The 288358-nt window shown below is 41.3% G+C and overlaps 1 protein-coding gene, 1 non-coding gene and 1 pseudogene across 3 annotated transcripts; all 3 read left to right on the top strand.

The window, feature by feature from the left end:
* Positions 1–24126: 24126 nt before the first annotated feature.
* LOC101518275 (polypeptide N-acetylgalactosaminyltransferase like 6) lies at positions 24127–40907 on the top strand. Its single transcript, XR_009246275.1, has 2 exons — positions 24127–24276; positions 39323–40907. It is a non-coding gene; the product is annotated as a polypeptide N-acetylgalactosaminyltransferase like 6 (transcript).
* A 105550-nt stretch (positions 40908–146457) lies between these two features.
* On the top strand, positions 146458–287488 carry GALNT7 (polypeptide N-acetylgalactosaminyltransferase 7). 2 transcript variants are annotated; one of them, XM_004579045.2, is made up of 12 exons: positions 146458–146897; positions 220704–221164; positions 265564–265730; positions 270964–271094; positions 271341–271420; positions 273311–273493; positions 276462–276579; positions 277890–278012; positions 281768–281986; positions 283908–284006; positions 284899–285027; positions 287347–287488. In XM_004579045.2, the coding sequence occupies exons 1-12, from the start codon at positions 146772–146774 to the stop codon at positions 287482–287484; spliced, it is 1974 nt and encodes a 657-aa protein (XP_004579102.2). In that variant the 5' UTR covers positions 146458–146771; the 3' UTR covers positions 287485–287488. The 2 variants fall into 2 exon arrangements, with proteins under 2 accessions (XP_004579102.2, XP_004579101.2); XM_004579044.3 differs by lacking the exon at positions 273311–273493 and adding an exon at positions 273633–273815 and having other exon boundaries at positions 146459–146897.
* LOC131481386 (mitochondrial import inner membrane translocase subunit Tim9-like) lies at positions 175020–175748 on the top strand (annotated as a pseudogene).
* Positions 287489–288358: the final 870 nt, after the last annotated feature.

Genomic DNA, 288358 nt, shown 5'->3' with positions numbered 1-288358 from the left:
TCACTAACTTAGGGGCTAGTTTAACTAATAATCTTCCTAGGTAACTGCTATATAATGAGAATCATAAAGCCAAAAGCTATATGAACAAGTCTAGTGAGGCCTGGAGCAATAGCCTAGTGGTAGAGCCCTCGCCCTGCATGCACCAGGCGTCATATGGACGCTGGTTCATGTCCTGGCTGCTCTACTTCCCATCCAGCTTCCTGCCTGTGGCCTAGAAAAGCAGTCAAAGGTGGCTCTCAGCCTTTGGACCCTGTGTCTGCATGGAGATCCGGAAAAGCTTCCAGGTTCCTGGTTCCTGTCTTTGCATCAGCTTTGCACTGCAGCCACTTGGGAAGTGAATCAGCAGACGGAAGATCTTTCTCTGTGTATCTCCTTCTCTCTGTAGATCTGCCTTTCCAATAAAAAAATAAATAAATTCTAAAAAAAAAAAAGAAAGAAAAAGAGCCTGGCACAAGGTCTGAAAAAATTTGCCTGATAATTAAAATATACAGGGCCTAGCACGGTAGCCTAGCAGCTTAAGTTCTTGCCTTGCATGACCCAGGATCCCATATGAGCACCAGTTCATATCCTTGCTGCTCTGCTTCCCATCCAGCTCCCTGCTTGTGGCCTGAGAAAGCAATAGAGGATGGCCCAAGGCACCCACGTAAGATTCTGACTCCTGGCTTCAGATCAGCTCAGCTTTAACCACTGCGGCTACTTGGGGAGTGAACCAGCAGATGGAAGATCTTTCTCGCTGTCTCTCCTCTTTATAAACCTGACTTTCCAATAAATCTTCAAACAAAAATAAAATGTACAGATTGAATATGATTTTACAATGTAGAACTAATACATAGAACAAATAAGAAACTAAGCAGAAGGCAAAATAAGTCTGCTGATGGTGCCATAAGCATGAGCTAATAGTAAAAGAGTATCACGTATGTCCAAACATTGGGAGAAGGAAGAAAACAGTATTGCCTAGAGAAAAGTAGAGTTAGGCATTACCTTAAAAAGTGGGGACTTCAGATATTACATAAAATAATCATGTAGAGTAGCCAGTAGGAAAAAAAAAACATACTAAATACCAAAAATTACAAAGAAAAAATAAAACTAATTCATGGTGACAATTCTTGTAAACAGTCAGTCAAAGCTAAGATCAAGCATGTAAACAGACGTACTGGTAGAAAAATCTCAAACCAGTTCACAAAAGCAAAGCTAACTCTTGTTATACAGAATATATACTAAAATTAAAATTAGAAAAAAAACCTGAAAATTACAGAGTAAGTATATCTAGAAAATTCAAATAAAAAAAACAGGATTTGGAATCTTGATATGCAACACAGTAAAACACAAGGCAAGGGGAAGAAAAAGTAGGGACAGATGATCTGATAAAGTGAGTTAAGCCAACACCAGCAATGCTGACATTGCATACAGGTACTGATTTGAATACTGGCTCCTCAACTTCCAATCCAGTTCGCTCTTAATGTGTCTAGAAAAGCAGCAAAAGATGATCCAAAAGCTTGGGCCCCAAACTCCTGGCTCCCAGCTTTGGATTGGCTCAGCTCTAGCTGTTGTGGCCATCTGGGGAGTGAATCAGTAGATAAAAGTGTCTGACCTAGAAGTAACAAGTGCCAGGGTCCACCTTACAGAGTTGACAGAAGTCCAGGTTATCGTGCAGAGCCAAAAAAAAAAAAAAAAAAAAAAAAAAAAATGCTTGTACAAAGGGATTGCAACTCATTTCTTAGATCTCGTTGGAGGATGGTATCATAATTAACACCTCCTTCTAGGGGCCAAGTCGCTCCATCCTTCAGTTCGTGTCCTAGCCATGCCCTGTTGCAGTAAAAGAAGAGGTATTTTTCCTTGAAGTTTTGAGAGTCTGAGGAATCCTGTAGCTGAGAATGCACTTCAAAGTGGGTGCATACAGAAAGAATGGCTTATGGCTCATCATAAAAAAAAAAACAAAAAACAAAGGCACCCATGCACTTCTGCCTCTGCTTCCTGAAGCATCCCTGGAGTTCCTGAGCTGTGGGAACACATGCTGTGTCCTGGAGCCCACAATTGCAAGAATTTAGAGAGCAGGGCCAGAAACCCCTACCTACACCCCACTTCTTCCCCTGCGTCCCTGGGACCCCTACTCCTGGGTGACCTGGCCCTCATGAGCAAGGAGGGTTAAGTACGTAATAATAGCCACCCTTACCTGGAGGGGCCTAACTCTTCTGTATGAATCTCATCTTTTGATTCGTATTTTGCCCTGACAATGTTTAGCTATTTAATATTCAGTTTGCCTGTACCTTGGTCAGTCCCCATTTAAAGAATCCAGCCTGCTCCCAAGTGAGTCTGATGGCTTGAACAGGACAAAAGTGTCATTCAACCCTCTTTTTTTCCCTTTTCAGCCAATCACAGCTGTGCAGCCAGAAAGAGGCGCACAAACACCTGGCTATCTTCGTAGCTATATCGGAGTTAATCATTAAGGTCAAAACAATGAGTTCATTTTGTGGTGTTAAGAAATAAGCCTACCTTGGGGAAGTTAAGCAAGCAAAGTCATTTAAAATCCCAAGACATAAAAGTCACTTAACTGCTACCTACCATAAGCTGATGTCTCGGGCATGACTGCTCAAAATCACATCCGCCTCTGTCTGCAGGGCTGCTCAGCCACGTGCTGAGCCATCTGTGGAGCCATGGGGGATCACAATTCACCTTCAGAGAATGCCAGTTTTACTTCAGGTTTAGTAGGCAAATAACATCCTGTAAAATAACACCAATTCAAAATGAATATGTTGTAGAATAAAAGGCATGGGCATGCTGTATTACTGTTTTTAAAATCAAAAGAGGGCAATAAGAGCGTGTGCTTCAGTTTGAGATTGCCAACTCCCCAGACACATATTCACTCTCTCAGTTGTCAGCCCGGACCACATGGGAAGGTTTGAGAGACACTAGCCTCAGGAAACACTTGGAACAGAATTTCCTCCTTGTTTTCTTTTCTTTTTAAATGTTTGGTTCTTTTACTTCAAAGTTAGAATTACAGGGAGAGAGATGGAGAAAGAGATGTTTCACTTGCTGATTTCACCCCGCAAACAGTTGCAACCTTCAGAACTGGGCTGATGTGAAGCTGGGAGCCAGGAGTTTCTTTCAGGTCTCCCACGTGGGTGCAGGGTCCCAAGGACTTGCGCTCTCCTCCACTGCTCTCTCGGGCCATTAGCAGGCAGCTGGATGGGAAGTAGAGCTGCCCGGACGGGAACCAGCACACATAGGAGATGCCAGCACCGCAGCTGGAGGATCAAGCGGTTATGTCCCCAGGCCGGCCCCTGAATCTCCTCTCCGAAGACTTAGAGACTGTTTTAGCGCCTATCATGATCAGATCTCAAGAGATTAACTTCCCCCAGCTAAAATGCACAAAAGGCTGCAATCATTACCAAGATACCCAGTGGTCACTGACGGTAAAAGCTGTAATTGTCACAAAATCCAGAAATACACATGAGGATACAGCCAGCTCAGTTGATGTCAGACGCAGCAATACAGACATCAGTTGTTTGTTGGAAATAGGTTTATTGCTTTTTGCATGATCACTGTCAGTGGGAACAGGAAAACATGAGATCCATATCATTAGCACATTTTCCCCAATGTCTGCTGATATGTAGGAATCAGTCACTTAATGAATCTAGGATCAGAAAAAAAGTTGAAGTCTAATAGGATTAGAGATGGTGATAGGTTTGGTTTGCCAAAAAGAACATCGCTTAGCAGTCTGCTGCCTATAACCATTCTAATGAGAGCTCTGCCATTAAGGATATGTGCGCTGAACAGCTCTTCATCAACCCATTCTTCTTTTCTAAGCCAAGCTGATGACTAGGTTATCATGGTGTTTTCCTGTGCATGCTGCCTTCTTTGGTTGACTTTATGTAACTACTGCATGTTTTCATTCATCATGTTCACTCAGCAAGTATTAGTAGACCAACAACCCTACTAGGCACAAAGGTTGAGTGGTGATCGTTTCAATGTTTTCTCTCTTGTAGTGTAAGAACTAGTGAGCTCTAATGAAGGCAAGTTGCCTTCATCATTTTGATGGGCAGCCACTTCACTCACTGGACAATGATATCCTAGCCATCAGAGGAGCCCTAATCACCACTTGCTGACCACAGCTGGGCTATCTGTCCCTGCAATACCACTCAATTGTCTTTGCCACGCCCCTGTGTCTGCGAGTCTCCAGGTGCCCCTCTGCCATTGGCCTGTCCTCTCCTAATCTCCTGGAATCTTCCCTTTCGGCTTCACCCTAGCTAATGACTGTCAGTTTAAGCCTGCCCTCACCCTATACTGTCATCTTGCTGGATCCCTTAATAACTTTCTGAGAATTCCAAAATTCTTATCCTGTCACACAAGATAGTGCCCTGGGGTGAAATTTCCAATGGCATTGGTTTGAAAGAACTACATTTACTTTTTTTTATAAGAAATATCTATTAGATTTCCCTATAAGCTCTGCATGAATTTCTTTTGCTCCAATAAACAATGCTGCCAGGGTCAATGTGACTGACAATTTTAAGGCAAAAGCCCTCACTAGAGAATGAAAAGTCTCCAGAATTTGATACCATCCTTGCCAGGGTTAAAGGACCACAGCTTTTCAGAATCAGCCTTATAATTTTGATTGCAGATCTTCATTCATTAATGGTCCTAAATATCACACAACAGCTTAACATTTGATAAAACAAAATTTTTAAAACGGCCTGCACTTCAACCACCTGACCTGACTAGTAAGAGTTACTTTGTCTAGACACTGTGCTGTGTGGGTAGTCTTCCACATACAAAAGTTGTTTTATCTTCAGAGCCTGTGGCTATTGCCCTTGGCTTTGAGGATAATGTTGGAAGTAGTTTTTCATGATTATACCGGAGCTTAAGCCAATCTTAGCTTTATTGGCAATCTTTATATGAATCCAAGCATTGAGAGAAGTGTTTGTACTCATCATATGGCACTGCAGGGAAAAAAACTGACAGGAATATGTAATGGTGAAACTTTCATTAAAAGAACAGGTGCTTGCCCAACATGGTGTAGCTCAGTCTGAGCTGGGGGGCTTCCAGACATTTTCTGAGTGATGGGCTCAAACATTTTCAGTTTGCCAGGTAGTTCCTTTGAGATTTGTTCCACAATCTTGAGGCAAAAGGTGTCGACGTGGCCTCTGTAGTGCAAAAGCCAGCCTCTCCTGCAGCTTCTGTTTGCTTTCAAAACAGCATTCCATCCTGCTGACACAGGATCAGTTAGTGTTCTTCATGGCATAGAGATGTGCTTCTCTTACAGATCCTTCTCCGCAGAACACAAGAGTCATATTAATTCCTGACTTAAACTGCCTTTCCTGGCTTCAGGCATCCTTTTGACAACCATTTCTATAGATATTCTTGAACTCTTGCTGTACAATTTTCCATCAGATCTCATTTTCCCATTTCCTGTGCACTGTGAATTTGCTTATCTGTATTTTGTAAGTTTCAGGGAGGAATAAAGGTATTAAATGATTCTGTTCACCTCTGAAAGTAATAGTATTCTTTCATTACAAAATCTTGCTTTTCATGTTTCCAACATGCAAGGTGTTTTACCTCATAATACGGGTGTGTACGATATACTAAAACATGAATAACTGTCACCCGAGCTTTCAAAACCCCTGCTCAGCCAAGCCGGCTGTTGGTCACTTGCACTCTAGACCGTGCTTCTGTTCCCACATGAAAGAACATGGAATGAAACACTTCTTTATATGACTTGTAAGTTCCAACAATAATTTAGATGAAAATTTCAAACTGAAAAGAAACAATTCATGGTCTGAGAGATCAAGTGTTTATGGGTTCAAAACACTCAAAATGTTTCATATTATCTGCTTGACAAAGGGGAGTATAAACTGATCAAGATTTCTGACCTTCAAGGCCAAGAGGAGAGGGCAGGAATAAGCTTAATACTGGAGAAGCAGCAAGGACAGTGGGGTACACCTGGCTGTTGGACACAAAAGAAGTTACTTTCCAGTGAATTGCATCTTGCAAAGATAAAAAGTTACCACTATTCTGACATTTCCTTTTGCTTTCAAAAAATGGATTTTTTTTTTAAGAATCTCATGGTCTCATGCAAAACTAAAGAAACAATTTCTCCTCTTAATCATAAATCATATGCCTTCTTTCATATCACCACAGCTTCCCGCAGAGGGGCAGCAACCTGAGTAACCAAACTTCCACTCTGACCTGGAACTCAGTGACTTGACTCCATCCCTAGAAAATTCACTAGTATTAACAACTTAGCTTCCGCACTTCTTTCTAGGTTCACTTCTTTCATAAACCTACTGAATGGCCTATTTTCATCTCCGCATATTCCCTTGAACTTGCTATGATTTGAATATGATTTTCCCTCACCAAACATCACATTGATGTGTGGTCCCCAATGTGGCAGCGCTGGGAGCTGGGACCTGAGGAAGGTATCAAGTCTTGGCAGTAGGACATTCATCACAGCTGGAGTGGTGCTTTTTCTCTTAAGAGTAATTTGGCTATAAAAGCATCTGGCTCCCTTTGCTTTTCTTTTGCTTCTCTTTTGCATGCATTGGCTTAAACTTTTATTTTTCACCATGAGTTGAGACAGCAGAAGGCCCTCACAGAAAAACCACACAACCTCAGCATCATGCTATTGGACTGCCCAGGCTTCAGACCCACAAGCAAAACCTCTGCTCTTCATAAATTACCTGATCTTGCATATTCGATTACTACAACAGAAAATGGACTAAGACAGAGCTCAACAAAGACCTTGCCATTAATCTCCCCATCAAAATGGCACAAAGGTCACAGATGTGGGCATCTGAGACATGGGTGCAGACCCTGCCTGTCATCTGTTGGTTGTGCAATCTTGGACAAACCACTTAACTTGTTCAGACCTCAATTGCAAATGTCAGTGAATATACAGCCTGGTGATGGCACAGGTTAGGAAATGAGATGAAAATTACAAAACATCTAGTTCAAGATGACGTTGCTACTCTTATTCTTTCCCTTCTGTCAGATAATAATTGCTTATCTTAACCACAAAAAGAAATAGCTCACCTAGGGTCCGGTGTGATAGCGTAGCAGTTGAAGTACTCGCCTTGAGTGCACCAGGATCCCATATGGGCGCTGGTTCTAATCCTGGCAGCCCCACTTCCCATCCAGCTCCCTGCCTGTGGCCTGGCAATGTAGTTGAGGACAGTTCAAAGCTTTTGGACCCTACACCCGCATGTGAGACCTGGAGGAAGCTCCTGGCTTCTGGCTTCTGGCTTCAGATAGGCTTAGCTCCGGCTCTTGTGGCCACTTGGGGAGTGAACCATCAGACGGAGAATCTTCCTCTCTGTCTCTCCTCCTCTTTGTATATCTGCCTTTCCAATAAAAATAAATAAATCTTTTTAAAAGAAAAAGAAATAGCTCACTTATACAAACTTTCCTTTTCATGTATTTGTGAAAATGAAATTGTTTTTGGCAAATGACTTAATTTTAAAGTACACATGTTTCACAAGAAATGTTCACAATAGTTAAAGTGAGAGGACATAGTTTTAGAAAAACAACTCTTTGGAGCAGAACACGTATTAAATCTGGAGAGCCTCTGGTGATATTTCTGCTGTGGGTTCAACTTCCTCTTATACGATCTAAGCCAGTTCCTCTGAAATGAATAGTTCTAGTAAGTCCCAGGGCAAGGGAGAGATGCCAAAGCAATTACATTTATAGTAAATTCAGAAGAGGGAAATGTGCACAAGATAGGAAGGAAATCTCTGTGGGCATAATTTTGAGGAAAAGCACTAGTTGGTCTCTGCCAGAGTCATGGAATGCTACCAGCCATGGAGCAATTAGAGACAGAATGGATCTGTGAGCAAAAACAGTGTGACAGCCCCAAAGTCAAGCCTTGCGGAGCAGAAACTCCTGTGTGGATAACGGAAGTGCTTCGAATGCTTCGCATTTATACACTGCTCTTAAGTTCCAAGAAGTGCTCCACAATTTATGTATCTGAATCTCAAATGGATTATGGCAGACGCTACAAATATTCAGTCATCCCGAAACAAACCAGAGGATCGGCAGCGGGACCACACCCCTCGCCACCTCACAGACGTCAATTTGCAAAGATGCTTAAGTCTCCCATACAAAATGGGATGAAATATGCATATATCTTAGACACATCCTCCCGTCCACTTTAAATCTTTCTTACATTACTTTTAAAATATAATAGAAATAAATAGGCATTGCATTGCTTTGTTTAGAGAATAACAGCAAGAGTAAAATATTTGTAAGTACTTCGGAGAAGCAAAATTCTTTTGTTTTTAAAGATTTATTTATTTTTATTGGAAAGTCAGATATACAGAGAGGAGGAGACAGGAAGAACTCTGTCTGATGATTCACTCCCCGAGCGACTGCAACGGCCAGAGCTGTGCCAATCCGAAGCCAGGAGCCAAGAGCCTCCTCCAATCCCAAAGCTTTGGGCCATCCTCAATTGTTTTCCCAAGCCACAGGCAGGGAGCTGGATGGGAAGTGGGGTTGCCGGGATTAGAACCGGTGCTCATATGGGGAAGGAATTTAGCCACTAGGATATCGCACTGGGCCCACAAAATTCTTCTTTTATGATTTATTTATTTACTTAGAAAGTCAGAGTTACAGAGAGATTGGAAGAGACAATGAGAGACCTTCCATCCCCTGCTGCTCTCCCCAGATGGCCACAATTGCTGGGGAGAGGACAGGCCAAAGGCAGGAATCAAGAGATTTTTCTGGGATCCCATGTGAGTGGCAGGAGCCTGGATACTTGGGCCAGCTGCTGCTGCTTTTCACAGGCCATTCACAGGGAGCTGGACTGAGACCAGGACATGAAGCAGAACCCACAGGAGGTACCGGTGCCACAGGCAGTGGCTTTAGCCCGTACACTAGTGCCAGCCCATGAATCTTTTTTTCTTGCCAACTGGTTTTTAAGCTGAGGTTGAATTCAAAAACACAGAACTTAAGAATCAACTCTAATTCTATCCTAATCTCCCAGTGATTTCATGGGCCTCATTTTTGCACAAACAGATCAACTGGATATCTCACGGTTCATTTTTAAAGATAGACATATTTTTTTTAACAATTAATTTTTAGTCACGAGATAGAAAGAGATCAAGACAAACAGCTCTCATTCACTGGTTCGGTGTTGGGCAGGCGGAAGTTGGGAGCCAAGAACTCAGTACATGTTCACGTACCCATGGCAGAAACCCAACCATGAGAGGCGTCACTCTCTACTGCCCAGGGTCTCCACTGACAGAGAACGGAAATGGAAAGCCAGAGCTGGAAACCGAATGCACGCACTTTGGTAAAGAGGCAAGCATGGTAACTGGATCGTAACCACCAAGCCAAACATCTGCCCCTCTTGTTTCTTTTAAATTCTGTTGTTTTCTCCTGCCTCACTATTAGCTTCTTGGAAAGCAAGCTTCCATTTGTGAACTCTTTAACCTCTGAGGTTTCCTCAGTCCACTTGTAATTTTCTGCCTGCCCTGCATAAATCATCCTTTGTTTATTTATCAGAGGCTTCCTAATTACCAGATCCATCAGCCTAATCCCTGCCCGCCCCCTAGTCGATCACTCCATAGAATTTGGAATGGTTGTGCCTTCCATAAGCTTTTTGAACTGTCTACCCTGTCTTCTTTCTGATTCTCCCATATTTCTCTTTCTTTTTTCCTAGGGACTCTCTTTGCCCACTACCAAAGAAAGGCATTGCCCAAAGTTCTATCCATATCTTCTCACTTTGCTTCACATTCTTTGCTATGGTGAGGTCATATAATACTGTAATTTCAATTATTGCTTATACATGACTGCATAAGTTAGAGTTCAGTCAATAGACAAATTATATCAGTAATTTGAACATTGAATTTTTTTTACATTTTATGAAATTAGCACATGAGAGAATTATCTGTACACCATGTTTATAGCAGTTCAATTCACAATAACTAAGGTATGTAATCAACCCAGATGTTCATCAGCTGATGCCTGAATAAAGAAAATGCATTAGGTCCATCTCAATAGCCTAATGGTAAAGTCCTCTCCTTGCACTTCCCATGCAGCTCCCTGCTTGTGGCCTAGGAAAGCAGTAAAGGATGGCCCAAAGCCTTGACCTGTAAGGCAGAGTGATATGAAACAGAATCCTTCAACTCTTCCTTTTCCAAGGTTGAGATGCAGACCCGCTTTGATATGCACGAAGTCACAGATGTATGCCCTGGTGGCAATAAAGAAATCTACAGATCGAAGAGCTTCTGTTAGCAGTGAGTTTGCTTGAGGTGTCACCATACAATCAGGCCCAAGCAGCTGCTCGGTGGAAAGCTCTCTTCCTATGTGTAAAGAGGACACTGAGAGGGTATTCTTCCCTGAGAAGCAGTTTGTAAGGGCTTTTACAGCAGAGGCAAGGAAGAGAGTCCAGGATGTGGAACAATGTGGAAGAGGATTCCGGCTCACGCAACTTCATGCACTGTGGTGCTCAAAAATTTCAATCCAACTGGTCTCTCGCAGCTTTCTCTGGGGTAACCCGGTCCTCTCCAAGCATGACGATGAAATACCACCCTCCTTGAGTGTCCTCTAAACTGAGCTCTAGGAAGTAAACTGTTTCTGATTTCACACTCCGCGTTCCCTCTTAACTGATAGTCCTGGTTACAGCGCCACAGCAGTAAGGGCTATTCTCCATTTTATCTACATGATAATCTGCAGGGAATCACATCTAAAAACAGCACACATACATCAAAGTGGAAAGATGCTTCCTCCTTCTCTGAACTCCCAATGTCCATCTAGTACCCTGTTTTGGCAAAGCCTACAATGTATACACTGACAAAGGAACAATGCCTACGGGGTTCATCTTGACGATCTCCAAGTAAGGCAAAGGGTTTAAAGTTGAAAGTTCATATGGTCAAAACTGATACAGGGAATAACTTCCAAATATGAATTTGTTACCAGACCTCTCTTCCAAATTCCAGGCTTCTTATGTGTGACCCAGAGAGGGAGGTAGAGTGAGAACTTCCATCAGCTGGCTCATTTCCTAAGTGGCTACATAGCTAGAACTCTGTCAGGCAAAATCCAGAAGCCCAGAAATCGACCCAGGTCTCCCACATTGGTGTCAGAGTCCCAGACATGCGGTTCATTAGCCACTGTTTGCCCAGGTGCATTAGCAGGGGACTGCTTCAGAAGTGGAGCAGGGACCAGTGTTACAGTATAGTGGGTTAAGCCACCTCCCATGATGCTGGCAGTCCATATGGGTGCCAGTTAGAGTCCCAGATGTTCAACTTTCTATCTAGCTCCCTGAGAGTGGACCTGGAAAAGCAGCTGAAGACGGTGCACTTGGTTGAACCTCCACACCCATGTGGGACCTAGACGAAGCTTCGGGTTCCTGGCTTGGCCTGGCCCCAGCCCTGGCTATTACAGCCATCGGGGGAGTGAACAACCAGTTTATAGAAGATTCTCTCTCTCTCTCACCTTCTCTCTCTCTCTCTCTCTCTCTCTCTCTCTCTCTCTCTTTTTCCCCTCTCTCTAAATCTGCCTCTCAAATAAAATAAATAACTCTTTTTTAAAAAAATCATGGCCAAAATACTGAAGTCTCATTCATGTATTCTCTAATGTCCTCACCAGAACGAAGTAAAGCAAAGGAAGCAGTTGAGTTTCAGGATCTAGCATAGGACCTAAGATGGAGCGCATGCCTCATAAATAGTTGTTGAATATAACAAGAAAACAAAAAGTAGAGGAACAAAACAGACATCTTGGGATATGATTGTCTTCTTTAGCCCTTGTTTATACTCCTGTGGAACTATAGTGTTTCTACTTTTTACTTGTTGAATACATTTTTTGTTAGTGGTACATTAAGCCTGTGATTTTAGAGTGGTCTGAAATTGCATTTTTGCAAAATTTTTCTTAAAAAGAGGAAGGTGTGGTTGCAGGCAGGCAGGCAGGAAAGACAGTGAGGGACATATGGCTATCCTCTTAGAATTATACCTATGAAATACATGAAATTTATTCTCAATAAAAATTTTTAAAAGTTGTCAAATGGGCTATGAACATACTACCTTACACTTAAAAGGTTCCAAGAGTCTCAGGAAGAATTTGCAAGCCAAGCTGTTGGATTTCTTGAGATAAGTTAGCATTTCTCTAATGGCCAACTGAATTACCTATCCCGCACCCACTAGCTGCTTGGGCACCTGGATCAACTCCCCTCCCCTTGTCAAAGAATATGGTGTTGAGGTGCAGGTGACAATGTTAAGGCTGAGCCTGCTTTCTCTTACACACCTAGAGAAACCTTTACTTTCTATTAGACCTTTTCCTAATTCTTGGCCAAGAAAGTGTCTCTAATTCTGGCATAAATACGTGACAATTTCCTTTTCTTTCTTTTGCTCTTCCCATTCATAGTCAAGCATGCCCTTATTTTCTAATCACACTCAGCACATCTTACCAATCTTTGCCTTTAGTGACATCAAACACTGGAGCTTGCCATCAAGGCAATAAAGTTAGTAAATCACCTATTTTGCAGTTAATATTCCATGTCCTAAGCTTGCTGCAAGTATATCTGTATAAACAAGTTTACCGGGCCCGGCGGCGTGGCCTAGCAGCTAAAGCCCTCGCCTTGAAAGCCCCGGGATCCCATATGGGCGCCGGTTCTAATCCCGGCAGCTCCACTTCCCATCCAGCTCCCTGCTTGTGGCCTGGGAAAGCAGTCGAGGACGGCCCAATGCATTGGGACCCTGCACCTGCGTGGGAGACCGGAAGAGGTTCCAGGTTCCCGGCTTCGGATCGGCGCGCATTGGCCCATTGCGGCTCACTTGGGGAGTGAATCATCGGACGGAAGATTTTCCTCTCTGTCTCTCCTCCTCTGTGTATATCTGGCTGTAATTAAATGAATAAATCTTTAAAAAAAAAAAAAACAAGCTTACCTTCAACCACATGTAAAGAGCTCATGTTGAAAAAACATAAATCATTTGTAATTTTTTTTCTCATGGCTATTTAAGTTCAAGTAAAAAAAAGTAGGATCAGTTTTATTGAAATTTTATTTACCTGTTTATTTTGAGGTAGATGTGTTTGTGAGCAAAAGGAAACAATATAAAGATGTGCTGGCAAAATGGGGATAAAAAATAAAAGGCAGAGAAGCAGTTGCGAATGGCCCAGCATTAATCACGTATCTGGCTGCCTACCTTTACTGTGCTGTTACTTCAGCACTTCCTCTGTGGCACAACTTTTCGCAAATTTATACAGATGTAGACAATTAGGCCTTTGAAACCTGAAATTTGGTTTCCAACACAGTTTATTCCTTTGTCAACATAGACACCATCTGAGTGGGAATTTTAAAAGCTAATGAATTTGGAAAATGGTAACCTCCCATCCCTGCCAGAGCCTTTTTGAGCTCCTAAAGTTTAAAAACAAAATGAACTCTGACGGGCTCTGGTGTGTATCCACAGCCTCCTTTGCCAAGGGCAAGGTCCCTCCAGGGAGGGGGGTCAAATGTCCCCCTCTGTGGCCAACTCGCCTGGAACCTGCAAGCACCTGCCTTTGTTCCTCTCCCCAGACACAGTTCAGAGCTCCTGGGCTCGAGTAGAGGGGATAATACTGCCCTGCAGATGTCTTCAGTATAAACTGACACCGGTTCTGTAAGAACAGTGTGTCTGGGAGGTAAATGGCTCAGAAATGAAGAGCGAAGCCTGCCCAGAGTTCTGTCGGGCACTCGCAGGCTGCAGACAGCTTTAGAAAACCAGCACACTGCACTCAGATAAGGAGATCAAACAGAAGCTTTATAGTGTGTGCCTGGTGAAGACAGTGATAGTAAAATCTAACTCTGACCTTCTGGGTTTCTGTTTCACCAGAGCAATGCCATCACACATCAAGAAATTGATTTTATAGGAGGCATATTTTAAGCTTGACTCTCCAGATTCCAGAGGAAAGTTCCTCACTCATGGTTGTTTTAGGGTAGGCAGAAAAAAGGTAAGGCAGAGAGTGAAATAGATATATTTCCAAGAAACAGTTTGACTTCCTGTATTTTCTAATCTCATGCTTCTAAGAGTAGGGATGCATTTAGTTTAAAAGGGATGGGAGGTAAGCACATTCCCAATGCAGCGTTCAAATCTGGAGTTGATGAGTTCAAAATATAAATACCAAAGTGTTGTAGACGTATCATTGTTCTTGGAAAAAGCATCCATAGCTTTCCCTGGGTTATCAGAGGTCCATAAGCCAATTCAGGCTGCGAACCGCTGCCCTCTATCTTCAACATTTCAACCAAATAGTTAAACAACAACAACAACAACAACAATACAAACTGTTGCCAAATTCCCTGGATAAGTAAACTGGTTATTACCCTCCCAAATGACATTGTGTCAATCTTTTCTCCTGGAAGAGATGAAATATGAAAAAGTTCCCTCTACCGCCCCATCCTAATCCCAGCATCTTCTACTCCCTTTATTGTATCTAAAACCCTCTGTAACAGCATCCTGTCTGCTTCACTTCGCCTCCCCAGCAGGAAAAGGTCAAGCTGGAGCTTTCATCTCCAGAAAGACTCCTCACTCCATCTCATCATCGAAGGCAAAAGTACATTGACTAGAATTACCAGTTGAGCCCATTCTGCTTTTATTTCCATTCTCGGTGGTTCGTTTTTCTTTCTTTCTTTTTTTTTTTTTTTTGAAAAATACATTTGTTTGTTTTTAAAGTCAAAGTTACAGAGCCAGGGGAGACAGAACGAGATCTTCCATATACTGGTTCACTCCTAAGATGGCCATAACAGCCACATCTGCCCTAGGCCTGAGCCAGGAGCCAGGAGCTTCACCTGGGTCTCTCCTAGGGATGACAAAGTCTCAAACACTTGAGTCACTTTCTGCTGCTTTTCCTGGGTCATTAGCAGAGAGGTAGATTGGAAATAGAGTGGCTGGGACACATATTGGTATCTATATGGGACGGGGGCATCTCAGGCTGTGGCTTTTCCTGCTAGGCAACAAGGTGAGGCCCTGCTTTCATTCTTTTTTTTTTTATGATTTATTTATTTTTATTGCAAAGTCAGATATGCAGACAAGATGAGAGATAGAGAGGAAGATCTTCCATCTGATGATTCACTCCCCAAGTGACCGCAACAACTGGTGCTGCACTGATCTGAAGCCAGGAACCCAGATTCTCTTCTGGTCTCCCACATGGGTACAGGACCCCAAGGCCTTGGGCCGTCCTCAACTGCTTTCCCAGGCCACAAGCAGGGAGCTGAATGGGAAGTGGAGCTGCTGGGACTAGAACCAGTGCCCATATGGGAACTCTGGGGCGTTCAAGGCGAGGACTTTAGCTGCTAGGCCACAGTGCCAGGCCCCCTGCTTTCATTCTTAAAAATACCTAAAGGGATTATTGTAACACAGCACTACATAAAGCCATAAAACGGACTGAGACAATCAAGTTTGTCTATGTACATGCACCTGAGTGCCAAACTACAAGCAATATCCTGATTCGTAGCTTCAACCTGGCCCAGCCTCGGCTGAGGTGGCCACTGCGGAGTGAGCAAGATGATGGAAGATCTCTCTCTATCTTTACCCCTCTCTCTCTGCATTTTAAATAAATGAAATAAATCCTCAAATAAAAACAAAACAAAACAAAAAGACGCCGCTATATTACCCAATCTGCATCAGAACTGTCAGGAGCTAACAACACAAAAACAAAAGGTGGTGGGTGGCAGGCTCAACATTCCTTCTTTCTTCACAGATTCGAAATGTGGCAGCAAACCTTTGCGTGGACAGTAAGCATGGAGCCACTGGGACAGAGCTGAGGCTGGACGTCTGTGTCAAGGATGGTTCTGAAAGGACCTGGTCCCATGAGCAGGTATGTCCTCCCCTGCAAGTCACGGCCACCAGGCAAGAAGAGGCTAAGACAAAGTGGAAAGAAGCAGTGGAAACAAGCAGGGGGCATGGGGACCTAGCCGGAGACGGTCAGACTGTCATCAACCAACCTTGTGTAAGTGAGTCACTTCACTTTCCTGTTACTCTTCTGGAAGTAATGGCAGTAATCCAGACACTCTGTCTAAATATATGCAGTTTAAATACTAGAAAGGAGATGGATATGGTGATTGTGGCCGTTGTCTTTCTTGGAGAGTTTTCAATACAAGAAAAACCTTTAAGGAACTCTTCCAAACCAACGCCACGGGCTTCAGGAAAGACTCCATTGTTCTGTGGGGCAAGGACCTCACTTACACTTGTCCTTCCCCTCTGGCAGTGTATGGGAAAGGATGCTTTAGGGGGACTTCTCATGGTGGCAGGGTTTAACATTCTGCGTGAAGGATCACTTTGAAATAACAACACGCAGTCTGGATTTCATAGGAGACTCTGTTGCTTCTCACTGGAAAACATTTCAGCACAACTTAGCTCCAGTGAGGTATGACTCAATTTCTTTGTAAAACTTGAAGGGCCTGCCAAGGACCTTTAACTACACTGTTTTACCTACAAAAGAGAAAAAACGCGGTGGGCAGAATTTTGTTCTTCCCCCCCGACTCCGCCCCTTTTAGTGTTTTTGAAAAACATAAAATACTCCAGTAAGAAACTAGAAAATATCATACAGGATATTTTTTGCAGTATCAGCAGCTACTGCTATCTTTTAAATACAAATGTTGCTAGAGTTAAAGTTGCTTCTCTCCCTACCCACCCCACCCCTACCTTCTGCCAAAGGATTGATTCCAAGTTCAGGATACTATGCCTCATTTGTGCTTTCAATTCCCCAGAACCGTAACACCGTCCTCACAAAACCAAAAATGGAAACCAGCACAGCCCACTCAGTCATTGCTGCCTTCCTTCTCAGAGGTCTACCTTGTCATTAGTCTAGAGAGTATCCCCATGTCCAGCCAAGGACATCAGAAAGCTGTTCAGCTTCACCAGGATCCGTTATGTTGGTGCTTGTCTCTTGCTGTCCACTGCCCGTTTCTGACCCCCCCCCCCCATGGCCCTGTATTACGACACAGAGAAGTTTGATGCCAGTAAAACAACACTAGACAAAGTGTGCAATACAATCCAGCTCAAATTCATTCAGTCAACACTGATGATCCGCCCACCTCACAGCTGTATGGTATTCTGGAAGGATCCCAGGCCTTGTAATCAAGCCAAACTAGATCTCAGTTTACACCCAAGTGGTCTTGTGAAATTGTTCAAAATTTCTATGCCATGTTTCTCCATCATTTTTTTAAAAAAGATTTATTTCTGTATTTGAAAATCAGAGTGACAGAGCTAGGACACGAGACCAAGACAGGAAGACAGACACACAGAGATAAAGAGAAGAAGGAGAGAAACAGGTTGTTCCATCCCGATTCACTCCCCAGATGGTTGCAATGGCCAGAGCTAGTCCAGAATGAAGCCTGGAGTGTCACTTGTGTCTTCCACTTGAGTAGCAGGGGCACACACACTCGGGCCACCTTCCTCTGCATTTTCCCAGCCCATTAGCAGAGCGCTAGATCACAGTGCAACAACCAGGACATGAACTTGTGCCCACATGAGATGCCAGTGTCACAGGTGGTGGCTTTACCCATTATGCCACAATGCCAGCCTGGGTTCTTCCATCTTTAAATAAGAACAAAACCCAGTCACTGACAAAGTTGTTATGAGAATAAATAACAGTGTCTCTCACATGGAGTAGGTGCAGAATAAATAGACTTTCTCTTCTGCCTTTTTAAACACACCCACAAATATCACTAGATAATGATAACAAATTAGAAGTTTCTCTTGGGCCCAAGGGAGCTGTGACTTGGATTACATTTATCCATTCCTAACAACAACAACAATAAAACTCACTAAGTACTACTTGTCTTTCACTCACTATATCCTACGGTATTGCACAGCTACCAGATGGACCCAGATATGTTTTAAAAGGACCTGAGGATTCAGGATTTACTGATAGGAATCGAATCTGAACTTGCATTCTTCTTCCTCAATCTCCTTCAGTTATCCCCACAGGGATGACACTATGGGTCTGCAGAACAGTAGGACTGGACTGTCACCTCCAACAAGCAATTCTGACTTTGCCTGAGAGCAAAAGAGAAGGCTAAAGAGCTCTGTCAGCGTGACTGACGTTTGGAGTATAAAGATACATTTTATCGAAAGGAGCAAGCCACAAGGAAAACCTAAATTCTCTCAACCACTTCTGTTCAGCCTGACCAGGAAATAAATACATCCAGCTAGCTGGCGGCCATGAAGGATGTATGCCTGAATGGCTACATCAGATCTTGTATTTCTATCTATCCAGTGATATTTTACAATCAATTTTGCTCATGTCCGCAGACTTTATTTGACATCCGAAAATGAATAGAGACAGCAACTACTATATTACATGTATTTTAAAAAGTGTTGCTTCTCTTATCCCACCTAGACCAAATTGCTAAAATCTACAGCATGTAATTTAAGAAATGGCCGCCAGAGAGCAGCACTAGACAAGCAGACAACACTTCATCGGTGGAGGAAAAAAAGACCAGCTAATGGAGCTCTTTAAAGATTTCCAGTCTCTGGAGATTCCAGAAATAGAACTACAGGAGGGTTTAATCTTGACAAGCGGGGAAAAGATGATTTGTGTATGAAATGTTTATCACCATATATTGACTTGGAGGTTAAAATATCACAGGCGGCTTCATTTTCCGGTAATTAACTGTAAGCTGTGTTCAATGTCATTCAATGAGCTGTAAGAATTAGGATTCACCCATCTACATTTAGATTAAAATCCCTGGATCAGAAAATAAATATATCAGCATATGAAAATTGGATATTTTCTTCTTAGTTTAAAAGTGTTCAAAGAACACAAAGGAAATACTTCTTAAGAGTTCAAATGCTATATTTTTCTCCCTTTACAAAATGGCAAAAATAAAACACAAATGAAACTGCTATATGGGAGACAGAGAGGAATACACTGAATCACCTTTATAAGAAAACTCCTTTTGTTGCAGAACACAAGTGATGACTAATCCCGCTCCTGTGAAGGAAGCAAATCCATGATTCATTTTTCCAGGGTGATCTGTTCAGCTGCTTGGTATCACTGTAGCATTGTGTCTGCTCTCAGTTTCCGTTAGGGACCATGAAAGAAAAATAAAAATAGATCCAAACAAGACTATAAGGTCTGGAAAGAATAATTCCCAGTTCCCTTTATGAGTCCAAGAGGGAGGAGGAGGAACTCTCCTTGGCCTCGTTTGACTGTTCTCAGTGTGCTGGCCTAGCACTGGCCAGGAGGCCTGTGCTGAGGGGGCAGACCAGTGCTCCTCGCCGAGACCTAGCCTGCACACACAGTTAGCGCACGTATCCAAGAGACAGACTCCTTTCATTTGCGACAAGCCGCCCCAGTTTCAGGCTGGAGCATAAGGACCACTACACGCTGCAAGGAGAGACAGGTCATCACATCTCACGGGCGACCTGCTGAATAATTATGAGACCTAATAAAGAAGTAGAACACAGCTAACCACGGAGGACAAAGTGTATTTCAATCATCTCATCATGTCACAAGAACAAGACAGTGAGGGCTAGGCGTACGATACAATACAGGCGAATTTACACGTGCCCCTAACGTGAAAGCAATGACATAAACTTATCTTCCAAAGTTTATATTTTAAAGTGTTGCTGAAAAATAAGAACATGAAGAAATGAACAATAATTTACTTTTAAACTGAGAAAACAAAGGCTGAAAGAAAAAAAAAAACCTCAAAGGTATTTTTTTGTAATAGAAACCCAAAGAAAATCTAAATACTCTTGTCAGGAAAAACAGCCCAAGAGAAGGAGGCAAACTATAAATGTCAAAATAATATTTCCCAAAACAACAATCGACATAATGTGATAAGGCCTGCTTGTTTTTACTTGAAAAGGTTGCTCACATGCCTGATGAATGAAACACTCAATGTTTGGTTTGACGTGGCCACTCGCCAACGGTAATAAAAAGCATGTCGGAAATGTAAAAGAAAAGTTTAACTAATAGCAGATCAAAAAATAAAGCAATTATTAGGGATATAATCACCAAGTAAGAAGAGCGGGATGGAGGGAAGGAGAAAGAGCAACAGGAAGAATGCACAAAACACTGAACACTGCACCGCACCGCAGGCTTCCAAGTGTGATAACACACACGCACGATTAGAACAAGTGTAGAAACAAGACTCAAATTTCGCCTGAGATACAATTATGACAACAGATGACTAAGTCTATCTGAGGAAAACATTCGCCCGTGTTTGCTATAATGCAGGTGTTCTGAAGCGAACTGTCCAGCCGATAAAAATCAGGAAAGCCCATCTTAAAGAAGTCTGGCCCTTAAAGTAAGGCAGCGACAAGCCATTTACTGTCTGTAAGCCCGATTTCCGCTCCCATGCACCACTAAGGACTATGCAAGGTAGTGGTTACAGTCCTTTCCAGCAGTAGCCTTCTGAGTACACAGAAATCAAGCACAGAGACAGGGAGATGGAAAAACCAACCACAGCCTTTATTCCGCATTGTGCAATGTATAATGGAATTGTGATGTTTAAATAAAATAAATATTTAATCAAGGAGCTGGTACTGTGGCATAATGGGTGAAGCTGCCAACAGGATCCTACATAGACCCCAATTCTAGGCCCAGCTGTCTCATTTCCAACTGAACTCCCTGGTCATGCAAGTGAGAAAGCAGTAGAAGATGGCCCAGGAACTTAGGCCCTTGCCAACCACATCGGTGACTTGGATGGAGGTCTAGACTCCTGGCTTCTGCCTGGTACAGCCACAGCTGTTGTGGCCATGTGGCAAATGAATCAACAGATGGAAGGTCTCACTCTCTATCTCTCTTCCTCAACTCTGCCTTTCAAATAAACAAATAAGTAAAACAGAAAAATATTTAATCAAGATTAATTTCAGGTTTTTGAACCAGGAAATTTCTAGGGTAGAATGATTCCAAAACCATCAAAGTTTACAGTTCAGAACATGATGACCAAGTGTGTTATCAAGGATATTATTGAGGTTGGACACAAACAACATCTAAAAAAGACTAACTAAAAAAGACTACTTCATCCATATTCACACTTAACTTATGCTCTGTTAATAGCATAAGTGAACGTTTCATTTATTCAGTAGATATTTTATTGAGCATCAATTATATACCATGAATTATCGGGTACTGGAAACTTAGATAAAAAATGCAACCCCTGCCATCAAGGATCTCACTGTCTAGCAAGGAGTACAGAAACACAAAGAGACAATCAAGGTGAAATAAAGTGAGGAATAAAAATGGACAGAAGCTCAAGAAGACAGGCTTCTGGGATGAGTGGGCCGGAAGTAAATCTTAAGGCTGGTGAACATTAATTCAGTTGACTGGCAGATGTTGGCCTTCCATCAAGTGGGTCTTCCACTAGCAATGTTATAGAAGGGAAAATGCCTTCATTGTGCAAGAACTGCAAACACTTTTCAGTGTTTCTGGAGCATAATTTTTTAAGAAGCTGAAAAAGAACAGTATATTTTGTGTTACTATGATGATAGTAAAGAAGATAGAAAAGGTAGAAAGAAAAAAGGTTTATTACTTTACTGTTCTGAAAATTCAAGGGCCTTCATCTGGTAATGACCTTCTTACTGGCAAAGTCCTTAGGTGGCACATGGCGTTACAATCCCATAGCAAGAGACAGGGAATCCATATGCCGTGTGTGTGTGTGTGTGTGTATGTGTGTGTGTGTGAAGCTCTCTCCCTCTTAGAAATCCAGTAGTATTCAATCACAGAGCTTTCTGCTAACCAGCTTTTCTAATCCCAATTCCCTTCAAAACCACCACCTCTAAAACCCATAGTAAGATTACGATGGGGATTAAATATCAACATGAGCCCCTAAACTCTCCAAATCATTGCCCACAAAGATCAGGCCATGGAAAATTTGTCATCTATTGAAGAATTTCACGTACTTCTTTAAACGTTATTTGAAATGTCATGGGATTTTAGGCTGAGAAGGAGCATGGCCAAATAGGGATTTCAAACACCCTCCTCTGGAGGCCGAGAAGGGCAAGTGTCAAAGAACCAAAACAGGAAGATGAAAACATTTTAAAGGTCAGAAGAACCTGTCTGTCACAGGTTCTGAAAAGAGAGCAATCAAGATCAGAAACAGCTGAAGAGATACTTCCTTGAGAAGTAGTTCTGTGCAGGATTTAAATGTGTCTAATGAAACATATTTTGCCAAACTCAGGACAGACATTTGACCGAGTGGCTAAAATGTGTTAGGATGCCTGTGTCAGGCTGGTGCCTAGATCTGACTCCAGCAACCTGCTAATGCAGCTCCCAGAAGGCTGAAGGAACAGAGCTTCTGCCACCCGTATGGAAAGCCTGGGACCAGCTCTTGTTCCCAGCCCCTACCCAGCCCAGCCCCAGCAGAGACATGTGGGGATGAAGTCTATCAATGGACCTAGGTAGCATCCATCTGCTTTCTCTAAAATAATTATTTCTTTAAAAGTTCTATGGAAAGAGACTGCACAATTCCTCTTCATGAATCCATTCAAATACCTAACCTAAAACCCCTTGTCTTCCTATTTCAATCATTCTCTTTCATTCTGTCTTCCAGGGAGAGACAGGATGCAGCCATTTGCCAATACACAGACAATTGTTTTTCCCGTATTTGATTGACTTTTTCATCTTCACCAGACCACTTAGCCCAGTTTTTTGCCATTTTCCTGAGTTTCCTCACCATGTTGTTGTTTCGGTTAGCCATCATTTTATTTCCTAAGTAGGACTTAAACATTGAAATATGCGGAAGTGCATTATCTACAGTGCGGCCCCATATTGTGCTTGCTTTTCTATCGCCAGAGATTCCCTGACAGCTTTTCTTAATTTTGCAGTTCACAGCTTAGCTTCACACAGCTGGCCTGCCTGAAATCCTACTGTAGGAATTATATAGCCTCACTGAAATTTTAGAATTAGAAGAACTCCTAAGGATCATCTCGTCTATTTTTCTATGTACTTAGAGCTTTCTCCTACTATACCTTCAGTTGCTGCCCAGCTCAAATAACTCAAGAAAATGTCCTTTGTTGATTTAACACACTGTAAATTCGATTAACTGCATCATAAGTAAAAATTTTATTTTTCAAAATTTGCTTGTCTGAGAGACAAAGATTTATGTATTTATTTGAAAAGCATCATTACAGGGGGCTGGGGAAAAGTAAGAGGTACCTTCCTTCTGTTGGTTCATTCTCAAATAGCCACAATGGCCATTTAAAACTCCATCTAGGGCTCCCAAGTGGGTGGCAGGGCACCGAGCACCAGGATCGTCTTCTGCTGTTATCCCGGCCATTAGCAGGCCGTTGGATCAGCAGTGGAGCAACTGGGACTGCAACTGACAAGCACACGTGGTGTTGGCGTCGTAGGCAGCAGCTTCATCCACTGAGTCACAATGCCAATCCTTCATAGGCAGCATTTTTGACATAAGGGAATAAAGCATATAGTATAGGACAGACTAGGATAAAGAGAGGTTGAATGGAATATGAATTCCTTGGACACAGTAAGATAAGAATCATTTCATGAAAATTCTGTTGTAGGGTAGAAGCAGATCAGTGGAGGTGCACTATAAAACCGTATTTCTCATTGTGACTTGCAACTTCCTACCTTGCCCTGTAGAATTATTCTTACAAGTTGCGGTAATTGTTCTGCCTGTTCTTTTCTTCATTAAGTTTATCTTTCCTTTAATTTAGATTTTTCCTTGTGCTTACATCAGTTCAGCTCAACTCTATTCATGGTTTTTTTTTTCAGTGTAATGCTTGTTTAAGCTAAGTGTACAGCATTTAAGCCAGTAACATGTGAGTAGATGAGACTGGGCAGATTCTAGATGATCTGCCCCTAAACTAACATTGTATCTAAATAAAGAATACAAAGGCTTTATTAAGACGTTCCTCAGTTCTCTCTCTTCCACCTCCCATTTTCCCCCCACTCACTCTCCTTTTCCTCTTTCTACCCTTCTCTCTCTCTCTCTTCCTTTGAACTCACCTTCTGTCATTTCCTTTCCCACACCAAACCTAACAGGAAACTCCTTCTTGTTTGCACATCTTATCATCCTGGACCAAAGGTCTGGCTACAGCACTTTATGATATGTGTCTTTTTCTATACTGTTTTTTAATGCTAAGATGTGGTTGTTCTTGTATTTCACAAAGCAGGAGTCCTAAGTTACTGAGAAACGCACCTTCTCCCTGCTCTCCCAATCCAACTCACTGCTGCTTCTCTGCTATTGTTTGCCAGCTCTTCACCTTTGGATGGAGAGAAGATATTCGACCTGGTGAGCCAATGCACACGCGGAAATTCTGCTTCGATGCCATCTCCCATAGCAGCCCAGTCACTCTCTACGATTGCCATGGCATGAAGGGGAACCAGCTCTGGGGATATCGGAAGGTAGGTGTCACTTCAGTGTGGTCATGCTCCAATTGCCATGGCTTAACTTTTTCTTAAAAGTCAGTTTTGATTGCAAATGTTACTTGGACATACATACACATCCTTTATAGGCGCATTTGGAGACCACCGCAAAGATGCAGCAAACTCCAGCATTTTGGAACAGCAAGTTAAGCTTCTGCCTAAGACACCACAGTCGGTATCACACGTGAGCCCTGGATGTTGCGGTCAGTTGGGGAGTGAATCAGAAGATGGAAGGTCTCTGTCTCTCCATCTCACTGTGTAACCCTGCCTTTCAAACAAATAAGTTTGTATTAGAAAAAAAAAAGAGAATCAGATTCAAAACATACAGAGATGAACGCATCTATTCCTTTATACAATGCCTGAAGCTCACTAGATTAGGTTATCTCTGCTAAGACAATTAAGTTTATCAAGGATATCAACGGAGACTTTATTGAGACAATCTTTAATCGTGAAGAATTATAAAGTTAATGCATAAGTTCAAAGGCAAATATAAAACTAGGTTTTATTAAGTCGGTAAAACAAAGAACAATTATTGTTTTCAAGCGTTTTCATTCAATTTCCTTTGATAGCTTTTTAGAATACTGTACAAGATTGCTTGTCAAAGAACTGATTTCTAAAACAGAATTTGACTGTCAATTAGCAACTGCCCTTTGAGCTCCATGCTGCCCCCTCTCAAACTCCTCCTGAGACTGCACTCCCCAGGATAAGCCAGCCCTATCTCAAGCTATAAGGAAAATATAACACCACTTCCTTCTTGAATGTGGCTCTCCTAAGCCTAAAGTCCAGTCAGCGTTCCCTGAAATGACTAAAAGTTGAGGGAAAGAAGCTGTGGAAGGTAAGCTTGGGGTGTGGAACTGGGATGTGATGCTTATTCCCTTAATTAACAAGCACTCTGGTGTCCGACTCTGGGATGTGGGCCCCTAAGATCGCACTCACTCCAAAGCAGGTGCGTGTGTGCAAGGATCTTCAGCCTCCCACCTCCATTACCCCAACAGCCAACAAACCATGGCGATCTGTCCAGAAAAAGCACAGAACTTTAGCTGTTAGGGTTTCCTGTACAACAACTGAAAACCAGAAGAACTCATTAGTTGGTGTCAGATACAATATGGGGCTGGGGGAGAGCCAATGAAGTTGGAATTCTCACTGTTGTGTGTGTGTGTGTGTGTGTGTGTGTGTGAAATAGAAAATCAGTGGTCAATCTTGTCAGATCCTTTCTTTATACAATACAATATTGTCTTGTGTACTGCAACAAAACAGAATATTTTAAACAGTTCTACTCTGACCTTTAAGAAGTTAGTTTCTCTACACATCAACTCAATGCCTGAAATGCTGGTGGTCTCTAATGGAAAGAACATTTTTCATTATTTTATGCTTAGATCATGAGAGAAGACCACTCAGTAACATGCAATTATGTCAAGAAAATGTAGTTGCTTTTATTAGGGAGCATACAAAAGCTTATAGAGGGGTAAAGTCAGCTAACACATGTGCACTCAGAGTTCCCAGGGAGGAAGCTTGGTGGGTCGCAGGGACTTCAGGAAGTAACTCTTAAGACCTTCAACACTATGAACCCTTCAGGTTCCCAGGGGATGAGTGAAAGGGAACTCCTGGATGCCAGTGTGCCATGTCTCTGTCCTGAGATCTTAGTGGCATTTGCTCTCACACTGATTAGCAAAAGGATACACTGGATGTGCATTTATATAGCAAAGTGAGGCACTAGTACCTAATCAGGAACATGTCAAAGGCTCAAGATGGAAAATTTCTGGAACAGCTTAGCACAAGCAATGACTCAGACCTATTTTTGAATAGCCTTCTTGTTTAATCGAAGGTCATGCCCTAGGTAAAAAGAAGGAGGGAGAGAAAGAAAGAAAGCACAAAGAGAGATTCTCTCTGGGCACTACCCTGTCTATCTAGATGAAGTACTTGGCCCTGTGGGTTTCCAGAAAAGTTTAGCAATGTTCTCAGTTTTCTTTGGCCCTGTGGCTCTCTATTATAGAGTCCTCATGAGTCAGCCCAGATTCCTAAGGCAACAAGCTCTCAAACTGCTAAGGAGGCACTGTGTTGGTGGTTCACACCCACCGGGATGCTACAATTAATAATTTGCGCAAACAGAAACAGATGCTAACAGGTTTGTGGCTGAGCCACCTTTCAAATTCGGATGAACCTGGATTTAAAATCTTTCTTTCTTTGGACATATTTGTAGAAATAAGATCTCACTCCTTCCTACAAGAGTCTCAATGCCTATTGGAATGAGGACAAGTGACACTAGCCAACCAAAATTCATGGAAACTTCTTGGAGAAAAAAAAATGATGGCCAGAATCTGCCACCTTGATTGACTGGGTGGAGGTTGTTGGCAAGCCCCACTTTCGGGTCCATTCGCAGCTATCAGTTTTCAGAGTGTTTCGCCATCACAAAAGCAGAAGGGCATTCACATGCTATGGTTTGGTAACTACCTTCAGATGTGTAGCTGAAGCCCACAAAGTTGGGTATCTGGGAAGGGAAAGCCCTGTTCTTAGCTGTTTTCACCACCAGGGGGACCCCTGTTACCAGAACCGTGAGTCTTGGATGCAATCTAAGTTAAAAAAAAAAAAGTGGTCACTCACCATCTGAAATAAGAAACTGCCTTTCCGAGCTTTAAACCATCACACTTAATTGGAGTTTAATTAGGACATGTCACTTTCTCCCCTAGACAACATTGTTAAAACCCATCACCTCTGTTAGTTCTACAGTCCTACCTTGGCGGCTGCCTTCGCTTGCAACCCCTAGGTAATCGCAGTGGTTTCCCAAAGGAAAGACAATCTCCTAAGTCATGTTTGGAAGCTTTATACCACATTCTAAACTACAATAAACGCAATTCTAAGAAACACATATCTGTAATGGAACATCTTAGCTGCTTGCTTCATGTATCACAATCTATTTAGAAGACCATTTTTCCTACTGCACTTTTTGTTGTTAGCTGAGACCTTACAGACAACGCCTACTGCTGACTCATCAAGCTTTTCACCATCTGACTAATAATCGTAACCACATAGAAATTAAGTGGAGGTCAATTAATTTAGTCTAATAAGAGGTATATGCAAACCACATCCAAACTCCACAACCACCATCACTCTTAAGGTAAAAAGCTGATGTGTTTTTCAAGATACTGCAAATAAAATATGATGTTGGCTATTGTCTCTCCTTTTTCAACCTGGTGCAGGATATCTTTGTCAGTATAATTGGGAAAGATGACAAATTTAAAGGTGTAAGAAGTTAGGAAGGAAGAAATAAAAGTTTACATCTTTGCAAAAAACATGGCTAAACTATTAAAAATTAATTTGTAAACTAAGCACAAACCCAAGAAGAAGGTCAGTTGTCTCTGTACAAACAACAGAATGTAGAAAATGAAATCAAAGAGTGTTTAATGTGGTCCTGGTGAAAAGCATTTAATAACTAGGAATAATCCTCACAAAACACATTTAAGACCTATGAATGAAACACCAGTAAGAGCATTTTTTTAATATATAGAGGGAATCAGAGTGTATGTTTGGTGTCTGCTTGGATGCCCTTATCCCATATAAGAGTGCCTGGGTTTGAGCTCCTGTTCCAATGTCACTTTCCAATTCCACTTTCCTTCTAATGTATACCTGGAGGGCAGCAAGTAATAGCTACATTACTTTGATCTTTTCCTCCTAGGTAGGAGACTCAACTTGAGTTCCAGGCTTCAGCCTCCAGCCAGGCTTGGCCATAGCTGGTTGTGGTTCAGGAGTAAATAACCAGATTGAAAATTTTCTCTCTCTCAATCTCTCTCTCTCTCTCTCTCTCTCTCTCTCTCTCTCTCTCTGCCATCCAACCCCCCCCCCCTTCAAATACATAATACCTTAAAAAGAGAGAGAGAGAGGAATCTATCATGTTTGAAGAATATAATACTATTGTGAAGATGTCCATTTTCAAACTGACATATACTCATTTAATAGAAAACCAAACAAACCTCAATAGTTTTATTTTGCAAACTAATTAAACTGCTTCTAAACATTTTATGGAAATTAACAGGTCAAAAATAGCTAGGAAAATTGTGAGGAAATGTAGTATTAGATGCCATAAAATTACTAGATATCACAACATTATCAAAGTCCATTTATATAAGGATAGATCAGTTAAGGCTCTACAGAGACCTGAGTTCTGATACTTTCTGAAGGTTCCCAAGCTGTTCCAATAGGAAGCCGGATTGGTAACCACTTCCTATCTCAAGTTTCCACCTACTGAGCATACTCCAACCTTCTGGTCTAGTAGGGATTTTCCCTTCTACTTGGACTCCCATTCAAATTCATTTCCTTCTTTGTACCTGTAACTTGTATTATTCCTGAGTAGTCTGTCTTTCTATAACTACCAGAAAGCAGGAACTTCTCAGAAAGAAATTCTACATGGCCTATCTAGTATTTAATATGTTAAGTTACAGGACAAATATTTACTGACACAAGGAAACAATGATATGAATTGTTCCTTTGTAATCTCCAAACTGTATTGAGCAAAATGTGTATTTCCTTGTCTCAAGATCATACGCATAGGCCAGGCATTTGACCTAGCAGTTGAAGATGCTTGGCCAGGGTGTCTGTGTCTTATATCAAAGTACCTGGGTTCGACTTTTAGCTCTACACCCAGTTCCAGCTCCCTGCTAATGCACATGTTAGGACAGAAGAGTTGAGTTCCTGCCACCCAGCGGGGAAGCCTGGAATGGGTTTCCAGTTCCTACCTGACCAAGCCCTGGCCATTGTAGACATTTAGAGAAGGTCTGGAGATAGGAGATCTCTCTCTCTCTCTCTCTCTATCTCTCAATCTTTCTCTCTCTCCCCTCCTCCCCCGACCCTTGTTGTTACTCCCCCCCTCTCTTTTTAAAGAAAAAGCATACATGCAGCCTCCCAAAAGCCTAAAAGAAAAAGATTTTAAATTACTTTTTTCAGTTGCTCTCTGGAGCATTTGTACTTGCACCAAAAAAAAAAAAAATACCTTTAATAATAGCATTAAGCAGGAAAAGCAGATATGAAGGTTCCTGCCAGTCCAAATTGGTAACAAGGTAACAATCCTACTAATTTCAAAAGTGAGGGGGTGAAATTCTTGCAATGGGTTTGCATTTGACTATTTATTATAACCTATAGTATTTGTCCATGCTCTGTCCTCTCAGTTCATAAGATCGTGCCCGTCTACAAAGATGCCAGATGAAAGGCCATAAGGCTATTTTGAAGCATTCTAATTCGTATTCATTTAGGGCCAAAACCAAGGAAAATCTACATAAGGATGTACTAAATGTACTAAAAATGAATGTAACTCCTTTAGTTCAAAGTCCTTACAAGCCCCTGGACCTGTGATTGTATTGGAGCAGGTCATGTTCTCCCAACACAGCCCATGCATTCCTGGACAGCCCCAACTGCCCAAAGGCACTCCTTAGTCATTGGTAACAAGCAGATAAAATGTAACCCACTTACTCAAAACAGATCCCAAACACTTGAACAATACTTAGTTAATCTTTAATTTTTACTTCCAATTAAAAAGCCCGATTTCCTGCCACTGGTCTTCATAAGATTTAATTTGGACCTACCTCAGTTTCCTGGATATTGACTGCTAATGTACTGCAGACAGCACTGAGAGTGGCATGATGCCCAGAACACAGTATTCTAGGTATTTAACCAAGGATGAGCTTCTTATGAATGATGATTCTCAATGTCAATTTAGCCTGAGTGATAGGTTTTCTGTCTTACCATTACATGCTTGTCTTAAAGAACTTTCTATGTGTTTTCTTAAATTATTCAGCTATTTTCCTAGACATCTCTCTACACTCTTGTACCTCTCTGAGAGGCTCTGATTTTGAAGGGCATGAGATTTGAGTCATTAGCTCCATTGTGAAACACTGGAAAACTTCCTTAGTGCATATTTCTATTTCTTCCTCTATAAAAGGGGATGACAATGATAGCCACCTAAGAGGCTTGTGGTGGTGACTAAATGAAACTTCAATAAACAAACATGTGGCACACAAGAAATAAATGTTAGCTCTTCTTAATCCACATGTTTACCAAGCAATCTTCCAATTGGAACTTTCTAAACTGACAGATACACAGGAAATGATAGACTAACTCTTTGCATTTCAATTAATTTCTGTTCTATTTTAGCTAACTATAGCTAAATATTATAATATGCATTTCATGAAAGTAGGTACTTTTCTATTGTTCAGTATCTTGAGCATGTAGAACACTGGGTGGCACATAGGTGTTTAGTTAGTGTTTGTTGAATGAATGAATAACTCGTTTAGCTTCCTGTTTGTTCACAACCCACTATCTTCTCAGATTTGGTTGGGGAAAAAAACTAAAAGCTTAGTGGAAATACTTAGTTCCATCTAACATACAGATACACACTCGATAAATAGAAGCTATTATATTCACTTGAGTCCTGGCAAGTTCACAGAGAAGTGATAACGAGATATGGACAGACAGAAACAAGATATAGAACAAATGAGTTTTCTCTACTTATGGAAACTTTAGCTTAGAGGGGAAACAAATACTAAGAGTGTACAGTGTAAGGCACAAACATTAAACAGCACTACCCAGGTCAAAAGGACAGGAAAGGTTTTTCTGACAAACATTTAAATGGAGACTTAAAAGTTAAGTAGAAATTAAATAAGTAAAAAAGATGATGAAGATCCAAACATACATATCAATTTGTGTAAAAATCCTGAACAGGGTAGTCTCTTTTGTTGATAGGGTGTTTCCCCTTCTCAAAAAAAAAAAAAAATAATAAATAAATAAAAAAACAAGCAAACAAAAAAACCAGACAGAAATCAATGTGAATGCATGAGTGTAAGGGCAAACAACGTGCTATTCTACAGAGAATGGCGGAGCCATAAAGGACCTCGCAGGCCAAGCTAAGAATTTAGCTAAGGGCGTGGGAGTCATTAAGTGGCTGAAGAGCAGGTATCTAACACATTTGAATAGATTTTTTTAATGATTATGGCTGCTCTGAGAAGATTTGTACTTACATTATGCATGTCACTTACAATCCAGAATAGCTGGTGAGAGGAGCAGAGGGTTTGAAGATGTGCGATGCCCATAGCTGTTCCAGCATCTACACCCCGGGGTTTGGTTAGGTTACTAAGAAACACTTTTTCTCAGATTAGCCAAATTAGTGACAGATGCAGAAAGACCAATTTTCTCCTCCTGTGAGGAATTCTACCTGCCAGAGGAAAATGCAAAAGGACAAGTAATGACACCGCTGTGTCTCTTTTTATGCCTCTCAAGATATTCTTGGTACTTCTGCAGATGCCAACCGTAAAAACAGGCAGAAAAAAAGCCACCCAATTTGTCTTTCTTCCAAAGAGCTCCAAGAACAGCCAGTCATCAACCTTGTACTTTCTCCACAACTCATCCCACTCTCCTTCCTACACTGCACTGATTTTATAGGTAGAAAACCTGAATTGCCATCAAAGTAAGTGATCACCAAAGATTGTCACAGACAAACCTAGGGTTAACACAAGATGTGATTCCCTCATTTAGACACAAAAGGCATTGGACATGAAGGAGTTCTCTTTCAAAAGTGTGTCCTCTTTCAATATACTTTAACATTACTTTTTTTGACTTAGAAATGAACACAAAGGAGTAGTTCAATTCTCCCCAGTTACAAAGATGGCTAGCCTAAGTTCCAGTCTATATCCAGCTGCCTACTATGCATATAAACCTGAAGAGCCAATAAACACATCCAACTCAATATACTTGCTACACAAATCATTATCATTCTAATCTCAGTTCTGTTTTCTGCTTTCTGCATCTCTTACCTCAATACTACTTTGCTACCAGTCACCTCTTCCGCGTTACCACCCACACACTCCTTTAGTGAGAACATCCTATGCATTTAGCTTCTCAAATATCTCTCATTTCATCGCCTGGGTCTCTCCCAGCTCCTCCTTACTGTTTTTGCTTTTGTGTCCACTGAAATCTGAATTGCTTCAGTAGCCTCCAACTGTTCCTGTGTCTCCATACGGCTACCGTGTCCTCCTCTCTGCCATCCTACATATAGATCTTGTGACTCTTGTTTGAAATCCTTCAATAACCATTCCCAATGATTATGTGAAAAATCAAACTCAGTATTGTACCCCCAGATTCCTCATGCGATGGCCTTTGGATATCATCACCTAAAACCATCCACCGTGTTCTCTGTGCTCCGGCCATCATCAAATGGCTTGCTAGTCTGACTTGGCCTCCATCACACCCTACACCATCTCCTCTTCTCCTCCCTCACTTCCTCACTATTCCTTCCATGTGAGGGGAAGCTTTTTTTTTTTCTGCCAAGGGTTAACTGGATATGTATAACATCATTCAAGGGCCATTCAAAATTACCAGCTTAAAAATCAGCCTGCTATAGATTTATTGAATTTTGAGTCCCACCTGTGACTGCCGGAAGAAATGATTTTGCAGGCCTTGAAGAGCCCACAGACAGAGATTCCCCAGCCTGCATCAGGACACATGCCTTTGTAGTGCCTTTGCTTCCTTCTGTCTGGGACCATTTCACACAGCTATGTGAATAATCACTTGTCCTTCAAGACTGGCCAAATGTCACCTTCTCAATGAGATTTGCACTGACCACTCCTGTTAAGACTTATGCACACTGATTTCACCTCTGCCATTCCAGATCCTCAAGACTTCCTTGATTTTGATATTACCTTTGAACACTCTATGTATTTTTATCATCACTGTTTACTGCCTGTGGCCCACTGCTTTACTCTTATATCTACCTCTAGAATGTAACTTATGGGAGAAGGATTTGAGTCTCGTTAAGTTAAATTATATATTCCAAACATCTAAAACACTGCTTGGGAAATAGTAGGTGTTCAATTAATTTTTTGTTGAATAAATTTAATTTAAAATGCTTATACTTTGGGCCCGGCGCCGTGGCCTAGTGACTAAAGTCCTCACCTTGAACGCACCGGGATCCCATATGGGCGCCGGTTTTAATCCCGGCAGCCCTGCTTCCCATCCAGCTCCCTGCTTGTGGCCTGGGAAAGCGGTCGAGGAAGGCTCAAAGCCTTGGTACTCTGCACCCATGTAGGCAACGGAACAGGTTCCTGGTTCCCGGCTTCAGATCAGCACAGCACCAGCTGTTGCAGTCACTTGGGGAGTAAATCATCGGACGGAAGATCTTCCTCTGTCTCTCCTCCTCTGTGTATATCTGACTTTGTAATAAAATAAATAAATAAATAAATAAATCTTTTTAAAAAATGCTTATACTTTTACTCACATTTTTCCTACTTCTGAAATAAATTGAATTCATCCTATTCACCCCCATCTCAGTCCCAGTGATACTACTTTCTTACTCTAAAAAGCTTAAAGTTTACCTACTTTCCCAATTTTATTTATTTTATTTGGGAGACAGAGAGAGAGAGAGAGTTGCTATCTGCTGGTTCACTTCCAAATACCATTAATGCCCTATACTGGATCAAGCCAAAGCCAGGAGGTTAGAATTCAATATAGGTCTCCCATTGAAACAGAAGGGACCCAACCACTTCGGCCCCTACCTGCTGCCTCCAGAGTCCATATTTTAACAAGCTAGAATTGAGAGTACAGCCAAGATTTTACCCCAGGCTCTCTACCATCAGATGCTGGCATCTCAGCCAACATCCAGACTGCTGTGCCAAATACCAACCCCTCTTATTTATCGGTTGATCTCTATTTATTGGGTTGGAGATTCATCTTTTTTCCCTCTCCTAATGCATACCAAAAAATTAAAGACACTGAATAACTATTTGCTGAACTCAACTGATCTTAATGTTGAGTCCTAGGTAAAGACACACACACACAGACCAGATATAAATTCTGACCACAGCTATACAGAAGTGTTAATTTTGGAATCATAGATTACCTTTAACCCATAAATCCTTTGGCTTAAAACAGGAGATCCTGCCACATTAATTTGAATAACTAGTTGGTACAGAGGTTAACTTTTTGAAAATTCTATTTTTCCAGGATTACAGAAAACACGTTGGTGTTGAATAGCTATTTCCAAGACAAATGGTTATCACAGTCTAGGTTTATAACTGGGGTTGTTCCTGACTAAAAATAAATGGGAGAGGTGGGTATTTTGGTGCATTAGTAGAGATGGCTACTTGGGACACGCACATTCTACCTCAGAGTGATTGAACTCGCATCTCAGCTTCACTTCTGACTCCAGCTTACTGCTAATGTACCCTGACGGTGGCAGGTGATGAACCAAGCATTTGTTTGTTTTCCATTGCCCAAGTAGAAGATCTGAGTTCCCAGTTCCAATCTTCCAGCTGGTCCAGACCCATTATTACAGACATTTGGAGTTTTAACCAGTAGATAGATTCTCTCTCTCTCTCTCTCTCTCTCTGTTGCCCTTCCTCTCCTCTTAGAATTAAAGAAAAGCAATTTTAATAAAGTTAATTAGTATAATCACTATTATTTATTCACTTATATGCAGGACATTATGCCAATGATTTGACACATGAATTCATTTTACCCTCACAACAAACTTGTAAGGCATAGTATTATCTAAATTTTTACGGATACATTGAAGATCATAAAATTAAAGAATTTGCTCAGTGTCACACAGAAAGCAAGTGACATGGTATGATCCAAATCCTCTGGAGTCACAAACTCTAATTTTTTCCCCTAGTCTTAAATTTCCTTCTTCCCACTGTGCGGCAGTTTTATTCTCAGAATTATAATCCCATACATTATGAACTCACATACTTATTTGCATCTTTGGTGTTTAGTCTGACTTTGAGTATAGTCTAGAACATTTTCCATAACTTGCTTGTTCTTCTGAAGTTTGATCCCTACAAAAGCATAAAGACTAATAAAATGTGGTACCAACCTACAAGTAACCTAAGTGTCACATTGGTGCCAACCAAGCCCACAGGTCTGTTTTGAAGATGTCTCCCTTCCAATGAGCTACCTTTTCCATGGGGACTGGTTGTCCAGGAACCAACATGATTATCATGGGTAGCTTGGTTATCTTGAATCTCAACTGTTGCATTTCCTGTTCAAGATTTTCCAATTTTTTCATGACAAAAAAAAATCCACGGGAGTAGGCATCCAGGGACTGGGGGAGCAATGAAACGAGATGTGCTGCTGTGTTACTGAGCAAGCAGGGCACCAGCTGTGTTCTCCTTCGGGGCCAAACAAACAAAAACTAAGCGGAAGCAGGGAAAGGTCATGTGCTGTCCTCCTGGAAGGATTATTGTGGAAGACCAGCTCTCACTCATCGGTCTGTTCTAGACCTCTGTTCTGCTAGTATCCCTTGCTGTCATGGCCAATGAGACTAAGGGCAGAGGAGCAGGGGGCTGTCGGGGAACAAGAAATTGACTTATTTCTAGCCAGGAAAATCATCAGTTAAGACAGTTATCAAAAGCTTGGCTGAGAATAAACATCAAGATGACAATTACAAAGCCTGCAAGGTCACAAGTGAAAAATGGATGGTCTGGTCAAGCCTGAACTCCAGGACCTCCTGCGTACTCCTGAGATGCGGGTGAGCTGAGCTCTGTCTATGATCAGGAAACAGTTGATCTGCTTGAGACAGTGGACTCTCTCTGCTTTGACACCCTGTCATTTGTCTCCATCACCAGTGAACTCTGTAATAAAGCATTCTTTCAGCTTTACAGCTGGGAGAGACCTCAGCAATTTACCCACTTGTTCATCTTACTGATGAAGCTCCTCAGGCTTGGATAGGCAATGGGAATTCAAATTTTCTCAACTTTCGTGAGAACATGAAGTACAAGTTCAGACAGCATATTCTGGATTGTTCAGGATAGTGCCAAATTTATACATCCAGCTTCATTGCACCCATGAATACACCTGTATTTGTCAGAACATGTGCTCCAAAAAAAAAAAAAAAAAAACAAGTCCTAGCCACAACCTATGATTAGTTCATTGACATTTCAATTTTAATTTATATATGGGACCGGCTGCTATATACCTTAAAATAGCTATAAGGTACCATTCAGCTGTCTCGTGTCTATTTCATTTGAGTATTTAGCCATTTATTGTGTTGAAGTATAATTTTGCTGATCTTGGAAGATTTTAGGATAATCTAGACTGGCTTGTAACTCTAACAAGATATTTGTCGACATTTAAGGTGCAGAACACATTTTTTTTTGTTTTTGTTTTTTTTGGGGGGGTGTGCAGGAAAATCCTCAGCACCACGGTGAGGAGTAACTAATCTTTGTGTCCCACCCAGCGAGGCATGACTGGTTACTCAAAACCATGTCAATTCCATAATATTGCAAATTGCTGTTGATGTTATATTGGGACTCTCAATTGACTGGGATGATATTCTACCAGCTCTAACTTCGGACCAGAAATGGTCTCCCCAAGAAACTGTTCAGCCCATCTGGACAATAAGTAGCTGGACTATATGCTTGGTATATGTTTGCAAGGAAAGAATCTTGATTGAATTTGAACTGTAATACTGCATCAAGGTGGAGGAATCCACCAGGGGGGAGGGGAGGGAAGAGGGAGGGGTGGGGGTATTCCCAGAGCCTATGAAACTGTCACATAATGCAAAATAATTAATAATAAAAAAAAAGAACATGTGCTCCAACATGGGATTAGAAAAGCTAGGATCACCTAATGGCCAGAAAATGACATTCAGAAAATAAAATATTCAGAAAATCTGGTTTGGCTTTTACACCCACTTTAAAGCACACAAGATGGTGAAGGAAACGAGAATAGAAATAGTCAAGACTCTTCTTTTCTCATTGATTAACATTTATTTTGAGGGAGAACTGGGCATATTTCAGGGCCTCTCTTGAACTACTGGTAAAGGTAACGGCTAGAGGAAATTGCTGTTAGTGAAGAGGGGAAAAGAGGTACTTGGAAGAGGTACTTGGAACAAAATGAATTAGAATCAGATCCCATACACTTTGCAAGAGTAAAGCAAAGAATTGATATGGAACTAGACTGGTGAAAGTCAGGAGTGAGAAATGAATGGCACAGGGAGAAAAGCAAGACAGTGAAAATGATGGTTGCCCACAGGGCTATGATGCCTATGTGGGGCGTAGGCAATTTATGGCAGCAACCACCTAGGACTAACGTAGGATGTGGGGGTGGTGAGCTGTTGAGCTCACTCGCCTTCCCCTGGAACTCTGCTACCTGTGTCCCTAAGTACAAGAGGGTTTCTTGGAGCCTTCACAGTTAGTCAAGAATAGAATGAGTGAAGCAGAAGATTAATAAAATGCTAAAGAGGCCTCAGTATCCTTCTTTAAGGAAAGTAAAATACACAGTATACTTAGGAAACTTTCCACTAGGGAGAACAGAAGGGAATAGCACATCCTTGTTTTAAGCATACCTCTTTGTTTCCACTGAAAATAGAACCATGCAAGCTAAATGGTAGGCAAGTTGCCCTTTCTCCTTCCTCACCCCTCCTTCCTTTATGCAGCTCCAAACTATGCAAACATCCGGATCCTAAAAGGATTTTAAATATTGGTTGATAGTGTCTTAAAATCCAGGATCAAACCAGAAATGTTTACAAAGGGTGCCTGATGTACTTCTAATAGCAAAACCATTTTAAGTTTAGACTTCCTCAATTAAAGGATAATAACCAGAACCTCTAAATATTTTGTCAGCAAAATAAAGATTATTGAGTTTTAAAATTTCAGTAGTGACTTGAGGCAATTGTTTTTTAGCCTAAGTAGCATAGAGAAAAAAGTTGGAGAGTAGTTAAGGAAAGATCATTTTCTTTAGCATTACCTTATTTTTTCTTCTTTGTACAAGAATAAGGTGTGTGTGTGTGTGTGTGTGTGTGTTAATAGAGCCTGTTCAAATAATAAGCTTGTTCACTACTTATACTGAGTGCCCTATAAGCACCTTTCACTCACTGAGATGTTAACTGTAGTAGGAACTTGTCACCATTGCTTAAAAAAAAATTCCTGCTTCTGCCATTTCACAGGAAGCAGAGAGAACTGCATCACCAGGACACCTACAACATCAATCAGTAAGGGCTGAGAGGGGACTGAAGTTCAAGAGCTAGCAAATCTCGGTTTGTCCTTTCAGCTGTTGTCGGTGGGCACTTGCCCTTTCTAATTTCACTTTCTAAAGAGGGCAAAGAGCACCTAGTCCTTTGAGTCCCTCCTTTTTGCATTTTCTTTCTTCCTTTCTTCCTTTCCTTTTGTAGTTCTGATTCCCACTACAGATTCTACATCAGTTATGAAAATCATGAGTCTCCTGGTCATCTGAGAATGTGTATGTGTGATTATTGTTTACTATGGTCTAACTGAAATTACATGTATCTCCCTGAACAGCTGCTTGTTAGCTGCTTGACAAGTAACCACACATACAGGCCTTCAAAATCCAAGCCTGTAGCACAGCAAGCATCACAGAGCAGGAAGTGAATGGGTGGCTGGTTTCAAACTGATTGAATACATAATTGAATCATGTTTTTCTCTGACTGAACCTGTTTGAAGGTTGTAATTATTAGTCAGTTTTCATCACTACATTGACATACCTGAAGCAGCATAGCTTCTAAAGAAAAGGGTTCATTGCTGTGGAAGTCCCCAGTCTGAGACCAGTGGTGTGTCCCCAGTGGTGTGTCCCCAGTGGTGCGTCCTTGGGTGGCAGGGCTCTTGCTGGCAGAGCTCTGAAGCAGTCCAAGGCATCACACGATAACTGAGGAAACACGTGTCTGTCTCTATCCTACAAAGTTACCAGGATTCCATCATAGGGACTCCTCCCCAGTGACTGAATCCAAGCTAGACACCTCTTAAGGCTTTCCTTCCTCACATCCTAACTGGGTTTTCTATCCTATTAGCATTATTAATGAGATACTATGGGTTTTTTTTCATTTCTGCATGAGTTCAGGAACAGGACATTCAACCCATTGGCCTTTACATGGCACCAGCAGATCCTAGGAAACTGTTCCACGCTGGCAAACTCAATCTGCCATTGTTTAGTTACACAGCTTGTCTCCTTCTACTGAAATACAAGCAGAAATAGTTTTTTTCTTCTGCCTATTCTGTGAACTATGTTAGTCTTTTCTTTGTGATCCCTCCAGGACAAAACATTGTTCCATCCAGTGAGCAACAGCTGTGTGGACTGCAACCCTGCAGAGAGGAAGATTTTCATGGCCAGATGTGACCCTTTATCCGAGACTCAGCAGTGGGTTTTCGAACACGTTAATATGACTGTTTTAGAAAAATATAGCTACCACGCCAGCTCCTAGAAGAAAAGAAGGAAGAAAGAGTGATTACCTACAGATTGCAAACTTGTTTCTAGCCAGTAACTGGGTCGAAGGAGTCAGGAATAACATTTCCTAGATCCAGGAAGCCTGGCTTAAAGATCTGTACATGCCACGTCAAAGTAGGTTGTCCTGAAGAACTTCCTGCATCTGAAGAACTTGGCTAAGAACCTCACCAGCTGCTTCTGAGAACTCGAGACTAGCAGTTCCCTTGCTGGCCAAGGGCAGATTATTTAGGGACTTTTCAAAACTGCTGAGTTAATAAATCCTAGCATTTCTCAGGTCAAATCCTGCAGTAGTGAGTAGCTATGAATGGATACTATTAACTGGGTGGGAGGGGGGTGGAAATAGAGTGCATGACTGCTCTGACAAGCCAAGGATACCACAGGTTTAGAACTAGCCACACCGGAGGAGTGAGCTGGACTCCATGGTGCCATTCTCTGACTTAAGAATGGGTTAAGCAGGTTTAACCCTTAAAAGTGCTGCAGATGATTTTAGAGTGCTCATACCATTCTGTTTCCTTTGTTCTGTTTTTAAACAAGAATGGGATATTTAAGGTAAGACTCAATTCACAAAGCAAACTGGATTTCCATTGCTCCCCTGCTTTTGCTGACATTTGCCATTTTCCTTTTAGAGCGGGGGGAATTCATTGTTCATAAATGTTCATGCTTCATAAATCAACTGATGTTCTAATTCAGTGCTCTTGTAAGAACCTAGTTTAAAACAGAAACGAAATCTATGCTACCAGGTTACTCCAAAGAAAGATTTCACAGAAGCCACAAAACCATTTAAGATTTAGGAGAGGGATTTCTCTAGGAAATCTCTTTTTACTTTTCTATTATTTTTAGAATTTTAAAATTACAATGTTTGTCCTGTCATACTTTTTATTAAAGAAGGAGATGGAGTGACGTTGACGTAACTTGTTTAGGAGACTCTTAAACCTGAATAAATCTACACTCCACATGATGTGTGAGAATGGCTTGGTTCACTTCATTTCTGTTTTCATCAGTGCTGGGAATTTAGGCATTGTTTTGTTTGTCTGTGCTTTTGTTAGGTTGATTTTCTTTACTATAGTGTTGATATTATTGATGTTTTATTTGGAAGCCCATGAAAAGGAATTACCACGAATAAAGTGCTTCTGACGCAATTTTCTATTAATGGAGCAATATTTCAGGGTTGAAGAAAGGAATGATTTGAAAACTGAATAGAATATTGCACCCTTAAAAGAACTTTGCACTTTTCAATAGTAATGGGTTGGAGGAAGAATACTCAGGCATCAAAATGAGTACCTACAGGCAAGAATCACGCTCACGACACTGTTCTCAAGCTTTTTTTCAGGTATAAATATGTTTTTACTTTGCTTTTTTAAAAATTGCTTTTCCTATTAATACAATTTTATATATTGTCTTTGCTATAGAACATTTAATTATAGAGTTGGGAAGACCCTTTAAAACAAATCATGTTCGTTTTTCAGGTCAGTAACAGAAGCCCACGGGACCAAACTCCTGGCATGGCTAATGGCTCTTCTGACTGCCCCTTCTGAGTTCTCCTCCTGTACTGTGTGTCCTCATGCTGCCATCCAAAGTGGCTCCAGTTATTACTCTGATTTAGCTTGAAATTTCATTTGTTTGATGACAATGCCATGCTTCTTCAAGACTTCCCACAAAAGTAGCATTCATGTGCAAACCACAATATAGAAAGCCTCTTCTTGCAGATGTTCGTGGTTGTGTTCTCTCCTTAAGATCTGATCAAAATGTCTGATTAAACAGCCCAGCTAATAGTTGGAGAAGAATTATTTTATTATCTTTGCGGATTTTTCAACCATTCTTCTGAAGGCCTGTTGTTTAAAAAAAATTGCTGTCCTTGAGACATTTTATATAGGTCAAGAGATCTTGAAGCATTCAAGGTGCGTCATGAAGAAAATCAATAGTGAGAAATTAACCTGCACTGAACAATTCCAGAGAGTGAACGAAGATCTATCTCAAGTATTCAGACAGCAAGCTGGCTGCAAAATTAAATGTGCCTATAAAAACTCGCATTACGTCATCAATCAATCTACTGCTGTTTAGTCCCATCAGAGACAATCTGTGAGTCCTATATCCTGGAAAGCCCAGCTCTGCAGTAATTTCATCGCATGCTACAAATATGGGAAGCTAACAAAATGTGGTTGGTTCTGACCTTTGGAAAAACCTGAACATTAGATACTCTCAGCTGGGACACACATAGATCAATCAACATTGGTATCCAGATGTTTGAGTTAAAGAATGTAATATAAGAAATTAAAATTTTAAAATTAGTTCAGAGAAACTTGTGACATCAAAGAAAGCAATTTAAGGCATCACCTCTAGTATCACTGAAGATGGAGACTATGTAGTTGAAATACCACTACTACTAATCTGAAAAACATAAAACTGCATCTATGTTCACAATTTCATTTGGTAAAGTCCTTAGAACATTCTTTTTCCATAAAAACAACATGATTTGACAATTGAACCACAGCATACTGTCCTACCCTTTAATCAGTATAAAAGAACAAATATCTTCAGTTAATTTGGCCATGGAAATCACAATATCTCCATAATAAGAAAAAAAACTTTTGCCAGAAGTTAGAAAATACTTTTAAAAACATTTTATGTATTTAGAAAGGAAAAATGGTGGTGTATAAAACAATTATGAACCAATTTGGAATTTATACTGTTTCTAAGGCTTAAGTAACAACATAATCAAAAGTAGCGGCAATGCAGTGATCTTCACGTCTACTGTTATTTACTTAAAATATTAATATGGTCACATGACTGTTTTTTTTACCATACTGGTTTTTTTTAATAAAGATTTATTTATTTGTTTTTATGGGAAAGGCCGATAGAAAGAAGGAGAAACAGAGAGAAAAATCTTCCATCTGCTAGTTCATTCTCCATGAGGCCACAACAGCTGGAGCTGAGCTAATCCAAAGCCAGAAGTCAGGAGCCAGGAACTTCCTCCAGCCTCCCACATGGGTGCAGGGTTCCAAGGCTTTGGCGCCATCCTCAACTGCTTTTCCAGACCACAAGCAGGGAGCTATATGGGAAGTGGAACAGCAAGGATACGAACCAGCGTTCATATAGGATCCCAGCAGATGCAAGGCACTTTCTCTCTCTCCTTCTTTCTGTAAATCTGACTTTCCAATAAAAATAAATAAATCTTAAAAAGAAAGAACCTAGAATCATCCTCATAATGTGACTCATGTAAACACTGGCATATTCCTAGGAGTCTATTCCTTGAAATCTCTTTAGCCTTCTTATCCTAGCAGGCATAAAAGGCTATAATGCGCTTACATCAGCAGGTGTTGGAGATATGCTGAAAACAAGACATTGTATGTAAATCATTAGAAGGAACACCTCAAAAGGAAAATCTTATAAGTGATTCCCTGCGATTTGGGGAGTAAATATAAATGATGAGAAGCAAATCATTTCTCTGGACGTTGGGTGCACAGAACCCTCTCCATCATTTCATTGGCAAGTTCTGCCCCTGCCATCATTACTCTCAGATGACACCACAACTGTAATTACTCTCCTGTGTGAAACTGTGGCTGAGGACACTGAAGCGTAACAAGTGGAGAGTCCTTCTCATGCTGTCAGCATTGGAAGATTGGTCTTTGATTTATGTCTATGTGTGCAGAACTGGGAGCTGTTTGCAACTCTATTTGGTAGACCTGACATTGGCCCAAAGCTTTTATTTGCAGTCACTCATCTCTACACTTGGGACTGATGTGTCTGGTCCTGTACCCTCTCAGCACACAACAGCTCAAGCACATGTTTGATACTTGACTTCAGAGAAATATTGCTTCTGTCCCTGCTGCCTGAAGTTGCCTCCTTCGGCTCACTGCCAGGCAGCTTCCTGGGGTTTCCACAGTGCCATACACATCTGCTCAGACACCCCATGTCTGCTCAGTCCTTACAGAGTGGTACCGCTGACCTCCGCATGAAACGGCTGTTACTCTTGGGAATCTTACTGTGAATGATCCCATTCTGACATGACTCACGTAGGCACACAGCGACAGTGTTCATGCTAAGTTGTGTAGGTTAGGGCTTATCAGGTTCTGCTGATCTGTTGCCCTGTGTCATTACTACTACTGCCACCCTTTACTCTTAAAAGTGTCCCAGTTCAGCTAGCATAATATATTGTTTCCCTATTTATTAACCTCATGCTTGTTCATTTTATAATTCCTCTTGAGAAAGCTAAAACATCTTTTGCTTATTAAGGCCTAGAGTCGAAAAGAAATCACCCAGCCTCATCCATGCCCTTCAAATAGCACTAGATGAAAACTATAGTGCTTGTGACTCTCTGCTCCTTTCACACAGTTCTTTACAACTTCCCTAATGGAAGCTCTATGAAAAGTTCTAATATATTGGCCAGTGCAGTGGCATGGCCATTCATCCTCTGCCTGCCGCACCAACATCTTTTATGGGTACTGGTGCCAAGTTTGTAGCTGCTCCATCTCTAATCCAGACCCTTGCTTATTGCTTGGGAAAGTAGCAGATGGTGGCTCAAGTCCTTGGGCTGCTAGACCTACATGAGACACCCAGAAGAAGTTACCAGTTCCTGGCTTTGGATCAGTTCAGCTGTGGCAATTGCAACAATTCAGGGAATGAAGCAATAGATGAAACATCTTTTTCTCTCTCTCTCTCTCTCTCTCTCTCTCTCTCTCTCTCTCTCTCTCTCTGTGTAGATCTGACTTTCAAGTTAAATAAATAAACCTTTTTTTTAAAAAAAGAGCTCTTATATGCAGCTAAAACATTTTGCTACATAAAGATAATTCTAATTTAAAATGTTCGTTATTTTAAATATTTATTTGGAATTAACTAAGTCATCTTATATTTTCCCAAAGCAAAAATCAATCCTAATATGGACTATCACTCATACTATTAATTTTTGAAATGATTATAACATAGATCATACAAACACACATACACATGCATCTTATTCACATCATTGCTTTTGCTTTTAAAGTAATATTCTATTTATTATTTCACTCTTTTCCCATAACCACGTTTGTTATGGGTAATACTACTGTGTTTATAAAGAAACGAACTAACCTGGAGTCAGTGGTTGAGTTCATAGAGCAGGTGAACAGGACATGCCGAGAGCAGGCCTACTCCCCCTGAGATCTTCTGTTCCTCCTATGTGCCATGATACTTCATACTGCACTGTAGGGTTATTCACCAACAACAAAACCAACTCAGATATCCTGAGTTACTCTTCCTTGCAACTTAGGTTTTTAGCTCCTTAATTATGCCTGATTTCTGTATTTATATGTATTTTTGGTCAGTGACCCACAATCTTACTAAAATAAAGGCACGAAACAGAATCCAGGGTTAGCCCCTCTTAACAAGACTTGCAAGGAACTTTTAAGAAAAGAAGTTATTAAGTAAAGACTTGGAAGCCCCTCACCTCCTAATCATAGTGGGGCTTAGGACTTCACATGCTTATTTGGGGGAGGGAAACACAAACATTTACAGCATAGCACCAGGTCTTACCCCAACACTACTATCAGTATATCCAGATAAGGCTGTGGATACAGTGTTCTTCAGTCAGAGATAAGGGACTGGCATTGTGGTGTAGGAGGTCAAGCCATTACCTGTAATGTCAGTATCACATATGGGTGATGGTTCTAGTTCCAGCTGCTACACTTCTGATCCAGCTCAGTGCTAACACACCTGGGATAGTGGTGAAAGACCACCCAGCTCCTGCTGCCTATGTGGGTGACCTGGAGGGAGTTCCAGGATTCTGGTTTCTATGTGGCCTGGCCCCCGCTGTTTGGGATCATTTGGGGAGTGAACCAGCTGATGCAGCATCTGTATTTCCCTTCCTCTCTTTCTACAACTCTGCCTTTCAAACAAATTAGCCTTTTTAAAAACATAAAGACATAACAAATGGCCTCAGCACTTAATTTCTTACAGTTATAAAGTCAAGTAAATTTCATGACAGTGATGTCCTGCTCACATATAATAGACTACAGATACCAGGAAGATACCAGAGTTGGCCACAGTCCATATCTAAACTTGAGAGAAACACATCTAAGTGTATTTTATTCTGAAAACTCCCTAGCTTTCACAGGGCCAGTGGTTATTAAACTTCCCACACCTAGAAGAATGATTAAACACATTATTTGATCACATTTCTTTGATTTTCTGACTCATTTGTTCTGGAATAGGGAAACAGCTTATATTTCCAACAAGTTTGTAAATGATGCCAATGTTAAAGATCTGGACTTTACACTTCCTAAAAAGTTATTCCTTCATTTTTCTTGAAAGTAAGATAGAGATATTTCATCCATTGGTTTGCTTTCAAATTCCTGCGACACCTGGGCTAGACCAGGACTAAAATCATACAGGAGCCCAGAATGCCTTCCCGTGTGTGCCACTGGCCAGCAGCGACACTAAAACGACAAGGCACGCTCACTGCCAAAAGCATATACAATATTATGGTGTCATAGTTGATATGACTTTAATCACTAACATTCCTCAATGAAAGTATAATGAATAAGTCAAAAACCCTACTGTAAGTGCTTGGTGTAGGGCATCACATTAATAATTATATTATTATTGTCATTTCCTCTGAACTCCATAATATTATATAATAGTACTGAAAATCAAAAGAAGGCATAGGTTGGTTAATAATTTAATCCATATTTTTTTTAATATATCTGTTTTTCTACTTTAGACAATGCTTTTTCTCAACCTTTTCTCTTTGGGTGGAGGGGATAAGAAATGTTCAAATATTTGGACAAGCTCGTTCCAACGGCTGGTGTTGCTATGACTCAGCCATGGTTCCTCCATCTCCAGAAGTGATCTAAGGTAAGTTAAATATCTTCTAAACAAAACAATAAGTCACCATGTTCAACTCAGTTCAGTAGCTTCACTAGAAACAGCTACAGAAGCTGAAGAACAACTTAGAATTCCTGACAGGTTGGAGCTGATTCCCTAAAATTTTAACTTTCTTTCTACTGAAAACAAAAACTATGATTTTTTTTTTTCAAGTTATTCCTATCTTGTCCCTAGTTTTCAGAAACAAAAGTGATTTTTTTTTTCTTCTCTGCTTACTTAAACTTTAATCTCTGAAAGCACATAAACTAAATCCTCAATATTTTTTTAAATATTTTGTTACTTTCGTGTGCAACTAAGGACACATGAATGAGAATGTGTTGGGGAAGAGACATTTTATTATACTGATGCTTCATATTCACATTTCTATCATCCAAAAATTTCTTGTTATGGAATTTGCAGTGTGCTTTGCACCAATAATTCCAACTACATGTATTCAGATATTCTGATTTAGGGGGAAAAAAGTGAAGCAGATGCAATATCTAGAGTGTTCATTACAAATAAAAAAAATTAATGTCATGATCAGGAGTTTCATGTCATGATTAGGAGTCTTGCTGAAGATAGCAAGACTCTCCCCAAAATATATATATATTTCTTTTTAATTGAGTTCTTATCCAACATTCTCACCCTGGTTAGGAATGGGCTAATGGGTGGGATTGAGAGACAGGAAAAAAAGAAACAGTCCTGCTTTACTTTTCTTAAGACAATTTCTTTTAAAGTCCTAAAAGAAGCCAGCAGGGAAGTGTCAAAGTGACTGAGATGTCGAAGAAATCTCACAAAAGAAATGCTGCACTTGAAGGAAGAAGTCGCATATCATTAATGTCTGCCTGCCAGCCAGCGGTGAGGGTCAGGTGACATACATTCTCCAGAAGAGCTTTCAGTGGGAAAGCAAGGATTTACAAAGAACGGGAGCTCTGACGTGTATTAAATAACTGTGCACAACGAGTCACTCAAATGTTTTAAATGAAACAATATCAGGAGTAATGGATAATAAATGTCTCGGCTAGAAAAAGATGGAGTTGAGGTGGGTTTTGGGGGAGTTGTTTTGTTTTGTTTTAATGATGAAAGGCAAGACCTAACGGGAGGAGAGCAGATGACCTAGTTTCTTCGTTTCTCAGACATCAGCGGGATTCCAGAACAAGCCCTGTAAGGTCGAGGAAGTGATGCTTTCAAACGCCCCTGGAGAAAGGCTGTGGAAAAAACAAGCGGTTATTTCGGAGGCAGCTTCCACAGATGTGAGTGAGCGTCGCTGCATTTGAGCATAGCCACGCACCTCTGTCGGGGTGCCAGGCTCCTTGAGAAATATTTTTTCTCCGCTCACTCCTTCTTAAATTCTCCTGGACTTCTATCAGCCGGGAGCGAATCTCCTCAAGAAAGCTACATCAGAAGAGATGCCTTTGGTGACTTTGGGTCATCAGAGGCTCTTCTCCCTGGGGTGAAGAGAAACATCAGAGCCGCGGGAGTCCTCTCTGCCCTCCACACCCTGCATCGTCTCTTCCTGAACAAACATAAACTGTCTTAGGTCTGCAGGTTGGCCCTGCTCTCTGGGAATTCCATACTCTCTCCACACTGGAATCAATAAACGTTTGTTTAGTGCAAGCAAGAGTGAGGCTTCACACTAGATCAGAAAATATAAACAGCTAGGGGGAAACCAACTGGCTAGTCAAGAAACACCTGCTGCAGCCCTTCTCTCCCGGATGAAAACGGGCAATTAGTTTATGCCTCTAAACTGTCTCTCGACATTACGATAAGGATGCGATATGGTGATTGCTTTGCAGCTTGCAAAGCAAAATGTAAGGGAAACAATGTTAGAGGATCCCTGTCTTCTGGCAGCTTAGTAGCTTGATTGTTAGCAAAGAGTAACCATACACTTAGACAAACCAGATAACATTTAGGAATGCAATTATAGTGTAAGCATTTGGCACAATAGTCAAGCTGTTGCTTGGGATGCCCACATTTCCACATCACAGTGCCTGAGGCGGAGTTCTGGTTCTAGTCCTTGCTCCAGCCTCCTGCCAGTGTGCACCCTGAAAAGCAGCAGGCAATAGCTCAAGCATTCCCATCCCTGCCACCTACATGGGAGACCTGGATTGAGTTCCTGGCTGCTGGCTTTGGACCGACCCAGCCTCTGTCTGCTCTGTCCATTCATGTGTCTCTCTCTGCTTCCAAATACACGCAATTTTTATTAAAAAAAATTAAATGCTAATGATTATGGAGGAAAAATAGATGAAAACCAGAACAAGGAAAACCAGGGCATGTGGTCATCTTCTTTTTAAGGATGTTGAATGAAAGCTTCATAGAGAAGATGAAATATTAAAGTAGAATCCGCAGAGACACAATTTAGGGGTCTACTAAATAGATTTGGTTTTCAGTATTGACCTCCTATTGTAAGTCCTTTGAAATCATGAAGACTATATGGTTTCATATTGCCATTTTAAATGTGCACATGAAGCTTTGTCCTCAATAATTCTCAGGTGGACCTGTGGCATGGAGGTTAATTCACTGCTTGGGACACATCCAGTACGACAGTGCCAGGTTCAAGTCCATGCTTTTCCTATCAGTGTGCACCCTGGAGGCAACAAGAGATGACTCTAGTACTTAGGTCCCTGCCCCCCGTGTTGGAGACTCAGATCAAATTCTGGGTTTCTGGCTGCAGCCTGGCTTAGTCCTGGTGGTTGTTCAGTGTATTTGTGAAGTGAACTCATGGATGAAAATCTCTCTCCCCCTCATGAATTTTTTGAAAAAAAAAATTTAATTACAAAATAGAATTGTTTGTGTGCTATTATGACTATATTTAGGTCTTTCAGTGCTTGGAAATATCTCTACAACCTCTATTTATCAAGTCCAAGAATAAAAATAACATCATTGTAACCAGTTTAATCTAAAGTACATAAACATAAAACTCACAAAAAAAGGTGCTTTAGAAGGAAATATAGGGGCTGGCAATGTAGTAGTGGGTTAAACCACCATCTGTAAGACCACCATCCCATGTGAGTGCCAATTCAAGTTCTGGCTGTGCGATTGCCCACCCAGTAGCTTTCTAATCTATCTGAAAAATCAGCATTAGGTGACCCAAGTATTTGGGCTCCTGCTCCCAACTGGGAGACCTGGATGAAGCTTCTGACTCCAGGTTTCAGTCTGGCCCAACTCTAGACTTTGTGGTCACCATGGAATGAACCAGCAGATGAAAGATCTGGCTTGCATTCTTCTCTCTCTCTTTCGCTCTTGCTCTCACTCTCTTTCTCTCTAACTTTGCTTTTCTAATAAAAACAAAACAAAAAAATAAATCACTCCTCAGATGGCCACAATGGCCACGATGGCCAGGGCTGGGCCAGGCTGAAGCCAGGATTCAGGAGCTCCTTCCCATCTCTTACACGGATGGCAGGGACCCAAACACTTGGGTCACCTTCTGCTGCTTTTTCCAGATCATTAGAAAGGAACTGGATCAGAAGTAGAACAGCCAGAATACAGCATCCATATAGTGCTACTGGCAGCAGCTTTACAAGCTACTCTACAACACCAACTCATAAAACTAAATCTTTTTTTTTTAAAGGAGGAAATATAGGCCCCAGCGTGGTAGCCTAGTGGCTAAAGTCCTCGCCTTGAAAGCACCACGATCCCATATGGGAGCCAATTTTAATCCCGGCAGCCCCACTTCCCATCCAGCTCCCTGCCTGTGGCCTGGGAAAGCAGTAGAGGACAGCCCAAAGCCTTGGGAACCTGCACCCGCGTGGGAGACTCAGAAAATGCTCCTGACTCCTGGCTTCAGACCGGTGCAGCTCTGGCTGTTGTGGCCATTTGAGGAGTAAATCATCAGATGGAAGATCTTTCTCTCTATCTCTCCTCTCTGTGTATCTGACTTTCTAATAAAAATTAAAAATAAATCATTTTTTAATAAAGGAAGAAAGATAGTGATCCACTCTGTTTGAAATACACCTATATTCACTTAATTAAAAAGTGAAAGGAAAGTACACTTTATAAAATAATTAAATTATTAAATAACTCCCATTATGGAAAACTATTATTTTGAAATTCTCTTTCTGTATGTTGCCAACAAAATTGTCTCACATAATGATGAGGAGTTTGGAGGAAGACCACTTTCAAGGACTTCAGCAAGGAAACAAAATAGAGAAAGACATTATGCTTTTATTGCTAATTTACTTCCTTGGCTTTGCACTACACCAAGGATAATTCCTCTATCAAAGGGTGGTAATAATACCTGATAAAATTAACCTGATAAATGTTCCTCATCTTCAGGATGTGTAATGAGCTGTGTTTGTTCACTTTTATTGCATCCTGAGACAAATGAAATTGCTATAAAATGAAGCTATTTGCTATAAGAGTTTGTGCCTGACAAGCCATATTGCAATCTTAACAAAAATTACAAGATAATTAACTATTTGGTTTATAAACAGAAAGAACAAAACAAAAACTCAAGGTTGTGTTTACTTAGTGCTAAAGATGTCTCATGTTAAAGTGCCTGAGTTCAATTCCTGGCTCTGGCTCCTGGATCCAGCGTCCCCTAATGAAGATCCTGGGAGACAGTACTAATAGCTCAAGTACTTGTGTTTCTGTCTATACGGAGGGTACGTGAATGGAGTTCCCAGATCCTGGTTCTGTCCAACCCCATGTTAAGCTACTGTGAGTATTTAGGAAGTGAATCAAAGTGTGGATTTGGTCTAGCTCTTTCCAGGTCTGTTTTACTCTCTCTGCCTCTCTCCCTCTCAAAAAATAATGATAATATTAATAATATGGAAGGCTCCAAAGTGTTATTCAAACAATAGATAGATATATAGAGACAGAAATCAGTGAAATAATTCTCTCTATATATATATAGCATACATATATATCCTATACACACATGTATATGTGTGTGTATATGTACATACATACATATGTATATATGTGTGTGTATATATACATACATGCATAGGATGGGTGGTGAGAATAATACCTCCTTCCTAACACTACTTTCAGTATTTCCCATAACTCAATCTTGAAAATTCAAAGCAAAGAGAAAGAGAAAAAAAAGAGAGTGAACAAGAGAGAATGAGACTAAGAAAGGATAAAGCTAATATAAATGAAAACTCATCTTATAAACCACAAGGAACACATTTCACCCAGATGTTTTGAATAGTGTGATACACTATCTTTAAAAAAGAAAAGATTTACTTGTATTTATAGGAAAGGTAGTTCCACATAGAGAAAGCGAGCAGAAAGACCTTCCACCTTCTGGTTCACTCCCCAAATGGCTGCAATGGCTGGAGCTGAGTAGATCCAAAGCCAGAAGCCTAGAGCTTCCTTCAGATCTCCCATGAGGTGCAGGGCCCTAAGGCTTTGGTCTGTCCTTGACTGCTTTTCCAAGCCACAGGCAGGGAGCTGGATGAGAAGTGGAACAGCCAGGATACAGCACCCATACAAGATGCCATTGCTTGGAGGTGGAGGATTAGCCAGTTAAGCCAACATACTTGCCCCAATACATCGTTTCTAATTGCAGATCCAAGAGACAAAATTAAGACTCAAGCAAAATATATTCCATTTGATAGTGTTCAAGGGGGGAAAAATGGCTCCAATAAAAGCACAGATCCTTGACTGTTTGGAACCTCTCATGACTTTAGACTACCTTAACTCGCCCATGTGGATTTCCCATAGGAAGAAACAGAATATTATCTGCCTCCTTCTCAGCTCATGCTGGTGTCTACCCTACTCTAAGTATGTACAATGATGGTATTCGCCAGATGTTATCAGTAGTTAGAGAAAGGAATCAGAGAAAAATAAAACAAGACCCAACACAAGCTAAGAACACCAATTTGTGGCATTTCTAGTGATGGACATGGCAAACACCAACAAGTTATAATGTGTCACTGAAGGGATGTTCATGCTAACCACTTGCACCTCAGTAAAGATGAAGAGGGATCCACTTGTGCGGTATTTTAGGATCCTTTGTTCTTAATGGATGAGCATGAATTGTGCCAAGGAAGCCTAGGATACCAGAAACAGAGAGAGGAGAAAACAGGGAAATTGTGTAAGTATGTTTATCCAGGAACCTCACATTTATCCATAGGTAAGCTGTGATTTCAAAGGTTTTCAGGTAGTGACACTGATTTCTAAAACTATTTATGCAACAATGAATGCCTGAACCAGTCTAAGGCAAGCATGAGGCTATAACACAATGGTAAAAGGCTCCCAAGTAATAGAAGACTTGCTGACTGCTCTCAACCTATAAACTTCACATCCATTTGCCTATTCTTCTGCATTATGTAAATAAATAAGCAAAAGCAATGTGTTTCTGATGGTGATCTGCTGTGAATTAACAATTTCTGACTTCTTCAAGGCACATGGCATTTGACTACACGCATTCCAAATCCCCACAAAAAAAAGCAAGATTCACTATCCATATAGAAAAGAAAAGTTTTGGTTTTGTTCCCAGTTCCTAAGGTCACAACTCTAATTTTATAGAAATTAAGCTTTGTGGGCCCAGAATGCTAGCTCAGTGGCTAAATTCTCACCTTGCACATGCTGGATCCCATATGGGTGCCGGTTTGCTTCATGGAAGCTCCACTTCACAACCAGCTCCCTGCTTATATCCTGGAAAAGCAGTAGAGAATGGCCCAAGCCTTGGACGACCTGGAAGAAGTTCCTGGCTCCCAGCTTTGGATCAGCTCAGGCTCGGCCACTGCAGCCACTTGGGGAGTGAACCAGCAGACTAAAGATCTTTCTCTCTGTATCTCCTCTCTGTAAATCTGACTTTCCAATAATAAATAAGTCTACGGCCATAACACCCTGAACGCGCCTGATCTCGTCCAATAATAAGTAAATAGATATTTTAAAGAATAAGTGTTGCTCCCAATTAATGCATTAACATAGCCATATAAAAATGACGATTTCCATAATTAAGGGTTTATAGTCCTGAATAACACTCTATTGCAATGTTCTTTACAAATAATTTTTAAAACCTTCAGAATGATAATTAGTTTTTAAAACAGGTATCCATGTTAAGCTATAAGAATTTTTTTAAGCTAATAAGAATTTAATCTGGGGGCCAACATTGTAGCATAGCTGATAAAGCTGCCACCCACGAGTCCAGTATCCCACACGAATGTTGGTCCATGCCCTGGCTGCTCCACTTCTGATCCATCTATCTAATGGCCGTGGAAAAGCAGCAGAGGATGACTCAAGTGTTTGGGACCCTACTAGCCACTTAGGAGGTTCAGCTCACTCCTGACTCCTGGCTTTAGGTTGGCCCACAGACCTAACCCTTGTGGCCATTTGGAGTGAATCAAAGGATGCAAGATTTCTCTCTTTTCCTGCCTCTTCATGTAACTCTGACCCAAATAAATAAATATTTTTTTAAAAATTAGAGGCTGTTATGGTGGCTCAACAAGCTAATCTGTCTGTAAGAACTGATATCCAATATCGGTGCTGGTTTGTTTCCTGGCTGCTCTACTTCTAATCTAGCTTCCTGCTTGTGGACTAAGGAAACAATTTAGAATGGTTCAAGTCCTTGGGCTCCTGCACCCATGTCTGAGATCAGGAAGAAGCTCCTGGCTACTAGCTTTGGATCATTCCAGCTCCAGTTGTTGTGGCAATCTGGGGAGTGAACCAGCAAATGCAGGATCTCTCTCTCTCTCTCTCTCTCTCTCTCCCTCTTCCTCTCCCTCTCCCTCTCCTTCTCTCTGCAAATCTGTCTTTTAAATAAACATAAATGCCAGAGCAGTTGTTTTCAATGGTAGCTGAAAATCACTTGGGTGCTGAAGTTTTCTTTGGATGTGGAGTTCTTAGTGCATTTATTTAAAGAAAAAAAAAGGAAGAAAAACTTAACCTGTAGGTCAGTTCCATAGCATAGTAGACAAAGACTCCTCCTGCAACACCAGTTTTCTGTATTTTCATGTCCTGGCTTCTATACGTCCACTACTGCCCCCTGATTATAGCCTAGGAAAGCAACAGAGGATGGCTCAAGTCCTTGGGATCCTGCACCCATGTGGGAGGCCTAGAGGAAGCTCCTGGTTTCTGATTTCAGATTGGCTCATCTCTAGTCATTGTGGCCACTTGGGAAGTAAATCGACAGATGGAAGATCTCTCTGTAACTTTGCTTTTCAACTAAAAATAAAATAAATCTTTTTAAAACTTAATTTTGGCCTAGCACGTTGGCTCAGTGGGTAAAATCCTTGCAAGTACTGGGATCCCATATGGGTGCCAGTTCGTGTCCTGGATATTCCACTTCCCATCCAGCTCCCTGCTTATGGCCTCCTGGGAGAGCAGTACAGGATGGATAGCCCAAGTCCATGGGATCCTGCACTTGCGTGGGAGACCTGGAAGAAGCTCCTGGATCTTGGATTCAGACTGACTCAGCTCTAGCTCTTGTGGTCATTTGAGGAGTTAATTGTAGATGGAAGATCTTTTCTCTGTCTCTTCTTCTCTGTGTAGATCTGCCTTTCCAATAAAAATAAATAAGTATTTTTTTAAAAGAATCTAATATAGAGAAATGAAACATACTTCTCCTTGCTTTGAGGATTGGGACAAGAATAATCACTGGCAGTATTTGAGCAAAACAACACTGTCTATTCACTATTAAAATATGACTGGCAATCTATTAATTCTAGAAGATACTGATTCTTCATTCATCAGCTGTTGAGTAACTAAGTGATAACACTAATCAGATACACGGAGGGGAAAAAAATGGAAAAACTTTCACCTACAAAACAATTTATATAATCATATTCACTGATAAGCTATTCAAATACTCTGTAAACCTTGCCAGAGGGCTGATAATCTGCTACTGAATCATACAACTACAGCCAGATATAATGCTTAAAGAGGAAAGCCATTCTTCACAGTAATCTTACTCTCATTTACTGCTTTGTTTAACTGTCCTTTAAAAACAATGCATTTATTTGTGAGGCATGAGACAAAAAGAGACTGAGATCATCAATACACTAATTCACTCATCCAATGTTTGCAATAGCAAGGGCTCAGCCAGGTCAACGTCAGGAGCTTAAAACTCAATCTGAGTTTCCTACACGGATGGGACAAACTAAAATGCTTTGAACCATAACCTGTTGCCTTGCAGGAAGTGCATTAGGAGGAAGCAGGACTCAAATCCAGGTGCCTAACATAGGATACATAACAAGTACCACTACACCAAGCATCTGTGCCTTTTACTGTTTTTGATAGAAGACTGGAAATTACGTAAAGAGTAATATCAAAAGAAAACAATAATCCTGGTACTCTTTAAGTCATTAACTTTCACAAAATAAAACTAATTATCTCCATTACAGGAAGAAAACAAGAAATCCTTGGGAGCAGAGAAACCTATTCTTCTTCCTTTTCCTAAATATTCCCTTCCAGTACAATCAGCTGAAAAAAGAACAATTTTACTCTTAAATTTCTTACCGAGGAGCACGGCCAAGGTAGCAGTTCTCTACTCTGTGCTGGGTCTACCCATATATTTGGAACAATGATTAGGTATGCCATACCTACTTTCTAAATAGCATGTAACACTTCAAAATTTTATGTTTTATTGAGTCAAAGGGAATTTTAAACCTTTCTTAAAATAGTATATGACTTCAAATGACATGAGAAGTTGTTATAATTATGGATAATCCTGAGATTATAACCCTGATTTTGACTACAGGAAAATATTAGCCTTGTGAAAACCATATGTCTAGGTCTATTCTATGTTGGTATATAAAATGACCTAGGCCAGGTAACTTCTTTGAAGATTCATTCATTTGAAAGACAAAGTGACAGAGAGGGAGAGAGAGAGAGATTCCAATACATGAAACTTTGGGAAACAATCTATTTGGAAATGAAAGCACCACCCATTGTTGGCAAAAGCCTGGGAATATATGCTTCAGGGAGTTTGAGGTGTGCTTAGTCACCTGCCTCTCCCTCCTTTTCCTGAGTATCCCTTAGCTCTAACGGTGGAGAAGAGACACAGAGCTAAAGATCAATGTTTTCAGTCCCAGGGAAAGTCCTGAGAAAGCAGCTTGTAGCCCAAGCAAAATGCAAGACATTCATTTCCTTTTAGTATGGTGGTAAAAACAAACATTTTGAGAAAGTTGAACTCAAAGTCTTAATTATCAACTATTAGCTAATTAGGAAGCAATTCATCTACCAACACTAAGTAGGCTTCCATTTTTCATTCACTGGCATCAGATGTCTCCTAAAAGAGATGAATGAATCAGTTCACTGATATTATTCAATCTGGGAGGAAATGTGACAGCTGTACCAGCCATTGGAAAGGAAAACTATTATCCCAATTGCCAGTGTTAACCAATCTAGTAAGTAAATACTCTAGGCCTAATCTTTATAGGCAGTTAAATTCTGCAGTGTTTGATTAATATTCCTGTGTGCCTGTGTTAAAGCAAAACAAAGGACACTGTTAAAACAAGGCAGCCACAAATGAACACAGACTCCAGAGGCGACTGGAATTGCAGGATCACAAACACTATTATGAAAGACTGAAGATTATGAAGAGAAGCATAAGCTGCGGCAGACACATTTAAAACATTACATGATCGGGTCCAGCAGCATGGCCTAGTGGCTAAAGTCCTCGCCTTGAACGCCCCGGGATCCCATATGGGCGCCGGTTCTAATCCCGGCAGCTCCACTTCCCATCCAGCTCCCTGCTTGTGGCCTGGGAAAGCAGTCGAGGACGGCCCAATGCATTGGGACACTGCACCCGCGTGGGAGACCCGGAAGAGGTTTCAGGTTCCCGGCTTCCGATCAGAGCACACCGGCCCGTTGCGGCTCACTTGGGGAGTGAAACATCGGATGGAAGATCTTCCTCTCTGTCTCTCCTCCTCTGTGTATATCTGGCTGTAATAAAATGAATAAATCTTTAAAAAAAACATTACATGATCAAGTTTAAGATAAGAGACGTTGTCTGAAATTAAATAAATAATTATAAATTGTAATCATTTAGGATTCACAACCTAAGACAAAAAATATAAACTTCATCCAAGCATTGCATCAAAGCCTTGCAATTAGGTTTCTGTCATCAGAGGCAAGCCTTGTATAAAACTAATTTTTTCCCAAGAAGATATTAATCCCTACAATAGTAGAGTTTGCCGAGTTAGAACTCAGAACTTTAACAAACACACACACACACACACACACACACACGACCTCTTTCTTCAATCAACTGCACAATCCTTACCAGAAATAGGAAAAATCTATATGCTAATTATTTTTCCAATTGAACCAAAGCTGAAGGAAGTTAAGGGGAGAAGACAAATATGACTCAGAAGGTAATGGGACTGACATGTGGAAAAAAACAATCCATGATTCTAAAATTCTCCTGGCTGCTGAGTAGCAGCTAAGAGGAGACATGATTGTCATTGGAAAGCACAGAGTAAGCAGTCATTCCTGAGCTGAATGGAAGGAATAAATCGTGAGGCATCATTAAATAAATTAAATAATTCTATTAATAATGTGAAGGACAGACACGATTTCATTAAATATCTGTTTTGACAAGAGCTGCCAGACAGTGAATCAGATTCCCAGGAATGACTGAGAGCTTCCGTAGGCTCAGAGGCTCGGCTTCACCATGAGCTGAATTTGCATTGTTTCTTGCCCTTCAAAATGGAAAAGACCATCCTAAAAGAGTTAAGACAATATTTGGGGGGAACAATTATTGTCTCAAGTTTCTCCCAGAAAAGGAAGAATCTCTGGTGGCAATCAGTTCAGCAAGCTCATCTTAGAGGCTGCACAGAAGCAAGCAAGTTGCATGGGAAAGCGGCAGCTCCCTAACAAGTAGAGAAGTAGTAGGAAACACCTCTCTGCCTAGACTCTTCAGAAAAAATCACTCTAGAACAGTAACTAGCAACCAACTTATGTGAGAATTCTACATATCCTAGCTAACACTGTAAGTAAATCTTCAGTAAACCATTCACGAAGACCACCTGTCTCTGGATGCTCAGGAACATGTAAAGATCAGCAAACGAGTATGACCCCACTGTCGTTCCCTGATTCACTGTAAAATCAGTTCTTGGTTAGAAGCCAAACTGTATTAGATGCTGTGTATAAGGCCGTCAGTAAACCATGATGGTCAGAAAACAGATCATTAGTAAAACCATGATCTATTTGCGTGTGTAAATTCTTATATTATGTCATTCTCCTTTCCAGAAGTAACTGACAGCACATAGATGCTTCTCCCAGGAGCTCGCTCAGGATCAGTTCAAGGGATACAAAGGCCCTTGGCTCCACTGCTTGTTAATACCAGGCTCAAGCTTCAGGACATCAAGTCAAGTTGAAAACATTTCTTCCTCTTTAAAATAGTTGTAGAGAAACCCAGTGAAGCAATGTCTGTTTTCTTAACTGTAAAATGTCTTAGAATTTCAGGCCCAGCACAGTAGCCCAGCAGCTAAACTCCTCGCCTTGCATGCGTCGGGATCCCAAATGGGCCCCAGTTCTAATTCTGGCAGCCCCACTTCCCATCCAGCCCCCTGCTTGTTGCCTGGGCCCAAAACCTTGGGACTCTGCACCCATTGGGAGACTTGGAAGAGGCTCCTGGCTCCTGGCTTCGGATTGGCTCAGTCCGAGACATTGCGGCTGCTTGGGGAGTGAATCAACGGATGAAAGATCTTCTCTGTCTCTCCTCCACTCTGTATATCTGACTTTGCAATAAAAATAAATCTTTTTTAAACAAGTCTTAGAATGTCATGAGAATGAAATGAAATAAATACTAGGAGCACATAATTCAGAATCTAACACACAATAAATATTCCAAATTTCAAATCATTATTGTTGCCAAAATGCGTTCATAGGTAAGGGAAAAAGTTTTTGGGTAAGAAGGTACAGTCAAACATTGGTCCTCTTGAATACAAGCAAATAATGAATCATGGTAGCAACAAATACACTGAGTATCCTATTATCATTGCAATTATGCATTTTAAATCCAGTTAATAACTACACATGCACTCACTCTGCAAATGACTTAAAGTCTGCATCCACAGAGGCCATCTGGTGGTCAGAGCTGTGGAGGCTGGCCTGGTGCTGGAGTGAGCCCAAACCCAGGACTGTGGGAGCTCTGGAGTGGACCTGGGCACCGAGTCTCCCAGGCAGACATGAAGCCTGGGACAATGAGCCTAGAGGCTCATCTCACAGGTGCCAGAATAGAGCCAAGATCTGTGGGGTCTCCTGGTGCTGGCATTTACTGGGTGACCTCAGTATCAGGGTCGGAGAGATGTGCGTGAACATTTCCCTCTCCTTCCGCTGCACACAGTGTATCTCTCTACAGGCTGCACTGAGTTGGGTTAAAAGCTAAGGTGAGGGCTCAGCAGCGTGGCCTAGTGGCTAAGGTCCTCGCCTTGATCCGATGTGGCCACTGGTTCTAATCCCGGCAGCTCCACTTCCTCTCTGTCTCTCCTCCTCTCAGTATATCTGATTTTGTAATAAAAATAAAATAAATCTTTAAAAAAAAAAAAAGCTGAGGTGACTCAAGCAATGTAAAATGCCCTGTTTTTCTCAATGTATCATTTCTTATTTTGTGCTGTATCCAAGTGCTGTAATCTCTCACCTAATTTTCTGAGCTACTGTGAAGATATTTTCATGGATACACAGTTGCTGAAGTTGATATTTCTCTGACTGAACAAATGTTGCAAAGTCCAATTTCTGTCATTTTGCTGATATCTAATTAAAAAAAAGAATCTTAGCATTTCTGTATACAAATGGTTTCTGGGGAAAATTTCTCTATAGAAAAATTCACTTGTCTGATGGTTTACCAGGATTCTAGCTTGTCTCACAAATCACTACCCCTTTTTCAATTATATTTATTTAGCAAAGCCAAACTAGGTTGAGCAAGGAAGTCATGAAAAATCACAGAACATCATCTTCAAGGCTCAGATTGCAGTTTCTCTGTGAAGCCTCTACTTCCGGGCCATGATGTCAAGCTGTCTAAACCCTAGACCTTCTCCACCAGACCGATTCTCCCCAGACACTAACGTAATTACCAGAGGGAAAACAAGCCCAGGAGACATCTGGAGAAACTCAGAAACCTGAAGGCGAGAGACTGCTTGCTACACCTCCTCCTACACGATGCGTTCTGCACTGGGGTTTCAGAGTGTCTCTTACACCAAGAGTGTTACTTAATCATAATTTCCCCTTCAACGATTCAATTTTAAAATAACTGAATATTTAATTAACTCCCCAGAGAGATTTAAAATATGCAGTTTCTGAACTGATTAATGAGTAAAACTTTTACAGTTTTTCCTCTGACTCTAACCTCATTAAAGTCAAATGAAATGCCCTCAAATGCCTATGGTTACACAATCTAAAGGGTATTTGAAGGTTAGAATTGAATATTAATCATGTGCATAGGACCAAAGACTGCTGGACAGTCTCTATTCTGTTTTCAAACTGAGCTGTCCCTGAAATTCAAGGACAGGAAATTAATCATAATCTATAATTCTGTGAATATGTACAATTATGCATTTGTTAACAGGTAGCTTGTAGTAAAATTCAAAAGCTACATGGTGATATTTTTAATGGATTGTCTCTTAATTTCACATGATAAATTAAGGTTTCTACAGCATAAAAACAAAAACAACATCCTAGTTCCCACCTTGCTGTAGGTAAGCAATTAGACAATTCCTGGGTCAATACGCTGGCTAAAATCATGGGTCACTGAAGGCTGATTACCTATCAAACCAGAATGACAAAAAAAATAGGGCACTTCAGGAAAAACTTAAAAATATTTCCTGTATTGGGCCTGGCACAGTAGCGTAGTAGCTAAAATCCTCATTTTGCAACCGCCGGTACCCCGTATGGGCACTGGTTCTTGTCCTAACCACTCCACTTCCCATCTAGCTCCCTGCTTGTGGCCTGGGAATACAATAGAGGATGGCTCAAAGTCTCTCTCTGTATCTGTATCTCCTTCTCTCTGCAAAATCTGCCTTTCTAATAAAAAAATAAACAAATCTTTTTAAAAAAGGAATATTTCCTGTATCAAAAGGTGACATAACATCCACCAAACAAATTAGGTTCTTCTAGTTGCAAGACTTTATAAAAAAAAAAAAAACCTTCTACTTTAAGACATATTCATGGCGATGGGAACAGTAATGTAAGTAGAAAAGTGGGGAGATGATTAAGCAGTAAAGTAACTGAAATAGCCTTCACTTCCCATACTGTGAACAAAGTAGGACTGAGACAAGTCACGTGCTCAGGAAGAAACCCCAGCCAATGGATCATTTGGAGAGTTTCAACAACTAAGTGATCAGGCAAGTTTTCAAACTTAGACATTATTTACATAGCTAACAATAATCTTAAATATTATCATTTTCATGCAAATGTCTGCATATGCATATTCCTAATATTGAACTTAACTGTTCCATGACAGCTCACAATCTGTGATTATACATACAGTGAGTATCCCAAATTTACTCGTGTTCAAAACTTGTTTAACCTAAACTGTAACCACCAAGAAAGACTTGTTTTGTTTGAAGAATTTTCTGGAAGAAAACCAAAATTAATTTGGCCCAGCATTTTTCAGGATCTTTGTGGTTGAAGGGATTGTCACCCAGTCAGCCAGTGTAGTCTACACAGAAGGCGGTTCCACCAGCCAAGCAGATCAGTGAGGAAATTCATTACCTAACACAGATGAAAGCAGCATAAACAAAAGAAAAAGAGAAGGAATGTCTGAGAGGGAATCCAAGCTACCATAAGCATAACAGAAACAAGCACGCCAAATTCAGGGGATGAAAGTATAGATTTCTTTACGGCAAAATTTAAACTAACCAAAGGGTATTTTTTTTTAAGATTTCTTTTATTTTTATTGTAAAGTCAGATATACAGAGAGGAGGAGAGACAGAGAAAAAGACCCTCCGTCCTTTGATTAACTCCCCAAGCAGCTGAGCCAATTCGAAGCCAGCAGCCAGGAGTCTCTTCCAGGTTTCCCACACGGGTGCAGGGTCTCAAGGGTTTCAGCAGCCTCTGAGTGTTCTCTCAAGACACAAGCACAGAGCTGGATGGGAATCGGGGCTTCTGGGATTAGAACCAGCACTCATATGGGATCCTGGCACATACAAGGCAAGGACTTTAGCTACCAGGCTACCGTGCCAGGGCCAAAGGGTATTTTTTAAATGTAAGAAATAGGTTTAGGGGCTGGATTAATACAACAAGGTACAAGGCTGGACTGAATGATGTAAAAATTCATTAAATAAACTGTCAGAGTATACTGAGAGGTATTAATACATGGAATGAATATGCAGCAAAACTACTGAATCATTTTGTTTACTCCCAAAAGGCCACTTCAGAATTCAAGGTCAAACAAAGTTGCATAAATCTTCTCTACAGTATATGGAATCACCAGACTGGAGGCAGCTTTTTCAGAAATCCTGTGGTTATGCATAAGGCAGCCATGTTTTTCAGGGCTGACCAGCTGAGTGGGCATTTGTCATGCTGACAGCAGAAAGAGGACAGGATCCATAGAAAGAACATGAAGAGCACCAAATCAGACCACGTGGCAAGAGCCATGTCCTGCTGTGAAGCAATAGCAGCACCTGGGATAAAATGCATCATTGTGAATGGCAGAATATGTTACAAAAAGAGCGGGGGCGGGGGGTGTGTGGGCTGTGGGAGACACTGAACAAGTTTCACAATGATCATAACCACTATGCCCAGGTCTTATGGATTCTGAATATGAGTGCCAGTTTGTGTCTGCTCCCCTTCCCATCCAGCTCCCTGCTTGTGGCCTGGGAAAGCAGTCGAGGACGGCCCAAAGCCTTGGGACCCTGCACCCACAAAAGAGACCCAGAAGAAGGTCCTGGCTATGAATCCACTCAGCTCCAGCCTTTGTGGCTACTTGGGGAGTGAACAGCTGATGGAGGATCTTTCTCTCTGTGTCTCCATTTCTCTGTAAATCTGTCTTTTCAAGAAAAGTAAATCTTTAAAAAAAATGAACGGATTTTGAAAAGGACTGCATGAAACAGAGAATGGATTTACATGTACACAAATTGTTGAGTACTCTCACCATACGCTCCTGTAACACATCAGACACAGAAGGGGAATCAAAGACCAAAGGCACCCTTCAACAATCACGTTTTATAGCAGCAGGCTCAAAGAAATTATCGCTACTCAGTAGAATTTTCTGTTTAGGTGTTCTGGATTGTAGGATTTCTCAGGTTGTGCATCTTTAGACAGATGAACAAAAAGTTTTGTCTACCATTTCATTCACTCTCTTCTTTGCTTTTTCATTCAATCAATATGTATTGAGAACCTAGCAGAAGCCAACACTGCACACCTTTAGAAGTGCACAAATGAGCCTTACATTCTGGTAGAGAAGTGAGGTGGTATTAAACGGTATCATGGCTTTATAACCAAACATGGGAAATTACTCTGATATTAAGCAATTGGACATATAGGAATACACAGTGGACTTCGTCAGCCCTTTTAGGCACAGGGAAGGTTTTCGTCAGTAAATGACAATGCACCTGCACTCCAAAGGATGATTGAAGTGTCTTTAGGAATTGTCAGTTTGGCATGATTCCTTCTCTCTATGATAGGCCTTCCTGTTTCTTTTTTCTTCTGAATATATAATATGATAGATGTATCAAAGCAGCAAGAGAGAACCTGAAAAAGTTTTATCGTTCCCTTACACTCTCTTAAATAAAAAATTATATTATCAGTGCTTACAGTTTTCTATATGACGATGAGATTCTGCCAACATCTTTAGCATGCTGAATATTGCAACAAATGCCTGCACTTCTGCATTGCTCCTGGGCTACATACAAAGGGAGAGATGGGAAAAGTATTTTGATTTTTTTTATTATCTTCCCTAAAGGCTTAAATTGCCAGACTTCAGTGATTATGAATCTTTATTCTTTTAGTTCATCCAGGATTCCAAGGAACAGATTCATATCAAAAAGTAAACAAGTATAATCTCTAGGTAGATAAGGCTTTGGGCATAACATTCTACAAATATTACACTTTTTTCCTAGGGAAGAAAAGCACATATCTTGGTATAGCGTGCTAAAGAACAACAGACAATGAACACAATTCTAGTTTTATCTGTTTCCTATAAGAATAAAGCAGTTTTCATAGTAAAGAATGAAGGCCCTTATACTCTAAGACAGGTTATTCTAAGAGATTCCCATGAACATGAGATATTAGTGAAGGAAGCTAAAATGAGAAGTGGAGAATATTCACGGAATGGGAAATACATGTGCAAATACCTTGGGAGAGGAGAGGATTTTTATTCAAATAAGGAGCTGAAGAAAGGTAATAAGCAGAAACATAAGAGGACCAATGGTAGGTAAGGCCAGAGAAATGCTGATTATATAGGGTCTTAAAGACTGTGTAAATAATTTTTCATTATCTTCCTTTAAATAGTGGGTAACTATTGAAGGAGATTTGAGCAGAAAATAATAGCAAAAGTCATGCACTTTTTTTAAGATCGCAGTTTCTTTTTATTTCAGTGTTCCGAGAAGGTGCTGGTCCTGCTTCCCACCAAGTGTCTTTCTGGGCTGGAACTGACATTTCCCCTTGTGTATGTGGACACTCCTCCCTCCGTGCAGTAGTGCAGTGAATGCTGCCAGAGGGCACAGTGGGCAGGTCTCCCTGGACGATACTAAGGGACACAAAGGCAGTGAAGGAGCCAAAAACCGCAAAACCACAACCGAGGGACGAGAGCACTTCCTGTCGCCTTACTTGCCATAAAGAAAAGCAGTAATTTTAAAGGCATTTTGAGGTGTCTCTGGGGATCTTTTTATTTGACAGATAATTTATGGGAGGAGGCAAAAAAGGGGGTCAATTCTTTTCTAATAAAGGCCCTCTGACACTACAAATTATTAAACATAAAAAAGAATAAGGATTACATCTTCTGCAAGGAAGAGAAAAATACACACAGGAAAATTGTTAAAAACTATAATACCGGGCCCGGCGGCGTGGCCTAGCGGCTAAAGTCCTCGCCTTGAAAGCCCCGGGATCCCATATGGGCGCCGGTTCTAATCCCGGCAGCTCCACTTCCCATCCAGCTCCCTGCTTGTGGCCTGGGAAAGCAGTCGAGGACGGCCCAATGCATTGGGACCCTGCACCCGCGTGGGAGACCCGGAAGAGGTTTCAGGTTCCCGGCTTCGGATCAGCGCGCATGGGCCCATTGCAGCTCACTTGGGGAGTGAAACATCGGATGGAAGATCTTCCTCTCTGTCTCTCCTCCTCTGTGTATATCTGGCTGTAATAAAATGAATAAATCTTTAAAAAAAAACTATAATACCTTTGGTAATAATTAAAGGGGAAGATAATGACAGTTTGAGCTTAGAATGGTGTCTGTAGAGAAGAAAAAAGAGACAGTTCTTAACTGATAAAAAAAAAAACATGAAGTAAAAATAATAAAAAAAAAAAAAGAAAAGAAGATAAGCAAAGAAAAGATGCATGTGAAAGTAGGGAAAGAAGTTGGATCCAGGGTCTGGCATGACGGCTCAGTGGCTAAATCCTCAACTTGTATGCTCTGAGATCCCATATGGGAATGCTGGTTCCTGTCCCAGAAGCTCCACCTCCCATCCAGCTCCCTGCTTGTGGCCTGGGAAAGCGGTAGAGGATGGCTCAAAGCCCAGGATCCCTGCATCTGCGTGAGAGATGTGGAAGCTCTCTAGCTCCTGGCTTCAGATCAACACAGCTCCCGTAGTTGCGGCCACTTAAGGAGTGAAACAGTGGATGAAAGTTCTTTTGCTTTGTCTCCCTCAGTGTAAATCTGTCTTTTCAATAAAAATAAATAAATCTTTAAAGAAAAAAACAAAAAACAAAAAAAAAAAAACAAAAACAAAACTGTGTACTCATAAATCAGATTGTAGACATTAAAAAGCATAAAGGTGTAGGGCCCAGTGCAAAAGCCTAGTGGCTAAATTATCATCTTGCATGTGCCAGGATCCCATAGGGGTGCTGGTTCATTCCCAGCAGCTCCACTTCCTATCCAGCTCCCTGCTTGTGGTCTGGGAAGGCAATAGAGGATGGCCCAAAGCCTTGGGACCCTGTACTCATGTGGGTGACCCAGAAAAAGTACCTGGCTTCTGGTTTCAGATCAGCTCAGCTCCATTGCAACCAACTGGGGAGAGAACCAGCAAATGAAAGATTTTTCTGTCTCTCTCTCTCTCTCTCTCTCTCTCTCTCTCTCTCTCTCTATATATATATATATATATATATACCTTTCCAATAAGATAAATAAATATTTCATTTAAAAAAGCATGGAGGTGTTACAGATGAATTTTTAGTTTTGAGCTTCTTTGCATCAATTAATGGATGTTAATAGCATTCATCAAGAGAGGAAAACGCTTCTATCAGTGATGGGTTAGTGGTAGCTGTGGAACACAAGATGTGTTTAGGTGTTTAGGTGACTTAATACTGGTAACTTACGTAAACTTGAATAAGAGTCAAATCTATTTTCTGCTTTCATAAAATAGTATGCTTATCACTTCTCTCATGCTAATGGGATTTTTAAAACACTGTAATGCAGACTACTATCAATTCTTTTAGTTTCTAGGTGGTTCCCAGCAGATATTGTAACAGAACAAGTTATTCAGAACTATGCACTAATAAAGGACTAATCATGATAAAAAAAAAAAAGAATTATTGGATCTCCCCAGCTGTAGGCAACCACCTAGGTTACATTGTACCAAGGCAAGTGTTGCACTACTGGGAGAAAAGTAGCTAATAGCTAGCAGGCATCTTGGGCCTGATTAATGTCAAATTTGTGTTAATTATACCAATGTGCCAGCATAGTTGCCTTTTCTACTTTTTTTTTAAGATATGTGGGAGGGGGCAGATACCAGCATGCCAGCACACAGGGTCTGGAGACCCACGAATGAGTGGGCATGGGCCCTGGGTAGGCAGGCAAGGCCTCAGGCTGGCACAGCACACTGCCAGAAAACTGGACTTGGTTTTCTGCCAAGTCCCATCTGTGGGCATGGGGGTTGTGGATTACTCAGGGAAGTGGGTCTGCAGATATGTGGGAGAAAGGACTGCTGAGGGAGACTGTAAAGGTGAAAAGTGACTTATGCTGAACTTTCACCTACCTGGTTACTACGCTTACAGGTACACGAAGAAGCTGAGACAGGGTGATTTAGAAGAGGGAAACTAAAGAACCTTTTGGGGCCAACCCAACACACATGCCCACACAGGAGTCCTGATCAGGGATTGTGGTTATCAATCACTGCCTCCAAGAACACACAAAAGCCATAGCTGGGGGGCCTGCCTGGTGGGACTTGACCATGTACCCACCAGTGAGTGTTGGGGCAGGGAATGGCCATGACACTAACAAGTTCACAAGAAAACTGGGTCTTGGAGCAAATTCTGTTGGGGGGATCATGGGCTCACTCCTCTGGGACTGCCATACCAGCTGGTTTGCTCAAGGGCTGGGTAGTGATGCGCTGAGCTAGATATGACCATGGAACTCAGCAACACTCATGGACACTGGGGATGGGAACAGGCCAGTCTGGTTCAGACTGTAGCATCTGCAGCCATACCCAAGAATTGAGTGTGGGTTGGTTCAGGCTACAACACACACCAGTACACATAAAGGCCAACACTGGGGGACAGACTTCCAGGTAAAAAACCTAGCACTTGCTGGCACGTGTCAGATCTGGGTATGGGAGTGAGCCTGGTGGGAAATCCTGAGGGGAATTCTACTGATGGGCCATCACTCTCACTGGTTAGCACGAGTCAGGGGTAGGTGTTGATCAAGCTAGAGAGGGCTGTTCCACCTTTTGGCAAATGTGTGGGTTGTTTCTTTAGGGGGTAGATTGGGCAGAGTCAGGCCAAACCATAGCACACTGGCAATGTGCAGCAGCCAGGATGGGCCACACTAAGATAGACTAAGCTATCATGCCTACTGGTTTACATGAAAGCCAAAGATGGTGGCAGGTTGGGCAGGGCTAGGTTGCAGCACTCACCAGTAAGAGTTGGGACTGGGAGTGGGCCAGACCAGGCAAGGCTGCAGCATCTGATGGCAAAGGCCAAGTTGGGTGATGGGTTATGCCGAACTGACTGAGAGCAGCCACTGGCAAGTGCAAGATCTGTGACTTGGAGTGAGCTTGGTTGTGGAGCTGAGGGAATGTTCCAGAAGTTCCCAATATGCAGTTCCCAATATGAGTGCAAGGACTGGAATGGGGGCTGTGAACTGGGCTGGACGTGGCTGCAGCATTCCTCAGCATGGCTGTGGACTGGGTCTGGGATGTGCCAGACTGGGCTAGGCTTCAGCACCCAATGGTGTTTGCAAGAACCAGGGTAGGTTTAAGACAGTCTGGGTCTCTGCACTCACTGAACAATGCGAGAGCTAGGTCCAGCAATGGACCAGGTGTGCCTGGGCTGTAGCACCCCAAAAATAAGAACCAGAATGGGTGTGGCCTTGTTGGGCAAGGCCATTGTACCTTAGATGACAGGAGGTGGGCCAAGTCAGATCGGGCCAAGAACCCACCATGTGAATGAGATCTGGAATTTGGAGGTGACCTGATAGAGGAGCTTGGGGAACTCCTCTGTCAGGATGTAACCCCTGCAGAGAGCACAAGAACCAAGGCTAGAAGCAGCCCAAATCAACTCAACTTACAGTACCAGCTATTATACATATTGGTCAGGTCTGAGGGAAGGCCAGGCTGGGCCAGTTCATAACAACCACTGATGAAAACCAGGATGGGTGCAGGACAGGCGAGGTTGGGCCACAACACCAGCTAGTGCACATCGGGGAGGGACTGGGAGCTGGTTGGGCTGTAGCACTCACCAGCATGAGCTGTAACTGGGGGTAGACTGGGCCAAGCCAGACATTAGCAACAGCAGTGAATGCCAAGGTGAAACAAGCCATGCCAGTCTGGGCCATAGCTCCCACCGATACATGTAAAACCCAAGATGGGGGCCGAGTACAGCAAGGGAGTTGCAGGGGCTCCCCTGCTAGGTCACCTCTCATGCTGGTAAGCATGAGAGCTGGGACTTGGGCAGACCAGGATGGGCAGGGCTACACCTGTTGGGTTGCCTGTGAACTGGGTTAAGGAGAAAGCCAGGCTGGGCTAACCAACTGTATCCACTGGTGCATGCATGAGCCTGAGTAAGTGCAGGCTGGTTGGGTTTACTGCAGCATCAGCTGACAAGTGCTGAAACTAGGGGCAAGTCCTGTCAGACTAGGCCATGGAACAATCTGCAAAGTGCAAGATCTGGGGCTGGGAGTGCACCCATTAGGGAAACTGTGGGCACCTCTCTGATGGGCTGCAACTCCCACTGGTGAGCATGAGAAGTAAGGCCTGACTACATAGGTGGTGGCACCCACTGGCAAGAATGTGGGATGGATAGTGGGCTTGGTTGGGTTGAGCTAACTCCAACACCAATTGATGTGTACGAGAGCTGAATGGAAATGTGAGACAGACTGGACCAGTCTGCTGCACATGCCAGCAAGCACAGGAACCAGGGCTGGGGTGGGCCTGATGGAGGTTACTGGGAGTTGCTCTAACTAGACTCCTGTTCCCTCTGGTGTACATGTGGACCTAGTGTGTGGTAGATAGGGTTAGACTGGCATGCAGCATCTATTGGTTTGCATATGAAATGGGGCTGTGGACACAACTGACCAGGGGACTGCAACCACTAGTGTGAGTACGCTGATGTGGGTGATGGACTGAACTGGACACCACATTAGCTGGCACAGACAGGAATAAGGTTGGGGTCAGTTCTGGAGAGGTTTCTTTGGGGACCTCCCCCCAACTGGATCACTGGGCTCGGAACTCCAACCACAGTGAAAATCACAGGATATGTGGTCTGACCATGGAGTGCATGTGTCAGTACTGGTTCCTCATGGTTGCTGAGGACTGTGCAGTAGATGGCATGCATGTGTGCAGTAGATAACAATCAGTTCATTAACACCTGAAAAAGATATCTAGTACCATAGACAGCAGAACAAATTGGGCAGCTCACCCAGATAAGTATCTGGGTGAATCAAGATCCTAAGGTGGACTATGTCAGCCAATGGACCTTGGAAGGATTTCCTAAACCGTGGAGCAATGAAATCAACAGCATCTCAGACCTATCAAAACCGCTTAAGCAGTATCCTCAGAACATGCTCCACATCAGCGACCCAGGATGACATCAGGTGGCCTTGCCCATTCCTGGGTACTAATGTCTTGTGTTACTGGGAGCAGCCCTCTCCTATTCTGTCTCCACTTTTCCCAGATACCAGAGGAAAAGAGGAGATTGGAGGCAGTTGTCTCACTCACCTTCCCCATTCCTAAATCCTCCCCAATGTAAGTGGTGGTCCACATGGGCATGCATCCCTCTTAACAAGATAAATAAATTTATTATTAAAAAATATTGGATCTGACTTACTTTGGAGATGTCCAAATGAAATGAAATAAGCATATGAGAAAGTTGCCTTTAATCCCATGCTTATAGCAATGCAATTCACAATAGCTAAGATAGGAACCAACCCAGATGCCCACCAAATGATTACTGGATAAAGAAAATGTGTTACATATACACTCTAGAATACCATTCAACCATAAAAAAGAATGAAATTTGTTGTAATTCATCTGGAAACAGTTAAGCTTAGTGAAATAAGCCAGTCTCAAAAAGGCAACAGTCATGTGTTCCCTGTGATCTGTGACTAACACGGAGAACACAAAATACGTAATCTCCATACCTGAGATTAACATACCAGAAACTGACTTCTGCTTACAGCCTACATCTATACTCATGAGTAATAGCAGGGTTTCCACTTTAATGTAATTTTTAAGCTTAATTTTCTTTTCTTTTTCCTCTACTTGTTATGTCACGATAATTTAAATATTGGATAATTAAGCTTGTTGTTCTGAATTGCAGTAATTTGAGGGGAAAAAATGAGAGGAGACACAAAAGGATTAGGCCAATGGATAAAACATTATGCTTCTAAATATATATCATTGGGCCTGGAGCAATAGCACAGCATAACAGCTAAAGTTTTCACCTTGCAGGCACCAAGATCCCATATGGGTGCTGGTTCTAATTCCGGCAGCCCCACTTCCCATCTAGCTCCCTGCTTGTGGCCTGGGAAAGCAGTGGAGGATGGCCCAAAGCCTTAGGACCTTACACCCATATGGGAGATCTGAAAGCAGCTCCTGGCTCCCGGCTTCATATTGGCTCAGCTCTGGCCATTGCGGCCACCTGGTGAGTGAACCATCAGACAGAAGCTCTTTCTCTCTGTCTCTCCTCTCTGTATATCTGCCTTTCCAATATAAATAAATAAATCTTTCTTGGAGGGGATGATATTCTGCCAGCCCTACTTTCAGACCAGGGATGGTTTCCCAACGAAGCTGTTGAATTTATCTGAACAATAAGATGCTGGACTCTCTGCATGGTCCATGCCCACAATGAAGGAATCATGACTGGTTATGATCTGTACTACTGTAACAATGTGTAGGAATTCAATGTTGGAGCAGGGCTTGGGGAAGGGTTGGGGAAATCCCAGAGCCTATGAAACTGTGTCATCAAATGAAACAAATGTAGTTTTAAAAAAAGAGAGAAACAAAAAAAGTGACATTAGTGCTATTGTTTCTTCTTTTTCTTTCTTTCTTTTTTTTTTTTAACCATAAATAGAGTCTTCTCTACAAAAGAACAGAAATCAGGTCAGGGTGTATTGAGGAGGGAGTGAGATATGGCAAAAAGAATAAATATGGACAGCAAACTCTTCAAGAATTGCCTGTAATTCAGAAGGGAGTTGGCAAAAAGAGTGGACCTGAGCTAAGTTTATAACAGTTTTAGTGAAGGAGACCTGGCCACACCTCAATGATGAGTGCAGGATCCAATTAAGAAGGAAGCATCAGGCCAGTTATTTGGCCTATCAGGAAAGACTTCAGCTTGGGTGTGCCTGGGTTTAAGTTCAGGTTCCATTCACAATTCTTGGAGCACAAGTCCACTCATATAAGCCAGGAGAATGCTGGGAGGCAGCAGATAATGGCTCAAATAGTTGCCTCCTAATAGACATGCAAAAAAATCTCAGTATCCCTAGCTGTTAGGGAGATACAAATGAAAACCAAATTGAGGCGCCACCCAACTCCAGTGAGATTGACTTACATTCAGAACTCTACTAACAACACCTGCTGGCATGGATATGGGGAGAAAGATAACCTCCCTCACCACTGGTGGTAGTGTAGGCTAGTACAACCACTACATAAGTCAGTACAGATAGTGCTAAGAGAGCTGAAGATAAACCTGATGTATGTCCCAGCTATCCCACTTCTGGGAATTTATTTAAAAAATGAAATCTGCATATGAGACAGGGGTCTGCAATCCTATATTTACAGCAGCACAGTCTAGAACAGCAAAGACATCGAAACAACTCAGATGCCTGTCCAAAAAGTAGATAAAAGAAAACTGTGGTATAGAATGTTATTCAGCCATTAAAAAGAATGAAATTCTACCATTTGCAACCAAATGGTCTCAACTAGATACCATTATGTTCAGTGAAATCCCAAAATGACAACTATCATATATTCTGTCCCATATAGGGCAACCTTTATGCAAAATGTAAATCAGTAGCCCTTTCAACTGCAACTCATGTTTTTGATATTTTTGTTTTTATTTTTGTTTCTTCAAAACAGTTTCTTTTCACTTATTGAATTCTTCACTGACTCATACATCATATAATAGTGTCATTATCACAAAGAAGGTTCTTTGTTTTCTTTTTCATTTCTCCATTGACACATTGGTTATTCAGTAGCATGCTATATAACTCCATGGTGTTGCAAATTTTTTTAACTTTATATCTGCTGTTGATTTTGTTTTATGGCTTTTCATTTAAGGAACTGTACAATGACTATGTAATAGAGAGTATCACATCCAGATGTGAAGATACAATGCAGTATGCCTCTCTATTCCCAAATAAAAGATGGACTCCCAATTGAAACTGTTAAATATATCTTGACAATAGGATACCGCACTGTCTACTATTCTCTGCATCCACAATGTCAGGATACACTTAAACAGCAAAATGAGGGACTTACAACTGCTTATGAAGGACAATACTACTACATTATTATAGGGAAAATCAGAGAGGGGGAGGAGCTTAGGAGGAGGATAATTGAAATCCCAGAGCCTGTGGAATTGTATCATAAAATTAAAAATAAAATTTAAAATAAAATAGATGTCTCCCTGTCATGCAGGTGGAACAAATGGACTGAGTTCCCAACTCCCACCTTTGGTCTGGTCTACCTCCAGGCTTTCGAGGACTGAACCAGGAGCTCTCTCATCTCTCTTTCAAATAAAAAACAGTAAATTTCATTTTAAAAAGAGGAATGGATTCAATATACAAAAGACAACACTGAATATTGAAACCATAACTTTCTGGTGACATGTGCAAAGACTGAATTTAGAGAGGACGAAATAGCGAAGGAACTTGACAACTTTCCCTTTGATGGCTTCTGTTTCACTGTAAAGGGCAAAGGTATTCAAGACCAGAGAGAAGAAACATGTGAAATGGATTGGAAGTAGGAAAGAGTGGTGGTTTGAAATCGTCATTGCGAAGAATAAGTGAACAAATTAACCGGGGTAAACGACAGATTTTTCAGAAAGCCCAATCGAAGTCATCCAGTCATTAACTGAGGTGTTTAACATCTACCCACTGCAGGATTTTTTTTTCAGTAGTTCTTCAGCTATCTAGGAATAGATACTGAGAAAATGGATAGCCAGAGTTGAAATTTTCCCTGAGGAGCATGAAAAGAGATGAAAGTACAAGGTGCTTTGAAGGCTTAGAAAAAGATATGGTGATACCATAAGCAGAGACCTGGTCTGCTAATACGATTAATGTCCACACGTTTGAATTACAATCATAATACAAGCAAGTGAATAAGAAAAATGAAAAGATAAAACGCTGTAATCAGATATCAGATTTGCTATTTCAAAGGAAAAAGTTTGGGGTGGTGGCATATCAGGTTAACCCTTAGTCTGCAGCACTGGCATCCCATAGGCGCTGGTTTATGTTCCGGCTGGTTGGTGTCACTTCCCATCCAGCTCCCTGCTAAAGGGCTGGGAAGGCAGTGGAGGATGGCTCAAGTTCTAGGGCCTCTATACCCACATGGGAGATCCTGTCTCCTGACTCCTGGACTCAGATCAACTCAGCTCCAGCTGTTGTGGCCATTTGGAGAATAAACCAGAGGATAGAAGTCTAACTCTCCGTCTCTCCTTCTCTCTGTAACTCTGCCTTTCAGATAAAAAGTAAAATTTAAAAATCTAAAAAAAAAAAGTAAACAGTTTGGGATGTTTATTGCTCCTGGACCGGTTCATGTTTGAGTAGTTGAGGTGAAGCAAAGAAGAAAGCCACTGGAGAAAGGAAGTCCAAAAGATTAGGCATTATGGGCTGGTGCAGTAGCCTAGTGGCTAAGGTCCTTGCTTTGCATGCACTGGGATGCTATATGGGCACCGGTTCTAAACCCAGCAGCCCCACTTCCCATCCAGCTCCGTGCCTATGGCCTGGGAAAGCAGTCAAGGACAGCCCAAAGCCTTGGGACCCTGCACCTGTGCAGGACCTGGAAGAAGCTCCTGGTTCCTGGCTTCGGATTGCCTCAGCTCCAACCATTGCAGTCATTTGGGGAGTTAATCATTGGACGGAAGATCTTATCTGTCTCTCCTCCACTCTGTGTATCTGACTTTCCAATAAAAATAAATAAATCTTAAAAAAAAATAGGGATCATAATTTGCATGGATCATGACTTGAGGTGAATCATGTATTTATATATGATAGCTCAAAATGGGGTAAGAGAATCATTATTAGAGCAATACAATGCTCATTAGTAAATTAGAGAAGAATAGGAAAAAATCCAAGCCAGAAAAACACAGTATTTAGTAAATTATCATTTTTAACAAAACTAGAAATTATCCAAACAGAGGAAATGAAGGAGCACACCAGTCCTGCTCTTATTCCAGAAACACACAGAGCAGACACCCCACGACACAGAAAATAAGGACCATTCCTAAGCTGACCTCAACGCCCGGCCCTTTGTCTTAACAGACCTATGTCCTTCTCGTCTATCATTATTTTTCGTTAAAACCTTATGAAATGTTGCAACCATTTTCTTAAAAATATGAACACTATTCGGTGCTTGAATGATTTCATTTTTACTTTAACTCAAGTCTGAGACGAAGCAGCCACTATAACCTTACAATACAGTTTCATAGGCACTTCTTGCATAACAGCTTAAATTTTGAAAAGCTGAGATCTGAGTTTAACTTTTAAAGACCTTCAAGGAATATTCATCAGGGACACATAGTCACAATCTATTCAGTTGGCATATTTGAATTTTGTCCTCAGTCTGTCTATAATAGCATACATTCACACTTCTACATCTCCACAGTTACAAGGTCCTTAATCATAATGAGTCATAATGAACTCTTCTTTGGTAAGTGGGATTAACATTCCCACATGAACTTGAGACACTAAATTATTAATAGCCTCTCAAGTCTTTGGTTTTTACTGTGATGCCTTCAGTGTTTTCATAAAGGCTTAAGAGCATGAAAGTAAAATGCAGGCTCAAAGTAGAAAAGTTTTTAAAGCTATTCTTCCTACTACGGTTTCAATATTCTTCAAGATAAGGAAAAATCCACAGCATCAAAAGACCATCACAAGTGTCTCATGAGATACATAGTAAGTAGAGTACAGAACTTAGTAATAATTTCAATGACAGACAATCATATGAAAAAGAATAAACTCGGAACATTTTGTTTTGAGTATGTGGCATTTATGGTTCATCAGTATGACTTCTTGACAGTCTGTGCTGACATTAAACCAAAACTAGTCAATGAAAAGAGAAAAACGGAAACAGCTCTGAGACTGTCCCTCAAGGACATATAGTTTTACCTGGATTTTGTCTTTGCATTTTCCCTGGGTTCACTGGGGAGAACTGTTCAAGAAAATATGCTGAAAAAAAAATATGCATGTAGAACCTTGATCACACAGAAGCTATCTCCACAGAAAATGCTGAAGAATCTATCATTAAAAGGAAGAGCAGAATGGAAGAAGGATGGAAAGTGCTACCTTCCAGGACGAGAATGAAAACAGAGCCTAATAGATGGGGGCGGGGGGCCGAGCATGAAGAAAGCATTTTCAAAAGAGGCACAGATTATTTACATTTTAAAAAATAGACTTCATATAGTGATAGGCAAAAAGTAACAAGCACTATATTTAGGGAAGAAAAGCAATCAAAAGAACATTTGCTCCAAAACAAATAGCTCTGCAACTACAAGAAAAGAAATGACACTAGGGGTGAACATTCAAAGAGTCTCAAAGAAAAAAATAAAAATGCAAAAGAAAACAAGAATCCTACATCTGCAGTAGACGGAACTTACCTACCGGAGAGAGGAATGCCAAGGGATATAAATTACAGGATGGAAATTAGAATATGAGCTAAGATATAAAGACCGCCAGGAGTCAAAGTGGGAAAGAAGAGGGAGAGTTGGCAGGCAGCCTAGAAGTCATAACACTGCCAAACAATCCTGGCGAAAGAAAAGCTCCTAGGAAATAAAGGAAAAATAAATAACATATTCATGTAGACACACACGGATGAGAGAACACGATGAAGTTCAAGATGCACTTTTTACACTAACTTTACAAAATTATAAATTGACTATGAAAAGATAAAACCTGAAGGGACTGGCGCCATCCTAGTAGTAGGATTGTTATAAAAGTACCACAGATGGAGTAGTTCAAAATACAGAAATTGGTCACAGTTTGTAGACTAGAAGTCTGAGACTAAGGTTAGATCTGCTCAGAGCATCTCTCCGCAGTTGTATATAGATGCCTTCATTTGTGTGTCTTCATTTGTTTGTGTGCTTGTGTGTGTGTATGCTCATTTTTCACCTTTTTCTGAGGACATTTCAGCACCAGTCATATTAGACTTGAGGACCACTGTACCTCAGGATGAACTCACATAACCAGCAACTCATCAGCAATTACCGTATTTCCAAATATCTCCAGATTGTGCTACTGAGGGTAAGGACTTCAACCTATGAATTTTAGAAATACGCAGTTCAAGCCATAGTAGTGGTCAACAGAGTCGCTAGCAGAATGCCAAGCAGCAGAAGGATTTGTGCGTAACCCTGGGGTCTCCTGCTGCTTGAAATTTAAATAGAATCACATTGCACTGTCATCCACACCTTATGGATATTCCAGCCTCTGTAACATTTCAGTGCTATCTCTGGGGGATTATCTTGTCAAGGCCAATTATGGTTTCTGTTTTCCTTTTCCCTCTATCCTCCATTGCCATGACCTTGAAGTGTAATGTTCCTTGCTTTATTGATGTCCACCCAAATAATAAAAATATAAGTAAAGCCCCCATGCCTACCAAACACTTTTGAGGAAAATGAATGTAACTGTCTGAGAGCCAGTGGGAGACAGTAAGGAGGAAGTGTGCTTAGAGGGCACAGAGAGACTTCAACTTTCCCAGTATCAAGAGTCTTTGGGACCAGTCTGCCATCAGGCTTCCACACCAAGCCTGGCAAATCTTCAAATAAAGCTTTGTGCTGCCAAGTCAACCATGCTTCCTTCCATCCTCCCTGAGTTGGAGTGAGTTCCTGGAGGTAGCAAGAAGGACCCTGCCACCCCTGCTTAGGCACGTCTATTACTCTGGCACTACAGCAGGCACACTTAAGCCCTGGTCCTCTAAGGATTACAGCTCTGCTTCCCTTTGAGTGTCTCCTTGCATGACGGCTTTTTCCACAGGTAAAACACAGGCTGTGAGAGACACAACCCATGCTGTCACTCAACGTTTCCTTCTCCCTTTTCTCCAGCATACAAGACAAAATACATTTACTTCTTGTAAATAATCTAATAAGCCCACATAGGAGTTCAGACTTGTCTGAATTCCATAATACATTTAAGTAGTGACTTCTATTCCATTTATTCATTAGACTTTCTGAAATGGAAGTTTCGACCATGACAAATAAGACAATTTCTGTCAAAACTGAAAGGAATTAAAAATATAAAAAATGCTGTAGGTGAGAGAGGATTTTCCTTTGCATGTGTCAAAAAGAAAAAAAACAGAGTTTACAAAATGTAACACTGAAAAATCATCAACAAAAAGCTAAAAGCTAAAGATTATAAAGAGCGAAGTAAATATTCACAAATGCAACTATATTCAAGTAAATGCTAGGGGGGGAAATGAGGATAAAATATTAGAGTGAATTATCAAAGACAGCATCCAAGAGATCCTTTTGTCAACACAGTTAAGAGTCGATAAAAAAGAAAAAAGAAGGGCAGGATAAAAGACATCTCCCAGACATTTTAAATATCCAAGAAGAGAATGAAGGCTGATAGTAGCCTTAGGAACTAAAAATAGATTAAAGTTAAGCCAGAAGAAAGAAAGAAAACGATCTTTAGGAAGAATGCTGCATAGAATTGCTTTCAGAACAAAGCGCAGAAGGGATTAATTCTAAGGGAGGCGTGGCAGACACAGTGATGTGCTGTCTACACACTCGCACAAGCTATAAAGGGGCTCTTCACCTTGCAGCCAAGATTGCTATAGGCCTTCAGATGAGTCAATTGGTGAAAAAAAAATGCTCCAACTTACACTCTTTTCCAGGGCAGCTCATACTCAATGCCTGTTCAGTTATAGGGTACAAAGATCCAGCTACTTACACATAATCAAGGGTAACTGACAGGACCATGTTGGTGTCAGTTTGCTGCTGGACTGACCGCAGATGTCACTGGATCTGCATTACAGCTTGACTCCTCCATCCACTCTATTCTGTGTCCTCATCTCCTCTTCTTATGTGTTGATTTTAAAATCAATTATTATTTAATGTTATGACCACTAAATTCCATCTCAAAGTTTGCTTTCCTGGGAACCTTACAGATGACTAGTATGTATAAAATATTAAGAAAACCTCACATGTTGATAATTTGACAAATTTGCTCTTTGAAACTTTATTGATAAAGCTTTTCGTTTTCATTGTCATATACAAGAAAAATCATTTTTTTAAAGATGTATTTTGTTTTTATTTGAAAAGCAGAGCAACAGAGAGGAGAAAGACAGATCTTCCATTGTCTAGTTCACACTCCAAATGGCCACAATAGCCAGAGTTTGGTCGATCTGAAGCCAAGAGCCAGAAGCTTCTTTAAAGTCTCCAACATCAGTGCAGGGGCCTGAGCCACCTTTCACTGCTTTCTCAGGCCATGATCAGGCAACTGGCTAAGAAATGGAGCAGCCAGGACTTGAACCAATGCCCACAGGGGATGCAGGCACTGTAGGTGGAAGCTTAGCTTACTACACTAATATTTAGAGAAAGAAATGTACTGTCGGTAAAATTCTGGAGAGAGAAAGAGAGAGGGAAGGTGATTAGTGGTTGAAACCATTAGCCTTATTGATGGATTTCTTATATTATTGTGAAGTCTGATATCTAAGGTAAAGAATGATGGAAAAGACAATGATATGCAGCATGAAGAGAGGAAGCTTTTACATTCTAGAAGGTATATGTGAGCCAGGACTTGAGGGCAGCCAGGTTCTAGAATGAGAAACAAGAGATGAAGAGAAAATCTGGTGATATTCAGGTCCGTGGTTTGTTTATTCCTAAACTCTATAAAGCAGCATCTCTCTCCTATACTGACTTAAGGGAAACATAATGCTTTGTGGAACAGCTTTGCTTTCAAGACAATATTGAAGTTATCTGTAATCCGAAAGTGAGCTAAGACTGAAGAAGCAATTTCTGAACCCAACTTTCTCCTCTATGGTTGCTTCTGTCACTAAAAAGTGTGTTGAATTTGCAACAAATTTAGACACTGCAAGCATATTAACTGATGATGAAAAGAAATCAATGATATGTTGTCCAGTAAAAGAAAACTTTGAAACAGTATGTTAATGACCTCATCAACATAAAATGCTGTATCTGTTTGTGGATAAGTGGACAGAGTTGCCTCTAGATAGTGGGATTTTGAAGAATTTATTAATATATTTTTATAACTGAATTTCTATGACATCACACATAACCTACATAATTTTTAATAATGAGTAAATGATTAAATCAAAGACGGATGAAAAACAAAGAATCCATCTTAGAGTAAAGGCTCAAGAATAATAGAAATATGGGGCCCGACGGCGTGGCCTAGCGGCTAAAGTCCTCGCCTTGAACGCCCCAGGATCCCATATGGGTGCCTGTTCTAATCCTGGCAGCTCCACTTCCCATCCAGCTCCCTGCTTATGGCCTGGGAAAGCAGTTGAGGATGGCCCAAATCCTTGGGACTCTGCACCTGTGTGGGAGACCTGGAAGAAGTTCCTGTATCCTGGCGTCGGATCGGTGTAGCACCAGCCGTTGCGCTAACTTGGGGAGTGAACCATGGGACAGAAGATCTTCCTCTTTGTCTCTCCTCCTCTCTGTATGTCTGACTTTCCAATAAAAACAAAATACATCTTTTTAAAAAAAGAATAATAGAAATATGAAAGCCTATAAAGTGTAAAGAAAATTAATCCAAAGCAATGAGAAAAAGTGAAAGAACAAAATAAAAACATTTTTAAAAGGAAAAATTAAATTCAATTTTTGAGAAACTAAAGCTTTGAGACCAATTCCTTACAAGTACATTGCATTCCTACATGTCTAAGGTCCTCTTCTTCTTTTTAAATTTTTATAATGATTTATTTATTTTTATTGGAAAGGCAGATTTTACAGGGAGCAGGAGAGAAAGAGAGAGAGAAAGATCTTCTGTCCACTGATTAACCCCACAAGTGGTTGCAACAGCTGGAATTGCACTGATCCAAAGCCAGGAGCCAGGAGCTTTCTGGTGCAGGGTCCCAAGGCTTTGGTCCATCTTCAGCTGCTTTCTGAGGCCATAAGTAGGGAGCTGAATGGGATGTGGAGCAGTTAAAACATGAACCAGTGCCCATATGGGATCCTGGCACTTGCAACGCAAGATTTAGCCACTGAGCCTAAAATCATGTTCTTGAAGAAAAAGTAGCATTGGAAGCTAGAGAGAGATTTAGACATGGTCTTCACCAGAGGCATTCTAGGGCAATAAAAATAAAAGCCTCTTCTCCAGGATGGGAGTTGTGACTCGGTGGACTCAGCAATCCCTTTGGATGCCTGCATCCCATATCAGAGTGCTGGTCTGAGACCAGGGTACTTTGTGCTGCTTCTTCTTCTTTTTAAAATTAACATTGTATTAGATATTATAAGCAATTGAGACTATCCAAAATTGTACAAATTTCATGCAAATACTATGCATTTTATATAAGACACTTGAGCAGCCTGAAATTTTAGTTTCCATGGGAGGCTCTAGAATCAATCTCCCCAGATCCTGGACAGTTGTCTGCATCTATAGTTATATCAGCCATATTTATTTATCTACATACATACATATAGATACACACACACATATATATGTACACATATATCTCTCTGTGTGTATACATGGTATTTAGAATACACACTCACACAAGGGCTATTTAAAATGTTCATGGAAGGACATGCATTGTGACATATCAGGTAAAGAAGCTTGACATGCTAGCATCCATTATGGGTACCAATTCATGTTCCAGCTGTCCAACTTCTTTTGCTTCTGATTCAGCATGCCTCCCTGCTAATGCACCAAGGAGGCAGCAAATGATAGCCCAAATATTTGGATTCCTGCCAGCCTCAGAGGAAACCTACGTGAAATTTCTGGCTCTTGGCTTCAGTCTGGCGCAGCCATGACTGTTGTAGCCTTTTGGGAAGTGTAACAACATATGAAAACTCTCTCCCTTTCTCTTTTTCTCCCTCTAACTCCCACTTCATATCATCCTGCCTTTCAAGGAAATAACCATCGTTGCTTTTTAATAAAAGCTTCTGCTCCACCCAAAGATACTGGCTTTACATTCCAAGATAATGAGGAATCTCCCTGCACAAAGCGGAGTAGGACAAGGTCTAGTAGCCGCTCAGTTTAGTTTAGAAATGCCTAATTTAGAGATTTTCCCCTATGAAGTACCCCACTGTATACATGGGCAACATCTGGCCCTCTTCACATCACTATACGGTAAATGGATTATGATAACAAAAAATGGTTCTTTGGATGCTCATTTTGCTTTGTGATAAAAGACCTCTTTCTCCTATTCAGGGTTCTTATGACCTTCTATAATCATTTGAGAGTAACTGCAAAAATTTATGGAATAAAGGAATAAAAAAATAAGTTTATTTGGTGCAAAGTATTGCAAATTAATGTGTAGTCATTTTTTTAAAAATAATATTTATGTTCCATGAACTTTTTGAAGGCTCTTTGTATGTATATAAAACTAGGACAGGCTGTTTGCTATTTTGGGAATAAAACCTTAAGCAGTTTGCAGCTTTTGACTTGTATAAATAGTGTGCAAATATTGTTGAGTGCATTTGATGGAGGGGAAAGAAATTTAACTATTCTGAAAATATACTGTGACAATTTAGGTACTTAAAGTTCAAAATCCTCTGTAACGCTTAGGAGACAGGTTCAGTTACTCATAGCTATAAATTTAAACTCAAACGCAAGGCACATTGATAAGTGTGATATAAATACTTCATGTATATATGATATATACTTCAGACGTGATACATATTTACTCCTTGCTTATTCAGTAAACAATTGTCCAATTTTATTTTCATGAGCAGAAAAAATCCCTGTGTACATGTCTACATTCTAATTTAGAAGACTTTTTTTTCCTTTCATTCTTCCTAGCTTCTTTGACCAAATGTCATTTACTTCATTTTGCCTCATCCTTTGTAACCAGAGCTTGCTCATTATTATCTCTTCACTGTGTTGTGACTGTTGCCTTAAGAGATTCTGGCACCTTTCCTTTAAGAGCTGGGATGCACCTTTAAGGACTGGGATGCCCAAAGTGACATATTTTTCTATGATACATATTTTTCCAACCCCTGAAAGCATATCAGTTTTGTTCTGCTTCTTTTTTGTTGTATAAATTTTATTTTTGATAATTTTTACGTATTTGATTAGGGTGTGAAGGGTCAAGGTATAGAAGAAAATTGGTGAGACCATTGCTTTCACATTCTCTTTCTTCCTTCCTGTATCTGGGGTGAGGGGAGAGATAAGCGGAGAAGCCATATCCAGCCTCCAAACCAGCTCAGGATCCCTGATGTGGGGCATGCTCAAAGGATTCTGCTCACGTGGTTTTGATAGTTCAACAGTGCTGTACTGCTGCCGATCTTGCCACTCAAATAATGGTGAAATCTCTCCAGGCTCCACTGGCTGACATAGTCCACCTTAGAGTCTCCGTTTGCCCTGGTATTCACTGCCAACTCTTGGCTGAGGCAGTTGATCAATTTGTTCTGCAACACCCATTACTTTGCACAGAAGACAGGGCTAGAGACAACTGACCCAACAATTGCAACTAACAGTGTACACAAAGGCCAATTTGGGTGACAGACCATACCAGACCCTGAACTGGCATGTACACACAAGAATCAGGTCTGGGATCACCTCAGATGGAGTTTATTTAGGAATTCCCCCCAACTGAACCACTGGACTCAGAATTCCAACCAAGGAGAAAATTGCAGGCTCCACAATCTGACCGTGGAATAATTGTGTCATAGCTGAGCCTCCTCAGTGGCTTAGATGGAGCAGTAGACAGCATAACCAGTTGCACATGGAGGATATGGCAGTACACTGGAGCCTGCAGAGGACAGCTGGTACCATAACAGAGGATGAAAGACAGAACAAATTGTTCTGTTTCTCAAAAGGACAAATAAGGACCATTAGCCACCTCTGATTAATGAGAGCAGGGACTGTCTGCCCTATCTTCTATGGCTCCTTTTTTTTTTTTTTTTTTAAGATCTATTTATTTTCGCTCTGACTAGCCTGCAGCCCACACTGGTTTGTTTGAGGGCCGAGTATGTGCTGGGCAGAACAAGGCTGGACTGCAGCACCCATTGGTTCCAGTGAAAGACAGGGATGGAAACAGAACCAACCAAGCAATTACAACCACCAGCTGATTGGGGTGATGAACTGTGCTGGACCCTGTACTTGCTAGTACATACAAGAATCTGGTCTGGGAACACCTCAGACAAAGTCTCTTTGGGGATCTCTCCAGTCGAACTGCTGAACTCGGAACCCTAACCATGAAAAGAGGACAGAACAAGTCAATCAACCACCTCAGCTATATGTTGGCAGTGAAAAACTGGGCAAATGGAGACTCTAAGATGGACTATGTCAATCAGTGGATTCTTCAACGACCTCATCGTGCTTGGAGTGGCGAGATTAGCAGCAATTCATGACTGTTGAACTGTCAAGACCACTTGAGCAAGACCCTCAGAGCAAGCCCCACATCCGGGACCTGGGGTGGGTGGGAGACTGGGTGGAGTTTCTCCCTTAAAATCCCCTTTTACATCAGATATATGAAGGAAAGAAAAAAATATATGATGAAAAGCAAAAAAAATATATATTTATTTATTTATTTTCATTTGGAAAGGCAGATATACAGAGAGGAGGAGAGACAGAGAGGAAGATCTTCCCTCCCATGGTTCACTCCCCAGGTGGTCGCAACGGCTGGAGCTGAGCTGATCCAAAGCTAGCCAGGAGCCAGGAGCTCTTCCAGATCTTCCACGCAGGTGCAAGGTCCCAAGGCTTTGGGCCATCCTCGAGTGCTTTCCCAGGCCACAGCAGGGAGCTGGATGGGAAGCGGGGTCTGCTAGAATTAGAACCAGCACCCATGTGGGATCCTGGCATGTGCATGGCGAAGATTTTAACCACTACGTATCGCGCCAGGCCCTACGGCTAGTTTCTCAATCTTACACAGTGACCTTACTCCAAAGACTATCTTGACTTTCAGAATTCCTCCAAAGTACATCAAGAGATGGGCACATGTTGGGAACGTGAATAAAATGTCAAGAACAGTTCTCCTGACAGTAGTCTTTCACTGTTTCAGATACTCTGACAACAAAAGCAAGCAGTTGAAATTTTCTCCTCTTATTTAGTCAAGCTGCTCCTTCTCACTTGCTACTTTCTTTCAAGTTGCAATCTTAGTGTCCATGGTGATAACAAACATTTCTGATTACCTTGTTCAAGAGTTCTATATTAAAATATGCCATAAAACCATTTTCTGGAAAATTAACTATTGTTGCTTAATTGTACATTTATAAAAGAGCTCCAAAGAAATTTCTACATTTACGTAAGATTAATTTGATCACAACTGTGGTAGTTTCAAAGCCTTTATTTTTTTTTCTTTTCTAGTATTCATTTCTTAACCTCTTCTCTTCCCTGCATCATGTTAACCATTGGTAATGTTCTTCCTTTGTCAAATAGTAGCAGGTGGAGTCTTCAGTAGATAATGTAGCATTGTTTCTACAACTAGGGTGGGGTGCCCTTGTTTGATTTGGATTTATTCCATTGCTGGTTTTCATCCTAACTCACATCAAATAGTCTAAAATTACACATCCCCTCCCATTTTGCTATTTAGTTTAATGCTTTCTGCCACACAGTAGATTGGAAAAAGGGAAGGTTGTGGTATATGGAAATAAGTTACTGACTTCAAAGTACAGTGCATTTGATAGAGATATTATCTACATCAAGATAATGCAGGCAATCTTCTTTGAAATATCTGCTCAAAATTGGTGAGACAAGTTTGCCTGCAGCATACATGCAGTGACCCAATCATAGTAATTTCTTCTGACCTGATGCTATACTGAGGGTAGAGGTGAGGGAAGCAAGTGACTCAGGAGAAATAGAATGTCATTAGTCAAGCCGGTAAGGGTGAGGTAGAAGTCAGTCAACTGTGTCCCATCTGAGAGCTTAAATGAGAACTTCAAGTTCAACTGAGTTGGGATTTCGAGTCAACAAAAGATAGGAGATAACGTAGGGGGAAATGAAATTCAAAGTGTTTTTGTGAAACTTGGGTTGGGATAGATCAGTTTGGGTCTTAAGGTAGGAAAGATAAAGCATAAAATACAGACTGGTAATCTATGTGAATATGTAAAAAAGTGGCTGGGCAAGCAGTAGTCTTTATCTTGCTTTGTTGCTGCTATTTTTCCTCCTGCTTTTGCCCTGTACATGGAACCCCCAAATTATGTTGTGGTGATCAAGAACCTTAGCTGAGTTCAGAGAGACCCCCAGCTGGACTTAGTCTAAGTTCTTGTAAGAATATAGCTAAGACTCAGATAAGAGATGAACTGAAGAGCAGGATTACTGAATGACAAAAGGATACTCAGGCATGGATGTGGGCAACCTCAAGACCACTTTAGGCTAGTAATGTCCTTTTTGTAGAATAAAGGGTTGGTCTTCAGTACGTATTCATCTCCAAGAAGGTGGCATGGAGCCTGATGATGCCTGGGAGAAAGCAAGGCTTAGCCAGATGATGATGTATGGATGGGTGTGGGGACACTTCAGCCACGTTGAATCAACAGGGAAGATAACAGGATTATGACAGTGCATGTGGCTTGGAGGTTGGCAGTCCTTGGCTGCTTGTCCCTCATTGGCTCACACCTAGCCCACATCACAGGTACATAAGCCTCCAGGAAGCAATTCAAGGATATGTGGGACGTACTAGACATTGTACCATGTAACACACAAACTAGATGAGACAATATTCCTATTTTAGCAACTACTCAATTATACAATGTTATAGTCTTGGGTCTGTATTTCCTCAACTATGCTTGAAAATAATCGTTACAGAGAGAGAGCAAGAAAGAGAAAGACAGACTTATAACTGCCCTGGATTAAGAATTAAATTCTCATTATTTCCCCCAGCAAATGATAATGATTAAGAAATTCACAAATTAACCTTTTGCTTATTTTGGAATTTCTACTTAAATCATGCTTCAGGGCCTAATTATGTTTCCATATGTCTTATTAAGGAATCCTTAGGTTGCAAGAAACAGAAACCTTCTAGATACAGCTTAAGGGCAGAGGAGGTTTTTTTTGGTGGTGGTGGTGAGGTTGGTTTGATTATTCTTTAATCAGAGATTATTTCATGGAAACGAAGGATAGCACTTGAGCAGGGTCTTTTAAGAGACTGAGCGTCAGAACTACAAAGTTCCCTATCAAGCACTCAACTTCCATCTCACTTGGATCAATCTCATGGATTCTCATTTCTCCTCTATCTGCATATTTTTTTATTCTATCTGCACCTGTACTCTGTCTGCATCTGTTTGTTTCCTTCTTCCTCCCAAAGACATGCTTTCTCTGAGTCTGAGCAAATCCAGGATTCATACACTTTCTTTGTAATCTTAGAGAAATTAAAAAAAAAACTTGAGTCACAGAGTTCCTATTTCAGATTCTCATAGAAATGATTCTTTTGGATCAAACAGAATCAACTATGAACAATTAGGAAAAATATCTGTGGTCAGGGGCCAGGGTTACATGACTAACTTGTTACCTGCTTAGCTGGACCTAGGGGAACTTGTTCTAGAAGTAAATGGGAAATGCTGACAGGATCATAGGTTATGGGATATTTAACTGGATGGCATTCTACTAGTCTGGGATGCCATAACAGATCATCACAGTTTGAAGACCTAAACCATACAAATCTATTTACTCATGGTTCTGTATATCAAAGTCAAAGATCCCTGAAAGTGAGGTTGGGTTTTGATAAGGCTTCTCTTGCTGGCTTGCAGATAACCACTTTCTTAAAGTGTCCTCACCAGGCCTTTCCTCTGTGTACCCTCAAGAAAGAAAAAGTTTCTGCTGTTTTTTTCCTCGTTCAGCTCACCAGTCTTAGAGTATCACCAGAGTTCCACTCTGACGTCCTCATTCATAGTATCTATCTACCTCTTTACAGGTCCTATGTCCACCTAGAGTCACACTATGAATTTGGTGATATGGGGAGGCAGACACAAGTCGGTTCACAACAGATATACCCAAATCTATCTACTATATCCCATAAAAAAAAATGCCTGAGATTGATTTTATGAGTTTTACTTACTATTGTTCTTGAATAGTTAAATATTTACTAAAGACTAGTTTGTTGATTAATTCTTCTTCCTCCTGACAGATATTCCTACACACATACATACTCACAAATGTAGTTTATACTGTCACATATAGTTGTTTTCAATCATCCACACTAAGATAGCTGCATGACAGATATTCAGACTACTTGGGAATCAACAGAATCGCTGCAGTTGTTCAATTCTAGCAATCAAGTGCCTCACAGGGAAAAAAAAGTGCAGTATAGTGCAAATAACCTAAAGCTTATCTTTGCCCTATCATCATATAGACTTACAAAATTTTAATCCAGTAGACAGATGTTACATTGGAGCTATGCAGATATCTCCATCTTACGTTTCTTAATAAAGGAAAGAGATACAGAGCAAGAAACCAAGAAACAAAGTGATACAAGTGAGTACATGTGGAGGAAAAGCTAAGGGAACTCTTTATAGCACATAGAAATTAAATGAATTGTCATATTTAACAGACAGCTCAGGAGACGGCAGCTGAGTTTAACCGGAAACAAAAACAAGTCCCCTCTAAACAAATACTGCTTGATTCTGTCACTGACATCCATTTGCTCAATGCCCACATAATGACTGTTCTTCAAATATTATTTGAGTTCCACTCTCAAATCTGAAGTTCTCAAAGAATCTCAACAGTTAGTTACATTATTCTGCACTCAGCAAACAGTTTCAAGCACTTTTGGTCCTCTTAGAGCTAGTACCATGAAAATAGTGTCAAGCTTTGAGCCGTGCACTCAAAGACTCCTATGGAATGTCTAACTGTTGTGCAAATCAGGCAGCCCCGCAGAAGCTGGCACTGGGGACTAATTCTGTCAAGTCAAATCACAGGACCACCTAAAGAGTGCATAAACTGGGACAGAGAGACCTGGGAGGGAAAAGTGGGTTCCCCCTTCCTGGGTCACTATTCCCGTGGGAGGGCATGAAAACTAGGACGGGGGCTGGGATGGCTAGATAGAGAGGTACTCAACAACACCTGTGAGGGCTGGATGGTTGAGTTGGTTAGATAGAACTAAGCTTTAACACCCAGTGACAAGTACCGGAGCCAAATGGGATGGGAGACAGACTGGTCTTCTGCTACACATACTGGCAAACCAGGGTAGGGGGCGGGCCTGGTGGGGGTTATTGTGGGTCGCCCCGACTAGGCTGCAGCACCCACTGGTTGATGTAAGGGCCGAACCAGACTGGACTGCAACACCCATTGGTTCCAGTGCAACTCGGGACCTAAAACAGAACCAACACAGCAACTGCAACCACCAGCTGATCGTGGTGATGGACTGTGCCGGGCCCTGTGCTTGCTAGAACATACAAGAAACTAATCTGGGAATACCTCAAAGTATCTTTGGAGATCTCCCCACTTGAACTGCTGGACTCAGAATTCTAACCAAGAAAAGACAGAAGACAGAACAGGACAATCATGCATCTCAGCTATATGTTGGCAGCGAAATATGGGGCAAACGGAGACTTTATGATGGACCATATCAATCAGTGGACGACGTCATCGAGCGAAACTGGCAGCGATTCATAACTGGAGAACTATTAACACCACTTGAGCACATATCTCAGAACATGCCCCACATCCAGGACTTGGGGTGGGCGGGAAACCGGGTGGGGCTTCTCCCTCAATATCCCCCTTTACCTGAGATACAAGATGGAAACAATATGGACATAATAGCATTACCCACTTCCCTATCCCCCTGAACCTTTTTTTTTTCTTTTTTTCTTCTTTTTCCTTTAGCTGTAATTAACTATGTAAAGATTGTCAACAACAATACAATAAAATAGAAAAAAAACAAAAAACAAAACAAAACAAAAAAAGTAATACTGACTGAGAACCCCATATTGAGAATTAAATCCACTATGTTATCTATGCAGGACATTTTTGTTTCATCTAAAAATAGTAATAGGTATCTCTTTAGGCAGAAAAAAGGGAACTGACTAAAACCGGCTGTATTTGTCAAGAAATTACAAATTACAATACTATATTGGTACCAGCTCCAACATAGCTATGCCTTTCATGTGGCACTGACATCCCATGTCGGTACCTGTTCATGACCCACTGCTCCATTTCCCACCCACTTCCCTGCTTGTGGCCCAGGAAAGCAATCAAAGACAGGCCAAGGCCTTCTGCTACACCCTGCACCCGTGGGACCCTGCACCCATGTGACCCTGCACCCGTGTGGGAGACCCAGTGGAAGCTCCTGGCTCCTGGCTCCAGATCAGCTCATCTACAATCATTTGGGGAGTGGGCCAGTGGATATAAGATCTCTCGGTCTCTTCTCCTCTCTAACTCTGTCTTTGAAAGAAACAATAAAATAATATAAAACATAGAAAACTCAATAAACACAATATTCAAAAATTATTAATGTCTCCAATTATTGTCGTGATTATTTTTCTTAGAGATAATTCTTTTCCAAAATTATGAATGTATTTGTTTATTTGACTAGAAAGACAAGAGTGATAGAGGAGACCATCGGCTGGTTTACTCCCCAGATCCCCACAACAGCTCAGGCTAGACAAGATTGAGGCCAGGAGCCAGGAATTCCATCTGAGTCTCTCATGCAGGTGGTAAGGGCCCAAACACTTAGGCCATCGCCTGCTGCTCCTCTGGAGCATTAACAGGAAAGTTGAGTTGGAAGTGTAGAGTAGATAAGACTGGAACTGGCATGCCTATATGAGCTCAGGGGATCCCAAGAAATGGTTTAAGCCACTGCACCATAGTTGCTGCCCCAGAGACAATTCTTTAAAACACTGTTTATTATAACACACATAAGAGATTGGTCCAAATTTGGTTAATGCTTCATCGGTGATCACAAGTTTCTTTCTTTGATTTGGTTTCTTTGAAAAATAATTGTTATTATCATTCTTCATGAAGTGCTTGTGCGTAACAGGCACAGTGATATATTTTCCCACATTATCTAATTTAATCATCACAAAACTGCTGGAAAAAATATCATTACTTCCATTTCACAGGTCAGAAGATTATGAATGACACTGAGAGCGTGGACTCCTTTTTCAATAATCACACTTGGGTGCTTTAAACCCTCAAAACACAACAAAAAGCCATCATTGATGATGCTCAGAGGTGCTCCCAAGAAAAATGTTATCTTGATGCAAACAGTGTATGGAGATCTCCATGATGTTACTCCCCCTCTGTGGAAGTGTTAGTGCATCAAAGACTACCCAAGCTGTCCTCTGCTTGTTGATGCTGCAAGGAATAGCACATGCCTTAGAGCATTCTTCACACTAGTGTCCTGTGTTAAAGGACATCTTCAAATACAGCTACCTCTGAAAAAAATTAGAAACTCCAACAGCCTCAGGTCAGGCCAAATGTTTTTATTACAGGACGCAGAGGAGCCTCCAAAGCATCTTTCTTGCCTTAGTTAAAGGCTTAGAAAGAAACAGAGGTGAAATTTATATCCACCACTACCAAGTTCAAAGTTATGGTTCCCATGAGAGTCACAACTTACCCTCAAGCACACAGGTAGTATTTTTAGTTGTTACATTATAGTGGGAATCTTACTTCTAAAACGTGTGATATTTTCAGGTTACGGCTAATACAAGATTGATTAATTCAGATTTTTTTTTTGTTCTAAATTTGTTTTTACATAGCTGATTCACTTAAGAGTGGCTTCTACTTAAAGATAAGTGCATTTTCAAATTCAAAAGGTAATTAAGTACCTGTACATCTAAATTACTTAGAGCTTAAAATAGGCAGTCTTTGAGATCAACACTTAGTAACAGTGGGAATAAAATAATCTCAGGACACATTCATTATTTTAAGTTAAGGAGTCTTGGGAAGGAACAGAACTGCCTTGTTTACAATGTAGGAGAGAAGCATCAAGGTTAAAATAAACTATACAGGCTAAACAAGTCTATTTCCTTCTCTGTGTTGTTAGAGCCATTCTCTAAATGCACACAATGCAGCAGATAGGAACATTTGTCCTGAAAGACAGATCTCTTCACATATCAATAACTACAAAATAATTTTCAAAATAAAATTTTTAAATACCTCTAAAAGTATATCAATATTAGATATTTAAAGGCAAATCTTTCAAAAAAAAGAACAGATTACTTATAGCATATAAACTAAGCCAAAAGATAGAAAAACATGAAAAACTTGGCAGCTAAGTTTTGCTAACAAAGCTGAAAACACAATACTAATGAAAAGAGAGGCCTATTTCCCCTCACAAGTAGAGATTAAATGCCATAAATAAGATATTAGCCTATAAAATCCATGATTCTATGACAAAATGGGATTTACACAGGAATTCAAGCATGATACATTATAATAAAGGGAAATCTGGGAAAAATAATCATTACACTTGGAGCCAGAAGATCTGTTTTCTAGTATCAAATCATGCAGATCACATAGCTTGACTGCACTGTGGTCATTTTTACCTTTAAAATCTCAACCAGCTTTAAAAGCAAATTATGAAAAATAAGATTTTATGGAGTGGAAAAATGTTATTGTAATATTCTTATCAAGCAAGGATCATTCAGTTAAATGTCTTAAATACACAATTTCATAAGGGAGAAAAATGCCTCCTGAGTAATATTTGAAGGGCCACTTCTTTAGTGATATGTTAAGATACCTGAGGTGAAAGAAAAATTAGAATATGCAGATTACTCAGAAAGTGACTAAGATGAACCTATAACTTAGCAATGCTATTCAAACACTTTTAATTTTCAGGAGTGAACAGCCAAATACAATGGGATAAACCTGAGAGCCATTAAATCAAATAATTTAGATCAAGAACTGATACCTTGCAAGTCTCCCAAAGTATTCCTCTGTAGTTGACCACAGAGATGTTGGCAGAAAAGTGTTATCAAGCAACCTTGCAAAATATTGTGACATCCATGGCTGGAAAATTATACAACAAGTAAAGTTTATAAAGAACAAAAACAAATCATCAGATTTACGAGAAGATGAAAGTAGAACTTTAATGGAGTATTCATTCTATTAAAATATTGACATTTATTTGTATTTTACATAAATATAAAATGTATAATATAGGTACGCATTAGGTCGTCAACATCCATAGCTATCTAAATTCACTCTTTCCAGTATCAATATAACACCCTTTTCAGTTTACCTAACTTTGCCAGCCTTTCACTGATCATGCAGTTCCACATGGCCTCTCTTTTTCTGACACTGCCTTCTGTAAGAGTAGAAGCACGTAATCCAACCAGTCCACACAGAGTACCACTAACAAAAAGCTATTGGTATGAAGACCTTTACTCAAAGTTGAAGATTAAAGGGAGCAATTCCTATAGCTCATACAAGAAAACTAACTCAACTAACCAGATAGGATGAAGGGGTATTTCCCTATTGAATACTAAGTCTATTCTAAAACTACTAAAATTAAAGGATTATGATGTTGCGTCCAAAATCAATGAATGGGATAAATACTATTTTTTTAAAACACAAAGTAATTTGTTATATGTATACATCATATCTATATAAAAATAGCATAATCAAAATTTTCATGAGATGGGACACGCCATATTTCTAACCTTCTGATCAGAAAAATGCAGAGGGGCCCAGCACGGTAGTCTAGTGGGTAAAGTCCTTGCCTTGTACGTGCCAGGATCCCATATGGCTGCTGGTTCGTGTCCTGGCTGCTCCACTTCCCATCCAGCTCCTTGCTTGTGACCTGGAAAAGTAGTCAACGACAGCCTAAAGTCTTGGGACCCTGCACCCACATGGGAGACCCAGAAGAAGCTCCTGGCTTTGGATCATCCCAGGAGAAGCTCTTGACTCCTGGCTTTGGATTGACACAGCTCTGGACATTGTGGCCACTTGGGGAGTGAACCAGTGGATAGAAAATCTTTCTGTTGCTCCTCTCTCTGTAGATCTGACTTTCCACTAAAAATTAATAAATCTTTAAGAAAAAAAAAGAAAATGCAGAGTATTGGTTACTTCAAAATTCTCTGCTTGTTTCCCAAACAAGACCATGCTTTATTTGCTTTTCATTGAATTCAATTCCACCCATTAAACCACAGCTTATTATGTACTTCCATATTAAGTTGGCCATAGTTAATGATGCCTTGACTGGTCTGTCCAGACCTTTCTGACTCATTATTCACCTGGGCTTGGCTGGGTCACTGTTGGGCCCTCTCATTTCCAGGCCTATGTGGTTCTAATTAAACACATATTGCTAGGACTCATAGCAATGGCTTGGGTCACTGCCCTGGCCCTCCAGGCAGAAGCACTGGTTCTGGAGTCTGTTAGCAGGCTCTTCAGTACTCACTGCTGATCCATTTGGAGATGCAGACAAGAGGGAGGTGCTATAGCTTAGTAGCTTATGCCTCCACCTGCAATGCTAGCACTGCACTGGGTATTGGTTTGGCTTCTGGCTGCTCTACTGTCCATCCAGATCCCTGCCAACAAGCCTGAGAAAGCAGTGGGAGATGGCCCAAGCCCTCCTGGCTTTGGACCAGCACAGTTTGGGCCATTGCAGCCATTTGAGGAGTGAATCGACACATGAAGATATCTCTCTTTCTCTCCCTTCCTCCTTCCCCCACCATAAATCTTCCTTTCAAGTGACAATAAATCCTTTAAAATTAAAAAAAAAAAAACACATATTGCTGAGGTAAACACAGAAATCGCATTGTTACTGCCATTATCCAGTTTTGTATTTTGGATGTTCCTTTATTCAATCGGATATCTATCAACTTCTGAGTATATTTTGCGCACAATATACAAATAATGGAAATACTATAAATAATACGACACAGGCCTGCCTTCCAAGTGCAACATGGAAAGGCAGAGAGACAAGTAAGCACAGATAGAAAAATAAGTCAGTGAGACTGAAGAGAAAAAGGCAGCCTAAGAGACTATGACTACATGGCCACAAGCTTATCAAATTCCTTTCAAACTTCCAAATTATGCAGCTTAATGTAAAGAAAGCAGCTACATCTTAGAAATTGTATAAGTTAATTCCTCAAAACACTGACAAATGGAGACACAATTTACAAATATGCAACATGTGTTGACCCTAACCTTTCCCAAAGAACCCTCCCAAGGGACTGTGAAATTGCCACCAACAAATAACAAAGGCAGAGATGCCACTGCTAGTACCTGGCATGTAGGAGGCTCAATGAGAGGCAAACGGTAACAATGATGACAACTCCAAAGAATGGATATAAGTGTTAGAACTCATGGACTTACTGATAAGTACTTGACCTATAATCAAATTAAAATTTCCAAGATAAAATATAGATGCTCCTCAATTTATGAAAAAGTTACAACCCAATAAATCTATCACAAATTGAAAGTATAATATATTGAAAATGCATTTGAACTGTTGCATCCAACCTGAGTCTTCCCCCAAGAAGTATAATCCAGATAACTCTGCAAAGCAACAAACTTTATTGAGGATGCAGGTAAACAGACCAACCAGCTGGGGTCAGCTCTCCTTTCCTTCAGAGAGTGACCCTGGGATGAGAGTTACAGATGAGTTAGGTAGCCATGAAAACCAGGTGAGCTGGGGGCAGCCATTGGAACATCGGGTGAGTTGGGCAGCCACGGGAGGCAGCCATGTGAACAATGGGTGTAGCAGGACATACAATATTAGTTCCTGAAACCAAGGATTACTGGCAAGGTATGTTGCACCCTGTGCTTTGGCCCAAATAGCAGGAAGCTGGCAAAGCATTTTGTACAGAAGTATAAAGAGCAGGTTAGCAAACTTACACAGGCCTGAACCAAAGTGCTTCCATTTTGTGACTGTATTTCACAGAACCACATAACCTACTAGTAACACACTATACTGTGAAGTGTGGATTATTTCCCTTTGTGATCATGTGGCTGACTTGGAATTTTGACTCACTGACCTTGCCCAGCATGAATCATGTCACCTATCCATAGCCTAGAAAAAGCTCAAAATTCAAAGCTTGGAGCACAGTTTCTATGGAATCCATATTGGTTTGGCACCATCTAAAGTTAAAAAAAACCATTAGTGAAAACATCTGAAGTCAGGATCCATCTGTATGTCTTTTTAAAAGTTTATTTATTCATGTATTTTTACCTCAAAGGGGCAGAAAGAGAGAGAGCAAGATGAGAGAAAGATTTTTCATTCATTGGTTCACTCCCCAGATGCCCACAACAACTGAAACCAGGAGGCAGGAATCTTGCTCTCCCTTGCGAAGGGCAGGTATCCGGGCAGGTATCCAAGTAGGTGAGCCATGATCTGCTGCCTCACAGGGTACATTTCAGCAGGAAGCTATCTGAGACAGGGTGGGACTTGAACCCAGTCATTCTAGTATGGGGGTGTGGATGTTCCCACCAGCAGCTTAAATGCTACACTATGCCTGCCTCTATGTATCTTTACAATTAAGTAGGAATACCACAGACTTCTAATCCAATGTAGACACTTGACAATGTAGACAATGTAGCCAAATGATTTGCAAATGTGAACATGAAAGAATGGCTTACAGAACTTTTTGGGTATGCATCACCTGGTTTGGTCCATCCAGTGAAATTTTGGGTTTCCAGGTGTGGCAACCAGGCAGGAAAGAGTTATAGAAGGGAGGCAAACACAATGACAGCTGCCTGGGGAGCAGATTCGGAGCACAGATGTTCAGCTCAGAGAGGCAGATACAAAGAGTACTTCTGCCTGCCACAGAAATCAGCTGGAATATCTGCTATTCTTGCAAATTAGTCTATATTAAATTTGTAACCAGAGGCTAAAATTAAAACCAAAACTAAGCCACAATTTCTGGGACAGTCTTCAAACATTCATATCATAGCAGCACTTCTTTTAATACAGCCAGACATTTTCTGAGACTAAAAAGGAATTTTCTCTGAGCAGCAAAGTCTGAAGAATTCTTCAAAGATCCTTGAGGGAAATTTGTCTGAGAGCAGGAAAGGAAAGTTCAAGATGTCTTGGAGACTACACATATAGAAAAATACTTTAGAGTGCTAAGATGGGTAGAGGTTATCACAGACAGTGCATGAAAATGTAGAATTGGTTAAAAATCCTGCTCAAAACTAAAAAAGCAAGAGAACTATTGAAGACATCCTTGTAAAACACACAGCACACACATAGGTATAAATAATACATTATACAAAAGTACTGCAAAAATTGTTTATGGAAGTCTGTATTATTAAAAAGCTATACACAAATTCCAAAATATTTTACCTTCTCTTTCCATCTTCCGTGAACTTTTAAAAATTCTTCTTACACATGTACACACACATATATTAATACAAGAGTGAGAATAAAAATGTTTAACTATGGTTTTAGCAACATCGATTGACCAACTGTCCTAATTAATCTGCAACTTGGGGATTCTGGGCCTTTTAGTGTAAAAAAAGGCCTGTCTTTGGAAAGTAGGAGAGTTGGTCACACAATGTAACAGTGCTACCCGGTTGAAACAGAAGCCAGCTATACATACCGGGGATATGTGTACTGACACCAAAACTGATGTTTGATTCTTACTGAGAAATTTTGTACTGTTGCAGTTGACCAAACCTATTCCCCACAAAATGAGTCAGAGACAGACTCTTAGAAGCTCAAGGATCTTTATTCACTGGCTGGTGCCAACCAGTGCACTGTTCATTGCACCACATGTGGATGAGGGGAGCAGCCCCCGATCAGCCATGTTCAGGGGTTCTTAAGCAGTGATCATCCAATCAACCAAGAGAGCCCTGGCACATGATGCACATCATCCAATCAACCAAGCTTACATCAATGCACAATACAAATGTAAAATGATCTGATCAACTGCAGGGTGTGGAACAGAAATCAAATTTAAGCATCATGCACTTTAAACTAGCTAATCAGTAAGAGTTGCATCCTGCCTAGTAGCAAACAGCAGAAGCAGGCAAACAGGACCTTCAAATTCTGTTTACAGAAAACAATTCAGGTCAATCAGCTTACAGCTCAAAAAACAGAAAACAAAACAAAATAAAAAACAAGATCTCATCCTGGAATAAGAAAAGCACTTTCACTTCCTTTTGGGACTTTTCAAGAACCCAAGATTATGGAAAAGGTCAGGTTATAGACATGTCCCAGAAGTGTTTCAGAAAACCTAGCCTTCCTGTTGCCAATTTCTATTGTCTGGGCTGTCACGGTACCAAGTAAACTCTGTGGGAGTCATGGAGGCTCACGTTTCGTTCCCCAAGTTGCTTATGCTCTCTCCTGCACCTGAATCTTTACACATGCTTCTTCCTCCACGGAGAAAGTCCCTTTCTGGTCTGGCTAACACCCATCATATCTTGTGAGAAGACTTCCTGGTGGGCCAGGGTTGTGACACAGTGAGTTAAGCTGCTACTTGCAATGCAAGTATCCCATTAAAACACTGGTTCTGGTCTGGCTGCTCCACTTCCCAATCCAACTCTCTGCTAATGTGCCTGGGAAAGCAGCAGAAGGTGACCCAGGTGCACCAGGATGGCGTACAGGCGCCTGGCTTTGGCCTTGCCCAATGTAAAACATTATGGCCATCTGGGGAGTAGATCAGTAAAGAGAAGATTTCTGTGTGTGTCTCTGGCTCTTTTTCTCTGTGTACCTCTTCTTTTAAATAAATAAATATCTTTTAAGATTTATTTTATTTTTATTGAAAGACAGATTTACAGAGAGGAGGGACAAAAAATATCCATCTGCTGGTTCATTCTCCAAGTGGCTGCAACAGTCTGAGCTGAGCTGACCAGAAGCCAAGAGTCAGGAAACTCTTCTGAGTCTCCCGTGTTGGTGCAGGGTTCCAACGCTTTGGGCCATCCTCTGCTGCTTTCTCAGGCCACAAGCAGGGAGCTGAATGAGAAGTGGAGCAGCCGGGACACAAACCAGCACTCATATGGTATCCTGGCTCATGCAAGTCAAGGATTTAGTCACTGAGCCATCATGCCGGGGCTCAACATATAAATCTTAAAAAAAAAAAAAAAAGATGAAGACTTCTTTGTCTTTCAAAAACTGAATTGGGTATCCGGTATCTTGCCAAATCTTTGCTAGAACTCCTGAAGGTACTTTTGTACTCTTAAAGCCAGGATTTAGGGGGCAAAGCTGAAGCATAAAGCAGAGTGTAGCAGAAAGAGGATTCCAAAGAGGAAAGGCTGCTAATCCCAATTTCCTTATGAATGAACAGATAGTGCAAAGAAGGCCCCTACATTCTAAATCAAAGTAATTTAGTCATGGTTGGTAGCTTTCTCCACGGAATCACAAAAGTTACTCTGGTCTTTTCTTCATGCTCTCAGTCCCTGGGCAGAGCAGCAAAGGAGCTGAATCCTATGATAGACACAATGTCAGAGAACCCCTGTTCCCGCATGTGTGGACTCCAGTTCTGCTAGGGGACAAATATTTTTCTTTAGTTTAGTTCATGTTGTTTCTGGGAAAATAACAACTGAAAGTTTTTAAGACCTGTAATTAGTTAATAATGTGTCAGCAAACTTACAGCCCTTTCACATGGGAAGCATGAACCACAATAGAAAGTCTCCTTGCCTCCCTCTCTCCTTAGGTCCTTCAGCCTGGGAGAGTAACTTGAGACTGCATGGTTCAGGAAAGCACCAAAGATGTGAATGCCCCCTTCTGTGGAAGAGAGATGAGTTGCCTAGGAGCCAGATGAGGCGCAGCTGTTAAGTGGCGCAGAACCAGGTCAGAATGGAGCAATACTTAAAGGGACTATATCAATTACAACCCCAGAAGAAAAATAACACAAACACGCTCACAGCAGAACATTTCAAGACTTGAATAAAGGCTCTATGTACCTTTAGAGGGTAGAGAAACCACAAGGGATTAGTACAGTTCCTGGGGCTGGTACAGCAGGTGTCACCACCCCTGGGTCTACTCCCAGAGCCAGAGAAGGCAGCATAGAGAGGCCCATGAGAAATGAACTTGATCCCTGCAGGAGCACGACTCGGCCAGCAATGACTCGCAGAAGGGAGTGGACCTCACGCCTCCTTCTCATTAATCCCATGCAGATGCTCTCCCAGGTCAATAGGTAAGAAACCCATTTGTTTAATCCAAAACGCTTCTCCTGGTTCCAGAAACAAAGTGAAAAACAAAGAGAAACTCTGTAATACAAAGGATGTCCAGCGTGTGGACACTCCTTATTATGAAAGCTCACCTCTCATGCAGTTGTCCACTTAGAACTACTTAGAACTTGAATCTTGGCAGTGATTTACAAGACTGCCTAGCTTAAACTTGCTCTACCGCTAATTAGCCAAGCCACTTGGAGCAAGTAGCTTCGCTCCTCCAAAACTTGGTTTATTCTTAAATAGGAAACAGGCACAACAATCATATATACACACAGGATTGAATGGTTAATGATACATAGCTGGTGACAACAAATGTTCATTTTCCTGCTATCTCTATTATTGTTTTTTGATCAATATTATATATCCTGAGTCACCTTATATTTTCCTATTGAAGAGGCTAAAAGTTCAAGGAAACCAGGGAAAAACTGAAGCTGTCATTTCCATTCTATTTCCTCTAGCACAAAGAGCAGATGGGAGTGCTGGGATATAGAAGCTACTGTGGCATCCAAGACATCCAGAACTCCAGAGATGTTAGAGGGAGAGCTGCAAGAGAGACTGTGAAATCAAACTTCCTGGTGTCTCCTACAGCGTAAAGATTTCCACGCCAAAAAAGGGTTGAGGTCACAAATTCCTTAAATGAAATAGACCAGGAAGGTGAAATTGAGAAATGAAAACTTGAGCAATTCATTGGCAACCTTAGCACGTGTCAGAGAGGGAAAAAGTCAGAATTTTCCTAACAGAAGAAAGTCACAGTCTGCATAATTTTTGCTTTACATAACTGGTCACAATTTAAGTATATTTGTGGAAATTGATGTCATTTCATTCTGTGCTGTTGAAGCCAGTGTTTTCTCGCCCTCTGCATAATTCCTTGTAGCAAAACTCCATGCTTTGTTTTTAATTTATCTGTTTTATTATTTTATGATTTATGGGATTTTCCATACCCCCTCCCCAAGACCCTTCCCCCCACTCTGATTTCCCCTATAATATTATAACAGTATAGTCCTTAATAAACAATCATAAGTCTATTATTCTGCTGCATAACTGTATTCCAACATTGCAGGTACAGACAAATGCAGAGGGTCCAGCATTTAATTGTCAAGATATATTTTAACAGTTTCATTGGAAATCCATCTTTGATTTGGAAACAGAGGTACATACTTCACATCTAGATATGATAGTCTATTACAGTTACTATACATGCCCTTAAATGAAAAGCCATAAAATAAAATCAACAACAGGAATAAAGTTTAAAAAATTTTTACAATAACATGAAGCTAAATAACATGCTACTGAATGACCAATGTGCCTCTGAAGAAATGAAAAAGAAACTAAAAACCAAAACTCCTTGACATAGTAAGTTACAAATCAAAAATTAGTATTTGCAAGGTAACAGGATTGTGTGAATCCATGAGCCACTAAATTCAATATCAGGTATGAATACGGAAGTTACAGTGTGCAGTTGGTACAGTGATTAAGGTATGTCTTGAGATGCTACATCCTATTGCCAGGGTGTTGGGCCACAGGTTCTGGCTCTACCTCCAGGTCCAAGTGCCTGCTCGTGTGTATCATGATAGGCAGGTTCTTGGGTTCTGTCACCCACGTGGGAGACCTGGATTGAGTTCCACTGCCCTGACTTTTTGCCTGGCCCAGCCTTGGTTATTGCGGACATCTGGAGAGTTAAACTAGGGGATGGATGCCTTTCAAATAAAAATAAATAACTAAATAAAAATTTGACAAAGGAATGCAACATTAGAAAACACAGAATACAATTTCTTCCAGGGAAATAAGAATGAATTGAGGACTGATGTTTGGAACAGCAATTGACAAAGCATTAGGGATATCCACAAGCCATTTGAAGTACCTGAATTTGAACTCCAGTTCTGCTCCCTATTCCTGTTTTCTGCTAATGCGTATCACAAATATCAAAAAGTGGTAGCTCAAGCAGTTGGTTCCCTGTCATCCATTCAGCAGGACTAATGTAAGGGCAGGATTCTGGCATTTAGGGAGTGAACCAGTAGATGAGAAGTCTGTCTCTGGCTTTCTCTCTGCTTCTCTGCCTCTCAAATAAATAAATTAAATTAAAAATTTAAACAGTGAATTGAGGACAAAGGGTTAACATCCAGGGTAAGTATTCCTGTTGTTGAACACTGTAGTCTGAGTTGCTTGCTTGTTTAGATTTAAGAAACTTACACCAGTGCATCTGCAGGTTATGGACTACTTTTTGTGGTCAATTGGTTATGGATTTATTCTTTTTGTAGTTGATTGGTTTTGGGTTTAAAAATAAAAGTTTTATTGAAATACAATTCACATGGCATTAAATCTATCCATCTGAAGTATATAATTCAGTGATTTGGGCCCAGTGAGGTAGCCTAATGGTTAAAGTCCTTGCCCTGTATGAGCCAGGATCCCATACGGGTGCTGGCTCATGTCTTGGCTGCCCCACTTCCCATCCAGCTCCCTGCTTATGGCCTGGGAAAGCAGTCAAGGACAGCCCAAAGCCTTGGAACCTTGTACCCACATGGGGGACCTGAGGGAAGTTCCTGGCTCCTGGCTCTGGATTGGCAAACACAGCACCGATCGATGTGCTCACTTGGAGAGTGAATCATTGGATGGAAGATCTTCCTCTTTGTCTCTCCTCCTCTCCCTGTATATCTGACTTTGTAATAAAAGTACATAAATCTTTAACAAAAAGAAAGAAAGAAAACAACTTTTCCCCAAACTGACCTGTGGGGAAGATACATGCCCTCAACCTCACTTCAAGAGTTCATTTCTTTACCTAGATCTGGCCAATCTGACTCCACCGTAGACTTTGTCTTAAAGGTTCTGCAGGATAATATGTAGTACAAGCTGACCAATTAGAGGTCTCCCTGGAATTTTACATATGTTTAGCATGTCTGACTAGCAAAGTGAACAAAGATAGTGAGACTGAAAGAATAAGAGCAAACATGAGAGTAGGAGAAAGCTGAAGTGATAAAATTTAAGTGCCTAGACCCAAATACGCCTGCAATACAAAATTTAGATTTAGATTTCCTAATTACACTAAGCCAATACCTTCCCTATTTTATTTTAACTAGTATGAGATGGATTTCTATTGCTTTTAAATGGAAAGTCTCAATTACTAGCAAAAGGATGAGGCTAGTTTTAGATATGTTTGATGGAAAATTTCTTGAATAGGTATATGTAGGAAAACACCTTGAATTTAGAAGATCAGATCCTTAGGAGACACATTCAAAAATGATTTCCTTAACAACAACAACAACAACAACAACAGAGTTTAGAGGAGGGAGAATAACCGCAAAAGCCTTTCAAATAGATCTAGGATAGAAAGAAAAGTGTTCAGTAAAGCAGTTAAGGCACTTCTTGGCCTGCCGACATCCTATGCCATGGTATCTGGGTTTGACTTCCAGCTCCATTTCCATGTCCAACTTCCTGTTAATGTGCACCATGAAACAGCAAATGATGGCTCAAGTAGTTACATTCCTACAATCCAGGTGGAAAATCCAAATTTAGTTCCAGACTCCTGGCTTTGGTCTGGTGCAGCCCTGGCTGTTGCAGGCATTTGGTAAGAGAACCAACTGATGGAAAATCTTTCTCTTTGTGTTTATCTTTTGCCCTCTCTCTACCTTTCAATAAACAAAGTTCAATAAATTTTAAAAGTTTTTTAAAAAGATCATACTTTACAATCTGTAATAAAAAGAATTACTAATTACTAATAATTCTAAACTATACATCATGACCATTCTGAATAGTAACTCTAGTAGAGACAGGAAACGGATCATGAGTGAGCTGTGTTGAACATTTGCGATTTCACTATATGCAAAGCAGCTTTGGATTTGTTAAGTTGTCCTGTATCAATATGCCCATGCTTTCCTATATGGACTTGAGATGTCTGTTCTGTTGCCCCTTCTCCGCTCTGTACAGCAGAGGGTTGATTTCTGCAAAATGCATCGCTCAGACTTTTTTGCCAATTGGCTGCAGGTCTGGCCTGCCATGAGTGTCACTGGCAGGAGTTTGCTGTGAACGACATGGAAGGAGCCAGGGTGTGCCTCACCTTCTTTCCTTGCTTTGGTCAGTATTTCTGACAATCCAGTTCCTACACTCTGCTTGAAATCGCCTTCTCGATTTGTCATCTCAGCCCTGGAGGTGCTTGCAAGTTCCTGCTTTTGCTAATAATCCCTGGTTTCACCATTTGCTGTTTGCTCTTTTAAGTTGTTCCAATACCTTTGCAATCAGTTCTCCACTTTAAATCCTGTGTTAATTACTTGTTTTTTGCTTTTGTTTTGTTTTGTTTTGTTTTTTCCTGACTGTACTCTGACTAATCAATTTTGCTCAGTCTCCAATTCGAAACACCAGAACAGGGATAATGAATAAAGGAACAAAAGTAACTCACTGACAACTTTTGACCCTTTTTTGTTTTTTAACAATTTATGAATTTAACTGAAAAGCAGAATGACAGACAGAGGGAGAGAAATCTAGAAAAAAAGTGATCGTCTACACACTGGCTACCTCCACTGCAACATGTCTGTCTTGGCTGACACCAGCCAGGCTGAAGCCTGAAGCCTAAAAGTCCATCAGCATCTCCCATATAAACAACAGGCACTCCGGTACTTGAGTCATCTTCTGCTGCCTTCCAAGATACATTAGCAAGCACTAGTAGAACCACTAGGACATAGAACAGCACTCCAAGATATAAAGCTAGCATTGTAGGAGGCAGTTTAACCCACTGAGCCACACTGCCAGTCCCTAGGCCTTTTAGTTTCATTAAGATACACAAAACTATTTTGCCTTACTGTTCGATATAGATATATGACTTATATTTCATAATGATTATGAAATATAATGCTATATATAAATGAAAAAACAAACAGTGTAGATATGAGTGTCAGATTTCAGAAGAGGGAGATTGATAGAGCAGACAACAAGTGAAGGTTTAATGGAGGAGATGGCCTTTAAGGATGGAAAATCAAGTATTGGCAAGCAGAATTACAGATAGCATTGTGAGGGCCAAAGGCAGAGCATAAACACAGAAGCAGGAGAATGCATGTGTGTTCATAGAGGGTCTGACTGAGGCAGAAGTATCAATGGATGAAATGGCTCACATACTTAAAGAGAGGTCACACTGCAGAGGATTTTCAACTGTGCGAAGAAAATTACAAGATCTATGGAATGCCAAAAAAACTGAATGGAAAGATTATATCATCTAGAAGATGCTTCTGGATACACTTAGAGTGTGAGTGCTTCCCCCAACGATTCATGAGTTAGAAGCTTTGTACCCAGTGTGGCAATGTTTAAGAGGCTGCCCTCATAAAGGATTAGTTCTCATGGAACCCTGATTAGTCATCTCACAACCAATGTGCCCCCCTGACTTTTGTGGTGACTCTTGTCTCACCATGGGATCCCATCTAAACACGCTCTCATCACTGTGACTCCATCTTCCCTAAAGCCCTTACTAGAGCCAAGCCAAGGCAGTAACTTTGTCCTTGAACTTTCATACCTGTGAACTAAATAAACCTTTTCCTTGATGTGATATCTTGCCTCATTCATTGTAGTAACAAAAAATAAACTAATGCTGAAAATAAGGGCTGTGGCCCTTCAGTTCCTTATGGAACAGAGAGTCAGGGGACAATCTCCATGGAATAACGGGCTAAGTTTGTGGCTTTGGTGCTGGCATCCTATACAGGTTATGGTTCATGCCCTGGCTGCTCTGCTTTCCATCCAGCTCTCTGTTTATGGCCTGAAAGTAGTGGAGGATGGCTTAAAGCCTTAGGCTCTACACCCACTTGGGAGACCTGGAAGAGGCTCCTGGATTAGTTTAGCTCCAGCTGTTGGGGTCTTTTAGGGAGTGAACCAGTGGATGGAAGATTTCTCTCTGTCCTTCCTTCTCTCTGTTAATCTGCCTTTCAAATGCAAATATATAAATCTTTTTTGAAAAAAAAAAGGCATTTGCTGTTGTTTTTCAGATTTTTACGTATTTCTTAGATACTGACTATGAACTCAACTTTGTTTTAGGTCTGAGTTTATGAGGTCATTCTCATTTCTTCTAATCTTTGATTTGTGCCTTCAAAAAAAATGACTCTAGGTTGCCCAAGAGAAACCGGAAATAACAATATATTTCCCAGCATGTAGTTCTAGAATACGCTTTATTATACATAACACTAACTTAAAAAAAACTAAAATGAGAAAAATGAAGCAATATTTTTAATATACTACATTAATTGCTTTCAAAGTGAAGCTCACACAAACTCAAGAGTATGCCACTTGAAATTTCTAGGTTTTTTTTGGTGAATCAAAATGAAAAGCAACATTAATGCAAACGTTAAAAATTATTTTAGAATGTATAAGTGAGTTAGCTTGGCAGGTGGCTGATGAAATAAAATACTACATTCCATTTTATATTAAAGTGATTTTGTTTTGTCATGAGTATTGTAATTCACATTAGAAAAGCTAGTAATCATTCTACTGTTACCTCCAGCTTTATTGTGGGAAGAACCTGGAAAAGCAATCGCTTAGCTCTTATCCACTGCCAGGAATGAATTGCAGTCAGAACCAACAAAAGACTTTAATTATAATCTTTAAGTGAAAGCAGGTATAGTGCATGTGGAACTAAAAGTGTATCCAAGTCAAATTTAAAAATAATAATAAGGGAGAGAATAAAGGAAGTGAACCAACTAGAATTTTAGTATTCGGAAGAAGAAGTCAAAGTTAATTTCTACCTTTCTATAAACTGATATTGTTAAAAATTAGCATGGCATTTTGAGTCTTTGCAAGGGTTTGCAACCTAGCTTTGAGTCTGTTTTGTTAACTTCCTCTAAAAAATTCTCAGCACTGATAATAAAAGGGTTTTAATCTACATAGTATGGTGAAGTACAGACATATGATTTAAGCGTAGATTTTACAATGTGTGTTTTCATTTATGGCTAAGCTGGGGACAAAGGGCTTTTAGTAGAAAACACATAGAAGTGTCTTGCTCAATGGCTGTATCCTTACCTTGCAAACCATCCAGTTCCTTATGTCCTGGGAAGGCAGTAGAGGATGAGCCACACCCTTGGGACCCTGCACCTACTTTGGAGTGCCTGCCTCTTGCTTTAGACTGGTTCAGCTCTGGCCATTGCAGTCATCTGGGGAGTGAATCAGTTGATGGAAGATCTTTCTGTCTCTCCTCTCTGTAAAATCTGCCTTCCCAATAAAAATAAATAAATCTTAAAAAAAAACATAAAAGTAAACCTCTTAACAGAAAAAAAAAGTCAAAATTTACTAAAGTCATGTATTCAGGTCATTCAGTATAATGAGTAGGCCAGGCAATTAGCAAACATTCATATATAGGGCATTTTCAGTTCTAAGTAAGGACATGGCAGGGCAAGTCAGCTTAATTGTTGTACTTGTACAAGATGGTGACCCTGAGCCGTCTCCCAAGCTTAACAAGATTTTCAGTGAACTCTTAATTGTTAAGTCATTATGACAACTATTGATGTGTCATTCCTAACATAATTGCTTAGGCTCTTTTTGGCAACTGTTTTGCATTTACTGTTACTATTAAGAGATGTCTGTATTTGTTATAAAGCATTTTTAAACACAATCACATAATGGAAATACCCTCCACTCTTAGTGCTGTGTTTAGGAGACCACCTCTTTGCACTCCGAAGATCACAGATGGTAAAAACAGAACAATAAAAAAACACAATCCAAGGGTAATTTTATAAAAACCTTGAAAAGAGAAGAAAGCAGCATTTTTCACATGGCCTTTTGTTAGGAAAGAGGATTTATTTACCTTGGTAGCTACTACATTTTTCACCCCTCCAAAAAAGCTGTTCCCCATATAACTCACACAGCTGAAGCTGCTTTCAAGCTCAGGTTGTGACCCACATGAAGGCTCGGGAGCTGAAGACAATGGAAGAAGAGAGACACTTTCTTGCCCTCATTGGATCTTCCCATCCCACTTTTTAGTAACATAGGGGCAGCTTGTAACAATAAAGCCCTCGACAATCGACAATCACTTTTTAACATTCCTATGCCTTCTGGGAAAGTAACAGTGGTCTTTATCCTTAAAGGGTTTAATTTTAAGTTAGGCAGATAATTTGCATGAGTATTTTCATCTATTCTGAGAAGCTTATGTCCCTCACGTTGTCAAAACCCAAAATACCCATTATCAGTAACCTCAGAGTAATTTCTTGCCACCATAGTCTTAAATATAGTATGAAGATCTGTGAGATCTACAAAATTGGAGGACACCTCTCTCATTCACCTGTAGAAGGACAAGAGAATGTATTCACCCTGACCATGGGTAAATGTACATTCACAGACCCGGGGTGTGTGACAGCACTTCTGTGAAAACAACTACGTTAGATTTTAGCCAGAGTGATATATAGGACCAGCACACTTTCATCAATCCCACGCTGGTTACCACCTTCATGTTGATGCCCCCAGGGTGGGTGTATAACTCCCCCTACAGAGAAGGAAGCCTTTGAAATCTTTTTGATATCAACACTACCCAGGCAATGGTTGGTCTCTTCAGCCCTGGAGCTTAAGCTATCTTGTTTTATAGCTGATATTTCAATTCTTTCTTTAACATGAAAGTAAGATGGATCAATAGAAGTTTTGAAAGCCCGTACGCAGAAAGATTTGTCAAGTAGTCTATTTTATCATCACTGGGAGAGGAGCTCAGAAAGTGTACCTTCTGACATTAACAATCTAGACAAGAATGGAGTTAAACTGCTTGAAGAGGCATTATATTAAAAAAAACATAAAAACTTATACTGGCTTATTCAGAACCTACTTTTTTTAAATATCAGTGACAAAAAATAATGTAAAATAATGTCAGTAGCTTGCAGAGTGGATACACAGGGACTGAAGACTAAAATCACAACACAGATGATATTTGAAAATAAGTGAACTTGCAATACATTTTTAAAAAAACTTTAAATATTTTCACACCATGCTAAGGAAGTTCCCGAAGATTTGTTTGTATTGCTATCAAAGCAGATAAGAGATGCTGTATAGTTTATTGAAAGAGAATCAATTCACAGGAACCAGGAGAACAAGAGAATTCTCAGAGACCACACAGCCAGGCCATTCTTGATTGTCAAACACACTGTTACAACCACATAATTGTTTTAGAAGCCATTTTATACAATTACATGCATTACTTTATTGCCAACAAAAATAAAATGTAAAACTCTTAGATATATTGGAGCAAATTTACGTATGTGGGGGAGGGAGTTACATATTGTTTGCTGTACCTGACTAAATGCCCTCTGATTTCATTTTCTCAACAATGCAAGCCAATAATGTTTTACTTTGCAACTTCTGGGAAGCCAGCTGAAAGTCAACAGATGGTTTGATGGTTTCACAACAGCTTTCATAGGCACTTTTTCTGATCTCTAACTTTGTGATAGATGAGGTATAATTTTTAACACAGAATGTTAGGTAGACTGACAATAGAAGAAACAGCTGTTCAGTGACACAAGGAGTAAGATCAGGTTAGATTTGAAGCACCATTTTCTTTGTTTCTTCCTGACTTGAAAGCCAAGAAAGGGGCTTACCCACTCAGAGAGATTTTGAAGATAAAAATGCAAACTTGGAGATTTCAGGCTAAAACTGTCTCTCCATTACAGAAAAAAAAAAAAAAGTAAGTTTTATGGCTTTCGGAGAAGATTAAGGAATAGATGAGTCTTTGAAAAAGACCTGTTAAGGATATGAATTGTAAGGATAGAATACTGAGTGTGGCAAATTCTTTTGCTCTTTGTAAATGGCACGGAAAGAGAGATATAATTGTGTCTGTGGACTTAAAAGGCAGTGTAGAGATTTGTGACTAAAGATGAATGCAAAATGTGGGTCTAACACTGTCTGCTTTTGCAGTTACTGCAGGGTTTGATTTGTAAATGCATTTGATTTGGAAAAATGGCACTCTGCAATTTATTGCCTGTAATAATAGATGAACCAGCTCTGATTCTGCCACTTTCCCATGCTGCTCTCTGTGTGCATTATGACTTAGCAAGATTACCTACATTTGGGGCAGTGAGGGGCCTGGGAGATTTAAGGTGAGAAGTGGTTCTGTGGCTGAATGATGTCTTGTAGGAAAAAAAAAAATCTTGCCCTAGGGCAATGCAAAATGAGCAATGGGGGAAGGCAGTTACAAAATATGTCAGATTTTTTCTTTCAGCTGAGTCCAGTAATATCTGATGATTGGCATTATCAGCATTCCACACATAGCCACATTGCATTTCCCTTGGTTTTATTCTCATTTTACCTAATACTCCTTTATATCTTTTAACTTAAAACACAGCATGGAGATGTAGAAGGAAACTAATGCAGATGTATACGTAATTCATACCCACCTAAAGACATAAAAACCAAGGTACACAAAAACAAGTGGTTAGAAAGGTGAACAATAAGCTAAATTTAAGTGTTGTTAGAAAAAAAAAAAAATCCTCGCAGCATCTAACAGAAAGAGTCTGAAAACTAATAATAAATTTAAAAAAAGTGACCTCACTTTCCCAGTGAGGATGTTATATAAATTCATACTTTGACTCACACATGACATTTGAGCTAATTCATCAGATTATCAGGAACTTGAGTAACTTTAGTGTCTGTTAAAGGAGATTTGTATCTCGATTTACACAGCATTATCTACTTTCCAGAATAATATTGTGAACTATGTCCATGCTTTCTAAAAGAGCTGTCAAGCCACCTGCAAACTTCAATGTCAACAGTATTATGTCTGCAGACTCTAGAATAACAGAAGTTCCCATGCTAATTAATTCATAGTGACCACACTCATTAAAGGTAGCATGTGTTTAGCGGCCGGCACAGTATCCTAGTGGCTAAAGTCTTTACCTTGTATACACTGTGATCCCATATGGGCACTGGTTCATGTCTCCATTTCCCATACAGCTCCTTGCGTGTGGCCGGGGACAGCAGTCGAGGACAGCTCAAAGCTTTGGGATCCTTCACCCACGTGGGAGACCCAGAGGAAGGTCCTGGCTCCTGGCTTCAGATCAACTCAGCTCTGGCCATTGTGGCCACTTGAGGAGTGAGCCATAGGACAGAAGATCTTCTTCTCTGTCTCTCTCTCTCTCTCTCTCTCTCTGTAAATCTGCCTTTCCAATAAAAATAAGCAAACCTTTAAAAGGTAGCATGTGTTTAAAAACGAAAAACATATTTTGAGGAGCTTGTGCTGAGGTATACAAGTAAAGCAATTGCCTACAGTGCTGGCATCCTTATGGGTGCCAGTTGGAGTCCTGGATGCTCTACTTTTGCTCCAGCTCCCTGCTAATGCACCTGGGAAAACAGAAGACGGTTCAAGTTCTTGGGCTGCGTGAACCCATCTGGGAGAGCTGGAAGAAACTCTTGGCTCCTGGCTTCAGACCAGCCAGGCTTTAGTCTATTTGCTGGGAACTGAATTAGTGAGCATAAGGTCTCTCTCTCTCTCTCTCTCTCTCTCTCTCTCTCTCTCTCTGTAACTCTGCCTTTCAAAGGAAAAAAAATACATGTTTTTTTAAAATGCATTTTGCAAAAGAAAAAAATTAGTATTTATTTATTTTCCCTTTATTCTGAAAGGCAGAGAAACAGATCTTTCATGCACGGGTTCACTCCCCAAATGCTTTCAACAGTCAGGGCTAGGTTTGACAAAAACCAGGAGGCTAGAACTCAACATGGGTCTTTCACAGGTGGCAGGAACACAAATTATGAGTCATCATTTGCTGTCTCCCAGGAAGACAGCCAAGAAGGTGGGTCTCAACCAGGCATTCTTATAAGGGATGTGTATGTACGTGCCTTACATTGCTATTTTTAAAAGTATTTAACAATTCTGCATGTATTTCCATAGACTGATATTTAATAGAATAGTATTTGACAACTTATTTTCAAAATACACAGTAATCTAAAATTTCAAAATAAACTATGTGCACAAATATGAAAGAAGCCGATGGATCTTTTCCTTATTAGCTTATACTTCCCTACACATTCACTTCCTGTTATATTACATATGGATAGGTTAGTGTTAACAATCATGGCTAACATTCATTTAGTACTCAGATCAGGCACTATGCTAAGTGTGTTACAAGATTTGTCCCATTGAATCCGCCCAACCACCTCATTAGTTTTCTCCAGTTTAAAGATAAGAAAATGTACCGCAGATGAAGGAACATGTCGAAGGAAAAACTGTCCAACACGATTAAATCTGGTAAGTGATGAAGCTGGATTTCAGTGTGCTGAATACATATTCTTTTTTTTTTTAAAGATTTATTCATTTTTTATTACAGCCAGATATACACAGAGGAGGAGAGACAGAGAGGAAGATCTTCTGTCCGATGATTCACTCCCCAAGTGAGCTGCAATGGGCTGGCGCGCCAATCCGATGCCGGGACCAGGAACCTCTTCCGGGTCTCCCACGCGGGTGCAGGGTCCCAATGCATTGGGCCGTCCTCGACTGCTTTCCCAGGCCATAAGCAGGGAGCTGGATGGGAAGTGGAACTGCTGGGATTAGAACCGGCGCCCATATGGGATCCTGGGGCTTTCAAGGCGAGGACTTTAGCTGCTAGGCCACGCCACCGGGGCCCTGAATACATATTCTTAGACACCATATTACTTTCTGAGCTCACCAAAAAATGATCATTTTCTCTACTATTAAGAAGAAAAACTGGATATGTATTGAGTCGCATATCTTTGCTAATAAATCCATTACACTACAAAGAATTCTATTTTAAGAATAGCCTCATCCATCATGCGGTTGTCCCAAAATACAGGTATCAAAGATTATGAAATTATAGATTTCCATACCACTATCTCCTGGTCATAAGCCTCACTTGTCTTAATTTAACGAGTATTTCTTGATCACATGCGATATACCCAATTTTTAAGAATATACTAAGGAAGATGATACAGAAAGCAAATTGTAGAGATATTTTATTTGGCTAGACATCTTTGGACAAATTTCATTTATATTTATCAAACAATGTCATTAATTACAAAGTGAGCTACAAACTGTGCCCACTATCGTTTCTCTTGGACTTCTATCATTCTTCCTAGCAGAGAGAAGGACTTTTGGTCAAGAAAAAGGGAGCTCATTTGCAAGTGATTGTGGGCTCACATTCACACCTAGAATTTCCTTACTTATACAAGCTTGGGTTTGTCTCTTACTCACCTGTGGCTTAAGGAGTCAATAACCAAGGAGGGAAAGACTGTAGGTCCCAAGTTACTTTAGATTCTTCACAGGACTGGAGGTACAAGGGAGTGCCAGTTGCCCTAGCCTAAGGCTAGTGGAAAGGTGAAAAAAGGGGGTGGGGGAGGCAAAGAAAGCAACACCAGCAGTGGGGAGCAACAAATGTGATGCTATCACACTCGTTTCCTTGACTGCTTAGTGGTCAACACTTTATTTTAATCCTCCTCCCACATCCCATAAAGAATGAAAATATTCCTCTGAGATTCCTCAATTTCTAAGTCTATGAAGGAGGTTATGAGAAAATGGGGAATTTTTCTCTCTAAAAAAATAAAGAATAAAAGCAATAGAAAAGCAGATGATCCTTCACACATACAATGAAATCAGCAGGAAGATCTTTCTGCCTCTCCCTCTCTGTAAATCTGACTTTCCAATTAAAAATAAATAAATTTTTGAAAAGTAGGATTTGTTTAAAATAAAAACAATTAGTTTACAGAATTAAGATTCTGCTGGGCCTGGCATAATGGCTCAACGGTGGAATCCTGACCTTGCAAGCACTGGGGGTCCCCTGTAGATGCCAGTTCATGTCCCAGCAGTTCCACTTCTCATTCAGCTCCTTCATTGTGGCCTGGGATGGCAATGGAGGCTGGACCGAAGCCTTGGGACCCTACACCAACGTTGGGGAGCCTGGAGGAGGCTCCTGGCTTTGGATTGGCTCAACTCTGGCTGTTGTGGCCATTAGGGAGTAAACTGTTAAAGGATTTTTGTCTCTCCTCTCTGTAAATCTGATCTGCCTTTCCAATGAAAATAAATAAATCTTTATTTTTAAAAAAAGATTTTAGAATCTACAAAGTAATAAAATGAATAGATTCTAAGAATCCATACACAGGGCACAGTACAGTGGCTAATCCTCTACCTCTAAGAGTCAGCATCCCGTGTCTGCACCAGTTCATGTCCTGGCTGCTCCACTTCCAATCCAGTTGCTTGCTTACTGCCTGGGAAAGAATTGGAGGATAGCTTATAGCCTTGGAATCCTGCACCCATGAGGGAAATCTGGAGGAGGCTTCTGGCTTAAACTCATCTCTGGCTATTGCAGTTAGTTGGAGAGTGAACCAGCATATGGAAGATCTTTCTCTATGGCTCCCTTTCTCTCTATAAACCTTTCTTTCCAACATAAATAAATAAATCTTAAAAAAAAAAAAAAAGAACTCATATACTTAGTGTTTCACTGCTGCCTCCCAAAGTCTGCACTGATAAGAAGTTGGATATGGGACACAGGTTTCTAAACCGTAAGGCCCATTGCAAATTCTAAGATGTTTTGTTAATGGGTGGTCCATTTACTTCTTTGGAAAGAATGAGAAAAGTAATTACTCTAGTCCAATCCTGCAGCTGAGGTTTAAGTTTGTGTTTTGATTTTTCAAAATGAACATATCTGATTCAAAGTGAACATACCAGGTCTTAGGAGCTCTAAAATAGTAGGACAGTCTTTGAAGAACACTTTGGAGAACAGTTGAAACTTTTGAAAGTCTTGGAAGGGGGCTCTCCAACACAAGAAATTTGTCTAAAATGCAAATTCCTCCTGATACGGTTTATACAAAGGAAACAATTGTGAAAAGCACCATATTTTTTTGTGTGTTCTCCCCTGAGTACTGTAGATGTTTAAGAATAGCAACAATAACAACAACAAAAACCTCCTCTCATTTTATATTACTCCATTTTCAGCATTTAAACAGGAGCTGTTTAGAAAGAAAGTTGTTAGTTCCTGATGGTCTTTAAATCTGTGTACTAAATGTGACCCAGAAATCTTTTTCTTTTACAATTTTTATCTTGCTTATATTAACATTTTCAGCAGTCAAAATAATGTAAAAAGGTTAGGGAAATACAACAATAGATCTTATCAATACCTTTCTGTCCTAGATTGTGGTGCTATATTTAACTAAATTTTATACTCCCAGAGGCTAAGAGGAGTAGAATCAATTACACTATTCTTTTCTTCTGGACTGCCATTTTAATCACTGGGAAGTCAAATGGTATTTGGGTAGTGCGAGAGCCACATTAGATAGTTAAGGTTAACTCCATGACCTTGAAGTTAATGAGAATATCTAGTGAAAATAGGGACATATTCATTCAAAAAATACTTATTTGGGATATACTTACTATGTGCATTACTCATTTTAGGGATACAACTATGATGAAGAATAACAAGATTCGCTTCCTAAAAAACAAGATTAATGAAATAACTTTAAAATAAAGTCCATGAAAATTAAATGTCACTTGAATTTCAAAAAATAAAAAGGGCATCTAAGTTGCTGCCTTGGTCCAATTCTACATTTCTTTAAAAAAAATTGATTTATTTGAAAGGCAGAGACACAGAGAGAGAGAGACAAAGGATCAGACAGACAGAGACAAGGATCTACAACCACTGGTTCACTCTCCAAGTGCCGACTCAATCAAAACTGATATAGGCCATGGCCAGGCACCTTGAACTCACTGGTGGCAAGGATGCAGGTACTTGAGTCATCATCAGTTGCATCAGCAGTATGTTGGAATCAGGAGCAGAGCCTGGACTTGAGCCCAGATATTAATATGGGATGCACGTATCACAAATGGAGTCTTAACAATGCATCAATTGTTTGCTCATTTCTGTTCAGAAGGATAAACCCAATAGCCCAAATAGAACAGGAATGCATTGTTTTAAAAAATATACTTATATTTTTCCTGCTCATATAACATAAATAAATGCAGAAGAATTATAGATTATTATATTTTATAATTTACAGATTATTATAGTCTTTATTACACTCTTGTTGATAATGTGTAAGGATCAATTTTTGCATACTTCCGTACATGGTACTGTGACAGGCCAGGCTGGGTCGTGATACAATGTCAAAATCTGAAATCTCTGCCATTAAGCACCAATTTTACTTCTTTCTGTCTATGCTGTATTTCTGTTGCAGGTTGGAAGCAGGACTCTGCCTTTGCTAATCTTTCAGGGATCCTCGCTGGCTGAGCAGCTGCCATCTTAATCACAATGCCAGAGGCAAAATGGATACGGTGAAGGAGACATCTCCACAAAAAGCTTTCACTTTCTCTAGCCCGAGAAATTACTTGCCACACCCAATTCTGAGTAAACAAGGAAGTATGCTTTTACCATGTGTTGGGAAAAAGCTATCTGATATCTGTAGACCCCCTTAACAACAGGAACACTATCTACAATATTTTTTCATCCCCAAGTAATAGTACCTTCAGGTATTCACAACCTTACTTTGATAATTATGCTGACTGGTGCGATGGATAGTGTATAGGAACTTTATGACATCATCATAAACTTTTAATGACGTATTTCAGTTCTCTAAACACTATTTGCATATTTTACCAACTATACATTTTCTCTGATATATATTTTACTTTCATGATGTCAAGGAAAGTAATATTTTGCACTTTTAGAATACAGTGATATTAATAAAAAAAAACTTTGGTCTCTGAGATATATAAATCAATGTAAAATTATGTGGGTTTTTCACCTCTGCTTGAAATTTCTCAACAGTAAAAATAACATTAATTTCAGTAAGTGATTATTTAACCATCTTTGGAATTGTTTCAATAGACCCTCAGGCACTATCCATCTCCCTCATGTTTATATGGAGGGGAAAAATCATCAGGCAGTCATGATTTTTAATAAGTTGGGATTCAGGAGGCAGGCATGTAGCATAGCAGTTAAGATGCTGCTTGCCCTGTCAGCAACCTATATTGGACTGTCTGGGTTTAAGTCCCTCCTTCAGTGCTGACCCAGCTTCTTGCTAATGAATGCCACAGAGGCACCTGGTGACATGGCTCAGATACATGGGTCCTCGCCACCCAGGCAGGACACCTGAATATGTCCTGGCCCAACCCAGGCCATTGTGGGCATTAAGGGCATGAACTAGCAGATGTGAACTCTTTTCTCCAATTGTCTGTCTCTTTCTCTGCCTGTCCTTTGGCCTCTCAAATTAATACGAATATATAAATATGTTTTTTTAAAAATAGATGCATGGCGGAGCCAGAACTGCCAGTGGCTTAATTCTGCCTTTGCAGAGTGGAGCCACCAGCAGCTTCACTCCCTTCCTTGAGCTCTGGTGTCTGGGTACTTGTGCTTGGGGCTTTTTAAGCAGGCCTGAGATTGCACACGTGTTTTGGTCCCAAAGGCAGCTGGAGAGGAGGAGGAGAAAGGCTCCAGGCTATTGTGGTGTTCCTGAGAGCCATGCCTGGGGTCTCATGCAAGCATTTGTGTCCCAGGAGAGCAGAGAGGTGAGGTCCAAGTCTGGCACGTATGCCAGAGGAGCAGGTCTGGGAACCTGGCCATGATCTTGGGTCTCTGGTGAACAGGCAGAGCTCCAGACCAACATGCCACCTCATCAGAAGGCTGGCCTAGGAAACACTAGGCTGGGGAACCCAAGTATTCCGAGGCACAGGGATTATGTACTGCTCAGGGAAAGGTGTATGGGAATATGAGGGAGGGAGGGCCACACAGGGAGTGTGTTGCAGGTGAGGAATGACTTCTGGGGGATTTCCAAGCACAAGGCCACTGCATTTGTAGGTAAGTGAGGGGGTTGAGACCAAGCACCTTGGAGGGAGAAACTGGAGGACCTTTCTGGGTCAGACTGATGCACTTGTCCAAGTGGGAGAACTGAGTTGGGCTCATTAGTATCAAACACTGACAACCATCATCCACTGGCATGCACATAAATTAATTTAAGGCCTACCTGGCAGGGCTAGATCCCAGTACCCACCAGCAAGTGTTGGAACAGGGTACAAGTCAAGTCATATTAGGCTGGACCACAACACTGACGAGTATGTGAGAGAGGTCTGGGGGTAGATTCTGTCAGTGAAAGATGGACCCACCCCTGTAGAACTGCAATTTCCACTGGTTTGCTTAAGAGCTAGGGGTGGTGATGGGCTGAGCTAGGCATGACCATGAAATCCTTTGACACTCATGGGTACTGGGGTTGTGAATAGGTCAGGCTGGTCCAGGCTGCAGCACCCACAGGCACAACCAAGAATAGGGTATGGGGGCCAAGCCACAACATCCACCAGCACACACAAAGACCAAGACTGAGGGCATACTCTGCCTGGTAAGGACCTAGCACCTGCTGGCACATGTGAGATCTAGGTCTAGGAGTGGGCCTGGTGTGGGAACTTGGGAACTTCCCTGGTGGACTGTAGCTCCCACTGGTGAACATGTGATTCAGGCCTGGATGTTGGTTAGGCTGGGCAAGATAGCTCCACCCATTTGCAAGTGTGTGGGACTCAGACTGAGCAAGGATACGCTGCAGCACCTGCCAGCAAGAGTTGGGACTGGAGGCAGGCTGGAACAGGTCAGGCTGCAGCACCCAAGGGCAAAGGCCCAGACTGGGGAAGGGTTATGCCAAGCTGGGTCAGAGCAACCACCGGCATCTGTTGCTCTGTGACTGGGAACAGACCTGGTTGGGGAGCTAAGGGCATGTACCGGCTGAGTTGTGATCCCAATGGTGAGTGCGAGAGCCAGAATTAGGGGGCAATCTGGGGTAGACATGTCTGCAGTGTCCCTCAGCATTGGTGTGGACAGGGCCTGAGGTCTGCCAGACTGGCCTAGACTCCAACACTTGCTGGTGTTTGTGAGACCCACAAAGGGTATAGTATGGGCTGGGCTAGGTCTCTCCCCCGCTGAATCATGACAGAGCTGAGTCAGCGAGGACCAGGTGTGGCTGGGCTTTAGTACCCCAAAATACGAACCGGAATGGGTGTGGGCCAGTTGGGCAAATACACTGTTCCTGCCAAACAGGAGGTGGACTAAGTTAGTCTGGGCCAGGATCCACCAGTGTGGGGAAGATCTGTGACTGGGAGGAGACCTGATAAGAGCAGCTTGGTGAACTCCTCTGTCAGGATGCAGTCCCTGTAGGTGAGCACAAGAACCAAGGCTGGGAGCAGCCCTCGTCTAGACGAGCTCAGGTTGCAGTGTGGGTCAGGTATGGGGGCGGCCAGGCTGCGGAAGTTCATAGTAGCCACTGGCCGAGCTGAAAACCATGATGGGGTGCAGGACAGGCTGAATCAGCCACAGGACCAACCAGTTCATATTAGGGTCAGGACTGGGGCTGGCAGGGCTAGGCTAGGCTAGGCTGCAGCACCCACTAGCATGAGCTGGAACTGGCCACAGACTGAGGTGGGCCAGACTACTGCACTCACCAACAAATTCCAAGATGAGATGGGCCATGATAGACCCAATAGCACTCATGAGTCCCAAAGGGAGGGGTGGTGTGCAAACATGGTAAGGAGGCTATGGGACACTCCCCTGCTGGGCCCCTGCTCCTACTGGTGAGTGTGAGAGATAGGATTGGGGGCATGAGAGCTGGGAAGGGATATAACTCTTGTTGCCCTACATGTAAACTGGGCTAGGGAAAGAGCCAGGCTGGGCTAATAGACTGTATCCACTGGCACATGCATAGGACAGAGTAAGAATAGGCTGACTGAACTTTGCTGCAGCATCAGCTGGCAAGTGCTGGGACAGGGGGCAAATCCTGTGAAGCCAGACTGCAGAACCATCTAGAAAATGCAAGATTCAGGGCTGGGAGTGTGCCCATTAGGGAAACTGTGGGCACCTCTCTGATGGGCTGCAGCTCCCACTGGTGAGCATGAGAACCAGGGCTGGGGGCAGGCTTGACTAGACAAGCGGTTACACCCACTGGCAAGAATGTGGGATGGATAGTGGGGTTGGTTGGGTTGAGCTAGGCTCCAAAGCCAAAGATGTGTATGAGAACTGAATGGGATGTTGGGCAGACTGGACCAGTCTGCTATACATACTGGCAAACACAAGAACCAGGGCTGGGGTCAGGCTTGGTGGAGCTTATTGGGAGTTACAATAACTAATCTGAATCTCCCACTGGTATACGTGAGGGCCGAATGTGTGATGTGCAGCAGCCATTGGTTTGTGTAAGAGACAGGGCTGGAGACATTACTGACCCAGCAATTGCAACTCCCAGTATGTTCCTAGGCTGATGTGGCTGACAGACGGAGCCAGACTCCATACTGGCAAGCATATACAAGAGCCATGCCTGAAATCACTTCAGATGAGGTGTCTTTGGGGATCCCCCCTAACTGAACTGCTGGGTTCAGAACTCTAACCATGGGGAGAATTGCAGGATCTGTGATCTGACCGTGGAGTGCGTGTGTTAGCCTGGGCCCCCTCAGTGGCTTAGACAGAATTGGAAGGCATACCCAGATGCACATGGAGGATATGGCAGTCCATTGGAGCCTGCAGAGGATATCTGGTAGCATAACCAGAAGAAGGAAGGCAGAACAAACTGATCAACTACTCCAGCCAAGTGCCGACAGCAAATACTGGGCAAATGGAAACTCTAAGATGGACTATGTCAGCCAAAGGATCTTGAAGGGATTTTCTCATCCTTGGATTGGCGAGATTGACATTTCAGAACTATCAAAACCACTTAGGCAGAACCCTCGAAGAATGCTCCACATCGGGGACCCTGGGATGACATTGTGTGGTCATTCCTCTTCCCCAGGTATTAAGGCAGTTGGGAGGCTGGGTGTGGCATCTCCCCTTATCTCCCTTCTTCCTCAGGATACAGAAGAAGGAAAATAAAATTTGGAAACAAAAATCTCACCGACTTCCCCTAATCCTCAACCCTTCCCACCCTAATCAACTATGTAAACATCATCGAAAGTAAAATTTAAAAATTAATAAAATAAATGCATTAGGATTTAAGAATTTGTCAGCTACATATTATTTTGGTTAGCCCAAATGGTGACAGTGGCGTAATATTTCTGTGCATTTTCTTCTACTCAGTATTGACTATGGTACCTACTATCAGACTCCTTATAAATTGAACCAATGCTTGTAAGTTAGTTTGTGAAGAAGTATCTGACTAATAGCCTGTTCAGGTTTGTCTATCCTTCATACAATTTCTGTTGCAGGGCTGAGGGCGGCAGCCTCACCTTGCATGTGGCAGGATCGCATATGGGCGCTGGTTCATGTTTTGGCTGTTCCACTTCCCATCCAGCTCCCTGCTTGTGGCCTGAGAAAGCAGTCAAGGACAGCTCAAAGCGTTGGGACCCTGCACCTTCGTGGAAGACCCAAAAGAAGCTCCCAGCTCCAGGCTTCAGATCAGTTCGGCTCTGGCCATTGTGGGGAGTGAGCCAGCGGATGGAAGATCTCTGTCTCCCCTTCTCTCTGTAAATACTCCTTTTAATAAAAAAAAATCTTTAAAAAAGGCTTATGTACATAAAAATCTGTTGCACATGCTACTGTGTTTTCTTTATGCTGCTCACCTCTAAAAAATTTGATTTTGATCTTTGTTCCCTGGATTCTTGCAGGCTTTCTGCTTTGTGTCTATTTTGTTTGTGTTGATGCTCTATTGCTAGCACACTGGATTGAAGTGAATATTTTTCTCTTATTCTTTGTTTAATTCAGAAGGCTGCACTTTGCACTCTCCTCTGTTACTTGAATGAATTTCAAACAGTCTTTCAGAACTCCCACATGAAAATGACAATGAAAGTAGTCAGTAATTGTTAATGAAAGCCCTGTAACTTCTGCATCACATTACAAAATTGAGTTGCGAAGAACAAAAGCTAATCCTTTATCTGCTTTTGTATTCTGAGACGTAAAGGAAGCGCAGGTATAGTCAATTCAGTAAATACAGGACAAAATTTGATAAAAAAAAATATGCCAAGCTAATATGCCAAATTGATTCTTCAGATGACTGGAAAATATTATCTCTCATGAATAGTTTGGAGTTCTGTCTCTGAAATTATACGGTGTTCAGATACTTCTGAACTGAGTTAGCTGAAAAAATTTTATCCATCTTCGCATTTGTTATTGCTCTCAGGTCTCCATAAATTACCCATTGCTTACCATGATTTTTTAAAATATTTTTAGAACTTTTGAGTCATAAGCACTTATTTTGGAGAATAAAATTGAATCTAATCATTTAGTTATTTACTTATTACTTATTACATTCATTTTGATGTAACTGACACAGACATCATAATATCAAAAGAACACAGGGGCCAACATTGTGGTAGAGCTAATTAAGCCCCTACCTATGACACCAACAACCCAAAGGGAGCTGGTTGGAGTGCTGGCTGCTTCAATCGCTTCTCGGCCTTTTGGCTAAGATCAAGTGTGGAGTGCTGGCTGCTCCAATTCAGAGCCAGCTCATATGCCTGGGAAACCAGCGGAGCACTGTCCAAATTACTTGGTTCTCTGCACCCATGTGGGAGACCCACATGAAGCTGCTAGTTGCCGGCTTGAGTCCAGCCCAGTCCTGGTATTTGCAGCCATTTTAGAAGTGAACAGAGGACAGAAGACCTCTTTCTGTCTCTCTCTTCCTCTATTTCTTTGCAGCCCATGATTTACTTATTTATTTATTTAAAATATTTATTAATTTTATTGCAGAGTCAGATCTATTGAGAGAAGGAGAAACAGAGAGAAAGATATTCCATCTCTGCTGGTTTACTCCCCAAGCGGCCACAACAGCCAGAAACAAAGCCAGGAGGCAGGAGCTTCTTCTGGGTCTCCCATGAAGGTGCAGGGTTTCAGGGCTTTGGGCCGTCCTCAACTGCTTTCACAGGCCACAGGCAGGGAGCTGGATGGGAAGTAGAGCAGCCAGCATGTGCAAAGTGAGGACTTTAGCCACTAGGCTACTGTGCCAGGCTCCATAACCCAGCACTTTTAATAAATAAATAAACAAATAAATAATAAATCTTTTTAAAAACAAAGAGAATGATAATTGAGGAAATTAACATAAGAGAATATGGAAGAGCTCGCACTGTGGTGCAATACGCTCAGCTGCTACCTATAATGCCAGCATCCCACATAAATGCTGATTGGTTTCCTGTTGCCCCACTTAAATAAAGCTCCATACTAATGTCCCTGGGGGAAGCAGCAGAAGACAATCCAAGTGCCCTGCCATCCATGTGGGAGATGCAGAGAAGGATCCTGGCTCTTGGCTTCAGCTTGGCTGAGCCCAAACCATTCACCCATTGGAGAAACTAAACCAGTGAATGGCAGATCTCTCCCCGTCTGTAAATGCCTTTCAAATAAATAAATAAACAAATGCATCTCTATTTTTCAAATATGTATTTATTTTTATTGGAAAGTCAGATCTACAGAGAGGAGGAGGGACAGAGAGAAAGATCTTCCATCCACTGGTTCACTCCCCAAGTGGCTGCAACAGTCAGAGATTAGCCAATCCGAGGCTCGAAGCCAGAAGCTTCTTTTGTCTCCCAGGTGGATGCAGGGACCCAAGGCCTTGGGCCATCTTCCACTGCTCTACCAGGCTACAAGCAGGGAGCTGGACAGGAAGTGGTGTAGGCAGGATGCCAACCAGCAGCCATATGGGATCCCAGCACATTTAAGGTGAGGACTTTGGCCACTGGATTATTGCACCGGGCCCATAAATACGTCTTTAAAGAAGACACAGAATAGAGCGATAGGTTACAGTTAGTAAAAACAAACAAACAAAAATTGGTTTGGAGTTAGATCTCAAATTCTCTGTATTACGAAGTTTTGTACCAAAACTTCAAAAATAATGACACTGTCAAATCGTATTATTCTCCCCAAATATTTCTATTAATGATACATTACACAGCAAAAGGTAGTTTTGTTTTTAACAAACTAAAATGTATTATACATTTAAAATATGCATAGTATAAGGGCAAGATAGAGCTTGTATAACACACACTTCTGGGGGGGTGGCATTGTGACTCAGCACATTAACTTGCTACTTGCTACACAATACTGGCATTATGTACCACAGCATTAGTTTAAGTCCCAGCTGCTCTGCCTCCAATCCAGTTCTATGCTAATGTACCTGGGAAAGCAGTAGAAGATGGCCTATTATTTGAACCCCCACAACTCATATGGGAGACCCGGATAGAGTTCTAGGCTCCTGACTTTAACCTGGACCAGCATCTGAACACTGTAGCTACTTGCCACGGGGAAGCAGGTGGAGAAGGGTGAAAGTTACAGAAGATCTCTTTCTGTCACTCTGCCCATCAAACAAATAAATAGATCATTTTCAAAAGGCAAGTATTTCTGCAGGATACTGACGGTGGAGGGCATATTTGTAAAACAAACCAGATTATTAGCATTTGTTCTAAATAAAGTGTATGGGACCTGAATAGATTGATATTTTAGTGGTTGTGTCAAAGATCAATCTAAAAGGTAAGACCAGCTAGAAAACAATTACCGTAGCCCAGATCAGAAAAGCTAAGCCCATGTGATAGAGGAGCATCAAGGCAATGTGAACAAATATGTTGGAGGGGGACTGGTATTGCGGCACTTGCAACGCCTATATCCCTTATTAGAATGCTGGTTCAAGTCCTGGTGTTCCATTTCCTATCCAGTTTCCTGATAATGTGCTTGGGATCACAGCAAATGATGGGCGAATTCCATGGGCCACTGCTACCCTGCTGGGGACCAGGATGGAGTTCCTGGCTTTTGGCTTCTGCGTGGTACAGACCTGGATATTTCAGTTATTTGGGGAGTAAACAAGGTGGAAAATTCTCTCTTATACACACACGCACACACACACACACACACACACACTCTCTCTCTGTCTTCTTTTCTCACTGATACTGTACCTTTGAAATAAATAAATTCTTTAAAAAAATGTTAGGAAACACAATACCTATACAATTAAATAAAGGGATCACTTAATAGGTAACAGAATTGTCTTAGTTTTGGAAGTACTATTCCCAATGTTGACTCTGTAAACATTTCTAAACTGACTTGTGAAAAACATTATACATAATATTTCATATACATATAGCTTAAAGAATAATGGTAAAATGAACATTCTTTTTTCTCTACTGCCCAAGCTAAGGGGGTGTCTTCAGAAACTTGGGCTGACAGACATCCTTCCCCATTCATGGCACCCTTTCCAGCTCTGGAGCTAACCACTTTGCTAAACTTGTGCTAATATGCATCCTTCCCTTAGGATTTTACCATGTTCATTGTTAGAGTGTTCTTTCCAAACCACATATTGTTTTATTCTATTTGCTTCTTGCACCTAATATCAGTAGTTACACCAACACAACTGTATCATTGAAACTGATTTCCTTTGTTCTGCTTTATGACAGCCATCTGTGACAAAGCACGTAATTGTGATGTAACAATTTTTATTACTTAATAGTCTATGTTATAGGACACAGCCACAGATATTCATTCATCTATCTTTGATGATTGGCTCTGCTATTAGGAATAATGTCCTGTCAACATGTTTCAGCATACTTTTCCCCTGGTCCTTATATAATATAGCTTATGCCTAAATGTAAAATCTTTAGGTCATGAGACATAAACATGTATAACCTTGCTAAACAATGCAAAATTCCATCCCAAGAGAATATAGTAGTTTATACTCATGTCAGTAATGACAATTCCTGCTGCTGTATTTCCACAATAACATTCTGTAGTGTGATGGGTTCTTGTTTTAACATAATGAACATGTCTGCACTTGCTTTGCACCTCCGTGAAGCCTGATGTGGTTCAACATACTTTATGTTTAAGGCCCTTTGTGTTTCTTCTCTTGCGAAATGCATTCTTATATCTTCTGCCCAAATTTTTTTATTGGATTATATGTATTTTTGAGAATTCTTTCAAGTCTAGATATCATTTTTGTCAGCTGTGTGTATTACAGAAAACTTTTATCTAGTTTTTCTTTTCACAATTGTTAAATTGTATCTTGATCAAAGTTCATAGTGTGAACTAACCTTTTCCTTTGCACCCATTTCCCACAAGGAATAAGTTTCTTCAATTTTACTTTATGACATTGTTATCTGCTTGTACGCATGGGGCTATTATGAAATTTCTAATATGGAAAATAATCTTGACATGTGCTATGGTTTGGTTGTGGTTTTCCCCTCTGAAGTTCACAATAGAGTCTAATCCCTAGAGTGAAGTATTAATAGCAAAAACTTAATTGGATTATGATGCTTAAAGTGGAGCACTGCGACAGTCGATTAGGATTAGACAAGGTCATCAGGATGGGACCTCGAAAGTTAAAAACTGGTGGCTTTATAAGAACAGGGAGACCACAGACACATTCTGTCTCACTATGCTATGCACTGTGCTGTCTTGGGACTTGTTCAGCAATAATACCATAAGCACATGTGGCCCCTGGACCAAAAGTATGAATCAAGTAAACTTCTTTCCCTTAAAACGTTGCCAGTTATATGCCTGTGTGGTATTATTTTATTAGCAATATAAAACAGACCAGTACAACGTATTAAGTCAGGGAAGACATATTGCACGTACACTTCATACTAGCCATTATACTAATTGATCTTACTAGTGTAAAAAAATATGTATCAGTTAGTATAATAAGACTTTCTAATGTGGTTATAAAGATGTAACTAGGGGGCCCGGCGGCGTGGCCTAGTGGCTAAGGTCCTCGCCTTGAACGCACCAGGATCCCATATGGGCACCAGTTCTAATCCCGGCAGCTCCACTTCCCATCCAGCTCCCTGCTTGTGGCCTGGGAAAGCAGTCGAGGACGGCCCAGTGCATTGGGACCCTGCACCCGTGTGGGAGACCTGGAAGAGGTTCCTGGTTCCCGGCATCGGATCGGTGCACACCGGCCCGTTGCGGCTCACTTGGGGAGTGAAACATCGGATGGAAGATCTTCCTCTCTGTCTCTCCTCCTCTCTGTATATCTGACTGTAATAAAATAAATAAAACTTAAAAAAAAAGATGTAACTAGGGTCTGGCACGATGGCCTAGAAGCTGAAGTCCTGGCCTTCAGCATGCCAGGATCCCATATGGGTGCTGGTTTTGGTCCCGGCAGCTCCGATCCCATCCAGCTCTTTGCTTGTGGCCTGAGAAAGCAGTCGAGGATGGCCCAAAGCCTTGGGACCCTGCACCCGTGTGGGGGACCCGGAGGACCTCCAGGCTCCTGGCTCTTGGCTTCGAATCAGCACAGTACTGGCCGTTGCGGTCACTTGGGGAGTGAATCATCAGGTGGAGGATATTCCTCTCTGTCTCTCTGACTTTGCAATAAAGATAAAATGAATCTTTAAAAAAAAATAAAAGACAAAAAAAAAAAAAAAAAAGCTGTAACTCCTAACTTTGAGGTTAGGTCTCGGGTAAAGACCACTGGATTGAAACAGGAGGACTCCATTTCTCCTTCAAATACTGTAAATTTTACCATCTTAGTACTTCCAGTCCTTCTATTTTTATCATTGCTGCAGAACCACACTTTAGATGCAGGGAATTTCTAGGCCTTACTGTGTATGTTAGGAGGTATGTCTCCACCTACACTTCCATTCCTTCTTCTTCCATACCATCACTTACATCCCTAAGAATCTCATCTCACCAATTAATATGTTACTTTTGTTAGGTCAGCTCACCTAGTCATCCTAAGAAAAAAATAATTAGAAAAGTAAAATGATCATCATGGCTGATGTAGAAACAACTCAGTATCAGAAGCTGAATTCCAGCCTCAGTATAACCCTATCAGGGACCCAAGCTTCTTGGGAACTTTACCTTGACTCCTAACTTGCTATTTCAGCCATTATAGTTCCCTTACCCATAATAAAGTTTCATTTATTTATCACTTCACTGATTTATAAATTAGATTTTATGCAGGTGAATTCTATTGAAGTTTAATTTCATACCAAGAATAATGGCAAAGATTGTACAGTATAAAGGAAAATGTTCATTGGGGTGGCAGAAATCTATCACTGCCAAATAGCTTGTTTGTTTATAACATGCTTAAAATATGTTAAAGTCAGTCGATCTCTTAGGAAACTAAGCAATTGTTATATAAAGAGAAAAATGACAGTTTCTAGAATAATTTGGAAGCTTCATTTCTTCCAAGGAGTTTCAACATAATTTTTAATAAACACAAATCCAATCAATATTATTCAAAGAATTTAATAAAATGGAAAATGCTGTGCTATTTTCCAGAAATAATTGTTAATGCTTTTCATGTTCTATTGGTAATCATTCTTAATATATTTTACTCATAGAAAGTGATAGTATGAAAGCAACTAAGACACAAACAGAAATGTCAACGTTTTTCTCACATTTAATTTACTAATAATTGATTCCTGTACTGATTCAAATTTTTATATACCATGCTTCGTCATTATTACTCGTGTAACAAATTACCTGAATACCTCACAGCTTAAAACATTAACATCTGACATGGTTTCTGAGACTGATGGCTTGCACCAGCTTAGCTGGTGATTCTAGCTCTGCAGTCTCATCTGACTGCTCAGCTTGGGGGGAAGAGGGAAGAAGCCACTTGTAAACCTGCTCACACTGCTGGCAGGCCTCCATTACTTGGTGGGTTTTGGCTCAATTCCTGGTTTCTTGCCAGATGAGACTTTCTAGAAGCTGAGTGTCCTCACATTGACAGCTCGATTCCCCAAAGCAAGTGACCCAAAAGAGGACAAGTAACTGCTTAAGATGAAGACCGGTATTTATAATATAAAACATACTAGCTGACAGATTATCACATCTTTGCTCTGCTCAAAGAGACCACCTGTGAAACAAAGTGTAAGGGGACTAAACAAATACTTAGAAGCAGGGACTATTGGGAGTCATTTTAGAAAGTTTGCTATCATATTATACTATTTCTCTCTCTTTTTTAAAAAAGATATATTCATTTTTATTGGAAAGGCAGATATACAGAGAGAAGAGACAGAGAGGAAGATTCGTCTGATGGGAAGTGGGGCTGCTGGGATTAGAACTACCGCCCATATGGGATCCCGGCATGTTCAAGGGGAGGACTTCAGCCATTAAGCTATTGTGCCAGGGCTATACTGTCTCTTTTTAAAAAGGAATATCAGGGCCCAAGCATAGCAGCCTAGTGCCTAAGGTCCTCCCCCTACATGCATCAGGATCCCATATGGGCGCTGGTTCTAATCCCGGCAGCTCCACTTCCCATCCAGCTCCCTGCTTGTGGCCTGGGAAAGCAGTCAAGGACAGCCCAAAACCTTGGTACCCTGCACCTGTGTGAGAGACCTGGAAGAAGCTCCTGTCTCCTGGTTCTGGATTGGCTTGGCTCTGGCCGTTGCGGCCACTTGGGGAGTGAACCAGTGGACAAAAGATTTTATTTTTTCTCTGTCTTTGCTTCTCTCTGTAGATCCGACTTTCCAAATAAAAAAAATTAAATCTTTTTTTTAAAAAAGGAATATCAGAAAAGAAATTCACACAAACATGACATCCACAAATATATTGTAATACAAGAAAATACAGTATACAAAAGAGTGGTTTGTATTTTCCTCAATTAGTTTTGCGGTTCTCTATTTTACTACACTGCTCTATCACTGTGGCATCACTACTATTTTGCTTACTATTATGGCACCCTCTCCTTGCCAGATCCCTTAATTTTAAAAAGTGATTACACCATTTCTGAAAAACAATAATTTTCCTTTAAACATGGGAATTGAATGAAGCAAAGATGAAAAATCAAGGGAGAAACATGCTAATTTCAAGAGGCAGAAATGAACTGACTGACTACTAGGGGACAAGTTAAGAGATTAATACTTGGAGAAATGTGGCACAGGCTTCCCAAACTTGCCTGAAGGAAAACTGGATGACAGAAAGGGAACCAACTACATGTGAACCTTAATATATCGGCTTGGTAGCTTTTTGTTTATATCTGGCATTTATGCGCTTTTGCTATTGCTGTATTCATTTCCGCATAGAGTAATATGACATTTGCGGCAAACAATAAAATGAAAATATTTGATTTCCCATTCTCCTATCCACCATGTTCCTTTTACCAAATGAATTATTCACCATGTATTAACCACTCTGACAAACAGCCCCAAACCCCAAGGGTGTAATGCAATATAGGTTGAGTCACATGTTAAATGCAGGTAGAGAGGTTAGAAGGGAAGGGGGAATTATTTAACCTATGCCCTCAGAGTGCCTTTAACATCTAAACCTTAATCTTTCCCAGGATTCTGTGCCTCTGATGATGAACGAGGTAGAATATGAAAGGTTATATAAGATGAGTCTGAAAAGCCAGCCCATAGGTGCTATACACAATTTCTGTGACTAGAATTTGATCACTTAGTCCCAACCAGAACCAGGGAAACAAACTAAAGCTATGTGACCACAGAAAAAAGGAAATGGAATTTGGTGACTACAAGGAGGTTTCTATTAAGGTTCCATTAGTTTACCTGGATGATATGAAGGCAGTTTCGCAAGACCTCACCCAAAAAGCCCTGATTCAGTTCCTCAATGTATATGATTTTCTTCTGCTTTATGCTTTGAAACAGTTATCCTTCAAATTTATAGGAATAAGAATGGATTTTAGTAAATCTTAAAGCTACCCAACAAACTATGACAACAGGATCTGAATGAAGAAGCAGAACAATTTGGGAGCTGCTGTGAGTTCCTGAACGAGGTTGTGGTATTATTAAAATCACTCGAGCTTAAACTCTAGGTGATCAATAAACACAAGTTGGGCCCAGCACAGTAGTCTAGTGGTTACAGTTCTCATTTTTTATTTGCCAGGATCCCATAAGCGCACCAGCTCATACCTCAGCTACTCCACTTCCCTCCCAGGCTCTTGGCTTTGGATCATCTCAGCTCCGTTGTAGATACTTGGGGAGTGAGCACAGTGGATGGAAGATCTTTCTGTCCTCCTCTCTGTAGATGATGCTCCAATAAAAATAAACAAATCTTTACAATAAATACAAGTTATGGCAGTGCTAAATTGCAAAGTTCCTTTTTGATTCCAAATTATGAGAAACCTTTTTTAAAATAATGCAGTTCCTAAGTCTCTTCTTGTACTGGGTCTATATGTGCAATCAACATTTAAAAAACATGTCAAGTAAAGCAATCTGTCTTACAATGTATTTATATGACTGAATTCAATACATGGTCACTGTACCATTTGAAGAAAACAGAAAACGTAATAAAAACTCAGATTTCTAACACTGAAATTCCAATATTTGAAGAGTGAAATAAAGTCTAAAACCTTAAAGTCAAATGATTTGATATTATTTTTCCCCTTGATTGACTTCCTTTTGTTATTGAGCATTAAATGACTCGTGAAATCAGGTATCATCTATTTCTTTACAATCATGTATTTATCTGACTTATTTCTAGGGAAAAGAAATAGCTTTTTCCAGTTATCAGGAGTTCCTGGGCAACTGATAGCAAATATTTAATGCTGAATTTAAAATGTAATAAACTATTTCTTCTTGGTAATACAGCTGAGGATCTTCTCAATACTTAGATTATTTAATTCAGGGTTTTATTTAGATTGCCTTTACTGAGTATTAACCTCTTGTTTTACAATTTTGGTTTAAAATAATTTTGATTTCATGTACAATACTATCTATATTTCACTTTTCCTCGTTTCTATACTTCTAAATTGCTGGTCCCCCAAATTTTTACTTAATACTCGTTCTTTTTTTATTACCTATCTTCTGCAGGTTCAAGGATCGCGGGTCACTATGTTAATTTGCCTTACTTTCTTATTCATGTGGTTTTTTAAAAATCATTATTTTTTATGATTTGAAAATCAAGAGTTGGGGAGACAGAAAGCAAGTGAGGCAGAGTAAGGGAGAGAGATAAGAGAGAGAAAGTTAATAAAAGAGTCATTGGAGCATAAAACCAAATGAAAACAAAACAAAAATCCCACAGCAAATGGCTTTCACAGATGTTTGAAGATACAAATGATACAAGACCTTAAACAGTTTTTATTAAAGGTAGTAATGAGGGGCCAGCATTGTTGTGTAGTGAGTAGACACACTGCCTGCAAAGCCAGTATTCTATATGAGCACTGGCTTGTGTCCCAGCTACTCCAGTACCAACCCAGCTCCCTGCCTATGACCTGGGAAAAGCAGTAAAAGGTGGGACAAGTGTTTGGGTCCCCAACACCCACATGAAAGACCTGGAAGAAGTCGTTGACTCTTGGCACAGTCTGACATAGCCCTGGCCATTGTGGTCATCTGGGGAATGAACCAATAAATGGAGATATTCATCCTTTCTTTCTCTTCCTTCCTTCCTTTCTCTTTTTCTTCCTTTCTTTTCTTCCTATCTATTTATCTATCTTCCAAGTAAAATAAATCTTTTTAAGAAGGCAGTAATGAGAAGAAAGGTCAAGCAGAAGAAAAACATCCTGTAACTATGAACCCTTCCATCCAGATGCTGCAGGCTGTTTACCCTTTAAGAGCAGAATTTTATATCTTTAGCTTAGCACAACTATTCACTCAGAATTTGCCAAATGAGCACACCAATGAAGTCATGCATGAATGGTTAGAGCTATGATACCTTTGCATGTCTCAAACAAAACCAGAAATCTTTTCATGTTGATATGGAAATTGATGTGTAGCCTACAAGGAGAAAGCCTAAAAATCAGTTTGGTATTTTGAATGAAGATTTTTTGAAAAAGCAAAGTAGACATTCTTAAAATGTTTTCAGGGGTCTAGTCCACCAGTTGATTTTCTATTGCCTGTACTGACAAAAAGCTGTCCAGTGACATTGAGAATGTCTCCTGATTAGAAGTTTCATTTTTGGTTCTACAGTTCCTGATTCACAACAGAATCCTCAAGAATGAAATAGTTTGTTACTATTGTAAAATCAAATACTTTATTCTATTTGGAAAATTGTAGAAGAAAACAGAAATGTGTTACATTTCCACCATTTTAAAACTGTGTTAATAGAAAAATGCAAGAAACATATTCCTCTCATTTTAGAATATGAGGGAACAATTTGAACAGGTTTACAAAATTGTTCACATTACTTTATCCTCTATTTTTCTGTTACTGAATTTTTAAAATTTATTTTCATTTGCCTGAAAGGCAGAATGAGTAAGAACACATGTATGCACAAGCCAGAAATTAAATTTCCATCCACTGGTTCACCCTGCATATGCCTGCAACAGCTGAGGCTGGGACAGGCCAAGCCAGGAGCAACGAGCTTAATTCAGGTCTTCCACATCGGGTGGCAGAGACCCAAGTGCCTGAATCATCAGCAGGTGCCTCCCATGAATTGCCTCAGCGTGAAGCTACAATCCAAAGGGATCTTACTAGGGGCATACCAGGTGGTATTTAACCCACAGTTTCACAATATCTGTCAATAACCCTTTTCTGCACACTTTATATATCTATAATCCCTAATCTTCTGTGAGGTTCTCAGAGGCCAAAAACAAAGTCTTCAATTTGGATTCCCATTACAATGCTTGGTGTACGGTAGATCATCTTACGTTTAAGTAGAAAAAAAGTTTGGTAACAAGAAGTTTATTTCAATAGGTTTGTCTTTTAAAAACAGCCTTAAAAATGGAAAACTCTCTTAACCATAGTTTGATCCTCATATGATATTTAACATAGTCATTAACTTACTAAAATATTACACATACTGCCTAAAACCTCGTCAGGCCAAGAGGTTTCCTTTATTTTTGTCCTATCTTCCCCTCAAATAAGTGAGGTTCTCTGTTTCACTTGTAATTACTCCAACTGTGGGTGTGTAATGGACAAGTCAAAACTCAGTATTTACTTATTTGCTGAATTTTCAATGGTACACAAGGGTACATGTACTGGAATACAAAAAATCCAACTGGCACATATGGAACAAATTGAAGGGCAGCATACAGTCCAGTTTTAGGAAAATATGTCCATTCTTAACATTTTTGGATGAGTTCAGGAATTCCAACATGAGCTATGTATGTTCCAAAGACATAGCCACTGACAGTCTGTTTTCTCCCTGGCATATGGACTTTGCATTCTTCTACCTCACCTCAGGCATTCTGTATATTTTCCTTCCTATCTGCTCTCACTGGATAACCAATGTTTATCCACCAATGTGCTCTGAAACATTACTTCTTCAGGTTTATCTGAGTCCATTCAGATGCCTCCAGAGCACCCTGGAGTGAGTTATAAATATCTGTGAAGCGCTGCCTTTTGGGGAGGTACAAGCTAAGTGGATCCCCCACCTCACTGCATGGGGTAAGCCAAAAGGCACATCTGATGGAAGTTGTTTTATCAACAATCCAGACAATACACAGTTACTTCTTTTATTTATGATCTCTGCCCATTATACTTCCATGTTAAAACAACCTAAATGTATATCTATAGGTCTCTATGCTTCCCGTTTAAAATCTGAGGCCAAATTCACCATCTAATATTTATGAGGCATACCTAACTTCAAAATGGCTGATGCAGTGTAAGTAGTGTACACAGGAAGCAGGTTGTTTAAGTCACTGTTAAGACACTGTTACAGAGGGAGAACTGCAAACCAGGACATTTGATCCTGAAACTTTGCATGGTAGGTGTGAGGGTACAAGCCAATGAAATATGGGCCAAGCGAAACATTCACCATAGGCCTTTGATCCAGAATTTCATTCCCCTGTTTTTGGCTTTTTATCTTGTAGGTATACACATATTACTTTTATTTGTTCCTTTCTAAAATCTCATTTATTTGAGAGGGAGGGAGGAAATAAATGAGCACTCCCATCTGCCACTTCACTCCCTAACTGCCTGAAATGACCACCAACTGGGACTGAAGTTTATTAACTGGTAATGCCATCCAAGTTTGAAACATGGGTGACAGGAACCAAGTCACTTTGGATTAGCGCTGCCATCTCTGAGGACCTGTACTAGCAGGAAGCTGGAATCAGATGTGAACACCTTAAACAGCATCTTAACCACTAGGCTAAATGCCTGCTCCCTCTTTCTTTCTAGATATCAAAAAGAAGCAAGCAATGTATGGTTCTTCATTAACAGAATAATACAGAAGACAGATATGTCTTCTCAGGTGTCCTCCTTTCCAATCATTCATTTTTTTCAGTTCCATAATTAAAACACACCCAAAGATGGAATCACATGATGGAATGACTATGTATAATAAAAACTCGGTCACATTTAATTCATAATTATAACAAATAGCATAGCTAATGTATTTTTGGTCATCAGTATTCAGGAAAGGGCTTATTCCAAAATCTGTGGCAAACAATGAATGCTAATGTTTCTTAGTCATCCGTTTGTTTTCCACAGCCTTTATAGATGGGGTTTGTGCTGAATATTTTAGTTTTAAAAGCACAGGAAAAGAAAACCTGATAGGCTTTCCAACTAATCCTAACTAATGTAAATTGCTAAGTTGTCTGGTTTAATAACTACTTATGTATGGATCAGAATTAATATACTGCTGACTTCACCCTGCCCTACACCTTGCTCTGATCCCTTTCTTAATACTTGGCTTAAAATTTCAAATGAAATTAATCATAACCAGAAAGCCAGAAATAACCTAGAAGCCACATTCATACTTTCAGAATACCCATATATCATCCCAAACATGCCTCTATTCTAAGGATTTCCCAAGCCACATGCTAGAAGTTTCTGTATATTCTTCAAGTGATTTATAAATCAAAGCTCGCCTTTTCTTTATCATCCAAAAAGAAATCTTCATCCATTCTGTATAAGTTAAAATAGCTTTCTTCCCCCTTATTTTGCTTATCTCACTTAAAACATTAAATAGGTAAATACAACTTAGTCCTTTATCCCCAAAGCAAGATAAACCTGAGAGAAAAAATAGAGAAATTTTAAATTGATAATTATGTTTCTTATAGTGTAGAAAAATACTGATTATGATCTTAAGAAATTGTTACTTCTCTATTTTAGTCATCTAAGCTATGTGCAAAACAAATAATTTTGACCTTTGAAAACTATTCCATATTTTAGCCAACTTAGTTAGCTTTGCACATAGCTTAGATCTACTAAGTGGAAAGAGTCCTTCTCTGTCCCTATAACCAATCCCAGAAAAAGAGGGACTGTGTGACATTTTTTTCTATATTCAGTCCCAAAACATTTGGAGTGGTCTGTTACTGCAATTAGCCTATGCTAATTTGCTTATTTTCTTCCTTTATGGCTTAAAAACCTCCCCAACCCTGTAGAAATTTTTCTGTAAAGTTTATTTTTGCTTTCTTGTTTCATTTTACTTCATCTCAGATGAAGGAATTTGTCTAATATGATCCTACAGTATCTTTTCTTTCTCCACCTCTAACTAGTTTTCTGGCTTTTTTTAAAAAGATTTATTTATTTTTATTGGAAAGGCAGATATACAGAGAGAAGGAAAGACAGAGAGAAAGATCTTTCATTTTCTGGCTTACTCCCCAGGTGGCCACAAAGGCTGGAGCTGAGCCAATCTGAAGCCAAGAGCCAGGAGCTTCGTCTGGGTCTCCCATGTGGGTGGCAGGATTCCAAATCTTTGGGCTTGACTTGGTTACTTCCCTAGACCACAAGCTGGGAGCTAGATGGTAAATGCAGCAACCAGGACACAAACCTGCAGCCATGTGGGATTCTGGCACTTGAAAGGGGAGGATTAACCAACTGAGCCATTGCATCAGATCCTACCTAGTTTTCCAATATTCTGTATCAAAAACAGTCCATGAAAACCTATAATCTTCCTGATCACTCCAGCCAAGGCACTGACACTGTGTGTTAAACCTAGATTTGAGATTACACTTCCCAGGAGACAATAAATTACCACCTGTGAGGGTGAGCCATTAAAGGGTTTTGCTCAGGGAGTGATATGTCTGTACTTGTTTTTTAGAAAAAAAAAAAAAAAAGCTTGGTTGCAGTAGAAGTTATGGTTTTAACAACGGTTGAATGATGAAGAAAACTGCAAGGGACCCTGAAATGCACTTGAGAAATGATTCAAAAAGAACTATCAAGGATAGAGTGGTTCTGACTTGGTAACAACTTAATTTGGACATTAAAATTAGAAGAAACTATAGAAGATCTCTTAGAAAGTTCTTAACTGCCAAGGACTAAATCTGGAGCCCAGAGTAAGCTGACTTTCAAGTGTCCATGGGGCATGCAAAGTGGGAAGTGTCCTGCAGATGTAACATTCAGAGAACATGTTGTGCTAACTAAGAGTATGGGTATGGGAATTACAACCATAATTGAAAACCTTTGAATGCTTTAATCCAGGAAAAAAATTAAAACCAAGGAAAAGATACAGAGCTTGAACTGACTGAAGTCTAAATGATGCTTTCTTTTTGGAAATGGTTGAAGAATTAGTGAAAAGGACCTAGGCCTGGCTTGAAATACAGAAAAAAAAAAATCAGGGCCCCAGAAGTTTAGAGATAAGAAAGTTACAAAATAATTTCAATATGCAGTTTAATCCCATCAGTCATTCATGTGCATTTATTCATTTTTTTTTCAGGAGTGTCTGTTCTTGAAAGGTACTAAGCATACTTTCTCTCTCTTTCTCTCTCTCTCTATTTTTCTCTCAGATACGTCAGGTTTGGCCAAAGTCCTTAAAGGTAAGTCAACTATGGTGCTCAGTTTATCCCCGTATCCAAGGTCCTTGCGTTCAGTTACCTGTAGTTGCATTTAAAAAGCTTTAAAAATATTATGCCTGGTATTTTCAGTTATTTTCATCAGATCATTTGATCCTGGTGCCTTGCCATTGCCGCATGGAAGACCTAATTTCCAAATATGGGGGTGGGGAGAGTTCTGTGTGAAAATGTATTGTGCTGTACAAAAATCTAAACAGATATGTTAAACAAATTGCTGAGTAATCACTTGCGCAGCTTCTTTAAATAATGTATGCTGCTACAGCATTTAAAGAGTTAGCTTTACAGGCTATTAAGTCAACTACTTACTGAGTACAGAAACAAAACAAGTCAAATTATTTGGAATGTTGATAGTTGAAGAATAATCAAACATACCCACAGTCTGACTTGTTAAAACCACTTCCATTGTTACAGTCACAGTCTGCACCATCACGATCTGCCACCTACAATGCTACTGCAGCCTCCAGACCTGCCCTTCCTTTCTCAGCCAAATGCAGAAGCTGTGGCTGTGATTCCATTCAGATGTAAGGTGGGTCGTGTCATCTGTCTGCACTGAGCCTTTCCCATTTCCAGCTAAATAAAAGCCAATCACTGCTAGGAACCACTGTTCTCTACTTTCTCCACTGCAGCTCACCTCCATCTTTGTCTTCCCTCAAGGGAGCAGGGCATTCTTGCCCAGAGAACTTTATTTTCTCTTCCTCATTCCCTTGTGATCCTGTTCAAATGGTTATCTTAATAAACTCTCGACAGTACACTTAAAAATGAACCCTCCCCTCAACCCACTCAGCCCTCCACATTCCTTTTCCTTGTTTTATTTTTCCCCACAGCACTTATCTTTTAATGCATTATCTAAACAAATGCATTGATGTTTGTAAATTCATTGACCAATTCTTGGCACATATGCGATACAGCAGTTTATTCAATAAAAATGGATAGAGTAATAATTCACATTTAGGTTTATTGTCTGATTCCACTAAGATATTTCTGCTTTCAGTTTACTGTATCCCTAGTATCCAGAACAATGGCTAGCATATCATACTGCTAAAAAAGTATGCTGAACAAATAGAAAGATCTATAAAAATACAATAAAAGCTACTGGAAAAGAACTGAATTTGTTAAATTTCATTTTATATGCTTTGAGAAAAAGAAGTCTTCCCATAAGACAAAGTCCTCAAAGACCACTCTCCAAACAGAAATGTAATTAAAATTCAAATTTCAAAACTCTTTACAGTATGCCAAAGGTGCATTTATCTAAGTGAAAGTATTGTGAGCTCCCCTGAAGATCAGCACTCTTGACCCACTACTCCCTGGTGTGGCTCTCCAAACAGGTGTAGAATATAAATTACACGTTCAAACAAAAGAGAAAATGAACTTGTTTGTTGTTCAGTTGTTGGGAAATAACTCAAGAAAAGATGGAATTTCCAGATATTAGCCAAAATGCTGTACGGCACAATTGAAAAAAAATTAAGATTTGGCATTAGCAAATAATCCAGCCCCTAATTCCCAAATCCCATAGAATAATCTCTCTTTAGTCAAAACCTCAGTTTCTGTACTTGTATGCAATTCGCTTGCCTCTTCTGAGATGTTTTAAAAAGCATGCAAGCATAATCTGGTATTTGAAATAACCCAACCATATGATACACATTCAGAAGACAGTGTTTCGCCAGTTACACTCACTCTGGCCTATTGACTGCTGTCATTTATATGTGGCAGCCTGTGTTCTCTGGCCCTCTTACCATAGAATTCATTCCCATTCCACGCCTCTTGCATTCAAGTTATGATCTAAGACATTCTTAATAAGGGAGAGGCTAAAGTCTTGTTAGGTACCAGAGTCTGACAGTAAGGGTGTGAGGCTCTGGGTGCAGCTGGAGAAAGCAAGGTTTTTGGAGCGATGTGAAGGTAAACTGATTATCGCTCACAGATGCACAGTCTGTAACAGGACCTACAGTAATGCCTTCACAAATTTTAGTTTTAAAGACATTTAGGTCATTTAACATCTCTACTGAAATCCTGGGAATCCCTTCAGTGAATTTTGCAACTTAATTTTATGAATTATCAGCAATTTGAGAAAAACTAAGAGATTTGAGCCAAGTCATATTTCACTTCAGACAGTTTAGGTTCTATATTCATTTTACTGACATAATTTCTTTCCATTGCACCTGTGTTGCACTAAAGTTAGGCTTTTAGAGATAGCTAACATTATCTCTAGATGATGACAGGCTAGTTTTGTCTTATGGAAAACAGGTTCTAGGTTAAAGATTTGAGGTTCTAAGACAGGCATTTTCCCTGCAGTGAGAAGGCATGTAATTTCAGATTGTTATCTTTTCATTATCTGGGAATTACAGTGCTAAATAAGGGCCAAACACCATACCTGAACCATGCTTCTACAAAACATTTAGATATTATAGCCCTTTAAGGCCTGTTAATTCATAATTACTAAAGGGCTAAGGCTAATTACTTAACCCATATTCTGTTGCTATAACAGAATATGAGATGGGAGTGGGGTAGGGGGACTATAAAGCGAAGAAGTTTATTTTGGCTCACTGTTTCAGGGGCTACGAAGTAAGACTGTGTAGGTTCTTGTAAGCACTTTGTGTTGTGCCAACTCACAGCTCACAAGCAGAAGCAGTAGCAGGCACATGCGGAATAGGAGCATGTCAGTGACAGACCCAGGGATGGGGTTAGCATTGCTTTAAAAACAAACAAACAAACAACAAAATAGCAAACAAAACAACCCTCTGCTCTCAAGGTAACTGATCAATCCAGTCCCCAGAAACATCACTTAACTCCCAGAGGCTAATCAACTCTAAAAGCCCCTCTGTCTGTAACCCTACATTTGGAATCAAACCTCAGCATGACTTTTGGAGAGGACAAATCATGTTCAAACCATAGCACGAGGCTTTCAAACGCCTCTGTGATTACAGTCATAGTGAATATGCAAAGAATACATTTATTCCATCACTCAAATGTTGAGCTGTGTGTGTGTGTGTGTGTGTGTGGGTGGGTGGGTGGGTGGGTGGGTGCACGCGTGTGCCAGTCATTGTATCTACGAGTACTAAGCCAAATGAATGAGAACATAGCCCTTGCCCTTGGGAAACTGGTCTCACAGAGGTGACAAATAAATGATTACAAAAATCCATCTCTGATACCGTCTGAAGACTTACAGGATGTTATGAAATAGGGACTCTTAGCTCTCCAAAGGGGTGGAGACTGAAGAGAATCAGGGATTTCTGGAGGAACTGAAGGAACAACTGAACTCTCAAGTATCATCAGGAGTTTGGTGGGAGGGAGGTTGGTAGAGAAATTAGTTACTCTTTGGATAAGGGAATAACGTGCATCAAGGTCTAAAAGGGAGACAGAACTTGACCTTTTCCAGAAACACAAAATTCAACACGGCTACAGTTTCAGTTAGGAAAGAGGAATGAAGTGTCCAACCATGAAGCTGAGACCAATCACGGGGTAAGCAGAAGAAAGCTTCCTAGGGTCTCTTACAAATCAAAGAGTTTGGGCTTAATTCTAAGAGCAATTGGACGTTGTCAAAGAAGTCTGAAATGAGTGGTGAGAGATAAAATCTGCATCAATCACCTCTTTAACAAATAGTTAAATTAGAAGAGCACTTCTAAATTATAAGAGTCCAAAAACAGTACCAAATTATGGAGAGATGGTGCTCTACAGTGTGAAATCTAAGAGAGCTTTTAAATAAGCATTTTTGCCTTCAAAACACTGTAGGAGACCATTAACCTCATCAAATGGAAGCTCTTGACAATGGTCTTTTATTCCAGATGAGTACAATTCAGGAATTACCCATTAAGCTTATGACAGAAATAGTAATCCATGTCAGAAAAAAAATTACCAAAGTAGAATCTGACTTTGTGGTATTCCACAGGAGTACAAATTAAATCTCAATCATATAAACATCATGCTGTCAACCTCAGAATTTCAGTATTGGAATTACTGAACATTATTTTGATCCAACATCTCAGTATAACAGATAAATAAAAAATTATTTCTTTGTAAGATAATCAGAAATAAGCAATAATTTGAGACTAGAACTCTTTTTGAACAATTCAGCTTATCATAATAGTTACCCTCAATATGTGCAAAAACAGTGTCTCTACCCAGGTATTTTGAATACCAACACTGCTTCTGATTGCCAACTTTGAGTATCCATACCCTTGGACTGCCCTACACTCCTGTCCCAACACAGTACCAGATTCTGGGTTCCTGGAGCTCAGATCCTTCACCCTGGACAAGGTCCGTTTGCCTTACTATGAGCAGCCCTATAGACCCCCATGCGGAGGAACTCAAGTCTCCCTCCTGCTTTCCAGGGAGGAACTGAGGCGTACCTGCTGGCCATGTGCAAGACCTTGGGAGCAGACTCTTCAGGCCTCGATGAGTCATGAGATTACAACCTCAGCCAACAACCTCCCAAGTGACCTGTGCCAAAATTGCTCAGTGAAACCACTCCTAGATGCCTGACTAGCCAGTGCTACATTTGGGGCTAATTTGCTATAAAAAAAAAATCACTAAACACTATATAAAATTAGTATATTCTTAATAAACCACACTCCCCTTGACACATAAACAGTATTTCTTTTCTAAACAACATCTTGACTTTAAAATATTACTATTGGTGATACCTTCCTTCTAGAAGAACAGGTGATTAAGTGGCTTATGGAATAGCTAACAGGGTACTTAACTTAAAATTTATAGGTCACCGATTCTAATTTAACCTCAGTACTTGGCAACTAGATGTAGTTGAAATGTGGCTGCAAATAGTATTGCTCTTAGCTGCATGTTCCCATTTCAACACTTTAAAAAAGATTAAATCTCAGGGTATACAAACATCTGAATTTAAATTAAAACTATCACTTTCTCTTTAGTCCCTCGTAGGATGCTGAATCAGGAGGAAACAGTAACATCTCTGTTGATGATGATGAACATGTGCAAAATAATCACATTTCTAGTCAAAGAAAACCTTAAGTATTTTTTCTTTGTAAAAACATCCAGATAGAGGAATGACAGTTGAGCAACTCCTGACCTCTCTTCGAAGTTTCTTCCTTCTATATTCTCAACCCAATTACTCAGCAACCCATCAGAAACTATTTATTGAACCCTTTCTCCACAGCAGCCACGGGAATATAATAGGCTGTACCTTCATATGCCTTTTTATGTGGGAGTAGAAGAAGGTTACAGTGCAGTGATAATTAACAGGGAAGGAGAAGCATATGCTCAGAGGAAGCACCTGGTAGGGGACCCATCCCAGTACATTGATGGGGAATGATGAGGGAAACTCTAGCAAAAGAGCTTTATGGAACTGACGTCCAAGCTGAATGTTAAGGCATCAGAAGGTATTTCAGGCAAAAAGAACTCCCTTTACAAAGGTCTAAAGGCAAGCTGAGTTACACTCCGAAAGGTTTGGCTGCAGCATAGAGAAAGCTGATGAGAGCCCCAGGGGAGTGCAATCCAAGAATGGGCACAAATCCTTACACTGGGTTCTCCCACTGCAGAACTAACACAGGAAATTTTTTTTAAGAAAACAAATCTTTAATTCCCTGACTTTTTGCACCCTGTCTGGAAGCACTTATTTATATCACAGGCCTGGAATGCCAGTCCAGTTTGGCAAAGATGTTAGTGGTAAGAGTTCTGAGGTTAGCAAAACTTACACTGGAGGCGGGTATTTAGCTTAGTGGTTAAGATTCCCTCATCCCACATCAGAGTACCTGGGTTTGCTTTCTGGCTCCTGACAGCACAGACCCTCAGAGGTGGCAATGACGGCTCAAACAGTGGGGTTCCTGCTTTGCGTGGGAGACCTGCACTGTTTCAGGCCCCTGGCTTTAGCTCTGGTCCAGCCCTGGCTGTTGTTGCCATTTAGGGAGTAAATAAGTAGACAGGATCTCTATTTAACTCTCTCTCTCTCTGAAATAAAAAACAAAAATGAAAAAAAAAAACAGCTTTGAATCCCTGCTTGAGAACAGCCATAATATCAATATTAGGTTGCATAATATAAAAAATACGAAGTACTTTTCACATTCTAGGTGCATGAAATATTTTTTTAATTTCCTCCCCAGTTACCTTCCTTCTGAGACCTCAGCTGGCCTTCAAGCTGAAGGCCCCATCTACACGAGACCTTGCAACCTGACAGAGTTCAAAGTTTCTCTTGGCTACTCTCCCACACCCCTCCCATTCAGTTCTACAGTTTTCCCTCCTGCACTGAACATTACCCTAGGACAAACTACAAGTATTCCACCCCAGCAATTCCTGTCCCATAGCACAGGCATAGAGTAATAAACATTCTATCACACTATCTGTACTTTATATTTGCATATATACTAGACCCCATTACTCCTTCTGATAATATTGTGAGTCTTGTAACCACTACTTGGCAGATAACAGTCCTAGGTTCAGAGTCTCTCTCATTTTCTAAACAGTCCTGTCAGCTCCATGAAGACTTTCCAGCCCAGCTGCAATAGACTTACATTTTTTAGCATAATTTCAGTTTTTTTTAAGCATTGTTAGAGGGCCCAGCATGGCAGCCTAGTGGCTAAAGTCCTTGCCTTGCATGCACTGGGATCCCATATGGGTGCTGGTCCATGTCCCGGCTGCTCCATTTCCCATCCAGCTCCCTGCTTGTGGCCTGGAGAGGCAACTGAACGTTGGCCCAAAGCATTGGGACCCTGCACCCACATGGGAGGCCTGGAAGAAGCTCAGTTCCTGGTTTTGGATCAGATGTGCTTAGCTCCAGCTGTTGTGGCCAACTGGAGAATGAACCAGCGGACAAAAGATCTTTCTCTTTCCGTCTCTCTGTAGATCTGTTTCTAATAAAAATACATAAATCTTTTAAAAAATGATAACAGCTCAGAAAAGCACGGACTTTTACAACTATGGACTCTTTCACCAATTTCTACCCTTGTATCCTTCACAGGTTCTGTATTCTGTGTGTGAAACTAGAGGAGGAGTGGTGGTAGCAGAATCTTCTCAGAGTATTATGACTGTCAAAGAACCACTCCCATCACTTCAGCAGTATTGCTTCCCATTGACCTACTTGCTGGTTTCACTCAGAAAGATAAAACTGTTTCCTATCTTCCTATTAAGAAACTCTGTTCTCTGACAGGGAAAACAAAGGCACAATTTAAAGGTTTAATTATTCAGATCAACATTGGCTGCTGAGTTAAAATGGAATTGTTCTCTCATGTGACTGGCATAAGATCCCTTGCTGGTCACCTGTTTTAAGCCAAACCTCGAATGCATGGTGTACCTCACTTCTGCAGAGCTCAAGCTGGGCCCTCAAAACACCTACTCCTACTTCCCAAAGCTGCCCCAGTCTGTCTTTTTCCAACTCCCTCCTTTTCAGTGCTTCTCTGAAGGCTGACAGTTTAAACCTATCTGGATCTTTACTAAGGGGAGATTCCTGGATCCCCACATGGGCCCAAATCACCACCCAGCAAGGAGCCATCAGTTTTGTTAGTATCCTGTTACTCCAGTAGCAAAGGCCCTGAATGAAGTCTGGTCCAGGTTGTACTTGAAGTAAATGGTTTTAAGGTAAAGAAAGGGAAGAAATGCTGAGTCAGACAGTGAGGTGTGTTTAACTCCTCACCTCCCTCAGGGGCTCTAGGCTGTGCGCACCTCACAGAAAACTAGAAACCAGTCTACACTTCAGGAACCATGTTCTTCATTGAGATTCTTCCTTCAAATGCTTTGTGGAAATCCTGGAAAAAAAAAAAAAGGATATCTACAGAATATGCTAGCTGGCATTAACCCAAACAATGAAGCACATGAGTTGGTATAACTCTTTGTCTATCTTCACAATCCAAATTCTCTATTCCCCGCTCAAGTTTTAAATAGCCAGGTTTTATTTGTTTTTAGATTAAAAAAACTTAAAAAGACCTGCAGATACGAAGCAATATCAGGAAAAAAGATCAACTTTCACCATCCCCCAAACCTAGCATAAAATCTTAAACCTTCTGGTTTAGGCAGTTTGGAGTACTCCAAAAACATTGTTAATGCCTGCGATGTAAAGTAGCTGGCATTTTTAATGGAGGGTTTGGACGTAAATATTTCCTCAGGGCGGGGCATTGGTCAAACAGTTGCTAGTGTCCTTGCCTATGTAATGGTGGTATCACAGACAGGCCATTCAAGACACAGAATTCGAGGAACCACATTTGAGTGGCTGCAATCAAGACTAAGGAGGACACTAGGGGATGAAGCATTGTTTGAAACATTAGAAATCCTCCGTCTGTGGAATATAATCTCATCAGTCCGGGAACGGGGCTGGTATTGCCTGTTAGCTTAGGACCACTGGCTTTCCTCTCATTAGCTCAAGAGAAAGAGAAATGCGGCTTTTCCAAAGGAGTTCCTCCAGCTCTGTGATATTTGCACATCTTACCTGCCTTTCAGTTACAAATCCACCTCCTTCAGGAGAAGTGTGAAAAAGCAAGAGCAATCAATAATAATAAAAATCCTCTCGGCTATAAATCAGCCACGTGGAGTTACTGCTGCGGCAGCGGCAGCCCTGACTTCCTGGTTTGCTTCCTGCAAGCCGGTCAGCGGGGGGCTCAGGGCTAGGGGCGAGTGAGGCTGCAAGGTGCGGCGAGAGCCGCTGCTCAGGCGGCAGTGGCCCCAGGGGCCCTGGAGGACTCGGCGCCGAGGACTAGAGTTGAGGTCCAGAATTACAATAAAAGTTTGGGAACCTGGAAGCCTGAAGAGCTGAGCTGTAGGGGCAAAGGCTAAGGAGACCAGACCCGGGGGGGAAAAGTCGAAGTTAGTTTCGACGTAGCTGAGGGTTCTGAGGCTTGGGAAGAGGAAAAGGAGCGGGTGGCGGACTGAAAAAGGAGGAAGCTCGGAGGTGCGAGGACACCGGTGGGCTCGAGCTCTGCTGAGGCAGCCGCAGGGGAGAAAGGGGGCCGCGGCAGAGCGCGGTCCGGGCCCGCGGGCCACGGGGAGGGGCCGGAGGGAAGAGCCCAGGGGAAGGTAGAGCTGAGGGGAGTTCCGGATTTGGAGCTGAAAAGGGCAGGCGGCGGAGAGGGCGGCAGCCGGAGCGCCAGGGGTGGGGGAACGTGAAGGAGGCGGCGAGCCCGAGAGGAGGGGGAAGGAGGGAGGGGAGAGCTGTGGCGGCGGCTGCGCCGGGCTGTGTGTCTCTCGCCGCCGGAGGAAGATGAGGCTGAAGATTGGGTTCATCTTACGCAGTTTGCTGATAGTGGGAAGCTTCCTGGGGCTGGTGGTCCTCTGGTCTTCCCTCTCTTCGCGGCCGGACGACCAGAGCCCGTTGAGCAAGATAAGGGTAAGTGACCCGCCCGGCCCCCTTCGGAGGCGGGCGACCTGCAACTTGTGTTGTTTGCGCGCGCGCGCGTGGTTGTGTGTGTGTGTGTGTGTGTGTGTGTGAGGGGGACGCAGGGGGCGGCGGGGTCGCGGCGCGGCGTTGGCGCCGCAGCTCCGCAGGTGGTGCAGGCGCAGCGCAGGGCCGTTCGGGGGCGCCGAGCCCCCCGCGCACCCTGTCCACCCTGGCCGCGGCCGGCCCGCCCCTTCCTCCCGCGCTTCCTCGCTCCGGGGGCTCCGCACCGCCTCCGACACCAGCGCTGTTCCTGCCGCGGGTGCCGGCGGCTGCTGAAGCGGCTTCCCTCCGCCCCGGGACTGCTCCGAGGTCCCGGGGGCCGCAGCCCCTCGCCCGGCACCCGAGTCTTCGGTGCCGGGACCGCCGCGATGGTGGCGAGAGCGGGGAGGGGGAGGACGCGGGGTTGGTCCAGGCTGCGGCCTGTGGCGCGTGCAGGCCTGAAGGAGGCGAGATGCGGCCACCGGCGGGTCGGATGGACCAGGCCTTTTGGTCCAGTCTCCCCCCCCCCCCCCGCCACCTCCCGTCCCGGGGAAGGGGGTGCTCCTGGCCCGGCGCTCCCCAGCCACCCCGCCGGGTAGTGGGAGGGCGATGGCGCCCCGCCTCCAGCTCCTAGGGAGAGCGCCGCCTCTCCCTCCACTCCGGTGGCTGGGAGACCCGGTGCGGTGTGCGGTGGAGGCCTCGCCCTGGACCGGCCGTTCTTCTGGCTTTCCTGCACGAAGGGAGGGGCAGTTGGCCGGGGATTGCCGAGGGGCGTCCCCGCCCCACTAGCCGAGAGCCGGGCGTCTGGGGAAGCCCCTTCCCTGCGGGCGGCGCTCCGGCACTGCTGAGGGGACTGGGCGCCAGTTTCCCTTTCTGGGCTGCCACAGGGCTGCTCCGGCCGGAAAACTAACTTGTGCTGCGGGCCGGCCGGCTGCCCGCCCCGCGGTAGCTTCCCGGCTCGCCCAGCCCGACGCTGCGGGGCGCGGCGGCGCGGAGCTCCTGCGGCTCCACTGGGACGCATTTGTCTGCCACCCGGGACGCGAGTGTTAGCTCTGACGCTACCCGGCTTTTGAGGGTTTAGTCAGGCGCCTGGGAACGTTAGTTACTGCCAGCCGTGCCGCGCGGGCAATGGGCCGCGGTGGCTGCGGCTCCAGCGCTGCAGCACCTGGCGGAGTGTACCGGCATGATCTCCCCCAAGCCTGACCCTGTCCACTGAGCTAAGCCCTTACGGCCCGGCCCCGGCTCTTGCATCCCGTACCTGGGATGCTCCCCCGCTCTTCCTCCCCGGGGCCTGATGCTTGTGGGGGTACTAGAGGGTATGAGGGGTTCTGAACCACAGAGGTGGGAGGAAGTGCTTTGTGCAAATAAGGTCAGCCTTGGCTTTTACGTGAGCTTTTTTTTTTTTTTTATTAACTTCTGGAAAGTTGGCACAGGGAAGTTGGATGATAGGATGTATTCAAAGAGTAAAGATTGTAGGAAGAGGGTACCTTATCGGTTCTTGCCAGTGATTTAATCTGCAAGTTTCAGTATGCAGTCTTAACCCTAGTGGAGTCCCTCTGCAATATTTGGTGGATTCCCATTTAGGTCATCTACGTTGATGGTGATTTTTTTTTTTAAATCACCTTTTCAATGTTTCTGCGATTTTAAGACTCAGCTCTCCTAGAATGTGGGTGATCTTTTTATGATATTGTTCTCAAATGATTATTGGCCAAGAATAACAGTGTTACAGTTATCTGATTATATTTACATCATCAAGTAGAAGTGTTAACTACCCATTTTCTAGTAGAAAAATTGACAAAACAGGCCATGTTGAGAAAAATCCCCTGGTTCTCTCTGTGTAAAGGGTGTGGGAACACCATCTCTTGAAATATTTTATTAGTACTGATAAATAAGCCGTAATACTCATTCAGTAATCCATGACGTGGTGTTATCTTGATTTTTTTGGTCTGACATACTTGATAGTGCACCTGAGTAATATTAAAAAGGAACAATTGGATATCAGGAAAGCAGAACCCTTAGCTATCCATGCAAATAGTCATCAAGGCAATTTAAGGTACAGCTTGGACATCCTTAGAGCATCAACAGGGGCTGTTGCCTCCCATTAATGAAAGCAAGGTAGGAGCTTTTAAGATGCAGCAGTAGAAGACATCTTGAGGGATGATTCTCATCAGATACCCAGCTCTTGGCTTCAAGTGTTTGTTTAGTTCTTTTACTTGTAGGTATTGTCACCCTTTGCGAGACCTCTGCTTGGCTTCAGTGCTGCTCGATGGGCTGTTTCAGATCCCTTTCAGTCACCCAAGATAGGCTGGAGCAACCCAATTTACTAAATATAAGGTGTGCTCTACTCCCAACCTCCCTGTGCCACTTTTATCTTCTGCTGTCTGCGTTTCAGACACTAAACAAGACCATCGGCTTGGAATACCTGGGTTATTCCCAATTTACACTTACTGTTATACATAAAAATTGGACTTCACTGTACATAGAAATACTGTGGGGCAGGGAGTTTATGAAAGCCTTATCTGCTGAAAGAACAGTGGTGTTCCAAGATCTGAAGTGGGCATGTTGTTGATCTGAAAGTGGGAGGGAGTACTGCAGAGTGGGAACAGTATGTGCAGAAGTCCTCAGGCAGTGAGTCTGGAAGGGACATGAAGAGATGAAATACTGTGAAAGTGTGGAGCCCATAGCTAACACTAGGGATCAGGCTTTAAGGGCAGTGGGAAACCACTGAAGGATTGTAAGTAGGAAAGACGTATGATCCGATTTGTGTTTGGAAAAGATCATCCGGCTTCCTGCAGGTAGTATGCATTGGCCTATTGAGCAGCTAGGAGTCCTGTTAGAGTTTTTAACAGTTCAGGTGGCACATGATGTTGCTTGTGTTGGCCAGGTGACACAGAGATGAGGAAAAGTACATTGATTAAATTTGCTGTTAAAAGATTCCACAGCTCAGGATTTGGTGATTGAACATGACTGTACAGGTTTCAGGGAACCCTGATGATAGATTGTTTCATTATGGAAGTTCTGAAGACAAAATTTTACATTCTTGCATGTTATAGTTATGGGAAGCCTTATGCTTTTAGGCTTTGCCCTTTAAAGATTTTTAAGGTGAGCGCTTATTAAGATCATCTATTAAGAATTGCAAAGTGTAGAAAGTTCTTTTAAGTAAATTCTGTGGTGTCTGAGACTGACACCATTTACTTCAGATTTTAGCTGTGAGTGTTATTTAACCTTATTGCACCTCCTAATTATTTGTACCTTTTGTAATAAGATCTTGTGATATAACCTATAAATCAATTACCCATATGAAAGTAACCTAGAAGTTGAACCATAGGTCTCTGAAAATGAAGATTTGTAAAGGAAATGTTTGCAGGTCATTAACTTCAGTGGTTCTATTAAAAAGATTCAGTACTGCTGAGGAGCAATATGCAAATTGATGATTCTCTGAGGGTGCAAATACTACTTTAGTCAATCAATAATGCCACCTGGGTCCAGGATATGTCTTGTAGGACACTTTCAAGAACTCGTGCTAGGCCGATAGCTTTTATGTGATGTGCCAACTGACAGGTTTGAAAAGAGTATTGTTTAAATGAGGACTGGTGGCTACATTGATTATGCTGTCACAGTTGAGAGTTGCTGATGGGCTGTAACCTGAAAAATCCTGCTCTTGACCATAATGGATTTTATTTCCCATGGAAGCCCTGTGTTTACTAATAGGGCTGGAGCTGTCACTTGCTAGCTGAAGTGTGGTGCCTGTATGCTTCTCTCAGTTCCCCAAGCTTACATAAGCATGAAGATTGGTTTTTGCTTTTATTTACTTTTTTCAACCCCTCCATTCCTTCGCATCCCTTCACACTTAATAAATATCACACCACCTGGTTATAAAATCTGGACTTTGTAAGCCTGAAATTATTGCAAGTTTTTGTGTATCTTCCGAGTTGAAAATGGGAAGTTTTCATATTTCCTAAAGGTTCCTGTAAATCAAACAAGGTCCTATCCTACCTATGGTGAGTTATTGAGAAGGCAGGATTCATGTTGTCACCCACGATATATGTCCTCCTGTACTGAGTTTACAGAAAGCATTTGCTGCAATTTTTCAAATAATATAAAAGTAAGGTACATCCATTATGCCTCTTCATAGATTGGTATGCTGAAAATGTTTAGTAAATCCCTAAGCATTGTCCTATTGTTTGTGTGTAGTTGTTTCCCATTCAGTGGTGTGAGGTCAGGCATTTACCCTGTTTCTATTCGGGCCCCCTGTCTCCCTCCTGCTCCTAGAAGGCCCCAGGTATATTATTGAGAGTACTGAAGCAGAAGGCCTTGTTTTCAGGAGTTCATATTTCCAGTTGGACAGCAGAGGGGAGAGCAATTCTTAATCCCACTGCAGTGTAAGGAGAAAGAAGGGAAGGTTATCACAAGGATATGTTTTGTTCATGGCCAAACCAGTAGGTTGAGGAATTTTAAAATAGCCGTTTGGGGAGTACACAGTTATTAAAAAAAAAGAAGAAAACTGAAACAGTAACTGATTTGTATCACTGTCTTGTTACTTTGGCTGGCTGGGTGGAATGGGAAGTGAAGTGTAGAATACGATTTACATTTCAGTCCAAGGTGCATTCGATGTGTCAATAATTAATTGAACACTGAGGGAGAGAAAAGAAATGCATCATGAATGTGAAGCAAAATTCTGAGCGCGTATCATTTGTAAACAATATTTGTAAAATCTGACTTCAGGATTATTAAAGTTGGTCAGCAAAGTTTCAAGAACTACTTAACACAGGAAAGTGGTTATGATTATTTGTTATCAAAGTAATTGTCTTTGTTCATATTTTCAATTCTGGTTTTTATTCCTGAAAATGAACATTATAGTTTGATAGGAAACAGTAGCTATATTAAGGATTTAAAATCCTTAATCAAAGGCTATGCAAGGAATGATTTTATAGACGTGTCATATGAAATGGTAAATGGGCTAAGGGGTAGCAAGATAGAAGATGTATTAATGTGGATGACATTCTTTATAAGAATTGGAAAGTGTATTAATATTCAAAACATAGCATTTACTCAACAAGTATTTCTGATATTGAGTGTTTACTTACTGCCATCCATTGCTCCAGGCATGGGAGATAGTGTACAGTGGAGGAAATGTAAAGTTTAGATACAGTAAAGATGTTATTCAGATTTTGATCTTATGAGTCACAAATGAGAGATTATGTGTCTGACAATAGCAATTTTCTTTTGAAATATAAAACCAAACCTTTTTACAAGAACTATCAACCCAAAACCTTCTATCAGTCATAGTTATGTGTTGAGGAATTATTTTTTGGTGACACACAGCACTGGACCCTGGAAATGTAAAGATGTTAAGGACATAGACTCATCCTGATCTCTTATGTGAGATAAACTGTCATAAAAGGGAGATTCTTGCAGAGCAGCAGAATATGTGGTTGTTCAGAAGGAAAAGAAGAACATGCCATTTGGCTGAACATAGAATGTCAATGGGATTTGTCCAAGTAGCAATATAGGGAAGAACATTCCGATCTAAAGAAATATAGTGAGGTTAGAAAGAAACCCAGTTGTCGGGCCCGACGGCGTGGCCTAGCTGCTAAAATCCTCACCTTGAATGCCCCGGGATCCTATATGGGCGCGGGTTTTAATCCTGGCAGTTCCACTTCCCATCCAGCTCCCTGCTTGTGGCTTGGGAAGGCAGTCGAGGACGGCCCAATGCTTTGGGACCCTGCAACCGCGTGGGAGACCCGGAAGAGGTTCCTGGTTCCCGGCATCGGATCGGCACGTACCGGCCCGTTGTGGCTCACTTGGGGAGTGAAACATCGGACGGAAGATCTTCCTCTCTGTCTCTTCTCCTCTCTGTATATCCGGCTTTCCAATAATAATAAATCTTTAAAAAAAAAAAGAAAGAAAGAAACCCAGTTGTCAAGGCAAAAAGCGGTAAAGTTTAAGATTAGTGAAGTAAAAAGCAGTCGAGGATGGTCCAATGCTTTGGGACCCTGCACCCGTGCGGAAGACCTGGAGGAGGTTCCTGGCTCCTGGCTTCGGATCGGCACAGCACAGCCGTTGTGCTTACTTGGGGAGTGAATCATTGGAAGGAAGATCTTCCTCTCTACCTCTCCTCCTCTCTCTATATATGACTTCGTAACAAAAATAAATAAATCTTTTAAAAAAAATGAAGACACAGCGGAGAGCATTGTGGTACAGCACATAAAGCCACTGTCTGCATCCCATAAGGGTGCTGGTTCATGTCCTGACTGCTCCACTTTCCCACTTAACTCCCTGCCAGTGCTAACCCTGTGGCATATTTTGAAGGAAATTGAATGGTAAGCTAATGAATTCATTGTATTTTTATTAATTCAACAGAGAAGCTTTTTAGAGTTAAAGTGGCGACATTTGTTTACTTATTAACTCTCAATTCAATCATTCACTCAGCAAATACTTCAAGTATTGAGTGTCTACTAAATACTATTTATTGCTCTAAATATTGGACATGCTCTGGAGTAGTAGATAGTAACAGTAGTGATAGTTTACATGGTTTGAATTAGAGGGGATAACCTTCTAATGTAGGTCTCTTCTAGCCCCCCACTTTACAAGGTAGAAAGAGGTGAACTGTCCACAGGAAGTGATCCAGCCAGGATTCACTCCTGGATATTCTAACTTAAGATCTGTGCCGTCTAACCCAAACTGCAGATTTAAAAAAATAAACGCTTTAAAAAAAAAAAAGTTCACGTGAATTGTATGGCAGGAAAGATACTTGGATAATAGGATAATGTCACATAATCCCTGGGATTAGAATGAAGCTAGTGTATTGGAGAAGTAAAAATAAGGCCAATGTGACTGAAGCACGGTGAGTTAGGAAGGGCTTGATGAGCTCGGAGTATAGTCAGGATCCAGATGATGAGGTGTTTGGCTCCTGTGGTCTATTATTAGGGTTATCGTTTGTCTTAGTTTGTATCTGTTGCCCTTTGGCCACTAATATCCTTTCACTCTCAAAAGCACCCTGAGCTTAATAGCAAATTTTGTGGTCACTTCATTATGTGTGGTTCTAGATAAACCAAATGAGTCATAGCCTTTTCTGGCCACAAGTGGATGGGCCACATAAATAAACAATTGCAGTGGGTATGACAAAAAGTGTATTGGCTAAGTGCGCTGGACCCAAGAGCCAGAGAAAATACAGCATCTAGTCCATGAGATTGGGTGCTGTTCTAGAGCTTGTGTCAGAAAAGGACGTGCTGGAGATAGGAGCACATGAGCCTGGAAGAACAGTGTGTGCAAAAGCCTGCAGGACCGTGACTCATCCTGGGACCTGGCTGATTGGAAGATGGGACTGGTGTGGGGAGGAATGGCAGAGAGGATACCACAAGGATGATTAGGCTCCAAGCCGTGGAAAACTTGGAATGTTATGAGAAGTCAGACTAGGCAATATGGAATAATCAGGAAGCAAAATACAACGTATATCTGAGGAAAGAATTACCTCTTAGGACATAATAATAAAGCCTAAACTCAAGGGGGACCAAGGAACAATACAAAGAGAGGTTATGGAAATAGAATTGTCCAGTGTCACTAATGGGGAGGAGTTGTGCTTGATGGAATGGAAAAGGAAGGATGCTGATGCCTTGAGAAAGAGTGCCACTCCCTCAGCATCAGGGTCCCCAAGAGGATGTGTTTCAATACACATTATGTAGTGTGACTATGTAGTGTGAATAGGGCAGTGAATTTGCGCTTCCAACCAGTTCCCCTATCTGCTGCTTCTGCTGCTGCTCCAGAGAAGTACTTTGAGGGATGCTGGTCTAAAAGATGTGTTGTATTAGTTATTATGTATAAAATATGTAGTATTTTATAGCACATACATCACTCAGGTAGGTGGAGATGAGAATAATATTCAGAAATGGTTGTGTGCAAATAACAGGCAGGAGTGTGGTGTTTGAAACTCTAGGAATGAACTGTAGCCTGTGGATGGAGGAGGAAAAATGTGTGTAGGCAGACAGAAATGTGGAGAATACCTTCTTTTCAGGCTCCAGGAGGGGCAGACTTGAAGGTGCAGGCAGAAATAAAATAATTTAGAGAATGTTGTCTTATAAAAAACAAACCAAAATAACGAAGGGCCATCAACAAATTCAAATGCCACACTGAGAACGGAATGAGAAAGAATGCAGCAGAGTGACTGTGGAACTCGCTGAGAGAGGGTTGGACTCTAGTGGCATCATCATTGGCTTTGCAGTGTTAGTTTTGGTAGGTAATAGTCATCCTCACGCTGGGAAAATTACAAATAAAAGAGAAACAGCTTGTTAGAGAACCCCAGCTATCAAAAAGGAACTTAACCCATTTTTGGTTACATATGTGCTACATATTAAATACCTGTCTACCTCCCTCCACCCACCACTCTCCCAACTATTTGTGTGACAGATATGTGTGTTTATTTTTTTTAAAGATTTATTTTATTTTTATTACAAAGTCAGATATACTGAGAGGAGGAGGGATAGAGAGGAAGTGGAGCTGCCGGGATTAGAACCAGCGGCCATATGGGATCAAGGCGAGGACCTTAGCCACTAGGCCACGCCAACAAGCCCATGTGTGTATATTTTAAGTGGAACCGTAAGCACATAGGTGTGATAATACGTAATATCACATATTTTAGGCATTACTATTATAAGACATTTTAGGCATTGTATGGTTTCATTGTGAAGTCCAGTGGATTCTAAAGCTGAGATTAGAAAAAGTATTTAATATTTGAAATCGGAGAGGAAAATCTTATTCTGAGGATATTAGGCAGCTTTTTTCCCCCTAAGATTTATATATATTACGAAGTCAGATACACAGAGAGGAGGAGAGACAGAGAAGAAGATCTTCCATCCACTGATTCACTCCCCAAGTGACCACAACGGCTAGAGCTGAGCCAGTCCGAAGCCAGGGGCCTCTTCCGGGTCTCCCACACAGGTGCAGGGTCCCAAGGCTTTGGGCCGTCCTCGACTGCTTTCCCAGGCCACAAGCAGGGAGCGGGATGGGAAGTGGAGCTGCTGGGATTAGAACTGGTGCCCATATGGGATCCTGGTGCATGCAAGGCCTTGACCTAGCTGCTAGGCTATCATGCTGGGCACAGCTTTTAGTTTTTATTGCATTAACATGGCTGATGTGTATTTAAATAACAAGTGGAATTGCAAAATTGGTAGTCAGCATTTCATTAATCTTAGTTTTTAAAAATGAGGCTTACCGTTTTATTCTAGTTCAGCCCTGTTATTCGGAATGCAACTGTGAGACAGCTTGAACCGCAATTATCCTGGGCTTCAGTCCTTTCAGAGGGAGAAGAGCTAACTTAGAGTTGCTTCATTTGCTAGGAATCCTGAATATTTTAAAATGAGAAATGTTCTCATTTCTGCCCCATTATAAATTCCCTTCTGTGCTCCTCAGCCTTCATAGCATTTTCAGGCTTTGCTCTTTGAAAAGTATTTAAACACGCCAACAGGGAGACTCGATGTAGTTCACTGACTACAAGAGCTGGTACACTAAAACTTGAGTGAAAAAAAAATTAACGGTGCATTATCTAATTAGGTTCATAGCATTGCTGCACAACAGCCTGGTTCTCCAAATCTGGAAGGTACAATTAACTGCCAGATTACACCAATACCAACTGGTCTGCTGATAGGTTTCTAGGCAGATGAATAGACTAGAATAGATGACCTAATAATTTTTCCATCTTTAATTTTTATTGATTCCCTGGGTTTTAGAATGCTTTTGGACCCCAAACAGTGTACTATTATATTCAATAGTACTCTTACCTACTTAATTATCTGGCTTAAATGTCATTTTGTAGTTATTGCCTTTATGAAATTTATTTTTATAATATGCCTTAATGTTTATGTATAGAGCTACTTACTCTAAAAGCCTTCTATTCACTGGTAACATGTATACCTTATAAAAAGAATAGATATTTGTTAAATAGGCGTTAGCTGAGAAACTGCCCAAACTTTGTCTGTGGTCATTCTTGTGAAAACGTGGTCAGCATTTCCTTCCTTTATTTAAATGTTTTATTGATTTTTTCCTTTTGTTTGGCTGGAGGTGGGGAGGCTGCCACCTCTCACGCTGAATGGCAGTGTCTTCCACCAGACGCTGCTTCTCTTCCCAGATAACTTTAACAGATAACACGGGGTCAGGCCCAAGCCAAGAGTCCAGACCTTTTTTTTTTTTTAATTGAAAGTCAAATATACAGAGAGGAGAGACAGAGAAGATCTTCTGTCCAATGACTCACTCCCCAAGCCGCCGCATAGGCCAGAGCCAAGCGAATCCAAAGCCAGGAGCCTGGAGCCTCTTCCAGGTCTCCCACGCGGGTGCAGGGTCCCAAGCCTTGGGTCGTCCTCAGCTGCTTTTCCAGGCCACAATCAGGGAGCTGTATGGGAAGCGGGACTGCCAGGATTAGAAGCGGCGCCCATATGGGATCCCAGTACATTGAAGGTGAGGACTTTAGGTGTTAAACTGTTGCGCTGGGCCCAAGTGTCCAGTGCTTAACTTGATTTTCCCCTTGGGTGACAGGGATGCAAATCCTTGAGTCAGCACCTGCTGCCATCCAGTGTGTGAGGTGGCAGAAGCTGGTTAAGGGCAGAGGAGCCAGGCCTGGACCAGTTCACTCTGAGAGGGGATGTGGGCATTCCAAGTGGTGGTTGTACTGCTGTGGCTAATGCCCGACCCCAGCACTTCTGTTTCTTATAATATGCCTTCGTGTTTGTAATTCTCCTTTAATTTTTTGGCTTTTCCTTTTAGTAAAAATGCCAACCAAAACTCACTACAAGCTTTTCTGTTATGAGCAAAGTTTGCAACCATCTTTTACAACTGGATGAATACTTCTAAGTTCTGGCTGAAACCCTTGACTTAAAGCTAACCGATTGATTCCTAGTTATAAACAGTGGTCTTAGATTCAGAAGGTAGTACAGGAAACACTTCAGAACATTTTACAGAACTCTCAGAATTAGCGCTTGTTGAAGAGGTGCTGTGGCAACATTAGCACAATATCTTTATACTTCTTTGAGATGTTTTTCATGATATTCTTCATGCTAAACAGAAAAAGACTAGAACAATAAGAGACAATTGTACCTTGCAAGACTAAAGTCTGTCGGTAAGCCATAATGTTTGAAGTGCTCTCCAAGTTCTTTACTTGTCAGCATTTACTACTGCACAGATTTTCTTACTGTGTTGAATCTGAGGTAAATGTTTCATGTACATTTTTATTAACATCTATTGTTGCAGAAATGGTTCCCTTTCAACTCCAGCACGAAACAAAATTACCAGTTTACTTAAATGAGTCATGCCAGTGTCATTTTGCCAGAATCTATCAAAGATCTAAGTAAAAATGTTCAGGCACAGAAAAAAGGAAGGGGAAATGAGAAGGAATTGCCTTTTCTAAGATTTATGTTTTTGAAAGGCAGAATCCCTCTCACACTCACATACATGTACACACCATCCACTGGTTCACTCTACAAATGGACACAACAGCCAGGGCTGGATCAGGACAAGCAGGGAGCCGTGAACTGTGTCTGGGTCTCCCATGTGAGTGACAAGGATTTAAAGAACTGAAGCCATCATCTTTTGCTTTCTAGGTGCATTAGCAGGGAACTAGGTTGGAAGTCAAATAGCCAGGACTTGAACCAAACTCTCATAAAGGATGTGAATGCCCTAAATGGCTGCTTAGCCTACAATACCACAATACCCCTCCCATTGGAGAAGTTCCATTTAGATTTATAGTTTATAATTTTTTAACATCTCAAAAAATGATTTGGAAACAGAGTTAAGTAAGAAATTTCATTTGCTCAATTGTTTAATTCATCAATGAAAAATCTATCTGTGTAGGAAATTATTTGGCCAGAAAAATTTACCCTTTGATACACTGTACTATGCTGGGATTCTTTGTCAACAGCCTGTGAACCTAGGAAGCCAAAGGTCACTTTATATCTATTTCAGAACTCATTTCCAACATTTTCTAAAATACCTGTCTCATTAGGTATAGATTTTACAATGCTTCTTTGCAATGACTTACTCCAACCCAGCATTTTTTTTTGTTCTGGCAATTTAGCATTTTGACATATAATTCTTATGAGACAAGTTGATCATTAAAATGATTATTCAAATGTAATCGTACAGAATTAATATTCTAAGGGAAGTAGGCCATGAGTCTTAGTAATTGTTAGTATTTGTGATCTGTTTGGGGGGTTTTATGTTTTTTCTTTTGAAAGGAAACATTTAAAAGTCCCTTTTCAGAAGTCTGCTAATTCTTGCCAGGATGATTTAAAATGAATCAAAACTCCATTACAATTTTGGCAAATGGGCTCTCAATTACGTGACAGAATAAATTACTACACAGTGCTTTTAGAATAATGGAATAAAAATGACTGAATTCTTACTACTGTACACATGTAGTTTTTTTTCTATTGTAAATTTTTTTTTTTACTAAAAATCACTATCAAGATTGGAAATTTTGGTCACTTGAAATATAGAATTATATTTTAACATTTAAGCCAACGATGGCTACAATGAGGAAATTTAAGCGTGCAGTTGTATTGATAGTTGCTCCCTCTGTGATGGCCTCAGGAAATTCTAAGTCCACTATGGGAAGCTGTCTTGGAAGGCTGAAGGATAATGTCTTTGTGCTGGTGATCAATTAAAATAAATTTCATATACTCTGAAAAGAATAGTATGGTTAAAAAAAAAAAGAAAACCTCTTGACAGTTTCTGAAATTCTCTTCTACAACATACTGAAAGAAAGTGATTTCTAAATACCTTAGTTTTTTTTGTAAAGATTTATTTATCTTTTATTTGAAAGAGTTGCAACGGATGGAGACAGAGAGCGATCATCCATCTGTTGGCTCACTTCCCAAATGATTGCAAAGGCCAGAGCTGGACTGGTCCAGAGCTGGGAGCAAGGAGTTGCTTCCAGGTCTAAGCACATGGCAACAGGAGCCCGAAGCCTTGGGCCATCCTCTGCAGGCAGACCGTTAGCCTGCCACCACGCTGGCCCCAAAATGCCCCAGTATTTTCAAGAAATACATTTATGGGTCAAATTAAGAAAATTCTCCTGGTAGCTTAAATTGGGACTTTAAATCATGGCACATCTAACTCTTCTATTTTGAAATAAATACAGGGTTTCAGAAAGCATAGTTAACTAAAATGTTGCAGAGTTATTCACCTGCCAATACGATAGAACCAAAATCACCATGCTCTTTCCGCTGTTTTCTTAGCTAAAGAAAAGAATTGTTGGTATCATTTGAAAAGTAGTTAAAACACACAAATGTATACTATATTGTTATTCTCAGATGATTTTTCCTAGTTAAAATCTTGAAGGTTTTTAATAAATGTGCCCTTGTGTTATTCTCTATTAATTATTTGTGCAGGAAGAATGCCAGCCATTCTTGTTTGAGCAGCCTATACCTGCAACTAAATGGAAGGAAACTGCAGCCAAAAAGCTTGATAGCTTTACAGTGGTGCAGTCATGTTTTATAAGAGTCCTTGACCTCTGCTCGTTAAAAGTGTTCAAACCTTTGCTATACCTTGATAAGAAATCACTTCCTAAAGATAAAGTGAATGGCTTGAAATTTTTCTTCTGACTTGTGTCTACTTTTTTAGCTTAAATAACAAGTCCTTGTATCTAAAAGTAAACCTCTGTTGGGTTGTGATTTAAGATTTAGAAGGGCTGGTTAATTCCAGAAAGTGTAACTTAAGGAAGTTTATTTAAATGTTTAGTTAAGGAATACTTACTTTTTCGTTGTTAGTGCAGGAAATCAGAAAAGTAATAGCACAAGTCATGTCGGTTGTTCATTACTTTTGGTTGCCTAATGAATGGAAATGCCTTGTCTGCCTGTCCTGTAATTCTGTTAAAAATAACTGCATTCTTGTTTTTTCTCCCTCTTTGAAACACAGTATTCCTGTGATTATTACGGCCTGTCATTTGTTGAGTATTTGGCTAGCCCATTGTTTTGGGGGGTGGTTTCCAGTGAGACCCAACTGCTAAAGTGCAAGTGATTTTTTTCAAGGTTGCCTATGTCAGTCATGGAGCAGCAGACTTTATGCTGCAGCAGGTTAAGCAGTAGCTTGGAATACCTGCATCACATCCAGCTACACCTACAGTTTGAGCCATGGCACCTCTGTTTCCGATCCAGTTTCCTGTGAATGGTCCTTGGGAGGCAGCAAATGTGGCTCAAGTACTTGGGTTCTTGCCACCCACAGAGGAGAAATCCTGCACGAAATTCCTGGGTTGTCCTGGGCCAGCCTTGGCTGTTGTAGGCATTTATGGAGTGAACCAGAAGATATCTCTTTCACTCTTTGAAGTAGATGAAAAGAAACATGACTGAAAATATTAGTCCTTGTATTAACCACAGGGCAGCTGGAAAAACTAAACCTGCCATTTGGGCAAACAGCATGTTGCCTCTGAGTCATGAGGCTGGCAAGGTACTCATAGTTCTCAAGCTCACAGAGAGATCTTTTTGTAATACACCTGGTTATCTTTTTTAATTAAAAATAACTGAACCTTGTAACTCTGTGTGATGAGCCAGTGCTAATGAGAAAATAGTGCTGAAATTATATATAATAGACCTTGCACAATTTTTTTCTTTTTTGCTCTGTATATCTCTATGCGTCCTTTCTCCACTAATCTCACCTGTCTCACTTTGCAAAAAATCTGGTTTCGGAGACTTTGACTTCTGTGAAACATCACAGATTCTCAAAAGGATGAAGGATGAAAGTTAAAGATTCTGGTGATTGACTAGGGATGGGGAAAAAATTAGTGAGTTAGTTTTTTGGCACAAAACTCTTGTATTGAAGGACTGCAGATTTTCCTGAGTGAAATGGGTTCAGTTTTTATGCCGCAGCTATGCCATTCCTGGGAATATATCCAAAGGAAGTTAAATTGACATAGGAAAGAGATCCCTGCACTTCTGTGCTTATAGTACCTTAATTCACAATAGCAGAAATATGGACTTAACCATTGTCTGCCAATGATTAGATAAAGAAAATATGGTAACTAAACACAGTAGAATATTAGTCATAAAACAGAATGAAATCCTGAATTTGCACCAAAATGAACAGAACTGGAGATCCACTAAGTGAAATAAGCCAGACTCAGAAAAATAAGTCTTTTCCTCTTAGTTGTGGAAGCAATGGTGAGAGAGTAAAATGTTATATAAATGTCATATTATTTGGTATATGGTTATCAATGCTGCTTCACCGAATCAATCCATGTACATGACACTGTATTCTTCTTTCCTCACATGTTACTATAATGAATCCCCATGTGATATTGTGATATTGTGATATTGATATGTCTGTTTTCAGGAAAAAGTCTACATTTGAAATTTGGCAAAATGTTAACATTGTTAAATTTTAAACCTGAAAAGACAATAAACTTACATTTTAAAAACTGTCATAGGATTGACCATTAATGTAGGTTAACATGTTCATATCCTCACCATTAGCATAGATTAACATATTAGAGTACTTGAGTTTTATACTCACCTTCAACTATAACTTTCTGCTAATGTAGACCCTGAGGGGCAACAGTGCAGTCTCAGGTGATACAAACCTGCCACCCATATGGGAGACCTGGATTGTATTCTTGGTCCCTGGCTGTAGTGCTCGCCCAGCTCCAGCTGTTGAAGGCCTTGGAGAGTGAACCATGCACAGGTGTACTCTGTGTGTGTGTGTGTGTGTTAAAACTAAATAAAACTGGGCCCGGCATGGTGGCCTAGCAGCTGAAGTCCTCACCTTGAATGAGCCAGCATCCCATATGGGCACCGATTCTAATCCTGGTGGCCCTGCTTCCCATCCAGTTCCCTGCCTGTGGCCTGGGAGAGCAGTCGAGGACGGCCCAAGGCCTTGGGATCCTGCACCAGTATGGGAGACCTGGAGTAAGTTCCTAGCTCCTGGCTTCGGACCAGCGCAGCACCGGCCATTGTGGTCCCTTGGGGAGTGAATCATCGGACAGAACGTCTTCCTCTCTGTCTCTTCTCCTCTCTGTATATCTTTGCAAAACAAATTAAAAAAAAATCTTTTTAAAATAAATAAAATTGCCTTGTATGTACAGTGATGAAAATCAAATCTTAGCAGAACATCTTCCTGATAGTGTTTTTAAAACCTTGATTTAGAACTGTTGTTTTTCTTTGAAATATTACTAGTCCAAAAATTAAACACTAAAGTTTGTATCTACTTCTCTTTATCCCAATACCTCTTATCAGCCAACTATAATCACAGATCATGCATCAGTTTTACATAATAACTACTTTTTTTAAGATTTATTTTTATTGTAAAGTCAGATATACAGAGAGAATAAGATACAGAAAGGAAGATTCTCCATTCATTGATACACTCTCGAAGCACCGAACCGGCCAGAGCTGCACTGATCCCAAGCCAGGAGCCAGGAGCTAGGAGCTTTTTCTAGGTCTCCCATACGAGTTCAGGGACCCAAGGCCTTGGGCCATCCTCCACAGCTTTTCCAGGACACAAGCAGGGAGCTGGATGGGAAGTGGGGTCTGCTGGGATTAGAACTGGTGCCCATATGACATCCTAGCGTGTGCAAAGTGAAGAGTCAGCCACTAGGCCACTGCACCGAGCCCCATAATAACTACTTTTTAGGAATTTTTGAGGCAATTGGAGTGAGAGTGGGCTGCTATGCCCTGGTTCACTTCCAGAATACCTGGAGCGGACAGGAGCTGACAAGTCAGTTCAGGTGGGGACTTAGTGACTTGTGCCTTGTCTCCCAGGGTGCATGTTAACAGGTACTTGGAATCAGGCACTATGATATGGGATGATGGACTTTGTCACTGATGTCTTAATTAGGTCAAACACCTGCCTCAGTGGCCACTTTAGGTGTGAGACAGATCTGTTCCTTAAGAGGTTTCCTGATTTATTTCTATTATTTTCCTTCATTTACTTAGTTCATGAATTATTCTTTAAATGTGTGCAGGTAGGCATTTAGAAATTTATTGATAATAGGTGCTTGACATGAAAAAAGTAGAACTCAACAAAACCCGCAATGCTTTGTCTCATTTGTAGTAAAATAAATGCCTGAGGAGGTTTGCTGTGTGCCAGTCAGCTTGTTATTTTTCAGCAGTCACCTTTGTCTTATTCAGAGAAGACTTGGGTTGGTTGAATTCACAGCTCTAGGACAGCATGGCATAGTGTGACACATATTTAAAGTGTGGGTGGTGTACTTGGTAGCCACCTCTTATCTTGACACAACAGCACCTCGTAAGTACTGCTGAGCATGAAAATCATTAATTCTCGAAAAAGAAAAAAGGTGGAGAACTTAATTTTGGAGAGAGGAAGCTAATATCATTCTGGATTTGGGTTATATTTTTATACGAATGAGTACAATACATTGTGGTTTAATAATACTACTTAAATGTTTCCTATCCCAGGCCAAATAATGTATTAATGTATGTTGTACATCTATTACAAGCAAAAAGAATATACAAATCAGAGAGACTAAATTCATGATGTTAGGTTGTGTACAAGTTACCAGGAAGTAGTCAAGACTAAATTTGGGCTTCTGTGAATGTTTTTTATTTGATTGTATAAGACTTGAAGCCTGCACATTTGCTCTTACTGTTGTATAAACAGTATACTGGTTAAGCAAGAGATGCAAGTTCTGTTTGGATTCATGTGATCCAGTGGCCTCATGCTGCAGGGATAGTTTGATAGTCTGGTGATAGTTTCAAGTCACTGTCTCTTTAAGAGTTAGAAAAACTCAAACATTTCCAGAATTAATTGGAAAGATTCCCAGGGAAGTAACTTTCAGTTAGATTATAATATTCTTTACTAGACCTATAGGACAGGGCAGGGAGATGGTGCTTTTAGATGTGAAGCTGTGTATGTGTGCTACTTAGAACAGGGCTGTGATGAATGGTATAGTTTGTGGTTCAGGCTGATCATTTTTATATTAGGGTTGGAGGAGTAGAAATAGATGGTGTAATCTGCATATATTTATATAAAGTTGGGTCGATAACCTGAGTCTTAACTTCCATGAATACTAAGTATCTTGGGGAAAAAAAAGTCATACTGCTGTTTAATTTTCCTACCCATGTGTAATATGTAGCTCCCCAAGGAAAAGCTAGCAGCTGGTAGATTAAAAATAAAAGGCTGACATCATTATGAGTACAAGTACACATGGACTCTGACATGGGTTAAAATCCTAGTGCAGTCATTGTTAATAGCCTCAGTGAGATTGGTCTTGTGACAGAACCTTCTCCTAACTTCCTTTTTTCCTTAGTTTGTGAGAGCTTTTAAACAGTTTAGCTTTTCTTATGCGTATTGCTTTTCCTTTCTGTTTTGTCAGCTGATCATAATAATTTATAGTTTTAAGAATGCTGGAATGAGTATTTTGGTTTTATAAGTTTGTTATGAAACCATTCTTCTAAATTATAAGTTATAAGGAGCCAGAGATTGTCATTTTGTTCTATTTTTTAGTTAAGCCTTTCAAGTTATGCCCTTCAGTGAACCAATGCTCCAAAATGGAGAAAGAGGAAAGTACTATTATATACTTACTTTTAAAATAATTCTTCTTTTTTCCTAAAAGTAATTTTTCATTGAAAAAATGTTAAAATGTAAAGCAAAGTAAGAAAACAAAAATTGCATATAATCCATCCTATCCAAGATAATTAGCACTATTTGTTGTAGTTCTTGCTCAAATGTAAGTATATATATACAGAAACCACAGTACATACACTACTGTGTGGATTGGCTTGTTTATTTCACTCTCAACATTTTGTTTTTAGGATATATGTGACTATGTAAACTTATCTTTGTTTAAAATAATGGCCATTTTAACAGTGAGCTTTCTTTTAATTTATTTGAAAGGCAGAGTGGGAGACACAGAGAATAGTATCCTCCATCTGCTGGTTCACTCTCCAAATTGCTATAAAGGCTGTTGGCCTCCCTGGATGAAGCCAGGAGGCTGGAATACATCCCACTGTGTTACGTGGGTGGCAGAGACCCATGCATTTGGTCCATCTTCCACTGGTTTCCCAAATACAATAGTGTGGAGCTAGAACAGAGGAGCTGAAACTCTGACCAGTCTTGGATGTGGATGCTCATAGTGGCTTAACTCACCGCATCAAATTGCTAATTCCCTTGAAGCACACAGAGCATTGTGGTGGGGGCAGAGCAGAGTGAAAGGGATACTTGTGTGTTGGGAATTATAGATCCTAAATTATTACAGGCAGTGCGTTTCCAAAAATTCCTCCTGCCCCTTTGGAGCTTCCATAGGGGATGGAAGAAGTCCATACTCTGCCATGCAGGAACCAGCGTCATCGGAATGACAACCAGGAGCCCTGAGCGGGTCCGCAGAAACAGAAGAACAATAAATTTCCTTCGGGTCTAGGGAGGGGAACTTTCTCTGGTCCTTGCCTGGTTCCGGCTCTGGGTCTCCACCCTCTTTCGCAATGACCATCAGGATCGCTCCAGAAACCCCTCAAAACAAGCAAACTAACATACAAACAAACAAAAAAAACATAGATTAGATAGACAGACAACAAGGAAAGCTTAGAATCAGACAGGAAATGGTCAGCGTGGATTCACTCATACCTCAGCGGGTGGGACACAAAGATTAGCTACTCCTCACTGGGGTAGTGAGGATTTCTCTGCACACCTCTCCTAAAAATGTTCTGCACCTAAACTGTTGACACATGTCTTGTTAGAGTTATAAACCAGTTCAGACCACCCGAAAAACAACCAGGTTCAGCAAAATCATGCTTACCTGCATTTTCCTTTTGACATACTGGTTAATCAGTACCATGTCAATTAATACCATAACGTTGTAAATTGTTGCTGACGTTATGTTGGGGCATTTAATTGATTGGGATGATACTCTGCCAGCTCTACCTTCAAACCAGAGATGGTCTCTCCAAGTAACCGTTGAACTTACCAGGACAATAAGATGCTGGACTTTATGCTTGTTAAATACTTCCAATGAAAGAATCTCAACTGAATTTGAATTGTGGTAATGCAACAAGGTGGAGGAATCCACCATAGGGGGAGGGTTTGGGGAGGGATGGGGGGAATCCCAGTGCATAGAACACTGTGTCACATAATGCAATGTAATTAATAAAATAAAGGAAATTAAAAAAAAAAGCTTGGAGATGATTCTTAGTTTTTAGCTTGACTTACAAGGCTTGCTGTATAACTTAGGTCGTTTCCTGGCCCACCCAACAATAACATGAAGAAAACAAAAGTGACCTGAAGGACAATAAAACTGGAAGAACAACTCTTTTATGGATGCAACTTGTTTCATTAACTCTTCCTTATTCTCCCACGTGTAACCCACAGTTTAATTTTGAATTGTGGTTACTTAGCACTTGAAAACTTTAAAACTTCTGTGTGGTAAATTAGATTAAGAAAGCCCAGGCACTGACCATGGGTTAATTAGAAGGCTTAATACATATGTAAAGCACTGAAGACTAACAGCAGAAACTTCAGCCAACACCATGGGTATCTCCGTTTGTTTTGTGCAATTGACACGTTAAAGTAGAACACACAAGTCTGCTCATTAGGTACAAAAATCGCTATGCACAGATCAGCTCCATATAAAAGCTGAGTTTTCAGTGGATATTTTACACAAGTAGGATCAAAATCCGGAAGAATTTCTTTGAAAAATCCTAGCAGGGTGGAACATCACTTGACCAATGCAGTTCTGAAGACAGAACAATGGCTGTCAAAAGAGAAGGTCACAGCTCAGCCCTTTGGGGATGCCGAAGGTATTTATTTTGCCCGTCACTTTCCAGAGGGCGGAAAAGAGCTTTCTGAGAAAGCTTACCAAAGTTTTGTCTCTCCTGGGAAAGCTTCATCAGAGTCCTCAAACTGTGACAATGCTCCTGCTCATTCCTCACTGAAGCAAGGGCAGTTTAACAGAGTGTTAAAGAAAAATTGTCAAGCTCTCGCTATTGAGTTCTGTTAGTCTGTTAAAGGCTTTGGAAAGTCCTGCAGAAAAGAAACTTTAGCATCTTTAGCTCATCTTCTCTAAGTAGACCTGGACTTTGATTGTTTTTTAATGAACATTAATTTTATTTAAAAGAATTTCAGTATCTTGAGGAATAGTTTGGTGATTGTGAAATCAAAGGGCTGAATTACCTGAGTGATGCTGCTGGCCAGTGCTCCTGGATAGGTGCTCTAGTCCAACAGGTTGGACTCTGGCTGCCCTTCCTTGCTGAATTCCACCTCTTGGCCTTGTCACATGTCCTTGAATGACATGCCATCATCCAGTTGTCTCAATGTTACTATCTGTCAAGATTGGTTCCAATTCTGTCTTTGAAGTTTTCCTTAGCCATCTTAGTCCACATTCATTACTATTCTCAAAAAAGGTCCCACATTTTATACATGATCATAACAGATTATAATATTCTCTTCAGTATGTGGCCATTTCTCCTGTTGGTCAATAAACTCCTTGAAGGCAGGCTGACCCTGTTTTATACTTGGTCCTTAATCCTCTACTGATTTATCCATGGTTTTTCTCCATTACAGCAGAAATGTCCAACTCTAATTGTTTTTGTTCTTTTAGCTACTCATTTTTTCCTAAGTTAAATTACAGGAAAAAAAGTGAACTGTTCATGACATTCAGCAAGATGTATAGATCATTTAGTCCTTAAACTGAAGGAATTTCTTCAGTCATTTACTTGTAGCACGATATGGTGATGTTGCTTTCTATTCAGATACAACTCACTGATCTTACTCTATTATAAGAAAAATTTTTGTTTTGTAAAATTTTATAATACAGAATGTAACAATTAACCAAAAAAAAAAAACCTGTAGTGATCAGTTACAACAGATTTCCTGGAGCAACCCCTTCTTGGCAGTCACTTACATCTTGCTACATTGCCAAAGCAGCCCCATCAGTCTACTAAGGAATTGATAGTTTCCTTCTATGCAGGGGACCACAACATAAATGTTTCCTTGACTTTAGTTGTAAATGAAATGGTTTTCACTGTAATCCACATTAGATGACTAGTCATATAGAATTGTCTGTTGTGTAATTATGTTTTGGTTACTAGAAACGTTTCATGTAATGCAAGCACCAAAAGAATGCTCCTCAACCTAGACTTGTGCTTTTATGTCTGGAGGCCAGCTCCAGCCGAGTTCGGAGATAGAGAAGGGAGTATAGAGTCAACGTAAAGAGACATGGACACAATCACTTGGTGCCCTCTGCTAACAGCTCAAAAAGCTGTCTTTTATGTTTTTATTCAGACACATCACAAACTTCTGCATACATATTTGATTGTTCTATTTTTAACTTCATGACCAAGCTGGCATGCACAGATGTTCGATTAGTTAATTTTTTACTTCATGGTAAATAAAGTGCTCTTAAAGATAATTCTGTACGTTACTATAATCATTTTTCTTCAAAGCAAACCATGATTCATTCTTTAGTAGTAGCCATTGGGCGACAGCCAGGACTCCAAGGCCAAGGCACATGAGGTTACCTTCTAATTAGTAATACATTCCTACTACATTTCTACTTTTATAACTTATCTATCACTTAATAGGAGAAATACATCAAAAGGGAAAAGACATAGAGATCCAAGACAAAAATTTCAAATATTAAATCCCCCTACAAGTACAAACTAATTGTACTCCTGTGTGTAAATTGTTAAAGACCCACTCACCAAGACATGATCAGTAACATTAACTCCAAAGCTCACATCAGTTGCAAAAAACATCTCATGGTTGCAAACAACAATGCCTCAATAGATTCTTCAGTCGGGTGGTTGAGTGTCCATGCGAAAAGGGGGTGAAACTGTTGAGGTGGTTGGAGAGACATCCGGCAGGTGTTGCCAACAGGGGAGCTGTTCTCTTTACACCTTTGTGTGCCCCAATGACAAAACCTGGGAGTCCTCAGCTCCCAGCACATTTATAAATATTATGCAAACAAAAGAAGCAAAAGCCATGTCATGAATATGAGTATTACTCGGATACATTTTGCAGCATTGGTAAGATCTAACGAGGCATCTTCAAATGTTAGTTTAATAGTTTGCCCTGAAAAACATCACCTCTTCTTTTGGACACTCTCTACAATGATCATGGACGTTTCTCCTTTGCACCAAGGAACTTGTGTGTATAAAATTAGCATCACCTGTCTTGAATGTGTTTGCTCTGTCTTCAGTGTGCACAGATGCCTGTGGAAGTCCGAGTGATTCCTGCTCAGAAACTTGACCTCCACCTTCCCTACCTTTGCTTTGGAAACATGTGAAAGCTAGAGTGTAGGATCCGTTATCTGCTGCCTGTCTTGTTTGTGAACATTGAAAGATGACAACTAAATATATGAGTTTTATTTTATTAGAATATTGCTTTGCTACTCAAATAGAAATCTGAAAAGATTTTTTTTATATGAATACCCAGACTCTTAGCGGTAACTCATCTTGGCCCCAGTGATACCACCAGAGATACATGCCCTTTCTCTCTTGTTAGTCTGTCATTCCTAAAGAGCTGTTCTCGTCTAACAGACCACAACTTTACTACTTCATCTGTTTCCACCAGTAGGAAGGAAGCTAATAGGAGTTTGCTTTCTTTTATTTGTATATAATCAACTTTCAGTTACATTCCATTCAGCAAAATGTTGTTACTTTGGGGAAAGTTGGAAATGTATCCTTAATGGGGTCACCAAATGCAAATTAAAATCAGAGTCTAGGCTGAATAATTATTGAGACAGAAAGGGGAAAGAGACGTTAGGAGAAATAATAGACTTTGCTCTAAGAGAGAAGCATAGAATTTTTTTACAATAAGGTTACAGTAAAAGCAAGAGCCAAAATTTCAGTGTTTGCCCAACTTTTGGTTTTGCTTAACATCTGCTTGCTTAAAAAAGGTTACTGTGATTTTGTCATTTGGTATAAGTTTGATCTTCTTGCCCAGATGTACAGTTGCTTCTTATAGAACAATTTCTAGTTTCTTTATGTGGGGGCCTATACTTCTGAAAGGCAGTCGATGCTCCAGCTGTCCTAGCAGTAGAAGGTAGTATATGATGTCAGCTCAGTATATACATTTGAATTCTTGAATAATGTGTTATCATTGCCTTGAAAGGGTATAGAATTAAATTGTGGGGGAAAGAAAATGCTCCTGTTTGAACCTTTCCTTGCAAGTCTTTGTATCTAGTGGTTGGTGGTATCCTCAGATTAACATTTACGTTCAGTGGTATCCCATAATTCCTCTTTGCTTTTAAGCTGTAATCTCACATTTTCTGTCCCATGGATGCAGTTGATTGGATTGGAAGTGTCCAAGCTAGATTAGTTGTATTCTTTATGACTTTTGAGACCCATGGCATTGTCCACTAGAGATAGTACCAAGTTGATTAGTAGATAACAAACAGCACCAAGGTCAAAACTGCTTGTGTGTCAAAAGTCACACACAAGGCAAAGTGGTTTGTGGAGGCACAACCCAAAAACCTTTCCAAGGAAAGGAATAAACTGCTTTTAGAAACAAAGATGAAAGATGATACAGAGAAGGGCAGAAAGAAAGACTATTCCCTATCCGACAACCTTTAAATTTCCAGGAGGCCTACCTGTTCTCCTACAGATGAGATGCAGTGACATTTGCCTCAATCCTTATGATAAATATTGTTTTGCTTGAAGTAGCTTAAATTGTTTGCTGTAATGTGTGCATAAGTCATTCTTGAATAACATAGAATTAATCTCTACTTTAACCAAAAGGCACTTGCTATCATGGAAGCTTCATATACTAGCCAGAAAAAGAGAATCCTGGGCAGGCTCCTCTAGTCTAATGCAGGAATTCACTGGCCAGGTGCTTTGTGTCTTTCTGTTTCAATTTATATTATCTCTCCTCTGTGATAATCAAGGACAATAAAGCATATATTTGTATAATGCAAAAATTTGTTTTATATAGTTTTGTAATCTCAAGCTTTTTGTTTTTTGAAAATAAGGAATCCTTACCTGTGTTATATAGCACATAATTTATAGAGATTTTTAAATGAATAAATAAAAACCCAAAAGGACACAAAAAAGAAAATTACTAACCTGTTAAGTTACTGACTTTTATTTAATATAAAAATCACTAGCCTCTTAAACTTACCTTCTTTTATTTAATATAGTTAGTGGGTAACATTTATTTTAACCAAAATATTGAAACTTTTGTTTTGGGAGGGACATGGTGAAGGAAAAACAACATTTAGACTATCTTTCTAAAGAATATGAATTTATTGAATTTGAAATATATCATTTATTAGGTAAGTATCTGAACTACCTAGAAGATAAATGTGCTAAGAATTATAGATTATTAAGTTTTTGATAAAGGAGACTCAGTATATTCAGCATTGGCTGCACTAATTATTTATGGCCTTATTTACTCTGAGGTTTTGGTTAGTATAAATTTTGCTCCTTTACTATGTAGGTGTAGGTAGTGAAAGCAATTAATTTTCAGTTTTTCTATTTATGAATGGGTTTAAGATCCTTTTGACGGTCTAGGAGCCAATCAAATATTTCTTTGATGGTTCTGCTAATTGCATCATGAGTGTTGTTTCTTTTATTGTGTTTACTTTGAGTTGAGTTAAAAGAATTAAGAGATAATAAAAGATGAAGAAGGTTAATAATGCAAACTAATTGAGCTATTCTTGTCAGACTTAATATGACAAGTTAACATGTAATATTTATACTAAAGCATGTTTTGTGCATGCCTTGTGTTACTTAAAGAGATAGTTTAAATTTAAGTAGCCAATTACTTCTCAACTTGGAAATTCTGTCTTAATGCCTAAAGGCTAGTATACACCATATTGCAACTTTGACAAGATGTTTGGAAAGCTTTGGAACTTTTCTTTTTCTAACACTTCTACATTTGCAGTAATATACTGTGGCTTTGAATGTAAATTTAAGAATTTATTCATGTTTGTGAGTAAGGGAAGGAAGTTGATGTTTGCTACTAATAAAATAAAACCAATACCAGTTTTGAATTCTAAATACTAATCTTGCAAATAGTTTCATGTGAGTCTTTGACTTGGATTTTTTCTTTTAGGAGGTAAATCTCATTTGGTTTTTGGCAGTAGGATCATTCATATTGAACCTTGGAAGTTTTCTTTGCACTTCTTTTTTGATATTGGTCAAGATGTTGTAAACCTGAAAACTCATGGCTTAGATTTGCTTAGCTAAATTGATATGTAGAATCAGTGATTAAGTGTTCAGGTGTTAATTTTCAGTGCTGGTTTAATAACTTAATTGTTCATAAGATTTGGTGTCTAACACACATGAAGTGTTTATAAAGCCGTTTCTTTCATTTCAAGACCAAAATACAAAGTCTGCCCTTGGTATTTGCAATTAATACAGTTTTGGGATTGATGAGATATTCTTAAACAGGTTTGTTGTGCCTTTTATACCATTACTGTGCTTTTAAAAGATTTTTCTTTAAGTGTTAAATTTAGTGACACCTCCTTTGTCACTAAATTTAGTCATTTCCTAAAAGATAATAAACCTATGAAAACTACACCATAAACTTCCTAAGATTGAAAGGGATCTAAATGATGGGATATTTTTGTTCAAACTCTAAATATATTTGATATTTATAACACTTTTTTGAATCATGTACCATTCATCCAAAAGACCTTTTCTTAAGCTTTTGTTTTGTTTTGTTTTGTTTTGTTTTAGATTTATTTATTTTTGTTGGAAAAGGAAATCAAAAGGCCACTCTGCAAAAGGCCACAACGCCAGGGTTGAGCTGATGCAAAACCAGCAGCCAGAAGCTTCTTCCACATGGGTACAGGGTCCTAAGGTTTTGGGCCATGCTTCACTGTTTTCTCTGGCCACATGCAGGGGGCTGGATGGGAAGTGGAGCAGCCAGGACACGAACTGATGCCCATATAGAATCCCAGTGCTTGCAAGGTGAGGATTTAGCCAGTTGAGCCATCATGTCAGACCCATCCAAAAGATCTTTAAATGCATGAGTTGCTCTTTGTCTTCTCTGGAGTCAGCTTGAACACGTAACTTTGTAGGTTCTTAGGATGATTCTGCAAAGGAATGAAGATGGCATAAAAACCTCTTGCACTCCTTGATGCCTTCAGTACCTCAGTGTAACCTATAAACATACTCCATCTCTAGAAACTGTAGTTTTGAAGGTAAATATCCTTTCAGTGTAGGATCAGGGGTTGGCCTTGCTTTGGTTAATCTGCTTAGACAATCTACACTTCAGAGCTATTCAGAGGATGACACAGATGAGATAGGAAATTGGAGTTACGCTTGGTTTATCCAGGCGAATATTCTAGTGAAGAAACTAAATCTGACATAAAATCCAGGGAAGTGTTCAAGATGTCATATGGGATTTAACAAAGAAAAAAAGTGAATATCACATTGTGACTTCTGTGAACATAATTTAAAACCTAAAATTAAAACATACCACTTGTTATGTAATCAAAAGATTAGCTGCTTTGAAGTTACTGTGTACAAGACTAATAACCCCCAACTGCTTCCTTTGCTTACTTTCAATTATATATTATTTGATAATCCTCTAATTAATAGGAAATAAAATCTAATTCTAGAATTCTGTAAAAATTTTTTTTTAAAGATTTTATTATTATTGGAAAGCCAGATATACAGAGAGGAGGAGAGACAGAGAGGAAGATCTTCCATCCGATGATTCACTCCCCAAGTGAGCCGCAACGGGCCGGTGTGCACCAATCCGATGCCGGGAACCAGGAACCTCTTCCAGGTCTTCCACGTGGGTGCAGGGTCCCAAAGCTTTGGGCCGTCCTCGACTGCTTTCCCAGGCCACAGGAAGGGAGCTGGATGGGAAGTGGAGCTGCCGGGATTAGAACCGGCGCCCATATGGGATCCTGGCGCGTTCAAGGCTAGGACTTTAGCCGCTAGGCCACGCCGCTGGGCCCTAGAATTATGTAAAATTACACTAGGTTCTTGGATCATATTTTAGTGACAGGAATCTTAAGTTGGGTTGTATTTAAGTTGTTAAAAATGGTGGTATATTTTATGTTCCCAAGATTCTTAGAACAAGGATAAGGCACTATTTTTTTCTAATATGAAAATCATGCGGCTTTCCCACGGCCGTGGTGCCCGCCTGACCCCAACCCTCAGCCCCAAGCCTGTTCCCGGTGTCGGCCACGACAGTCGGTGCTTTAGTGTAAAATCAGACCTCTTTGGAGACATTCAAGCAAAGGTTGAACAACCACTTTTCCAGAACAGAGAGGAAACTCATGCATCCAAAAAGGTGACTGATACACATACGAAAAGAGTATGGCTGGACAAATACCAGAATCTGATCCAATAATGCAGTTTAAGGAATTTCTTGAAACCTACAATAAACTTACAGAAACCTGATTTCACAACAAGAGACGTAAAGCCTGAAGAGACTACCTGTTCAGAACATTGTTTACATAAATATTAAAAATGACACGAAGAATGTCAGTGAGATTTCAGGAATATCATATTCAGCAGAATGAAGCACTGACAGCCAAGGCAGGACTGCTTGGCCAGCCCCGACAGACAAGTCCTGACGGATGGACTTTGAGTGAGAGATTGCCACCCAGGGGGTTCCCTTGCCAAGAGCCCCTGAGAGCAGTGGGTGCCATGAGAAACCATCTGCTGTGGCTGACCAACAAAGGGAACCACTGGAGAAACAAAAATTGCTGTTCATCAGAAGTAACTGAAATAGAAGGTCTTACTCTTGAATAAAAATGATAGAATACAACATTTTGTTGAGGCCTTACAATGCAGCAGTTTGGTCACTTGACTAGAAATATAAACCATCATTTGTTCAATTGTGGCTGTTAATTTTCAAGCAAAATATGTGTTCAATCATATAAAAGGTCTTAAAAAGTTTATTACCAAAAGTAAAAGAAGTGGAAATATCACTGAAAAAAAAAAAAGAAAATTGTTGTGAGCCTAATGCGATGTCCAGCTCCCTGCCTGCAGCCTGAGAAAGCAAGAGAGGACAGCCCAAAGCCTTGGGACCCTGCACCCGCGTGGGAGACCCAGAGGAACCTCTGGCTCCTGACTTCAGATTGGTTCAGCTCTGGCTGTTCTAGCTACCTGAGGTGTGAACCAGTGGATGGAAGAGCTTTCTCTTGGTTTCTCCTCTCTGTAAATCTGCCTTTCCAATAAAGAGAAAATAATTTTTTAAAGTTATTGTTTGATTGTCATGAAGAGAAATTAATCAAATGATCATAGTGCAACAGTGCAATAATGACTTAACATCAAATCTGCTCTTCTAGCTAGATTTCACTTGTATTATTTTTCTCCAGTTCCTGTTGTTTAAACAAGTTTTATACATATAAAAGTTGAGTTCTTTGCCCAAGTATGTAATGATACTTTTGAAAGAGACATGTGTTTCAGAGAAGGTGAAATGTTTAGTGCTTGTTTCCTGCAGTGAAGCAGAGGGAATTACATCATTTGAGGTTGTCAATATGTAGCTAGCAGAAATCCCATTCCATTGAATGCTAGATTCTCCCCACAAGCTCTGGAAAGCAGTTCTATCATTTCAGATCCATCATTGAGACGATACTGCTTTTTAAAACAAAGTGCTGCTGCTCTGCCTGATTGCTATATGTTACATTTTCAAAACTTATATTGCATTAAGCTTTAACAGGATTTCTTATAAAAAGTAATTTCATGTATATAAGGGGAAGAAAGATTGAGTGCATTTGATTAAAACCTGCACTAGACTTTTATGATAAAAGTTTTTTCTTGGGACTGGCATGTGATACAGCAGGTGTTCTGTATATAGACACTGATTTGTGTCCCAGCTTCTCTGTTTCCCATCCAGCTTCCTACCAAAGGCCTGGGAAGATCAGCAGAACATGGTCCAAGTGTTGAAACCCTTGCCACTCTCATGGGAGCTCTTTGTCAAAATCCTGGCTCCTGGCCTGAGGCTGTCCCAGGACAGTCTTGGCCATTGCTGCCATTTAGGGAGTGAACCAGTGGGTGGAAGATTAGTCTGTCTCTTTCTCTCTGCCAGTCTCCTCCTCCACACCCTTCCTCCTCATTGCCTTGTAACTCTTTCAAAATAAGGAAATCTTTTTAAAAAGTAATTCCCTTCTTAGCTTAATTTAACAATGGGGGAAAAGAACTTTCTCTTTCACAAATCTTATACGATAAAGGCATGATAAATTATTCTATTACTAATAATTAGAGATATTCCCTAATTGCTTTACTGCTGAGATTTTATGGTATTTATTGTTGCTAAAAATTAGGGGGAAATATCTTGCTACACTTAGTTGATTCTTACCTGGTATTTATTCAAACCACAATGGAAATATCTTTAGGGTAGGAGATGTGCTGTCTTCTACTTCTGTTGCAGCTCGCTAGCCTCATTTCACTCAGAGCCCAGACCCAAGCTGTGGTTTAGAGCAAGTGGAAGAAAGAAAATGTTTAGTGTACTTAGTGGGAGGAAAATGTGCCTTGGAGCCACATGGTTCTGAATTTCAGTACTGATCTACACGGTAGTGCTTGGGTGAATTGAGACATGTTACTTCATCACCCAGAGTGTCAGTTTCCTCAATAAAATTGAGGTTTTGCCACCCTGTCAGCATTGCCTCAAGGGGTAGGAAGAGCAGGAATTATTCATTCTGTTCCCCGTAAATCTTGTGAGGGTAGTGCAGCTGGTCTTACCGGATGTTTTGCAAGGAAAACACTGGGGAGAAGCACGTGCCTTAAACAGTGTGCACAGGGCAGCAGAGAGCTAACACAGCTCTGGGTGGACCTTATCAGAGTATTCTCCTGTGAGGAGCCCTATTAAAACACAAAAGTTTCTCATGGCTAGATGAGTTCTGTGACCAGTTAAGTTTCACAAGTTTAGTTTATTACACATGCCTCTATAAAGATTGACACACACTTGTGGAGACAGCTTGAAGAGATATATTTCACGTTCTTTAACCTAGAGTTCCACAGTTTTATTTTTTCAGACATTATTCCAACTTCAATGAAAGTTACACAAAACAAATGTGCAAATAATATATAATAACCATTATCTTCATCAATTTCCTCATAAGTATATTTATTAATCATTTGTTTTCTACCAGGCTAGGCAGTGTGTTCAGTTCCTTCCATACATTATTTCATTTCATCATTACGAGTCCTTTTAAGGTCAGGGGATATTTATACTTCCACCTTACAGCAAAATTTTATTTTTTAAAAAAATAATATTACTGGCGAGTACACACAAGAATCTGGTCTGGGATCATCTTAGAGAAAGTTTCTTTGGGGACCTCCGCAATCAAACTGCTGGACTCAGAACCTTAACCATGAAGAGAAGTGTAGGCAAGTGTCAGAGCCAAGCCTCCTCAGAGGCTCAGATTAAGCAGTGGTCAGTATAACCAGGTGGACATGGAGGATATGGCAGACCGTAGGAACCTTCAGAGGATACCTGGCACCAACAGAGGACAGAACAATCAACTATCCCAGCCATGTGTTGGCAGTGAGAATCTGGGCAAACGGAGACTCTAAGGTGGACTATGTCAACCAGTGGATTCTGCAGCAATTTCATCATGCTTGGAATTGCGAGGTTGGCAGCAATTCAGAACTGTTGAATTACCAAAACCACTTGAGCAGGACCCTCAGAGCATGCCCCCCATTGGGGACCTGGGATGGGTGGGAGGTTGGGTGGAGCTTCTGCCTTTCCCTCTCCCTTTACCCCAGATACAGAAACAACAACAACAAAAAAAAGCAGTAATGTGGAAACAATAGTCTTACCCACTTTCCTGTAGCCCTTGACCCTTTATGCCCTAATCATCTATGTAAAGAGTGTCAAAAATAAAGGGGAAAAATAGAAAAAATTATATGATAACTTATGCACAATTTGTTATTTCATTGAATAAAAGTTGAGAATTTGCTGTGTGCTACAAATGCTATCATGAAGCATTATGATGACTTCAGATGATGATGAATAATTTCAATGTAACAAATCAGTGTGACCCTTATGTATACTATGGATGTGGATTGAAAGCTTGTTTTAGACTAGGTGATCATAAAAAAAAGTTTCAAAAATATGCTAACACCTGCACTCTGAATCATGCCTTTCAAAAATCTTGAAGGGTAAAACCTTGTAGGCAGAGAGAAAAACAACATGGAAATTAGCATTCTTTGGAGTACAGTTTGGGAGGAAATATGCTATAATAAGAGCAAAGAGTGTACCACATAAGAGCAAGGAATATTTTCTACTCAAGTATTTCTAGACAATAAATCTTTATTGAGCATTAGGTGCTAGATGTTGTATGATACAGACATGGAGAACAGTTCAAAGGAGAATAGTTCAAAGGAGAAAGATGGCATTGAGAGGAGTGAGTGATAAGCTGTGCGGTAGAGTAACACAGCAATGGCATGGTAGAGCTCAGCTGCAGTGATAGGAATTTGGCACTGCGGTTACGATGCTGCTTGAGACACCTGCACTGCATGTTAGTGCCTAAGTTTCCGTCCTGGCCCCTCTGCTGATTCCAGGATCCTGCTTGTGTGTTTTCTGGGAGGCAGCAGGTAGCTGAGTTCTTGCCACCCACCTGGAAGACCTGGATTGATTAAGTTCCCAGCACCTTTCCCCTACCGACCACTGGAGCTACAGTTAGAGTCGTCGTTGCTCTGCTTCGAAACCAGCTCTCGGCTAAGACACCTGGGAAAGTAATGAAAATTAGTCCAAGTATTTGGGCCGCTGTGACCCATGCGGGAGACCCAGTTGGAGCTCTTAGCTCCTGGCTGTGGTCTGGCCCAGCCATAGGGACCATTTGAGGAGTGAGCCAATAATGGGGAAGACCTCGTTCTCTCTGTGTCTCCCTCGTTTTCTGGATTTCAAATAAAACTAAAAAAAAAAAAAAGTTATTGCCTCCTGGCTTCTGCCCAGTCCATCCCTGGCTAACATGGGCATTAAGCAGGTCTTTTTCACCCTTCCTATACGTTTGTGTCTTTTTAGTAAGTCCTTGTGATTCATTAATAGGTCATCCATAAGAGACATCTTGATTGTAAGAACCTGATGCTGTAAATGTCCCTTTCAACACTGTTTTTCTACATCTCATGGGCATTGATTTCTTGTTCTTAATGTCATTTCTTCAGTGCTACATGAGTCATGCGGTAGCATCAATTTCTACACGAAGTTGTTTTTTCTGTCACTTTAGTAACGCATTGATCATTCTGTAGCATATTGTCTAACTTCGAGTTGATGTAAATTTTCCAGTTTTCTCCCTGTTGTGGATTGTGTTTTCTGACTCTGTATTTAAGGGGATGGATAATACAAGTGTAGTAGAGATTGACATGTCCAGATGTGGAGGCATAATGCAATATGTCTCTCTGCATTCCGCACAAAGATGGACTCCCAGTGAAACTTTGGAATATATCCTGACAGTAGGATGCTGAACTCTCTGATGTAGTCCGTGCCTACAATGTTAGGAAGCAGTTCACTAGCTGAATGATGGACTAATGACTGTTCAAAAGAACTGTCTATTGTAATACAAAAGGAGAAATCAATATTGAGGGGAAGGGAAGTTAGGGAGAGGAACACGAAACCCCAGTGCCTCTGGAACTGTATCATAAAATGATGAATAAATAAATAACATTTGAAACAATAGCAACAAGAAAAAGCAATGAACCAGTGATCCACTTGCTCATTCTCTGTCCAAAAAAGAGGAAGAGGGTAAATACTATATCCCAGATCTGGCACTTAATTACTTTATAGCCATGGTCAAATTCTTTACCTCTGTGTGTGAGTATTAGCATGCCTGCTTTAGTAGAGTGCTGGTGTATGCAGAGCTGTGTGACAGTGAATGTCTGGAACCTAAAGACCACTTACTAAAATAGATAAGCTTGTGGCAGTGAAATCCTTGTTATGGCCGTCATCACTGCAATCATCCATCTGACACATGACCCAGCCCAGATGCCTAGACTTCCTTCACCTCCTCCTCATGGGAACCAGGTTTGCCCATGAGAGTCCTGTACTTGTTCACTCATCATGTAAGCATGATCCTTACTCTGTATAGAAGAGATTAAAACTTGCTTCGTCTGTTTTCTACCCAAATTTGCTTTGTTTAATCCCTCTCCCCAGTTTCTGAAGGATGTCTTCTGCTTTGGTGCATGGGTGAATGTGTAGAGGCAGTAAAGGTGAGGGTAGGATGTAATGCTCAATCTGCAGTGAGTCACTCTTCAAAAAGAAAGATTGATTGATTTATTTATTTTAAAGAATTACAGACACAGGAAGACAGAGAGACACAGTCTGTCGCTGGCTCACTCCACGGACAGCTGCTATGGCTGGTGCTGGGCTGGGCCATACCCTGAAGCCTGGAGCCAGGAGGAGCCCAGCCACTTAGGCTGCCTTCTGCTGCTTTCTCAGATGCATTACCAGGGAGCTGGATTGGAAATAGAGCAGCCAGGATATTCATATTTGTATAGGATGCCCATGTTGCATGCACTGGTTTCATCTGCTCTGCCACCATGACCAGCCCCAATGAACCTCAAAAGACTAAGTTAGATGAAAACCACACTTCTACACCAATAATGGATTATTTTAAGTGACCCTGCAGCACCTACAGTCTCACCATTTTCCTTCTGAATCAACAAAAGTTAAAACTTATCTGTGATAATGAATATGCTGTTGGTTTCTAATTCTTAGAATATTGGCAACCCATGTATAGAACAGAAGTTTTATTTGCTACAAAAGTTCATTACATTGGGCCCAGCGGCGTGGCCGAGTGGCTAAAGTCCTCACCTTGAATGCCCCGGGATCCCATATGGGCGCCGGTTCTAATCCCCGCAGCTCCACTTCCCATCCAGCTCCCTGCTTGTGGCCTGGGAAAGCAGTTGAGGACGGCCCAATGCATTGGGACCCTGCACCTGCGTGGGAGACCCAGAAGAGGTTCCAGGTTCCCAGCTTCAGATCGGCACGCACCAGCCGTTGCGGCTCACTTGGAGAGTGAATCATCGGATGGAAGCTCTGCCTCTCTGTCTCTCCTCCTCTCTGTATGTCCGACTTTGTAATAAAAATAAATAAATCTTTAAAAAAAAGGAAAAAAAAAGTTCATTACATGAAAAGTCCATTCTCTAATCATTTCAGGTGAGATTTTTTCTAAAACTAAAGAAATTATTAAAATTCTATTTGTGCATGCAAGGAGTTATCTAGCTAAGCAATTATCTGACTTCTGTAGCAGCCTTTTGGAATTAAGGTAATTGCATTCTATCGGAAGTCAGTCACTTTTTGCCGCGTAACAATTTTATGCCAAGGGAATGAGAATATCAGGTCTTTCTGTTCCAGAGAACCACATTTCCCTTTGTTTAAGGCAGAAAATAAGTTACTCAGATTAATTGGTTTGGAACTATTATCGGTTATTTGTAAATGTTCTGTGTATTGCCATGTCTTTGAAACTACCTCATTCTCAGATACTGCTTTCCAAAATCAACAGTACTCTACTTTTTACAAGAAGGAAAAAAGAGTATCACATTTGACATTTCATTTTATTCTGTTGAAGCTTAATTAGCACACTAATACCAGGAAACCGACAGCCTCCTGTGTGTGATATTAGGATTGCATGTGCAAGACCATGTTTGTTATTCTAGTTAGTTGAGTAGCACATGTTCTCCACAGCTTGCTAGTAGCAGTCATCCTCTTTGTTTATGCCTCTGTAGTCTTTAGACTATGTTACGGAGTAGGAGGGGAATTTGTTCTCAAAGAATGTTTTAGCAAATACATCCTGCAGGATGTAGTTATTTCCTTTTCTCTTTTAGTACAAAATTTCTGTAATCCAGAAATTCTATATGGTAGATTGTGTTATCTGTTGCTTTTCCTTTCAATGAGACAAAAGTAATATTCTCAATGAGAAGCAGATTAGGGTAACATTTCTCAAATACCACATTTGAACCTTAAACTAGAGATGTTACAGAAAAGCTCAAGAGAAAGGAAAGACTATTTATGGAATAGCTACTGTAGACTAGGTATTATAGCAGGTGGTTTCATATATTAATTCTTAGAGTAAGTAAACCTTGTGACATTATCCATAGTAAATTTTTAGGATTAATTATGTTTCCTAATGATTTAGCAATTTTTGTTTTTTACTTTGCTTTAATATCTGAAATTCAAAACCAACTTTTACCTACCTTTCACACTTGCTGAGGACCTTTTAGAATGAATTTTGTATTTATTTTTACTCCCTTTTTCTTTTCTGCTTAGTATTTTTTTTTAAAGATTTATTCATTTTATTACAGCCAGATATACACAGAGGAGGAGAGACAGAGAGGAAGATCTTCCATCCGATGATTCACTCCCCAAGTGAGTGCAACGGGCCGGTACGCGCCGATCTGAAGCCGGGAACCTGGAACCTCTGCCGGGTCTCCCACGCGGGCGCAGGGTCCCAATGCATTGGGCCTTCCTCAACTGCTTTCCCAGGCCACAAGCAGGGAGCTGGATGGGAAGTGGAGCTGCCGGGATTAGAACCGGCGCCCATATGGGATCCCGGGGCTTTCAAGGCGAGGACTTTAGCCGCTAGGCCACGCTGCCGGGCCCTCTGCTTAGTATTTTAAATATCCTGTGTTTCTTGGGTAAGTCATTTCATACCTTTTTCAGTATGTGCCATTTAACAATGAGAAAGAGATCCAAGAAATGAGTCTTTAAGTGATCTCGGCATTGTGTGAATATCGGAGTATATGTATATAAACCTGGTATAAGCCAGTCATTCAATAGGATCACTTAGTGCAATCAAGAGCCAGGATGAACACATGATGCTTGAGGCTACTACTGGCATAACATGGCATAGAAACCACAGTGAAGTTTTATAAGCAGGAGTATGCCCCACAGGAGTACGGAACCTTTTTTCTACCAAGGGCCATTTGGATATTTATAATGTCATTTATAGGCCAAATAAAATTATCATCCTAAAAATTAGCCTTCTATAGATTTATTGAATTTGAAGTTCCACCTGTGATTCTTTGGCAGGGAATCAAAACGTAAGTGATTTTTGTAAGTCTTATGTGGTCCACAGGCCAGACATTTCCCCACCTCTGCTAAAATGGCTATAAAAAGTATAGTATAGTAAATATAACAGCCAGTAACATAGTCATTTATTACAATTATCAAGTGTTGTGTACTTATATAATTTTATGTGCTATGCTTTTGTACATCTGTGTTGGTTGGTGGGTTTGTATAACCTAGCATTACCACAAACAGTGCTTTGGGATCTTACTCTGATGGTTACGAAGTCACTGAGTTATAATAATCTCTCATCTTCATTATAATCTTACAGAAGCACCATCTTATATGTGATCTATTGTCGACCAAAATGTTGTTATGTAGCACATGCCTGTGATTTAATGAATCAATTAAGTACAAACTTGGCTAATGTGGCACAGTAGAAAACAGAAGAGGTAAATATTAGTATACACACAAATATGATGTATTGAGAACAATGTTCTCAAAGCACCTTACTTCCTTATGAAGGCAAAATAAAAAGAAAAGAGTTTAGGTATCTTAACACTGCTCACAGGGTGGGTCTGGTGTTGTAACCAAGTAGCTGGAAGTCCTCCCCCTATATGCACTGGGATCCCAAATGGGTGCCGGTTCATGTCCCAGCTACACCACTTCCATCCAACTCCCTGCTTGTGGCCTGGGAAAACAGTGGCGGACAACCCAAAGCCTTGGGACTCTGCACCCACATGAGAGACCTGGGAGAAGCTCTTGGCTCCTGATCAGCTCACCTCAGTCACTGTAGCTGCTTGGGGAATGAACCAGTGGATGGAAGATCTTTCTCTCTGTATCTCCTTCTCTCTGTATGTCTGCTTTTCCAATATAAACAAATCTTTAAAAATATACATTTCTGGGCCCGGCGGCATGGCCTAGCGGCTAAAATCCTCACCTTGAACGCCCCAGGATCCCATATGGGCGCCGGTTCTAATCCCAGAAGCTCCGCTTCCTATCCAGCTCCCTGCTTGTGGCCTAAGAAAGCAGTAGAGGACGGCCCAGAGCCTTGGGACCCTGCACCCGTGTGGGAGACCCAGAAGAGGTTCCTGGTCCTGGTTCCCGTTGCGCTCACTTGGGGAGTGAAACATCAGATGGAAGATCTTCCTCTCTGTCTCTCCTCCTCTCTGTGTATCTGACTTCGTAATAAAATAAATAAATCTTTTTAAAAATATATACATTTCTAAAAAAGAAAAAGTGCTCACAGGGGTCTGGCATTGAGGGCTAACAGATAAAGCTGCTGCCTGTGACACCAGCATCTTAATTGGGCTTTTATTTGTGTCCTGGCTATCTCACTTTCAAGTCAGCTCTGTGCTAGATTGAATGGCCTGAGAAAAACAGCAGAAGATGGCCCAAGTCCCTGGGCGCCTGCTACCCACAAGGGAGACTTTGAAGAAACTCGTAGCTTCCATCTGGCACAGCCTTAGCCATTGGGAAAGTGAACCAGCATATCAAAGACGGGTATGCATTTTCTCTCTCTCCCCATAACTCTGACTTTCAAGTAAATAAATAAATCTTTGAAAACTAAACAAGTTCACAGCTATTGTTATGACTAGAATATAATATATTTTGAGCAAGGAGAACTGGGTTGTGTGTTGTTCCCAGATTAAACCAAGCCAGTAAGTCATTTTCAGTCTATAGGATTGAATTCAACATTATGTTAACATTAATGAAAATGCCAACTCTCATTTAGAACAGATGGTTAACAGGTGGTATCACAGAAAGTATTTTAGGAAAAAGCCCCCTTTTGATTGGTTGCTGATTGTGTCCCATAGCCTTTCTTATTAATTGATCTCAGTAGTGCTTTAGCCTGATTATTTAGACTTCAAAAATACTGTTTTATTAACCCTATATAGTGATCTTCCTTAGCAGGATAATCTCTGACAGTCTTATTTTAAGCGAATGCCTCGGTGTCATACTTGGAAATGTCATATTTGGAAAATCTTTCAAAGGAAAACAGCAAATCTTTGTGAGTTGTTTAGTAAATAGGAAGTCTAGATTGGTTTAAGGCATCTGTGCTGGTCTAAAAAGTTCATAATGTGTTTTCTTGTGAGTATTAGTGATATTTGATAGCAATCTTGATATTGCAGAAAACAAAATGTTTCTGTTTTTGTTGAAGAGTAATTGGTATATCTGTATTTCTGAAAACTGAGAAGCAAATAGTTAAGTGTTCTTTCTGGTTCATCTCCAGTCTGACATGTAGCAAGGTGAGAATTCTCAGAAAGGGAAGTGTAGGTTACTGGGTCCAGCTCTTCACCAAACATTTTGGAAATCAGAAAGCATTACTACTGAACCAGCTGACTTTTGGAATTTAGTGGACACAGGGAGAAGGGAACGTGGAGTGCATTGCTTTTGTAGAACTGCTTTGGCCACAGAGCTGAGAAATCAAGGAAGTTGGAGAAGGTGAATTTGTCTTTCTTGTTTGGGTCATGCTGCTGCCTTTTCCTGAAGGACCTTCTTCATTATTTTCTGCATGTGAACCTTTTGTTTGATTAATCTGTTCCATATCTACATCAGTACCAAAATTTTTTAAAAGGTTTTTTTTTTTAACTTGAAAGATTTACAGAGAGAGAGAGAGTCAGAGTGGGAGAGAGTTTCCACCCACTAGATCTCTCCCTAAAACGAGCTGGACCAGATCAAAGTCAGGAACCTGGAACTCCATTCTGGTCTCTTATGTAAGCTGAATGGGCCCAAGAACTTGTACCATTTCGCCCTGCTTGCCCAGGCGCATTAGCAGGAGCTGAATTTGGAAGCGGAGGAGTTGAAACTCCAGCTTGCTCATGTGATTGCCAGTGTTGCAGACAGTGGCATAACTGGCCCTGGGTGTAAAACTTAATTGTGATTTCACAGTTCTTTTAAGTATTGAGAGGACAAATCTCCACCTCCTCATTATTGTTTTTCAAAATATTGTTAGCTGATGTTATGTTCTTCCCTAGACAGGAAGAAAAGTTGTGCACAGCATACTTTGAATGAAGTTGCCTGCGTCTGCGCATCTCCATCCTCTGTAAGGATTTTTTTTTCCAGTTAAACAGTAGGAGTAAACTTCTGTATTATACCAGTTCCTATTCTACTTCAGTTTTGTTCTAACTTGCTTCTAGGTCTTGGATTGAAAAACGCAGTACATGCCAATAACTCTAGCCCTCTCTGATCTGTGAACATACACCTTTACCGGCATTTGTGTGTAGTTCCTTGGAATCGAAAGGAAAACGCTTAGCCAAATTTCACTCTCAACACTGCAGGCATGCTTGCATTACCTGGCACCTGCCAGCACTTTCCAGTCACCCAATCTGATCTGCCTATCTCTGGCAATCTCACCCAGTCTCCATCATGGGCTCCCTGAAAAATGTGCAGCTGCTTTGAAGCCCTTTCTTTGAGCTCCCTCTTTCTCACCCCATTTGCCAACCCATTTTTGGCTTTCCTTTCTACAGTATCAGCATAAAACCTTCCTAACCTCAGCTGCCTCTGTGCTTAGCAGAGTTAGGCACCTAGCAATCCATAAAATACTGATTTAATTATGCTGACGTAGAAACATTACAGCACAAACATGACTGTTTCCTGCCAGTAGAATGAGTACTTGTTTCCTGGCAGGAAGGGTGCCAAGAAACCTATGCCTCACAGTGTCTGTGGGCCTGGAGCCTGTGTTGAAGGCAGATAGGATTTCAGTTGTTGGAAATTTGACTTCACTTAAACACATAACACTTCACATAAATACAGCTAAATGATAAGTGGACACCTTTGCACAAATCTGTATCAGAAGCCAAAGGAAGCAGAAAATCACTTTTACATCCCCCCCTTTTTTTTCTCTTTCACATTCACTAGGTTAGTCCCATCCTTCTTGAACACAAGAATTAAAATATTGAAGGCTGATGTTGTAGCACAGTAAGTTAAGTTGCCGCTGCACTTGCAGCATCCATACTGAAGCACAGGTCAAGGCCTGGCTGCTTTGCTTCTTATCCATTTCTTGCAAATGTTCCTGAGAAATGAGAGGACGGGCCAAGTACCTGGGTTCCTACCATACACACGTGAGTCCTGGGTGGGGTTCTAGTCTCCTGGAATTCACCTGACCCAGCCCTGCCATCTGCAGCCATTTGAGAAGTGAACCAGTAATGGAAATCTCTATCTCTCCTTCTCTGTCATTCTGCCTTTCAAATAAATAAAATGTTGAAATGTTAAAAAATTTTCTATAGAATATACTTCACTGAAATTCTAATGATATCCAATAAAAAATTAATACATTAAAATTAACACATTATTAGATTGTTTTTCTAAATTTTGTAATAATCAAGGTTAAAGTGGTTTTAAAAATTATATATGTGCATATATATTAGATATAAGTTTGTCAATATAGAGTCAATTAAAACTTCACATTCATTTTTATTTTAAATCTTGTGTATATTTTACACTTACGGCACGTTTCAATTGGGACTAGCCACATTTGAAATATTTATTGTTAGATGACTTTTCAAATTCTGGGCCCTTTTATTGCAAATAACAGCATTTAAGAGTTATTATCTAGGGGTTTGTGCAGAATCAGCTGGAAGCTCATATGATGTGTTCTTGTCTTTACCCCCACAGACTACTAAAGTAACAGTACTCTGCATGTCAGCCTGGGAATATGTGTTTTGAGAAAAGTCCCAATTGATTCTGACAAGGACATTTAATTTAATTTAAAAACTACTGATATCTACTTTTTTCACTTTATTTTATATATCAATAAATATATCTCTGTTTTTATTTGTTTTGGTTTTATTGGAAAGGCAGATTTACAGAGAGAAGGAGAAATAGAAAGATCTTCGTCCGCTGGCTCACTCCCCAAGTGGCTGCAACAGCTGCAGCTGAGCCATTCTGAAGCCAGGAGCCAGGAGCTTCTTCCAGGTCTTCCACATGGGTGCAGGATCCCAAGGCTTTGGGCCGTCCTCGACTGCTTTCCCAGGCCACGAGCAGAGAGCTGGATGGGAAGTGGAACCAGGACGTGAACGCACCCATATGAGATCCCAGTGGATGCAAGGCAGGGATTTAACTACTAGGCTGTGGAGCCAGGCCCGAATAATCACATATAATATAACCAAACATCCTTCCCACAGAGTGATAGATCTGAATCTGCCATTGACAAATCTATGCCATAATTTTTATTTCTGAGATATAGAATAGGAAAACAGACTAATATTTTATGTGAATTTTTCAGTAACAACAAAGGTTGGCAACCAAAGGAACTTTCAGGTTAATATTTAAATTGCCAGGAAATTAAATGGCAGAAACTTGTACTGATAACTTGCATGTATTCTTGCATGAACACACATGGACACACACATCATCATGTTGTCATTGCTTCAATAGTCTGGTTGTCTTGTTAATTGCATTTCCATTGTGATGAGGATGATTGTGTAGATTATATAGATATCTCTGCTGTTTCAATACTTTTAGACCCATGTTAGAGATTAACGCAGCATATAGATATCTCCTGGTATCTAAGAAGAAAATGTATATATATTTTAAATGTTGATTAATAATTTTAAGTTGAGTAATTAATAAATGGAAAACACCTTTAGTTGGTGTTTTAATTATTACTATTTTTAGTCAAGAATCTTAATCTAAACAAGGAAAATATGATCTCATTTTTTATATTCTCCTCCTTCCTGATGTCCTTTTTTTTAATTTTCCTGCAAGACAATATTTTTATTGTGGAATTGGCCCTGAAACATCTAACCCTCCCTCAGTTTTGTGTGCTGTTCGAGTTAGTCCCCTGAAGACCTGCTCCTCCTAACCTTGAGAGTTCGTTAGAAGCTGCTTTGTTCCCGAGGTTATCAAGCTTAAGCATTTGCCGTTTACACAGGTAGAAGCTAAAAGCTGGCAAGGAAACAAGCAAACAAACAAAAAAGAGTAATTATTTCTATGCCAGTGTTTGTAGAACTGTTAGGCAATAAGATAGTCGTCTTCAATGTAAAGTAGCTGTGATGGTTAAATATGAATAATCACACATTGTTTTATAAGAGGCCTGGATGGATGTTTTTATTAGATATTTACCTTGCAATCAAAGGATCCTGTTGTACAAGTCCCAAAAATTATAGTTTGATAGATGTATAGTGTTTACCTCTTAATAATTTTTGAAGTCCTGTCAATGCAGAATTTGAAATACAATTCAGTCAAGCAATCAAGGAATAATTTACAAAACATAGCCATTTTAAGTAAATATTAAAGCACTGATATGTCTGTAGCACATCAAATTTACTTGTATTAGCTTCGTGGGTTTTTTTTTTGTTGTTGAAATAGAGAGAGCTGCTATTTACTGGTTTGCTCTCTAGATGTGCACAGTAGGTGGTGCTTTGGTCAGGTCCAAACCAGGAACTAGGAATGCAGTCCAGGTATCCTATGTAGGTGGCAGGAATGCAGCTGCCTGAACCCTCGCTCCTGCCTCCCAAATTTGCACTGTTGAGAAATTGAAGTCAGGAGCCAGAGAACAGTTCAGTCAGGCACTCCAGAAGAGGATGTAGGCATTTGTAACCACAGGCACAGGCTAAATGCTTCTCGTCAAATGATTAAATTTTTTATTTTCATTTTCTTTATCTTAAAGGAATTTAGAAAAAAAAAATGAGCTGAACACACAGGGACACTCCTATCCACTGCTTAACTTCTTAAATGCCTACAGTGGCCCTAGGTTAGGATCTCTCATCTGGTTGTTATAGGCCCAATTCCTGGAACCATCACCGCTGTTTCCCAGGTCTGCATTGGCTAGAAACTGGAATTGGAGCCAGGAGTCAAACCCGAGTTACTCTGCTGTGGAATACAGACAGCCTACCTGCAGTGCGTGACTAAGCCAAATGCCTGCCCTGATTTTTGTTTTGTAAGTTCTTTTTTTCTCCTTAGGTGAATAGCAGGGACATTTTATCATTACTAAAAAGCTTTCTTCATAACTTTTTATCTCATCTTTGATTTTAGGCTAAGGATGTTTAGATAGAGCTAAATGATTTTTCATCATGTACTTGTGAAATGTTGACCACTGCACTTCACTGACATAATTTTTTTGCTTTATTAAATTAACAGAATTTTCTACTGTTTGAGGTTTAACAATCTTACTTCAGACAATTACTGGTTTGCAAAAAAGATTAAGATGCCTGTGGAAATACCACAGGGCCCAATGTTACTTATATTTTGCAAGACAAAGCTAGACTCGTGATCATCAAACTCTGTATCCTTTAATTTCAATTATTTAATAGAAGTTCAAATGTTGTGTCCTGTAGGCAGTTAAATTCAGTTCAGAACACAGAATACAAAGCTCTTTTTTTCTAAAAACAGCAACAGAAAATCTCTTCAGGGTACACATTGTTGTGAACCAGTATTCAGCCTTCTGATTTTGATAACCTCACATGCTTTGTTAAGAGAAGCCATTAATGTGGTTTGGCCCAGATTGCTATGTAAGGTCATGGTTGCTTCAGGCCTCTTTTTTCTAACCAGTCTGCCCCGGGGGACATGAAGTGTGTACCAAAAGAAAGCAGGAGCTCCCTGTGATTAAATCAAGTCTCAGGGGGGCCTGAGAGCCTTTGTTAATACCTGATTTTAAGAAATCGTCCATGCGGAAAAGGGGATGACAACCCAGGTAAGCACTAAGGAAAAATGAAATGTTTAACACCATGTTCACACAGTGGATGCTCTCAGTGCAGCTGTTCCAACTACTAGTGCAAATCCAGGTGCTCAGTCTTGTTGGAATCAAATTACTGGTACTTGGCAGCGGAGTTTGCAGAGTGCCTTGATGGAATCAAATGGCAACCTGTTCCCTATCTTAAAGCTTGATTGAATTCCTTTTCGGTTTATATCCTGACTCCATTAGTTGCAAAGTGTTTTCCAGAATGTTACTGAATACCTCTCAAAAACCAGAGGCAGTACCAGCACATCTTGGCACCTAGCCCATGGCAATACTTCAGTAATACACCAGTTGCCTTGGTAATGGCCAGCTGCCAGCTCCTGTAGCCAAGCTGTGGTTTCAGACATGTGGACAGACTCACTACTTCTGTAACAGTATCATAATCGCCTCTTTTCTCCAACACCAGAATCTAAGCTCCTAGAAAGTAAGTGCTACGATTTTTATCTGGTGTCTCCAGAGCAGGTGTGATAGAAACGTGGTGGCTTCACAAAAAAGTCAGTTTGGAGGCATGAATCCAACAAATCAAAAGGTTTCAACTACCCCTCCCTCGCCCCATGCACAAAACTTCTGCTTTTCTTTTTGTTCTTGCATCCTGGGGGGCCTGTGTTAAGGATCAGAGTTACTAGCTAAGGGAAAACCTGCTTTTGACTCTAAAGACTGAGAAATGGAAATATGAAACCTTATCAGGCTCAAGGAAGTTTGAAGGAACATGCCGACAATAGAACCACATATAAAAGCTGCAGTTATTTCAAAAACTTTCTGGAAATTAGGATTGGGCTAGAAAGCATCTAGTATTTTGTTTTTTTACAAACATCTTTAGGGTTATTTCTCTATAAGATAGTTCTTTTTTAAAAAAGATTTATTTATTTATATTTGAAAATCAGATTTTACAGAAAAATCTGTAAATTGTGTCCCAAAAATCTGAAATCCACTTGTTCACTCCCCAAAGGACTGTGATGGCCAAAGCTAAGCTGATCCAAGGCCTGGAGCCAGGAAGCTGGCCCGTGCAGCTATTTGGGGAGTAAACCAGTGGACAGGAGATCCATCTCTCAGATTGGTCTGGGTGTCTCCCCCCACACCACACCCCCACCCCACCAGACCTCGTTTTCCTTCTATAACTCTGGCTTTCAAGTAAGTAAATAAAATCTTTTTTTCAAAAATTAGAAGGTTATGCCTATTATGTTGTTTGCTAAAGGGAAAAAAGTGCTACGGGTGTTGACAAATAATATATGCAGTCGTGGTGCTGTGGGACTCTTGAGAGTTCTCTGATTAAATTTTCTAATAACTCTAATGTCTCTGACTGATCATTTCATTCAATTTCCTCCCAGCTTTTGGAGAAAGGGTAGGAAGGCCGATCAGATTTCACTAGCTTATGCTATTCATTGGGTTTGGTAGTTTGTTTAAAGTTTAAATGATAATAAAGATAGGTCAGAGATCCTGGGGTTCTCCTCAAATCACATCACAGACCTTTTTGTTTTTTTAATATAAATTGGAGTTCATTTCATTTGCGAATAAAATACGGCTTCTGATTTGTTTAATGAATCATTCAAATTACTAAGGCTTATAAGTGATTTTTGGAATTTGAGGGTTGGTTGGAATTTGGGGGTTGGTTGAATGATTTTATCTTTACTACTTTATTTAAACAAATGTGAGAAGGCTTTCTGACAAGCTGAAAAATAAATTTGAGAGTTTTCTTTTTTAATGCAGTATGAGATAGCATCACACTTGGCAACAGATTCTGGCTCCAATAATTAGATCCTGCCACCTGCAGGGGAGACCCAGATGGCATTACACACTGACCCGGTGTTGCAGTCATGTGGGAGATGAATTAGCAGATCTCTTTCCATAAGTTTCTGTCTTTCAAAAAATATATACAAATAAATAAAACTTTAAGAAAAATAAAGACATAAGTGTTTAGCTTGCCTAAGCTGTTTATGTGATTGCTTCTTCCATTGTGCAGAGCAAAAAAAAATGTTTATTTTTTAATCATTGATTCATATGAATATTTCCAATTTGACATTCATTTTTGTGGCATTCCTATAGTGATTGAAAATCCTAGTATTTTTCCTGTATATGTACCAGTGTGCTTCTAAGTGTCTATGGGAAATAGAAATTAAAGGTAAGTTTGTTTTGGTATAAAAAGGTTTTTTGAAATTCATACAAATATTTTCAATTAACATTTTGAAGAACCTTTGTAAATATAGATTTCAAAATGTTTTGCGCCAAGTAAACTTATCTTTTGATTCCCTTTTCCAAAAACTTTTTGAAAGACCTTTGTCTGTAGTTTAAAAATAAAATATAGAGAGCATGTGTTTGGCCTACTTGTTAATTTTTCACTTGGGACATCTGCATCACATATCTGGAGTTTCTGGATTTATGTCCTGCCTCTGTTTTCAGTCCAGGTTTCTGCTAATACACACGCCGGATGGGTGACAGCGATTTCCCGCAGTGGGCACAGTGGGAGATCTTGACTGTGTTTCTGGCTTCTGAGTTCAGCATGACCAACTCTGACTGTTGAGGGCATTTGGGTAGTGAACCAGTGCGTAGGGAATCTCTGTCTCTCTGCCTTTCAAGTAAAATAAATCATCTAAAATTACAGTATTGACACCACTGCTTAGATTGAAGTACTGGGTAAAGTTTAAGATTTATTTGCACTTGTGTTTTGTAGTTTGAACTTTTAAAAATTCAAAACTATCTGTGCTCATTTCCCCCAGATCTTGTAAGCCAGAATCTAGGGATAGAGCAGTATCAACTTGTTCATTTGTATTTTTTTTATATGTATTTTTATTGGAAAGCCAGATATACAGAGAGGAAGAAAGACAAAAAGGAAGATCTTCCATCCACTGATTCACTCCCCAGGTGGCCATAGTGGCCAGAGCTGAGCTGAGCTTAACTGAAGCCAGGATCCAAGAGCTTCTTCGGGTCTCCCAAGTGGGTACAGGGTTCCAAGGCCTTGGCCATGCTCAACTGCTTTCCCAGGCCACAGGCAGGGAGCTGGATGGGAAGCAGGGCTGCCAGGATTAGAACTGGTGCCTATATGGGATCCTGGTGCATTCAAAGGAAGGACCTTAGCCACTGGGCTACCACACTGGGCCCCATTTGTATTTTAAAATATCAAATTTAGGGCCCAGCACAATGGCTCAGTGGCTAAATCCTCACCTTGTAAGCACCAGGATCCCACACAGGAGCCGATTCGTGTCCCAACTTCTCTACTTCCCATCTAGCTCCCTGCTTGTGGCCTGGGAATGAACAGAAAATGGCCCAAAGCCTTGGATCCCTGCACCTGCATGGGAGACCCAGAAGAAGCTCCTGGCTCCTGGCTCCAGATCAGCTCAACTGTAGCCATTGTGGGCATTTGGGAAGTGAACCAGCGGATGGAAGATCTTCCTCTCTGTAAATAAATGCTGTCTGCTGATGAGCTCGATTTTCAAGGAAAGTACACATGTTGCCTTTTATCACAGGTTCTGAGATGAAGATTTGGATGCAGAGTTCTAGCAAATGGGATGCTGAGAATCACTACCTTTGCAAGCACAAGTGGATACAGAAGCTGAGCTGTGAAGCAGTTCTGTGCCACGTCTTTGGTCAGCCCGATAGAGAGTTCTGTCTTCATTCTCCATCCCATTACAATTCCATCCTGGACTCCTTTGCAGTTGTTCTGTTCTCTGCCTTGAGCAGTCCTTGTGGGTGCACTGGCTCTGGAGGGAGGCTGGACTGTGTGGATGCAGTTCCTCAGCCTGGCTCAGTCAGGGCTGAGCAAAAGGAGTCACCTTAACCACTTAGCAGAGACAAGAAGTCCTCCCACCCTGAGGCGACTTCAGAGGCGTTCATAGTATCCACCATGTAGGACCTATACATTTGCCATAGTTTCTGCACAACAAATTGATTTTGGCAAAAATCTTTTTGGTCTTTTGGCTACCTCTTTCTTATCCTTTCTATTAATGAAAGTATGTTCAAAGAAATTTGTTTTTGTGCTGTTCACCATAAACATTTATTTTGACCCAGTTTTATCATTTTTTAATATCTCACTTTGTATTACATTGGCTGAGCCAAATTATTTATGTAAGACAACTTCTTGCTGTTTTTAAAAATCATTGTTCAGCATCTTTAGTCCACTATTAAAAATGTTCCTCCTTTTCCTTAAAACTGTACATAAGAGGTTCCCCAAGAAATCAGTGCAAGCGAAATTGATTGAATTAACCCATGCTTAGGACTCCTAGATTCCAAACCATCTGTTATTATAGTATCTTCTTTGTCACTCAGCATCGTCTTTCATCCCATAATTTTCTGTTGAAGAAGTCACTTGCTCTGTTAGCTTGCTCCCCATCTGTCCCTACAGTCTGTTCTTTGTGTAAACATAGAGCCTTGGAACTGCAGGCCAGAGTTGCCCACTCCCTTCCCCCATCCCCCCGCAACAACCTGGCCAAAAAAAAAAAAAACCACTTACACTTTTTCCCCCTTTTGACCTGTAGACACGGGAGTAGAAGTGTGATATCACTGCTTAATGAATGCTTCCTCGATGGTGAGCCTTGTGCCTCGCTTATGAAATATGTGCTCTTATCAAAATACCTGGTTTTTTTATGTAGAGATTTTCTTATTTTTTAATTTTAGCTTGAATTACATAAAGCTGAGTGATCTAAATGTGCAGTTTATTACCTTCTTGCTTTGTGTGCATTTCTATTCTTCATTTTTACTGAAGGATCTTGAAATACTTCCAGTATGTCTGTTCTGTAGTTTTTAAAAATAAGTCATTTCTGAGTATATTGAAATTCACCACCCAGCAGCATAATTTCCTTCCTTTGCAGCATTTTCTAAACTAAAAACGAAATGTATAAAAATTATGCATGTTTCAAATATGTTTTAATATATGGCTAAAAGTGCAGTGAAGGGGAAAAAAACTAAAAGTTAATGCCAAATCTTACCCTTCTTTTAATTATTTTTTTCTAATTTACAATTTATATCTACTGCTTTGGAGGAAAATCAAGATAAAGACTTAACTTACTTAATTTTAATTTAATTTTAGAAATTTAGCTCCTTTAAGCAAGTATCTTTTTTTTTAAAGATTTATTCATTTTATTACAGCCAGATATACACAGAGGAGGAGAGACAGAGAGGAAGATCTTCCATCCAATGATTCCCCAAGTGAGCCGAAACGGGCCGGTGCTGCGCCGATCCGAAGCCGGGAACCTGGAACCTCTTCCAGGTCTCCCACGCGGGTGCAGGGTCCCAATGCATTGGGCCGTCCTCAACTGCTTTCCCAGGCCACAAGCAGGGAGCTGGATGGGAAGTGGAGCTGCCGGGATTAGAACCTGAGCCCATATGGGATCCTGGGGCTTTCAAGGTGAGGACCTTAGCCGCTAGGCTATCATGCCGGGTCCTAAGCAAGTATCTTGAGGAAGATTAAAATGGGAGTGGATATTAGCAGGAGAGATCTGTAAAACATTTTTCTTTTTTTACAGAAAGATATAAAGTGCTACATTCTGCACTACATTCTCACAAATGCCTCAGTTCTTTTATTTGAATGAGAGACAGAGAAACGCGGATGTCTTTCATCTGCTAGCAGATGACATTGGGTTGTAGCTGCAATAGCTGACATTGGGCTAGGCTGAAGGGAAATGTATGTCAGGGGCCCAAGCACCTGTGCCATCTATTGTTACTTTCTGAGGCACACTAGCAGGGACCTAAATCAGAAGTGGAGCAGCCAAGGCTTGAAGCAGCACCTGTATGGTATGCTGTCATTGCAAACAGCAGTTTAATGTATTGCATCTAAACTGCTAAGTCAAACACATACCCCTGTTCTTATTTTTTAACACTACCTGGAGTTTGGTTGTATTTTCAAATGAAAGATATTTCTAGCTGTGTCCTGTGTGCACTTTCAGCCTAATCCATTTGTGGTTATAAATGTTGTTTCTGTCAGCTCTCTGTAGCTATGCTTGCAGTGTTGTGTTTAATCATTAAATTATCTATAATGAACTCTTTGGCAGTTAGCAATTGCAGTTTACTCTGATAAAGAACTTCCTTATGGGGGCTGGCATTATGATGCAATGGGTTAAGCTGTCGCCTGTAATGCTAGCGTACCATATGGGCGCTGGTTCAAATCCTAGCTGCCCTATTCTAATCCAGTTCCCTGCTAACACACCTGAGAAAGCAATGGAGGATAGCCCAACTGGGAGACCCAGGTGAAGCTCCTGGCTCTTAGCTGCTGACTTCAGGCTTGTCCAGCCCATTTTCCAGCTCCCTCCCATTTGGGTAGTAAACCAGCAGATGGACGAGTCATCTGTCCTTTGCTCTGCAACTGCCTTTGAAATAAATAAGATGAATATATTTTTTAAAACTTCCTTATGGAAAATCTCAAGGTATCATGTCAAGTGTTTTCTAACATTAACCTTTTTTGTGAATAAGTAATTAAGAATTTTAAAGGAAGCTTGTATTTTTAAAAATGTATATAAATGTTCAATATAGGAAATAGGGAGAAGTAAGATGAATGAAAAATAATGCTTTAAAAGTCTTACAACTATATTCAGTTACTTTTAGCTTTGTTTTATTTAGTCATTTCTAACACTGTAATAGTAGTTCTTACATATATGAGGCCATATAAGTAGTAAACATATTCAATACCCACTTTTCAAAAAGTACATTCTAAAAAATTTCCAGAAAAATATTTTTCTTGCTGTTTTTAGTTATATACTATTCAGTTGTATTGCAAAATGTAATTATTTTTGAATATTCTCTAGTCATAGATACTGTTTGCTTCCGGTGTATTTGCTAATAGTTTGTTTCTAGTATATTTGCTGGTATATATTGTAGTGAATGATAATACAATGCCTTGTCTGTAGTTAGGATCATCTCCCTAGAATAAATTCCCAGGTCAAAAAGAATGAATGCACTAAGATTTTTAGAACATACAGCCAAATGGCTGTACAGACATTAGGTTTTTTGTACTTTTTTTTTCTACTTAGGACAAGGATTGAAAAGCTCCATGATCCTAAAAGAGTTAAGAAACACCGATCTATTTTTATGAAGATATCTTATGCATCTTGAGGTAGTTGCTGCCTTTTGACTTTCTGACAAACTACCAGCAAGCAACACCAGAGGTAGATATGTTAAAAAAAAAATCATTAAGAGTATGATCTCAGTGAGACCTGCTTATGACCACAAGTCGCAAATGCCTGTTAGGAATGCTAGCTAACATGCCTTAGGCAGTACATGGCAATGACTCTTCCTTGGGGTCTGTTTAGAAAACCTCATTTTATTTGTTTTATGTTTTCCACGGGAAGACCAAGTAAAGATTTTTAACAAATGTATTATGTTTCTAGAAAATCAGAGTAGCAAGTGCAGCAGGCCAGTTTAGTGGCCCTGTGTGCCAAGGTGAATAACTGAAAATACTTAGTCTCTGTGGAGAAGCAAGTCCAAGGTAACTGTAGACACCATTCTTCATGTTGTTTTCCCACATCATGGTACTCATCTAGACTGGTGGGCATCATAGTTATTACTCCTTTTTGAAATACTGATTGAATTTTCCCAAGCGTGCAGCTAATGAAATGGTCCTTTCTGACTTATTTTGTTACTAACTCTAGTTAATAGTATTGTAGGATTGAAACTAACACAATGAAATGTGAACATATTTAACTTTGGGCACTTAAAAGTTTTTTTTTTTTTAAAGATTTATTATTATTGGAAAACCGGATATACAGAGAGGAGGAGAGACAGAGAGGAAGATCTTCCATCCGATGATTCACTCCCCAAGTGAGCCGCAACGTGCTGGTGCGTGCCGATCCGATGCCGGGAACCAGGAACCAGGAACCTCTTCCAGGTCTCCCACGCGGGTGCAGGGTCCCAAAGCTTTGGGCCGTCCTCGACTGCTTTCCCAGGCCACAAGCAGGGAGCTGGATGGGAAGTGGAGCTGCCGGGATTAGAACTGGCGCCCATATGGGATCCTGGCATGTTCAAGGCGAGGACTTAAGCTGCTAGACCATGCCGCCGGGCCCCACTTAAAAGTTTTTAAAGACAACTGTCAACTTATTTAACTAAGTTCTACATAAACTGTTGTTTAGAGTATGAAAAACTTATGGATACTTCCCACCACAGAGAGAGTAAAATACTTAAAAACATAAGCTGTGGAACCAGAGGCCTTGGGTTTAAATCCTACCTTTTGCCAAGATTAAGAAAGATGGTCATAATGCACCTGGGCTAGTGTCTTGTTGCATTAAACTTCTTCCTTCTCACCTTATTAGTATCAGGTTTGTAGTGATCAGTCCCCATAACCGAAATCAGTATTCAGTAAAGCGTTTTCACTGATGAATTAAATTGCCACTTTAAACTTTTTCTCTTAAGCCACTATGCCACAACTCTGGCCCTGGTATCACATTTTTATTATTGTACTATGATATGGTCTATCTGCTACATGATAATTCAGAGATAATAACTGGGAAACATCCATTATTATTTGCTGTGGAAGTAACATCATCTTGATAGACCATGTGCAACCCTTCCTTGAATTTTGTAGTGAGCACCCTCAAGTATCCTAGAGAACACACTGTTGTGTGCATTTGTGGATAAGAACTCAGCAAGGGCTGTTTCACTTTTGTCTAATTGATAGCTCTTGTATTATAGGAACTCTGATCAAGTATGTAGTTAACATGTCCTGCGAAACACTGTGGTCGCTAGGGATGATGGTGTTTTGAAGAGGTAAAGTGTCTGACCAGGTTTGAGTTAAAGTAGAATCTGGAGCTGTAGTTAGAGGCTTGATCCTGAATAATTTTGAGTTTATCCCATAGTCACACCAATACGCTAGGTCACCCAAGGGCAGCAGTGTTCTCTGGCGGTGATTCAAGCAGCTCAGAATTCACAGTAGTATGTCTGTCAGAACTGTCAGCTTAACATAGAACAAAAAAAAAAAAAGCCCACTTAGTCCTTACTTCTGAGAGAGACTAATTTAATTCGTGTAAAACTGTTCAAAACCTGTTCCCCCTTATTTCACATGCTGTCAGGGGAAATCACAGCCTCCCACATTGAAGGAGCACAAAAGCCTTTGAGGAGGCAGATCTCATTATGCGGAGTGTCAGACTGGCAGCTGCTCTGGTGGAAGTGGTTGCCTAAGACTTTACAACCTGATTTTAAAACCGAACAAAGAAACATTGAAGTGTATATTAACTGGACATTTTTAAAGGTCCTAAAATTATTTCTGTAAATTTTTGGGTTCTTAGAAGTTAGAAGTATCAAGCAGTCCTTTTCAAATGGTTTAGCATTATGGGTAAATTCTTAGGGTTTAGAGTCATACAGACTCAAGTTTGAATCAAAGACCTGTCGGTTATTGTGTGATGTTAGAATGGCATTCAGTCTCTCTAATCTGTGCCTCAACTACAAAATGTGAGAATAAAATTATAAAGGCTATCTCACTGGGTAGCTGTGAGGCTTAGAACATGCAACCTGATAAGCTGATCATTTTATTTATTTGAAAAACAGAGTGACAGGAAGAGGGACAGGAAGGGAGCGGGAAAACAGAGCAAGCGAGAGAGAAAGAGAGAGAGAGAGAGATTCCATCCTTTGGTTTATTCCCCAAATGCCCAAAATAGCAAGGTCACAGACAAGCCAAAGCCAGAAGCCAGGAACTCCCTCCTAGTCTCCCACATGGGAAGAATGGGGCCCAAACCCTCTGGCCATCTTCCTGCTGCCTTCCTGGTTGCATGAGCAGGAAGCAGGACTGAAAGCAGATTATCTGGGACTCAGATTGACACTGTGATAATGAGGAGTTGGTGTCTCGAGCAGCTGCTTAATCCACTGTACCACAGTGCTGGCCCCTGATTATTTTTAAAAATCAAACCTTGCATTGTTTGCCTGAAAATCCATCTGAGAAACAAATAAGGCAAACCTTATTTTAGTAATATTGGAGGCCAGGAGAATATCAGGTTTCTTATTGAGTAAGTGTTATTTTGCATGGGAGGAGGAATAAGCAAAACAGAAAAGGTAGAGAAACGGAAGAAAGAAGATACATTAAAGAAACTTACTGTGCAGACTCTTCTTAATTGAACTGTTAGTCAATTTGAGGAAGAAACACTAACATGAAGGATAGTTTAGAGAATTCAAAAGCATCGAGTAGAAATTCTCAAGAGGAAAAAAAAATTCGCTGGCACTAGAGCAGATGGTGGGACTGGATCCTTATAAATGGAATTGGAACTGAAGCTAGAATGGAAGGAGAAAAACAGGACAGTGCTGCAGGCTAAGGTAGGTGACATGAGCCACATCCTGGAGGCAGGACCAAAGCTTGTTGGTTACATTTTGTGTTCTTAATGATTTCCTGAAGGAACACAACTGGTTAATAAGTAAAGGGACAACTTAATAGCCAACAGTGGGTGATATCTGAATACCAGAATTTGAAGCTGAGTTATTAGAAAAACTAGGAGCCCTTCAGTCAGTTGGTTGTGCTCTCTCTCTCTCTCTCCCCCCACACCCCCATTTACTTTTTGTATTTGAAGATCACAATGAGAGAGATGGGGAGAGATCATTCATCTGCTGGTCCACTCCCAAAATCCCTGCAACAACCGACTGAACAACCACACTGAAGGCAGGGCTGGGAACTACATGCGGGGTTCCCAACGGGCGGCAGAGGTGCAGATTCTTGAACCACTAACAGGAAGCTGGATCAGAGGCATGAGTAGCTGGGACAGGAATCAGCACTCAGTATGGGATATACACATTCCAGGTCATGGCCTGACCCACAAAAAGGCACCTTACATACTAGGAGACAGTATTTAACAAAGGTTAAGACTGCATGCAATGAGAGGAATGGATTAGACAGGGAAGACTATTAGAATATTTAACACGTAAGTAGTAAGGGTCTGATGAGTCCCAAGAAAGAGGTAAGTGCCTGGGTCTGTGCCTGTTTCACTTTTTGTTGTTTTTTTTTTTTTTTAATTATTTTATAAAGACTTTTTTTTCTTTAATTTGAAAGTCAGGGTTACAGAGAGGAGAGAAACAGAAGAGATCTTCCATCCACTTGTGCACTCCACAAGTGGTTGCAACAGCCAGAGCTGGGTTAGTCTAAAGCCAGGAGCTTCCTCTGGATCTCTCACATGGGTACAGGGGCCAAAGGACTTGGGCCATCTTTTGCTGCTTTCCCAGGTGTATTAGCAGGGAGCTGGATCAGAAGTGGAATAGCCAGGGCTCAAACTGGCACCCATATGGGATGTGGCACCGCAGGCGAAGGCTCAGCTTGCTATGTTGTGGCAACAGCCTCTGTTTCATCTTTTCTAATACAGTTCAGGGGCTGTCTTCCTCCTGATCAGGACAGTTCCCACCACTTCTTTGGCTTCCATCACTTCTACATTCTCAGGAACTTTCTGTTCTTTCTTATTTATTTAAATTTATTTGAAAAAGAGAGAGTAGTCCTGGCATGGTGGCTCAGTGGCTAAATCCTCTCATTGCAAGTGCTGGAATCCCATATGGATGCCAGTTCATTTCCCTGCTTGTGCCCTGTGAAGGCAATGGAGGATGGCCCAAAGCCTTGGGACACTGTACCCACTTTGGGGACCAGGAAGAAGTTCCTGGTTCCTGGTTTTGGATCAGCTCAGGTTCATTCATTGCAGCCACTTGGAAAGTGAACCAATGGGCGGAAGATCTTTCTCTGTCTCTCCTCTCTGTAAATCTGCCTTTCCAATAAAAATAAGTGAATCTTTAAGAAAAATATGAATTAATATCTTATATCTGCTGCTTCATTCCTAAAAGCTTGCATCTACTAAGGGCTGTGCCAGTCTGAAACCAGGAATCCAGAACTCCACCCAAGGTTTCCAATGTGGTTGGCAAGACCCCAACCACTAGAGTAATAATTTGCCTCCCCCTCGTATGTGCTAAAGTAGTAGGAAGATGGAATGAAGATGGGACCCAGGGCTATAATCCAGACATACCAATATAAAATGTGGTTGTCCCTTTTAAACCAGGAGCCTGTGTTCAGCTTAACTGTTAAGACAACTGAGGCCCATGTCTCAGTGCATGAGGTTTAACTGTTGACTCTGTCTGCTAACTGCAGTTTGCCCTTAGTGCAGACTTGGGGAGGCAGCAGTGGTAACTTAAGTTCTTGCGTTTCTGCTACTCACATGGCAGTTGCATTGAGTTGTTGGCTACCAGCTTCAGGCTGACCATTGAGGTCATGAGAGGAGTGAACCAGCAGGTGGAACTGCTCTACTTCGGGCTCTCACTCTTGGTCTCACTGTCACTCATATTTCCTCCAGGCAGGTCTTTATTTCTGTACTTCCATACAGATTGACTTTTCACAAATGCCATGTGTTCCTGTTTGCTGTATTTCTACGCCTCCTAACTCTACACCTCCACTCACTCCTCCTGAGCTAGGGATACCATTGTATCACTAGAACACTTTAGCTAAAGTTATATATTGTTTCCTTCAACTTCAGTTATCAAATGAAATCCTCCTATACAACATTAACCATTCCCTCTTGGTTTGAGATCTCTTCCTACAAATTGTGCCAGTAGTGGATCTTTCTTATTTTGTTTTTTTAATTTTATTTTTATCACAAAGTCAGATATACAGAGAGGAGGAGAGACAGAGAGGAAGATCTTCCATCCGATGATTCACTCCCCAAGTGACCACAACGGCAGGTGCTGTGCCAATCTGAAGCCAGGAACCAGGAATTTCTTCCAGGTATCCCACATGGGTGCAGGTTCCCAAGGCTTTGGGCCATCCTTGACTGCTTTCCCAGGCCACAAGCAGGGAGCTAGATGGGAAGTAGGGCTGCTGGGATTACACTTGGTGCCCATATGGGATCCTGGCGCGTTCAAGGCAATGATTTTAGCCACTAGGCCGTGGTGCTGGGCCCTCTCAGTGGATCTTGAAGGGATCCTTTAAGGCAGAGTCCAAAGACCTCCCAAATTGTAATTTCTCTATCATTTGTCTTATGTCACTTATGTACATAAAAGTATCTGAGGTCAGGCTTAGTGGTGTGTCAGCCTAATTCTCTGCCTGCTGTGGCAGCATCCCATTTGGGTGCTGGTTCATGTCCTGGCTGTCCCGCTTTTGATCCAGCTACCTGCTTGTGATCTGGTAGGGCAGTGGAGTATGACCTGGGTTCTTAGGGCCCTGCCACCATTGCAGCCATTTGGAGAATGAACCAGCAAATAAAGGATCTCTCTCTCTCCCGTGTGTGTGTGTGTGTATGTGTGTGTGTGTGTGTGTGTGTGTGTGAGTGCGGGCGCATATGCTTTTCTCCATAATTCTGCCTTTCAAATGAAAAGTTCTTCCACATTTGTATTCTCAATCCCAACCTCTTCTCTGAGCTATAAATTTTGTTTCCATATCCTCTTGAATGTTTCAGATGTACTTCATACTCAGCATTTCTAAAAAGGAGCTCAAAAAGGAACCAATCCTTTTCAGTTCCCGTCTCTTACACTGTTTCCCGTCAGTGGAGAGCATCCGTCTGCACAGATTAGAACTCTCAGCCATTCAATACACCCAGTTCTCCTTTACCAGCTGTTTCTAATCCATCATCAAATTTGTCCATTTTGTCTCCCTGTTAAACCCTTGAATCTGCATACTTTATTCTACCTACCACCGATGCAATCATCCAGTCTACTCCTGTGAGCCCTTGACCTGTTATCATTCACCCTGGCCTTGCAGTCTCTTCTGTTGCTCTCCAGCCAGGAGGGTTTTTTCTTCTTTTGTTTGTGTGTTTATTTGTTTTCAAAATGCTTTTAGTCCTCCCATGGTGTATTTATGTCTCCCCATGTTTTCACCTGCTCTCAGAGTAGGACCCAGTCCATTACAGTGGGTTCTGCATCCTGCTCAGCCTAACTAGTGTTCCTCTTCAGCCTCACCTGGCACTGTGCACCCTTACTGTTTATATTCTAGCCACATTTTTGTCCTTCTGAGTTGCCACAAGTTTTCCTGCTTTAGGCACTTTATATAACATGTTCTTACATGTGAAACTCTTACCTAGTTCTCATCCTTCAGCTATCTGCTCAGTGATAATTCATCTCAAGGAGGCTAATCCTTTTATTTATTTAATTTCTTAATTTTTCTTCTTTTTATTATCATTTTCTGATGAAGGTTCATAGACCCTGGATTTCCCTCACCAACTCCCCAAATGCCCTCTCTGCCCTACCACTGAGTTCCCCTATATTATTACTATAGTATAGTTCTTCATAAACAGTCATATGTCCATCATTCTGGGCATGGTCAATGGCAGAGATTCCAGCATCCTATTGTCAAGATATACTAAACAGTTTCATTGGAAGTCCATCTTTGTCTGGAAGTAGAGATGCATTCTGCATTGTATCCTCACATCTGGATATGATAGTCTCCATTACACAGTTATTACACATCCCCTTAAATGAAAAGCCACAATACAAAATCAACAACAGGAAGAATGGACATTTACAATACCATGAAGTTGAATAACATGCTACTGGATATGATAGTCTCCATTTTACAGTTACTGTACATCCACCTTAACTGAAAAGCCACAAAACAAAATCAACAACGGGAAGAAAAATAGAAATTTAGAACTCCATGAATTAAATAACATGCCACTGAATGACTAATGTGTCACTGAAGAAATTAAAAAGAAAATCAAGAAAATCAGTTCACTGAGCCAGAAATGAGTTCACTCCCAGCTCAGTGCATGCACAGTCCTGTCCCATAGCCTTTGCCTCCCTACACAAAATGGCACCCAGTTTGGTTCTAGCGGGAGGACTGGGCTGTGAAATCCACCCTGTTCCCGCACTGCCCATCTGGAACCTGCTGTTCTGTCTCTGCTCCTGGTCAAATGAAACAGACCAGCAGGATGGGCAGTTCTTTGTGTTCGCTTCCTGAGCTCCCGGTGAATGCTCCTTCCCACCTTGTTGCTGATGGGGGTCCAACTGCACGTGCAGTTCACAGCACTACTTGCTGAATGCCACTTGGGTATTGGTCACTGTAATACCACACTGTTGTGTTCACTGCTTTCCCATGTCAGTCAGTCTCCGGGTATCCCTCTGATGTCATTCTGTCCTCTCCTGTTTCCTGGAATGTGCCCTCTCTGCTTCACACTGGCTGATGTTTCTCTGTTTAATTGTATCCTTACCCTATTCTACATCTTGATTTTCCATGATTTTAATCTTTGTTACAGGCTGTTATGGTACTGTATTTAGTTTCTGTCTCCACCACTGGATAGATAGCTGCACAAGAACAGGGATGTATTTCATTAAATTTTCATCCCTGTATTTTGGCACAAAGTAGATACTTGGTGCACATTTGTGGATCTACAAGCTAGACATTTCAGAGGAATGTCTGTAGAAAAAGAGGAGCACAGAAATGTCTCTTTTTTAAGTTTTTTTTTTTAGGTTTATTTATTTTTAATGGAAAGACAAATCAGATTTATGAAGAGAAGGAGAGACAGAGAAAAATTTTCCATCCACTGGATACTCTCCAAATGGCCACAATGACCATACCTGGGCTGATCTGGAGCCAGGAGCTTCTTCTGGGTCTCCCACATGTGTGTAGGGTCCCAAGGCTTTAGATCATCCTCTACTGCTTTTCCTGGCCACAAGCAGGGAGCTGGATGGGAAGTAGAGCAGCTGGACATGAACTGGCACCTCTGTGGTATCCCAGCGCTTGCAAGGTGAGGCTATAGACATTGAGCCATCATGCCAGGCCCCAGAAATGTCTCTTGTGCCTTAATTGGGAGAAGTAATATACTAGTTGCATTAATTGTAGAGGAGCGCATAATTTTAAGGAGTCCTAAGGCCTCTCTAGGTCCATGCTTCTGGGCCTTCACCAGTGTTGTATGTCATAGAGCAGGTGAGTGAATCATACCATTTCCTATAACTTAGGCCATATAATTCTCATTCATTTAACATTGTGTCTGCAGATTTTAGTCCTATTGACATCTGCATTTTCAAACTTCTCTCCTACAGTGTACTCTGTAGTGTTTTATTCATGCAGTTTTTTCTTGATCTTTCTGAAAATATCTTAGTTCCTGTTATTCATTTTCTAATCAGAGTATTTATTCCAAAATTCAGCTTTGATCTGGCGTGATCTCATGGCTTCAGTTAAGAGTACAAATTCTGAACCTTTTGGCATTTCTTAAGAAGCCCTCTGAGTAACTGTCCGTATCTCCAGTCTCCTGCCACTCTACAGTGAGTCCCCTGCACTCATCAAGCCAAACCATTTGAGTTTCCTGTTCTGCTTTTTTGCCTTTGCCTGAGCCTGGAGTAGCTGCCACAAACGATTTTCAGCCAGATGTTCCTCTCATCCTGTTGAATGTATATGCTGAGGAGCCGCTCCTGTCTCTCTTAGGTCCCTTACATCCTTCTTGAGCTGCCCTTTCTTCTAGACTCTGACTCCCTTAGGGATTAGACCTTTTTTAGTAACAGTACACTTTTATACAGAGGCCCTGGCATATATAGCCAACCTGTATTAAGTACATAGATAACTTAAACCAATTCTTGTTTCTTTCTCTCTCTTTTTTGTTTGTTTTTATTGAGAAGTCAGATATGCATAGAGGAGAAGACACAGACTTCCATCCTTTGATGCACTCCCTAAATGGCTGCAATGGCCAGAGCTCAGCTGATCCGAAGCCAGGAACCTGGAGCTTCTTCGGGTCACATTGCGGGTGCAGGGGGCCTTCCTTAACTGCTTTCCAAGGCCACAAGCAAGGAGCTGGCTGGGAAACAGGGCAGCCGGGATATGAACTGGTGCTCATATGGGATCTCGGTGCATGCGAGCCAACAACTTTAGTCGCTAGGCTACCGCGCCAGGCCTGATTCTAGTTTCTTTTAAGATGAACATAAGCACTAGCCTGAATGCCAAATAACAGCCATGACAAGCTGCAGCATTGCTGGGTAAGCATTCCCTCTTGAAGTCATGCCTGTTAATAGCTGAAAAATAAAATGTCAACTAATGTGTTACATAGAACCTTTGTCTCCCTTCACATATTTTTCTGTCCCACATCAAATTATTACCTCGTCATATACTGCTAAAATTGAGCTGTATTCATGACTTTGTAGTAAAATGCTGTTCATTCTTCAAAATTATTTATCTATCCTTAAAATAGGAAGTGTTTTTTTTTTTGGGGGGGGGGTGTTTTTCTGATTTTCAAGAAGGCGTTCTCTTGTACCAAATCAAAATGTATGTGTTGTAGAGCCACATATTGCTATACTTTCTCTATGCACTTTTGTGAAAGCCAGGCTCCAGGGCAAAGCAAGGAAGCACAAGAGGAAAAGCAGTTTTATGCATTTGCAGCTGCAGAAAGTAGTAACACTTCTCGTGGGAGTGCTGTATTCATTCTTAAATTTCTCCTTTAGGGGGATGATAGGATATCGCTTTTTTGGCATTAAATATTCTTTCCCAACACAAATGTCGCAGTTGACCTCATTTTGCTCTCACTCAATAAAATGTTTTCCTTGATGTCATATGAAAAATTGATGATTCTGTTGGTGACATGATTTCTATAATGTCTTCAGGAAGATTTGGAAATCCTTATGTGGTTTCACTAGATTTGCCAGATGTGAAGAAGATTAAGAACTAAACTGCTTGGTTCTGGCTGCTATTAGATTATAAAAAAAATTGTTATTGGCAACAAGAATCAAAGGATAGACTTTAAAAAGCCACTTCCTTGGACTAAAAAATAAGTGTTAATGTGGTCCCAAGGGATTGATGTTGGGAAGCCTTCTCAAAAATATTTTAAAGAAGGACTAGAAGAGAGAATAAGGAGAGATTTTTAGATAGGAAAGTAGAGTTGATTGGCACAAGCTGGAAGTTTCTCAATATGATGTGAGTGGGCGGAAGAGCAGATGTGACCTGTGTTTTACCACGTTGACTCTTAAGTAGCTCCTCCTTTTTCTGCCTGATGAAATGCCACGATTGTTTTTTTTGAAGGATTTACTCAGCAGGGTTAATTTCTTATTTCTTATCCTGCTAAACCATTTGGTTTTTAAATGTATATTTCCTCTCTATGTGCATGCATAATATATAATCATAATAAATTATTCATGTTTAAAGATCTTCACAGATTTATTTTACGATCCTTTACTCCTTGCTTTGCTTTCTTCTGTTTAAAATCTTCACTCTTCCCTAATACCTTTCTTATTTTTATACACATTATTTTGTAGGAAGAACATGGCAGGATACTTATTGAAAAAGCTGACAATTTTATTAAAATATTTTATGTAATTTATGTTTAGAGTAAAGATCCTACTTTATAACTTTATCTTTTAGTAAATGTTATTTATTTATTTGAAACATAGACACAGAGATCTCCAATCCATTGATACTTTCTTCAAATGCTTACAGTAGTAAACATTTGGACCAAACTGACCAAACCAGGGTCCTGGAAATCAATTGAGGTCACTCACGTGGATGACAGTGACCCACGTGTTTGAGCCATCAGTTTTCTGTCTTCCAGGTCACACATCAGCAAGAGCTCTGTTCTTGTTTGTTTAAATAACTTAGGAATTGCTAACTTCCCGAACGTGGAGAATTAAAATCTACCCATTCTAGTCTTTATGGTTTATAAGAAGTATTATAATGTGCCTTTTATTACCCATCAGCGATGGGGCTTTTAAAGTGTGGTATGCTTTGACTCCCAGAATGACAGCATAAACTTTAACAGATATAGCTTTATCACCATCTGAAATATATTACAAAGTGCTTTATTTCAGAATGCTCATGTTTGATTCTTAAAATTCGGTTCAAATGCACTGGAATTAATGTTCGCAAAAAGATGGATATTTTAAAAATCTGTAATGCTTATTTATGATTCAGTTCCTGAGTTATAGCATGCATTTTATAAGTTCTCTAAAAGATAATCTACTCTGATATAGCAGATTGGATTTCATAAATATTTTAAAATTTTATCTGCTTCATAGAGTTTCCTTTGATAATAACTTTGATCTGGGTCAATTATGCAGCCTTTGAATTAAAGGGGTTTTTTTTTGTAAAAGGATAATAAGTTTGTTTTTTATTTTTCCATTGTAAAAGCTTACCTGTATCTTAGTCCTTTAGTTGCCCATGTAAAAAAATTACTCAATTACTCTTCCTTGATTGTTATTTGATGTTTTTCTTATACGATTTAGAATCTATGCTGTTACTATTTACAAGTATTAAATTTAGCAGGAAACCATTTGGAAGGTAAATTAACCCATAATAATAATAATACTAACATCACATTTACTTTTGTGATGATTAAATGAAGTATCAAGTTTCACTTTTAGACATAATCCATCCAAATCTGAAGAGCAGTAGCTAAAGAAAGAATTATTCAAACTTTAGATTTTGTAGGAAAAGTAATGTTTTCAGGTATTTCAACTGGAGTCCAAAATTCTAGTTGAAACCTAGTCAAGCAGTAGCATTAAGTTGTGCAACTAAAGTCAGTTTATTCTCCAGCAAGGTAATAATAGATGATACACAGCCAGATGTTCTTCATTTACTCAGCCCATGGACAAATACACACTGTATTACCTACCAGGTGTTGGGACACAACAAATCAAAAATACAATCTAGCATCAAAGTACCTTCATTCAAACTGGAGAGAAGTGTAAGCTGATACTGAGGCAAGGCAGGAAAGCAGTGTTACAGGTATTCACAGGACTATGAGATGGACACTGTGGTATGGCAAATTAAGTTGCTGTTTCAGGTCCCAGAATCCTTTATTGGAGTGCCAGTCTAATTCCAGCTGCTTTGCTCTGATCCAGCTCCCTGCAAATGTGCCTGGGAAGTAGAAAATGCTAGCTCAAGTTCTGGAGTCCCTGGCTATCCACTTAGGAAACCAAGATTGTATTCCTGGCTCCCAGTTTTCAGCCTACCAGATCCAACCCTAACTGTTGTGGCCACTGAGGAATGAACCAGTAGATGGAAGAGATCTTTGTCTCACTGTCTCTCTTTTTGTCACTCTGATTTAAATAAAAATAAATCTTTAAAAGAAAACATTCACAGGATTGCGACATTGAGGGACAAGTTAATGGGAACGAATTCTGGATTTCCGGTTCCTGATTTGATCTACTGTGCGCCTAATGGTAGGTTCACATTTACAGGACAGGACATGAGAAATTACAGGCAATTTTTGTGAAATCTCCCCTTTTACAGATGTAATTTATGTGTTGAAGATATAAAGTTTTATTAAGAAGTTTGAGATTTATCCTGATAACTAAAATATGCAACACATTGATATAGTTTTAAAAAATAAATTGTAGCATAGTTTTGATCAACTTGATCACCTTCTTTAGTTTGGATGAACTGAATCTTGTTTCATGGGTCTTATACAGCCCATAGACTAGACTGTCCTGCCCTTGCAGGAGATTCACACTGTTCCATTAAAATTGGGTTCTGGCAAAATAAAAGCAACAGTTCCTTATCAGTGTAAGATTGATTTTTATAAAACTTGAATGAAGAGGTACTTCTGAACACCAGGAAAGGAGGGAGGGAGGAAAAGAGAGGAAGGCAGGAAGAGTGGAAGGAAGGAAAGAAGAGAGGGAGGGAAGGAAAGAAAGAAAAAAGGAAAGAAACTCAGTATCCAATGATGTGAGGCTGTACGTCAGAAACTTTGTAACATTTCTGTTTGAAATATGTCAAAAACTTATTCATGTTGCATGAATTGGAGAAGGCCATGAGATTGGACACGGACTAATTTAAAACTAGAGCTACTATTAGTGCATAATTATTATCCAAAGACAGAATATATGGTACTGATGTGTCATTTTTAAAAAAATATATATGTACTATGCTGAAAGAAATTAACTTGATATGATGAGACCTGTGGAGCACTTGATTGGTTTCTTAGATGATTTTTTTTAAAGATTTATTTTTATTACAAAGTCAGATATACAGAGAGGAGGAGAGACAGAGAAGATCTTCCGTCCAATGATTCACTCCCCAAGTGAGCCGCAACGGCCGGTGCTGCGCCGATCCCGATGCCAGGAGCCAGGAACCTCTTCCAGGTCTCCCACATGGGTGCAGGGTCCCAAAGCTCTGGGCCATCCTCGACTGCTTTCCCAGGCCACAAGCAGGGAGCTGGATGGGAAGTGGAGCAGCCGGGATTAGAACCGGTGCCCATATGGGATCCCGGTGCGTTCAATGCGAGGACTTTAGCCACTAGGCCACGCCACCGGGCCCTCTTAGATGATGTTCAATGCTGTAAAAGGAATAAAAAATTTCCACTCTGACCATCCAGTTTTCACCATTTACTTGGAAGAAGAAACCTGGAGTGGATTTGAAACAGTGTGGATAATTGTGCGTGCCTTGTATTCTACTTAAAAAGGAAATTCACAGTTGAAGCTGAGCTGATCAATTGGAAGGCAAAAGCCTGGAGCTTCTGGGACTCCCATGTCGATGCAAGGGCACAAGGATATGGGGCCATGCTCTGCTGCTTTCCAGGGCCATTAGGAGGGAGCTGGATTGGAAGTGCAGCAGCCAGAACTCCACCTGATATCTATATGGGATGCTGGCATTGCAAGCTTAGGATTAGTGTGCTACATCAGCAGGCTAGCCCCTCAAATTCATTGTGTTTAGATGATAATAATATATAGAAATTTAGTTGGCTATGATTCTACAGAATGCACAGAAACTGTTAGACAATTATTGTGTCCATGCAGATTGGTACTTCTTTTGCTAAATAGTGCAAGTGAAAACACAAAGATAAGTTGTACAACCATGAGATTTATTGCGAGGCTCTCATCTAAAGAAAATCTTTTTTTTTTTAAGATGGCTAAACATTATGTAAGTATGATATTGTGAACTTTTTAGTTTCAGTATTGTGAACTTGTTAGTTTCAGTATTCTCTATATTACAGGCTAGATTTGTGTTATTACTTATACTCTTACATTTTGCTTATTTGGTTGAGAAGGAATGAATGGCATTTAGTTGGTTCAAAATGCCCCATTAAAAAACAGAGTAAAACCTTTCCAATAGGTGATTAGTATTGCAGCATCAACCTAGCCACTTGTAATCATGACTGCTGTGGTATGTCAGAAGCCTGTAGTGAAAAATAAAACAGGAAACCATAAACAATTACATAATAGCTCTCTACAGTGAAGAATCTTACTGTTTTACTCTCTGTGATAAATTTGGGTCAAACGGTTGCTGTGTGATAGTCAGCTCAGTTCTCCTGCCAAAGTCTAACATACAGAATTAGAGTTGTTTGCCTGGATTTTTAGGTAGAATAGTCACTGTGATATCATCCTTACTCTTTACTTCATTCTGCTATGCTTTGGTTTTGTGTCCTTTGTCTGTGACTTTAAAAGAACAGGAATCTCTGCGTAGGGAGTCTGTTTCTTCAGCTGTTATTTTCCTATTCAGAATGTCATATGTTGTCTTACTAAGGCTCACCTAGAGCTCCTGTGGAACTTTGATATTTACATAATGCTTCCTAATAGCACACTTTGTCATTTTCACTTCCATCCTATTGCTAACAGAGGCCTTGCCATTAAAAAGCAGTGATATGCTCAAAAGCAGGGTCCTTCTCTGTGTGGGATGACATCTCAGGTTCTCAAGGACTAGTAATGTCTCGGCTCTGCTTAATCTTGGGTTTTTCCATTTTCAAGCCTGGATTAAAATTACTAGATCCCTACCTTTTTGCACCCTTCCAAACGTGGTCTCAGTCTCCAGGGTAGTCAGCTCAAATGGCTCTGAAAGGAGCAAGACCTGAAGGTCTAGAGTCAGCACAAAACATCAGAATCCAGCTGTAGCTAAGCAGATAAGCAAAAATGCCGAACTGGAGCATCCATCACTCCCACCCTCATCTTGCCACACATGTGGTCTGCAGAGCCCCAAGCGATAAGCACAATTTATTCTGTCCGAACTTCAATGCCTACTGTTTCTACCACCTTTGTCTTTCCTCTCTGCCTCTTTTCCTTCTAATCCTTCTAGGTGAGTTAATACAGCCAGAGAGAGGATGTTAATGAGATCTTTCAAATTAAATGTGTTTTTGCTTAAGCGGGTTTTTTAAATCATTGAATGAAATTTGGCTTGTTATGCTTTTTTTAAAAAAGATTTATTTATTTTTATTGCAAAGTCAGATATACAGAGAGGAGGGACAGAGAGGAAGATCGTCCATCCGATGATTCACTCCCCATGTTAGCGCAACGGCCGGTGCTGTGCCGATCCGAAGCCAGGAACCAGGAACCTCTTCCAGGTCTCCCACATGGGTGCAGGGTCCCCAAGGCTTTGGGCCATCCTTGACTACTTTCCCAGGCCACAAGCAGGGAGCTGGATGGGAAGTGGAGCTGCCGGGATTAGAACCGGCACCCATATGGGATCCTGCGGCGTGTTCAAGGTAAGGACTTTAGTTGCTAGGCCACGCCGCCGGGCCCGGCTTGTTATGCTTTTTTCATGAAGAAAAATAAATATTGTGTAAATGGTTCAGCCTGGCCGGTTCCTAAAGCTGCATCACAATTTTTCAAAAGATCAGGTGAAGTAATCGTTAAGAGCTTTATTTCCTAGGATCACTAATGACTTCAAACCTAAACAAACCTATATTACTGTCATTTGCTCCAAAGACCATTTTTCTAAATCCCTTTGGATTCATATAGTTCGCATAAAGCACAATCAAATAGTAAAGTATTATACATATGTAGGATTTTGGACCAGAGGGTGCTTTGTAAATTGTAAAGTGTATAGTGAATAATCTTATTATGGTAATCCATAATTCCACATGGTGATATGGGATTTGAAAATACTGTCCTTGGAAGATTATCTACTGTTCCTCTTTTCCTTTTCTTGTCAGCAGTGAATCATTGATTTTGGATGTACAGTGAATCAGTCAGTGCTTATCAAAGTATCAGTAGTCCCAGTGTGTCACAAAGTCATCTGTAGTTCACATTGTCAGGAAGAGAGAGTTTGTAGTCTTCCTTCCCTGGGGAGTTAAGTGTAACACTGTTTTACAAGCATTCTTTGAAATGTATGACATTAAGATTTGACATGAATACCCTTAATTGACTTGAAGGTAGACAGACAATCCTTTACTTACTTTTTGTAAGACACACACACACACACATATATGTATAAATGCTTTGTAAATTATAAATTTGTATATAGATAGATAGATAGATAGATAGATAGATAGATAGATAGATAGATAATGGCAGAATTACAGAGAGTGGGAGACTGGGAGACACAGAGAGAGATCTTACATCTGCTGGTTTACTCTCCAAATAGCCATGGTGGACAGCCCAAATCAAAGATACAAGCCAGGAGCTTCATTCAGCTCTGCCGAGGGTGGAAGGTCCCAAATACTTGAGGCACTGTCTGCTGCTTTCCCCAGGCCCTTAGTAGGGAGCTATATCAGAAATAAAACAGCAAAATCCAAACCAGCACTGGTGTGGGATGCCAGCTTGAAGGCAGTAGCTTTACCTGCTACCCACAACAGTGACCCAGACAAATAATCATAATATTTGGTTTTACCATCAGATTTAATAACATGCAGGCTTTGAAAAAAAATTCAATTCCTCTGATGCTGTTATATAATATTACTGGGAAAGTTATGTCTTGGTGAATTCATAAAGTGTTACTAGTCAAGGTCTATGTGTTCCAAAACACTCTTTCCCATATTGTATTCACCATTTGCTGTGTTTTTCCATTTTCTTCTGAAAGTCTTTTTTTTCATAACCAAGCAAAGATTTTAGGATTCATTCATACATTAATTCAATAAATGTTTATTTTGCACTGCAATGGCAGACTTAAGTAATTAGAATATAGACTCTGTAGTTTGCAGTGCCAAGCAGGTTTATAAACTGATACCTTGTGAGAAAAATTATTTCACCCTTGTTCTCATGGGTAATGATGGAGACATTCCGTAAATGTGGACCAGAACCTGAAAAACACTGTTGTCCTGTTAAGGAATATGTCTCTCCTGAGAGCAGCAGTGGGCCAGGGGTGAAATGTGATAAGCTGGGAAAGCAACATGTTCACATTTACACTTTAAGGGAGTCCCTAGTTAGGAAAACTGACGACTGGTTTGTGTGAGGGCCGAGTACGTGCTGGGCAGAACCAGACTGGACTGCAACACCCATTGGTTCCAGTGCAACTCGGGACTGAAAACAGAACCAACCCAGCAATTGCAACCACCAGCTGATCGTGGTGATGGACTGTGCCGGGCCCTGTGCTTGCTAGAGCATACAAGAAACTAGTCTGGGAATACCTCAAAGTTTCTTTGGAGATCTCCCTAATTGAACTACTGGACTCAGAACTCTAATCAAGAAAAGACAGAAGACAGAGCAGATCAATCATTCATCTCAGCTATATGTTGGCAGCGATATATGGGGCAAACGGAGACTTTATGATGGACCATATCAATCAGTGGACGACCTCATCGAGCGAAACTGGCAGCGATTCATAACCGGAGAACTATTAACACCACTCGAGCACATATCTCAGAGCATGCCCCACATCCGGGACTCGGGGTGGGCGGGAAACCGGGTGGGGCTTCCCCCTCAATATCCCCCTTTACCTCAGATACAAGATGGAAACAATGTGGACATAATAGTATTACCCACTTCCCTATCCCCCTGAACCTTTTTTTTTTTTTTCTCTTTTTTTTCTCTTTTCTTTTTCTTTCTTTAACTGTAATTAACTATGTAAAGATTGTCAACAACACAATAAAATAGATTATAAAAAAAAATAATATGAAATAAAAATATTTGCAAAGTAAATGAAAAAAAAAAAAAAGAAAACTGACGGAGACGGTAAGTGCTTGCAGTGCAGTGGGAAGCACTAAGGTGTCGTGAGTGAGAATGTGAAGTGTTGAGCCAGATTGGTCTGGATTCAGATTTGGACTTGTGTAACTTCTCTTTCAGACTTTTCTCTATAAACTAAGGAGTAATAATCATAGTACTTAACTCATGGAATTAAATAAGTTAATGTATGTGAAAAGGTTAAGTAAATTTATGTCCTCACTACAACTACTATTGTAATAATCCTGTTTAAAAGAGAGGTTGGCACAGATTAAGGCAAAGACAAGTGAAGTAGCCTCATGCATGACAAAATCGACTGTAATTTCTGACTGGACATTTGAAGAAAATAGGACAAAAGGTTGAAAATGAAAAGCAGATTTTGAGTGTCATCATTTGAGTGAATGGTGAGTCCGGTTCCTGAAACAAGGAAGACAGTAAATCAAACATTTATGTGATTTGAAGTGGATGATAAGTTCAGTGTGAGATGTAATAAACTCAGTATCATAAAGCTTCAAAAGGAAATATTCAGCAAGCGGCTGATATAGCATAAAATCTGGAGATTTTGAACTTGGTTCACCATCTATTACTTGAGTCCATTATCTTACAGTGTTTTATGATGATTTCTATAATTTATTTACAATTACTCATTACCATAGGAAACATAATTTTTGAAACATCCAGAAACAAATAGAGAAGTAGATACTTTCTTCCATCATCCAAATCACCCCTCAGCTTCAGTTCTTACCTGTCTGTTACAGAATCGCACTTAATTTACACATGTCTTAAGATTAGTTATTTCCCAGGGCCCAGCACTGTGACCTAGCACCTAAGGTACTCACCTTGAATGCGCCGGGATCCCATACGGGCACCAGTTCTAATCCCAGCAGCTCCACTTCCCATCCAGCTCCCTGGCTTGTGGCCTGAGAAAGTAGTCAGGGAGGACCCAATGTCTTGGGACCCTGCACCCGCGTGGGAGACCTGGAAGAGGTTCCTGGTTCCTGGCTTCGGATCGGATCGGCACAGCACCAGCCGTTGCAGTCACTTGGGGAGTGAATCATTGGACGGACGATCTTCCATATCTGACTTTGCAATAAAAATAAATCTTTAAAAAATAAAAAAGATTAGTTTTTTCCCAAGAGAACCCTCTGTTATTCATAAATGTAAAGTTTTTGGAAAAGACAGCTGTCTGTTTTCCTCTGATGCTTGTGCAGCACAAATCTTTATGAAAATGACAATCAAAAGTCTGATCAATCTAACACTTCTGGCTGAAGAAAAACGTCCCATTGATGTACAGGTTTTGTGTGTGTGTGTGTGTGTTTTAATTTATTTGTTTATTTTGGAAAGTTAGGTATACAGAGAAGAGGAGAGACAGAGGGGAAGATGTTCTGTCCTGTGCCTTGAGTCATTCCCCAAGTGGCTGCAACGGCCGGAGCTGAGCTAGTCAGACGCCAGGAGTCTCTTTGGGTCTCCCACGCGGGTGCAGGATCCCAAGGCTTTGGGCGGTCCTTGACTGCTTTCCCAGACTACAAGCAGGGAGCTGGATGGGAAGCGAGATGGCCGGGATTAGAATCTGCACCCATATGGAATCCCAGCACATGCAAGGCGAGGACTTTAGCTGCTAGGCTACCACACTGGGCCAGGTTGTATTGTGTTTTAAAATTAGTGTTGTGTTACTGGGGGTGTGGGTGGTAGGGTAAGTGTGCAAAGGTACACTTTGAAATGACCTAAAACCTATCTAACTCAACTTTCCAGGCTAATTCACTCTGTCATTCTACTTGAGCTATTTTACAATCCTGTAAAGTATAGAAAACTAATAGTAATGAATAAAATTCTTATGCATTGAAGTGGAAACTGTCTGATGAAATGTAATTGATTACTGTCCTATGTATATTGACCAGTTTAACATCTATCTGTAAGGTTTTTGCAGTGTTCTTGATGTTTGTGTATTCTGTGAATGTATCTTTGAGCCAGATGTTACATCTAACATGTTTTCTTTCTAATGCGGCAATTAAAATCTATGTGGCATGTTCAGCCTAAACTACTGTTATAAACATTTTTATATACTTTATATTCACATAATGTCTCTAGAAAAATTCTTAATAAATTGATCGCTGTGAATGACTCTACAGGACAGAAGGCAACAAAATTTGCTTTTCAGTGCATGGCTTTTTGAGTCTTTAGAATTTTGTGTCATATGCTTATCTTATCTTACCTGACCAAACAATTAATTTTAAAATTCCATTTGAATCTGTAAATCCAGTCATTAGCCATCTTTTATCCACTGAATTCACATCTGATAAAACTGAGTTTCTGTAGAGATTTTTCTATCTAAACCAACTACTAATAGATGAGCAATTTAGACATCAATATCCTACTGCAAGCTTTGCTTATGTAATTATTAAAACAAAGTTTTAAATTTTACCTTTCAAGATAGTCCTACCTAATACTATGGATGAATTTTGGTCATATTAGCTACTGCTAATCTCTTCAGGAATCATATAGTTCTAGCATGGCATTAAGTGGCAGATTTAAGTTTTGGATTTAAGTTTGCCTTACCTCTTTACCAGCTGTGCCTATGCTATAATCTTTGTGTTTAATTACAGTTAGCATCTTTCCCTTGAAGTTAGTGATTCTGTGTCTTAGGTGTATATGAAATCACTTGGAGTGTTTTTCTAAAATCCAAGTGTCTGGACCAATTAAAGCGTAAGACTGAGGGTGGAATACAGACGAGTATTTTTTAAAGCCACTCAAGTGATGCTGTTGTTGAGAAGCACTGCTTTGTGCAAAGAATCTACTAGCTTGATAAGATTTAATATGTAATATCTCAGAAGCAGAAACACTGAGGGTTCTGACCAAAAGATCTGCATAGGTAATGAAGAGGGTTCAAACAGAAAGGAGAGGCACCCCTTTCTGAATGTTCTGTACCTATCTGTTTTTACCTGTGCTTCCTCTGCAATGGGGCAGGCAGATCTTGGGTGTGATATAAAGGGGCATGTTAAGGTGGCTACAGTGTTTCAAGTTTTTTTTTTTCCATAGTAATGAATTCAAATAAACTCTGAGTAAACATACTGAATTGGGCCTATTGATTGCATATCCTTCCTCTCATCCTCTGCCGTTTGCGGCATAATGCCGATCTCCTGTTGGGTGTCATTTTTCTAATACCACTGCCATCATATGGTGGTATTACAGGTACAAGTTCATAGTTGTCATATACTGGACAGCTGGAAAAAACCACATACTATGCGACATCACCCCCTAAGTGCCTATTTTAGTCAAAGATCCTGAAACCTCATTGTTCTAACTCTTATTAGCAATAATCTTTGTTAGATCCTGGATATAGTCACAGTTATAAAAAGAAAAGGGGAAATGAATTTGCTTGTTTATTTCAGAAGAATAAGGTGAAGAAATATCCTATTTCATGCTATCTTCCACCCTGAACATTATTTTCTAATGGGAAGTCCTGATTAATGACCTATTTGTATTTCACATTTTAAACTGTTTAATTTTTGTTGTTTTAGTATTTTGAAACATGCAAATTGATATCATAACCTCTACTGTGGTGGTCTGCCTTCATGTACTCATTGTATATCCCCCTCCCTTTTGTATAGGAAGACAGAGGTGTCAATAACCCTATGCCTAACCGAGGAGGCAATGGATTAGCTCCTGGGGATGACAGATTCAAACCTGTGGTGCCATGGCCTCATGTTGAAGGAATAGAAGTGGACTTAGAGTCTATTAGAAGAAAAAACAAAGCTAAAAATGAACAAGAGCACCATGCTGGAGGAGATTCCCAGAAAGACATAATTCAGAGGCAGTACCTCACATTTAAGCCTCAGACATTCACCTACCGTGATCCTGTGCTACGCCCAGGGATCCTCGGTAACTTTGAACCCAAAGAACCTGAACCTCATGGAGTGGTTGGTGGCCCTGGAGAAAAAGCCAAGCCATTGGTTTTGGGACCAGAATACAAACATGCAGTTCAAGCCAGCATTAAAGAGTTTGGATTTAACATGGTGGCAAGTGACATGATCTCCCTGGATCGCAGCGTCAATGACTTACGTCAAGAAGAGTAAGCATATATCCTCTTCTTTCTAAAATTGGGGCAACTACTGTTTTGGTAGTTATCTAGATTTAGTTAGAGCGTTAGAATGGAAACAAAGTTATGGCTTTATTTCAAGGAAATCAGAGGTCCTTTGACCAACAAGATGACCAGAAAAGGGAAGTCTCTCCTTGTATGCCATCATATTAAAGGCAAGATGTAGAAAATTCTGGAGTCTTTTCTATCAGTGCTACTGCAGATGTGGTTCCTGGACTGGCATCATCTGAATTCTTGTTACAAATCTGCAGTGAAAAAATGAGCTTGCACTAGAACTGTAAGTCAACCACAATTCATATTAAATGCTTTGTCTAGCTCAACTGACAGTTTTCTAAGTGGTAAAATTGTCTTGATATGTCGATTTCCATTCTGAAGCAAGCTCCTAATCTTGTTGTAGAACAATAGCAAACAGTAATATTGCACTGAGTGTCTCATATAATTTTCTAGATTTACATTTCCTTTAGTTTTTTGTCATTGCTGAAACTGGAAATTGAAACACTTGAGTATATGCAAAAGCATCATTCAGACATATAAAAATGTGGCCTAAATTTTCCAGTTTTTTTGGTATGTTTTAATTTTAAAATGAAGTATTTCTAGCACTCTGCTTCTGATAGACAGCAATTGCTGAATGAACTCAAAGCTTTTCTTTCAGCTTATTCAGTAACTGTTTTATTATTGTAGGACCTAAACAGCTTTTAATATAAAAACTAATTCACTGCCATTATAATACTCTCAAAATGTATTCCAGATTATATATTGTTAGCAAAATCTCCATTTTAAAAGGTTGATGCAGGGCTGGCATAGAGGGCTAAGCTGTCATTTGCAGTGCTGGTTCCAGCTCTGACTGATCTATATCCATGCCAGCCCTGGCTAGGACATCTGAGCAAGCTGCAGAGCATGGCCCACGTGGTTGGGCCTCTTGGGACCCTGCACCCGTGAGGGAGACCCTGGCTTCCAGCTTTGGCCTGGCCCAGTCACAGCCATTGTGGCCATTCAAGGAATGAACAATGGATGACAGTCTCTCTCTCCCTGTTTCTCTCTCCTGCCCTCCCTTCCTCCCTTCCTTCCTCCTTACCCCCATAACTCTGCTTGTGAGTTAAAATAAATCTTTTTATAAAAAGGTTAATGCAACAGGTGCATGCTTCCTGGCTTCAGCCTGACACAGCATTAGTCACTGAACCTGTTTGGGGAGTGAGCCAGTAGATGGGCGATTTCAGTATCTCTCCCTCTTTCTCTGTCACTGTGGTTTTCAAATAAATAGATTTCTTTTAAAAAATGAAATTCAGCTAAATTTGCTTTTCAAATAACAATGCGATAAACTTATCCAAAATATTACATGGAATATACTTGAAAGTTAACTAAATGTCCTCTATTTTGTCTGATAACTTCCACCGCAAAAGTACTTTTGGTACTTTGATGGGTAGTGTTCTCATCACTATATGGGATTATGGTAAAGAGAAACTACTTACTGACCGTCTAATATGATAAAACTTCTAAAACTTAGGCAGTTCTGGGCTCAGCAGCGTGGCCTAGTGGCTAAGGTCCTCGCCTTGATCCCATATGGCCGCTGGTTCTAATCCTGGCAGCTCTACTTCCTCTCTATCTCTCCTCGTCTCAGTATATCTGACTTTGTAATAAAAATAAAATAAATCTTTAAAAAAAAAAAACTTAGGCAGTTCTTACAGCTGAAATGTGTAAGAGTTCTTACCTGTATGTTCAAAGTCTGAGGCTCAGAGCTGTGATTCCTTTCTACTTGCTCAGCAGAATGGCAAAGTTGCAATTAACCTCAGGTGGTTTGGTGTGAAGGCTCTTTTTTTGTCCACTGTAACTGAAGTCTGTCTCTTTCTGGGTGGTGTTCCTCAACACTACTTTTTTAATCAGAGGGTAAACCTAGCTGTGTGCAAATGGAAATTTTCGCACAAGTACCATTTATTTTGCACGTCAAATAAATATAAAAGGTAAAAAAAACTAGCATTCAATGTAATAAATATGCTAGGCAAATCAAATTATGTCCAAAATTTAGAGCAGTGTGTGGAGAGCCATCCTCTATGCCTGCCTCCCCTTCCCTCACATAGAAACTCTCATCAATGCCTCTTGTTTGTCCCTCCACAATGCGGCTCACACTACTTCTGTTTCTTTAATCTCTGTTGCCTCCACCTGAGTCCCAGTGACCATGAAATTTCCTGGAATTTTGCAAAGGCATTCTTACTATTCATTTTTGTTCTTGCTTCTGACCCTTTGTTATTCAAACAATAATCAATGTATTCTTTTAGAAAGCCACATGTAGCCCATTGAAACCCATTCTCTGTGTGTGTTTTTCCATTACCCTTAAAAAGAAATTTCAAACTCTGTATCTGCAGTAGTATGCTGTGACCCTGCAAGTCAGGCTGTGTCCTGTGCATTTCTGTTTGTGACCATGCTTGCAGTCCGCAGTCCTCTTGCTGTTTGGCCTTTCATGAGTTCCTTACATGTGCTCATCTCACTGTGAGTGCTTTTCCTTCCCTCCTGTGGCTGGGTCCTTCCAGTCCCTTAGGTCTCAGTGGAACCCTTGTAACCATGCTATCTAGTTGCATAATTCTCTTCTCTATTCTCTCACTGCTGTGTCTGGCCATTGCATTCATTCATTTATTTTTAAAAATTTTATTTCAATGGTATTTACATAGTTGATCAGGGTGGGAAGGATCAAGGAATAGGGGAAAATGGATGAGGCCACAGTTTCCACATCTTTTCTCTTCTTCCTGTATCTGGAAGAGAGGAGGTAAGGGGAGATGCTGCAGCCAGTGTCCCAACACCTCAATACCAAGAGATAGGAAATGGCCACACAGTGTCATCCCAGGGTCCCCAGTATGGAGCATGCTCCTAGGGTTCTGTATGAGTGGTTTTGATATTTTTGAAATGCTGTCAATCTCACCAATCTATGAATGAAGAAATCCTTCCAAGGTCCATTGGCTGACACAGTCCATCTCAGAGTCTCTGTTAGTACAGGTATTTGCTGCCAGCGCTTGGCTGAGGTAGTTGATCAATTTATTCTGCCCGCCTTCCTCTGTTATGCTACAAGATGTCCTCTGCAGGCTCCAGTAGACCACAACATACTCCATGTGCATCTGGGTATGCCATCCACTGCTACGTCTAAGCCACTGAGGAGGCCCAGCTCTGACACTTGCATTCCATGGTCAGACCACAGACCCTGCAATTCTCCCCATGGTTGGAGTTCTGAGGCCAGCAATTCAGTGGGGGGATCCCCAAAGAAACCTTGTCTGAGGTGATCCCAGACTTGGCACTTATGTGTTCTTGCCAGGATAGGGTCCGGCTCAGTTTGTCACCCACATCAGCTTAGGTACACACTGGTACTTGCAATTGCTGGGTCAATTCTGTGTCCATCCCCATCTCTTAGGCAAACCAGCAGATGCTGCAGCCCAGTTCAGCCCAGCCCAACACACACTCGACCCTAATGTACACCAGTGGGAAACTGCAGCCTACTCGATGCAAACCCCAGTAAGCCCCACCAAGCTGGCACCCAGCCCTGATTCCTGTTCTTGTCAGTATGTGCAACAGACTGGTTCATTCTGTCCTACATCCAATTCAGCTCTTGTAAATGTCAGTGGGCATTGGAGCCTAGCTCAACCCAGCCAACCCCATTATCCATCCTACATTTGCACCGGTGGGTGCTCCCACCTGTCTAGCCAGGCCTGCTCCCATCCCTGGTTCTCATGCTCATCAGTGCAAGTTGCAGCCCATCCTAGAGTTGCCCACAGTTTCCCTAATGGGCCCACTCCCAGTCCCGGATCTTGCACTTTCCATGTGGTTCTGCAGTCTAGCTTGCAGGATTTGTCCCCAGTCCCAGCACTTTCCAGCTGATGCTGTGGCAAAGTCCAATCTGCCCACACCTAATCTGTCTTATGCATGAACCAGTGGGTTACCCAGCCTGGCTGTCCTCCCAAGCCAGCCCACATGCAGGCCTTTAAGCATTGTAGCCTTACCTGGCATGGTCTATCCCAAATGCCAGTTCTCATGCTCATCAGCAGGAGCGGAGGCAGAGCAGGGGAACCCCCCACAACCTGCTTACCAGGCTAGAAAGCCTCACCCTGGATCCCACATTTACCAATGGGTGATATGGCCTAGTCTGTCGTGGCCCACCTGAGATATTTGCCAGTGGGTGGTACAGCCTCGTCCAGCCCAGCCAGCCCTGAATCCTGGCCTTAAGATGAACTGGCTGGTGTTGTGGCCCACCTGGCCTTCCCGCACCCCGTCCTGGTTCTCAGATCTGCTAGTGAGTAGTGCTATGGATCAGCCCAACCTGGCAACCTCCAGACCTGACCCACATATGTTCTGGCTGGTATTGTAACCTGACTTGGTCTGAACTGCCCCTAGCCTTGGTTCTTGCAGGGACTGCATCCTGACAGAGAAGTTCCCCAAGCATCTTTATCAGGTCTCCTCCCAGTGGCAGATCTCATGCACACCAGTGTGACCTTGGCCAAGCCCAACCTTGTCCACCTCCTGTCGTGGCAGGAACAGTGTACTTGCCCAACTGGTCCACATCCATTGCAGTTCTTACTGTTGGGTGTTACAGCCCTGCCACACCTGGTCCACGCCCAGACTCAGCTCTCTCATGGTTCAACAGAAGCGAAGACCTTGCCCAGCCTGTCCTCTACCCTCCACAGCTGTCATGAGCACCAGTGGGTGCTGGGATCTAACCCAGCCTGGCACACCTCAGACCCAGGTCACATTCATGCAGAGGGACAATGTAGCCATGTACAGCCCTCGTGCTCACCCATGGTAACCACAACTGAGTGAAGGCATCCCCTTAGCTCCCCAGTTAGACCTATTCCCACCCACAGGTCTTGTGCATGCCAGTGTTGCTCTGACCCAGCTCGGCATATCCCATCCTCAATCTGGGCCATTGCCATTGCCATTGGATGCTACAGCTTAGCCTATCCTGTCCCAGCCTGCCCACCCTAGCCTCAACTCTGGCTGGTGATTGCTGCAGCCTAGCCTAGCCCTGCTACAATCTACTCCCATCCCTGCCTCATGCAAATCAGTAGGTGTGATAACCTGGCTTGGCATGAGCTGCACTCCAGCCAGGTTCCTGCACAAGCCAATGGGCTAACAGTGCCCTGGCACTGCCACTCCAGAACCAACCCACACACTTGCCAATGGATGAAACTGCCTTGCCCAGCCTTGATCAACATCCAGGCTTGAATCCCATGCTCACCAGCAGGAGCTACAGCCCACCAGGGGAATTTCCCAAATTCCCATACCAGGCCCCCTCCCAGACCCAGATCTCACATGTTCCAGCGGGTATTAGGCCCTTACCCAGCATAGTCTGTCCCCTCTGCTCTGGCCTTTGTATGAGCTGGTGACTAGTAAGGCCCAGCCTGCCTCATTCCCTAGTCTTGGTTGTGCCTGTGGGTGTTGCAGCCTGGACCTGCCCAGCTTTTCCCAACCCCAGTACCCCTGAGTGTCACAGGGTTCCATGGTCACACCTAGCTTAGCTTATCACTACCCTCAGCTCTTTAACAAACCAGTGGATATTGCAGTTCCATATGTTTGGCCCACATATCCCCCGTCTGAGCTACTCCCAGATCTGGTTCATTCACAAGCTGGTTAGTGTCATGACCCAGCCTAACATTACCCATTGCCTGTTCCAACTCTTCACTGAACTAGCCCTGCCAGTTAGGCAGGACCCCAACCCTAGTTTACAATCGGCCAGTGCATGGTGTTTGCCGGTGTTTCGATTTAACTAGCCCAGTTTATGTCTCCCATGTGGCCTGGTGCTTTGGTCTGATCCACAAAGGTGCTTTGTTACCCCCTCCAAAACACCCAGTCTAGCCCCCTCACTTATTTGCAAGTACTCCTTTTCATTAGGAATCCCCCAGAAGTCATTTCTTACCTGCAATATACTGCCTCAGCTGTCCTCACTCCCTCAACTCCCCCTGCTCCCTTCCCTAATTAATCCACAGGCCCTGTGCCCATGAGCCCATGGGTTCCCCAGCCCAGCTTTTAGAAGCCCACTGGGTATCGTGTTGGCCTGGAGCTCTGCCCTCCCATCAAGGTCCCAAGCTCCTGGCATGTGTGCTGGCCTGGGACCTTTCCCCTCCTCTCATCTTTCAAATGAGTCTAATATGCCAGTCTGTCAAGGGTAGACCAAAAATGTTTTAATACAGGCCTGTTGGTTAGAAATGTAAGTATTACTGACTGCTTTTACTACTGGCTTGGATATTCTCTCTTGCTTCTTGGAACACATAAATGTCACATACTTTGTTGTCTTTGGCTTCTTGCTTCTATTTATACCTTCCATAATGGCAAAGCCTTCCTCTGGATTGTTTGCTTTTTCTTCTTTTTCTTCTTCTTTTTTTTAAAACTTTAGGCACACCAGTTGCCATCTGAAACTCACACTTTTCTGAGTCCTCCAGTTTCCTTCCTTCCTGTCTCTCTTTTGCTCCCTCTCTTTCCCTCCTCTCTCCCCTTTTCTCCTCTTTTCCTCTTCGTTTCCTTATCCTTTTGTTAATCTTTCTTCCTTACATAGGCTAATTGTTTCTTACATTTTTTCACTAGCACAACTGCAGTAGTACCTAGGAATAGGATGTTACATGTTTTTGTCTGTTTCAATCTTGTGTTACATCTCCAATCAAATAAAAAGTCCCAAGACTATTTCATAAAATGATCTTCAGTCTAGCGATAAAAGTTTCTTAATGTGTCAAAATACTCTAACAATTCCCAGAAACTTTTATTAATTGAACCCAAATTATTTTTAAACTGCATTCTTTCTCACACTTAAGAGAAATGAGATAGGCTCCATTCATTTTTGAATACTTAAAATTCAAAGTAGAGTTTCAAGATGTTCTAATACAGTTTTTCATGTTAGAGTGTATACAATCCTGAAAATTTCTCTGAAATAAAAAAATAGTATTAATACCACTCTTCAAAATTTTTTATTTTTATAATATACAGATTAGCACTTTTTTCATTTCACTTGTAACATATTAAAAACAAACCATTTGGGCCCAGCGTGATAGCGTAGTGGTTAAAGTCCTTACCTTGCACGCACCAGGATCCCATATGGGCGCTGATTCTAATCCCGGCAACCCTGCTTCCCATCCAGCCCCCTGCATGTGGCCTGGGAAAGCAGTTGAGGACAGCCCAAAGCCTTGGGACCCTGCACCCAGTTGGGAGACCTCAGCTCCAGCCATTGCGGCCGCTTGGGGAGTGAACCATCGGAGGGAAGATCTTCCTCTCTGTCTCTCCTCCTCTCTGTATATCCGCCTTTCCAATAAAAAAATAAACAAATCAATAAATCTTTAAAAACAAACCATTCATTCATCCCCTACAGCAGCATGCCCCTACTCACCTTCATCCTATGTGAGAAATGTGCTGTGGAGCACATCAGAGACTGGCTAGCTTTCTGCAGCTTTGGAACCTGATAGCCTTAAACCTGGTTCCCTTGCCTCTCTGTCATACAAATGAGCCACCTGCAAAGCTTAGAAACCAAGTGTTGAGCTGTTTGTCCAGCTGTGACATCTGACACTGTGGTTAACTTGTGGCTGTTCTGTAGTCTTTTCAGATGACTGTTCTCTACCCTGCATGTGGGAGAAAACTGCCCAGCTGCCAGCATGACTCAGATTTATGTATGTGATAGCTTTGAATTACATTCACTAGCTGAGTAATTTACTGGCTGTTGACTGCCTGTAACAGTATTTTGGGTGAACTGAAGACCTACTTCTTTTTTAAAGATTTGAGCCAAGAATGATCTCACCTGCCTTCACACTTATTTTCTATTTTAGGAAGTAAATTATTTCTCTCACAGTTCAACAGATATTAATTTAGTATTTCCAGTTTTTAAGACATCACCCGGTAGGGAGAAAGGAATCAATGCTCATATGTGAGGCAAAATAAGGCACAAGAGGTATGTGAGCAAAATCATGTGATTCAAAGGAGTGGCAGGTCTCATCAAGTTACAGAGGAGTCAGAAATGGATTCATGGAGTGTGTGCTATGAGCCTAGTGGCCCTGGGAAGAGGGTACAAAATAGAAGATATCAACAAGTGCTACTGACAGAGGTCAGGAAGTGTACATAGCGAGATAGAGCTGGTAAGATAGATAGGGCATTGGAAGAGCAATCACTATCGCAAAGTCTATAGTGAGTTTGGTAGTGAGGGAAGACCTATTGAAGGGATAAAAAGAGAATGTGGGGACTATCTGATTGGTAGTGTATCTGGAGTAGATTTGAGGGTGGAGCCTTGTTAGAGGGTTGTGGCATTAGTGGGGGGACTTCAGGGCAGCTTATAAAACCAGGAAAAGATGCTGCACTGTAAGAGATCAGAACAGTTAGAATCAAAGGGCTATGGTAGGTGACCAAGTGGAAGGTAAAATCAAAGATAAATCCACGACTTTGACACTCAGTAACAGGAAGAATAGTGTCATTAGCAGGCATGTGGTAACTGGAGGCTGGGAGGAGGGGGAAGCTCTTTCACCTGAAGCTCAGTTATTCCAAACCATGGAGTCAATCAGGATTGACTTATTTGTAGGAAAGAAGGAGAAAGTTCTGCTTTTAAATACACTAGATTTTCTTCTAATAAAGCTTGGGATTTTATGTTCTTTCCTGTGAACTACTGATGTAAACACATGGAAATTATTCTTGCCCTTTTTCTGCCTAAGAAGACAAACCATCAAAGTTATATAATCCAAGCTGTTATATTTCAAATAAGTGAGTTTATAAACATTTTGACTTGTTGATCAAATTCATCTCCTAATACTTAACCTTTCTTCCCACCTACACACCTTTTTGCATTTGTGTATTGTGGAAAGCTCTTAGTTGCATTTACAAAGTGAAATAGTACACATGATGTGCTTTGAATTCTAAGGGCTATGCAAATGTTGATATGATTGTTAGTAATGTTTTTAAGCTTGCTTAAGGGAAATAGAGGTTTTTAAAAGTATATATTTTACAATCATGCCTCATATACCAGATAATTCTTTTTCACTTGATTCCAAAAAAATATTGATTTTATATTTCAGTTTTATTTAGAATAAACTGTGGCTGTGAGCTTATCTCATTCTCTGTCCATTTTAAAGGCGGTCTCATATACCAACTAAGTTATTTAGAAGATGCTGCTATAATTTATGAAATGGTTGTTATTTTTTAAAATAATTATTTAGCTGAACTATTATAGATTTTCTTTTAATTTCATTTTCTATATGCATGCTCCATAAATTTCAGTGAGACCTAACTAAAACCTTAGAGCTGCTCATCAGACTGAAAAAAATAGACTGATCTGTCAATCATATATACACATACTTATGTGAATCATGTATATACATATTCATATCAGCACTTGGCCTCAATTTCAGCTATCTAAATTATACTGTGGTTCTGAATGATTCCCCAAATTACGTGATATACAATCCCTTTCCCTCATACATTGCCCAAAATCTATCTCATTTTTCAGAGTGTAATTTGCCTTAAATCTAATCTACAAGAAACACATTTGGAAATGGTTTCAGATAATCTATAATAAATATGTTACTTCTTTAGGTGCAAAAATTAGTTTCTAACTGCCCATAAAAATTTTGGCTCATTGGAACTTTTTGTTACCTGAGGGGTTTTCTACATTCACTTGTGTTCCAATCCCTTTTCTTGTTTTTCTTTTTTACCCATGTGTGCAAACACACACATTCACATTGCACTTTGGATCTCAATTCTACAGCTGTTTGTTTTTGTGTGTGTGTGTGTAAAGTCCTATCTCGCTAACAACTCAAGATGCATCTGTACAAACCCATTGTTATTGAGAACAGGGTAACTTGTGTTACTCCCATTTCCATAGCACTTTCCAGTGGTTCACGTTGACAAGTGATGCTGAAGGAATTCGAAATAAAGATATGTTGCTGGAGGCCACCAGTAGCAGAGAAGCAACATACTGGAATTCCTGTCTGCCACAAGCACCCTCTTTCCCTTTGTCAGGGCTCTGGGATGATTCATTTCATTGGAGGCAGCATTCTGGTAATTGTTTAAGCTGCTTTGTTAAGAAAGAGCTACCTTCATTTCTCCGCCTTTGAGTCCTGCTCCAGCTTCTACTTTCTACCAGTGCTACAAATCATAAAGTATACCTAATAAAGTTAGAAACTCATGTTGAGTTTAGTGTTTGTCTCACAGCTCTCTACTCCAACTTAAAGAATTTGTGTTTCCTGTAAGTTACTTTAAAAATAAATTAATGTTGGCCTCACTGGGTACCCCACAACATCTCACCACAATGGCAATGTCAGGAACACCTTAACTTTCTTTTTCTCCTCAGATTAATTTTCCTGTCCATTGGAAACATTGAAGGGGTGATGAGGGATTTCTCATTTTTTCTTTCTTTTCTTTTTTTGGTCTCCTTCCTAGAGCATGCCAGATTTGGAGCTAGCCTTTTCAGAGCATTTATGGTTATTATCCTCTGATAAAAGGATTTCAGTTCTGCATGCTGGACCCGACATGCCAGGTTACAGCTCACCAACCTCTTCCCTCAGTGGGTTAGCAAGACCTTGTCTGGTATTGCAGCAGCTCAGGCAGTTGAGTATAGCTAAAAAGTAGATGAACCTGTTTACGAGGTATATTTCCCTGTATATTTGCTGTTGTGTGTCTGGCAAATAGGAAAATTTAGCAACTCATGGTAGAAGTGCTTATGCTTTATAGATTTCTTTCTGTTTGCTAATGTTTGGAAGCAATCAGGGGTAAAATTTTTCATGGCTAATGAGAGCCATAGCAATGTTTTTCTGAGGGACGTAATGGAAAAAAGTGTCTAGGTTGCAGATATGTCTCTGTGGAGCCAGAAATGGGAAATGTAGTGCTTTTGAAACCTACTGTTTTTGTCATTAACATAAAATCCATCTGAGGAAGCTGCAAGTGCTTTTGGTGAAACTGAGATGGAAATTGATTGAGGATGAAGACCTCGCTCAGGTCATGATTTTCGTTTTGGTGAAGTTGCTCTGTTAGAAGCCAATGTCTTCAAAGATCCACTGGAAGAACAAAGCCCCTGATTTTTTTTTTTTATGATGTTCACATACTTGATCAGGATGGGAAAGGTGGAGGAATAGGGGAAAGTGGGTAAGACAGTTGCTTCCAAAATTTCCTTTTTCTTCCTCCTGTGTCTGAGGGGAGGGGGAAGGCAGGGGGAGATGCTGCAGCCAGCCTCCTAACTGCCTCGTACCCAGAGATGGGGAACGGCCACACAGTGTCATCCCAGTGTCTCTGATGTGGAACATACTCTAAGGGATGTGCTTAAGTGGTTTTGAAAGTTCAGAGATGCTCTTGATTTCGTTGCTCTAAGGTTGAGGAAATCCTTCCAAGGTCCATTGGCTGACACGGTCCATCTCAGAGTCTCTGTTAGTACAGATATTTGCTGCCAGCACTTGGCTGCCAGCACTCCCATCCCTGCCTCATGCAAATCAGTAGGTGTGATAACCTGGCTTGGCATGAGCTGCACTCCAGCCAGGTTCCTGCACAAGCCAATGGGCTAACAGTGCCCTGGCACTGCCACTCCAGAACCAACCCACACACTTGCCAATGGATGAAACTGCCTTGCCCAGCCTTGATCAGCATCCAGGCTTGAATCCCATGCTCACCAGCAGGAGCTACAGCCCACCAGGGGAATTTCCCAAATTCCCATACCAGGCCCCCTCCCAGACCCAGATCTCACATGTTCCAGCGGGTATTAGGCCCTTACCCAGCATAGTCTGTCCCCTCTGCTCTGGCCTTTGTATGAGCTGGTGACTAGTAAGGCCCAGCCTGCCTCATTCCCTAGTCTTGGTTGTGCCTGTGGGTGTTGCAGCCTGGACCTGCCCAGCTTTTCCCAACCCCAGTACCCCTGAGTGTCACAGGGTTCCATGGTCACACCTAGCTTAGCTTATCACTACCCTCAGCTCTTTAACAAACCAGTGGATATTGCAGTTCCATATGTTTGGCCCACATATCCCCCGTCTGAGCTACTCCCAGATCTGGTTCATTCACAAGCTGGTTAGTGTCATGACCCAGCCTAACATTACCCATTGCCTGTTCCAACTCTTCACTGAAAGGTACTATGATCTAGCCCTGCCAGTTAGGCACCAGCCCTAGCTTTAGTGTGCACCAACAAGTGGAGGTTGGCCATGGTCAATGCTAACAAGCCCAGCCTAGGTCTACCACATGGGCTGGTACATCAGTCTGACTCCAATTGCCCTCTAAAGTGCTTGGTCTCAGCTCCCTCACTTATCTACAAGTTCACTGGCCTTATTGATGAAAGTCCTTCAAAAGTCATTCCTCAGCTGCAACATACTGCCTCAGTAGTCCTCCATCCCACACATCCCTTAACGACTTTTCCTGGGCAATTTGCCCTCCATCGTTGGCTATGGTATCAGATGTCCCGTGCAGGCTCCAATGGACTGCCATAGCTTTAATGTGCATCTGGGTATGCTGTCCGCTGCTCTGTCCAAGCCGCTGAGGAGGTTATCTGAAAGAACAGTCTCTCATCATCATTTCTCACTTTGACATGAACCCCCATGTCCCCTGAAAGCCCACACCTCCATGGCCCCACATGCATGCTGCTGGACAGACCTGGCACTTCGCCCTACACCATTGGTACCCAGGACCACCTGTTCTGAGCCATGCAGGGCTCATGGGCAGCTGTCAATGCTGAAATCGTCCAAGCCATTCCCAATTCCTTCTGGGGCTCATGGACCAAGCCCCTGAGTTTGAAGGATGCAAAGGATTGACTACAGTCCAAATAAATGATTTTTATCTGTGCTGATTGAATTTATTTTCCCTTTGCTTCCAAAGTTTTCCAAGACTTAAGGGATCTGATCCTTTCCACCACCCCCTCCTGTTTTTTTTGAATGGATGAATTTACAATGCAGAATGTTTACCAAGCACAAATTCAAAAATATGACAGCCTAACAAAAATACTGGTATTGTACTTAAAAGGGCAGTAAAAGCCGAGTAACAATGCCAGGTGACAGCATGACTGTAAAATGTAAAAGAGGAGGAAGAAAGGGAGAGATTTTCCACATTTAAGATTAATAATTTACATGGTAGTGGTTAGCTGTTAAACTAAGCATATGCCATCATATAAGGAAAAAGAAGAGCCCTTACTTCTTCGTTTGTTCCAGAAGCTCAGCACCATTCTAAAATATAAGCAGTTCTTATGAGTATGCATTCTCTTTGGACCACACATTTAGGCAAAACTTGGGCCAGTATAGAGCAAGGACTTCCTCTTGCCATGCTCAACTCTGAAAACTTAAAATGACAGCCTCACCTTTCTCAATATCTGGCAATAAGACTGATGTTGGAAAGAGAACAAGCTTTAAAAGTTGTTGAGAGTGGGCCCGGCGGCGTGGCCTAGCGGCTAAAGTCCTCGCCTTGAAAGCCCCGGGATCCCATATGGGCGCCGGTTCTAATCCCGGCAGCTCCACTTCCCATCCAGCTCCCTGCTTGTGGCCTGGGAAAGCAGTCGAGGACGGCCCAAAGCTTTGGGACCCTGCACCCGCGTGGGAGACCTGGAAGAGGTTCCTGGTCCCGGCTTCGGATCGGCGCGTACCGGCCCGTTGCGCTCACTTGGGGAGTGAATCATCGGACGGAAGATCTTCCTCTCTGTCTCTCCTCCTCTCTGTATATCCGGCTTTCCAATAATAATAAAATTTAAAAAAAAAAAGTTGTTGAGAGTGTTAGGTTTTTTGGCACATTGGGTTAAGCTGCAGCTTACAGTGCCCGGATCCCAAATCAGAGTGCCTACAATCCAGTCCTGCCTCTGCTCCTGATCCAGCTCCCTGTTAGCACACCTGGGAGGCTGTAGATCAATGGCCCCTTGCTAGCGTTCTTGGGTGCTGGCTTCACCCTGACTCAATACTTAGCTGTTGAGGCAAGTGGGAAATTTCTGTCACTCTTCCTTTCAAACAAACAAATAAATGTTAAATAAATCTTTTTAAAGAAGTCATTTAACTATGTAAGAGACACCTAGGGAGCCTGCCTTCCTCTCAAATTGCAGCTGACTACTCCTTAACCAGCTGAGGTAATTTGTGACAACTCCCACACAGGAAGGGCCAGGTGTTGGGGAGTGCTGGAAGGAAGCATCATCAATACCCACTCTTTTTTTCTTCAGCAAGCATTAGCAAAGTTGTAATAGAAATAACTTGTTGCACAACTGTTTGGATGAACTTACAGGCGACTTAATTGTACTTGGTATATCAAATATAATTGCCAATTTATCATTTCTGTAACAGGGAAGGTGAATGTGCAGAAAAGTGGAAATGATATAGCATCAAAGCCAAGCTCATCATATAGCTTAAAATTATATAAATCACATGGTTTAATGAAATGCAATCCTTTTAACTAAATCACTGGGAAATGGTCCATAGCTTCGCTTTCCTCTTCACTGAATCCTGGGGGGAATTTTCACTCTTCCACACGTGGTTAATATGTAAAAGGAAGATCGTGTTTTTAATAACTTAGCTACTTTAGAATGAGCACTGCCATCTTTTTAGATTTTTTTTTCTTTTAAGATTTATTTATTTTTATTGGAAAGTCAGATATACAGAGAGGAGGAGAGACAGAGAAAGATCTTCTATCCGATGATTCACTCCCCAAGTGGTCACAATGACCAGTGCTAAGTGGATCCAAAGCCCGGAGCTTCTTCCGGCTTTCCCACGCAGATGCAGGGTCCCAAGGCTTTGGGCCTTCTGCTACTGCTTTCCCAGGCCACACTCAAGGAGCTGAATGGGAAGCAGGGTTGCTAGGACTTGAACTGGCACTCATGTGGGATCCTGGCGTGTTCAAGACAAGGGCTTTTACCTTATTTTCTTTTTAATACTGTTTCCATAGCTGAGAGGGATATACACCAATGTGTGCCTCTGATTAAGGTGGGAAGGGTAAGGTGTGGAGGAAGGTGAGTAGGCAAATGTTTTAGTTTTGGTTTTTTCCCCTCTCCTGTGTTTTCAGGGGAGGAGGAAGAAGGGACTGCTCCATTCTGTGAAACTACATCAGTACCAGGGATGGGGTATAGTCATTTAATGTCACCTTAGAGATCCTGATGTGGGGAAGAACATTCTGAGGGTGTTTCCTGAGTGTTCTGATAGTTCTGAGAAGTTACTAGTTTTGTTGTTTCAGGGTTGAGAAAATCTTTCCAAGGTATATTGGCTGACCAAGACCACCTTAGTACATCCGAAAACCCAGCTTGGCCAGGAGGGATGTCCAACCTGTTCTGCTTTCCATCCTCTGACAATGCAGTCTACTTTCCCTGCTGACCTAGATGAGCTGGCTGTTACATCCCCTGTGTCCATCTGGACATGCTGTCCACTGCACAGGCCTCAGCATCTGAGGAAGCCCAGTCCTGATACAAGCACACCAAGGTTGAACCACACATCCTGTGATTTTCCAGAGTGGCTGGGTTCTGAGTCCAGCTGTCTAGTTGGGGAATCCCCCAAGAAACCTGACATGGGTTGACCTCAGAGTAGATTGTTGTGTGTGCCAGCCAGTGCAGGTTGAAGTTCAGTCTTGTCACCTGTACCAGCCAATGCACATACCCATGAATGTAAGTGCCTGGTCAGTTCTGCCCAAGCCTCATATCTGCCCAAGCCTCATATCTCCCAGCCTGCCCACTACACACCTGTTCCATGCAATCCTCACCAGACTAGCCTCCAGCCTTGGTTTCTGCTCATGCCAGCATCTGCTGTGGCCTAGCCTGGCCTAGCCTGCATCCCATCCAGCTCTCAGGCACACCCAGGGGTACTGTGGCTCAGCCTGCAGACCCTGCCCACACATATGCCGACAGATGCCAACACCTTGTCCAGCCTGGCCCTCCCCAAATCCCTGGTTTTCATGCTCACCAGCCTAGCCGGGAAGTACCCACAAATATCTTGCCAGGCCTGCTCCCAGCCCCGGATCTGTACTTGCCACAGAGTACTGTTTCCAACTTGACATGACGCATACCCATTCCTGGGACTTGCTAGCTGGGAACATTGCCATCTTAATCAAATGAAAAATATCTGTATTTTCCAAGATTGAAGGTCCCAATGAATAAATTTAAAACCTGGAGAAAGATTTTAAAAAATCTTGAATACACCTTCTTAAGACTCTAGAGGTGCACAACTGTCAATTTAAAGCTAAGAGCTGTGAAGTATTCTGTGAAGGAGAATGTGGCCCACTGTTGGGTTTCATCCTTGTGAGGCTGGAGCTCCCTGCAGTCTAAATACTCCAAGCTGTAGCCTGCTGGTGTGAATCCCTATCCAAGGAGGATTTGTAATGCTAATTTCTTCTCCAAATGGAAGTAGTGAGGTAGGGAGCAGTATTAAAGGAGGACTGGAAAAGTCTTTCCTAAATAAAAGCTTTTGTGAAGTCTGTGTGAACCACAGCTACTTAAGAAAGCAGCATTATATATTACTTAAATGAAATACAAAGAACTCACAAGGTTTTTCTGGTTCTTGACCTCTGCTCTTAGGTCAGTATGGTGCTTGTCTCTGCCTCTGTAGCAATGGTGCTGATGAGAGGAAGAGCTGGAGTTAGCTCTGCAGTAGAGGAGATACACCAGAGATGTAGACTAACCCAGAAAGACAAATTCCAGCCCTGGCTATTTACACTCGTGGAGATGGTTTTCAAGAAGATTTTCGCATAGCTGTAAATGACAAGTAAGCTGTGTTTTCCACATAGTTCTCCTTATTGCCAAGGTGCTTCTCTCACCTGTTTCTGTGTTGCAGCAACTAATGAAGACAGAGTCCTCAGTAAGTGGCAGAAAAGTTCATCATGTCCACTCACTGAACATCTGGATGTCTGGCAGGATGATAGGTGCTGTGTGGTTTTGTTTTTTGGGTTTTTTTCTGCTTTGGCATACACATTTTCCCCAGTCCTTATATCCAGATGGAAGCAGTATATTTTTATTTTCACATCATGGTAATGAGGCTCAGAGACAGATAACTTGAAGGTCATAGAACTAGAAGATGGAGGTGCTGGAATGCAAATTCTGTCTTACAGTCCACATGGCCTCATTAGTGATGCTGAGCTAACAGCCAGAAGAATATGTTACAGCACGCTACATGACATTAACTCTTTAAAGGGAAAATCGAGAATGTCAGAGCAAAGTAATAGGCAAAGACTTTGCAGGGTTTGTTTTCTTTTCTTTTCTTTTTTTTTTTTTTTTTTTTTTTGCCTGCCTCTAGAATAGTTTCAGCACTGTTGACTTTGGAGGCTGTCCTATGCATGGTAGGATGTGCTTAACATTATCTCTGGCACCTACCCGCTACACACAAACACTTCCCTCACTTCTCTGTTCCTAGCTGTAATAATAGAATCTGCAGTTTTCATTGTGTGTCCTCTGGAGAACAATAATGGTCCTAATTATGAATCACTGCTCTAAAGTCTCAGTCAGGGTGATATTCCGGGGAGAGGGAGAATGCACGAGATGAGATTTATGATACTGAGGGAAAGCAATCAGGACAAATTGATTCAATGGAACTGGTAAATGGGGAGACTTCTTCTAACTGGGCAAGATAACGTTAATTGTTAAAAGAGAAAGGTTTCATCAAAAGTCACAGTAACGCGCACACACACACACACACACACACACACCTTTCAAATAAAAGTAAAATTAACTCAAGAGAGAGAGATTTACAGATTCTATCCTCTGGCTCACTCCCCAAATAGCTGCAATGGCTAAGGCTGCACCAGGCTAAAGTCAGAAACTAGTAACTTCTAGGTCTCCTACATGGGTGCAGGAACCCCAGGATTTGGGCCATCTTCAGCTGCTTTTCCAGATGCATTTGCAGGGTGCTCTTTGGAAAGGAGAGCAGCTATGACTGTAAACAGTGCCCCTGAGGGATCACAGCATTGTAGGTGGTACACCATGGTGACGTTTGCAGCAATTCATTAATTAAGCTTCTGTTTGTGGGGGTGATGTCAAAACCTGTCCTCCTAAAATTAAAATAGAAAACAAGCTGCTAATTAACTAAAGAGTAATAATGAGCCAATTTTATATTAGCACACTATATTTTATTTAAAAGCGACTAGATTTTCCAAAATTAAAAAAAAAAAGCAGAGTGCCATTGTCTTTGATTTTTATTAATTTCTTTAATGTCTAATTATAGAAAATAGCTTCATCCCAATATCGCCTTCTGCACTCAGTCCATGCCTGTATGTTGTCTTGATTGAAGTATATTTTAAGGATTTATTTATATTTTTGTTAGAAAGGCAAAGTTAGACAAAGAGAGATCTGCCGTCGGCTGGTTCACTCCCCAGATGGCTTCAACGGCCAAGGCTGGGCTAAGCTGAAGCTTCCTCCAGGTCTCCCCCGTGAGTGCAGGAGCCCACTCATGAAGGGTGCTGGGAGTAGAGGCTTAGCATGCTACTCTACCACACCAGCCACTTGACTGAAGTATTCAAAGAAAATCTGTTTTCTTTTTTTTTAATAATTTATTTTTTTAATTAATTACATTGCAATATGTGGCACATTTTTATATGCACTGGGATTCCCCCCTCCCCTCCCCAAACCCTCCCTCCATGGTGAATTGCTCCACCTTGTTGCATTTCCATAGATCAAATTCAGTTGACATTCTTTCATTGGAGGTGTTTACCAAGCATACAGTCCAGCATCTTATTGTCCTGGTAAGTTCAACAGTTTCTTGGTGAGACCATCTCTGGTCTGAAGGTAGAGCTAACACAGTATCATCCCAATCAATTAAAAACCCCAACATTAAAAATCTGTTTTCATACAACTATACAAATGGAAAACTGAGATATTTTAATAGTTTTTAAGTAAATGTAGATACTCCTTTATGATACTACCCAAACACACAGCAAGTAGTAGTTTTGGAGTTCTCTTAAGTAGTAGAAGGGTCAGATTAGGATCCATGTAAAGGAACCATGAATACTCCATCCTCAGTCTGTCCTGCACTTTGTGGGAGGATTTGTCTTCCGTGTTCTTGTGACCTTGTATGTTGGCTGTCTGGGAAAGACTGGTTTCCTGAGGAATTCAGGTCTTCCAAGCACTAACAGTGTCATTAAACAGTTACAGCAGCAGCAGCAGCACATTTGTTACCATCACCATCAGTCTCATTCAGTCTCATTAGAGGAATCTTGAACTCCTGGAAGGCTGTCATATTCCCAGAATCCTAAGTTTTGCGCAACAGCTCAAAGTTTATCACTGTCAACAATGTCAGTTGTTGTCCTTGAAGTGACAGACTCCTTTCTTCATGTTCAAAAAAAAGACCCATAACTGAGTCACAATGACTATAATTTGTCTGTTGCTTCTTCCAAATGACAGTGGCATTCCTTGAAAAAAAAATCAGAATATTGTGCCTTGCAAATGCTTTTCCTTGACATAACCATCGTACTCAATATATAGAAGTCTTAATATACAGTTCCCATTTTATCCCACAGAATCTTGAAAAGGCATGTACTCAAGGGCAAGGTTTAATAAAATTAATAAGTCTTCCAGGAAACCGTCAGCGGGGACTCACATATACCTTACTAGGTAGGACATGAAAACAAGTTACTCCTCACTGGGGTATTGAAGATTTCTCTGCACACCCGTCCTAAAACTGTTCTGGGCCTCAACTGTTGACATATGCCTTGTTAAAGTTATAAGCCAGTTTGGACTATCCTAAAATCTGCCAAGTTCAGTAAAAATTATGCTTCAATACAATAAACTGCTAAATACAAAAATGAAAATAGACACGAGACAGCTGAATAGCACCCTATAGCCATTTTAAGGTGGATGGTAGCCGGTTGTATATAAACTAAAATTGAAATGTCAATGAAGTAGTCACAGGATGTGGTTAAGAACTTGCATTTTCTAACATATCAGTCACTCAGTACCATGTCAATTAATTGCATAATGTTGTAAACTGTTGTTGATGTTATGTTATGGCTTTTAATTGGTCGGAACAATATTCTGCCAGCTCTGCTTTTAGACCAGACATGGTCTCCCCAAGAAACTGTTGAATTGATCTGGCCAATAAGATGCTGGACTCTATGCATGGTTCATGCTTGCGATGAAAGAAACAAGACTGGATTTGAACTGTAATACTGCAATAAGGTGGAGTAATCCACCATGGGCGGAGGGCACGGGGAGGGGTTGCGGGAATCTCAGAGCCTATGAAATGATGTCATAAAATGAAATGCGATAAAAAATAGCAAAAAACCGCTTGAGCAGGAACCTCGGAGCATGCCCTACATCTGGGACTGGGGAGGGTGGGAAATTGGGTGGGCCTTCTCCCTTAATACCCCCCTTTAAACAGGAAGGAAACAATATGGGAATAATAGTCTTACCCACTTTCCTATAGCCCTTGAACCTTTTTACCCTAATTAACTATGAAAAGATTGTCAAAAGTAATTTTAAAAATAAATAAGTGTTTTTTAAAGATTTATTTATTTTATTACAAAGTCCGATATACAGAGAGGAGGAGAGACAGAGAGGAAGATCTTCCGTCCGATGATTCACTCCCCAAGTGAGCCGCAACGGCAGGTGCGAGCCAATCTGAAGCTGGGAACCAGGAACCTCTTCCGGGTCTCCCACGCGGGTGCAGGGTCCCAAAGCTTTGGGCCGTCCTCGACTGCTTTCCCAGGCCACAAGCAGGGAGCTGAATGGGAAGTGGAGCCACCGGAATTAGAACCGGCGCCCATATGGGATCCCGGGGCGTTCAAGGCGAGGACTTAAGCCGCTAGGCCACGCCGCCGGGCCCAATAAATAAATTTTTTAAAAAACAAAAAAAATTTTAAAAATCAACCAAAAAAAAATTAAATTAGTAAGCCTTCATAAAAAAAACTTACTACTTCATCAAGGACATTTAGGGTTAAGTAACATTTGTTTTACTTTTAGTGTGTGCTAATGAGGAGGGTCTTTTTTTTTTTTTTTTTTTGCACTGGTAATATATTTTATTTATTTGTTTGTTTGTTTTTTGATACAGTTTAGCTGGCACTGGGCTCTCCCCTCCTCCTGCCTCGAATTCCCTCCCCTCCACTCTGTTCTCCCCTCTAGTTTCATAGTGTGTGTCCATCGTAAATTTTCCCAAGTCCATCATGCTTCCTCTGGAGTGTCTCCCAGCCTTATACAAAAATAACTTTTCATTGTAGGTTAATTCTTGTATCCTGAGACCCTAATGTAGGTACGGTGAGGATTAAGTCTTCGTTGGTCCCCTCTATAACACTGTTATTAGTACTGCCCATAAACAGTGAGGAGGATCTTAAACACAGCCACCACTTTATTCCGCTGCCTTGATTGTACTGAGACATCAGCAACTTTACCTGCCTTGCATTTGTGTTGAATCTGACCACACTGAAGGGGTAACACGGTATTTAGAATTTGGAAATATGTTTGACCTAATCAGACTCCCCAAAAAGTATTGGGAACACAAAAATCTATGAATAATAACTTGAAAACACTATATATCACTATAGACTTTTTAATAAACTAGAAGAAGAAGAAGAAGAATAGGGCTCTTTGTAAACATTAGTCAACTTTAGTCTTCCAGTTTGATCACGGACAAATGTAGTATTGCATAAAGCTGAGTGAAATCTCTTACACCTGATTCATTAGTAATTTCATTGGATGCTAAGGTTAGTGATGATTTAGATTAACTAAGATACTTAACTAAAAAGCATTTTGAACCCTCCTAAACTAATTAATAATGAAAACAATCTTGAATATGTATTTCAGGAAGGTAAATGATCTGATAGTGTGATTCCTGTCTCTAGACCAATTACATAGGACTGATAGATAAAATAGTTTTAAAAATAGGTCAGCTTTAATATTCCGGAGCAGGACAAGGCTCAGTGGCTGAATCCTTACCTTGTAAGCACCAGCATCCCATATGGGTGCTGGTTCATGTCCCAGCTGCTCCTCTTCCATCCAGCTCCTTGCTTATGGATTGAGAAAGCATTAGAAGATGGCCCAAAACCATGGGACCCTGCCCTTGCATGGAGACCAGGAAGAAGCTCCTGGCTTTGGATTGGCTCAGCTCCAGCCATTGCAGACATTTGGGAAGTGAGCCAACAGATGGAAGATCTTTCTCTCTTTCCTCTCTGCAAATCTGATATGCTTTTCCAATAAAAATAAATAAATCTTTAATATTCTAAAAGTGATATTAAATGATATAATGCTACCAACATCCAGTTCGAAAGGAATAATTTGCTATCATAATAATTAAAATTAAAATAATTCATGGAAGCCAGAGACCCAGAGTTTCAAAGTTCTATAATTTGCTGGTTTGATACTTGATTTAAAATACTAAAATATCACTATTTATTTTGTAATTCCGGGAGTCCTAATGTGTGCTGAAATAATATTCTTGTTTAATGAAGTATAAAGATAGTGCTAGTGTCAGCATCCAATCCATTATATAACCCACATTGTAAGGTAAATCAATAAGTGTTTTTGTGATGAAAAGCTTTGGGAAGGAGGCTGGTGTTGTGTTATAGCCACCAACTGTGATGCTGTCATCACGTATGAGTGGTGGTGCCAATCCCAGCTGCTGCTTCTCTGATCCATCTTCCTGCTAATGTACCTTAGGAAAGCAGATGGCCCAGTTGCTTGGGTCCCCACCACTCATGTGGGAGATACTGATGGAGTTCTAGGCTGCTGGCTTTAGTTTGCCCAGGCCTAGCCATTGCTGCCATTTGGGGAGTAAACCAGTGGGCAGAAAATGTTTTTTCACTCTCTCTGTCTGTCTCTGTAATTCTGCATTTCAAATAAATAAATATCTTACAAAGAAGCAACCTAACTTTTGACCAAGCATTGTGAAAATGACCTGAGGTCTAAGCTGCTAGCTATTCCAAGCAAGACTTCACCTTTTAGTAAATTACTAGACAAAAGGGGGTATTTTGTTATAAGTAATATTTATATAGACACAATTAGTCTTTAGGACAACAACATTTTCAATAGAAAATATAGCAACTAGAGGTTATACTTTGATTTCTCCATCCCGCCTCTCATTTCAGTGATTATCATACCAGACATAGTGCTATAAGGCAAAGCCATCCTAAAAGATAATGAATTAGACTCATTTTTTCCCATCAGTGTCAATTATAAAGTATAAGTGGGTAGACCTGCCTCTGGTGTTGATTCATAGGCTTTTGTCCTACCATGCTGTGAGTTCTCAGAGCACAGTAAGAGTCTGTGGGGTATTGTTCTGCCATTCTCTGCTCTGAGTTTTAGTTTCCTAATAAGAAAACAAAAACCCAAAGCAGAGTATTGTCAGTATTTTCAGCTTGTTTAAGTCACAGAATCCTTTCTTCAAAAGACTTCCCAGGCAACTCCATGCTTTTGTTTTTATACCTTCTTGAAATCCCTGGGCTCCTCAAAGCAGTTTGGAAACCACTGGCCTGCAACTCTTCTAAGACATCTTCTATTTTAAAGTTAAATGTTTCTATGTCTCTACATTGTCCTCTGGGTCTCCCACAACACTTTTGTACAAAAGCTGAATAGCACCAGCCAGCAAGCAGCTGGTGTGCAGCTGCCTATCACTGGAACTTAGCAGAGAATTTTCTATTTGGTTAGTGCCTCTTCCTGAGTCCTGGAATAGCTGTGAGGCCTGGCAGCCCCTGAGCCAATGCCAGGTGTGACAGCTCTTTTTGGAAGGTAAAAATAGATGTGATGCCTATTAAACGTGGTTGTTCTGCATCTACACAAAGGCGAGTGCTACTTTGATTTGGACACTTTAGCAATCTGTCTTGTTTGGCAGAACTTGCACTTGGTGTCCAGCCACTCATCACTGTGCCCAACTGGCAGGAAGGATACCAGGCTTACCCCTCTGTGGTTTCCCAGAAGCAGGTGGGGGGCAAGTGTGGATTAGCCATGAGACAAGCAGCCATTTTCTACTGCCAAATTTTCACTTTCAACCCTGCCAATGTTGCCAGGATAACCTCCTGTTAGGTGCGTGTCTCTGTTCACCTTTGCATTATGACAGTTGCCGGGCAGAGTGAGCACACCTTGCCGCGTAAATGTCTCCTTTCTCCCTTTGCAGAATCAGCTTCTATCTGGTAAATATTTGCCTTGTTATTTTCCCATATCCGTGTATGAATTCATAATTTTTAGAATATAGTAATATCACTCTATGACTCTGTTCTAGAAACTCCTCACTCCCTCTGCTTTACAAGCTTCGTTCTTACTCCCTTCTCATGTTCCATGGTGAGCATTACTCTCCAGCATGTGTAAACAGTAAGTACTTGGTAGCTATTTTAATAATAGGGATGGGGCATAGCATTTATTTCTCTCTCCCTCCCTCTCTCCTGGTATCTGCCTCTTACTGCTTTTCCTTCTTCATAGCAATCTGCATGGCCCTTGAATTGCCTTTGTATTCCTGCTCTTACTTTTCTCCCTTTTGTATCACATTCTCCAAATTGAGGTCTTTGGTTGCTTCTCACTCCGCAGATGGTCAAGACACACTGCTGATCAGAATGGATGAGAACCTGGTGCATTTTCTTGGAGTCACATGGTAGCTTGTAAAGTGAATTGCTTGTATACCTTATGAACTCTGCTTCTAATAGGTTAATTATGTCTTAGAGCTGACAGGGGCCTGGAAGATTCCTTGGTACTTTTCCCTCATTTTGTAAAGGATCTTCATTCTAACCTATAGGCCATCCAATAGGCAATAATTACCAGGCATGAATCCTTATCTTCCAGGACCTTCCATTGTGTCAAGCAAAAGAAAGGAAAAACTATCGATAGAACAATGATTTTAAATGTAATGTCTCTGCTTTACCCATGGTCATTTTGATACTAATAAAATTTTACTTAGGATAAAAATGTTATCTATCCCAGTGTGGGTGTATAAAGTGCCAGCTTTTATGACCCAATAAGTTGAGTTGATGCTTGAGACATTGGCATCCCATATCAGAGTGTGAATTTGAGTCTGGAAGCTCTGCTTCTAAGTCCAGCTCCCTGCTAGTGTGCATGAGAAGGCAATGCAGGGTGGTCCGAGTCCTTGGGCCCCTGCCACCCATGTGGGAGAGGGAGCGTCTGGCTCGCGGCTTCCGCCTGACCCAGCCCTGGCTGTCAGAGCCATTCTGGAAGTGACACAGCAGTGGAAGGTCTATCTCTTTCTGTTTTTTTCCTCTGTGTCTGTCATTCTGCCTTTCAAATAAATTAGTGATTTAAAAAATATATACATTTAGCACAATCTCTGCTTAAATCCCAGTTAAAAAGTGTGATGCTAAGAAGACAGCAGAGAGGCACCTCAGTATGGTCCAAGAGCAGAGGGTCCATGTTGAAGGAACAAATTGTACTGTTGTACATTCCTGGCATTTAGGGCAGCCTCAGGTATGGCTCATCAGTCATACCCCAGTGCTACAGAGATGCTATGAAAGAACCTTTCATTAAAATATCTGTCACAGGGGCCAGTATGGTGGTACAACAAACTGATTCTCCACCTGTGGCACCAGCCTCCCATATGGGTGCCGGTTCATGTCCCAACTGTGGCACTTCAAATCCAGCTCCCTAATTTATGGCTTGGGAAAGCAGTGGAAGATAGCTCAAAGCCTTGGTCCCCTGCAGCTATGTTGGAGACAGAGGAAGCTCCCAGCTCCCATCTAAAAATCAACTGAGCTCTGGCCATTGTGACAATTTAGGGAATGAACCAGTGGGTGGGAAATCTCTGTCTTTCCTCCTCTGTAAAATCTGCCTTTCAAATAAAAATAAATCTTTTAAAAATGCCTATCAACCCCTGAGATGGCAAGCTATACCTGAGGGCATGTCCAAGCTGTGGGCACAATAAGTAGCCAGCAGGTTCTGTAGCAGCAAGAAACCATGGTCTTGGCAGAGATGGGTAAGCATCTCCTGTGGTGGCCTTGCCTCGAGATAGCAAAGCAGAGGTGTAGGCCTCATGGGAGCTGAGGCCCTTTACAGCAGAGCTCAGCTGTGTGGGCCTCAGCTGGAGAGACTGAGAAGCACTGCTCGTTCTGGGAGGGCCTTGCTTGTGAGTACATCGGTGTTGCACCTCGAGGAATGCTATACAGCCATACAGAGTTGGAAAGAGTTCAGGGCCCGGCAGCATGGCCTAGCAGCTTAAGTCCTCGCCTTGAAAGCCCCGGGATCCCATATGGGCGCCGGTTCTAATCTCGGCAGCTCCACTTCCCATTCAGCTCCCTGCTTGTGGCCTGGGAAAGCAGTCGAGGACGGCCCAAAGCTTTGGGACCCTGCACCCGCGTGGGAGACCCGGAAGAGGTTCCTGGTTCCCGGCATCGGATCGGTGCGCACCGGCCCGTTGCGGCTCACTTGGGGAGTGAATCATCGGACGGAAGATCTTCCTCTCTGTCTCTCCTCCTCTGTGTATATCTGGCTGTAATAAAATGAATAAATTTAAAAAAAAAAAAAAAGAAAGAAAGAAAAAGTTCCAAACATGGTAACTAGTATGTAGATAACTTTAGTTTCCTCTTCTGGCACATGTGGGTAATAATACTGGTAAGGAACAGATTGCTGAAGAACATGAAAGGCACGGGCTGTAATCAGTAACATGAGCCGCACTGGCTGAAGGTCCCAGTGGTTGGAGGCCACTGTGTGGGTCCAGCCTTCTCTGGGAGTGTACTGCTCTCATCATTGATTGCATCTTGCCTTCCTGCATGAGAGGAGTCCTACAGTCCAAGGTCAACCCGAGATTAAACTCTTGCGTGATAATGCTGAGTGATCTAATCTATACTTTGCGTCAAGAGAAGTGAAGGAAAAGCACATCAGGGCTGTAGGGATTAGTATTTAAATAATGCTCCATGCTGGGAACCGGTAGCATTTCTCAAAATAAATCTACTCTCCTGTTCCCCACTGTAACCCTGACTGTAGGCATTTCTGTAGCCTAGACTCATTCAAGCAAGAAACAGCTTTGTGTTTCAAAAAGTAGGTTTATCTTAATACAGACTCATTTCTCTGGCTGACTTTTGGTTTCTACTCCTTCCAAGTAGCAGAGACCTCTCTTTTTTGGCAGCTTTTGACAGTTTTTTTTTTTAAGATTTATTTATTTTTATTGGAAAGGCGGATATATAGAGAGGAGAGACAGAGAGGAAGATATTCCATCAGATGATTCACTCCCCAAGTGAGTGCAATGGCCAGTGCTATGCTGATCCAGAGCCAGGAGCCAGGAACTTCCTCCAGGTCTCCCACATGGGTGCAGGGTCCCAAGGCTTTGGGCCGTCCTCGACTACTTTCCCAGGCCACAAGCAGGGAGCTGGATGGGAAGTGGGGCTGCCAGGATTAGAACTGGCGCCCATATGAGATCCCGGGCATGCAAGGCAAGGACTTCAGCTACTAGGCTGCAGTACCGGACCCACTTTTGGCAGCTTTTGCAGAACACATTTTTGGGTAAGGCATCGCTGAATATTTCATAGAATGTTCCTGACCTTTCTGACTTTTTGGTGAGCCTATTGATTAAAGTTCTATCTTCTGGAATATAATTTTTCAAAGCATAACATTAGTTTTTATTGAGAAAATTGATTTACTTTCCATCTCTTAGATCTTACAACTCATTTTGGTAGCCAGAAGCATTAGCCCATAGAACAGATATGCATCCACCATCATGTTTCCTCTTAGAGTGGACAGCCCAAGAGGTGAGCAAGTATACCACTGACCTTTGTAGCTCGCTTTGTCAGTAAAATGTAATTTCTGTGCATCTGAATTTTTATTCCCAGTCAGTTCTCATTATTCTTGATAGTTGTGTAAACTTCACTGGAAACACCAAACTGTGGTTCCTAGGGGGATCAGAGGGGTAGGCTCCTGCTAGCCTTAAGTCACAACATTTTCATCCACAGGTCTTTATATAACTTTGTTATATGTGTGTTTTTTCATTTAAAGACCCATTATTTTGTGTGCACTGATGACTAGTTAGCACTGAACTTGGGTTGTATGACACCGGAACGCCTGAACGAATCCTATGGGTCATGGATTTTCTCTGCAATACACGTCACAGCCTTGTGTGATTAGAAACCCTAATCTGTGTTTCAACACTACATTAGGGACTCTTACAAACTGCAAAATCACCAACAAACAGCACAACGATGAGAAAAATTGTAACACAAAATAACCTATTCTGCAAGGACAGAAATCAGAAATAGAAAATCAGCTGTGTGTGCTCATCTGACCATTCCAACTGTGATACCCATTCATAGGCACCAAATTCATTAATTATAACTGCCACTGTATTTTTGTTTATTTGAGCGTATAACTGAGAAATCTTTATTGTATAGTTAATGGGCAAACTACATACTAATAATAAACTACTAGTAATTTTATCTTACTAATGGTAAACTCAGATCTCACTAACACTTTTTATTAGAATGGTAATTCTGAAGAAGCTTTTTTTTAACCTCTTAATTTATATTAAGTTTTGCCACTCAAGGAATGAAAACTGTTCCATTTATTATTGCATCCAACCCCATAATTCATCATTCTTTCCTCATTCCCACTCCCTCTCCTCTTTCTTCCCATTTCCTTGTACAGATGTCTTGCTGCTAACATGGGTTTAGGAAGGAAGTTGGAACTGTGCCCAGATGTGCTCAGCAGTGGCTGCCACAGCCAGGTACATGAGCAGTGACACATGGGAGGGTTTCTGCAATGTTTGGAATAATTATTAGATACAGTCCAGAAACAGTCTCTTGATCTGAGGACCTAATCTGAATGTCACAGGTGCTGATGAGAGCATGTCATATACTCAGGACCCACATGAATCACCTTTCCTAAATGGATAGTTACTAAATGGAATCTAATTTCTTGGTAACTGGCCTTGACTTCTACCAGGAACACTTATTAATTTTAGATTTTCATCTCTCCTCATCTTTCAACAGAAGTAATTTAAATTCTTTCCAGGTAGCACATAAACTAAAGAACATTGCACCTGCTTCTTCAGAGTTGTTCTCAAAGAAACATTCCACAAAGTTTTATATGCCATGCCATGAAGTCCTGTGTTATAATAATACATAAAAATAAATGATTGAGTTTTGGGGATCAAAAGTTGCAGCAGGATGTCTCATGATCCAGCTGATTGTTGGGAAATTGTTTACAGAAGTCCTGAGAAGAAAGGAAAATGACAAATATGTGGCTTTGCTAGAACTTTGGAAATATAACGTGTTAATACAGTATTTTTTTAGGTGTATCCACTGTTTTTTTTTTTAGACACAGTTTGAACCATCCTTTTATAATTATTATTATTTTATGATACAGCTCCACAGGTGTTTGGATTTCCCATCCCCTCTCCCCACTAATTTCCATTATATTAACACAGCAATATAGTTCTTCATAAACAGTCATAAATCCATCATTGCGGGCATGGACAATGGCAGAGTGTCCAGCATTTTATTGTCAAGATATAATTAACAGTTTATTGAGAATTCATCTTTGATTCGGTAGTAGAGATGCATACTGCATTGTACCCTCACATCTGGATATGATAGTCTCTTACACTGTACATCCCCTTAAATGAAAAACCATGATACAGAATCAATAACAGGAAGAAAAACAGAAATTTACAGTACAATGAAGTTAAATAACATGCTACCGAGCGACTAACATGTTTCTGAAACAATGAAGAATATCAAGAACCTTCTTGAAGACATGGTATGACTTATGAGACAGTGAAGAAATTAATAAAAAAAAACTGTTTTGAGGAAATGAAAATGAAATAAAAAACATCAATATCCATGAGATTATCCACTGGTTTTAACAATTCTGCAATATAAGGCAATTGCTATTGGCAGCATTTAAGGATATGGATAGTTTCATGTCTAAGTCTTTGAGATTAGGAAGGCAGTAATTTGGGGGTAAATACAGAGCAAACCATTCTTTTTTCGTTTCAACTGTGACAATCACTCCCCAAAATGAAAATTTACCAGATTGACATAAGCTTCAGGGAAAAAAAAAAGGAAAAATTAGGTAGCCTAGGGATAAAATCAAATTGCTCCTGAGGACTTAAGTTGAAAATATTGAAAACACTTTCTTTGAGTATATGTACATGAGAACTGTTTGGGGAAATAAAATTTAAATTGATGTTCTACATTCTAATATGATAGGTAATGAGGAAGCTGCACAAACAACCTCATTTTTTTGTGAAAACTAGTCTAAGAGATCTCTGTGGGAGCAGTCATTGGATACTCACATCCCACACTGTAAACCTGGCTTCCGTTTCCATCTCTAGCCCTGACCCAGCGTCTTGTCGATGCGCGTCCCAGGAGGCAGCAGTGATGGCTCACACATTTGGGGTCCTGCCACCATCTGGGAAATCTGGATTGAACTCCTGACTCCAGCCCCGGCCAGCCCCAGCTATTTTGGAAATTTGGGGAATGATACAGCAGTTGGGAGATCTCTTTGTCTGTGTGTCTAGCTCTCTGTGTCTCTCAACTAAATTAATATATATTTTTTAAAAATTCTGTGGAAATCCCAGCTGCAGTACTGTCAGGAATCCCAGACTGTCAGGAAATGGCCTGAAATACTAGATGAGAAAACAGTGGGAACATGTGGAATCAGTTGAATGCCTTTAAGTTGCAGTTCTTTAGTTTACTACTTGCAGTGATGTCCATTTGCAGCTAATTAAAAGAAATTGAAAGTTAAACTCCTTCACTCTTGAGAAACGTCATTGAGCCCAGCTTAGTTCAGAATACCTAGGATTTCTTGGAATATGAAAGGTATAAAAAAAAGGTGTAATGTTTCATGAAGTACTTTATTTCTAAAGTGGTAATAATGACGTTTACTCAGTAGTATGAGGGCCATTCTACTGGAACTCGGGAGTCCTCACTTTGTGTTTGGATTTGAAAGCTATGACAGCTCTCAGCTGTCCCTTGTGAAGGGTGGCGTGCGCTAGAGCTCTTAGACCATCAGTTGTGTTTTCCTTTCCCACTTAGGCACCACTTTCTTTGCCCTCTAAAACACAATAGCGTTTGTGGCAGCCACGTCTGGCAGTGTCTGTTCTGTTGCTGGTTCTATGCTCTGTCCGAACTACTGCTATCCTGAGAGGCGTTGGAATTACATGGAATAAGCAGCTAGAACCAAAATGGGGAAAACTGGAAGAAATAGATAACCTTAAGCGTGGTTATGAGTATAATCGCATTTTTTAAATATGCCCCTGCTTCTTAGAATATATGCCATGTCTAAAGTTAATATGAAAACTTGATCTAATTCTCTTGGTACCGGAAGCCCTCTTGTTCGGAGGAAAGCCTCAGTATAGCAGTTTTTATGAGAAGGGAGAAACCAGCACAACTCTTTTACCCAGGAGGCTGCTGATAAAAGCTGCCTTAGTAATGTCTTGTTCATTTGTAATAGAACTTCTGTTCCTGAAAGTTTGGGGAAACGAATGGCAGGAATAAAGTGTTTAATAGAAAATGTAAAAGAAAATGAAAATCTGCAATCCTGCCACTTGGAGAGTGAACCAGCGGATGGAAGATCCTTCTGTGTCTCCTCTCTGTAAATCCGCCTTTCCAATAAAAATAAATAAATAAATAAAAAGAAATTGCTAGTTGAAGATTGACTTGGCAGTATTTTTATAACTGAAATAGCTCCTTAGTTGTCCATTGTGTCCCTGTTTCACATTGATTAAGCCTCATACAGGATAGATTTGTCTCATTCTTTCCTCCCCCACCCCCCACCCCCGCTTTTGGTGGTAACCTCCCTCTCTAAATAGACCTAGCTGTAAACCTGCTAGAAATCCAGTGATGTGGTCATTTGCCCTGGTGATTACGATGCCCATGTCTTTATATTAAGATGCCCATGTGATTAGAATGCCTGGATTCCCTTCCGGCTCCTGGTGGGCCTCCTGCCAATGCCAGCCCTGGCAAGAGGCAGTGAGGTTCAAGTAACTGGGTTCCTGCCACTCATAAGAGACCTAGCTCTTGACTCCAGCATTGTCTCAACCCCAGCCATCCTTGGGCCTTTGGGTAGTGAACCAGCAGAAGAACTCTCTCTCTCTCTCTGCCTCCTAAACAAATAAACAAATAAATAAAAGCATAGGTTGAAAGAAGAAAAGAAACCCAGTGATTCTTAATAGAATTCAGTAAACTAATGCTCTACTGTTTCAGGATGAGAGTTGACTGTATCTCATCTATAATGTTCACATATGTTAAATCTTCATGCTCCTGCCAACTTTTATTTTTCAAGTTTTATTTTTTTGATTTATTTCAGAGGCAGAAAGACACAGACACAAAGAGCCCCTGCTCACTAGTTTACTCCCCCAAGACCCCAGATGGCCAGGGATTTCCCATGTGGGTGACAGAGACCCAAGGCCTGAGCCATCACTTGCTGCCTCCCCAGGAATGCATTAGCAGGAAACTGGAGTGGAATATGGAACCAGGACTCGAACCTGGATCCACTCACACAGGATGAAGTGTCCTAACTGACAGCTTGGCCAGTATAACAAACATGTGGCCCTGGCTTTAAGTGAATTGAATGCTGTCCGAAGTTCTGTTTTTTGATTCCCCAGCCTCTCTGCCTTCTTCAAGGTGAGAAGTCAGGTCCCTCTCACTTCTTGCCTTTTGATTATAGAGATGCTATAAACTTATCAATAACTAACTTCAAATCACTGTCATTGATTCATTAGCCTCTGGAGGATTTGATTGTCTGGAAAATTACAAGGAAGTAAATATGTAAGAGAGGTGTGAAGATCACTCATGGAGAATGGGTAGACTAATGATTTCTTGAAATAGTATTACCAGATTTTCTGTTATACAATATTTATTAAACTTTCATGTATTCATTATATTCCATGCTAAATGAATTATCTGGTTCCTGGTATTTTTAACAAGATTAATGACTACACCCAGTGAATATATTCTTATTAGTTGTAGAAACTACCTGTTCTGTGAGTCAATAAATACAAACTGTTGTTCATTATGTACTCTTTTCCATGTTTGTAATTACAGTTTTATAGTTGAGAGAGTTTTTAAGAAATGAAATAATACATCTCACTTTTAAAAAACACTGTGAAGATTTATTTTGTTTATTTATTCACTCATTTATTTTTTAAAAGATTTATTTTATTTTTATCACAAAGTCAGATATACCGAGAGGAGGAGAGACAGAGAGGAAGATCTTCCATCCAATGATTCACTCCCCAAGTGAGCCGCACAATGGCCGGTGCTGTGCCGATCCAGAGCCAGGAGCCAGGAACTTCCTCCCGGGCTCCCACACGGATGCAGGGTCCCAAGGCTTTGGGCTGTCCTCAATTGCTTTCCCAGGCACCAAGCAGGGAGCTGAATGGGAAGTGGGGCTGCCCGGATTCGAACCGACACCCAAATGGGATCCCAGCGTGTTCAAGGCAAGGACTTTAGCCGCTAGGCCACTGCGCTGGGCCTTCATTCATTCATTTACGTAAAAGGCAGAGGCTACAGAGATAGAGTTACAGATAGAGACAGAGAGAGGAAGTGAAATCTTCCACCTGCTGGTTCCCTCCTCAAATGGCCACAATAGCTAGAGAGGGTTGGTACAGGAGTAAAGACTTCTTCTGGGTCTTCCATGTGGGTGCAGAGCCCCAAGGACTTGGACCCTCATCTGCTGCTTTCTCAGGTTCATCAGCAGGGAGCTGGATCCACGTGTGACACTAATGACCTGAATTTGCACCCATTTAGGATGCTGATGTTATAAGCAGAGACTACCTGAAACACCACAACACCAGTTCCATACATTTCTTGATCTAGGGATATTTATTATCAGTCTTTAAGGCTTTTGTAGGCAAATATTATACAGCCTATCTGGTTAACTCCTGCGATATCTGAGAATTCTCTGTCAGAAAATGATTTGATGACTGCAAATTAAACTTACCCTGACACTGCTGCAAGCTTAGACCTCTTCTTCAGCCATTAACAGAACCAGAATTTGCTTTTGGAAATGCAAGCCCTCCATATGGTCTATGTGATTTCCTTATTGTAATTAGAGTACATTGGGAAAGCACATAATCACTCACTGAGTGATGAAATGTGGAATAGAGGATGACTCAATAAACATTTTAAGAATGTTTGCAAAGTGTGATTTTCAAATCTGTGTTGAACTTAAATTCCCAACTTGTTCTCTGCACAACTGTTTTTACTGACTTGCACTTTGGTATAATGCCACTGGTCTCCATTGAAGCCTTTGTGAAAAACAGTCCAACGGAGCTCACCATGACATTTTCCATAAGGAGTCCTCCTATTTAAATACATTTTTTAAAGTCCCATCTGGTCTTCACACCAAGAATATTGTACTTCTTCAGAACAACTGGTTTGTTAAACACAGACCTGATTAGGTTTTTCTACCAGAACATTCAAGCCAAATTGCAGCTCATCCGTAAGTATCTGAGATGTGAGAAGGTGCAGTACCCAGCATGTTACAGCGCAGGCTGGTACCATTCACAGTGCCATTCTTTGTGATTGGTGCCCTGGAGCTGTGCACACAGAGCCATTGGCCTTCTGGTAGGCATTTAATGAGAATCACTCTTGGCTCTCCTTTTCCTCACCCTTATTCTTTATCTTTTTCCTCTTTACTTTTGATTTTTGTGGTAGCATTTCATTTTGTGTGCCTTTGCAAGTTATCAGAAATCCTTTATGGAAGAAAGTACAATGTAAAGTAAGGCAGAGATGCAAAGCTTCATTCACTCCTGCCATCATTGTCTTTAACTGCGTGCGTGGCACCAGTGTTATCATGTTTATCCCTGTTTGTGGCAGTTGTTCCTTCTTGGATACATTGATGCTTCTAAGCTGTACATCTATAAAAGCTGAGTATGGTACGTGAGTGTAGAGTTGAAGTGGGAGTCCAACATAGCTCTAACCATATGGCTCACACTGTGAAATGTTCTTTTTTTCCTTTCCCAGGGAGTTTTGAAGAAATATACAAGAACATATGTCCAGTCCTACAACTCCTTTCCAGATTTTTCTCCCTAAATTGTGGTTTTAAATTTCAGATCATTAACTGGACACATCTGTCCAGTTTGTTTTCTTTTCCAAAAAAAAAAAAAAAAAAAAAAAACTAAAGATAGCTATCCAAAAGACATAGTTCTGAATCATTACTTTTTTTTTTAACATCATATCCTTAACCATGAAAGTCAGACAGAGATTTTCTGAGCTATCATAGCCATTTTGGTAGTGGCTATACATTTCCTGGGACTTAGGAGAAAATAAGAATTCAATGTGTGTTTGTGTTTTAGGCAGATGTTTGTGAATAATTTTTTTTTATTTATGAGGAAGAGCCTTCGAGTCAGAGGAGTGGTTTTTAAAGCTCATTTTTGTCACTGTGTGACTTTGAGCATATCATGTACCCCGACAGAACTTCCACTTTTCTTATGCGTGAAATAAACAGTAGTGCTCCTGTTCTCTGTGGCTCACCACACTACTTTTCCATCTGATACTCACAGATCCCATGGCCTGAGGCCACTTAGGTCATCACCAAAAGGACATACTGATTCCCACATAATTATTCCTGACATCTGTCGGCTGTGCGGTCCCCTCATGGCATTTCAAAATGGAGAAAGTGCCGTTGTCGCTCAGTTGGGCTTGCTGGGACATGCTGTGAGGAGGATGGCGTAAGCTGGATCCATCGCGGAGACGGAAGTGTTTGCTAAAGTCCTGCTCGAGAGGGTCTGCCCAACAGTTTGTGACATTTTCTAAGGTCGCCTCAAAGACTACAAGACTCGATTAATTTCTTTTTTTGAAAGATTTATTTATTTATTTGCATTGCAAGGTCATATAGAGAGAGAGGAGCAGAGACAGAGAGGAAGATCTTCCATCTGACGATTCACTCCCCAAGTGACCGCAGTGGCTGGAGCTGCACCAATCTGAAGCCAGGGGCCAGGAGCTCTTCCGGGTCTCCCACACGGGTGCAGGGTTCCAAGGTTTTGGGCCATCCTCAACTCCTTTCCCAGGCCACAAGCTGGATGGGAAGCAGGGCTGTCAGGATTAGAACTAGCACCCATATGAGATCCTGGAGCTTTTGAGGCGAGGACTTTAGCCGCTAGGCCACCGCTCCAGGCCCTCAATTAATTTCTTTCAATGTTTGTTTTGCTGTGTGTGATATGCTATCAGGAATACAACCTACCACTGAACAGTCTCAAGAAGTTTGCGTGGTAGCACTCCCACTGAAGGCCAATGATGACAGACCTTCAATTCGCCCACTGTTTTGAAGTTCTGAGTTGCAGTCATACACACTGTCTAAGGATCATTCTCAGCTAAGCTCTGAATGGAGGAGCCAGGGACAGGAAAGGTGGCACTGTGGAGAACAACTAGACAGCTGTGTCAGACTGCTTATGAGGGTGCTGGGAAAGCAGCTGCCTCAGAATGTTGGAAAAAATAGAAATAGTTTCACGTAGAGCCCTGGCTCAGAGGGGAGAGTATGTGTTCTGCACAGGTAACGGTGCTTCTCTTCAGTACCTAAGCTACATGAAGCCCTGCTTTTTACCACCTTTCTTTTTTTTTTTTTAAAGATTTTTTTATTTTTATTATAAAGTCAGATATACAGAGGAGGAGAGACAGAAAGGAAGACCCTCCATCCGATAATTCACTCCCCAAGTGACCGCAACAGCTGGTGCTGCGCCGATCCGAAGCCAGGTACCAGGAGCTTCTTCCAGGTCTCCCACATGGGTGCAGGGTCCCAAAGCTTTGGACCGTCCTCGACTACTTTCCCAGGCCACAAGCAGGGAGCTGGATGGGAAGTGGAGCTGCTGGGATTAGAACCGGCGCCCATATGGGATCCCAGGGCGCTCAAGGCGAGGACTTTAGCCACTAGACCACGCCGCGGGCCCTTACCAGCTCTCTTTGTGGCTTTCCCAGCGTTCAGGGTTCCGCATGGCAGATTCCCGGTCCTCGTCATGCTGCTCTTCTGAAAATAATCCCCTTCCCTCCGATCCATTGATTATTTGGACATGAAATAAATTTACGCATCTCAAGTCTCTGTCCCAGAAAACAAAATCTGCCCGGGAGAAGTACAGCCACAGCACTCATAGCAAACACCAATGTTTGATTTTAAGTGAGCTGTTTGAGAGGTGAACCACTTTGGGATTACGGGCATGATGAGTTAAAGCCGCCCACTGGCCCTGCCCTCTTTCTTGCTCTAGTCTTCCGCCTTCCAACCACGGCACTGTAGGATATAATCCAAATTATAACTCACAGCCATATTTTCTCAATTACCTAGTTTCATCCTTAAAGATGATATACTTAAAAGCATTTTACAGGCCTAACCTGTAATTCTGTGTTAACTGCTTCAGATTTTCTATATTTTTGTTTGAAAATTACAGAGAGAGGAGAAGAGCTGGAGAGAGAGATCTTCCATCTGTTGGTTCATGCACTCTCCAGATTGGCCAGAGCTAAGCCAGTCTAAAGCAGAAAGCCAGGAGTTTCCTCTAGGTTTCCTACATGAGTGCAGGTCCCAAAGCCCTAGGCCATCTCTCCACAGCTTTCCCAGACCATAGTAGGAGATGGATCCCAAGTGGAGCAGCCAGGACTCGAACAGTCACCCCTGGGGTGCTGGTACCACAGGGTAAGGGCTAGCCTGATGCACCACTGCACCAACCCCAGTGTTGATTTTCAGACCCAACATAGCAAAAGTTTAATATATATTATTCAGTTTTAATATGTAGCTTATTAATGAAGAAAATGGGAGTTATTCTGTGTAGTACACCACTGAAAAAGGAATTGCCAGAAAGTCATTTTGAAATCAGATGAACACATATGTTGAATATTAATGCAATACATGAAAATAGTGTTCTAAGAGTAGAACTGCTAAGGTGAGCTTTGCTGATATTTTTGTCTTACAAATGATAGGGAACAAGGAGTTCTGTTATAGACTTAAGTTTTACCCTTCGAGGGAGGACTTATTCATTAAGAAAAAAAAAAAAAAAACGGGAAAAAGTTACCAGACAAGAGTGTGTAACAGTCAAGGAGATACTCAGACAACTGTGGTAGAGCTTGAGAAAATAATTGGATGAAAACCACACTGCACCCTCTTTTATTGTGTCAAAAGGAAGAATGCATTATCAAAAAGTGACAAATTTGTGCTAAATTCATTTTTCCCTCTCGTTTCATATTAATATTTTATACATCAGTGCCTTTCTCCATTAGCCTATATGGTTCTCTTAAGCTTAATTCTGTACATTCACAAAATTCATTTTTAGGGTCTATCAGGTAATACCGTATTTGAGGCCATCTCTAGTTTATTTCCTGCAACTTGACCAGAGAGATATCCAACAATCTTAAATTTTATTCTTTAAGGATGTATCTACTTTTTATTTATTTATTTTTTAAAGATTTATTTGTTTATATTAGAAAGGCAGATCTACAGAGAGAAAGAGATACAGGAAAAAAAGATCTTCCATCTGCTGGTTCACTTTCCAAACAGCTGCAATGGCCGGAGCTGAGCCGATCTGAAGCCAGGAGCCAAGAGCTTCCTCTGAGCCTCTCACATGGGTGCAGGGTCCCAAGGCTTTGGGCCATCCTCTGCTGCTTTCTCAGGCCACACGCAGGGAGCTAGATAGGAAGTGGAGCTGCTGGGATTAGAACTGGTGCCAATATGGGATCTCAGCGTGAGCAAGGCAAGGACTTTTGCTGCTAGGCCAATGTGCCACCCCAACAATCTTAAAATTTAATATTTAAGTAGATTGATTTGAAAGCAAATGAAAAATTTGAATTTTAATTCAATGAAGACATGTACAAACATTTATAAGATTGTATGTTAGACATGGACTATGGCAGATTTATTTAGCTAGCAATTTAAAAAGCCTACAAGGGAGAGAGAAGGTGAGTTAACAATTGGAAAGAATGGGGGTGTCTTGTAGAAGCAGAGTCGAGAAAGTACACATGGCAGGAGGCCATGGGTGACCCGGAGTCGGCCACTGAGGAGTTGAGAACTAAAGTGCCTTTCTTGGTGCTGCTCTCCATGTGAAGGCTAACAGACTCTGACCTTCACGTCTCTTAGTCTCTGCTCTCCAGGAGCCCTGGTAGGCGCCAGGTGGAGTTCTGGAAGGTCGGAGTCCAGCAACAGGAACTGTGCCTGCCCTGCTGTGTTTGCTTGCTCAGGATTGACGTGTGTCACTTCTCGGGAACTGCTCTCCGAGGAGTCTTAGAGAAAGGCACTTTAGCAGGGCTGAGTGAAAAGTGCAGCATTCAGAAAGGCCGGAGGCGGTCCTGAATGCATCACAAGAAAAGAAACAAAAAGATTTTTCATATTAAAATTGCTTGGATAATGAAAAGGCAAAGAGTAGGCAAATTATAGAACAGTCCATGATTTTGATATTGCTGGAAAAGCAGTCTTGCTCAGTGCTTTTCTTGGTTCTTTCTTAGCTGTCTAGCTGCAGGAATGATCTTCATGTCAAAAGTTTTATAGCCAGCGTGCATCTTGGGAGTACAGTGGATTTGTTGAGGACTGTAAAGCCTCTGTCACACCTGATCTTAAAGAACTTGCTGCATGAATTTGAGAGGAAGTGCTGCAAGGAACCAAGAGATACCAGGCAGGAGAGAGATGTGAGCAGAGAGAACGTGGGAGGTTAGCACCCTGTGTTTTCCTATGGGGAGGGAGAAAGCTTGGTGTGGACCGAGGTGCACAGCACAACCCCAGAGGGCGGTACCTGAGACAGGGTAAACTTCTCTCGTGGCCCAGGGGATGTGTGATACCTTATTGCATCTTGATTTAGAGGGATATTTGTGTAAAGTATTCAGATCCTTGTGGTTGAGATAAAGAAATGTAGTTTGATTAGTGAAAGTGATGAACGGAGTGATATTGTACTCTCCAGGAGAACATGCAGCTTTGAAGCATGATTTTTGACCTACTTGTGTCCATGCACACAAACAGTAGATAAAGAAATAGAAGCCATACTAGTCAAGTTTTGAACATAGAAAATTAACAGGGATGTTGTATTCAGTACATGGCAAAGTCATCAAAAATATCAAAACCTCCTGTCAGAGGCATCTAAGCCAGCTGCATGGAACTCAGCAGGTGTGCCCGTGGTGTTTTGCGCTGAGCTCAGTTGCAAAACTATAGGGTGGGAAACACTGGATCATACAGTAATTTGGGGAGAAAGTCTGTGGGCTAGCAGTGTGATATTCTGACCCCCCCCCAAAATGCCATTGTAATTCTTTTTTAGCTTTATTTTAAAGGTCAAAAGAGAAAACTCTTCCATCCATTGGTTCACTAAATGCTTGAACTAGCCAGTGCCGTGGTGTGCTGTAGCTCTCTCCTGCTGTGCAAAGTGCACGGGGCAGGACGCTGGAGTTGGCATGGAGATTGTGGACAAATCCAGGCACTCGGTGCAATCTAGGCCGCTTAGGAAGGAATTATTAACAGACTGTTCAGAACTTTGCCACCTTACATTGTCTAGTCCACAACCGGATTGCTACAGAAGCCTTTTCTGAGAAATACATGGACAAAACAGAGGCTCTTCAGAGAGTGGTGGTTTGGTCTATAAATTTCTTTTAATGTTTGTTTATTTTGTTGTGTGTGATATGCTATCAGCAACACGACCCAGCACTGCATATTCTCAAGGAGTTTGTGTTGTCCCATTCCCACCAAAGTGCGTACAAAAGGAACCCTTCAGTCAAATCCATTCCATTCACTTGGTTGGATTTGAGCAATTAGGCTTAGCAGTGAAGGTGCTGCTTGCACTGACAGTGTGTTTGGATTTCTGGAAGCTGCTGAACTTACTCAGCCGTTGTTGTCAGCACTGTTCCTGTACCTTCTGAGCATTTCCCACTTTTATAGTGGAAATGAACAAAAGAGTGTTTGGATGGAAGCAGAAAAAGCTGTCAATTTATTTAAAAATATAAGTACATAGTTTAAAAGTGATTGTTTCGGGCCCGGCGGCGTGGCCTAGCGGCTAAAGTCCTCGCCTTGAAAGCCCCGGGATCCCATATGGGCGCCGGTTCTAATCCCGGCAGCTCCACTTCCCATCCAGCTCCCTGCTTGTGGCCTGGGAAAGCAGTCGAGGACGGCCCAATGCATTGGGCCCCTGCACCCGCATGGGAGACCCGGAAGAGGTTCCAGGTTCCTGGCTTCGGATCGGCGCGTACCGGCCCGTTGCGGCTCACTTGGGGAGTGAAACATCGGATGGAAGATCTTCCTCTCTGTCTCTCCTCCTCTCTGTATATCCAGCTTTCCAATAATAATAAAATCTTTAAAAAAAAAAAAAAAAAAAGTGATTGTTTCACAAAATGAAAATTTACTTCCTATGTATAAAAGAAATTCGCTATGGTAACTCTTCCCTCGGAGGCTTTAGTGATGGATCTAGACTACGGGATAGATTTTCAATGGGACAGGATGAATAATTTGCACATATAAGTATGTAAGTGCACACACACACACACACACACACACACACACATTCCTGTAGATGAATATTAGTATAGATAGATTGCAGGGTTGGAGCTTAACAAATGGTACATTTTTCATAATCTACTGAATTGTTTTTATTGATAAAGTCTAAACAGAGCAAGTGTTCATATCAAACTGAAGTCACTTAAAAACAGCTGTTATAGGGAGAACACAGGTCAGTTCTTGCAGGCATTTTTATTTTGGGCTCTGAAATCTGCTGTTATAAAAATGTTGCTGTGAAAAATCTTGATTGTGATCTTTTCTTGGATAGCAAGCATCTGTCGACATGAAAACACTGTATAACATGACCTAGAAGTGACTTAGGAACCTCGGTTATTGCGTGCCTCTAACCTGACCCTGCGTGTCTGCAGCCAGGTCTGTTCCGCAGTAGTTACCCACCGCTGCATTGATGGTCGAGGATTTGAAAGCTCTCTTGGAAACCAAGATTCCAGAGAGGAGAAATTAATCTGAAATACGTAAGAAGACTCATCCATTTAAAAGTGACATTCTTGTTTTACTTGGCCTGCCTACTCATTAGAATTTATTACAAATTCTATGCCACTAAAATAAGAGAAATTATGTAGAATAAAGAGTTTCACCTCAACACCACGGGCACTTCTTTCCTTTCTAGCACTGCTTCTGTCGGCTGTTAGCAGTGGCTTCATCTCAAAAGGGCAAACAAAAGATCCCAAGAAGCAAAAACCCTTTTTCCAGGACAAGGCTTCAAGCTGTTGGTGGCAAACAAAACTAGTAACCAAAGGCAGCGCAGTCAGTGTGGGTCAACCGTAAAGGGCCCTGTGGACCCTTGCCTTCATCCTACCGCCCAGGGCTCTTCGCTTTTCTCCCATCTCTGCTGCCCCCGCATGGCCGCAAGTGAGAAATGCACCCTGTCTTCCCTGCTGACTTCATCTGCTCCTGAAAGAATCTTAATTCACTTTGTATTGCCACGACAGGACAGTAGTATTAAAAATATATACAAGCTCACTTCTCACAGCTCTGGAGGATGATAAATCCCATATCTGAGCATCTTCTTGTCGCATCATACCATGGTGGAAGGTGGAAGAGCAAAGGAACATACATGAATGAGAGGAGGGCGAATTGATTCATTCTGCCCCCATGTATTAGTCACATTTATTAGGCCCCATCTCCTGTACTGTTGCATTGGGGTTCCAGTTGCTAATACAGAGTGTGAGGTTACATTCAAAGCATAACAGCACCCTGGCTACAGCCACTTGGGATCGGTGCTGCTGCCGGCCTTTGCCCCGTCACACCATCCCTGCTCCAAACCCTCCAGGTCTTTGACGCCCAGCCCCTGAATTCTTATTATCTTCCACCTCAAGTCATTGCATCTCTTCTACATGTGACTCCCAGCAGCCTCCTGCTCTTTAACTCTTAGCTACCTTCCATGTTGCTTTCTTTAAGTCTGTGGAAGGGCCAGCACGGTAGCTCAACAGGCTAATCCTCCACTTTCTAATGCCAATGCCCAAATGAGTACCAGTTTGATTCCAAGCTACTCCAGTTCCCAAACAGCTTGCTGCCTGTGGCCTGGGAAAGTGGCAGAGGATAGCCCAAAGCCTTGGGACCCTGCAGTCACAAGAAACCAGGAGAAGCTCTTGGCTTCTGGCTTCAAATCAGCTAAGTTCCAGCCATTTGGAAAGTGAACCAGGCAGATGCAAGATCTTTGTCTCCTTCTCTCTATAAATCTGACTTTCCAATAAAAATGAATAAGTCTGACTTTCCAATATAAATAAATAAATAAATAAAAGAAAGGGGCCAGGGTGTTGGTGCTACAGGCTAATTCTCCACACTGCTGCGCCAGCATCCCAAATGAGCACCAGTGCCCCTGCTGCTCCCTTCTGATCCCCACTGATGTCCTGGGAACACAGCAAAAGATGTCCCAAGGCCCAAGAAATCAGCAAATCCCAAGTTCCCTTCCATATTTTAATGTTTTCACCAAGTGTGGTGTAAAACAAAATTACTATAAAAGAATTTCCAGCCTCTTCTGCTGGTTTGTGCCCGGTGGGTAAGAGTCAGAGGAAGAAAGTTTACCTAGGTCTGTATCCAGGTTCGTTTGCTTTGGGAGATTTAATCATCTACTTGTCTCAAATTAGACATGCTTTGCTCTGCCTGTGGCCCTACAAGATCTGCACTGCCCCAGCAACAGGGTTGTGAATTTGTTACTCTGAAGGAACATTTGGCCACTCTCCACTTTGGGTTACACATGCAAGCTCTCTGAAAATCACGCTGCTGTGAAACCCCTGAGCCTTACCTGGGTCTGTATGTCTTTAACAGGCCCTGTTTTGCTTTCTTCCAGTTAGAAAAATGCTTCTGGTAACTTTTTGCCTGCTATAGTTCAGATAGTTTTGTGTTGGAGAACTAAAGATTGTTCCTATTTAAAAACAAAAAAAAGATTTACTTTTATTTTGAAGGGTGGTTCTCTCCCCAAATGACAGCAAGGCTGGAGCTGAGCTCATCAGAAGCCAGGAGCCTCCTCCAGCTCTCCCACATGAAACAGGGGCCCAAAGACTTGAGCCTTCCTCCTCTGCTTTCTCAGGCCAAAAGCAGGGAGCTGGATTGAAAGTGAAGTGGCCAGAACATGTACCGGCATCCCCGTGTCGGCGGTAGCTTGGCATACTACACCATGGTGCCAGCCAGTAAAGATCCTTCTTCAGCCAATCCAATAGTGTTAAAGAATGTTAGAATTTTTCACGTTTATTCAACAGTAAGCTCTTTAGTAACTGCTGGATGTCTTGAGTCGACTTCTTAATTTTTATGAATATTTAGTAAAACAGGACAGCTGTCAAGCACAGTAATAGAGGGCTTTAATCTCAGCTTTCAAGAAGGGAAATGAGCTAAGATCTAAATCGTGAAAAAAATCATCTTCCAGAGCTATGAATAGTATCTCAGGGTTTCTCAGCATAAATTAGTTCTTTTTACTCAAATGTTGTTAATGAAGTAGCTTTATTGAAGAGTAACCTGATTCATAATAGCTTCTCTTTTTCCTTGTATTTCTGTTAAGATATAAAAGATTATCTTTTATTCACATATGTTGATTAGGTCAATAATATGTAATCCAGTAAGAAAATGCTATCACAATAAATTTGGACCAAGGCATTATACATGACGTCTAAGTAAATATGATGAAACTTTCCTTTTGCAGATGCAAGTACTGGCATTATGACGAAAACCTGCTCACTTCAAGTGTTGTCATTGTCTTCCATAACGAAGGGTGGTCAACGCTCATGAGAACGGTCCACAGTGTAATTAAAAGGACACCGAGGAAATATTTAGCAGAAATCGTGTTAATTGACGACTTCAGTAATAAAGGTAATGACTATAGAATTCTAAAAAAATGTGGTCTCAGAATAGTTCTCTGAAAGTAATAGCAAGCATCTGTTGACTGCAGTTATTATCAGCAGGTTGACAGTGTGCCAAGCATTATATATGAATGATTCTGTTTGATCCCGACAGTGCACCTTAGAATACACGTTACTGTACCTCCACTTTACAACTCGGGCTCGGAGATATCAAGGAACCAGCCAACAGCCCCAGAGGTGCTGTTAACAGCTGGATCCAAGTGTGTTGATTGCATATGTCTGTGGCTTTAGCTACTACTGTCTCCCACTGTATTAATTCTTTGGACTTGAGTCTTGTAAAAACTTTAGTCACAGCAAGAAGCAAGTTGTTTTGAAATACTGAGAACCTGCAAATGCATGTATTTTCTGATGACCTCTGAAATCCAATCAAGACCCTTCAAACTGAAATCGGATCCCTATTTCATAGTCTGTATTTTACATATGAACAGTGATGCAACTACTCAATTTGATAGGAAGCCATCGACTATTGTTATTTATAATGGAAAACGTCTTCTGAAGTTTATTTTTGTTTGTATTTTATTGAGGACTTTGAATAAAACAAAGCTACATTTTTAAATCGTTCTAAGGAGCCATCTCTTAGAACATTTAGGCAGGCACTATTTAGTCTTCATTCAGCTTGCTACAGAGTGGTTAAGCAGTGATGTTTTTAAGATTAGAGGGTTTCTGCGGCCAACACAGTGGCATAGCAGACTGGTCATGCACCTGCGGTGCCACCTGTGACTGCCCCGCTTCCCACCCCGCTCCCTGCTCGTAGCCTGAGAACGCAGCGGGGCATGGCCCGAAGCCGTGCGCCCACGTGGGAGAGCCAGCCTGACTCCCAGCTTCAGATAGTCCCAGCTCCTGCGTGGGGGCCATGTGGGGAGTGAGCCAGCAGATGGAGGATCCTGCTGTGTCTCTTCCTCTCTGACTTTCACATAAAATGAAGAAGTTTTTATTTAAAAAAAAAAGGGGGGTAACATTTAGGTTGGAAAGTTAACTTAGTTTTTTTCCTTTAGATATTATCAATGTATTATGTCTTCTTAATGAAATAAATACGAATACCTAATATTCTAGCTCACTTGCTAAGCAGGTTAGATTCAGACATAACAACTGTGGTGCTAGAATGCAGATCTGGATGTTTGTTTATCCTTCTTTGCTTCTCACAAAGCACAGCTGGAACTTTAGAAAACTGACCAAAGAGCTCAGACTGCTTAACAAGAGCAGAACATTTGTGTTCTGACTGACAGTGAATTTTTGCCTACAAGTGGTAATACTACTAAGTATATGGACAGCAGGAAAATTTCTTTCAAAATGTCTTCATAAAAGCTTCCTATCTGCAAAACTTGATTTGAATTCTTACAGCCTAGATAAGCCTTTGCCGGAGAAACAGAAATGACACGTATTTGCTCTTTGTCAACTCATCATTTTAAATTCCAATAAAGAATTTTGAAAATTTTTAGGCTGTTCAAATGAATCTAGCTTAGAATTTTATTTTGCTTGTAATTTTCTATGATAAGAATATTTTTCTCAAATATTTGAAAATGTGATTTAAAGCAGTATTGTTGGTGCCAAAAATATTTTAGATTTAGAAAAGTCTTAATCCATAAGCTAATTCATAAATATCCTGTTTATAATTGTGTTAATTTGAAGAACATCTATATTATTTTTTTGTACTTTGTCAAAATTGACTTCACAGTGATTATATATATTTATGGGACAGTAGTGTGATATTTCAATACATGTATGTAACGTGTTATGCTCAAAATAAGGTAATCAACATTTTTCCTTCTTTGATGTTCCTTTATGCCTTGGAGTGTGTCTGGTCTGTCGGTTCAGACTGCCGAGCCTTCCCGACACCTGTCTAGCCCTGGGAACTCAGTCGTTTTATCTGACTTCAGTTGGTCCCCCTTTTCACGTACAACCTCTGCTACTCATACTCATGATTCTGTGTTCAAATTGTTTTCAAATTAATTAATTAATGTTTGTTTATTATTTATTTATTTATTTATTTATCTGAAAGAGCTACCCAGAGAAAGTAGAGACAGAGACAAAGAGATCTTCAATCCAATGGTTCACTCCCCAGGTGGCTGCAACAGCCAGGGCTGAACCTGGCATAAGAAAGGAACCAGCCTCTTCACTCAGATCTCCTACATGAATGAGTTGAGGGGTTCAAACGTTTGGCCCGTCTTCCTCTGCGCCTCCCAGGCTGCCAGCAGGGAGCTGGTTTGGAAGTGGAGCAGCTGGAACACCAGCCAGCACCTCTACGGGCATACTGGCATCACCGAGAGGCTATACACACTACACCAAAACGCTAGCCCTAGATTGAGGGTTAAAAATAAATACACAGGTGTGAAAGTTTAACATCAGAAAAAAAAAGTAAAGATACAGCAGATGTTTATCATCCTAAAATAACAGCGTAAACTAAGAAAAGGAGAAAGAACTTTAGAGAGTGAATGTTATTGCACCTTTTACGTTAGTGCTGCTGAGCTGAGTGCTTCTGTTGTCGCAGACCGCCAGTAGTCAGCCGCTGTTCTGACATGACTGGTCTCCCCTCGAACAGAAGTGCGAGTTTTTAAACCACCCTAAAGCTGTCCGTCTTAACCTCAGCAAAATTAGGGAGTGTTTGAGTCATTTGAGTTCTGTGAAAATTTGGTTTGCACTTTCCCCGATATGTTCAGAAAATAAAACTGAATTTTATGATTTTTTTTCTTTTAAAGACAAACAACTATTTCACTAATACTAACCACATTAACATTTGGGTTTCTTGAAAGTGCAGGCTCTCTTTCTTTTTTTTTTTTAAAAGATTTTGTTATTATTGGAAAGCCAGATATACAGAGAGGAGGAGAGACAGAGAGGAAGATCTTCCATCCGATGATTCACTCCCCAAGTGAGCCGCAACGGGCCGGTGTGCCGATCCAAAGCCGGGAATCAGGAACCTCTTCCAGGTCTCCCACGCGGGTGCAGGGTCCCAAAGCTTTGGGCCGTCCTCGACTGCTTTCCCAGGCCACAAGCAGGGAGCTGGATGGGAAGTGGAGCTGCCGAGATTAGAACCGGTGCCCATATGGGATCCCAGGGCTTTCAAGGCGAGGACTTTAGCCACTATGCCACGCCGCCGGGCCCAGCAGGCTCTCCTTCAACAGGACTTGGCACCTTTAAATGCGGTATGTTCCCTCCCATACGTGTGCACCAGCTGGCTGAGGCAGAGTGAGGCAGAGCCAAGCCACTAGCCCGCACTGTTAGCAGATTGCAATAAAGGAGCGTAATCTGTGGCTCACACCCCATGAGGGACCAGCACTGCCCCCTGTGCCCCATCCTCACCACCAGCATGGCTCAGGCTAACAGAACAGCCTCAGCTCAGACACTGGCTGTGTGAGGCAGAGTAAGAAGAGGTTTAGTAGCAACACTTTAGCCTCATGGCATTTGTGCTCACGGCCACCCATGTCATCACTGCCCACATCTTGTTGGCCACAGCAAGGCACCTGGTCTAGCCTGACACAAGGCCCCTCCTCCAAAGAGTGGCAGTGACATTTGGAGCCCTGGTATAGTGACCTGCAGTGTGAGGTGGCAAAACTGTCACAACCCCTTGGATTCACACCACTTCTTTGAGACCACCTAATTAAGAAGCTAAATTTGAAGAACAGGCTGCCAACTCATTTCTTTCTGTAAAAGAAATTGTTCCAGGTGTGTTTGCATTACATATCCCAAAAGCATCTGATCAAATTCTGAAAGGTGTGTTTGAAAAAATAATGTAGGGTTGTATCAGACTTTAAAAATAAAAACTTTTTAAAAAATTTGAAGAGAGTTTATTTGTAATGCTAATGGTTAAGACCAAGTACTGGTTGCCGTTCAGACTAACAGGACAGGAGGTAGACCTGTGTCCCGCTCATCCCAGAGTTCCCAGGATCACCTCCTTACTCTAGCTTCTGGTTCCAACTTCCTGCTAATGCAGACCATATGAGGCAGTGGCTATAGCTCAAGGAATTGAGTTGCGACCACCAATGTGACAGACCTGAGGTCCTGGCTCCTGGCTCCTGGCTCCTGGCTCTGGCTCCTGGTTCTGGCTCCTGGCTCCTGGCTCTGGCTCCTGGTTCTGGCTCTGGCTCCTGGCTCTGGCTCCTAGTTCTGGCTCCTGGTTCTGGCTCCTGGTTCTTGCTCCTGGCTCCTGGCTCTGGCTCCTGGCTCTGGCTCCTGGCTTCTGGCTCCTGGCTCTGGCTCTTGGCTCCTGGCTCTGGCTCCTGGCTCTGGCTCCTGGCTCTGGCTCCTGGCTCCTGGTTCTTGCTCCTGGTTCTGGCTCCTGGCTCTGGCTCCTGGCTCCTGGCTCCTGGCTCTGGCTCCTGGTTCTTGCTCCTGGCTCCTGGCTCTGGCTCCTGGTTCTGGCTCCTGGCTCTTGGCTCTGGCTCCTGGCTCTGGCTCCTGGCTCTTGGCTCTGGCTCCTGGCTCCTGGTTCTGGTTCCTGGCTCCTGGTTCCTGGCTCTGGCTCCTGGTTCTGGCTCCTGGTTCTGGCCCGGTCCTGCCATTGTGCCAGGGAAGTGATAAAGAGAATGAGAACAATGTTTCTGTCTGACTCGCCCTCTTTCTGTCTGTTTCTCCTTCCCTTTCTCTTTTTCCCTCTCAAATAAAATACTGTAAAACAAGAAAGAAAAATGTTCTAGTGTATCTTAAACATCATTTATCTGATGTTTAAAGGAATGTTTATAAAAATTAATTTTTATAGTAAGACTTTTCTGTAAGCATATTAAACTCAAATTTTAATTTAAATACTATGCCTCAGCCTCCATTTCAGTAGAGTAAGCACCCAGTGTAGCCCATGTGAAACGATTCACTGCTCAGTGTACTGTTTCCTGTACAGTTGTTAAGGAGACGGGGTATAGATCACCCATCTGCTGGTTCACTCCCCAAATGCCTGCAGTACCAGAGCTGGGCCATGTCAAAGCCGGGAGAAGGAAGCTCCAGCTGGACTGCCCACATGGATAGCAGGGGCCCAGCCGCCTGAGCCAGCTCTCACACCTCCCAGGATACATAAGGAAGCTGTGTCAGAAGAATAGTAGCCAGAACTAGGGCCCAGTATGCTGGTGTGGGGTACCGTGTCTCACTGCTTAACCTGCTGCCACAAAGCCGGCCTGATATTCTCTCACTTTTTGAGAAAAAGAATTAATTGGCTATATATTAGCTTATAATGTTTATTGAACTGTTTTTATCCGTAGAACATTTGAAAGACAAGCTAGATGACTATATTAAGATGTGGAATGGCCTCGTAAAGGTATTTCGGAATGAAAGGAGAGAAGGTTTAATTCAAGCAAGAAGTATTGGTGCTCAGAAAGCTAAACTCGGTCAGGTAAGAAGCATCTGGTATCTACTATATCAGCATTTTAGATTTGGCAACTAGAAGATCATATCCATTTTTAACCACCCTTCAGCTTCTGTTTGTAATTTAAATGAGAATGCTGAGTTGAACAAATAAGCTATTTATCAAAATAGAGTATAATGCTGATTTTAAAATTAGCATCTACTTTTGAATTGTGTGTAATATATGATGTGCCATATATAAGGAGTATTCTTTCACCTGCCTCTTTTTTTTAAGGTTTTGATATACCTTGATGCCCACTGTGAGGTGGCAGTTAACTGGTATGCGCCACTTGTAGCTCCCATATCTAAGGACAGGTAACATTACCTTGCTTTTTTTTTTTCTTTTTCCTTCCTGGTTGAAAAATAAACCTTGTCCTAGAAGGACAAATAATAATCTCATTCTTTAATTCTATTTAGTGCATCAAGTATTGTGTTTGAATTGCATCTCTGAGTTCGCTGTTTTCCTGGGTGGAGCTAGCCGCAGGCTTGGGCTGGTTGGCTTGTAGGCAGTCTGCCATTTCAGAAACCCGGGTGTCCCGTTTGACTGAGTTACTGGGACTCCCCCCATGTGCAAGCATGGTCTCCCAAAGCCACTATTCATTGCTTCTCCTACAACGGGATGAGGTCCAAGGACTCGGAGAAGCATGCTTAGAAATGACCCCTACTAGTCTTTTGTTATTGTTGTTGTTTTGCCATGTGAAAGTATTTAGACAGTGCGGACCAGCTGTTACATGTTACATATAGAACTTTGGGTTCTATAGAAACTTCAGTTTACAAGTAGACAGATAGTCTGTACAGTTGTGAATAGAAATGTGCTGATCACTGTTAAATTTCTAGACTTTTCTGCAACAACAGAAGGAGCATCAGTCTGTCAGATCCAGAACTCATCCTTGCTTCAAGTCTTGCATTCCAACTATTTCAGAGTCTAGGAAAACGAGACGTATCACAGTGGTCAACGGTGTGAGTCAGGGAAGAGCTCTGGAATATGCAGTCACCTGAAGATCTGACAGGAAGGCCTGCAGTCACACTTTGCTCATGCTGTTGGACTTACGCCTCGTGGCGACCCTGTGAGGCAGAGGTTATTAGATCTGCCTTACTGAAAAAGATACTGAGGTTTAAAGAAGTTAAGGCATTTGCCCAAATCAGAGAGCTGACAAACTGTCAAACGAAGTCCTCGCTGGGGCACCTCACGCTACACTGCTGGTTTAGAAGTGTGAGAATCCCGAGGAGTGAGGAGGTCGCTAACCTGGCTGTCAGGAACACCAGCAGCTCTCCATGCAGTAAGCTGGAGACCTCAAGCACCCCACAGCGCCCTCCACTGGCCATTCACCCCTTGCAGGGCATGAGGCACGTTGCTAGAATCCACTTACAGTGTCCAATTCTGAGTCTCCTGGGGTCCTTTCCCCCTCCGCTGCCCCTGCCTTTCTCCTAAACATCTGGGTTTCCAACCACCTAAAAAAAAAACCATATAATCCACTTATGAAAAGTTGTAATCTTCGCTTCAGAAGAAGTATGTTAAAAATCTTTGGTGAGACAATATTGGTGTATAATGCCAGCTCTTGATTCAGTCAGTTACACATGGCCATCAGGTCCACATTACAAGGGATTTTTTTTTTTTTTGCTTTGAATTCTGAGACCATTTCTCAAGATATTGAACAGGTTTTGAGGGATTTTTGATCTTGCTTTTTTTTTTTCAAGAAAGCAACCATATAGTGTATGGTATCTTGTATTTTGAGAATAAAAGAAGTAGCAAGGATCAGGTACAGAAACACCATTTCATATCAGTTACTTCCACAGAATAGAAAGCAGCCACTGGGAGAACTGGGAATCTGAGAAGTGCTGTCGGTACACAGACGCATGCCCCACGTTTTAATGGGGGATAAAAAGGGGCGGTTACAGGCAGGGAATTCCTGTAAACCACGTGAAATGACCAAGAGTGAAGTTCCCTGCAGAACTAAGATTGAAAGGAGTAGCCGCTACTAAGCTCCATGACATGACTGTGTCCCTAACATCTGTCTGTTGCCTAGAGGAAACCCTCCCTCTCTTCCGCCCATGCAAGGGTGGCTCCCTGGCTTCTACGGGACATTCCTCTACTTCCCATTAGATTGTTAAGGTCCCTTAGTCCAAGAACAAATCAAGAACAGAAACATATGCTGTAGTTAGGTGTGCTAAACTGTGCTTTTCCATTTTCTGTAAATGTTTCAGAACTGCATGTACTGTGCCTCTAATAGATTACATAGATGGGAATGATTATTCCATTGAACCCCAGCAAGGTGGGGATGAAGACGGTTTTGCCAGAGGGGCCTGGGACTGGAGTTTACTGTGGAAACGTATCCCTCTAAGCCACAAGGAAAAGGCCAAAAGGAAACATAGAACTGAACCTTATCGGTAATGATTGTTACTCATTGTTCGTGCTGACCGTTTATCTAAGGACTTTTTCTTTTCCTTCCCCATGAACTCGTGTAACTGTGTGGGCCCATTCATATGCTCCCATGTGACCTTTGCTGCCATCATCAACACAATGCAGAACCATTTGCACAGTGCCACTTATAGATGTCATTAATGGCAACACATATGAAATTGTACCCCAAGGGGGTGGTGATGAAGATGGGTACGCCCGAGGAGCATGGGATTGGAGTATGCTCTGGAAACGGGTGCCTCTGACCCCTCGAGAGAAGAGAATGAGAAAGACAAAAACTGAACCATATCGGTAATCACTAAATCACTTACATGCCTTTCTTTCCTCCAGATGCGCTAACCTATTAACCTCTTGCCAAACTAAAATGTTGTTATTAAGACTGTAGACGCTACCTCTGTCTCTGAAAGAGCTTTTCTCTCTATCCTTTTTCAGAGCTTTTAATACACACTTGCTACTTTTTAATAGCTTTACCCTCAATGCAAGCTCTCCTGTTGAGAACTGCACTTTTTCAGTGGGGGAAACAAAATAATAATAACGTACAGGACACTAGTTTCCAAGCACAAGTGAAAAATGGAGAACCTTTGTGGTCTTATCCTAACAGATGAGACATCAAATTATGTTGTTTTCATTCTAGTGTTCTTTCATAAATTTAAAATACATGAAGTACACATGGTCCAAGGTTATCATTTCCATTTTGTTGCCTTGGGTGCAATGTCAACAATAAGACACCAGCAAGAGATTTTTGGGTTTTTCCCCCACCTTTTTTTATTTTATATGCTAACTCCTAATGCTAGTTCTGCCCCTGTTTAGTGAGTAAATGAGTTTAGTAAGTGTTGCAAAGTGTTCTTTCTTGCTTCACTCTTAGAAGATGCTCCATCCCCAATCAGCAGTTGTCCCTTCTCAGAGTTTTGTTAGGTAGAACAATGTATGTACCTCCCTTCTGTTAGGCCTTTAGTTGGAACATTGCACTCCTTCACAAAGATGCCCCCCAGTGCAGTGTGTGTGCACATGGTAGTGTAGTCCTCCCTGCATGTATCTGCCTTTGTGTTTCTGATCTTATGGTTCTGCGTTTGGTCTCTCTCCCTGCTGCACTGCTGGTCACGTCAGAACTTTGATGAGAAGGTGTTTCCCATGTCACGTAAATGCTGGTGCGGTTTGGGCATGTCTTGACATCAAGCTACTGAATGGCAAACATGAAAAAATTATAGAACGTGGGGCCTTACTGGACATATTTCAAATTTTCAGTTGAAAATTTCTAAACATTCTGGAATCTATGACTTACCTGATTAAATTCACCTCTATCGATTCTAGAAGAAAAGTTAAAAGGGTGCTGAGTGTAGTTATATTGCTACTAATTCCAGTATCTACAAGGGAAAATTTTTTTAATGAGCTAGAAGGATTTAGAGAAAGCTACCCTTTGATTAACGCACACATTTCCATGTTAAGATGCATTTCGAATAGATACTAAAAGAACATATTTTTTTAAATAACAAAGGCACAATTGTAGTGCAATAGTTGTGAATGATAGTGGCATGCAAATATAACCCAAAATGTAACAATGCTGTTTGGTGAGTTAGGCAGCATACGTTAAGAAATTACTTCCTCCTGCTGTGTAAATATTACTTGACTCCTTATTTCTTTATGCAACAAATACTTACTGAGTAGTTACTATGTGCCAGGCACCATTAGAGGAGCATCAATGTGAAAAGTATGTTCTCTCCTGGAACTCACAGTGAGACAGAAAGGGAACAGATAACTACACAAACAACTGTGCCACAACAGCTGTAGCAAGTGCTGAGGCGCGGCCGCAGCTGTGCAGGGCGCAGGGCCAGGGGGACCGAGTGCAGCGGGCAAGGTCAGGAGAGGCCTTCCTCCCAGAGTGTTCTGGAGGCTCGCGCCTGGAGCATGAGGTCAACCCTGCGGAGGACAAACACCTGAGCAATACCAATAGGGTAAGAGAAGGCCCTCAGAGGTGAGCCTGGCCCGTCCCAGGCAAATGCCAGGCTGGTGAAAGAGAAGCAAGGACAGCTGAGGCCAGAGTGAGGCGAGGTGGCGCCCGCAGGCCCCTGGCTAAGAGGCGGCTTTGGCCACTGCGTGATTAGAGCTGGGCAGGGACAAACCCGAAGGAAGCACGCCAGTTCTAGGCGAGAGTGTTGGCTCGGTCTCTGGTGCTAGCAGTACTGTTAGAAAGAAGCAGACAAATTCAGAATCGATTTTCCAGGTGGAGTCAACAGGACCCAGTGACAGGTGAATACTAGCTGTAAGGATGAAGATGCCAACAGCTGTGGAGGCATGGTGGCCACCTGCCTCTTTTCCTTCTCACCCCTAAGAAGTACCCAATTGAAGATGCATTCAGGAAGCCCCACAGATCGCCCTTTTCATTCCTGCCTGCTCGTGTAGTACATAGCTGTGCCTAATTCTATGTCATTTCGGTGCCACGTTTGCAAATTCTGAATGAACTGTGGCTGTTCTGTGATGATTTACGCTCTTACTTGGCAAACCCCTGAGCTATAAAATTTAAAAATGACAGACTACTTCCACAGTGTATAGTTTTGTTCATCCCAGAGTGACTCATCAATCATTACAGGAGCAGTTAGCAGACCATGGCTGTTGAGCTCAGTGTCTTTAGGAGTGAGTGAAAATTTTTCATGGAAGACCAAGGTTTGATTTTAAGCAACAAAAGAGCTTAGGCGCCCTCTAGTGGCAACAAGACAGAACGCCCCAATTGGAGTCCTACTTGCTCAGAGTTAAATATTGAGGTGAATTCACCGTGAAGAGTTTGTGAAGGCTCTATAATTTCTTGGTGTTTGGCCATCAGTTTTGTCTCCTCTGCGCATTGTTTAGGCTGTATTGCAAAGGTTTTCTTTCTGTTGGTGAAAGGGGCATGGGGTGGGGCTGGTTCTCTGTGCTGGTTTTTGCAGTGTTTGTTTTCCTTAGGTCTCCAGCCATGGCTGGTGGATTATTTGCCATCGAACGAGAGTTCTTCTTTGAACTGGGTCTGTATGATCCAGGTCTCCAGATTTGGGGAGGTGAAAACTTCGAGATCTCCTACAAGGTAACAATTCATTTAAACAAATGCAGTTTTGTACATAGTAACTGAGTTTTGTGAGTTTCTGCTACAGCTAGTTTAGTTTTCAACAGTAAACCAATACCTATGCAGTCATTTCTCATAATTATAAGAAATGAAATATATGTGTCTTGGGGGGTGGGAGGGAGGATAAAATGCAAGCTCCAAACTTACCGTGAATTTGCAGAACTCAGCTAAAAAATTATGGCCCAGGAAACTTCAGGAATAAAACACCATTGTCTGCATGCTTGAGTCTTCTATTATAAATCCCTTTGAAAATCTGTGTGAACCAAGACGATCATCCATTGGCCCCGTGGGACTGGGGATTTCCTGCGGAAGCAGATCCCCACCAGAGAGGGAGGCGGCAGAGGGGTCAGACACGTGACGCTGTGGCACAGCGCTATCTCCCAAGGGAGCTGAAGAGATAAAATCCCAACCCCTGGTCTTAACCGCCCTGTGGTTAGGACTAAGGCATAGAGGAGTAAGCCTAGTCATTAGTCTCCAGGAACTCACACTTAAGAAGAGACTAGAATTCCGCTGGAGTTCATAATGTAGTGTTAAGGTGGAACTGCTTTCATTTGTAAAAGCGTGCTGCTCCAGGTAGAAGTTGAGGCAGAACTAGAAAGACAGGCATGATGCCAGTCTGCAAGGATGCAGTGTGTGGGGGGATCTTCAGCAGGATGGGGAGAAGGGCACAGGTGGGAAGACAGTTCAGGAACTCACGCACAGTTTGCAAGGACCAGGCGACGGGAGTTAGGAAGATACCTAAGGTGAAGAAAGTAGGTGGTTAACACTAGGATCATATTAAAGAAAACCTTTCGTGTTCATGTACACGATTTTTACCTCATTTTAAAAAGTGGAGAGCCATCCAAAAGTTTCCGCGAGGTAATGACATGACCCAGTGTTGCCCTTAAGCCACAGTCATCGCCTCCTGTAAATACGGATAGAACAGAGGGAAGCCGAAGGTGAAGAAGCCGGGGAGGAGGTTATGGCGGTGATCACCCAAGTAGGAGACATTGGCAGTGGGAGTGATGGAGGAGGTCAGGGAGGAGGAATCTGCTTGGCCGTCAAGGCCACATTAGGAACGGGCCGAAGCGCTGAGTGTCCGCAGCCGCCCGTCCCTCGTCCCTGCAGGAACTGTTCAGACGGGCAGTTTGGCCTAGGGACTTCCTTCATCTAGCAGTTCCGCATGTACAATGTGTCTAATTTAGATTTTAGCTTTGCATTTACAAGACATGTTATTTCATAATTTGTTTATATATTAAAAAAAAAACTTTGAAAACGTTGTTTTCTGACAGATATGGCAGTGCGGTGGCAAACTGCTGTTTGTCCCTTGCTCTCGCGTTGGGCACATCTACCGTCTCGAAGGCTGGCAGGGAAACCCCCCACCTGTTTCTGTCGGGTCTTCTCCAACTCTCAAGGTGAGGCGTGTTTGACCGGAAGGGAAGGCTAGGACAGTGACAGTGATGGGCCACACGCCACGGTAGTCACCCCCCAACGGCAGCTCACTGAGTGGGAGAAGTGGAGCCCTCACGGTGCAGCCCACCGTTAACTTAGGCTGAACGGATGCAGGAAACATCCAGCCAGTTCTTTTGACCTCCTGTTTTTAAATTCACAAGGAAAAACCGTGTGTGTTTATGGCGTACACCAAGATGTGTTGAGATGTGACTATGTTGTAGGATAACTAAATCAAACAGCTCAACATATGCATTATATCATATATTTAACCACTTTTTTGTGGTGAGAATACTTAAAATCCACTCATCAATTTTCATATGTACAGTACATTTTTATTAACTGTAGTTTCCATAATGTACAACAGATCCCTTGAATTTATTCCTTCCCATCTAACTGAAATCTGGAGTCCTTTAACCAGTACCTCCCCAACATCCCAGTGCCCTGGCCACTGGTAACCACTATTTTACTTCCTGGTTCCAGGAGCTTGCCTTCCTGTGCTTGGCGTATTGCATTTCACATATCTTCCAATGTTCCTTCGGTTGTTATTTTTTTATATGTTTATTTTACTTGAAAGTAAGAAATCAAAGTTAGAGAGGGAGTGTGGGGGAAAGACATACAGAGAGAGAGAGATCTTCTATCTGCTGGTTCATTCCCCAAGTGGCCACAACAGCCGTATCTGGGCCAGCCCAAAACTGGGAGTCAGGAACTTTTGGATCTCCCACATGGCCACAGGAGTGCAACCACTGGGACCATCTTCTGCTGCTTTCCCAGGGCATTAGCAAGGAGCTGGATCAGAAGTGGAACAGCCAGGACTAAAACTAGTGTCTATGTATGATGCTGGCACTGCACACAGAGCATTAGCTTGCTAAGCCACCACACTGGCCCCAGTGTTTGTTAGTTTTGAAGATTGTATTCTGTTTTGTATATTTGCATACACATGTGTGTAAGTGTGTATTTCTTTTTTTTTAAGATTTATTTATTTTTTATTACAAAGTCAGATATACAGAGAGGAGGAAGAGAGATAGAGAGGAAGATCTTCTGTCCGATGATTCACTCCCCAAGTGAGCCGCAACGGCCGGTGCTGTGCCGATCCGAAGCCAGGAACCTGGAACCTCTTCCGGGTCTCCCACATGGGCGCAGGGTCTCAAATCTTTGGGCCGTCCTCGACTGCTTTCCCAGGCCACAACAGGGAGCTGGATGGGAAGTGGAGCAGCTGGGACATGTACCAGCGCCCATATGGGATCCCGGTGCGTTCAAGGTGAGGACTTTAGCCACTAGGCCACACCGCCAGGCCCAATTTACATATTTCTTAACTGGATTGTTTTGTTTTAAATTGAAAATTTATTGTGGTTTTTGGGTTCTGTACATCTCTGAGTATTAGTTTTTAATTTTTTTTAGGAATCCCCATATTGTTTTCCGTATGGCCACACCATTGCTGCCAGCAGTGGTCAATGGTTCTAATTTCTTCACATCTTTCGTTGTTTTGATAATAGCCATTCTAACAGGTGTTAAGTCGTATATTACTGTAGTTTTAATTTGTATGTCTTTGATAATTAGTTATATAAAATTACTTCTCTGAGGGCCCGGTGCTGCAGCCTAGTAGCTAAAGTCCTTGCCTTGCATGCACTAGGATCCCATATCGGCACCGGTTCGTCACGTGGCTGCACCGCTTCCCATCCACCTCCCTGCCTGTGGCCTGGGAAAGCAGTAGAGGATGGCCCAGGGCCTTGGGACCCTGTACCCGCATAGGAGGCCCAGAAGAGGCTCCTGGCTCCTAGCTTTGGATCAGTTCAGCTCCAGCCACTTGGGAAATGAATCACTGGATGGAAGATCTTCTTCTCTGTCTCTCCTTCTCTTTGTATATCTGACTTTCCAATAAAAATAAATAAATCTTTTTTTAAAAAAGATATTTATCTGAGAAAGAGAGAGAGAAAGCTGCCTCCAAGGAGCTGCGTCGGTAGGATGTGCAGTCAGGGGGTGAGGCCAGGCGTGAGCGCGGGACCCGGGAGTCTGATGCACCGGGCTGAATGCCCGCTCTTGGACGCTAACGTCTTTCATCCAATTTGGGTCACTTTTTTCCTATCTGGTATGAACAAAGGATTTCATTTAATACTTCAGTATATTATCATCGAGTTTCTACACACCATTTACTAAAGAGACTGCTTGGTTGATCATTTCTGGATTTTTTTAGATCTATTCTTCCTTTCTTCCGTCTTTTCCTCGTTACCTCGCTAACTCCCAGGCTCTGGTGGGCTGGACTTCCTTCCTGCGTCTTCAATGCCCTCTCTGTAAACTCAGTCAGCCCTCCGCGCCTCTCCCGACGTCTGCTCCAACTCCTTCAGTGTGTCCTCCGCTCATTAACCATGCTGTCCTCCTGAAAATTAAAACTGATGAAATTCACATGCTTAAAACTTTTCAGTTCAAGCTCCAACTTTTCCACTTCTCATTCAGCTCTCTGGTACTGTGCCTGGGAAAACAAAGAAGCACTCGGGTCGTGCCACCCCCCGGGAGACCCAGGTGAAGCTTTGGATGCCTGGCTGCAGCCAGGGAGTGGACAGCACACGAGCAATATCTTAAACTCTGCCTTGTAAATATTTTCTTTGAAAGCCAATTTAAAAGTTGAGTGTTAAATAAACAAATAAATTCTGCTGTTTTCGATGGTAGTTTTGTAATTGAGACTTTTTCTCCACACATTCTAGAAGTATGGATCAACTAGAAAGAGATTGCTAAGCCTCTGCCTGTAATAACCACCATCCCACAAGGGCGCTAGTTCAAGTCCCAGCTGCTCCACTTCCACTCCAGCTCCCTGCTAACACACCTTGGAAAGCAGCAGAAGATGGACCAAGTGCTCAGGTCCTGCAGCCACATGGGAGACCTGGAGGAAGTTCCTGGCTTCCACCCAGCCCAGCTCCCGCTAGATCAGCATTGTCAGGCCCCTGAGGCAGAACATGACTCAGCGCTAAGAACCTCTTCTCTCTAGAACTCTGTCTTTCAAATAAAATTTTTTAACTCTTTGCTAAGAAAAGAGAAATTGTTCTGGGAACAGAAGTACCAGTGTCTGATTATAAACTCTCTGTGGGCTTCAATATCCTTGTCTCCTTTTGTTTTGTTTTGCATTGAAGATTTTATTTTATTTTTATTGTAAAGGCAGATTTACAGAGAGAAGGAGATACAGAGAGAAATATCTTCATCCACTGGTTCACTCACCAAGTGGCCACAATAGCAGGAGCTGAACTGATCCAAAACCATGAGCATGGTGCTTCTTCCCGGTCTCCCAAATGAGAGTAGGGTCCCAAGGCCTTGGGCCGTCCTCGATTGCTTTCCCAGGTCACAAGCAGGGAGCTGGATGGGAAGTGGAGCAGCTGGGACATAAACCGATGCCCATATGGGCTCCTGGCACATGCAAGGTGAGGATTTCGCCGCTGAGCCATCACACTGGGCCCAATATCCTTGTCTCTTAACTGAATACATTATCTTTGAATATATGGCCTTCTGGCTTAGAGATAACAGGTTCTGTGTGCAGTACCTTTTAGTTGAATATAAATAGCATTTTTATGCTTGGCAAATGGCAGAATCGTTAGCTAGCTTGCAGTTGTTTCGTTAAATGCCAAGTCCTGTGAAAGTAAGTGTGTTACACGTTGGTCACGTTGTTCAAGACAGGTTGTTTGTGACATTATGGCTAGTTTTCTCTTTCACAATAGTATTTTCTCCTTTGCAGAACTATGTTAGAGTTGTAGAAGTTTGGTGGGATGAGTATAAAGATTATTTCTACGCTAGCCGTCCTGAGTCAAAGGCACTCCCGTATGGAGATATATCTGAGCTGAAGAAGTTCCGAGAAGATCACAACTGCAAAAGCTTCCAGTGGTTCATGGAGGAGATAGCCTACGACATCACCTTGCACTACCCCTTGCCGCCCAAAAACATCGAGTGGGGAGAGGTGGGTATCAGCCACAGCCGGACCTCAGAGTGTTTGTATTTAGAGTCTGAGTTGCGGGAGAAATGAGTATGAGGCAGACAGAGGAGAATCCTTGGGAGAAGGTTGCCTGAAAACCGTCTGCTGCCGTCTGCTTTGACTCCATTACACAGCTCCAGGGACCTGGGCACCAGCCGTGGGCGCAGAATGCTGCAGCCCCCTCCCTCCAGGGCCCGCCCCTCCCCTGCCCCTCGCTCCTGCTCCCTTCCTTAGTGAATTCCAACTTAACCCACTGCTCCCACCTCAGACGTCCCCTTTCCAAGAAGCCTTTCTCCTTGCCCACTCCATCAGAGACACTCCTGTGACCATGCCATGATCACAGCAGCCCAACATACCCATCTGCCACTCAGTCTGAATATGTCAGAACCTGAAGCTGCATTGATCTCAGTGAATTAATGCAAGGACCGCATTCATAATAGGCTCTCAGTGTTTTTGGAATTAATTAATACAAAGTAAAAGCAATCTGCACTGCTTTTTGTGTTCCTTCAAACTTAGCTTCATAACCTCACCTGTGACAGCCCTCTTGGGGCTCTGACCAGCACCTCCTTAGGTGCTTAGGTGTCTTAAGCATGCCCAGAAAGTCCCAGTCTGAGCACTCGCTTCATGATGCGTTCAGCAAATAGTGATTGAGGGCCTACAGGTGCCAGTCACCCTTCAAAGCAGAAGGCAGGACAGAGTTGTCCACTTCCTCACATTCAGTGAGAATACCAGACAGACCAGAACAGCAAAGCTACTGACCAGTGTTGGTAAGATCTAGAGGAAACGAACAGTTACTACCACAAGAGAACTTAGGGACGGGAATGGGAGACCAGGGTAAGGAGGTGACAGTTCATTTGAGATGTGGAAAATAGCCGGGCAGTCAAGGTCTTACAAGTAAAGAAAAGGGTAGGTCGCAAAGCTGTGACTCGTAAACACTTTGCACATTTGAAGAGCAAGAAAGTAGACACTAAATGAGGGTGGTGGGAACTTGAAGGGGAGTTTTTAAACAGAAAAGCGGTAAGATATGATGTGCACTTTTTGTTTTCAGTCGCCCTGCTATGAATATTTAGAGTAGAAATAAAAATGCCAGTCAGAAAATGAGTAGGGCACACTCAGCGAGAGGTGTTGGTGGCCTTGGGCGGGGAAGGGCAGTGTGCAGATACAGAGAAGCCGACAAAGCTCGTCTGATTCCTCCGGAGCTGGTCACTGGCCAGCGGCACAGGAGGGACAAGGGCCAGCTTGACATCTGGTTTTCATTTTTTCTCTGAGTAGCTGATGGTGTGTCAGCTGAGATTGGGGAGGTGTAGAAGTGGGGACTGGGGAGCAGCGAGTTTGTTATTGGTGTTCTGCACACGTGAAATACCCACTAGGCATGCAAGTGGAGCTTCAAGCCCTGTTTCTTAAAGACTGCAGGAAAGCTGCCTGTTATGAACGTGGTCCTTGGCGATAGTGCAGCCAGGAAGAGGCCACTGGGGAAATGTGTGTCTGGGGCCAGCAGCACGCAGGCTGTTCCTGGGGTGGGTGGTGTTACCAAAGCAGACAGGACAAGGCAGAACAAGACCCATCCGTGAGAATCCCAAGGTTAGAGTTCGGAAACAAAAGCAATCAACCAAAAACACTTAGTTCTCCTCTCTCTGCATCTTAGTTTAAGTTCCTTTCTCCTGGTTTTTTCTTTTTCCCTCACTATAGTAAATTGTGTTGAACTCCCAACTAGACCATAAACTCCTGTGAGTCCACAACCACATTTTGGTTACTTCTTACACCCAGAACACCTAATTAGTAGAATGCCTTCTTTAAAAAAAAAGAAAAGAAAATCCTAGCTCATTACCAGTCTTGTGGCTTCAAAATCGTCTTGCTGCTGATGACTCTGCCTTCCCCCCCCCCGCTTTTTTTTTAATGTTCTTAGATCAGAGGCTTTGAAACTGCGTACTGCATTGACAGCATGGGAAAGACAAACGGAGGCTTCGTTGAGCTGGGACCCTGCCACAGGATGGGAGGGAATCAGGTAAACCACCCTGCTTTGTGTTTGACTTGGTCTGCTGTGAGAGCTGCCGGGGTTCAGTCTGGTTTTCGATTTTTATTTTTAATTTCTTTATATGAGAAACAGATATAGTTAGGCAGACAGTCCCCATTTGCTGGTTGCCTCCCCAAATGCCTGCAGTACCTGGGTCTGGGCCAGCCGGGTGAAAGCCAGCAGCCAGGAGCTCAGTGCAGGGCCCCCGGTGGGTGGCAGTGAGAGCTTCCCACAGGAACAGAGTGAAGACCTGAACCCAGACGCCCTGCGGGGGCCCAGGCTGCTGCACTGGACTTCAAGGCCTGCTGCTTTGACTTTTTTAATCTGGTCTTTAGTTTCAGTAAAATAATATCTTCCATGAAAAAATTGACAGGGCGAAAACATTCACTTAAATGAAGGGGGTTATAACAGTAGTGATTTTCATATAAACAATCAGAATGTAGAATTAATGTGTAATATAAAGGACAATTTTTTTACATGTAATATCCAGTCATCTACATTGTTCCCAATAAACTGAGGTATTGCAATTGATAATATGTAATTTCACTAAAGTATTTTTCCCTTACTATATGTTGTCATGCATATAATTTACTTCATGAAACATTGATTATCAAGTCTGTTTCTACCTTCTCATTTTCTTAAATTGTTGGTTTCTATACATTCATGAGTCATTCTGCATCTTACAGACTAAAGAACATAAAAATGTTAATGCTAATAAAATTTCTCAGTAATGTTAAAACAAGCATAATTCTCATATGTAGATTTTTAGTTCTGAACACCCAGAGAAAATATGGTTTAGGCCATTTATTTTAATTATAGGAGTCAAGTTTGCTGTTCCTTTCTTTAAAAGTATCTGTCACTTTGTTTCTTTTTTATTTAATAGCTTTTCCGAATCAATGAAGCAAATCAGCTCATGCAGTACGACCAGTGTTTGACAAAAGGGCATGATGGATCAAAAGTTATGATTACGCACTGTAATCTAAATGAATTTAAAGAATGGCAGTACTTAAAGGTATTATGCATTTAAACTCCTAAAATAATATTAGATGCCGTTTCGTTGTTGGTGACACCTGGTACATGACATTCAGACGAGCTCACCTTTGACTCTGCGGCCACGTTGGTTGGCATTGCCACTCATGGCGTCATTGCAGATTTTCCAGGCACTGAGCAAAGCACGCTTCCTGTCACAGTGATGTCTGTGAAGAGCCATGGCTTAGTGTAGGTGGCACAAGAAAACCAGTATTCCATGAGGCAATGGTTACTATCATTCTAGAGTCACAACCCATGGATTTTTAAAACTGAAATATGCCTTAAACATTTATAGTCTAAAACTGTCATTAATATCTCAGGATTTCCAGCAGGTGGCGATAGAGGCAAACAAAACTTGAAAGCCCAGGCCTCCGTAACTTCCTTACCATATTTTTCAAAACACATTCAGTTAAATGCAGCTTGTTGCTTGCCTTAGAGTCAGATTTATTCAGGTGACACTGCTAGAGGAGCTTTTGTGTCTTGGCTGTTAAATATTTAAAGCTCTGTGGCAATATTTAGGGATTTCAGCACACTAATGGGTTTATCTTTAGATTTCACATCAGCTTATAAAAGATTAGGAAAACTGCCTGACACTGAACGAGCTCAGAACCGTTCACTTTTGTGTAGTTGTTGATATCATCCCCATCTATCCTGAGAGCATGCGTGTGCTTTATAGTAATGATGCTGTCACCCAATTCCCAGCTGGCGTCATGCATGGACAGTTACCATCAGTGGTAAGCAGGTGTCAGCTGCTGCTTTTTTTTTTTCTTCCAACAACTTAGGAAGAAGATTAACATAAACACTGAAAAACAGCAATTATGTTTACAAAGAAAAATGAGTAATAGTAATAATTGGTTGGTGTCAGTGAGAACAATATTAAGATGTGACTACTAAAAGCTAAACTTCAAAAAATCATGGATTAAATTATAGATTTTTTAAATTGTAGATTTCTTTGAACACATTATCTTAGACTCAGCACTGACATACATTTGTGCATCAGGCTTGAGTACATACCCACTGGGGCTCAGTGCTGTGGAGGCCTGTATGGCAGTTAAAATTGAGTAAATCACACTATATTAAAATGGCAGAGAAGAAATGTAGAAATGAAAACAAGAAAAATGCCATTGGGCAGCAAAAGAAGGATCCAGAGGAGGTATTTCTGATGAGTTTCACGGCCTCAAGTCCTGGGACAGAAAGGCCGTGGGGGTGAGGCTGTGCCGTGGGGGTGGCGCACTGCAGGCTCCCGTGGAAGACACAGGAGACTGGGTGGGCCAGGGCACGGCGTGGAAGCCGTGTGGAAAAGCAAAAACATACTCGGCGTGCTAGCTCTGAATGTGTGCTCCATCGAAAGGCACCTTGAACACTCCATCCGGGTAAGTTTTAGAGACCATCTGAGGCATGTGGTGGGGGCGAGGGGAGTCAGTACTTGCCGGAAGATGATTGGGGAGATTGTGACGTGTGGACTGATGATGCCGGAGGAGCTTACGGAGCAGTTCTCAGAATTCTGGACTTGCATTCCACTTACACCCTTCCAACAACTGAAACAACCTGCAGACAGCTCTCATTTGTATGTTACTGCTAACAGTATTTCCGAAAATTAGAAATCAAATCTGAAAAGTGTATAAAGTGCTTATGTATTCATGTAAAAAATATTAGTAATCCTATTACATGTTAGCATACAGAACATTTTAGGGAAAACTACATTTCCACAAAAATATAGTGAAAATAATAATACCATTCAATATTTTTGGAAATAACATTAATATCTGATTTCTAAAAGACAGATTTCTCAGACTGCTGTACTCAGTCTGTTTCTACATATACACAGTATTTATGTACTGTTGACACGCTTCATTATACAATATACAAAATTCACAAATGTAACCATTGGTTTCATCAGAAAAGTCTTTAAATATTGTGAAACTATCAAGTTTTTGTGATTGGAAGTTTTCCAAAAATGTGATTTTTTTCTTGAAAAGTCATATGTAGTCTAATGGCAAAAAATACTGTCCAGTCTTTTTTTTCTTGAAGTGACTAACTCAACTTATTTTTGAGAAAATGTTTACCAGTAACCATAGTTGGTCTGTCAGTTCTTTCAAGGGAAAAAAAAAAAAAAAAAAAAAAAAGGTGTTCTCTGAAAAACATCAGCTAGTTCATTGAAACAACTTGGAAATCTAACAATCAGAAGAAATCCATTATTTCACACATGGTTGCTAGGACTCGGTCTCCCTAGAAAAGCCAGCAGCGACTTGTCTTGCTGGTGATATGAGACACAGCTGCCTGTCCTTGCCGTGTTTTGCAGAACCTGCACAGATTCACCCACATTCCTTCAGGAAAGTGCTTAGATCGCTCAGAGGTCCTGCATCAGGTGTTCATCTCCAACTGTGACAACGAGAAAGCAACGCAGAGATGGGAAATGAATAACATCCATACTGTCTAGAAAGCATTAAAGAAACCAGTAATCTACCTGCTGACGAGTAAACTGATACAGTACTGAAACGGCCTGAGACCTGCTGCAACCATTGCTGTCAACTCTGTACAGTCCACACCTGGAACCTCCCGGTCAGTTTGAAGGACATGGATAAACTGTGATCTTACAATAGCATTACCATCCGCAGTTACTGTTTACAAAACTGCTTTTACCTTAAACTTCGTAGATGTTTACATCTTTTTTGTTGTTGTTGTTGTGTTTTAAGATGATGTCGGTAATTTGTGCCTTTAGCTCTGTTTTCCTAGAACAGAGTTAAAAGCATTTGTCTTCTTTGGGACTACACTCAGGGGTCTGAAAGGCAGTTTGATTTTTTTTTTTCTTTAATACACTTGAAAAAAAAAGGTTGGAGTAATCAGATTGCATATATATACATATATATGTGTGTGTATATATATAAATTTGGTGATTGTCAACCTGTTGTCTTTATTTAATTTTACATCTTTTTGAAGCACTACCACAGGTTTTCAGACAAGGTGGCCTTCTTTCACAGTCATGCTGCTTTTTTGAAAGGTGAATTTCAACACATTTAGTGCCTCTTTCATTTCTCAGTATGTATTTCAAGAGCTTTTGACGAAATTTATAGGATAGTAATGATGGAATTGTCACCTTTACAAGGAATACTTTTATTACTCAGCAATGAATTTACGTGCTGCCATTTGCTGTGAAGTTGAATGTTGTATGGCCTGGAAAAGAAAGGACAACATGGAACACCCCAAGGCTATCCCATAGGGTTTGAAGATTGTGTTGTTAACTCCCACACCTGCTGGCGTTCCCAATGCCTCTATCCACACCAACCCCCAGGATGGTAAAGGGGTCTTCCATC

This window comes from Ochotona princeps, chromosome 11 (genome assembly GCF_030435755.1).
Source record: "Ochotona princeps isolate mOchPri1 chromosome 11, mOchPri1.hap1, whole genome shotgun sequence".
Taxonomy (NCBI): Eukaryota; Metazoa; Chordata; class Mammalia; order Lagomorpha; family Ochotonidae; genus Ochotona; species Ochotona princeps.
This window is presented reverse-complemented; position numbering and strand designations above follow the sequence as displayed.

Excerpts from the sequence above, each read along its gene's own strand:
- GALNT7 (XM_004579045.2), top strand. The coding sequence starts at position 146,772 with ATGAGGCTGAAGATTGGGTTCATCTTACGCAGTTTGCTGATAGTGGGA. Across the intron at positions 278,013-281,767 it reads GGTCTTCTCCAACTCTCAAG|AACTATGTTAGAGTTGTAGA; the intron begins GTGAGGCGTGTT and ends TCTCCTTTGCAG. Across the intron at positions 284,007-284,898 it reads ACAGGATGGGAGGGAATCAG|CTTTTCCGAATCAATGAAGC; the intron begins GTAAACCACCCT and ends TTTATTTAATAG.